Genomic DNA, 278,893 nt, shown 5'->3' on the forward strand with positions numbered 1-278,893 from the left:
GACAGTTCATGAATTATTGAATTTTTTCTGTTTCCTTTTTACACTTTTGATGCACCTGAACTTGACTCCAGTAGGGACAGACGAGAGGAGGAATTGATCTGCTGGTGGCGACATAACGGTCTTGCACTAAGGCCAGTGAAATTTTATATATACACACACCATAATTGTTTGGACAAACATCTACAGCGATTGTTTTCCAGATCATTTGGACAGGTTTAGAGTCAGACCAGATTTGTTTGAAAGTTATAAGGAATTTATTAATTTCTTCAACCTTTTAATTTGATTTACACACTCTTCTTTATTAATTCTTTACTATAATTCTACTTGGCTGTTTCCTTTCACGTTTTTATATTTCTAGATTCCTATATTAATTGAATTTATTTCTTTTTGTATTTTTTAGTTAAACAATTAATAGTTGTGCATTTAAATTAAACATTAAAAGTGAAATAAACACAGCATTTACATATTAAGGTTTGAAATTGATATACCGTACTTTCCTAAGACAACTGCTACAGCAAAATGTCAAAAGCGGAGAGTAAAGCGGTTAAACGCATGACCCCAATTGAGGTGGTGCAGAAAAACAATCCCCTTATTAAAGGCCTACCAGAGGCCTCAAAGAAATGGAACAAGCGTTGGCCAGATATTGAACAACCTTGGCCGGTTGAAGGTACCCTCAACCCTGATGTGATTCAAACAATCTGTACACTTGTTACCGCCTATAAAGCAAATGAGAAAAAAGGAAAAAGAGGGAAGTCTCGTGCAGTAAAAAGACAGACGGAACTCGCAATGTTGCAACTTTTTGAACAGGAGGGACAGAAGTTGAGATTGGCTGCAAAAAAGAAAAACAAAAAAGCTAAAGAAATTATTGAAAGAACCGCAAAACAAACAGCGGCGCTTGTGGAAAAAATTAACACTCCTTTCTCTCACACGGCTCCTGTAACAACCCCTCCACCGTATGAAACAGAAACTGAATACAGTGACATCTATCCACAACTTCCCGTACTCAGCCAGAAAGGCAAGTACAACATTAAGGATGATCACAACCAAACTGTTGAAAAGGGAAAGGCAAAAACAGTCATACACATTTATCCGACAACTCCAAAATCTAAATCAAGAAAAACACGAGATGATGTTTACAACACACTGCTTCTGGAGGATGATGATGAGAGCGGTACGGATGAAGCCATAGGTGGCTATGATCCCGCCATTAAGCGTATGTTGGCTAAAGCTGAAAAGAGGGGTAACAAATCTAAAAAGAAAGCTAAGTCTGGTCAAGATCTGACCGATGACAGCTCAGGGTCAGTCACTGATGAAGACTCAGACGGCAATTGTTCTTCCTCTGAGGAAAGACAACGGGCTTTGAGAAATCTTGAGAGGGGTATCGAACAGTGTCGTTTAGACATTAGCTTGACGGGAACTCCAGAAGCTCAAAAGATGCTAGAAAGACAATTGGAAGATATGGAAAAACGGCGTAAGTCGTTAAAGAAGGGGAGGCTTTCAAGGCTGATCACTTCTGACTACGCCTTGCGTTCAAAGAAAGACGGCTCTGCTAACAAAATGTTCCCTGTTGTTGTTCGTGGTCAAAGTCTTGAGTATAAACCTTGGCAGAACTCCGATATGTCAGATATATTAGAGAAGCTACCTATCCTTCAGGAAGGGGCACACCCCTGGATTTCAAAACTGGAGGAACTTTTGATTGGAACGCAACCTGCTGTTGGAGACATTAAAAGGCTCCTAGCTAATCTCATTGGTGTGTCTTCCATGGAAGACCTTTTGCAGAAGGCTGGCATGCCTCGGTTCATGGCAACCGCAGTAAATGATGCTGAACTGTTTTCTGCTCACAGAGGTCAGTTTTGGGGGGCGCTGAAAGACGCGTTTCCAACTAACATACATCCTGATAATATCCTCATTGAACCATTGCGTGAACAAGAAAATCCGAGAGCCTACGTTTCAAGAGCTCTACAAACGTGGCGTAATGTCACAGGCAATGATCCCGATGCTAATCAAATGGAGCAGTCTATCATTCGAGCTAAAATTCAGAAGGGATTGCCATTGCCGGTGCGTAGTAAAATAGCAGAGGTGGTTGGTCTTGGGAACATGATTAAGAGTGTGTACATTGATCACATTGCTCACCAGGTTGAACTATATCGTAGAAAAGAGCAAGAGTTGAAAAACCAAGATCATGAAACTCTCAGAAAACTTACTCAACTGCAGCTGGTGGATAACAAACGCAAAGAGAAAAAGCAAGCAGTAGTGATGGAAAGCCAACCTGATCAGACATTACAAATGCAATCAAACCGAACATCATGCCAATCGTATCAATTTCCATTGGTGACATCTGTTCCACCAGTACCTCAGCAATGTTACTTACACTCTGCAGGGTTTTGCTAATGAAACCATAAAAGGCTTTGAACATCTTTCCAACACTCAGAGAAGTCACAGACTTACGCTGTTGAAACATGACATGGCGCTAGATTACATCTTGGCCAGAGAAGGAGGTTTGTGTGTGTCGTTGAACTTGACAGGAGATGCTTGTTATACTCTGATTCCAGACAATGGTGATAACATAACAAGTGTGATTGACGCTTTAAAGAAGATAAGAGATGCGTTTGGTCCTTCTGAAAGCGCAGGAACTTCAGCGACGGCTTGGCTTCAGGACAAATTTGGTCCAATGGGAGTTATGTTGGTACAGGTTCTCAGTGCCGTCGTAGTGTCACTAAGTGTGATGTTTTGTTTTTGTACCTTGTCATTAACTTGTGCCAAGGCGATGATATTGCGTTGGATTGGTGTAGTAATGCCTACCGACCAGGTCCAGATGCCACTTTTAAGTGCCAAAGCTTTGGCTGATTCAGATGAGGAGGACATTTCTGATGAGATGGTTGATAAATATCCAGTATAATCACTAATTCAGTATCTAGTGTGACCTTCGAGTCATATCCTTATGTTATTTTTGTATTTAATGGTGTTTATGTTTTCCTTTCCTCCGTTGTAGTTCCGGTGACAAAGGGGGGAAATGAAATGGTTACATAATTTACTTAATCGTGATAATCATGTTTTGATATGTTTGTATTGTATTCTCTCTAATGAAATCAATGTTTTTTTTTGCAAAGATACTGGCACCTCTGTTTTCTGTTTCCAGGACAGTAGTTGGGGAGCTACGTTGGGGCGACAACTATGTTGGAAGGGACTCAGAAATTCAAAATGAACTGTGAAAGATGCTGGAGGACCCTGAATGAAGATGGGGAACAACTGAAGATCCTTCATCAGGGGACTGTGAACTACAGATTCGAAAATTACTGTTGATGTGTCTAATGCATATATTTGAAGTTGGTGTTAATAAATTTACTAGGGAAATTTCATCAGTAGGCAGATGCTATGAGAACTCAGTTTTTTCCTTGTTTTGGTATAGGGAAAGGGGTCCTTAGGCAGGGAAAGGTCCAAGGTAAGGTCCGATGGGACGACCAGCCTGATCGTGGACATTTTTTGATTTTTTTCTGAGTATCTTGTATGTGTTTGCCAAACTCTTCCCTAATATAACCTTTTTGCAAATTGGATTGGAGTACCATAGGTGGTCGCCGTCGACAGAGGGACCGTGAGAGAATTTTCCCGTCTAAAGTGTTTTGATGGTTGCAAACTGAAAGACGTCTGTCGGATGGGTTTTTCACTCTCGCACTCCACTAAATTTCACATATTGTTCATGTCGAATTAATCAATCTTTCTCAAATTAGACCATTTTATTAGACACCGTTACTTTTATTAAAACTTGGTTATTCTTTATTTTTCGAGACTCTATTTAGTCTCGAAGGGGGGAAATATGTAGTATCTGACCCGTTCTATGCAGGTTTTACATCTGTAAGGCTGTAATGTGTTAACAGCCACCTAAGCGCCATATTAGGACATGCTCCACATGTGTGTCCTGTGTCTTCTTCATTTAGGTAATAGGAGCTGCTAAAAGACAACACTGGAGCCTGGGGGCCCCTGATACCCCTCACTAGGAGGATGTATATCATGAAGCATCTTCAAGTATTACCTTTTTTGGTCATAACTGAACACCAGACCATTGGGGTGACCATACGGTATAGTGTGAGGTCATCAGAAAAGAAGGTGTTTACTCGGCTCTATAAGAAGGGGGAATTGAGGTTGACTCCCCGGAGTTCTTCACCATCGGGACCTCGAGACCTCCCTCGGACAAACTGCAGTGTTCGATTGATGCCTGACTGTTCTCTCCAATAAACATCTTTGATAACCAAGTCGGTGTCTGCGAAGTTTCCTTCCTCATCAACACATCTCGGCAACCACCAGGAGAAGATTCACAACACTGGCATCAGAGGCAAATGGGCCTACATCGATATACTTGACGATATTTCACCTATCATGCAAAAGTCACCAGATTTCTTCTGTTTATTATGCGATCAGTCATTCAGGAAATCAATCATTTAAGCTTTTGTTAAGAAAAAAAAGATTGAAATCACTTTAGTGTTGTTTAAAGGGGATAAATCATTGAGCCAGTGACAGCGGATGCGAGGTTGGCTATTAAATCTACTGGACTGCATCCCAAATGAGCATCCACACGGACAGTCCGCACAGGAATCCACATCTGCACCACCAGAGTCAATGTGTTCAACCAGACATGCACAAGATATCCAAAAACACACCAGAATCGGCCACATGTAAAAAGCTCGCGCACACAAATCCTCCACTGGATGCATGAAGCAGAAAACAACTGCGAATTTGCACATGACACCATGCGTCATCTCCCCCCAGATGTGCTTCCCACAACACCACCACTGTGTCGAATCACATGGAAACCCGAGATATTTTCGCCAGGGAAGTTGGTCTCCGCGCACGGCCGAACACAAGCCTTCTCAGCAAAGTAGCGCATTTAAATTAATTTAGCCAGGAAATACAGAATTTCCTGCAGTATATCAAATGTTTTCAGTACACAGGATCCGCATCCGTTAAGAACCGTCTCCAAATCACTTGTTACGCCAATTTTAGTTTCTTCACACGCCAAACAGAGGCAGACTGGCTGATGCAGGATCAGAGGACTGCCGAACGCCGCTCCTCATTAAACAACGGATTTAGCCGTGCGGCACCTCGGTCTCTTCTCGACACTCATCATCACTGAGACGGCGAGAAGGGCTGAAGCTTGTATAACAGAGATGCAGGTCAGCCGGGGCAGACGCTTCCCGGTCAGAGCCGAGAGGAGCAGGTGTCATGAAGCCGTGTTTAATAGGATCTCCCCAAGCCTCTTAGACATATTCCATGACTCCAGAGCAGTGTCCCACTTTCTGGGTGATGCCCCCACTCCTTTATGTGGTCGGCGTGAATTGAACAGCTCGGCGGTAGAAAGTCAGAACATCTTATTTGCGTTGTTCTGTTTCATTGATTGTGGCTCATGGTTTGGAAAATAAATAGATGGGCGGGTGTTAGATAATGAGAGGCCAAAACAGGTCAAATACAAAAGTCACAGCGTTAGATGCTAATTTTGCGTTGTGTTGATGCTATTCACTCACAAGGTCATGGAGAGAGTTTAGAAGCATGAATACATTTTCAAAGGAACCCTTTGCTGACCTGTTTTTAACCTTCATTGTAAAACACCAGTAAGTAAACAACAGGAAAAAGATGGACATGCCATTCCTGTGGACGTGGTGGAGACACAGCCCATTTGCTTGGCCAAATCATGACCTGCCCGGCTGATTGTATGGTCAGCTGCTTATTATAAAGCCTCTTGACAGCTTTTGTCTTTATTTAGTTCTGTCACCTAGCTGGCTGTGGGTCAGCACTGGCTTGCAAAAGGGCTTATTTCCTTACTGAGGTCATCGCAGCTTACATCCCTGGAGAGACGAAAGCCGTCCTAGACTTTCTGTCCTCATCAGTCAGCAGAGCGCGGCCGCAGCGTCTGGGTGCTTTGGCTGCTTTGTTGTTGATTGTGAGGGTGAGACAAAGATCAAGGTTTGCCTTCAGTTAAATTTAGATGGGAAAATGCAGCCTGGATTTTTTTTCTCAAGTACTTCATATGGCCAGATTGAACGCCTCAACACTATGAACAGCTTAGGCCCCAGCTGCTGCACTATACCTCTAAAATAAACCATTTTGCACACATTTAAAAAGATGAAAAGTTTCAAACACAGTACATCAAGCTACACGTGGGAGAGAAAGCAAGGTTATCCTTGATAACCAGTGATGACAAAATGCTTGTCTTGTTCTGCAGATACTGATAGCGTGTCAAATACGAGATTAGACAGTCAAGGAATTATACCTAAAAGTCCCCAAGAATCCTAACGTGGCGACATGCAGGATTATGTAAGACCGATAGGTGTAGAATTACATTCCGACTATATACACTTAGGCCTCCACCTCTCTGTATCCATCTACAGGCATATTCTTTACTCTAACTCTCCTTCCCCTTCTCCGCCTAGCCCACCATCAGCAGGAGGGTCCCCCTAAATGAGTCTGGTCCTGCTCAAGGTTTCTACCTGATAAAGGGGACTTTTTCCTTGCCACTGTTGCTTGTTGGGGGGGGTCAGGCCCTGGGTTTCTGTAAAGCACCTAAAGACAAGTTTGATTGTAACACTATATAAATAAAGATGAATTTAATTTAATTTGGATTTTTATGGTGAAAGGAAAACACGAATTAAAAAGTATTTCAATCAGAAACAACTTTAAATTTGTCAAGTCAAACTCGCTGGGAGAGTTTGATATAAAGGACTCTGGCTCTCTGTCCTTTATTGTCCCAACAGCACTAGAATGCAGCAATAAACGATGTAACGTAATATTAGCACAACCCTTCAAAAGTCCACAGACCACTTACAGCAGGACCACCTGACCCTTGCATTAACCTCCATCTAAACACAGAGCCAGATATATGCCACGCAAACACAATTAAAGCAGTGGGTTGAAATCCATCACTGGAGGCAAACATCTGTATCCTGACATGTTGAGCAGCTTCCTCGCACATAATGCTGCACATTTGTCACCCCCGCTCCCACCTACGTGCTCTGCCTCTGACGTTCTGGATAGTTCAGGCTCTTTGGAGTGGCAGCCTCACTTTCACAGCAACAAGCTTTAGCAGAGGGTAGACAAGCTGGCTGTGGGATGTGTTCATTATTCAATAAACATTTTACGAATTTTGAGAATTATGAAAATTATGAAAGCTTTTTTTATATATTTCAGTGTGATTATCCTTTGTGGCTTTGAGCTGCAGGCTAGAGATAAACTTGGCATACCAATGATCAATTATCCCAGGACACTGATGGCGGCATAAAACGGGATTTTCAATATTCTGTCCAAAGGTTTCTGCCGTTTGTAAATCAGTATTAGAATGAAGTGCACATAATTTGATTGGAGTGGATTTGAACTGATTGGGGACTTTTTTTTCTGCATCACTTTTTTCCTTTGATTTACAAAAAAGAAGAAATTCTATCCAGTTCCTGCACCACTCTTGCTTTGGAATCTATTAAAATTGCTCTGTTTTTAGGGAGTGGGCAGTAAAAGTGATATCAGCTCACACGTGCAAAGCAACAGAGCTGCATGCACTGTGCTGCCTGTTAAATGTTAATCTTTGGTATTTAGAGTTGCCAGAAAGGCAAAACCATTGATGCTATCCCACATTTAGGTAGCCAGCAAGGTGGATAATCCCCCCCCCCCCCCCCCCCCCTACTTTACTTGCATGTTTTTGACAAACAAATTATGAAACCTGTGATCAAAACATGGAATTTTAGATATCTAGGTCAAATGAAATGCTATCACCGTCAAAGCTCCAAAGTCCAGCGTTAAAAATCTGTAGAATGAATCCTTTATTAGTCCCCGGAGAGGAGAAATGACTGTTTTTTCTTTCTCTCTGTTTACTTCCACACACATCGTTATACAAGAACATGCAAAGAACACATGCACGTGCAATCACTGAGGGAGAGGTGTCAGAGTGAGTAAGCTGCAATCAACGGGCGTCCTGAGCATATGGGAGTTCACTACCTTGCTCAAGGGCACCTTGGCAATAGTCTTCCTTTTATAGTGTGTGATGTTTCACTTTCCCATAGGGGGGTGATATTTATATTAACACTGACATGGCTCCCCGTCTATGAGTGCTAGCATGTTGCTTCTCCATGTTTCTATGGTAGCCTGACACAGCCAAACACACACTTGTGAATGCAATCATAGAAAAATCCTCATGCCCTCCTCCTCCTCCCTGTATTGAAGGTAGGTATTCACTTCTTTCAGTCTGTATTAAACAATAAACACTGTTGACAGGAAGACTGAATCTGAAACTCTAAAGAAAATACAGAAAGTTCGAAGCAATTTTTAAATCTTTTCACTTCATGTGATCTCTGTGCCACTCCAAAGTTTTTTCATCGAGCTGGTGGTAATGGGAATGACACCAGGCCTTGGACTCTAGTCGTAACTGCTTGCACTTCTATTAAGCACATTAAACAAGAAAGCAGAACGCAGTAATAAAATCAACGGTAATATAAAGCAATTACTGCCGCTACAATTTGTTATAAAGGATTATGTACTACCTATGAACTTTTGTGGCACATCTGGACCGGCTGAACTACGTTGAAGAGAAAATCTGTGTTTTTGTGCTATTTCTGCCAAAAACAGCGGGCCGATAACCTGATTTGCTAGTAACCTTACATTTAGGGGACACCAATGACAAATTTCTTCCTACAAGGCCTTGGCAGCTGCAGCCCATATATTACTAAAAGGTCACCTTGGCAGCATCCCCATCTCATCACAAAATAGTGTTTAGTACCTTCGCAGCGCAGACAAGGCCATATTTCATCCTGCCGTATATGTAGTATCTCTCCCTGTATCAATATGAGAAGTAGAAACTGATAAACACTGCAGTGTTCTGCAGAAACAATAATATTTTCTACAGTGGATAAAATACTGTCTGATCTGTTTCACATGAGAGATTAGACTATCTGTGCACCACACGCATGCAGACACAGACATATGCATGGAGCCAGCCAGCCAAACAGACACACAAACACTCATGCAGGGGAAGATCTAAGGCAACTATAATGCACTATTAAATATTGATATGTTACAGGATCATAGCTTGTGGCATGAAACTGCATCTGGCATGTTTTACAGTATCGACAAATGAACGGATTCCTAACATGGCGGGGGCCCTTTAAAATCTTTAGAACTTTAGCAAGCAACTTTAGATGGGCAATATAAATAAAAGGACGGCTAAAATGTACAGTCACAAAACAGGCAGAGGTTGGTGAATGTCGGTTACCTAGCAACAATGACCTCAAGCAAACCTAAACAATAGCTGTGGCCTGAGGTCTGTAGGCAAGTGTCAAACAATTTGTCATGATAAAGGGGTTCGAGGCAGGGCAAATTCAGAGACAAACAATCATGGCGGAGTTAATGGCTCAGCTGCTTCAGCCACCACAAGTTATTGCTTTTGTGGGTCTGATTCCAGATAGGCAATAATCTAAAAATTGTAACAAATGGCCTCAGAATTTATGGTGCTAAGTGTATTGTTCAAATGCACGCCTGTGGCAGAAAGATTTCAGTTTCAGAGTGTTGGTGTAATGAATACATATTTTATTTAATTAGTTTGACACTGATGAATATCGTATCTTCATCTGTGTGTGTGTTTGTGTGAGTGTGTGTGTGTGTGTGTACAATTGAGTGGGAGGAAACATTTGTGGACTTAAACGTCAATAACAGTGTGCGCATAAATTAAAAACAATCTGTATGAGTGAACTTGAGTTGGTACCTGCATGGTTGTGTGAGAAAGACATAGAGAGACAGAGTCGGGGAGGGAGTCAAATCTGATCCTCCTAAGCGTCTCACCTTCAATCAATGCCTTTCCACAAGAGACCCAGTGGCTTCACTCAACAAGAGATTCTGTTACCTCCTCCCTCTCGTCGGGGAAACAAGAACCTCCCTGACCAGATACTTACCAAAACCCTTTCTTTTTTACTGCTGATTATCAAGTATTTTCACAAACCAATCTAGGTAAATTCAAGAGGGGGGGGCATTGCAGTTTTGTTTTCTACTTTTTACAAATATAAAAAATTCACTCCGACAGAACAAAAAAAACCTAAAAAGCAAAACATGAAACTACATAATTGCTGTAGAAAGATATTGGGAGTATTTGGGTGCCAAATAACTGTGTTAGCCATAAGCTCCAGTTCAATTTGTGGCCATTGTTGTTCAAATGAGTGTAACAGTGAGTGAGTGTACACATTCTTGGAAATGTCTACAGGGACCACTTGCATGTTTAATAAAAGCATACCTAATATAAATTAAAATTTAAAATTTAATTAAAATGTAATATTATAAATGATAAATACCTAATATAAATTCAAATTCTAATAAAAAAAATAACAACTTTTGTGCACACAAGTGAGCCCCTGCAGCTATTCTTTTGATTGCAATGTAAATAAAAGTAAGATCTGGAAAAAAAAAAACCTGTAGAAAACATTTTAAGGCATCAATTAGCCGAAGCTTTGTAGACCTTTTGGGGGAAGGGTTGCTTTGGGATTTTTTTTCATCAGCACATGCCACCTTTTAAATTTGTAACTAGTCTGCAAGTACAGAATAAAAAGGCATGGAAGAGACTGTACACAAACATTGTGCTGCAGACTTTTGAATGCAAACTTATCTTTATTGGGTTAAGTGTCAGACCTCTTATTTCCAATTTTTTTACCCAGTCAACTTTTTGAATGACTTGAATGAGCCGCAGCGTAGCTCGCATCCTTCTTCTTGCTGTTCCCGGTGTCACCAGTTAACATAATGGTGTTTTCATCTGACCAGCACTTAAAAAACGTAAATATCTACTCTCGTTTGTACTATAAACACGCTGTATAGGCCAATTCTTACTGTGGCTGTCTGTGGATCAACAAGTTTGTGCTTATAGCAGCATTTATATGGTGCTATCAGTAGCTGTCAACACAAGCAGAAGGTGCAGGGTAGCAGAAAGATGATTCTCAGGCTGTCTGTGCTTACAAAATACAGATGGTTCAGTCTGCAAACGGAGGCATGAGGTTGGAGAAAGGAAAAAAACAGGGGGGTGTTGGTGGATGAGACATGATCATCCGAGTTGAGGCAGCGAATAGAGTGGAAAGAGCGCAGAGTGTGCCTGAATTAAAGGGGAAGATAATGGGACAGAGCGAGGCAACAAGATGAAGAGCAGCAATCGAGGTGGAGTGAGAGAACACGAGGAAGATCCAGTGAATAGGCAGAGAGTGGGCTGAGCTGAGAGAAAGAGCTGTTTACCAGAGAGAGGAAGGCAGCCAACGAGAGAGAGACTGCAATAGGAGAGAGGGACTTAATCGACGTGGGTGAGTGGGAATGGGAGAGGAGGTGGTCGGGAGTGAAACAGACAGTGACAAACTGCACAATGGCTAGAGAATAAGATAAAGGTATGCAGGAGGCAGAGGGAGGAGTGGGGTGAGGGAGAGATCTTCCACCAACAAATGACAGGTGTTTAAGGGGGTGGGGGAGTGGACGAGCTTTCCCAGGTTCCTCCAGGATGCTGTCCTCCAGCCGACCACAGGCCGGTCGGGATGGATGAGGCCGTGGTGGCAACTGCGTAGGGCGTCAGCACGATGAGCTCCGGCGATGGGGACATTAACAAACCGTGAAATTAAAGCTGCCATGCTGCAGGGACCCCGGACCATGCTTTAACCCACTCGACATCACTATCACACCTCGGGGGCCTGATTGGTGCAGGAGGGAGGCAGCAGGATATTGACAGGGTGCTGTAGGGGGGGTAATATAGCTTACTGTACTGCTGCAATGATGTGTGGAGAAAGGACAGAGGAGGCTCTAATCACTTCTGCATGACAGCGTGGCACCTTCACACAGCAGTGGCATATTCACAGAGAAACGGCACTTTCTCATCCGTGCCCACGTGTGGTTTACACAAGTCATTCACTCTAGCACACCACTATGTCTGTTTTCTCAGGGTAGAGTAGAATCCTGGTATTGATCTTGTCATTACAGCCATCAGCAGGAGAGTGGGTATAATCAAATGTGTCAATTAAATCTGTCATTTCTAGAAATCTGCCTGTAGATAAGCCAGGCCCAGTGGGCTGCACTCCTTTAGGGGCAAATAAATTACCATTAGCACATTGAACACTTTGACAATTAAAAGTGAGTAGAACTGACCATACCGCTGTTGTTTTAGACTGTTAGTACTATTGACATACACATTGCATTGCAGCATATTGTTTTGTTTCATTATTTTCCCCCATTTTTCTAACCATTTGGTTGAACATCACCCATAAGTATCTGATTTCTTGCTCCCTTGTACCACTGTGATGTGAAAGTTTTGGGAGGCTTTCAACCCAAAAAGTGTGTGACTTTGTGGTGCATTTCCTGTAATTTTCTTAGAGAACAGAATTGATTAACTGAACAGCCACTTGTGGCATGAAAAATGAGGAAAAACAGTCCAATCAGCCCCAGAAGATTTTAACTATTCAAAATTTTCATTTTTTTTTTAAATCAAATTATGTCAAATAGGTATAACACTGTTCCATTAAGGTTCGGTACAACTAATTACAATTTAGACTTGGAAATAATCTAAATGAAAGCATTAAAAGAATAGAAAACACCCTGTAAGATATACAGCTGAAATAAGCCTCTCGTCCTTGTTTCTAAAGTAGCATCAACACAAGATTCCATATAGATTGTGAGTGAATTTCTTCTTTAGACCTCATTTGAATCGTAGATGGCACTGCTCCGATGGTCCGCATTCATCCCCACTATGAGAAGGGAAAGATTGGATGACAGCAGTATATTTTGCCCAGGCACACATCAGAAGAGCACTAAGGCTCTGCTGAAGTGGCGGCCGGTTAATAACCCCGGTGTGAGGCCTGGTGGAGGACATCATCGGCGGGCTCTACAGCTGTCAGGAGCTATTTACCCCAAGCAGCTTCTCGCCTAATGGAACATCTGAGTCAATAAAAACAATCATCACTGCCATTCCTGAAAGCAAGGAAATTATTTTAGGTTGTCAAAGAAAACATGGCAAGGTTGTTTGAAGCTATCTGGTGAGGAATCTGCTTGACGTGCACTTAGCCAGACAACCTATTACAGCCTCGATCTCTTGCGGGGGGGTTTTCTGGTGCGGATACTTTGCTGATTGCAGCAGAGCCGCTGTCCACCAGCCATTGTTGGAGGATGCAGATGGTGCATTTTGATCTCTCCTGGTGGGCTCCTGTTGGGAAGCAGAAATCCATGTCTGTGTTGGATGAGGTGCAGACGTTATCAACAACCATGTTTTCACTCCCACCATAGCTTAATGAACCACTCCCAGGATCCACTCAATATCTCTTCAGCGAAGACCTCCATTGTGTCTCCACGAGGTCAATAGCTGGACAGCGTGTCTTTGAGAGGCTTTCTGCCTTACTCCAAGACTGCTAATGGTGTTCAATGGAGAGACCCGCACAGGATTCCCAAGAGGCCATTCCCAGATATCCGCCCATGATACCTAATCCTGGCCCATTAGCTCCTCTTCCAGCCATGAAAGCGCGCAGCTCCCTCGCATCTCAGGAATTAAAAATTAACCAGCTAATATCCATTTGTCTGATGGGATGCACTGCGCGGTTGAAACAGCAGATTCCCCAGCGGTGGTCTGCGAGGGAGGACTTGTGGAACCCAATCTGTTGGAGGGAAAAACGCTGACAAAGATGGCAGGAAGAATCAGAGAGATCGTGCCCGTCTATCACATCCATCACGATCGTGGCGCGTCGGTAATCTGGCTACCAAGAGATGACCTCCCCCTCCACAGAACTAGTCTATTCCTAACCCACCACGTAGAGACACATTACTGTGCAGTGCATTTTTGCAGCACTGCATCATGACCTTGTTATTGTCCTTACACGTGTAGGATCTGCATTTTCAGCACCAGGCAGCGTTTAGAGTCGATACCCTCACCACATTCAGCAAATGAAATCTCCTGTGCCATTGATCGATTCAATCATCCGTTCAGGAATGGTTTCATTGCAATACACATATATTATAGTTTCCAGTGTATTATTAGGGATTTTCATTTTTTCCCTATTTTTATTGTCCTCAGATTGCATTTTAAAGTTGCACAACAACATCTAAAACCAGACTCCAATTCCATGTGACAAAATACTTGACTCTACATAAAATATTGAATAGTTACGTTCCAGCAAAAGTGACATTTTACACTCAGAAAACAAACAAACAAACAAAAAAAACCACAAACACCGTAGCATTCAAACCAATTTGTGATGTACTTGTACTTAAGGGGCTTCGCCGACCTACTGGATGCCATGCATCTTTCTTCTATTGCTGAGTGGCTAACTACTCTAACGGTAGAAAAAAAAGAAAAGAAAAACAAAGAGGCGGAAAACAGCCTTGTTTCTTTGCCCCCATTGCACTGCAGGAATTTTATGCCTTTGATTTCTTCATTTTTCAATAATAAGGGCTTTTTCACTGTTGCCAGCTCAATGGGTGCTTATATGTCCTTCATCCAGTTCCAACCTACTGCTCTCTTTCTCTCGCTGTCTTTTGCATTCATCCTTTTCAAATATAGCCTCTGTGATGCTGCTGTATTTATGTGGTGGCTCTACCCTTTAATAGGGGAAAGTATTTCTGCTATTTCTCTCAAGATACAGTAAAACTGGTCTTTATGCAAACAAAGACCTTGCAAAAGATAAAGGAAAGGAATATTTCAAATGAATTTAGAGTTTAGAGTTTTTTGAGTTTGTGATTTCTAGAATATACAGTTAAAAATCATTATCTGGTTTTCATTTTATGCAGCTTTGAAAATAAATTCCCCGTGTTGATTGAGTTCAAGCCTTTCAGGTCATTTAAATCGCATCCACAAATAATTTTCTGTTTTCCTCTCAGTGCTCTGGAAGAGCGAGTGCAGCGATTCACCGTCTTCACCAAAAATATGTAGCCGGGCCTCATTTTGTCCAGCTGATGAGACGGAAACTCCGACCGCTGACATCTCTGGCTGCATGTTGGTTAATGACACATGGAGCTCTATATGTTCTCATCATTAACTTCCATTTACTGTCTTCCTGCCTCATTGAATTTACCGTTAATTGTGCAACACTTATGAGATGAAAGTATCCTGGTCTGGCGTCTGCGTAAGGTCCCCTCATTAGAATGGCCATCAACTATCTTTTCATTTAATTTTCTCTTTTATTTTTGTGGATAGTTAACTAATGAATGCATTACACTATGTGTGATATTAGGATAGATAATGATAAAGGTGTATATAATGATAAGGCCCAGCAAATGTGAGGCTTTTCAAAAGGATGGAATACCAGAATGGAATACTGGGAATCTGCAAACACAACACTTTAACTGTGCCATTTGTAATTTAACCAATAATTGAGTGAATCTATTTGAAACTAACATAAAAAAATTATACTTTGTTTTTTTTAAATCCCATTTTCCCAGCTAACCATAAGGTAAAAACATGCATCGCATCCTAACATCAGGCTTTCTGTATGACTGAGATTAGATTAGAAAGAAAACAATTTTGTTATGAGGCTCACAATCAATGATGGGCGCCAGCTTGAGAGAAAATTAATTCCTTTCTCCCAATTATGCAAACAAGTGGCTGAGATGACATATTTATAGTACAAGCATTTCAGAGCTTAAAATTGTATATTGTGTTAACAGACTTGACATTGAGAGAACCGAGGAAACGTTTCGATGCTCTCACCCGACCTCTGAAATCCGTCCCCACACCAAACTACACACCGCTTGTTTGTGCTGCAGTCCAAATCTAAGTTATTGGAGTTTAGCGTCGTTGATGTACAACAGTTCAAGACTCGTGCAGAGCATTTGTCCAATGATTTGGAACAACATCACATACATGATGATTAACTTGATTCTATTTGTTTTACCGTCTACTGTACATAAACGCCACAAACAATGCTCCATAGGTTGGACAAACATTGTTCATTCGTGTAAAAGTCACAGCGCCTCAGCTTGGATGATGCTTATGATGTGGATGATGTGTGTGGATGACAAGTCCAGCTTGAAAATAACCCACTGAGATGTTCTACGTAATAAAAATATAATCATCTTCAATATTGATATGCTGCTCAAAGCCTCAAATAACCATTCAATACTCCTGAACCAGGTGAAAGTTAAGGGTTATTTTTACCATATAGGCTGATCTTGGCTACATATGATCAATTGTGGAATGTAATGTCATGAAAAACAGTCGTTTGTTTCTATCATGTAGCTTCAATAGCGAATCCCCTCCTGATTGGCAAACTAATCAGAGCCTAGTGTGCACACTGGCTGGGATTGTGAGTCTAAAAAAAATCACAACCATCACACCGCAGAATGTGGAAATGAGTAAATTGACAATGAATTATGACTATGGCTTCCTCTTCTTGATATTTCACAGCTGAAAATGTTGTATGTTTTGTGTTTGAAGTGTCTTCTTGTCGGGGATCACAGAAAAGTAAAAGGCAGCGCACGTTATATCAGCTTTTAAACCACCGAGTACCAAATGAGAGGCCTCTTGGTGGAAATGAATTTCTTTACAAGTAATATCTCTGCACTAATTTCCCCACTGAGTTCAATAAAAAAAAATGAATAAGGAGAAACAGCTGATAAAGGGATCCATGTATGAAACTTCATTCCAGGAACTACATGGTTAGGGGCAGATTTGCCGGCATAGACCCTTTTTGATTTGTTCCAAACTGCAGTAATAATTAATAGCCCCAAATACTTAAATTATGGGATTTGTTTTAATATGTTGAGAAAAACCCCTCCCTGGGCTGCCACCTTATCGTGGTGGAGGGGTTTGCGTGTCCCAATGATCCCAGGAGCTCCGTTGTCTGGGGCTATATGCCCCTGGTAGGGCCACCCATGGCAAACAGAACCTAGGTGAGGGACCAGACAAAGCGTAGCCCAGGACCCCCTAATCATGCTGAACAACATTGGTGCCAAGTTTCCCTTGCCCGGATGCGGGTCACCGGGGCCCCCTCCTGGAGCCAGGCCTGGGGGTGGGGCACGTTGGCGAGCGCCTGGTGGCCGGACCTCTGCCCATGGAGTCCGGCCGGGCGCAGCCCGAAGAGGCAACATGGGACCCCCTTCCCGTGGGCTCACCACCTGCAGGAGGGGCCAAGGGGGTCGGGTGCATTGTGTTTTGGGTAGCAGCCGGAGGCAGGGACCTTGGCGGTCTGATTCCCGGCTGCACAAACTGGCTCTAGGGACATGGAATGTCACCTCTCTGGTGGGAAAGGAGCCTGAGTTGGTGCGCGAGGTTGAGAAGTTCCGACTAGATATAGTTGGCCTCACTTCGACGCACGGCAAGGGCTCTGGAACCAGTCTTCTTGAGAGGGGTTGGACTCTCTACCACTCTGGAGTTGCCGATGGTGAGAGGCGACGAGCAGGGGTGGCAATTCTGGTTGCTCCCCAGCTCAGTGCCTGTGTATTGGAGTTTACCCCGGTGGATGAGAGGGTAGCCTCCCTTCGCCTTCGGGTGGGGGGACGGATCCTGACTGTTGTTTGTGCCTATGGTCCAAACAGCAGTTCAGCGTATCCACCCTTTTTGGAGTCCTTAGAGGGAGTGCTGGAGACTGCCCCCTCTGGGGGCTCCCTCATCCTCCTGGGTGACTTCAATGCCCACGTTGGCAATGACAGTGTGACCTGGAGAGGTGTGATTGGGAAGAACGGCCCCCCTGATCTGAACCCGAGTGGTGTTTTGTTATTGGACTTCTGTGCTCGTCTCAGATTGTCCATAACGAACACCTTGTTCAGACATAAAGGCGTCCACATGTGCACTTGGCACCAGGACGCCTTAGGCCGCAGATCGATGATCGACTTTGTGGTTGTGTCATCGGATTTAGGGTTAGGGTTAGGGTTAGGGTTAGGGTTAGAAGAGAGGGGCGGAGCTGTCAACTGATCACCACCTGGTGGTGAGTTGGCTCCGATGGTGGGGAAGGATGCCGGACAGACCTGGCAGGCCCAAACGTGTTGTGAGGGTCTGCTGGGAACGCCTGGCAGAGTCCCCTGTCAGAAGGAGCTTCAACTCACGCCTCCGGGAGAGCTTTGACCATGTCCTGGGAACGCCTGGGGATCCCTCCGGATGAGCTGGAGGAGGTAGCTGGGGAGAGGGAAGTCTGGGCTTCTCTCCTTAGGCTGCTGCCCCCGCGACCCGACCCCGGATAAGCGGTAGAGAATGGATGGAGGGATGTTGAGAAAAAGATACTTAACTTAGTGAAATAAAGAGTTTTGCATTCTAAATGCCAATTACTAATATAATGGTGATAATATACAACATTTTACAGCAAAACTCAGGGCTTCATAAATAGTGTCATCAATCCATCAGTTGTGAATGAATATGATGAAATGACAACAGAGATAGAATAATGTAAGGAATAGAGAGGAAGAAATAAAATTGGACGTATTTGTGCAGTGCTTGGACTTATATATTGTATATAAATCAGTGGGACCTATAGAACTTGATCAGACAAAGCAAAATTTTTTGGCAGAAGGTGGAAAAAGGCCATAAATACCTTTCAAAATCAACCTTAAAATCTAAGAAAAGTCTACTTTAGGCATTAATGAATGGAAGTGAGTGTTAAGTAGTATTATAAAACCCCTAAGACAGTATAGATTGGTTGACATAAATGAGGGAAAGCGGTTATAAAAGAATTATAACAGAATTACGGCATCAAAATGGGAGAAAGGGTAAACTTCAGCACAAGGATAACCATAACAGAAAGTCACTTTGACAACAATCAATGTGTTGACACACAATTATTGAATTTTTCTTCCTGATGCTTTTGATCCTGTTTGAAATTAGATGACAACGAAGTAAAACGAATTCTTAAATGTTTGAGCCAAACAGACCTTTATTTTATTTAGGACCTTTTCAGCATCAACCACTGTTTTACACCTGTCAGATAGATGGATGGATGGATGGATGGATGGATGGATGGATGGATGGATGGATGGATGGATGGACCGATAGAAAAATGTGCAGCCTAGGAAACTGTATATTAATTTGCTGATTTTGTTTTATTCATTGCCCCAGACTTGCCTTGCCAGAGGGCCCCTTGTCACCAGAGGGCTCTATATTAGAAGTCAAAAAGAGAAAACGATTTAACTTGTGCACACCAAAGCTCTCTGTGGGGGGTGAAAAGCAAAGAACCCGGTCTGGTTTTGGCCACCAGTGATTTATACCAGCATTATTGACCACCTGCACACAATTGTCTGCCACCCACGTCTCAGTGTACTACCAAAACGATGCCCTTCCTCTGATAGAAACGGCAGAATCGCATTCCTAAACAACTGAGCAATGTCCAAGGTTAGGATTTAAAAATCAGGAGAATGCCATTTCCCCCCTCATGAGGCATCTGACTAACCCCTTTATCTGCACCTAAGATCGCTGTGCAGTCCATGTGCCTCTTAGTGTGGGTGAGCAGGGTGCAGTGAATGAGACATTCATGATAAGCTGAAACCCTGAGTAATCTGCTCCAATCATGAGAACGGCATGCTAGGTTCTGCCAATCTAACAGTTGATTAGTGTAGAAGGCAAAGTAGATGGGCAGTCAGAATCCTCAAGATATTCTGGTTTTTATTACCATGGGGGTCGCGGTGCCCGTGCCCCCGTATGTCTAGCCGAGTCGCTTGAATGCCTGATACACTTACAACCAAGCTGCACAATAAGTAGGGCCATTTATTTTATTCGTGCTGCTCTACAGTTTTGATGCTTGGTGGTTGTCCATTTTAAAATAGAAATTTCAGGCAAATTGGAAATTTCCAATCCAGTAATTGCATTTTTATTTGGAGGGCATGGAGGCTTTCAAATCTTCCCAACATGAGCAGTCATAGTAAATAAAAGCTCTCGTTGCAACCATCTCCCAAGGCCACATAAGAATAATAGTTTCAAGTATTGGTAAGAAGGCCCTAGACTGGGTTGCCACAAATAAATTATGAATTGCAGGTTGTGTCGAGCCCTTTCAAGGTGAGAGCAAGGATGACGATGAGAAGTGGGGCTGTCTTTTATTTGTTCTAAGAATTGGGATAATAGGGCAGTATTTATAAATGTTCTCTTCCCAGTGATGATTCATGACCACCCTAATGCAGGAGCTTCATATGTGGGGCCTGGGGAGTACCGCAATTAGCTGCAGGGGCTCCCCCCCCAAAAAAAGGAATAGATCAATTTTTCTGTCACGACATGGATTTGTGTTGGATGATAGTAGTTATTTTGATGATGTATTCTGCTTCCGACATCAAAAATTGAACCCAAAAAGCTCTTCAGGGGGAAAAAAAGGGGGTGAGAACATCAGGATGAGGGTGCAGCGACATTGCTGATTATACGATTAACAAACGGCTTCAGACGTCGCAGGAATGAGGACTGAATGGCCACACAAGCGAGTGTGACCGAGCGGATCCGAACATTCTGCTGACCGACCTGTGCGTGCGAGAGTGTGTGAGTGCGTGCGTGAGTGCGCGCGCGCGCGCTTCTCCACAGAGGCAGTCAGAAGCGTGACTGATCGGGGAGAGACGCAAGAGCTCTCCACCTTCCACAGCTCCTCCTGGGGAGACTGGGAACGCGCTCACGAATAAACTAACACAGTTTAGCGGGCAAACGAAGAAGTTGTCCCCCCACCAACTGCCTCTCTCGCCGGCAGAACGCGACAGCGAAGCGGATCTTTGGCAGCGACGCGCAGGAGTTGCCACGACTAGATCCGGTGTCCACGAGCCCGTCTGGGATAGGACCTCGTGCTATTCCCCCCGCTAGTGGACCACGAGCGTCTCCGGCTTCCGTTCCCACTTCCCCGGTTGGCTCTAACTCCGGCGATCCGAGGTTCTTACTTTACGAAGTGGATTTTTTTTTTTTTTTTTTTGTGCTGGGGGGGGGGGTCGCTTGCTGCACATTGAAGACCGGGACCGTGGTGGAGAGAAATGCCAACGGCGGTGACAAAGAGGAGATCCAGTAAGTGCACCCTTATCTTCCCCGTCTGTGCCCCGTTGAACTTGTGTCGCGGCTTTTGGCGTTGCCGTGAGGCTGCGTTGCTCGGTTCCCCCCAGGGCAACTGTCACCTGTGTGTTTGTGGATGCTTGTTGTTTTGTCCTGAAACTGGAGCGACTTTTAAAAACCTGCGTAAATGTCGGCGGTGATGGAAAACTCGGGCACCTCTCATTGATTCGGCTACGGCGAGACAGCCGAGATCGCAGCTTTACATCCATGCTAACTCCGGATGCAAAGCTAACGGCAACTTTTCTTTTTAACGCTGCCGAATGAGAGCAACTAACATTTCACACGCTCGGTGTCCATTTTAGCAGACGGAAATGGTTGTTGGACGGAGAGCGAAGCCGCAGACTGTCAGGCGTGTGTTTCGGAAGTGACTTATTTCACAAGTGGTTTTCTCTGTCGTGCGCAGAGTTGGGAGCGCAGACACTTTCAGCGTCGTCTTCGATCAAGCAGAAAATCGTGGAAGAGTCACTCGTGGCGTTTTAAATACGACTAATGGTTTGCCTGTCAAGTTGGCGCTTCTAATTGCAGTGAAAAGGGCTCGCCGTTGTTTTTCTGCTCGGTGGGAAATGCCACACATCTCACGCGTGCAGACATGGCTATGCGCCTTTTTCTACTTCAATGTTGGCGCACACGGGTCATCTGTAAGAGTTTGGTGTGCACACCAGCTGCTGAGGCTGTGGACTGGCCTCTTTAAATCAATCCAAATTGCTGCAGCTCTGACCACACGGACAACCTTGATGTCATGCCTCTTTGCAGCTGATCGGTGCACATGCAGAGCTCCGTGCGTGATCCCCCCCTCCTCCTCCTCCTCCTCCTCCTCCTCCCTCCGACAGGTGCATCATCCTTGGTTAAAGCCTCCTTCAGATGTGAGACACAGCAGAGTGCACCTCTGGAATCACGGAGCATGTTTGACTGGGATTTTCGGCACTGCATCGAGCCTGCAGCCCTGTTTGGTTCAATCAAGAAAAAATGATTGTGACTGCTGTAGGGTGACTGACAGGGTGAGGTAGCCTCACGGCCACGTTCGTCAATGCAGGCATCCGATTAAAGCTGCCAGGAACAGAATGTAGGGACCCAGGCGTGAGCCTGACTATAACAGGATGATACAGGGTGGGTTCGTTTCTTGCAGTTGCATCAGAGTCTTTCAGCAACAGAATCCAAGACTCTGCTGTTTGGGCTTTCTATACCTTCATCTCCTACCTGCTGAAAAGAAACAATTATGGTGCTTTTGTCTTCTGTGCATGGTAGAACTTGTACGGCACGGTCTTAAAGACTAGTAAAGTGAATACCAGCGAATGCAGTAAAAGCTACGGGGGAAAAAAACCCGATGACTGGCTGGCAGGCTGTTTATGCAGTAGTGGAGATTACATGCAAATGAGCGTAGCATCGCTGTTGTTTCTTTGCAGAATTGAGAGCGATTGTGACCTTTTTCTAATTAACTGGACTGCAGAGTGGTTGGAAGACAAAGGATACCAACATTTTTCCTTTTCTTTTTTCCTGCCCTTTATTTTTTTGTTATAAAATAAAGGTGTTGCTGGAAACATTAGCATACATCCAGTAAATAGTAGTAGGAGGAAGCAGTTAACACTATGCTAATTATACTGCACACAAATAGTTTCTGTACTGTGTAATTATACCTTGTAACAAAAAGCAGAGGATGTGCTGATTGACTGATTCGTCTTTAAGTTTAGTGATGTTGCAGTTTATGTCTTTTTCACCTTTTGTATTTAGATGTTTTTTTGTGTTGGGGATTTGCATCAAAGCCTTGTCTGGTGCCAGTAGCTAGAGCATCTACCTTAGCTCCCTGAAAAGCCTGCTGTGAGCACCAGTGCTGGAGAAACTAGCTTGGCTGTAACCACACTGGAAAACCACTTGGCACAACCCGGCCCTAGCTGACGCTTTCTCATGCTTTCCATATGGTAAACTCTCTGCAATTTCACAGACTCGGGATTCTAATGAGAGGTCTGCCCATCGCGCCTCGGTCTGTGGTGGGTGGGATCAGCATTTCTCTGGTTTATAGCGAATTAAAATGGCCCTGAGATTCCTCAGCGGCCCGCTCTCAGGGCGTTGGCACGGGGAAATCAGAGAACTCTTTTTTTAACAGGCCAAACTAGTTCATACTGGCTGCAGTGTAACTCTTTAGACACACAGGCTATATGAACCACACTATACCTACAATTGGAGCTGGTTTTAATTCTCCGTTGGAGGGAGCTGTATTGTAGTCAGCTCCAGAAGTGAAGGATGAGGCATCCTAATGCTTTCCTCCTGAGTTTACACTGATGACACTGCTCCCGGCTGCTATTGTGTTCTGTAGCATCCCATCTCCGCACAGAGAGAGGGAGCTCTCGCTAGCACGCTTGGTGGATTTTCAACAATGCGTCCTCCTTAACGTCAGCAGCACACATGCAAAAGAGCGATTCGCCACTCTCTCCGTGAGTGTATTGTCAGAACAATCTGACTGCTGATTGAAACCAGGTCTCCCATTTTAGAGTCTACTGGTGCCATTATAAACCATTTACACTGATGTTTTACAGGGAACCCCTGCAGGGAGGAAAGCGGAACCAGACACATGGCCTAAAATTGACCTGTGCTACCACAATAGGACTCTATTTACTCTGCAAGCTGTTGTCTTGCTGTTTTTGTATTAGCGCTGCAGAGTGAATGGTCAGTACTGATAGCATCAAAGGGTCAAATGTCAATGTGCTATTATTATAAATTAGTGCCCTACATGTGTAGAGGTAATTAAGGTTTTAATGCATGTCTTGGTTGATGTAAATCACAACGGACGTCCAAATTCTTGCAAAGTTGACTTTAAAAAATCAAGTATTTGTTGCGCTGTCATGTGTTGCCAGACAGTCGTCTATGTCGACGCACCAAGTAGCTTTGATTACATTTTTGCCACTTAAGCCTTAAACTGCGCAATTCATTAGAGAGGCAAAGCGCTGCTAAAGTGCCAGAGCTGTAGACGTCTTTAGAAAAAAACATTGCCAAGACAAATCAACAAAGCGTTGTTGTATGAATGTGGTGGTAGAGTCTCCAGCATTTCAGTGTAGCCTTAATGGCGCGGCATTCAAAGGGTTAACGGCATCGCTGCAGAGATATCAAGGACTGACACGCTCGCATCTCACAATCAAAAATGTTCTTTTTCTGACGTGATTATCGCGATACAAGTCTGGAGGCATCTGTCTCGTTGAAAACATGCAGGATTGGAAGCAGATTACACTTGTCCCACGGCGCTCAAAGTGCCAGGGGAAGTAAAACAACAGCAGCGTCTCTTCTCAAAATCAGAATGGGTTCACTCAGAATAATGCAGATTTGATTGTGAGCCCTTTTATACGGAGACCGTCCGCCTTGAGAACGAGAGGAGCAGGCATCTAGTCTTGGAGGAATAAGCGAGCTTAAATAAGCTAGCAAAGTTTGCGGCTCAGGGAGTGAAAATGCTCTAAATGTTGTGGAATTTCAGGAGGAGTCTGTCATCCTGAATAAATGTGGTTCTTTTTAATGGTTTAATGGGTTAGTTGGCTGGAAACCAACAAAAAAGCCATTAAACATGCTTTGTCCTTTATCTTGATTAACATGAACACCTCATTATTTTTGGAAAGTGAGTTTATTAAAGAGTTTCATTGATGTTTTGAGCAACATGGAACAAAACCAACTCCAAGAACATTTGACGTCTGAAGTTCGAAAAAGCCGCTCAATTTTTTACTATTAGAACAAACCAGATGACTAAATAGAATATGTGCTTTTGATTTTGGGCTTTAAGACCGCTTGATCCTTCCATAGTGCATAATTAAGTCCATATTAAATCCATATCCTTGATTTAAAAAATCAAAGGTCAGTTGCAGGTGAATATTTCAAGCCCTGCGGATCATTTCTTGCTGACAGCTTGGAAATGTCGCCGTTCTTTCTGAGAGGAGATTCGGATGGAAACCAAACTTCCAGACAACTGCAAGATGTCATTTTCACAATGTGTAGTTAGCCGCCCACCGGCATGCATAATCAAGTCGGTAGTATTGAGATTCATCCGCTGTCCCTGTGATCTCGGATCGTCCCAGATGGAGGGCTATTCTCACCACACAGGCACCCTTACTGCCACCTACTCTAACAGATGTTTAAGCTGTATATCTGGATTTTTGCACATCCCTTTCATTTTAATATTTGGAATATTCTTGTTTACGCTGTTGTTGCCATTACAACTGACGTTAAATAAGAGTGTGTTAACCAGGCTGGTCTGATTATAGTGTAAGACCACCCGCTTGGAAATAAATTATTGTTTTTCTCCAAACATAGTGTTTACCGATTTGTGGCTCCTTGATGGGTGAGGTACTTACTCATTATGAGCATTTTGGCAGCGTGGGGAAAAATGATTTTCATCAAAGTAATACGTCTTCCAGACGTGCAGTGTGTTACATGCAGACACAGATAAATGGTGTAGAATGTGGTACATTCCGTTATAGTAGTGGATCGTACCATTTAGTTTGGCTTAATGATCTGATACAGTCCATAACTATCCCATTCTTTCATATTTGAGTCAAAAATAGAATGTTAAACTGTATCATGAGGAGTGAATTTGGCTCCAGCGATACATTAAAGACATTAAAATACATTATGACTCAGTAGAGTGAGCTCACCGGTGAGCTATTTCACTGCATTCAGCTAGCATAGATGTTACATTGATTCACGTCTCAGGTCATGGTCCAGGAGACACTTTTATCACATCTTGTGTGGCGGTAATTGCCACAGGACGGCAATGGGAACATGCGACGTGTAAATACTGAGGGCCGGTGCAGTTGCCCAGTCAGCAAAAGTGCACAGATGACACGGCGCTTGACTTCAGACAAATGGCAGGTGCCGCTCATTTACAACCTCTTCTCTTCAGCATCTCATAATTAGAACACACTAAACCATACCAACTGTTTCAGAACAGAATGTGGGGAATCTCAATATCCCTTCTTTATGCTCAAAATGTGTTTCATGAACTGTCTGATTTAGTACGAATATTCGTGATCACCATGCAGATATACAGAGAAATCTGGTACAAAACCTGTTCCTGGTGTTGGAGAAAAAAAGTTGAAGTTCAAGAGTTTTAGCTTGAATGCTTTAAGGGATGTCAGCCATAATGGCCTTTTTCCTCCGTAAAAGCTTCTTTTCTCAAGGGAATTTGTGTCCGAGCCCTTACCTTTTTGGCAAAGATGTTATACAAGCACACGGACAGATTCTTTTTGTGCACTTTCAGGTGCAAAAACTATATCCAGTAATCAGTCATCAGTGCCAAGACACTTTGTCAGAACACGGCACCCAGACGCTTCTAGTGTAGAAATGAAGAGGTTCTGGAGTGACCTTTGGAACTGGTGCAGTGTTTGAAGAGGGGCTTTAGAATAATTGCATATGGATATAATCCGTGATAAAAAGGTGTTTTTGGTGCACCAACTTTAACTGAAGTGTTGATAGTAGTGGAAATCTGGTCACTCCTCTGGGCTAAAGTACAACAGCAAATGGCAGAAAAGTGCATAGCACCCACTCTGCCCCTGCTGATACTGCAGATGGATGGGGTTTTAGGGAAGAAGGGTGATGATTTTTGGCAGCAGGGGACAGAGATGACAGCTCTTCATCTATGGAGGGCTACTCAAGGCCTTGGCTCTAAGCACCTCCTGTGTGCTCCTGACAGAGCCTTGATGCCATCATAGACCATTAGCGTTGACAACATGTCATCATGCCACACTGGAGCTCATGGTCAAGCAGGGTGAGAACAGTAAGTGAAGATGGCACACGTAGAAATACAGTTAGTTTGATAATATTAGTCAGATTTCTTCTCTGCTTCCATCATTTTTGCGTTAAGGCTTGGTTGACCTTATATAACATGTCACAGATTATGCTTCATTTACAGTATTTCCATGGCTGTCCACAAGGCTGTCTCGGCCTGTGGCTCCGACTATCTTAAATGCCACCGCAGGTACCTTTGGAGATGTTTTTCGGGATGCCGTGATTCGATTAGACCCAAATGTATGACACAAGTGAAGACAAGTGACTCCAATAAGTCCATGTAATGCAATAATTCAGTGACTGATTTCTGGCCAGGGCACTGCTTTAAAGACTGTTCTCAGAACCCCACTGAACTGGAAGTAAAAACCCAAAAGAGAAAAATACTAGCAGAAAAACAAACATGCTGAACTTTTAATGAGATGTTTCCACAGTGACCAAAATGCTAACACGATTCCTGTATCATCCTTATCTATAAATATGGCCCATGATGATATAAATGACCCAATATGCAGTTGCACATTACCAACATTAATCAGACCTACAAAAGGTACATTTCAAGGTCAGACGCCACGCTGTAGAGCTGGAAAAAAGTCCAATTTTCTGACTGCATACAGGATGTAATGAAATATCACAGCGAGGGGTCATGGTGTAGATGACTGGGGGAGGGTACCCTCTTCTGCTTTGTAATAAATGGAATTTATGAGATGTATATTTAATGTTTATGGAGCACATATGAAAGTTGTCTGCAGCAAATCATTTATTTTCATTTTACGGTTCTATTTATTGTGGGAACAGCTTAAGATCATGTGCGGAGTCGGCTTCCTGATGCATAGTGCATATAAAAGGCATGAATATGTTAACTGCGTCATATAACTACAAGAAATGTAGAATCTCAAAGGACAGCGTCCATGTACCTTCTTTGATTCCAAAAGGATTTAAGATGATGATGGATTTTAAGTTATGGAATGCAGATTAAGAGCTTCACATATTGGACCCCTGAATGTAGAAGCTGCCTAAGAAGTTTCAGGAAAGGACAAATTTCACATTTTCATAGATCAAATGGGATAAAGTGAGCCACATTACACGGATTCTTATATCTATTTACATTTCTGAAGAAAAGAAAAAAGTTCTTGTAAAACCAACTTTGCTGGATTGCATCATTTTCAACACACACTAACTTTGAGTCATAATGCTATTTTCTTTACACCCAATCTTTGTTGCTGTCTTAGCAGGTAGACACAGAAGAACTCTGTAGGCACGGCAAGGTGAGCTCCATTCTGCAGCTCTTCTAAAAGGGCAGTGATTCATGAGGCTGGCTCTGATGTCCCTGGGGCTGGGAGGAATAGCTGGCATTATCTGCTGCAAATGGGTTTGAAAATGCTCTCAGCCAGGTTGACCAGGGCACTGATTTATAGCTGAAGACACACTGAACACTGAGGCTACCTCTTTTTAAGCATAGGTATGAGCTTTTACTTCTGCTGCATGCATGGTCACACATGTATTCTCATCACTCCCCCCCCCCCAAGAGCTCCAAATGTGCGCAGCTACACTTATGTATGAAAGAGAGAAATGTATGGCACCAGACTTGGTGTTTATTGAGACAGCTATTGTTCTTATTACATTAAGTATAAGGTGAAGAGGATTTTTTTCCAGCTTCATCTTTCTTTCATCAAGGTATACACAATGTAAATTGAAACCTCATCATTTGCTTGAAGAGCTAGTTTCAGTGCCAGCTGAAATTGTGTATTTTACGGCCAAGTGTCTATAAGACCATTCAGATATAGTTGTGTTCAACATAATAGCAGTGTGTTTCAAAAAGTGAATAAAACTAAATATTTCTAAAAGCTGTTCAATGGGGAAGCTGCACATTAAGTTCAATTCAAAATTTTATTCAAGACACGCACTCGGTTCATAGTTGGGGAAGGGGGGGGGGGGGCAAACCAAACACAAAACAAAAAACATTTTTAAAAAATCAACCATTTACATACTGGCAGCATCATCACTTGTTCAACAGATCAGGAAAAAACCACTACCCAGGGTTTGTCGGCATGGGGAAGATGCTATTTGCATATATTGTATGCACACATCTGTACATAAGGTTAGACAGCACAGCAGAGCAGCTTGGCACGCCAACGCTTGCAAACATCTGGCCTCCGCTGCTCCGCCGTGGCACCTTCATGCCATCATTATCTGCCACATTGACTCTCCTCCTGTAGTGTCGTCATAAATGGGCAATGTTGTTTGTACATATTTCCTGATTAGCATGTTTGCTTCTGCACGTGGCATTTGGAAATCTCTTTAAATCACGACTAGGAGATCTTTTTTTCCAAATGAAGACATCATAGAATAATTATTTAAAGAAAAGAGAAGAAGAGGGAATATTTGTCCATTCAAACTAATAGCGGCGTATCAATTTTCCCATTATGAATTCAACTGATTAGCGTGTAAGCTGAAAAATACTTGAAGATTTTGCTTTTCTATAAATCACAGAACTATTTAGTTGTATAATCTCTGTTTCTGAGAACTGCTTCATGTGTGTTGAATGGAGTTGACCAACTTCTAACGCCTGTTAACAGTTTAACTACATCCCGCAATTCATTTTATTTCAACTCAAACAGCATTTCTGATTTCACCACATGTGTTTTCTATCGGTCTAAGGTCTGGGGACTGGGATAACCCCTCCATAACACTAATCCCGTCGGTCTGGAACAAAGATGCTGCCCAATTTCTGGTGCATTTTGGGTCATTGTCTTGTTGAGACGCACATCATGGCAGCATTTCCTCTTTGGAATGATGCAATATGAGCCCTTAATGTTTTTTTATGTGTTCAAATTGAGCCACGATCACTTGGTATGTGGAAAAATAGGCCCATCAGAACAGTATGATGACTTAACACCATGCTCCACAGTCCTCACAGTGCACTGTGGCTTGAATTCAGCCTTTGATGGTCATCTGACAAACTGTCTGAGGCCCCTAGACCCAAAAAGAACAATTTTGTTTCATCAGCCGACAAAATCTTGTGCTATTTCTCCTTAGGCCAGTCATTGTGGCTTTTTTGGCAAATTGTAACCTGTCCAGCAAGTCATTTTTTTTCCACAAAGGGTTTTGCAGGGGCTTCTTACTGATAGCTTATCTTCACACAGGAGTTTTCTAGTTGTAGCAGTACTCAGAGGACACTTTAGACCTTGTCTGATTACTCAGGAACAGATTGTTGGCTCAGTCTTTTCTACTTGGGCTATTATTCAATCCATGCAAATGATCATTTTCCATATTCTTCCATGTCATTCTGGATTTGGATGCCATTTTGAAGCATTTCAGATCATTCAATCTAAGTAGCCTGAAATATGGACCACCAGTATTTTCCACAGTCAATGGTGTCACTGCTATAATAACGTAATGTGCAGTGTTCCGAATTCATATGTGAATTTTAAATCCATTATGATGATTTTCAAGCTATAATCACGTTTATTACACTGCTATTATTTAAAACATGACTGTACTTGGTGTTTTTCTCACTCTGCTTGAGCTTACTTCAAACTTTTAAATGTAACATCTCAGAAAACTCAACCTGAATTCGTTAACTGACAATATAAACTGAAACTGTTTGGCGCAGCCAACCCCCTATGGCTCAGATTTATAGAAAATCATCAATTTTCACTTTGCAATTAACGTGGCAACGAAGATCACTGATTCCTGCAGGGTGAGGAAATGTTTCATACCCCTTTCAAATTTAAGCGTAGCTCCCAAGCCAGCGCTAACATATAACACAGGGATAGCTTTATGCATTCCAACCAAGAGGATATCATAAGAAGATTACTGAGGGTAATTATTATAGAATAACCAGTATGTTTTCACACCAAGCGTTCTCTTTGTTTAAATATGCGTTTCTCATCGGAACAGCATGGCTCGGCAAAACCAGGGGTGGGAAAATCACCTCGCAAACAAGGGTTGCACAAACCGGATTTGACTTACTTTGTGAAGCGTTTAAAATGCAAGCTGACAGAATATTTTAACCCGCATCACCTGCTTCTAGTGTTGCAGCCTGGCACATCAGAACCCTCCTGGCCTTTTCTCGCCATTATGAAGAAGGAGCAGGAGCTCAGATTTCAGCTCGCTGAGGAACTCTCTGGAGGATTAGCAGAAGTTGTTTGGGGTTTTAATGAGTGACATCAAACGGCTGTGTGCCCACCTATTACCCACCATCTAAACCTCCTCTGTGCTAACCTCCACACGAGAAACTCTTCCCCAGCTAAATATTAATATTTCTAAAGGTTTTAAGTGGATTATTTAAAAGGCTGGATCCTGCACGCAGGTAGTGTGGCTTCATGAATGCATTTCTTTGTGTCTCTGCAAGTTTTTTGCTTAGTTTTATTGTGTTGGCTAGTGTTCTGTCACGCCGCTGAGTTAGCAACTGAACATGCTTGTTCTAATTTCACTGATCACAGGACAAGCTAACATTGTTTTGCTGCCAGTTTTGCATTCCATTGTATGTATGGATGTGTCTATATGTATCTCCCCTGATGAATCATAAAACCTTTTTTCTCCAACAATGTTCAGCATCTCAAGGCTCAAATGGTTGTACAGCACATTGCCTCCAGACCGGAGGTAAAGGTGAACTCTTAAATCTTGATGGATGAAAATATTGCTAAATTGAAAGTGCGCAGAACAATTCTCCATTTTACACTATAATTTTTCTGTCTTCCTTTCCTGTCTTTATGTTTGTATTTAGATTGAATACATCAGACTGTCACAAGCCAGTGAACGTGTCTGAGCAGGAAGGCGTTCACCGTTGCGTTTGAATCTATATTGACACGGGGACAAGTCAGAGCTTGAATACCCCACAGTAATAACCCCTCAACCAAAGCAATATGTTAGTCGCTTCATGTCTGCACCTTATTTGTGTGATTTGAAAATATCCACACTTTTTAACTAATATTTAAAATATCCATAACTTGGTTGCCTGGAAACTAAATCATCATAAATGACAACCCTGCTTCCATTACAATTGCTGCCTGTTTTGGTTAAAAAAAAAAAAAAAAAAAAGATACTGAAAGTATTCTAAGCATGTCTGCCATCACAACGGAGGTGGAAGACATTATTATGCGGAGGACTGTAAAATATAAATCTTGTCCTCTGCAGTATATTTTAGTTTTGCGGCTTTACGTCTCATTCGCTTGCTATCTAATCTGATACATGGCAATGGGATGGCAATGGTTCTTTGTCTGTCAGTCAACAAAGTACCTCTTCCATTAAGGACTTATTTTAAGAACCTGGCACTTGGATCTATATGTCATTTTAATAGAAATACTAGTGAACCGAAACATATTCAAGGTATGCTTAAGTAAAACTAAAAACTGTCCACCCCTCTGCTCTCAGCAGCCTCTAGTGAAACCGCAATAAAGTCTGCTTTATTATTCATTCATTAAGGGCAAAGCATAATTTTTCATGAATATTTTGTAAGTATAACTGCCCACTTCTGGTTAGATTACATAAGTGTGTGCTGCAGAGGGAGCGAGGGACTGTTAGTACCACAGTGTTGGCTGTGTTGGTTTGAGAATACAAATGGCAGGAACTCCAAAATGACAAGTTAAAAAACTAACATTGTGTTTCACAGTTTACTCTAATCATGTATCATTATCTGTTCACTGCTAATTACCCCTGTATTCAAAATGATGTGTTCTATCTCAGATGGGCTCCAGGAGTTTACAACACATGTGAGGGAAGTGATGATAATATTGATTAGAGATGGCCTAAGCTACTGTAACTGTGTGTGGGTGGGGGTGGGGGGTTCACATGCTTTGGGTTATTCCAGATAAAGAAATACTCAGTGAAACTGGAAACACAAGAACAAGAAATTATATACTGATGAATTAGAAAATGTAATTTCCAGCCTATTTTTTACAATAATGGAAATCCGTCAGGTAGTTTTCGCCAATAGTGAATGATATTAAACATTATTTCTGCAGGATATTGTGTTTCCCCCCACATATTTTGAGCAATTCCCATAGCTGCAGAAGCAAATTACTGTTTGCCTTTTCTGTCTGTATGTGCTCAAATAATTGTGGTTTAAATGAATGCACTCGTAGTTAGTGCTGCTAAACACCCGGGGCTACAGTGTGAGCCATTTGAAAATATGATCTTTATGTGTAACATGTCTTTAGTCGGACTGGATGTCTTTCAGCGGGCCGTGTGGGTGCTGATACTCCGCACGGAATGTGATCTGCTCATGTGCTCTTGGAGTCTTAACACCTGACATTTACTTTATTGTTAGTGTTGAAACCACCATTTCATCGAGTAAATAATTCAGTGTTCTGACCTTTTGCTATCTTGTTGACCTTTTTGAATTTAAATTAGGCCCAACTATGCACAAAAGTTTATTCAAATACAATCTTGGTAACCATGTTCCTCAATAGTGAATTGCTGCTAACGTGTTTTAATGGCATTGTTGGTTTATAATGGGTCAGACATTGGTCTTTTGTCAGTACTTTATTCTTTATTATACATAAAAACAAGATATTTGTGATACTTATCAAAGTGATTTCCTTGAGCAGCCACATGACCAGAGCTCAGTAGGTATCTGTCTTGAGGCGCTACGTAATGTGAGCACGTGCTCTCTCACATTAGCCAAAAGCAAGTGGGCAGCTGCCATTTGACTGAGCAGTTTAGCCAGATTTATCAGGCTTTATTCACTGGACTGCACAACAAAAGAGTCAAGATATAACAAAAAAGGGTTTTAATATGCAAAAGCAGTTTAGTACAGGGGAGGTTTGATAATAAAGCAACAGCAAAGGTACAAATATCAGCAGGCAAAGTGAGATCAGTCAATTTTACAATTAAAATGTTTGAGCCCTTTAGCTCAGGCAAGGAAACAGAACTTGGATGTTGAGACTGGGACAAGACCAACAGACATTGACCAAGACAAAACCTGGGGCATAAATACAGGACAAGGTTGGAGACAATAAGAAAGAGCTGCTGGAGGAAGGGGTGAGTGTGACATCAGTCTATGCACCTTCAGGCATGTCAATCAAATAGATGTGCCCCAGTCTTAAAGGATTAATATCTAATTATTTCAGATGGACCACTAGATCATATTTAAGGATGATGAAAGGAAGTAGATTTGGAGCCAGTGTTGGTGTTGCATGTTGGCTTCACCTTCAGAACAGAAGTCTACGTCCATTTTTTACCGTCCACGGGGAGGGAAGGAAACAGGGACAGAAAGGGACAACAGACAAGACCAAAGGAAAACAGAAAACATGAACAGAACGAACCAGGAGAACATGGACCAAGAGCCATATGGTTCCTTAACAAGCTGTAGGTCAGGTCGATGTGAACGATGCACCAGCGAAATTGTGCCGATTACGTATTATATTGTGATTAAATACTTGTTTTAAGTGTTTTTCTGCGCCTGTCACAGTGATTTTAAGAATGTTTTTAACTGCTGTTACATCCAAATAGCCCTGAGGGAACATTAAATGTTTTCAAATCAAATCAATGTTGCATGGCATGACAAGATTTGTGTGCGATGCTCCACAGTAGATCAGGAGTGGGACCCTGTATAGAGGACATCACTTCCATTAACAGCCAGAAAAATTGGGATTATTTTGCTCACGAAATCAGAATTGGTCACTTTTGAAGATGGCTTGCAGTTTATTCCTGTTAAAGCGGAGCGTTTCCTTGCTCGGCCTCTTGGTCCCAGCAAGGTGCCTGGAGGCCTTCACGATTGCAGCAAAAATGATATAAATAAAGTTAAATTAACTCAATTTGTATTATCAAATGGTTGAAAATTGCTCAAGATGAAAGATGGAAAACCCAGGGGTGTAACTTATATTATGTCTCCATAATTGTGTTGAAATCAAAGGGTTAATTTCTTGTGCTTGCAGATATCGGTCCTAACTGTGCTTTCCTTACATATATTGAATCTATATTTAATCATATTTCTAAGCTCAGTCTTGGGATAATCTTGTATTCCTTTTGATTTCTGCATCATCCATTTTTGAGTGCATTATAATAAGAATTGTGTTGTGGAACTGACAGCCAAAGCTTTCCTTTGCTGACCTAATTTGAAAATATAGTATATAATCAAAAAGGCTAATTATTACTTAGCTTAATATGTAACTCTTCTTATTAAGGTTATGGATATAGTGCATAAATATCACTGACTTGCTTGCACACATTAAAAATGAGAAAATATGAGAAAAATAAAGTGAAAAGGACTTAAACCATGATAAAGGGAAAAACATGAGCATAAAAGCCTGCAGTCAGTGGGCCTTGGTAAATATTACTTGTTAGTCCTTTTCTCTGTTATAACACAATTTCCTACCCAAAAGGATATAAAAGCTGCAGGAAAGCACCTTATCCTGGTTTCTAACAGCTATTGACTACCTGCACAAGTGAGGTCACAACCTTGGTGGAGTGACGGATCAAAGAAACGTGGCAGAGGTAACTCCATGTCTTTCCTCACACCATGGAGGTCCTCGCACGTGTCCTGTTATAATGGGGTTGCGTGTAATTAATCGTTGCTTGAACAAATTCACCGTACAGTTTAGTTCCTGTCTGATACAGTCAGCAACATGTGGCAATGATAGACTCTCAAGTGTGAGGGCATCTGTAGTATTTGCTATCTCTCTGAGAAACAGACAAACGGATCCGTCACTTATAGGTGATGCATCGTGCTTCATTGTTCAGTGGACACCGTACCTGAACAGGATCGGAGCCAGGATAGACAAGACCATGTAAATGGAGTCTGTTTGGACATCTCTGCATTCCATCACCCGCACGTCAGGTGAAAGCACCATACTGGTGAAACAGATGTGAAGACTAACTAGCCTCCAAAATGTCCGTGTTGGTGCGGAGTCCATTTACCTCGGTTAGTTTGGAAAGAGGGATCGCTCATGAATTATGAATGTGGAACAAGGGCCAATTAACAGTTGTTAAAAGCAATGTATTTATTCAGGCAGCCCAAAGAATGCTGAGGGATTTTCCCAAGGTTTTTTCCCTCAAGATTCATACTTGCGCTATATAACAACCTGTATGAAATGCCACAGTAATTAATGAAAAGATGTATCCAATTAGTCAATGACAACTCATTTGGTTTTAGTTCAAATGACAGATTTTCTATTTAATTGTAACATCTGTGCTGTTGTTCTTTGTATTGTCCATTGAATTGTTCTCAGCCTAAATTCCCTAGACACGCCTCTTCTACCAGTCTGTTGCGCATGCAGTGGACTCACTTAATTACCACTAAACGCACATATCACATTTATTCTTTCACTTGACCATAAACAAATTTATTCTCTACTTTTAAACTCTCCTGATACTGCTGCATCGATATAAGAGAATGAGATTGTTTTGCGGCATTAAGCACAAAGAAAACAAGCGTTATTCACGCGGGACATATGAAACTGAAACTCATGACACATCCTAATGGGCTTCTGATGCTTGAATGCCAAATCCAACTTTGCAGTGAAATACACATTCTTGACAACTACCGAACAGAGCAACAAACGCATTATCTATACGTGGATATGATAAAAGGCCTCCCTCCTGTGCTGTTAGCCATCAGAGATTCTTAATGGTATGTTTGTTACAATACAGGATGCCTCATGAACCAGTCCCAGACTTGTCCCATCAATCTAGTATAGGAGTGGCTTTCTTCACAGGCAGCATGCCATTCTTTTTTTCCCAGCCCCTTTGGGAATGTTGATTGGATCCCAGTCAACCTGCAGTAGATGGATTGGCGCTCAACTGGGATGATTGAGTGGTGCTGCTGCCTATGCATGGATCTAAAGCGTTGTGAGCGGCAACGCGCGTATGTGCGTGCTCACTCTCTATGCACGCTGGTTTCTGTGAACAACAGCACATCTGTGTTACTCCATCTCCCCTCTCATTGGAATTCTGAGTTTCCTCAATCATCACCAATGCTGTCGTGCTCACTGCCTGGCTTGCGGGCTGCTGAGTCGAACGGCATTCCAGCGAATAAGTATTCTTGATTTTTCCATCAAGTTATTATCACAAAGCAGCTGAAAGTATTTCTGTGGAATTGAGCATTCATGGTGTCAGGACAAGAGCCGTTGGAGTGAAAGATGGGGGGAATATACGAGATATGTTAGATTTTGTCTGGAAAAATGAGTTTAGACTAAAAATGTTTCCCAATTCTCCACACTTTACTGTTTGTATGGCAGACATTTTTGAAAATGGCTGATCTAAAGTCATGTCACTTGTAACCTGCCCACCGTGTTGTATTAGCCTATTCCTTTTTTAATGACTTGGTAATTGCTTTGTCCCAGGTTATTGAGATGACTGCCATGCACTATTACACCAATTTAATGGTGTGTAACTATTCATCTTAACAAAGCCATCAATCACAGGTGTTGCTATGGTGACAAAATCATCCATATGTAGATGTTGTAGTTAATTGTACTTTGTCACATTAAGTAATACAATAGAGCATTCAAGTTAGACTAGGTCAGACTGTACGACGTGTGTTGTTTATGTTTATTCTCCTGTCTATGGCTCTTTATCATAAAAAAGGGGCCTGGAAAGCCTCGACTGGTTTGCTCTTTTTATATTCTCTCATTAGTGTTTCATCTTTTACAGTTTAAATTTACTTTAGCCCTGAAGTCCCAGTGCTTAACAACAAAAAGACAGTGCTATTCATGTTGGACAGATGCTTCAATTATGTTTATTAATGTAAAAATGCAGAAAAAGAACTCCTATTCAGACAATTCTGTGCACTGCAGGACCGATCTGTGGCAACTCTCGTCTGTAAGGACCTCCGTCAGTGTATAATTGTGGAGGCAACATAATGTCGGACCACAAAGAAGCATGTGATCGATCTGTCTCCTTCTAAAGGTTTAAATGTAGGTGAAAGAAGTGCTTGCTGTGTCATTAAAGTCAGATTGAGGCCCCCATTTGTCATGGCTGGTTAGTCCAATGTAGTCTATAATGCTATTAAAAACGTGGCACTTTTTAAATGCCATTTAACATAGAGCACACTGTGTGTTTACATTTCATTCATGTCTGCCCACTTTCCATCAGCTTGATAGCACAGATTGTTAACTAACCCGTATTGGTCAAAGAATAATTTCTGACTATGTCTAAAAATCTCTGCATTTGTTGTGTTTGACACCAACAACTTGTGTGTCATGATGCATCTCCAGTGTGTGTGTGGGGAGGGAGAAAGAAGCCTCTGTGTTCTGCCTTGAAAACACTTGATTTATGAAATAGCGGCCATATGGTGCTGAGCTCAGTTGCATATATTGGTGCATAAACATTGTAAATTCCTAACAAATGGTGATGGCTTCACCCACATTTGTGCCATGTAAAGCTCTTTTCCTTCATGTTGCTTTATTGCATTTGCCGAGTATAAACAAGCACTCTCCTTTAATGTCTCCATATAAAGTTTATTGTTATTTTTAAGAAAATCAAGGAAAATGAATCATTTTCAAATGAGTTCAAATTATTTATTTATGTTTTATAATTGCAAATTGTTACACTGTGTTTTCTCTAAATACTGCGCAGACTGTAACCTCAACAACTCAATATATAGGTTTTTTTTTAAACGCATTAAGTGTTCTTGCCAGTTTCTTTTAATGCCAATTGCATGAGGTCATTCTGAATTAACTTTATTGTTATCATTTTAGACAGTTTTGCACACACCTTTGCACAAGACATGTTTATGTTAAGTATCATTTCTTCACATTTAAGTCATATCAATCTTTCACTGACATACACGGTTATGGGACATAACATATGGGCACTTTGAGCGAGCGTGTTGCCCATCTGTGCCCATCTTACTTCCCACCAGCCACCCCTTGAACTCCTCGTTAGATAAAGAGGGCAGTCTATTCTTGATGGACAGCATCTGCTTTTTTCCAATACCCACTGTGGGAAATATGGAGACGCCTCCCCTCATTTCCCTTTTCACAGTTCCCCCATTTCCTCCCCCCACTCCTCTACACCTCGCAAACTGAGCATTGTACGATATCATATATCTTTGAATGCTTCTCTGAGAGTAAGACGCAGCAGATGCAGATTTTTTTGTTAGCATCTGACATGCTGTTTTTCAGAAGGAAGTTAAATTGATCGGTCACACTTTGCACGACTTTGGTAATACAACCTGTTATTGTAATGCTGGGCAGAGGCGGGCAGTATTTTTCTCAGACATATTTTTATGCATTCCTGAGTGGATTTAGACACATTAAGAAAGATTTTTCCTGTCAGCTTGATGGAGAACTGGTTGAGTGATTTCTATAAGCCCATCATTTAAAAAAAAGTCCATCAGAAAGCAAAGTAAATTATAGACCATTTGACTCGCTGATAGGTCAGCAGGAACATTTAACTTTCCATATTTAACTTTCCACTGTTGGAAACAGTGTGGTTGAGGTTCTCAATCAAAGGTTTGTATGAGCTTTACCCGACATCCTGACTAATGGCAGGAAATGGATTCAACTACTTCCAAGCTGCTGCACCTTCTGAAATGAGGCCACAGGGACTGTTCCTGACCTGTCCACCCTTAAACCACAATGGCAGCTTGGTGAAGGGATTAGGAGTTGGCCGGTACCTCTGCCAGTCCTCCCACCCTGTTTATCCAAAGCAACTATAGGTCTTCACATAAGAACTACACTTGCTATTGCCACCAACTACCCGGTAACAGTTGCAAGAATCCAGGTCTTATCACACAGGCAAAAACGGTGATAACACCCTTGTAAACCTAAGCAGAGGTTTCAGTATTGCACTGCCACATCTTATTTTATACTGTGCTGACAGAAATTATGTTCCATAAATAACTTGGAAAAAAAATCCTTTACATAACCTTTGATTACATTAGTTTAGTGAGTATAAACAGTAATGAAAGACTTTGTTGTAAAATCTTATTAAAAAAGAACATCGACATATGTGCATCAGGTATTGAAATTAACAGTTTCCATATGCTTTCTCTTTGTTTTTATTTGCATTTCTAAGTTTATATTTGGGGGTCTCTATTTTGGTGTTGACTTCCTTTTAACTGCTAGAGCAAGCATGGTTTAATTTTGATGTAAGTATTTTCATTGCTCATCTCAATGAGGGTATAAACATTAGGCTCCAGGGACTGTAATGTTTTATACACTAACATAAAAAAGGGGTCCAACCATGCAGAGTCATTTTTTTTAAATTGGATTAGCATGTGCTATTCAATTAATAGCTTGATTAATAGCTAAAACTAAAAGCCATATCAATTACCTAGTGTATCCAGTGGGCTTTGGTGAAGGACTGAGTAGTATAGCAGAGCATAGGTTGACAAGCTTTCATCATATGCATTTACCTTTCAGTGAGAGCAATAGTAAGAGACAAAAATCATAGGAAAGTGACTGATGGGGAATTTTGCAAAGCTGGAATAGAAGGATAATTCTTCATTTAAATGAAAGGAGAACACTTCAAAACAGCGCCTTCCTCTTATCAGTTTTTGTAAAATGTACAGTATTTAAACGTATGAAGGATAGTTATCACATTTTTTTCAAGCACAAACTGCTTTTATCCACTGCATGATACCTACCGTACCCACTGTGTACCAATATTGTAATAAAACTCTAAGATTCTCGTGTTATTTTTTGCAATAAGAACGACTAAAAAAAGGCGGTCAAATGTAACCTAAAACTGATTTTATACTAGGGGTTTTCCTGTGTCATACAGAAAGACAATATACTGTAGACCTGATTGATGTGCCTGAGAGCCAGGAAAAAAAAAATCATCAGCACTTCTGTCTCTTTACTATATGTGCACCATTGTAACACGACAGGTAATCCATCAGCAAGCGAATATAGTGCGTGTCACCAAAGTACTCCAACAGCAGAGCGGGAACCACACGCATCCATATATTTAATGCCCAGTTGTGATGGCTGGCCTCACTTGTTAGAAATTCAGACCTGGGAGTCTCCTTCCAACCACAACATGTGGTGCTGTCAGCATTTTCCTTTGTGAAGCGTGTTGCTGTTACTGGATTCAGTGTGGTTTACCCTATTGGGCGTTTTATTGAAATATTCCTATACATCAAACTTATCACACCAGGAATCATAATTGCTTCTGTGACTTTTCACAGCGTATGAATATTTACGGGGTGGGGGCATTTGAGAGAAGGTCAAATTGATTTTTCCAGATGCAGATGTCACATTACCAAATGAGGCTTATGCTTGTTGTTAGATTCGAAGTGCTTTCTGAAAGACCGTTTGTACCCTCCTCCTTTGCAGCTCATTTAATAGACAGGCTGACAGTTTAAAAAAAAAAAAAACAGCCTAAGGGAACGCAGCACGCACGTCTGATGTCGTATCTTCTTGGTCCAGCACTTGTATGTTTGGAACTCTGCTAGACCAATCCTGCTCTTCATGCTCACCAGACCCTCAGGCCCCACTTTGATCTCCTTAACAACCAGAACAGCAGTTCAAGCATCTTGTTATATTTGACTGTTTAATCCATCAAATGTGTTTGTCTCTGCGCTGCACTAATGAACATCTCTATCTAGGTCTCGTCGCTGTTGAATAACTCCCCTTTTAACAAGGGTATATGGGATAAACTTGCATAAAACATTAAAAGGATAATTGCTTATTTCTGCGAGTCAACAGTGTCCTGGTATTTCCAGTGCTAAATTAATGGTTATTTTCCTCGTTTTTAGGAAAGGCCATGACTCGTGTTAACAGAAAATTTCAGCCTTTATAATTTGCATGAAATTCTAATGCGGGTTTTCTTTTTTGTTGTCCTCTTTGGCAGTGTTCTGCCCAATATCAGTGGCAGACAGGGCTTTGACTCCTGAATCAGCCTTTTGGGTTATGTCCTTGTCCAATATAATCAACTGTATCAGCCCCCTTTGGGTAAAATGCAAAGCCACTAAGCAGAATGTCTTAACTAATTAGAAGCTTGCAAGCAAAGCTGTAGAAATGCACAAGCATCCTTTTCTTTTTGCTTTTGCTTTCTTTGTTCAAATGTGCAGTTTTTTTTCATGTTTCATGTTGCTCATGTTTTTGATTTTCCTTGAGGAAAAACCCAAGATAACTCCAGACATTTGTGCAAGCGTCAGTGCCCCAATATTTTTACCCAATTTAACTAGAATCCTTTGGTGTAGCTCTTAAATTAATACATCATTCACGATTTTGTCTGCATTTGGAATTATTGTACCCTAAAAAGTTCTCCTGCTTCAAGAAATTGATTCAAGTTGTGATCAATTTGAATCATCTTTTGCTTAGATTCGATATTTCCTAGTCCCAACTGTGAATGACTCACTTGTACATTCAGTGCAGGAACATTTTAAATTAGGACATCATTGATCTGGAACTGAAGAATCAATAAGCTAAAGTTGTCTGGTTTGTACATTTAAAAGGGGTGGTTCGGTTCAAATAAACTGGTCACGATTGGTAGAGCTGGCTCATTTTATTGGATTGTGTTGTTCCAGAATGGTTGTTAATAGGAATTAATTGCTAATCCATCACATGGAGACAGATGGCATTCATCAACACATTTGTTTTTGATGCACTGTTATCCATGTTCTTTCCAATTCTTCCCAACAAAATGACTGAATGATATGCACTTTTACATTTGTGCTCTCTTAGTCTTTTTCACCTTCTGACAGGCATTTAGGATCTGTCATCATTGCCCCCCCCCCCCAGAAGCTCACTACAATTCATCTGCATTTCACACCCATTTACACTGTTCTCATACCGTCAATGTAAAAAAATGAACTCTGAACTGTTTTTGAACCTGTGGAGTGGCACCACCTTTGTCTTGATACTATAATATGTTGTGGAAAAACGCAAAACCGAAGACATCAGCCTTCATTATTTAAAAAAAATCTATAAGAGGAAGCCAGAGGAGCCGAGGATGTATCCTACTCATGGGGATGTATGGACAATCACAAGGGTTGTCACTTCTCATTTGTTTATTTCGCGACATGCACTTTGGTGATGCACCCTGACGGGCTCTCCTTGTGAGAATCTTGTGCATGTCGGTCTGCGTTATTGATGCAGGAAACCATGCAAAAAAGAAAAACACCCTAAGGATGTTTAAGTGGAAAATCTTTCACTTGTTCGTATTTCTGATGATTCTAGAGCCGGCAAAGATCGAGCCTTTCACACGGTTTCATTTGTTCTATACATGTATAGAACAAATGTCACTCATGAATGTATGGATCTTTATAAGATCTTATACTTAAGATGATATCATTCCTTCTGCAGTGACAACAGATGGTAGCAACTGGGCTATAACTGACAACATAAAGATGGAATATATTATCATATGAATGAGAGTCAGGTCATCAGGTTTACACTTGAGTCATTTAGTGTATGTGCTGGCTTGGTGTGTGTCTCCTTTGATAAGTAAGGCAGGAATAGGAATGTTAGCACTGCACTGGACAGGATGGAATAAGAATTGGTCTCATGTGCATGATAATTCAGTAAGCATAATGAAGTTACTTTTGGTGGGTGTCAGTCAGGCCAGCATTCTCCGTTGTTTTTCCCTAGTGAAAAGATTTCAGATAAACCTGATGGAGGGCAAAGGCTCGGCCAGCACTGAAGTCAGGATCTTTGAGACTCTCTTTAATTGAATGCTTCCAGTAATGCCTCTGCAAATAGCTGTTAGGCTGTCGATGATGTTTGCATGCATATAATCGACCCTTTTTGTGTCGACGGTCGTAACGCCCTCATAACAGGACAATACAATAAGACTTTAAATATGGAGGTCAAAGTTACAGTTGGTTATGCTGCACACTCATGTTGTGGCAAGTTAAGACATCTCTGCCCCCGCAGACTTGTATAACCGCAATCTGTCTCCCCCCTTTTCCAGCCTACCTGTTTGCATTATAGAAGTTTGATAAACCTGACACCAGGAGATGGATTTCCCAGCTAACTCTGCTCTGAAGTAATGGGAATCCAGGGCGTAACAAATAGTGGTGCCTGTACAGAGCTGTATCAGCTGGGTTTGCAGGTGGTCCTCCATTTCCCTTGTCAAACTGCCCTCCCTCTCCGAGTGGCTGTGGGGACTTTTGGAGTCCAGGTTAGAGACCGGTTCTATTGCAACCCATTAGTCACACTGCAATTTCTTTGATGGGATTTTTTTTACCCTTCCTTCACATTTAGTTAATGTATACACAGCCTTTCCTCTCAGACTTGAAAGGTCACAGCGTGTTTTTGCAAATTCTTGTCTGCTCTGATTATTTTCATCCTAAATGGAGTGCTGTGCCTGTGGAAAACTGTCATTTTAGCGATACATTTAGATCTTATTGTGCGGCCCCACAGTGACAGTGATGGAGAAAGAGGGGTTTTAAATCATATAATTGGGAAAATAAAGGAATATTCACTCCGTTTGGAAGACGGTCAGTCGGGTATGCACATCTGGACTTTACTGTTTTACCTGTTATCTGAAAAACTACTTGCGATGTCAAGTAGCGAAGTTGTTTAGGCTTTCTCAAAATGTTGCTGAATTAGAACTGTCCTCTTTACAAACTTTAGCACAGATGAGATTTAACACATCCAATCAAATCTGGTAATCAAATATCAATTTTGATTCCATTATTGATGGACATATTTAAGCCTGTTGTCTAGTTCTGGCAAGAAACTCACATATGGAGGCCATATAGGCTCCCATTAAATCTCCAGAAAGTTGCACCAGTTGGGTCAGATGTGTTTTCGCTTTTGCCACATCCCATCCCAAAGGTCACAGTGAAAAGACACGTGTGACCTTGGCCATTTCGGCGCAGCGACAGAGAACCAGCATTTGTCCACTGCACTGTAGCTCCTAATATTATCACAGATGTAACCGGAGTGGAAAAATTCATTACAGAGATCAGAAGTGATCTGGATCTCTTCCTAGCGGGAAGCCTCTACATTGGTGAACACCAGACAGAACACATCAGGAGATGCTGGAGGAAATTACATCAAGTCCCCTACCAGTTCAGTTTTTCAGCCTTCTGATGGGATCAGCTGTGCAGCAGAGAGAAATGAAAAAGAGCAATGCAGTTTTTGACCGTCACACCATGTGACGGGTTCTTAAAGCCTCGGCAGCATCTGTGAGTGTGGGTCGCGTTTACTGGGTAGTAATAACCAAAATGTGACCTGCCATATAACTCTGACCTCACCCCGAAATATTTAATTACTGTAGGAAGTGGGGGTTGTTCCAAGGTGCCTCGGTGTCACCAACATGGTGGCCCTGCTAATGCCATGGGTCAGACAGATGGGAGCCTTCATGGAATTTAGTAACCCTAGAAATGCAAAGGGATCTTTGCTGCAGCCGTTTTAGATATTAGGGATTAGACCAAGATGGATTAGTTGAAATTAGCAGTTTTACATTAAACCTGACATGTTTATTTTTTCAGGTTTATTTATATGTGTTGCCATGATTTTCATTTTCAGTTATTCTACAAATAGCTTTTCTCAAAATTGTCTTGGTCACATTTTCCAATGAAAATATATACAGAGTCAAATAGATGAGGTATTTAAGAGTGATTAAAAAATGGTCTCAAGAGATATAAGAATATTGTATATATAGTATGTCTTGGGATGTGTCCTGGATTTTACAAGCCTTGAGTATTTAGTGCCTCTGGGATCGTCTCTTGTTCTACAGAGTATTGCTGTCTAGCACTTCCACCTTCTCTGCCATTAGCTAAAAGCAATGCAAGACATTTGGATGATTTTGGAAAAGCACTTTTCCCTTGTAGCACTCAAGCTCAAATCTTTGTCTTTATTTGCTTGCTCTTTTAGTCAAAGATTCCTCTTTTATGGAGACCGAAACCAACCTATTTTCCTTGATCTGTCATGCACCAGAAAGCCAAGATACAATAATAGACAGTACAATTCTTAAAACATTGAGTGGGATCCCTCCCACAGATTTTTTTTTTTCCTGAGAACATTCACTCATTTCTTTATAAATTTATGAGGCACTGATACTATAATAAGAAGCTATGTGCTGAATATTTCATTTCCTTAATTATTTTGAGTTGAGAGTTTGAGCGCTGTAGTCAGTCAGTTGAAGTCAATTTGTTACTTTATACTGTAAATGGGTAATGAAGCAAGAGGCACCCAGAGATTTGCTTTAAAATGGGAGCAGGCTTACTTCCCGGTTGGCTTTGGTCTGTCTTTAAATAATTTATTACCAGCATTTAAAACCACCGTGCAGTCCACTTTAAGGATAATAATAAGCAAGTGTTTAGCTGGTTTAACTGACAATGAGCTGACTTCTGAAATTAATTAATTATGACTGCGTTTATTTAAAAAGGTAAATCAGTTTTGACAGGCTAATAGCTAATTCGTGACAATAACAATAAACATCAACTCATGTTTTGTTCTGTCTGAATAGATTTTTTTATCACTTATTTTACTGCTTTGTTATATGTTTTATATTAATATTGTATTTTTTATAAAATATCAATATCAATGTTCTTTCATTTGTTAATTCTACAGCCATATTTTACAATATTGACATGGATTACTTGAATGTAATATTCTGTTGCTAAATCCTAATTCTAAATTCAAAATTATCAACATTTGGGGCACTGGAATTACACTATTTTGCTTCTTGATACAAGAAATCTTAATTTTTGCAATTAAGATGATGAATCACACTTTTTTCTTTTTATGGTTTTTTTATCAGTTTGTCCAACAGAGGGCCTTTATCTTCACTTTCAATCAGTCCTTTGTTGAATTCTGGGATCACGCAGATGCTAAATGCCATGAGTGATGGATTACTCTTTTATTTGGAAGGCCTTTCATTGCGCGCGCGCGTGTGTGTTTGCACATGTTTGGGCAAGTGTAAATGTGTTTTTGTATTTCTTTTCTATTTTCACCCAGATTTTTTGTATTAGATTTATGGGACATACTACGGAACTTTCTTCTTGGCCTAGTAATACTGTGGGTTTTTTTTTTTTTTTTTTAAACATATTTACTTAACTAGTCATTGTAGTAGTGAATGAGAGGGTAGCTGAAAATGTTTGGATTATGTTGTTTTAGCGGTGGAGAGCTGCTCAGACAGCACACAGAGGGAATAATTTAACAGTCCCTACCTTTTGATTCAAGAGAAATTGATGTATTCTTGTGCAAAACTTAGTGAGGTTTCATAAAGAGACTCATTTTGAATTCGGTTGAAAAGCTAATTTGTGGTTTTTTGGATCCATTCCTTTGTGCCCAAGTTGTTTTTCATACATGCCAATGGGGAATGACTAGAATAATATAACGCTTTATTTGGACAGAACTTGATGTTTTGTGCAAAACAAGTCCAGAGAAACACGAGCAGGCTCTCAAAAATTCCGAAATTCCTAGTTCAGTGTGACTTTAAATGCTGCCATAGAACATCTGCAAAGCGGAGAGTGCATCTAAAAAGTTGATGACACTTTTCACTTTAGTCGCCCAGGTTATATATCTTCTTGAGTGCTACCACCTTATCCTCTGCATGGCAGTAATTTATTGAGGAAAAGTGTCTGTGAGGCTTTCTTGTTGTCAGAGACAAACCGTTGCCTCCTCAGCTTGGAAGAGCTTTTATTGTGGCTTTTTTCCAGATAGTCTTGCTGAAGGCTTTTCAGGTTTATTACAGTCCTCCGCGCACTGTACGCTCACATTAATTACTGCACAATGTACTGGCCCTTGGTTTTGTATCCTAACCTATTATTTTGTATGTTTCAAGTGCGTGCAGGTATTTTTTCAAACATAGTTGGTTTCTAATCAATATTTTTCCTTTTGTGCTAGTATTTCCATTATAGATTTGACGAGTTTATTTTGTAGCACAATATTTATTGCCATTCGTGCAGAAGTGTAGCTTTAACAAAGCAGGGCTATCGCTGCATTTTTTTGCCACTGCCATCAAGATTGAACACTTGAACACATCAACATTGAACTAACCTGCATTATTGCTGAGCTGTTGACGTTAGCCTGTGAAATGTAACACTGGCGAACAGCTGGTCACAGCACACAACTCCTCCACGCTCACTTTTGGAACATTATTTAGGTCCGTCCTCTTCACCATAAATGCACCATCATTTGATGACATGAATGTCTTATGAGGTTTATAAATCTATGTATGTTCTTAAAGTAAACTAATGACTAATTATATTTGTGACTGTGCTTATTTCTGAAATATAGCACCAGGTACTGTCTAGCACCTTCTGGGTACATGTTTGCTCAAAGGTTCAGGTTGACGTATTTAAAATTGCCGGCAATAAAGACTTATTATACATAATAAATATAATGCATGAGGTGAGTATGAAATATGTAAAACAGTAAATGTTTGCAGGCAGTTTAAGGAGTTGGACCATTGGGCTACATTTGTCAAAGTAAACATGCCATTTTTTTTCAGGTGTATACTAAGAAATACACCGTCTGCTCCCCCATGTGGCTTCTGTATGGCTTCATATATTTCATATTCCCCACAGTGTCAGCTAAGCAGATGCTTTTTGAAGTAGAAAAGCTACTCCTCTGGTACTGAAATATGTCAACTGAGCCGAGCCAAGTTGTGAAGGTACTTTTCCGTGGGAAAATCACACACTCGTCCATGAGTGTGCAAAAAGGTTTTTAAAGAGAAAAAAAGGAGCGTGCAACCCAAATACAACCTCCTGTTACATTGCTTATTTTACCTAAAGGTAATTTTTACCCACTTCCTTGTATTTCTTGCCCTTCCCGTACCCCTCATTGTGAGTCGTGTACATGGAAGTCTCTAGAGCGGCTCAGGGAGCACGCCAGGCCAGAGGATAGAGAGGGGGCACATTGTTGCAAAGTGCCTCCATGCCGCTTCATTTCCCCATTTTAATTGGGCTATCTAAATGCACCCCCGGTTTGTCAATACCCGCCAGGGTCCCAGATAAAAATGATTTGTGTCGTGCATTCGGCAGCACGCTCTTCCTTTTCCCTAAGAGAGCATGGCCTGCCAGTTGTCAGCAGCAGGGTGTAATGGAGAGCAGTCTCGATGCTTTGGTTTTCAGGGAGAAGCAGGGAAACTCATGCCCTCCTTTTTCCAGCTCCAGTCTGCCTTCGTCTGTCTTTTATAGGTACTGTCTTTCAGTTTCTAATCGTCAAGTTAGGTAGGCATGCAGACACACCCACATTGTGAGGACAGACACAGACACACAGGCTCCACGACACATGTACAATTTCACATGGTTTATATACACAGGCACGTATCCCCCAGCACGTACATGAATGGACACTCAGTGAAGGTCAGCCATAGTGGAGCCAATCTTATCTGTGTTTTTATATGCTCTGTATCCCCACTGTCCTTGTCTTTTCACACCTCCTGTCACCATAGACCATCACCTCCGATCTTGGCGCTGGAGCCAGCGTTATCTCCAGACAGTCCTGGGAAAAACTGTGTGACAGAAATCTGACCTTGATATTTGGACCACAATGCGCGAGTTGGAAGCTCCCCTAAAATGTGATCATTTCATGTTGCTTTCACATGTACTAATGGCAGTTTGTAAAATATAGTCCGTGTTGTATGGATACCAATAACATTAGGATCTGTAAGTCTGACATTTGCATTAGCCAAAGCTCAGGAAAGAGAATTTGGAAGTCTGCAATCTGCACCAACAGGTGTTTCCCAGCTGTGCTTTGGGCCATAATGACATACTCCTGGTCTGAAGAGCCCATCAGCAGCAACGCACTGACTTTCACAGCTCTGTGTTTATGATGCAGGTCAGAATTTCTCTTCACTCCACTGCACCCACATTATTTAGGGTAGTTTGACTGAAGAGGCTATGCAGATTCATATGAAAGTGCATTGTTTATTGTTCTTTAATTGTGATTGGTATTTTATTGAAACGATGGTTACCCTTTCAGAGACTGCGTAATTCCATCTCTAGAATGAGATAGCTCCACATTTACTTGTATTACCTGGATTTTATTAACATTTTTGCTTTTTTTTACCTGAGGTTTGGGTCCAGGTGTTCTTCAGATTGGCCTGGAGCTTCTTAACGGATTTAGTTAAGAAAATACCATAAAAGAGCCCCGTGAAAAATCAGAAACAGCGCACTTTCCTTAAATTAAGCTTCTGCTTGAACCCATTTATTGGTTATTGTTAGCAGACTTGCTTAAGTCAGGAAGAGGCTGACGTAAGATTGAAGAGGTTGTCAACCTTTTCTTTCAATCCAACAGAAAGAGCGGGGGATGGGCATTGTCACAGTGTTATAAATTCTCAGACTTTGTGGGGGGTGTTTCCAACTCTATTCATGTTCCTGGGGTGGGGGTGGGGCTGGAGATAAGTCCTAAAACTGCCTGAGCCTCCAAACCTCAAGGCAACAGTTTTAATCTATTGAGGTTTATTGCCAGAGACCATCTGTGTTTCGAGTTTGACTTTGCAGTAAAATAAGATTACATTGGAGATAAAGTGGCTCATGGTGTGCAACTGACCCACTCTACAACATTACTGTAACTCATAATTAATTCTGTTTCCCACTTAGCTGTTCAGACAAGCAGTCAGTCTAGTCTGCACTTCCACATGGTATCCCTGCGGGTTCTTTAACAATTTGATCTTGGATGAATATGGCATATCAATCGCCAGACTGCCACAAAAATCCCTTTTTTCTCAAGGGTACGTGGGTGTTAAAACTCTTTTCCAGAAAGTTTCCTCGATGTGTGCAGTTGGTTGTTCTCCTTTTTCCCATAGCTCACTATATTTGTATTTTTGTTGCATCTGTGGAATCTTATTTTTGAAGTAAAAAAAAATACCAGCCTGTACAAACAGAATTACTTTTTAATTAGATGACCCACATCTCACTTTTAAACAAGAAGGAGAGGAAGTTTAGGATGAAACATTTCTTTCTGTTGCTGAAAATTCTTCTGTGTTGCTTGCATAGATCTGCAGCCTCCAGGAAGACTGTCTGCCATTGTTAACAACAAAGACAAATGTAGAGCACAATGCAGCCATTTCTTTCAGCAGAATTTAGGCCTAGAAGACATTTTCTGATGTTGCACTCTGTGTAAAACCTCATTTGTGGTTTTCGGAACTCTCTAAATATCTCCTGTTATCTGCTGTAATTGGGCTGAGTAATACCAATGATTTCTTGGATGGTTTCACCTCTGGTTCACTCATCCCCATCCATTTGATTCCTGATTGGTTTCAGTTTTATTTAATATTAGATGGCCATCCAACATTTCTGCCTATTGACTTTTCAGCTGCAGACTGATTTAATTAGTTGTCAACTCGTAGGTCTTTGCTTGTATTCACTGTAAGCCTTAGCATATATGTCATTTTTTTTTATATATATCAGATAGTATGTATGACTTCTAGTTTGAGTCATTATCTTAAAACGACATAAAACCTGTCAGTCTTGCCACATTGCTTGATGAGTCAAGTAGCAATGCACACAGTATTAATGGGAAAAATCTACAAATTTCTCCTCAGGTTCCCAAGGCTCCCTTATGTATTAAGGCTCCGTCATCTCAAATGTTGAATCTCAGAGAGCAAGGGAATTTTTGGAGATGGAGAGAACAGTTGTGCCGATATCCTTTCTCTGTTCAATCCCTTGTTCTTATAGGACAGAAGAGAAAAGTAGCACCAGAGGCTGACTTGGCTGTTCCTCTGAGCTCTGTCATAAATCCAGCTGAACATTTCTGAACATCTGTTGTGGATGATTAGCTCAGTGGCTAGCGGAGTTTGACCAGAGGGAAATAGATCCATTGTATTTGTGTGTGTGTGTGTGTGTGTGTCTGTCTATGTCTGTGAGATTCACAAATGACAATGTTAAATGTTTATTATTCTTGTTTTTTGTGTTTACAAGAAAGCAGGAACCAGTTGCTTATTGAATATCCTAAAAATGTAACAAGAAAATCTTGTAACAGTTTTTCAAGGTCAAACTAATTTTTAACTTTTTGTTAATCAATAAAGTCCACGGGATAGGTTATACACCTCATCATATGTACTGGCATTAGCTTTCTGCTAGAACAAAACATTAAGATCAGATGCACATTTCAAAATATCACGTGTTTTCTTACATCAGGCTTTTTTTCTATACGCAGGTGCATTGCAAAATTTTGTTCTCATTGGCCAACGTTGAAAAAGGTAAGGACCCTTTGCCTCCTCCCTCTTCACAATGAAATTTAACACTGGTGACATCACATTGTGGGCTTGGCTTCTCAGCCAGCCATGCAGTCCCCAGGACACTCATTCAGTGTGTGAACAAGCTCTGCCTAAGAAGGATCTCTCCTCAAGCCGCATTGCTCCATAGCCACAGCTGGAAACATATTGCTGGAGAGCCTTAAGACGGCACCACCGTCTCAGTGAAATGCTGCAGATGGAATAAATGAGCTGTGGACTACTGTCTCTCAGACTTTTTTGCTGAGGGATTATTTCTGTGTCTGCTGTTGGATTTTCTTTGCTCAGAGTTTGGATACAGTTTCTGTTTGGAAAAGGAATTTGAAAAAGATCTATAACAGGACCTATTTGACATGAATGGGTAAGTAAATTCATACACTAGTTACGCTTGCTGTCTGTCAAACACAGACGCACAGAAAAAGTTAATATTTAGTTAATACGGTATGAGCACCTCGGTCAGGCTCGGGTTGTCTGGCCTATGAACTTAATTTGTCTAAAACCCCCTTTCAGGCTGTTTTCCATCATTGGCAAATATCTTTTGAAATATAGGATAAAAGTAACTAAAGTTGATGTGTTACACTTCAATGGTCAGATATTTTCTTACTACGCTTTTGTCCTCTTCTCTTTTTGTTCCTGCTCACTCTTGCTTGTTAAGCCAAAACAATAGTTTAACCTTGTCCTAGCTTAACTCTATTGGCTGGCTCTCTGGCAAATTGCCCTGTCTGGTGCAAGCCCTCCCATACATATTCAGAGGACTTTGAAAAGAAGGGCCATAGAATGTCCCCTAGCTACCGCTGCTAAGGTGAGACACCCTGCAGTTCAACTGCATTAGGCCTACACGAGGCCATACAACCTGTTTTTCCAGTTGTCTTTATCTCCCTGGGCAATCCACAGGGTTACGTTTCACGGAACAGAATTCTCGGCGGAAGGAGCTGAAATTGCAGATCATTTTAGAAATAGACTTTTGATGTTACAAATGATTTTTTTTTTGGAAAGTGTTAGTGCCTGGATTTCAACAAACCTGTTGTACATGTCTTCAAGTGTGATTCAAGGCTCATTTTCTTCTTACTGTGATTATAGTCACAATGATTGATGTCTTGCATGGCACTTAAGACACTTTGAAAGGTTTGTATTCATCTGGTTTTGTGTTCATCCCAACCAAGGTTTTCAAAATTCTTTCTATGGAACTTTTATGCAACTTTTATACAATATAGTAATAAGCTCACATTTAACCGAGTTCACAATATTTATTACAATGAATTTGCTAAGAAGGTCGTCATAGATGGAATTGGTGTCAGAAGAAAATATTTTTTGGTGGACTTGCTCTTTTTCCGCTATCGGCTCAGGCTTATTTGTTTGCTTTTTGGAGCAGGCTCCTTCCTCGCAGGCCTGAACTCGTCTCTTCACATTCTGGGTTGTAGGGAAACTGTGGTTTCTTTTGTTTATTTATGGGTCATATTTTTCATTTTATTTCAAATACTGGAGGAGCCCAGCCTCTACTGTAAAACCCTTGCGTGTCTAGACATGGGGAGGCAACCAGACATGATTGAAAAATTACCTGAAGGCAAAGTTTAACACTGACACTTAATGTATGTTCAGGTGCTCAGCAGCGTAAACAAGCTGGTCATGCTCCGTGATCAGTTGTTCAAACAGTGCTGAACTCTATCCACCCGGGTTGACCTGTGAGATGCCCCCTTTCACCCCCACCATGTCTGCCCCTGACCCTTCATTCCACTTTTATGGCTGTGCTGAAGTTACTTTGTCACCAGTAATGTTCCAGAGAAACATTAGGTGATGTCAAGGATGTGTCCTGAGGAAATTACCTCCGTCATATGTATGCGGCTCCTTATTGGATTTCCTGGCCAAGCACACAAAACAAAATATCCTTCACTCTTAAATGGCTGCCGTGGCTGCACTCTTTCCTTTTTAATAAATGACTCCCTGTGGGACAGTCAATCACTCAGTCTCTCCTTCATTTGATTTCACACAAGTAATTATGGGTTGGACATAGATTTTTTTCTGTGGAACTTAATTTCGTATCTTTGGTGATTTGGGTGACATTTAATGGCCTGTTAAAACATGATGGATCTGCTTCTGCTTTCTCTCTCCCCAGTTGGGATGTGAACGCAACGTTGTAACGTTAATATTGTAGACACACCCCTTCACTGACTGATCGGTGAAAGTGTGATGCTTTAATTAATTATACAACATAGAATTGAAGATTAGCGGTAAATTATGTTTTTGGAATTGGGTGTTTTGCTATGGGTGTTTGTTTTATTTCGAATTTTCCTCAAATACTAAAATATTTCATTGTGTTGCTGTAAATACCTGGGCCTGTCTCTTATGTGGTGTCAATCAATAGCCGGTGCCTTGTGGGGCATTAGCTGGGCTGATAGTCACTTTTTGGCGTTGATTTTGACACTTTCTTCTTGCAGACAGTTACTCATTCATTGTGGTGAAGAGATGATTTGTCAAAAATAAAAATCAATGTACTTCTTCAGCATAGCCATTAGGATGAGGGAGAAATCTTGATTTGACCAAGTGTGATTTTTATCCTCATTTCAGGATGGATTCAGTTATTTCTGTCGCTGTATAGTGATTCACTCATCAAAGAAGAACATGTGTTTATTAGTTATAATGTGCTGATCTTTGAAAATACTCTGGCTTTGGATGCAGAATGGGACCCAAGCAGAAGTGATGTTGTGTGCTTTAAGAGTAAATATTACATTAAAGCAGCATGGTGAAACCCAATCAATGCTGCTGACGACCAGGTGATTTTTCTACATGTGGCTGAACCAAAATCCATTTATCACATCTTGCTAAATCTGTAAACTATCATCAAACTCCACATGTGTGATCCATAGGGAATGTGGCAAGTGCGTACGTAGGGATGAAGGAATGGGACTTGTTAAAAACTGCGGGGAGAGTGGCACTCATGTGTGATGGTTGAACACCCTGAAGGAAGAACCCCCCACCACCACCACGAAACTATGACTTCCTAGTGTCAAATGCTCTGCAGACCAATGCTTTTCCTAAAACACATAGGAAGTAATATAGGGGAGCCAAGGAAACAAAAACAAACCCAACTGTGACATTTCTAGCAATACGCTGACCTAATAGGTGACACTGTCGGATATTGCTGTACAGACAGAGGAATGAACGGCTGAGTGGTGTTTCGCTGCTTTGTCAGTGAGGAGATGACATTTATTTGAAAAGAGTTTGCATGCAGTGATATTAGGATCTGTGCATGGTTGTCCAGGTTGAATTCCTGTCTCTCACTCAGTGACTGCAGTAATAGACCCCAGAACACTAACTGGGATCCTAACTGGGAATACATAGCGGTGAACTGAAAGTGTATAAAGGAATGAATGGCATGATAAAAGCATAGATATTTCTGTATTAAGTGAGTGACCAAACGAGGATGCAGGATGACCCCACTCCCTCTGGGAGAGCAGTGAGTAGCAGCTGAAAAGAATAGAAAAACCAGCGGAAACATGTCACAGTAAATGTTAGAATTGCTTCTTCTCCAGAGCAGAGGGCAGAGCTAGCTGCTATATAGAACAGATGGTAATTGCTTATTAATGCGGTGCTAATCCACCGTCTCAAACGTAGTACATGAAACGCAATACTACGACACACCTCAGACTGCCATAAAGTCTAAAATGATACTTTGTATCATCCATCCGTCCGTCCGTCCGTCCGTCTATCCATCCCTGGGCAATTCCTCTAGCTCTTGCAGGAGGCTCCCAGGTCAGCTGAGTGTCATGGCCACTCCAGCGTATCCTAGGTGTTCCCTGGGATCTACTCCCGGCGGGACATGCAACCAGGGAGGCATCCTGCAGGCATCCGATACAGAAGCGACAGAGCTCCTCAGCTCTAAGGGGGTGGGCCAGTGGGCCACCACCCTGCATTGGAAACTCATATTAGACACTTGTACCAGGGCTATTGTTCTTTTGATCATGTGCTAAAGTTCATGGCCATAGGTGAGGGTAGGAGCATGGATTGACCAGTAAATTGCTCAGCTCTTTTTTTTTGAAAGACCAATACAAGAACCGCATTACTGCGGCTGCTGCACCGCTGTAAATTATCAAGCAGAGGCAGGACATCTCCCCTGAGCTGGAGGGGTAAACTACCTTTTTCAGTCAGAAACCATGGCTTTGGAGTTGGATATATGGATACTCATTTGATCTGCTTAATATTTGGCTGCAAACTGCCCCAGCAAATGCTGAAGGTTCTGCCCAGAACAAGCCCAAAAGACATCGTCATCATCTGCGAAAATCCAGTGGCTCCCTAACTAAGAGCCTCTGGCTGTGCCTAGAGATGCTTCCCATAAAATAATGAACTGAACCGTTGACAAAAGGCAGCCCTGCCATAGTCATACATGCACTGGAAACTGGTCTGACTTATTGCCGGCAATGCAAACTAAATTCCTGCCCGTACAGCCATTAGCAGAAGGCCTCTGACCCCGTACTTCCGAAGCACCTCCCAGAGGATGCAACAAGGGGCACTGTCAAAGGGACACGCCTTCAAGTCCACTAAACACATTTGGACTGCTTGGGCAAACTCCCATGAACCCTCGAGCACCCTGTGCAGAGTATAGAGCTGTTCACATGTTCCACAGTTAAAACGAAGACTGAATTGTTCCTCCTGAATCTAAGGTGCCAACTATTGTCAAATTGGAATTCTCCTTTCCCGTACCCTAGATTTTCCCAGGGAGGCTGAGGAGTGCGATCCCCAATGGCTGGAACGTACTCTCAGATCCCCCTTTTTTGAATACTGACTTTGTTTAATGGCTTTTTTTTTATTTTTGTGCCAGCTTGAAAGAGAAAGACAGACAGCAGAAAGAACAGTTTGAACTGCTGTGGTAATCTCTGTAAAAAAAAATTGTTGTTTCTATTGTTTCTTTAAAGTAAATTGATGCCAAGGCTGTTTTAACTAGACGTATACATTTATTTCCAAGAATAAATTTATGACCATTTAGTAATTCCACATTATATATTACTCTCAGAGAGAGCCTGCTAGAGAAAAGTCCTACCAACTTTAAGTTTGTCTCTGACAGGCCAATATCTGTGCTGGAACTCATTAGACACCATGATATATGCACAAGATCAGAGAGTATATATGTTCAGCTTACATGCAAGTTTTATATGCGATTGGTAATGCCCTCAAGGTATAGATTCTAAATTAATCAGTGTTTGCTCAGAATTTTTCCAAACTCCCTCTTTGTTATCGAAATCTTTACCTCAAATTGGAAGGAGATGGAGAAGGGAGCAGGCTGGCTATTCTAACACTGCAGGTTAGAGTTTGGCACTAAATAAAGACTGCGGGGTCTCAGGTGAAGCTCCTGTGTGTTTTCTGGAAAGCTGAAGCAAGTCCTGATCCAACTGTTGCAGCCTGGAGGAACAGCCATCCCTCAGCTCTTGAGGATGCTTTAGAGGCTACTCTTTTGGAGTCGGGGGTTGGATTCCCATTTTGTTAACCAGCTTGAGCTTTAAAGAATTCTACAAGATGTATTCTGTCACCCTCTTCGTATACGTCATACTCTGAACACAGGCCCAAAGAGGTATTAGACAATTTCAAGTCATAAACGAATTAATGTGAAACAAATCACCAAACATCTGAAATGCAAGCTATAAAATTCAGTCCCACTTTTTTCGCTTGACTTGAATCAATATAATTTGTGCTGATAAATTCCGAGTCTGTCTGTTGTTTGTCATTTATAATTAACTGCACCCAGCCGACTCATTTGCAGCTGTATTTTGGAAGCTTCACCAAAATGCCAGTTGACAACCACGTCGGCTGACTGACTTGTTTTTGAGTCTTTCTTCAATTTTGAGCTAGCTAGTGAACTGATGAGGGCTAAGCTTGTCCCAAAGGCGTCAGCCCTGGAATTACTCAATATGGTATGAGAAAGATGTTTTTGGATTTCTTTTTTCTATTTTTTTTAAATTCTAGTGAGGTGTCACAGTCAATCTGGCACACATAGAAGATAAACACGCAAAAAAAAACCACAAGACACAGAAAAAACTTGAACTGCGTTTTAAACTAGTTGACACTTTTAGTCTTAAAATTTGAATGCTCATACATTTTATTGGATTCATTAATTTACATCTTTCATCACTACTTTTTTCCTTTGGACTCTTTTCCTAAATCTGCTCCAAAATAATTACGTAATTAATCTTCCCTTCTTTATTACATCCATTATATATCAATTGCTGCTTTTGTTTTATGTGCATTTTTCTAAACTCCTTTTTAAAAAAAACACATATATTACCTGATATAATCTGCTCTCGTTATTCTTTATACTTTACATTGAGATTTTAATGCACGTATCTATATTTTATGCCAAGTTCCTTATAACTAAATGGTGTGAATTGTGCTTGCAGCCTTACACCTAGTGATTTAAACCTTGACTGTATGCATTACATCCCTGGGTTTCTCAATGGAAACACAAATCCGCTTTGTTAGAAAAGACATTTTCCTCCTTACAAAACTCATTTCAATTCCATATCATCCCATTACGCCTCCACATTGATTGAAATAGCCACCATTTTCAGGCCCTGCTGCCGTTTTGTAATCTGTATATGTGATATAGCCAAAGCAGAACTGTGCATGTAACATGTGCGGGTCAGAAATGTGCTGTCACTCTGAACTTGTATTGTAATAACAGTGAAGAGTGGATAAGCAAAATTTATTATGTGGTAGCAGTGATGTTTTTAGTGTAGCTAAACAAATACTATAATGTATGCTATATATACATATGTTATTGCTCATTTTCTAGCATGCAGTCTACTGTTTTTGTGATCTTTTTGCAATTAAATAGCACTTGAATGCAACAGAATACAGGTATTATGCCAATTATGAGTCATGAGTCTGCTAGCTACTCCTTGCAGATGGCGGCACAAACACAATAAAACATTAGGTTATATGAGCGTTAAAGAGGTTACAGTACACTAGATTTTGTTCACAGGTCACAGTTTTACCGTACTTGCGATGCCAAAGTTAATAATCCTACGCTGTCAACTCCTACATCGTTATGGCTTTTATTGTAATGCAACAGAAAACTGCCTCACATACCAAAATGCAAACCCAATGTGAGGAGTGTATGGCTGTAAGTATGAATGTTAGATTAAAGACTTTCTCCTCAGATGGAGGTTAGACATCTTGCTACTGCAGAACACAAAGGTCCCAGGCTTGTTTTTGGAAGATGAATGGGTATTCAGTTGGTTTCATTACAATGCTTGACTTATTTATAGCTCAGCTGTGGACCGTTTGCTGGCTCTGTAAAGATGTTTGGGGAATTAGACACTGATAAAACATTCCTGGGACCAGAGGGTACACTGTGACGAAAGCAGAGGGCAGTGGGCTGAAAATGCAACATCCGCAGGCAAGGCCATGAACATGGAATTCCACTAACTTGGGCTTACTACACCAACCGCACTATCATACTTTCACATTTCAAAGGTCTTTGCCTGTGAGAGGAAAAGCCACATCCCTGTTGAACAACATGAGAGAAGCCACAATATATTGAGTTCTATAAAAGCCGTTGCCACTAAAAAGGGAAGAACGATTTGCAAAGAAAATAGGTCCCTAGAAACTTTCATATTTTTTTACTTACATGCACAGTTTAGAGTTTGGAGTTCCACAGCACCAATCCCAAACCTTTATCTGGATCTCCCCGTTCAGCCTCAAAGATTACCGCTTCACAACCCTGGAGCAGGGATGCTGTCTGCCTGGTAATTTGACAGCTAATCCCCAGCCTCTTCCCTACAAATCTCTTCCCTGATAAAGGGGTTGCTTCTACATTAGTAAACATGGGCGACTTGGCTGCCTAGGCTGACAGAAGAAAAGAGAACTGGTTAAGGAATGAGAGATAGAGAAATAACCAGTTTTTTGTTGTTTACGTGTTAACTCGGTGTTCCATGATAAGAAAGTTGTGTGAGATGAATATTTCATCCAAAAAAATGCCTCTTTGCTTATAAGGCAAACTTAATATTTATGTGCTTTGGAATTAGAACATTTAAATTTTATGTTTGTGGATTAATTGAACTGTTGTAGCTCATGAATTTAATGTTATAAAGGGATATAGACATTTTTGTTCTGAGTATGTCATCACAGCATTGTAGCACACTGCAGCGATTTATTAGGTTTAGCCAGTTAGCTTTCATTCCCTACATGCTAGCACCTGCTTCTGTAGTTGTTGTGTGTGGAATCAAAACTGACGCCCAGAGCTCTGACATGCCCAACCAAGTTTAACAGGACTTGGCAAGTTAGCATTTAACCAGCCTATAGAATGTCTGGAGCCTGATGACTGCAACATTGGCTCTGATGGCTTTTCATTTGTGGACGCGACAGCAGGTTAGACACTTCAGGCGTCAGGGTGGATCTGATGAGGTGAGTGACAGGTCCTGTCCGTGCATGTCTTTCTGTGTGTGTAATAGCCCGGTGTTCAGTCTAATCGTTGTCAGAGAGTGAGATAGCATGTCAAAAAGTGTTTGGCGAGGGCTCTATTTTCAGCACACCACAGATTTGTTGGATTTTGGTATGTACACAACTGGCATTTGTGTGCCTTTTTGTTTTTTTAACACCAAAAGTCTATTTATAATGCCGTATACTATTAGTGTTTACCCATCTATTTTAAATTTAACTGTTGATTAAGTTGTTGGTTGAAGCCTCTCTTATTACTAAAGCAATCTTTATATGGCATGCATTGGGATACATCTACTAAGATAAAACTATATTCTTGGCTTTTTCATGGAGGGCATGGAGTCTTTCAAGGATTGATGATTGCAAAGTAATAAGAGTGAAATTGGTGAGAGAACGGTGTACATTTAAAAAACAGCGATTGTGGTTGTATTATATCAATATCTATAAATGTGATAACCATATAACATTTAATAGGTCATGGGATTTGCCCTTCCAGAGTTTACATTCCTTAATGATTACATGGGTTCATGCACGTTTAGGCTGCATTTTCTCCAGGACAGCACTGAGGTCAGCAGTGTATTACTATGTGTCATCTCTTTTCTCTATCCATTGCTTGCATAGTGCATGAAAGTGCACGAGTGTGAGGCTTTGGTATGGGTTTGGCCTCATAAAGCTTCCTTCAGATTGACAGACTGAAATCCAGTGTTATGCTTTACTCAGGGAAATGCAATGTTCAGAGAAGCAAAAGAAAGCTAGAGGGAAAGCGGGGACAAAATTGGTCCCAGTGAGAGATTCATTGGCAGTAATGAGGACATTGTTGGAGTGCAGGTCGTCGTGTCATGGCTGTCGCCTGTCAGTGTAATGGACCTTGCTAGTCAGATGGCAATCGATTGTGCTGCTCATGACCTCGTCTTCCTGTTGTTCTTCACTCTTTCTGTCTGTCAAACTGCCACCTAGAGATGGAGGACAATGAGGAATCTTCTCCCAAACAGTAAATAGTGTCCAGATATTCTTGTTACTTGAAAGGCGTGCTGTCCTAAGTTTTCAGCAGATGTTGCTCCTGCTACTTTTCTACTCATAACCATCAAACTGAAGGGCTGAGGTGTTACGTACCCGTTACAGTTCAGCAGTCAATTACTGTATTATTGCTGTGCAAAGCAGTGTTTTGGGACCGGCTAATGATGTGTTCAGCTGAAGTCAATCTCAGGGCCAGGAAAAGCAATTTTTCCATTGACCCTTACTAATTCTTTATTGCACATTGTCAACTGTAAGTTACATAGCAGATAGTTCAAATCACACGATGTTCTTGAATTTGATTGGCACAGGTCAGCATCCTTGATAAGTGTTTAATACATACAAACCAGTCCAGCACTTTTTTAACGGCAAGGGCACTCTCGTATCACTACACCAGTGTGCTCTTGCAACTACCTTGGCAGAGGCTAATGATGAGTCAGTAATGTATTTTAGGCCTATTGCGTCTAATAAATTGCCTTTTAAGATGCAACATCAATCTAAGCTAATTGAAATGACGAACTAACAGAACTGCATTCACTGTCATGATGCTTCTGAAAGAGCCGTCATTATATCATGTCTGTTTTTAGACCTGAATAGACACAAACCAAGTAAATGCAACTAAAAAGATTTCTGTCTTTCCTCCATGGATCTGATAGTCATCTGTTACTCAATGAAAAATTTACTCTGTTGACCTTAAGGAGAATTTTCATTTGTTCGCTATGTTATTGCCAGGTTTTTTTTTATTTTTTACCACACATCATATGGCTTTATTTCAGTTTGTGCAGCTGTCTACACTGAACCACCCTGAGCAAGCTCACATTTCAGCTATACCTCAGTCAGTTATAGTTATCTGTGTATTATGGTTTTAATCCAAAATATAGGGAATTATTCACCCTTAAAGTCTTTTTTCGTCTGCCCGCGTACATGTGAGGTTAATGTTAACTAAGCCAGCCGTGAATGTTGACATATTTTACATTTCTACATACCTGGTTAAGTTTTTAGACCTGAATTTTGATTGATGTGGTCTTAAAATAGTCTTTTGTTCTTTTTTCCTTCATTGGTAGGTCCCTGCTCATTTCTTTTACATTAGGTACTTTTACATTTCCAATCCCATGTCTTGTGGTCAGCGAGGTGGATGTATGGTTCCATCTGCTCCTGCAGACTAGCTCAGAGTTTCGAGAGAAAGAAGCTTGATCAGGCAGAGCGCGGAGAGAAGATCGAAAGAAACAGGCTGACGGAAAGACAAAATGGCTTATTTCAAGCTGCCTCCACAGCTAAGTATAGAGTGGCTGAGAGGAACCTTTGCCGGCTTAGCAGTTCATATTTGGGGTTGCTCTTTTTCTGTCTCTTTTGGGCAGAGTTTGAAGAAGGTATGTTTGTGCGCTTTAGCTTTGTCCAAGTGTGTTTTTGTCTGGTTTTGTATATAGCCCTGCGCCCTGGTACCTCCTGTTGTCCAACGCCAGTTATCAGAAGTGATTCTCCTACCCGCCCTGTGTTAGCTCTGAGTCAACATAGGGTTAAGTTTAATCTGTACGTTGGACCAGAAATAATTTCCTCTCTGTAATTTACGTGCTTGTGTTGTAAGTTAAAATAATAAAGCCACTGTGTCAATATTGGAGGTGGAATGAGTCACAAAATCCCAGTTAGTTTGGTATCACACTGCCAGGTGAAGGCAGGTTTAGGTTCCTATTTCCCTCTTAAGCACAACAAACGGGCCACGTCCTAATATAACTGTCAGATTTACAGAGAGATGTCTCTGTAAATGGGGCAGGGAGGATAAGAGGAGCAGTTCTTCAGGTCCATAATAAGTAAAACCTACATGTATTAATTCCATCTTCTCCTTTTAGAAAGTTTAAGAATTATTATGTCCCTGAATCAGGAAAAGAAGTATTATACTATTATAACTATTATAGCATGGGTTGGGTTCTTTAGATATATGTATGTTGAAATCCTGCATCCTCCACCTTGTTAAATACTGTAGTAACTTAATTGATTTCGTTTTGGTTTGTTTTGCATTTGCCTTTAACCTCACGAATAAATAAATGTCCCAGTCCAAAATAAAACCAATTTTGAATTTCAGTCATCGTGTACCATCAAGCGTATGGAATAAAACGCGCTGAAGTGAAAGATCATCTGCTGCGTCACAGTGAGGCCTTTGTGCTGATTTAACACTTCCTCAGAATTAGATTTGCATGAAAAAGTGTTGAGAGATTAAAGGCGGCATCCATGCCTTTACTGGGACAAGCCCGGTCAGCAAATCCCCATTTTTACATAACTGGTGCGTACCAGATGAAACAAATTTGATGAATCGATTGAATTAAACATCTAATAAATAAAAGAATGCGTTCCTTAGTAGAAACCAAAAAAACAGAGAGACCGCTTTCTGAAACTCCTTTTAAGTCATTCTGCTGATTGGTTTACAATTACTCTGATGACTGGGCCTATGAATTAATGAAGTAGAAATAGTGCAGTAAATTATCTGCCACTCAGAGCGTATACGTCATTGTGTGAATTAAATTTAGCACAAAGAATTCAAGCAAACAATTACCCGAATTTAGGCATTGTCACTGCCCATGAATGCCACAGCTTGGTTCTCATATCGGCTTTTGGAAGAATCCTACAGGCCAAAGAGCTTCACGTCCAGCCCTTTACAGTCACTAATCTGCTCTGACAACAAGCTGATACATAATACCCACCGCTAAACCCCACCCGCCACCCCCATCCTAAGAACTGGCTGACAAAAGTAATTGATTTAAACCACTAGAGACACCTGCTAAATGCAAACATAGCTCACGTCCACAGTTCATCTGTTTGGTCATTGTGGGCCCAAACAGTCTCACCTCATTTCAAAAAGATGTGTGTTTCAGGCTCTTTAACAATGGTTTTAAGTTACTTTTTGTTTGTTAGCCGCAGTCGCTAAAGTCCCACCTATGAGTTGTGGTGTGAGCTGAATTTGCACAACTGCTTCTATGTGGTCGCCTTTTGATCTGTATTTGCCAGCCTTCTAGCTCAGATGCCTTCATTCTGTTCATCTGTAACTGGCAGAAACCAGACTTTCTGCCCAGGGGGTGGTGGCGAGTTTGTGGGGGGCTGGAAGTCTCATGCGTGGTGTTAAGGGGGAGCCCATGCCTTCTGTGCCGCCTGCCTTGTCATTTTATGGTACCATCTGTCCACATGCAAACTGTCTAGTAATGATGTCTTAGCTCATCTTTTGTGTCTGACATGTGAATTTCCTTTCTGATATATGCACATCTGTTGTTGCAGGCTGTCTCAGTCTTAATAATTTACTGTCGATTTTATGTAATGCCACTGCTCATAATTATTCCAAAATGTGCAGTTATTCATTTGTGGAACTCTTAAATGCAAATGGAGCCCATCAAAAGCATTTTAGCTGTTGAAAGAGGTCACTTAACAGCACTTATATTTATGGGGATGGAAAATAGTCAATTTCATATGCATGATGATGCTATAGCTAGAATATGTAAATAAACATTGCAGAGTTACATCGGATGGCATGCTTACACAACCCTGTAAGCTGTCGTGTTGAGACATAGAGATTAAATTTCAATAAGGTCATGAAATTATCCAACTCTTACTAACCCAAATAATGTAGGAATGAGACGCGTTTTTATCGTCCATGCCTGCTATGGACACTTTTGACCTCTTCCAGTTTATTGTGTTTGTAAATGTAGTTGCATGTTTGTCCCAACCCATGTTTGGCCCACTTTTAGTCCGAAGTGCTTTTATATGACGAATTTCATATATCGAATCTGCATTTTGATTTATCTCAAACCTGCTGCCTCTGTAGTGCTCGTCTCATTACTTTGCATCTCAATAACAATACTAACCCCCCAATATCACTCACCAACAAATGCAATTGGAAGTGACACTGTGTTTTGTCTCCTCTAATCTGGGTAACACACATCAGTACACTGCACATATACGCTCATACCCAGCTCGTAGATTGTAGCTGTAAAGATTGCGTGTAGCCATAGCAGTGATAGGATATCTCTTGCTTCAGTTTTATTTTATGACGGGATGCAAGTTTTTTAAGTGTCTATTCAGGCCATACTAGATGTCAATCAACATGGGATCATATCAGTAAGTTTAATGAGTGTGTAAGGAAGCTAAGTCCAACCGTCATGAATCACAGCAGGTGTCACGAGGGCTCTCAAATGCCTGCGTGGATTCAGAGCTGCATCAAAGTGTCATTTTGTTAAAGATTTGAACTGCTTTCAATTCAGTTACTACTTGATTACTTTGGTGTTGGAGAAAAACAACCTTTTATTTCTTACACCGTGGTTTAATTATCAACGTTTCTCACTTCTTGTTGCCCAACAAGGAAGTGCACTTGTCTGGTAAAAGAACGCCATTAAGTCTTGGTCTCCTGTGTTAATGATTTACTCAGAGGAATCAGCTCGTAAACAAAAGTGCAGTAAAACTTGATAGATCATGGGACATTAGCCTTTGTGAGGTACTTCTCAGCGCAGGGCCAAGCACCCCCGCAAAAAGACACAGATCACCAGCTCTGCAGTTACAACCCGGCTTCCAAAATTGCTGGGGAAAAAAAAAGATGCATTTACATTCTTTTTGTTCCAAGTAATTGTTACGGGGCCTGGAATTATGCTCACTCCCAGGGTTGAAGCAAGGCAGCACAGACTTGGAAGTTCAGCCTTCTAAGACAAGCATAAGTAATCAGTGGTCAAAACGCTGCTGTCGACATCCAGCTTCTAATTCTGTATATAGAACCGATTCTGTCTGTGCTAACGCAAACCTCGCCGGTCTGGGTTTATCACTCAGAGATGGCCGTGATTTGCTCCTGACACTGCTAGCAATATATCTGAGCCTTCCCCTCCTCCCCTTGTTCAGGATTGACCCATTAAATGGAGATGTGGAGAAAGAGAGAACACAAGCAGAGGGATGAAAGCAATGGTTAGCTGAGATGCTACCTGTAGTCAATGTAATAGCAGTGTTTACTCAGCCTCTCTGCCCTCTGTGTGCAGCTGTGTCCCACACTGTCAGTTTATATACCATACTGTCTGTATGGGGGTGCACTCCCTATACAGGAGCTCTCTCTCTCGCTCACTCGCTCTCTCTCTCTCTCTCTCTCTCACACACTCACACACACACACACACACCGAATAGAACTTTGAATGACAAATAGCTGTGGATCGCAAACAAAGTTGAAGGGGTGTTGTTTTGTTCTCATATAACTGGCTGAAAACCTCTTTTGTCCTTCCTAGATATTTACATCCCATTGTTCCTCTTGATTACTACTAGTTTTCCTTCTTATTAACAGCATCTTGTAATAATTTATTTGTATCTTTTTATGTTTTGTACCTGCTTCATGTTAGCTGTTAGCCATCTGTTATCTTCAGTACAGTAAAAAGGCCGATTTTCAATATGTTGGTATCATATTTCATCATACTTATTCCATTTTTCTCTCTCTCTGATACCCTCTGTGCTAACATCAGACTGAGGATTCATAATTAAATGATTAAACATAAAGATTTGCATGGAGTCGTGTAAGCACACATCCACCTGTCTACCCTCCGACAGTTGTAAACAGCTTCTTCCTGACAACTCTTCTTGGTTGGACTACAGCTCTGGCACAAATGCGCATAGTGGCGTGTGTTTCCCCCGTAGTCTGTAGCTGTAGCTGGGAGGCACCTCAATGCACAGGGATAAGTAGCTCGCTAAATAAATAAAGAAATAAACATTGCTCTAGGAATTTGTCTCATTGAAGATGAAAAGCATCTGCCTCTCTCTGGCATCTGCTGTAAAAGATATCCCTCCACTGCCAAGGATTTGGAGCACAGTGACTAGCCAACTCTATCAGCCTTCCTCTCTACCCACTGACATGAACCAGTGAAATGGCGGTGTAAATGAACATTAGCATCAAAACAATTTTGCCAGCCAACAAACTTGATTAAACTTCCACACATTTCCTGAATCTACATTCACAGGGTACCACGTAATGAAATTAAAAACGTGTTTTAAATGTTTGCCATTTCATAACGTTTAGGGTAGAAGCTCTAAGCTGCAAATATTATCGTTAATATTTCCCTGGAACTTTGAGCAGGTACCAAATATGAAATGTGGACCCTAGTTGCCATCGCTGGGAAGCACCGTATCCTTCCGAAGGAATGGGCTAAGTGCTTCCAGGGAAAAAGGCTACGTGCAGCTTTAAGAATGTCTCAAATGCAAGCCGTGTCGCAATCAGAAATCGCTCGACATTAGCGCATAAACGCACATTCCTGCTTGTGATGAATGGTGATGAAGCGATAGCGTCCACAATGCTTGTCTGTAAATGTACCCAGGTGTGACACTAACACTGTGACTTCCAAAGAGCATTCCTTTCTAGACTCAACCAGGCCTGTATTTTCTTTGGCCAAGAGCCTTGTTGAAAGATGAAGAAAGCTATTTGCCCTTGTGAGATCTCTGCCCAGCAGTGTTTATCTTCTTCTTGTTTCACAAAGAAGGTGGTCAGAGAAGTGCCTCGTGTGTGCGTTCTTGCCGTATCCCCCCCCCCCTCCGCATTCAAACAGCCACATGAGTAATGGGCTGGCCAACACCTGACCTCACAGACTTAAGAATGCAAAGTTTCCCCCCACAAGACGTTAGCAGCATTGTGCTCCTGACATTTAACTTTTTGGTGTTGCGCTGAATAGACTAAAGCAGACTGGCCACCCAGCAGGCCCTCACATAATAGTCATCCCGAACACCTCTCGGGCTTTTAACAAATATCAGTCGTATTTGTTTGGGAACCTCTGTAAAGGCAGCAGGATTTAGAAAATGCTCTGAGAACATTTTCAGTGAAGGTCCATTGTAAAAGCTTTTATCTGAAGCAAGATGGAACCCTTTAAGAATAACGGACACCTACTTTAAATGAATGAACACTAATATTTTTGCAAAGTCCTCTAGAGATTCCGCTGAATGAAAAGATGTCTATCCTTAGCATATTAGCTTTTAGCCGCAGTAGAATCCTTAACGCTGACATGTATGGGTAAAATTCCACAATATGATGACTTATGCTGTCACTGTCTATGATAGATAAAAACGTTCAACGTATAGACTTGAACATATACATTAGTCACACGCATGAAAAAGATTGGAAGTACTATTTCCAGTGTTTGATTTTGGGTCCCCACCCTTACCTCAAGACGGTCCAGCGCTTTCCCTTTTATAGCTCGTCTAATTATGGTTAATTTTTGGAACACCTGCGGCTGCTTTGTTGCCCAGCTGTGTCCCTTGAGGGATTCGTTGCATGTTAAATGTATACATGCTGTCAAATTACAAGATTACAGCACTTTGTGTGATTTGAACCCATCTGGAATGCTCTGTTTCAATTTCCTAATGGGGAGCATTAAGTGGGTGGTAGTCTTGTGGGAGCGCTGTGCAGAAGGTCCTCTGGGTTTTTACTGATGCCTGTTGTGGGAGCATAGCTGTGCAGCTTAATCCTTCATCCTGACCTCCTCTTTGTTTCGCCTGTATTTTCCTCAGAAGGTTTCTCTGCAGCAGAGCACCGCATTCATTTCCAAACCTCACTCCTGTGATCCGTTTTACATTTGTTTCTGTTGTGTTCTATGCCCCAAGCGGAATTTTGTTAGCGGCTAGTCGATGCATTTCTGATCGTGACCAAAGATGGCCCTTGTTGAGGGGCAACATTTCCGCCTCTTTGCCGTCTGCTCTGCTCTTAATTACAGTTTGATATTACTTCTTTAGTGTGCTATTAAACACATTCAAATGTATGCAAATCTGCGTTGGCTTTGAATACTAATGCACCTGTACCTCTGTTCTGCATGTGTTTTTGCTCTCCCAGGTGTTAGTCTTTGATCCTGTCAGAGTGGGACGTACCTAACGGGGGACCGAGGAGGAAGCAGTGCCAACTTGGAACATGGTGCCTAAAATTCACCTGGCAGTGCCCCTCTCACCCAGGGGGGCGTTGCCGTTCCTGTTTCTGCTCAGCTGCATGGTCTTCTTATCCCTGGCAGAGAGTAAGTCTTCACCTGTGAAATCTTTTTCTTTTGCCGTTTTGAAGGTTCTAATAACTAATCTCATTTTGGATTTTAACAGAACATATAACAGAACATGTTTTTAAAAAGAAAAATAAAGCCCATTTACCGTATTTCTGCGACTATAAGGCACACTTAAAAGTCTTAATTTTTCTCCAACATGGGTGCCTTATAATGCAGTGCGCCTTACGTGTGCACCGATTTCCTAAATCTATAAAAAGCCATTTTGGATTCATTTCGTTCAAAAAATAACATGAGTACATTGCTAAATACACGCAAGCATGCATGTTTTAAGCTAGCGTACCGGTATGTTTTACCATGTTAAAGATGGCAGAGATGGCACCGTACCTGAGACTGCGCCGTTTAATACGGTGCACCTCAAGGTGGCGAAAATATGGTACATGATAAACAAAATAATAATAATCCATGGAACTGCCTTAAAAACACAACATTTATTCTATTTCTATTTTATGTGTACATCTATTGTTGCTGAGAGATGCAGAAATTAAGAATATGTCACATCCATACAGCATGAATGTTACTCTGCGACCTCTGTCAGTCTCCATGACAAAGTTGGCTGGCAGAAGGTGCACAGGAAAATGTGTCACTCTTGCTGAACCTTAGGTCTGGGGGGCAACCACATAGTACTGCCCCACTGGAGAAGGGGTCAGGGACGGAATTAATTCATCACATGACCCTATATACGGCGCTATCATAGGGTCACTATTATTCAATTAGACCCCAAACCCTCACATTTCACCATCCAACCATCACAAGTGCCCCTTTCCTTTCAGGAACATTTATTTTTCTGAACCCTTTGCCTCGTCCCGCTCGGTTCTGTGGCGTTTTCCGCCTTTCTGTGCGTCTGGAGTTCTGTCCAGAATCAAAGCTAACTTGACCTTGTGGTTTTGCTTTCATTCCTGGTCTGCTAAGGCTGTTTCTGTTGTCTGCATATAATGTGATGGGACCAAATAAACCCTTGGATATAGCACTTGAACTTAAGTAGGACTTTAAAAATGCGTCACTGCACTAAAGTCAGCCTTAGATTTTCACACTGTGAAATGTATTTGACTCAAATCCGTTCATATGGCTTCACAGAACCCAAACCAATTTTTTTTTCAATATGGCAAGTCTCTTATTTGCATACCTATTCTGGAATAATAAAGACTACAATAAAAAAAATGGCAGTGCTAAAATGGTGCTATTTGAGGAAGTAAAGCTGATCTATTAGGAGGAATAGAAATAGGTCCTTTTTAAAGCAAATAAAATCTGCAGGACCAATACTCTAGCAGAATTCCGCATGTCCCGCTGTGACTTCATTTTAATTGGCACCAAGATAATGTGCGTTCGTGAGATCATTAAAACTAGCTTAATGTCAGTGGCTTTAAAAGTAGTGGAACAATATTTGATGAGACTTGGCTGGGATGAATTTGCCACTATCACTAAAGAAATGATTCACCTCCAGTTTTTAGATGTGTTTGAGGCACTTTTGGGTACGTCCGCTGATGTCGGCCTTCTCGTGGCGACAGCGGAACCGTTTGGCACGACTCACCGTCCTTCTGGGGCAGAACACGTTTGGCCCTTCATGGGTTCAGCATAGCAAGAATTATTTCTGAATAAAACAACTGAAACCAGTCAAAAGAACATCTTCAGTGATTTAAAAAAAAAAAAAAAAAAGGCTTTATAGCGGAAATCTTGTCTCTGTTTTTGTTTTTGGCGGGCGCCATGACGACAAGTTTGCACTGGTCTCTAATTCATCAGTTATAATTACAAAGACACTGTTGTGCCTTAAACAAAAGCACTTCCAAATATGACCGAGTTACTTGGGAAAAGTCGGAATTCTACAGACAAGGGGGAGAACGACCTTACTGTTCTGTCTGGTCGTAGTTTACCATACAGACACCAGGAAAGAAGCGGAAACCTGCCATTACCCTGACTGCAAAATAAGCAGACGTAGAATTAAAATAAGACAGGGTGTGGGGGGGCAAAAATAACACCTGCCACTAATTGTAGGGGCATGTGAATTTCATGCCTATAATTTGTACGTAACGTGCGAACTTGATAGTTCTGGTTTGGATTTCCTGTATTACAGGGCGAAAAATCAGACAGATATTTTTGGTGGGGGCCTCCCCTTTCATTTTTATCTTCCCTTTTAAAAATGCAGATTGCTATCAGTCCCCTAACATTATTTCTAAAGTAACCTAACATTATTTCTAATGTTAGGAGAGCCTCTGCAACCCGTTGGCGGTTGTCCGTGGTGGCTTCGTACAATAGTTTTGATGTTTCGCCGTGGTTTTGGGGCACAAATATCAGCCATTCCACCGCAGTGCTATCGATGTTATAGAGCATGACATCATCCATCTTATGACATCATGCAGAAGGACTGCAATACAGCGCGAGTACCCTGAGCGTTGATCACAGACATCCCATCGATCCCTGGGGAACTTCTCCTAATCAACCAGCTCTTCATACAGCCTCTCGTACACAATAGGCTGCTGGCCCCTAAGGTCACCCTCAAAGTCACACATGCCCAGCACTTAAATGGAATGGTTATCTTTTGGTAGTGCTGTCATAGTGAGTTATTTCATTGGATTTAATAAGCTTTTGATGTATGTGTCTCCTTTCATGCCTCTCATGTTTTAATCTTGGGTGGCTTTTAGATTCAGTCAAGGCAAAACCGCTGAGGGCTTTCTGTGTGAGGCTACTGTTTTCCCTCCCGGTGGCAGAAGGATTACAGTGGCACTTTGAGTCGTATAACACATTCAAAATGGCTTTTCATAAACGGCAATCTCATTCCAAACCCTTTTAATGTCTTGCTCGCTTTTCATTTTATTGCAGGAGTGCAGTACCTGTGGTTTGGGTAAATAGTATTTGTTTTTCTTCGTTGTTCAGTGGTTGAACCCTATAAAATATCGCGAGTTCCGTCCCCAGACAACTGAAAACAGATGACAAATTCATTAGATCGATGCGTTAATCTCTTAGGGTTGAACCCAAGTACCATAGTGGTTTGGCAGAGGACACTCCAGATGGGGTAGGATCGGGGGTGGGGGTCGAACTTGCATTGTATTTATAAGTGTCCATATGGTCACCAAGTGGAAAAACTGCCAGGGATAGAAATTGATTTTCTTTTTTTTAATTAAAAGTAGCCATATCCATGTGGGAGTATAATGCAGTTAGCACACAGCTGGGGTCCACACACACACACACACATCCTACAGGTGGGGTCCTTTTGGGGAAGTGTCAGCAATTGTGACTTTGTGGAGGTGTCATGGGAGGTTGTTGTCTTATGCCCACCAACAACGGCCTCCCGTTCTGGTGGCGTTGGAAGGGAAGGAACGGAGCATTTGGCAGCGACCTAAACCTTCTGCCTCCATCCCAGACTGGGCAACGCTAAAGGATGATTGACCCGAAACAACTGGTGGGCACAGAGGTTGATTAGATGTTAATTAGATTTAACAGGAAAAATGTTTCATGGGGACATTGTGATCATAGATTTTGAAAGGTGGTCCATGTAAGCCAAGTGTCTCTTTATTGATCCATTCTCCTACTTCAACATAATTTAATTTTCCCCCTGAATTTTAGGAAGTGGAGGGTTGAATCACTTAAAGCCTCGGGCAATGTGGGTATAACCACAAGAACAATGGCAGGGGCTCTTTGTGGTCTCAGAGGGAAGTCTAATCTAAGGGAGGCAAATTAATGAGGTGAGAGGGGTCGCAAGAGGGTGTATGGTGATGGATGAAGAGCAAACCCCCGAATGAGATCTGGGAAGAAGCTAGAAGCTATCTCAGCAGCCACCAACCCCACCGTCTCCTGGGATCACTTAACACACTTAACACTTTCCACACACTGTTCTATTAATGCCAACCCCTGAGCCAAGGTGACCATTGAGTTCTGCCCAGCCTAATTAACAAAGCCCTTTATCGTTGTCCAAATCTGCTTTTGTATTTCTTTGCTAGTTTAGCTGAGTAGTTTTCATTTTGACTGGAAAGGCGTCACCTTTTATAGGCAGATGATTCATATTTTAGGGTATTTTTTACTTCCTTATTTATGGTTTTGCATGCAATTGTCCCCAGATTGCCCCCCCACATCCCCACACACACACACACACACACACACACACACACACACACACACACACACACACCTCCAATGCTGTAGAATGAAAGTCAAAACTGGAGAAAGGATTTTGTTTCATGACATTGCGAAAGAGACCATTTCATCATGTACCGTAAGCTAAATGAACATCAGAGGTGATGGAGCCCCAGGGTTATGCAGATGAGCTGTGCAGTTCAGCGAGTACATTAACAGACCTGTCTCGTTGACTAGGACCACAGACATGAAGTGTGAGTTCACTGAAAACATGGAGGTTTTGCATTCACGTCGGCCTCAGCGGCAGCACGCTGTGCACGACTTGCTTCCAGACATTAAATATTAGCCGGCAGAAAGAGACCGTGTAGCTTTAGAAAAATAAAAATATTATTGTATATATTTTTACATGCATGTTTTTCAAAGCAGACAGACTCATGGTGATATGTCTGGTACATTTGAAGTGTGGAGTTTCAGGTACGAGGAGCATTTATCCACTGTTAAATGCCCGTTTCTCAATGACTGAGGCGGTGGCCACCAAGACACATTGTGTGTTTCTTTTAAATGCCATAAATTGACTGACAGAAGAAGAGAAAGACAGCAGGCCTGTTCTTAATCAGCCGGAGTATATGAAATCCATTACTTTAATGTTGCTCACACTGTGAGGAGAGAAGTGAGGGGTAATTGCACTTAGAGTTCTTGTTCTCCTCCACTGTCTTGAATAATTCACTGAGGACTGCATGGCTTGATTGAAACCCAATTTCTGCAGACCACGAGTGCATTGAAACTTTTATGTCATTCTTTTCATTTATTTCCTTAAGGTTCAGGCACATAGCGTTAAATATGTAATGTCAGTGACGGTGAATGTCTCTTATAGTTAATCTGAAAATATGATAGAGTGTCGATATATTTTTCTTTATAGAACCTGAACATTAAACATGAGCTGACTTGAACCGGATAAGTGGATAGTGCAGTAAAACCCGATCATCTGCAGAAAAAAACCCAAATAAACACAAAAAAAGCTGCGTCCGTTTGAACTCCCGTGTAGAATTAAGCGGCAAAAAAATCTCGTTTATCTTAAATACATCGAGCCCGTCGTCCACGGCGATTAGAAAACCGACACGTTTCTAAGTGGTGGGATGCATTGGAACATGCATTGTGTCCGTGCGCCATTTGAGAATAAACAACAGTTCTTAGTGTTCAGCTGTAAAAGCAAATTGCAGATAGCAAACATGATGTTTATTGGTTTAAACAAACAGCCTGAAGTGCAGTTGACTTTAGTGGTGTAAATAGCTTGCAGGGGAGGCAGCTTTATATGGAATTAATTGCCAACAAGTTGCCTGCTAATGGCCCGAAAAAGGTCTTAATGGAAGTGTTCCATTAAAACAACCAGTGCTGATGCCATCAGACAAATTTCCACTAAGTGTTGCCTCGTGAAAATGATAACTTGCTAATCCATTATTAATAGGAATTAATGGCTTTCTCTCTGTTGTGTGGATCGATCTCTGATACTCTACACCATAGAGTAGCTCTCATCGGGAACTCCTTTAGGCCTGGGAATATCCTAATTGTTAGTCACACAAGTGCCATTCACACAGGTCCCCCTGCTGGCTCTGCATTTACTGTGGCCATTGCTCTGGAAGGGAACATTTGCACCGCATCTGTAAAAACTGAAGCAGCTGACCCTTTTAGCACACGTCAGAAACCGTGTTCAAAATAAGTTCCATCGGATACACGCAGAGATATTTTACTTTTTTTAATAAGTCAGGATATTCACAACTTTCCTCACATGACACAGGGACAATTTAAAGTGGCCTTTGACAAATATATAATATTGGCTGCCTCTTTGAATCTGACGTCCCCGCATGAGTCAATAAGTGCAGCCGCATGCAACAGCTGGAGGCCTGACAGTTGTGGCATCAGAGTGCACAGGCTCAAGCCTTGCACGCCAAGATAGGAGGTTTCAGCACGATGTATCAAAGCTGGGAAAAAGTGCTGCAGTCACTTGCTGAATAAAGAATTTGCATAGGTAGGCTTATGTGTTTTCCACCTCTTCCTTGCCATTGTTTTCACATGACAAGTGCCTGACAGCCTTGAAAATGGGAGGCAGGCAGTGAAAAAAGGGTCGGGTCTGGATTTTGTCTGTCTAAGAAAACGACTGACAGTCCCACCAGTTTGATATCCTAGCAGCGAGCAGTGGGTAATGGAAGATTTCTGCAGAGGCTTAGTCCCAAAAATGCTCTTATGCTTCTCCTTGTGTGTTAAAAAAACTGTCAGATTGTGACTATCTGACTTGAAGTATAGCCCAGATTTTTAGATAGATTTGTCTGATGTAGCCTAGCTGAAACCATCTGAACGACGTGGGCTCGATATTAAGTTTTTGTGGCACATATGAGTTTGCTCATGCATGAAAAATCATCTCACAAGGATTTCAACTGTGATCTATGCAAGCGTAGAGGCACGCTTAGACACGGGATTATATCTTTGATATTTTATTGCCTTAATTTGCCGTTTTTTAATGTCTGGAGTCTTGCGTTAAGAGTAGCCGAAAATATCAAAATAGTTTGTCATATAATTCTTTAGTCATCACATCTTGTTTTTACCACTTACATTTCTTTTTGTTATTATAAGTAAAAAAACATTTTCAGAGCAAGTGGTTCAGTTGGGAACACGAAAGAAATGTTTCCTGCACCGAATTGTTTTTATTACATAATGGAGGCTTGTGAGTGTTCACTTAGGCACCGTGGCGACGCTCTTAGCCAAAATCTACCTATATGTTGCAGCAAGAGCTCTGAAAAAGTGCCAAAAAAGTGTATTTTTCTCTTTGGATTTGCTCACAAGCTCCACAAAACACAACTACTTTGCTGGGTCTGTTGCTTTGCAGCACCCATCTGCATGTCGCTCCTCTTTTTTTATTCACACACACTCAAGTCAGCACAGTTGTTCATATGGGTGCAGTTAAACAAATAATGAGCACGACCAGCGAAAACCCTTTTCCATCACGTACTGTACATGAAAAGACATGATTTAATTTATCTACTTTTATGAAGCTCCCAACTCTTGCAAGTATGTAAGGCTTGCTGTAACAGATAGAAGAGAAGGTAAAGGTTAAAAGGTACTCCAGCGCTCAAATAATTAGAGTGCAGCATGCTAGCTCAGTCTACTAAGACTATTGGAAGTTGTCTCCATTTGTTACTTGCCCATGAAAAACCTGGAAAACATTTAAGAACTGTACCGGGAGGGAATGATTATCATCCCTCTCCCACAAGACCCGGCCACAGTGACGGTCCAGATGTGGATTTACAGGGTTGCTGCAGTTTCATTTTACTGGTGCGAGAACAGAAATGAAAATATTCAAATGTCGGGTGTTTTTTGGGACAGTGTAGAGGGTCACAGGACTCACATGAATTTCTTAAATTATTGTAGGCACCTTTGCACAAAACTGCATGGTCACACGGCACTTTTAATTTAGGGAGGACATTTAACATTCTGTTTGCTTGTCATGGTTTTCGACTCGCAGATTTCTTGCATCAACATATTTTGCTAGTATAGCAAACATTTTGCAGGGATATGATTCTATTGTGTCCTTACAGGTGATCATTCCATGTCAAAATTAAATCCAGTATGGTATCTTATGATGAAAGCCAATCTCTGTCATAAAATATCAGTCTGTTAAAAACATTACATTGATACGCGCACAACTACCCCAGCTCTGTTATTGTATGCATGTGTATGCATTTATACCGCATGTATGTAGCAGTGTTATTTTGCAAAAAATGAAAAAAAGCTCCTCTCAAATGCCCTTGTTTCAAAAGCATAGAGTCGCCATACCTTTTATGTGCAAACATTAAGGGCGGGTTGGAAAAAAATAACCGCTACGCCTAGAAAATGTGTTCTCTGAAGGCTATATCCTTATCTGAAAGAGGCTATGCTATGGTAACTAGATCTTAGATACTTCCACTACATGTGTATCTCCATTCACTCTTTTATTAGAACCCATAAAACATAAAATAATGGCGGTAGCCATTGCCGGGTTATCCCCAGTGTGTGCTCAGCATGGCTGGAATTATTTCTCCTCTGTGTGCACACCGTAATGAATCACCCCGGTGTGCATATCTCTGTGGATCAACATCTACATCATCAGAGAGGTCCCCACCTCCCTCTTTAATAATTAATGTTATTGATTCTTCAGTCACAAAGCTGACAGTTGCCTGTCGCTCTTTTGTATGTTGGGTGTGGCGCCTGACAAAAACACCCTGGAAAAAAAAAAGACAGGAAGGTGGTTCCCCTCCCGGTGATGCTGTGTTCTTGTTTACATATGGCAATAATCCAAAAGTATTGCCTCTAAATGTGCTTTTTAATGAAGGGGGTGATCCCAGTGTTGCTCTTTAAGTGCCATTTGCCTGGTTTTCAGTCATCTGATGGCATGTGCTGTTTCAGGATTAGTGTCGTTTCCTTTGTTACATTAGGTTTAATGGTAGAGGCCTGCAGATAAAACTGCAGCAGGCTGTGGTAGCTAAAGCAGGCATGAAAAAATTCACTGTGATGCGGTGAAATGCAGACAATGTCGTGATGTTTTCTTTTAGGATTTAGCTGCAGGTGTGCACAGCAACAAAGCCCTAAGCTTCTTTAATGTAGGAAGTGTAATAGCTCAGTCTTTCTTACGCAGTGACACGACTACCGTCACCTATCCTGTTTCGTCTCATTTTACTTGATTCTCATACCGTTTCCCCTCTTCTCCCCCCCCCCCCCCCCCCATTACTCTGTCTCTTCCAGGCTTGCCAAGTTTTGTCAAGTCCCCAGAGGACCAGACAGGCATCTCAGGTGGAGTCGCATCATTTGTCTGCCAGGCCACCGGGGAGCCTAAACCCAGAATCACCTGGATGAAGAAAGGCAAGAAAGTCAGCTCCCAGCGCTTTGAGGTTAGCACCGCTGCGTGACTTTGAGATCATCCACATATGCACATGACACACACACAAACACACACATGTATACAACCTTGCACAATCACCAGACACGTGATTAAACATTAACTGGCATGGGCTTTAGTCTGCCTCTAACCTTCGCTCATTAATGCAAACACATCCCTCTGACAGCATTCAGACTCAGCAAACACTCAGACAGCTTACACAATCAATTGCTCTGTTATTGAGCAACAAACCAACTCTTCAAGAGAGCGAGGGAGACCAGACAGGCTTCCCCTCTCTTTAATCTCTTTCCATCTTGATTTATATAGTCCTCTTCATCTCTTTCAGTCTTTCCACACCCTCATCCTTCCCCTTCCGCTGCTCAGCTCCACCATGTCTCTCCATGGATCTCTTTGATACCTTGATGCATTACTTGATTTATTTCCCTTCCCTCTTTTTAACACAAGAAAATACCTTAGATGGCAAATTACCGTCTTTTTTCTCTAACATACAGCTGTGGTCGCCAGCCAGGGTTTTTGATGTTACACCATTAAATTTTCCCCCCTAAGTGTTATGGTTGATTGCTGCTTGTATTTAAAAGGAAACATTGGCTCCATTTCCTTATTAGATGTTTTAAATGAGAACATCGGACTTGTATTACGCTGCTGACAAGTTTAATTTTTCAGCACGACATTAAAATAGACATTTGCTAAACTGGCCAAATTGCTCCCTTACATTTAGGAAACACAACAGCACCTGCACATCTAAGCAAATGTTTGCCATATTTCACAGCATCTGAGATTGTTTGAAAAAGAAAATGCCACCAAAATCACAAAGAAACTGCCTTTTACTTTGTTTTGTACATTCAAGGTGATTGAGTTTGATGATGGCTCGGGCTCGGTGCTCAGGATCCAGCCGCTGCGGACACACAGAGATGAAGCTATTTACGAGTGCACAGCCACCAACAGTCTTGGAGAAATCAACACCAGTGCCAAGCTTACGGTCCTAGAAGGTAAGATAAACCCTCTTTTCTCCACTGGGTGTCTTAACTTTAAAGCTTTGCTGGTTTCCAAAGCTTTAATTCCAGTGTATCTAAGAACAAATGCGAGTATTTCCTGGAATAAATCATGGGCAAACATTAATAAGCTCTGTTGATTCCTGATATTGGCAGTGTCACAGAGAAGTAGATTTGTCTTAATGTCAAGCCCAGAAGGCAGCAGCAAATAAAATGCAAGGAATGCATTTTTAAATAAGACAGCATACAATTCAGCTATTCAGCAAATGCTTTTTACCGCAATGCAGTCACACCGCATGAAAAAAAAATCGTTTTTTATTGGCTATAATGATGTATAGACGTTGTTTTCCTCGTATTGTAAGAAAAAATAGGAACTGGTTCATCCAAGGAAAATTAGACGGGAAGATGGCCGGTATGTTTAAGTAATGCTCAACTTTTAAATTAATAAGTAGAAATGAGTGTTTCAAAGACCAGAGAAGAGGGGAAAATTGCCCCATGCGAACATATAAAAGTATACATTTTCCACATGTAGGTCAACTTCGCATGCCTTTGGGCGAGTCCGACCTCCACGAACCTTCTTTCTGCGTTGTGTGTGTGATTTATGTGGACAGGGATGCTGCCTGCTCAGTGTTCCATATCGCTGAGTTGTGAGTGTGAATTTCTTCCTAGGATGATTGCAGCATTGTTATCTTAGTGCTAGTCATCACAAAAATGGAATTCATTAAAACTTAAAAGAAAAAATACAAGAGCGGGCAGATTGGAGGATTAAGGCCGTCTTCCACTATTACTCTCACATTAAAGCAGATCCTGCTCATTCAGATACAGCCTGTCCAGCCCTGCAAGAATTTCCGCTTTTTTTAGGCTCATGATTTCTTTCCTCCTTCTCTGCACACTTATTTGATGATATTGTTCAATCCTCTAATCTTTTCAAGTCACATGCTGCCAAAAATGTTTTCTCTTTTCTCTATACCCCCCTTTTACTGTACCAGGAGATCTGAGAAACGGCGCTTTGTGAAATAAATTGCACATAAAAAGATGAGAATCAGTCTCTGGGTCAGAGTTTGGGGGCAAAACAGCGCAAGGAAATTGGTTTCAACCATCTTACTCAACACTGAGCAACTCAGCGCACAGGGATTAGATTTGCATGAAGTCGTTTTAGTCACATTTGCACACGTGCTGCAATTCTGTATTTATCAGGATTTTTTCTTTTTGTTCATTTGTGAGCAAATGTGCCTGAGCCATATATGTGAATATAGCAGGAGAACCTCCAGAGCGAAGCATTTAGCAGGCATGTTGATGATGGAGCAACGGCAAAATATGAAATACATATACATGAGAATATGTTAAAAATCCATATAATGGGTGGTGACATCACCTGTTTACCTCTGGGTAATTTTGAAGGATATGAATAAAGTCCACAGTAAAGTTATACAGGTTCTGTTGTAGCAAACAAAAAGAGAAACATACTGTAACTCATACTCTGAGTAAACACTCTGACGATTAAAGAAGTAATAACAGTAATAACCTTCAAGTCAGCGAACTTTAACAGCTTGTTTATTTCGACAGTGATCCTTTTCTTCGTATTCAAGCTACATAAAAATATTACTCCTCTTCCTCAACAAAGAAAGATTTGAAAATGTTAACGCTGTCACAGTGGCTGGTGGAGAACAGAACCACACTTCATATGTAATCAGCATAACTTCTACAATCTGTTCATCCACACCCCCGAGGATGTGCCGGACAACTTCAAGGCCCTTCATAAATACACATGCATATTCACAGGCACAAACGCACACTCACGGAGCGATGCCGGCAGTTCACCTCTATTTTTAGCCTATTGTTTGTAGCCTTGCGATACATCAAGTAAACTTCAGCAGCACTAAACAGGAAAACACTGGGGCAGCGCCAAGTAGACGGAGACTAATGATCAGCCTCCTTAATGGTGCAGTAGTAGCCTGAAGGTTTCAGAATCCAATCTCATGTCACAGTGTTGTTGCTGCTGTTGTTTTTTTGTAATCAAATGATAAAATCTAAGGGAAGTCAAACAAACTTGCTGATCTGCGGTGAGCTTAATTTACTCTGTCACCCCTAAGCATGGCACAAAACCACTAAAGCTCCTAAGAAACTAATAACAGAGGACAACAGTTTGTTGCGTGAAGGCAAATGAAGCTGAGCATTGCCTAAAAGCCTCAGTCAACCTTTCCTGAAATAATAAAGGTTGAAAAATGTCTTCATGAGCAAAAGTTGCTGCTTTTTGCTTCCCAAAAGTAAAGCGTGACACTTCCTGCACGACTAAATGTGACTTCCACCCGCGTGCAGTCGTGTCATTATACGTTGAGTGCCATTATCTACACAGTGAGTGAGAATGGTGAAGTCATTATTCGCTAAGTCCATCTGGATTATAGGTTTTAGTGGAGCAAAGGAAGGTCGAGTATTAATTATGGTTATTTCATATACTGGCTCCTTATTTATGCCAATTCTGCAAAATATGGATTATAACTGTCATATCAGTTCAGCTTTATTCAGACTTCTGATTATTATTTTGAGCAGGAAGGTAAAGTTCCAGGTTTATAGGTTACTTCCCCACACAAACATTTGCAGTTTCTCTGCTGTGTTTTTGATGTATAATGACAAAATTCTCACCGAAAATGAGTTTCTAATTCTGCTCTCGTGCTCGCGAACCCTTTCCTACACTAAAACCTAGTCTCGCTTGAGCTTTTGCGGTCATGAGCTGCGAGTGACTCTGTAATTCTGTCACACCATAACAGGCTGGCTCTTTGTTAATGGCAGTTCTCACGACCCCCCCCCCCCCCCAACCAAGAGGTCATAATGTTGAGACGCACACGGGCGCGATCCGGCTAAGCTGTTTCTCACTTTGTGAGTCAAACACGCAAGATGGCGGAACGGCAAGAATAAATCCGTTTTAAATCCTTTTTTTTTTTTTTTTGGGACTCCAAAAGTTCCCATAGATGTTTGAATGCAGTGTAATTACTGTCTAAATTTTAGACCGAGCACACGCGTAAGGAAGGGGTTTGACTTTGACACGTCATGTGTTAAAAATAAGTTACTGTCAATTCTCTCTATAACTTCTGTTTTAAAGTGTTTCCTCATCTGTGCGTAATCTGTCTTTATTACATCGAGTGGAGAGGGCTCCTATTGTTTGTCGTGTGAAGGGGAGAAGGGGGCGCTGACCAGAAGGAACAGTGAGTTATTACTTCGGTAACGTGCTGCTGTTTTGACCTTGAGCCACCATCTTGAACTGAACCGACTCCCTAAATGTTCAGGTAAATGGTACTTGTCTCAGTGATGTATGAAATGCACACTGCCGGCGAGAAAAGACACCGCGGCCCACAACATCAGTCTTAAAGGCAGTGTGCTGCTCGCGCCGTGTCAAGGTGATGTTTTATTCTTTCCTTGCTATTAACGCTCCAACGGTGTAAAATTAAATGGTGCAGATCAAGATCCAGGTCGTGACACTGGTGTTGATGATCAAATAGGTGATATTATATGGAGCAAGGCACAGATTCCCTGCTTTGTAGGGGGAACAATGGTTTTTCAAGCAAAAATAAGGGGGCGAGAACGGGGCTTTGGACTTCACGTATCAGTGTTATGAAAGATTTGAAAAACACCGAGTTGGAAAAACTGTGTTTTAGCCTGAGAATAAAATGGCTTTCAACTCTGTTTGCTCTGCATTCGTTCTGTGTTTCCAAAACAAGCATGACGCTTTGGCCAGAGCAGCGTTAGTCTTTTGTATTGATTAAAAACAGCCCGCCTTTCAGTTTCAGCGTCATTAGTCCAAGAGCAATAACAAACATGAACAGGGAAGATGGATATCTGCAGGACTCCGTGTGATTCCGAATGAGCCCTGGAATCTGAGACATCCTCAGACACGTTTGCAGTACTGGAAAACGTCCTCGTGTCCTTTGAGAGACAGCGGACCCGTCTCGGGTACGGAGGAACGTTATCTAATGGTGTGAGATCAAAAGCAGCATCATTACTGGAATCCTCCTCCGTCAGGGTGTAAATTAGAAAGGTTCTCCTTCAGACCAGCTGCACACCTTTTTTGAAGTTTCCTGGCAACTTGTGTCTGACCGTGCACTGTTGGGTGTGTGTGGGGGCAGTTTTCTGAAAGGTCAAGTGAGAAATATGCAAGAAATCACGCCGTATAATGTGGCGGGAAGAAAAGCCACAGGCTTGGCAAAAACATGTCAATCAGCAAATTTGAGCAGGATGAAGGCCCAATTCTCAATACCCATCAAATGTATTGATTGGAAAATTATAAAGCTGTATTAAAAACAAACCAGTTTAAAGATGGGACCTGACTCCCAGCATATTTTAGTCATGGTAGGTTATTAGGGCTTTTGGTCATTGTGTTTATAGTGGTCAGAAATGACAGCCTCACACGATACAAAAGGTCTTGTATTTGCTTTGCATGTATTATAGCCCACAGAGTAGAGGCAAATGATGCCCACAGCACAATGAGAGCAATAAATATCACAGGGCCCAGGCAAATATGGACAGCAAACCCCAGTGAATACAGTACATGGCATTGAAATCACACTGCACCTCTTCCCTGGCAAGATAAATACATACAGGAGCTGTATGAAAATTATTTAATTCTGCTTCTCGGACAACTTAATCCTCTCCTTTCCTTCTCCCTATTCAAATAATCCACAATTGCCAAAATAAGGTCTGTTGTATAACTGATTCCGCCACATTACTATTTCACTCTCATTTGCCTCCCGAGCGCTCGTGCATTTTTTGTGTTGAATCCATGCTGCAGTTTTAATGGCGGATTCTCGGCCTCCTGCAGCTGAAGAGAAGCAGCGTACGTTCATGTTTAACATAAGACACCGTGGGGTGTTTACGGGATTGGTGCAGGCTGCAAAACAGCCACTGTACTCGCAGAACAGGTTTGGAGTCTGCTTAAGGCACGTCAGTGTACAGGTGCACCCACGGTTTGTGTCACAGTGCTGGGATCACTTCTGAACTATCATCTTTGCACAGTCCACCCACGTACTCTTAATGCAATAAAGAGTTACCGCCTGGACAGACCTGCCTTTACAAGAAAAGGCTGTGTCATCATAAGGTGGAAACATTTCTGAGTCATCGTTCTTGCGACAGCAACACGTCACGCAGCAGAGACGTGGATAGAGATTTGAAAGGCACGTCACCGCCACTCTGGTTTGTCACACAGCAACCGTCATATCTAGTTTTGCCGTTAATAATAATGACTCATAATGATGAAAGGTGCAGATGGGTTTTACAGGAATTGCCCACCTTTATCGATCTGTCCTGATAGGCTTGTTTTGACACCTGACAGAACTCTTTTACCGTATGGATTCATATGGTTGGAGTCCTTTTCTGGGCTAATCTTTTATCAGAGACTTCATCACCTCTATCAATTCTGTCAGGCTTGTGGCAGCAGCGAGCTCTGCCTGTGACGATGACGTTGTTGTCATTGTTGACGTCTATGAATAACTTTAGCATTGGCTAGTGGGAGTTAGGGAGCTTTGGGTCTTTAAAAAAGAAAGCAACTATTGATGTTTTGTCTGTTTAATTTCATATGTCCTGTCGTCTCTTCTTAACCGCTTTATCCCTTTCGGGGTCATGGGGAGGGTAAAATATGGGCGAAGGCAGGTCCACCCCTGGATGAGTTGCCAATTCATTGCAGGGCCCTATATGAGCATTGCTCAAGGGTAGCTCGGCAGTGCTCTGGCCCCTTTCCCTACTACCAGAACACCTTCTATGTTTTGTCTTCACTGGGTCTTGAACCCAGAACCTTCTGCTTCTCAGCCCAATTCCCACCAGATGGGGCTACCACGAGCCCATTTCATATGTCTAACCCCAAAAAAGGATGATAATGTTTCAAGTTTGCTCATTTCTAATTCAGCACCCTGAAAGGTGTGTGAGGAAACAATAATGCTGGGACATTGATCGCTTCAGCGCACTGCTGCTTATTCCTTAATGAAGGTCGCGGGGTGTTCGGGCACGTTTGTCCTGTTTTGTGAGCGAGACATTTTCAGTGCTTAATATGTTTGTGTTTCTAAGAAAGCTATTTGCAAACTGCTGAGCAAAAGATCTTAATGAAAATGGCAAAATCAATATGAAGAGAATTCTTCTTCTTCAGATGTGAGATGACGGTGAACTGCAGTGCATCAACGCGGTGCCTGCCAGCTTCGGGCCTCTGTCATGCGCTCATAGACAGCAGAGTTGTATCATCTTCCTGCTGTTTGTCAGGACATATTGAACTTTTCTTTCTGACGTTGTCTTGGAGCTTCACAACGTATCGAAGATATGACAGGACACACACATCTGCTCTATGTCTGTCAGGAACAGACAGAGGTGTCCATGAATTGACATCTGCTATTAACTATCTGCCTTAAATAAGCAAGCAAGCTTTTATTCTTCAGCCGCTGCTTTTTCAAGGCAATACTCTGGATGTTTGTTTATTTGTTTGTGGAACAAAACAAAATAAAATGGCACAATGAGGGGAAAGAAATGTGGTGGACCCGCACTTCCGCTCACTGTGAACAATGTCCAGGTCAAAACTCTGCAGGCCAATGAGCAAACAGCACCACAGGCTCTGCCTGGTTCTAAATGGCTGAGCCTGCTGCATGTCAGGGGAGTTCTAATACCTGCACTCAATGAGCTGGCTAATGGGAGGCCTTTCCCTCTGACCCGCTTTCCTCACATTTACACACCAAGCTCTCTTGGCTTGCCTACTGGGCCATCAGAGGCTGGGGGAATGCTCGGGCTCACCTTCCACCTTAGTGGTTGGCCTTAAGCTTGGCATTTTTCTCATGTTTAGCACACTCACATTTTAAATTTTGAAGCTGTTGAACTGTGTTCTTCAGTTGATCAGTTTTCCAACCACCTTCCCAGGGACTTTTTGGATATCACATTGTTCCCCCTCTAAATTGTTCACTGTTATTTACAAAATGATTGTAACTGCATGAAAATCATCTAAAACCGATATTACAGATATATCTGGGGAAGAAGACCGCTCTGTTTCCTTCCCTTCTCTTGCTCTTTTTTTTTTAACTGTTTTTAAAAAATGACTGTTGTTCCTCGTCAGTTGTAAGCTTTTACAGGAAGTTCTATTCCTTTTAAATGTTATTTTGAATTAACACCAATCACTGCTGCAAGCATTACAAAGTTAAGGCTGTCGACATTGACTCACAGACCCCCCTGTATTATTCATTATCTCTGACTGAAGGAACACATAGCGGCTGTCACAGGAGCCCAGTCAGTGAGTATTTAATTAACGGAACCTGCCACATTCCACTACATCCACTGCCTTTCTCAGAACTCATAAAAGTCATCGCTATCTGCTGTAATTACACTAAGCGTGTCACAATAAAGCTCTGCTGATGATTAATTTGACTTGTGGAGAGCATCAATTAATTAATTTATTTGCAGACCACCACTCTGCTTCCTTCTGTTGGCTGATTTCATTAGCCATCATACTTCCCAAGTGTTGGTCGCCGTCGGTTCTTTTTCCAAGGCTCCTGGAGGAATATTTAGCCTCATTGTAGCCACGCTGTATTCCCAAAGAATGCCATATTTTAATTTTCCCCCCTAAAAAGTTACATTAGGAACAGCAACATAGCAACTATGTACTCTGTAATACTATAATCTCAGGGGTCTTCAATCAGATGCCTGTCATTTGGTCCAAGAGGCATGAATTAGAGCTGTAATTTCAAAATGGAAGCCTACAGCTGTGCAATTCATGTAGCATAGTTAATGGAGAATGCGATCCTTTGCATTAGTGCCTGTCGCACAAGGTGACTCTGTCAGCCTAACCATTCAAATCCAAAAGACCACCCTTGGGTTAGAATAAATGGTCAGAGGCCAGGCCTGTGTACTGTCTGGTGTGCTGCGACATAAATAAGAGACGTAGGGCGTTTGGCAGGGCCGTAGATCATCGTGACGGCAGCGGAAGAATGATATTAGATAAGAGAAAAAGATAGAATCGGGATGGGATAGTGGAAAGAAGAGACTGATAAAGAAGAAAGAAAGCAAGAGTTGGGGAAAATTAGATGACTGTTATTGATTATCTGCCTGTAGGCAAGGAAGTGTGGCCAAATGTTCTGCTCAGCCAGACAAAAAAGTGTATTATCTCAAAGGTCATGGCTTGCTTTACAGGCTTTTTAACTCTAAATGCACTTGAATAAAAAAAGCAACGGAGAAAAAGTGCAGCGTTAATGCCGCCAGCATTTGGCGTCTATCAACAACAGCAACAGTGTTTTTGTTATGACTGTGTTTTTGCGACGGTGCGTTGCATGCAGGTGTGCCTTTGCGTGCCATTCACACCTTTGTTTGATGAAGCTCAGTCACCATAGTAACACCCAGACAAAGAGATATTGTGCTGGAGACAACCGACAAGTTCCAGGCCTTTTCCCGCACTGTACGTTTGCCCCGATTCTCCTAATTTTCATGTCATTACAACATTATTACATCAATAGCCCTTTTGCCGGGGCTTTGATGTGGGGCGTATGGTGTCATCCCTGCTGAGGAGACCTTTGCAGCAGCAGCTTTGCCAGCTAGTATTTCTCTAAAGAGCAGAAGGGCCCGTCTCACATGCCCTTCATCACAGACCGTGTGAGAAGTTTTGCAAGTCAAATTTTCAACTGCAGTTAGATGAATATCAGGCAGGGCACTCTGCATTTTTTGACATGGTTATTTGTTACTTTCTGCTAATTGAGTGATTGCATTTAATAAAGGATCATCTATTCCTGCCTTGTTCAATAAACATCAGGCTGAAGAGTCAAGACTCAACTTGTGTATGTGCCATAGAGAAAATAAGAGTTTATATCGAAAACACTGACATAGTGTGTAAGAGTGTATATAAGGACTGCCTTCTAATCCCCCACGGCACCATGCCAGTCCCTAAAAATGCCTCCCAGTTTTTCAGTTTAACCCTTTCTAATTCTTTTGACACCATCGGCGGTCCAAGATGATGAACTCACGTGGGCTTTAGAGTTCAGCTAGCACCTTCAGCAGCGACTGACATGTTTCACACACGGCTCCTCCATGTATCTGACAAATGCAAATGTCAGTCTCAACCATGTTCTTGGCCAGAAACAGCTGCAGGCCATTAGCTTTGTGTCTGCAGACAGCATGTCTGCTTTTCAGTCCAAGATTGACGTAGACCAGTTGGGACGTAGACACCAAATATGGGGTTATATTTAGTAACCCACGGAGGTTCGACTTCCAAGTGTGGTTTTTATTTATTTTTTTATTTTCACTTTTTTTGTATAGGAGAGAGTGAAAATGTAATCTCTGCAGCCTCTCCTCTGCCTGAAATATTTAACTAATTTTATTTTGTTGGCACCGTGAAAGTGGCAAATATTTCCTTATCACTATTCGTGGGCATATATTTATATGGTTACGTGGTGTCTAACCACTTTGAGTATAAGCAATGACGCATGCTTTAATAGAAATTAGGGGGGCCTTTTAATGTCTAGCTGCTAGATCTTGTGATACTCTGCCAAGGCTTCCCGGTTACGAAGAAACTGGGGCGTTTGGGTTTTTTTTTTCCCCCATTGAGATAAATGTGTTTTGGTTAAGGGGAAATCATTGATTGACTGTAGTGTGGGATTGAGCTCCAGCCACCTCCCAGTGGGACAGTAGGACAGGGACGGGTCTCTTTCAGCAGGACTCTGATTAGATCCATTGCCCTAGCTACCACACTCCACTCACACTGGTAATTGGAACTGGCAGGAGGTTGGCATGTTAGCCCTCCCTAGCCTCCTCCTCCTCCTCCTCCTCTCCTTCTATTCTCCTTTCTATTTTTTTGAACTAGTTTTTAATTATTTTTTAATGAAATTACACTACCTGTCTCCGTGGTTTATGAGACCTTTTCTTTCCCATTAAAAACGTCGAGTAGTCGTCTCCCTTTAGAAATTACAGATGAGCTTGAGAGTTATCTGAACTAGTTTTCGTAAGGTTGCTCTGTCAATATATTTTTTATAGCGTTACTATTATTTCTCACAAAAACAGCCCTGCAACCTCTTATCTTTGAAGGTCATTACACAATGGTAATTCTTCACCACTGAAGGAATGGTTTAATGAGGACAGTGATGTACTGAATGTTCTGACCAATGACACCATGTTTTCTTCAACCATTTAGTTAATCCTCCTCTTCCCCTATTTAGTTTGCGCCAGTCCATCGCGCAGGACGATGTCGTAATCCCACCTCCATGCTTGGCATCTTATTAGTTTTGCCACCTGAACACACAGATTTGCTCCGGAGCGTTTCAAGGATTGTCTTTCAGCAGGTGCCAGTTTTCATTGAATGTGGCAGTGACACATCTGCGACACACACGTACATTTTTCCTGCGACACTCAAAAAAAAAACCTCTCTCGCGTGGCTGGTTTGGTGATATTCGGTGTTATGTGACAGTATGAATTTGGTTGAATGCAGAAGCTTTTAGCAGCACCCAACAGACGTGCAAACGCACCGAGGGCTGTAATGCAGATATATCTGCCGAGCTCTGACTGCAACAACATCGTGTGATAAACAGCTGCTGAGAGAACAATTGTATTCTCCCAGTGTGGAAGAACATGTTCAGGCATTCCTAGTTTCGCAACTGACGCGTCGCCTCTGGCCTTGCAAATGTTTTTCTGCTACTTTCTGTTGTTGCAACTCTGCAGTTTCACTTAAGATCCCATTAAAAACACTCTGCGATCAAAATCTTGTATGGATCCCATCATCCTTGGACTCTATTACAGTCGTAACACTGCATAGCGTGAACCATATACTCTACTGTATTGTTGTTAATGTTTAGTGCAGCTGCATTAAAAAAGCATTTCCAGTTTCATTGCTGCAGCCAACAACCGAAGGTTTTTCCCCCTCCTAGCACGTTTTGTCTTAATATTGCAGCTCTCAAAATTTTATCATCATTAGATCCTCGCCTCGCTTAGATATTTCTGTTTGTAGAAAAAAATTAAACGCAGAGCTTTTGTGGTGACTCACACTCCAGGCTTGAGCGCGTGTTTTATTAAAAATGTCCTATATCTTCACACACATCAACCAACATCACCTGGATGATTACCGGTACATTGGATTTACTCTAAATTTCCTGATCCCTTCTTTTCAAATTAAAGAGGGCTAACAAAGGGACCCCCCCCCCCCCCCCCGTCTTCCCGTGATGACAGGTCAGCCACAAGAGTTACTAGGAGAGAAATGTCAGCATTGTTAAATGATGATTCTTATGCATTTATGTTTATTTTACCCCAAATCCAAGGCCGTGTCCACTGACATGAATATAGCCCCCATTTAAGGTCCATTATTGTTTCGTGACTATGGACCAGCATCTGCATTGAGGTTAATATCTGTATATTTTGTTGTGCTTCAGCTACATTTTCCTTAAAACTTTTACACGTACTGTCTGTGCCAAGTGTATCATATTGTTTTGTTGCATTATCGCTGTCTTATTTGTAGAGGTGCTGTGGTTTCGGTTGAGATGGTGGAAAACAAATCTTTTTTTTTTCTTTTCCCCATTTGACAGGAAGTAAACATTAAACACAAAGATAAGAGATCCTGCAGGGATTTATCAACTACGTCTGAAGCCTTGGCTACAGTCCATACACAAACCTATAAGAACAGATGATGCTGTGCTAGAATTCTACACATGAGTTCTACTCAGAAAAGCAATAGATGAAAACCTTTTAGGTGCAACTGGACACTGACCTCACAGTAGTGGCTATGAATGCACGATGGCGCGGGAATGTTTCCTTCTCTTCTTCCCAAAAATCGAATTCAAAAAGGGAAATATCTTCTTAATTGCTGATATGTCAAGCTGGTGTGCATCTCAGAGCTGTTGATTGTTGTGACTTCATGTTTCTAAGGAGGAGAGGTGCTAGATGTTTACCCAGGGCACCACTCTCCGATGCCCCAACCAGTGAATGTCCTTTGTATTTGGAATATATGTCAGCAAATATTTGCGCAATATGCACTCACTTTAGATTTAAAAATTTGATCTGAAGGATTATACTTTGTGTTGTCATGGATACAGTGCTACATCTATTATGATGAGCTGGATTATTCAAATAGGTTTGTTTAGCCTGCTAAGCCTAAGGCAACTCATTTATGCATGAGTGCCCAGAGGCAGATTGCAACTATCCTTCCTCTGTTTAAACCTAAGTCTCCCAGTGCTGGGTAATAAGCCTGCTATGATAATCAATCAGAGACAGGATTTCTTTTCAACCAAAATTGAAATCCAAATAATGCTCGATCTGCCGTTCTATGGTTGTTTTTTATTATTATTCAACCTGTATTACAGATCAAGAGCTCAGACAAACGCCTTGACTATCACTGCAGTGTTGAAGCTGGCGGAATCTGTCGCTAAACACTTATATTACTATTCTTTTTAGTTGAATTTTCCAATTCTTAATTCTATGCATCTTTTTTATTTCCAGAGAACCAGATTCCACATGGTTTTCCCACTATTGATATGGGCCCCCAGCTGAAGGTGGTTGAAAAAACCCGCACTGCCACCATGCTGTGTGCCGCCAGTGGAAACCCAGACCCAGAGATCTCCTGGTTCAAAGACATGCTTCCCGTGGACATCGGTAACAGCAACGGGCGCATTAAACAGCTTCGCTCAGGTACAGTTTGATGGCATTGTGTTTCAATTCTGTTTTGGTTTGATTTGAACTGTTTCACAAGTTCCCCAAAAACCACGCCAGGGCTGTTCATGTATCAGAGGAAGGGATTAAAGATTAAAAGACATCTCTATCATAATGAGGCTTAAGAATTTGAATCCTCAAATGAACTTTCCATGCTACTAAACAATTAATTCCGCATTCAACCAGGTGACCAGGAAGCCTGGTGGTGCTACACTAGCCAGCATTTTGACCTTGAAATTAAAAAGAAAATCAATGAAGTACTTTATGCTCACACCAACAGTCCTCTTGAAATATAAACAGTGCCTGACTGACCTGGATTAGCTGGAAAAGGCAAAGCAAGGTGAAAGGATTAGTGGCTTTTGACCAGGTACAGCCTTGCTGGTCCTTACTAAATCTGCCTCACTTAGAGAGTGTCAATGCAGGCTGTAGGTCAGCAACCTTAAAGATTAAAGATGAGCGCTGCACCAGAAAAAGCCTGGCACTGGATCTGCCCAGCAGAAGCCAAATACAGGTCACTGGAACACGTTCAGTCGGACCATGTGTGCTCTCACAGCATTAAAAACACAGCTACTATTAGTGGGGCCCAATTTAGATTTGCTTTACACAAGCTAAATACCTACACATCTTCTTAACTGTTTGATTATGTTTTATAACAGGATAAAACTGTTCTTACAGCTATTATTTTTTCTTCCTTGTATGAACAAACTTTTAATTAGTTTTCTTTCCTGCATATAGTCAGAGTGCCTGAAAATGTGCTGATATGTAATGCCCCCAGACTAACACTTTTTTTTTTAAATCTGTAACCCTTCACTTGACATCTGGTGCTGTATCAGGATTTACATTACTGAATGTGACCTGAAATGAGGCCAATTTAGTGATGGCAGAAAAAGCACACTAATTTGCTTCCACAGCAGAGTCTTGGTTGCTCTCGCCGCGCTCACCCATTAGGTCTGTCTTTTCAAAACACCTAGTCTATTTCTTCTTTTCAGTCTAGAACTGAGGGTCAAAACTTCTGCACAAATGTGTTTTGCGCGTCGAGAGCAGAGGTCGTTTTCAGTCCAAAAAAGTTCGAAAATGTCCAACTGAAACAAACACGGCTGAAGTTGCCATTTGAAAATATGAAAGCACCAGAAAACTGCTCCTCTTCAAATATTTTCCTTCATTTTCAGACAGACACACGCAGTCTAAAATGTTTCGTTTCCATATAACATTTATCGCGCTTACTGTTTATGTATTATGCATTTAAGTGGCTTCTGCTCTATATCTTTCCTCTGTTCCCTGTCAAAACCATGGTTTTCTCTCCCACTGGTGTAAGTGGATTACTAACTAATCTTTCAACCCTGTTTGCATCAATATTACTCCCACGTAGGTGGTACACCAATTAGAGGTAAGGATGATAAAGTGTGATGGAAAATATCACTTTCACACCATTCCCTCACATCCATGTCCGACCCTGCATTCCACCACCAAACACAGTACCAACAGAATCATCTGCATCGCTGGCCCCGTCTTTGTCCCCTCCCACCGTGTCCTGTTTGCCGTCTGCAGCTAACAAACACGATTGCCAACCCCGATGTCAGAAGAATGCAAACAAAAAAGCAAGTCCAAGGTGTTATCTCCTACGTTTTCCGTCAAGGCTATGGCTATTCTGTCAGAAATGAACTGGGTTTACAGATAAACACACATTTGCTTTCCAGCAAATAAGCGGGCAAGCGCTTGCATTTTAAACTAAAGGCCACCATTCCCACAAGAGGCCCTACCTGCCTCCCTAATGTTACCTCGGTGCACGCGGAAATGGCTGCATTTGCATAGCCTGTGCAGCACAGCCTCCAGCGTGGCAACGCAACGTTTGCTCGAAATAGTTAAGGTGGAAGCTGTAGCTCCTCTTTATGATAATCATCTTTTTTTGGCCTTGAGTCAAAGTCTGATTTTTCTTCACTCCATGGAGGTAAACAAAACAAATGCATATGGAGCTCTGTATCAGATCTCTGTCTCACTGGTATGTACTGGAAAACAACCATGCAGATTTCCACCTTGGCTGACCAGGATTTAATGTTGACGTCCTTCACAGCAGCCACAGCAGTAACCCTCTAGACTTCTGGGGGACTCGCACTCTTTTCTCCCATGGGAGAATGTACGGATTGACAGATTGGTGACAGTGGAATATGCAGGTGGTGTCAGTGCTGATTCAGACAGCAGTGAGCTCAGCATGCAGAGCAAACACCTTGGAGAGATGTGCTGTCACGAGATCTGAGGTAGTTTTACCACAAGTCACTACCCCGCTTCTCTTTTCTATTATTTTTGGTCTCGTGTTGATTCGAGTTTCCTTTGGTTGGTGGTGAACCTGTTTGTTACATTCATCTCATTCTGCATGATATGGAAAAAGTGTCCTGACATGCTATTTTCTGTCTTTTTCAAACTGCATGGTGGCTGACTGCCATCGTTCAGGCTAGCACCGTGCTGTTTCTGAAACATAACGGATGCTGTTACATACACATACGTGCTGGAAATCAGTGGTTTCCTTTCCCCTTTTCTCATATTACTTGTCTCATCTGCCAGCCATTTCCTGCCCAGCAGTAATAATTATGTTATCAGTTGTGGACATGAAGTGTCGGAATGACCTCATTTAGACATAACTCCTGGGAGTTTGCACGTCCTGTCTGATGACTTCAACTTCTTTGAATTGTTAACTTTAACACTGTTTGTCTCTTAGAGATGCTTTATCACAGCTGAGACACAATTACATACTTGCAAACATTCAGGATCTTGTAGCAGGTGCATTGCAGCAAAATCCTATGCCATCAAGGCAATAATGTCCTCTGCTCCTCATTAATGTTGTCAAGATTTAAATTTATGTACCTACCGGATATCTAAAAGTAGGATTTTCACTGAAACAATAAAAGAAACCTGTCACAGTGTCATTTGGTGAAGCAGTTTTTAAAAGACACCGCCTTTCAGCCAGTTTATTTCATCATAATTCATACACATTCTTAGGACGCGGTTGTCATTATTCCAAAGGCAAGATTAGCTCTGTCCAGACGTGTGGCCGGGGTAGATAACCCACCATGACGCAAGCTGTTTGTCAATTATTTCCAGAAGCTGAGAGCGTAATCACAGCATAATGATTGTGACATATCATTCACGTAGTTAAATGACACTCAGTCATGGTCTTTTATTTTCCTTAATTCAACTAGGCAAATATTCTGTTAGCGGTTTCATTAAACTTGCCAAATCAGCTAAACGCTTTTCTTGCTGTAAGCATTTCTTGAACAAAATCGTGTCCACGACTTTGACACTTAATTAAACACAAACTGGGTTACACTGGTTAAATCCAGGCTCTCTGGTGAGTCAGCGTACCAATATCTGCTGTGGTTTCATGCCAAGTTACATCTCATATCCCACAACTGTCAAGACAGCTAAATTTGTTAATCCTCTGCACAGGGGCTTTGCAAATTGAGAACAGCGAGGAGTCTGACCAAGGGAAATACGAATGTGTTGCCATGAACAGCGCTGGGACCCGTTATTCTTCTCCTGCCAATCTCTACGTAAGAGGTAATGTCATATATGCAAATCATCTTCATGTCTGTATCCGTAGAATTTGACACTTCTGTCTCCATTTCACATTTTTGTCACTGGCTGATGAAGGCCATGTCTGTATGCTTCCATTTCACTTCTTTTGTCTTTGAGACTTTCTGCTCAACGCGTCATCCACAGGTGATTTCATTGCAGCCTCTGGATGTTTAAACCTCTCCTTTGGGATCCGATGGAAGCTGAAAACCATTTTCTAGATGGAGAATATGTGCTGCTTTATGTTGAGCATTAAATGATCCTTCCCGTTTATCAGCCCAATTGAGCAAATCGGTGAGAATTTTTTTTACCCCGACTGGCAAATAAACAACGCCAGCCTTAGCCAGTGATAGTCTGGTTAACCCCGCAAACAGGCTTCAAACCAGCCACTAATTGTTCGTCACGCTGGTGATTTATTCCGGTACCAGCCATCCTCATGCAGGTCTGATGTAATACCCAGCATATTGCTCATCATCAGCCACAGCTGAGTTGTGATTAGACATCAGAGGTGGAAAACATCTGTGGAAAAAGCCCATGTTGATATTGTTGTGCACTTTCCAGCTAAGAACACATTCATCTGATTTTTTTTATTCTCTAACAGCAAAGTTACTCCTCAGTGTTCCTGACCCGCTGCCACTCCTGTACAAATAAGATGAACTTACCTCCACCTCTTATGTAGCTGTGTACTCGACCAGGTGCGGCCTCCTGTGTTTTATTTAGACGCTATCGAGCCACTCCATTAGCACGTACCCAGCGCTCCTACATACATGAAGGGTTCTGGAGCTCCAGGTTTCTTTTTTGGTGTGGTGTTTCTGTGAGCAGACTAATGCAGGGTAAGGCCATCTGTGTACCCATCCTGGAAAAACTTGTTATAGGGGAGAGTACTCTGGGTCAGAGCCTGCGGATAACACCACCACGTCTGATGTACATCAAACAGAATATCTCCTCCAGTTGTTAGTGTGGGTGGAGAAGGAGGTAGAGAAAGTGTCAGAGTAAGACAGACGCTCAGCCATGACTTCATACTGTTAACAAAAACAGACGCGGTAATGTATCAAACATGGAGATGTGATTTTATTGTCGTTTATTGTTATTGCTTCTCGGGTCTAATGTCTCCATTTGACTCCAGAAACAGTGGATATTAAATGTTAAAATATATCGAAATCATTGTTTTTGAAGAGAAGCGTGTATCATTCCCGTGTCCCCAGATAATGTTGCGCTGCAATATTTTTATAAGAAAAAGATTGAACTGCCTGGAGGATCACAGCAGCATCAAATTTGCAGATTAAACACGGTGAGCTCTAACAGGTTTTAGATCTTAAACCTAGACGAGGAGTGGTAGTCAGACACGCAGCGGAGGCAAGGGAGGGGATGTAAGCCTTGTCTATTAATCAGGGCATGTCTGTCACTGGTGTAAGTGCGGCCTTTTCTTCCCTTTTCAGAGGTAATTACAGTGGTTGTGTGGCTTGGCGCCAGCAGGGCCCCCAGGCCCAGCTAGTCGGTAACACCACCCAGGTAGCTGTCAACCCATTAGCCCTGACAACAGCTTTTCCACCAGCCTCACCAGAACAGTGCGCAGATAGAAATCAAACTAACCATAACCCTTTGAGAATAATACTTGACTGGACTGAGAACACTGTCTCTTACGTTGGTTTTGTTGGTTTGGGATTTTACAGGCATTTCTCCCTCGCCTGTTTCTACGACACTAAAATCTCATAACGACGCGATATATTCCGCAGTGTTGGTTGATCCTCGCGCAATTCAAATTACCCTAAAATAAAATCAAAAGAAAGGATTTAAGCCCTTTTTTCCAGCATCTAGTGGTGACAAGTCATCCTTCTTGTCTAATATCTTTCAGGATATATCCTCAAATTTGACTTAAAGTTGGGATTTATTTTCCACACATGTGGAAAAAACACTGTGAGAGGTGCAATAAAACTATCGTGAGCGGTTGCTTCTGCAGTTACTCCACCCTGATCCCAGCACCTCCTTTACCACCCTAATCTTGACGTTTTACAGTCACCATTGAATGATTTCCTCATATTTCTTTATGGGAAGGAAAAAGGAGCTTGAAAGTGAGGATAGGGGATGAGGGTGTTTGCTCTTCGCTTCCTGTCTGTTATGTGCTTTCCACATCCATCAAAGGGCTTACAGGGTTGGGGGTGTGCAGGTGCGGGCTTGCCTTCGCCGCTGTGGCTTACTTGAGCTGACCCTCCTCTTAAGTAGAATTCCATCGACACGAGTGGAACCGCGGTGGAGTTTTCGAGTACGAACAGCCATTTGTCAAGTTCTTCCCCCACGATGGAGGACAGATGTCAGCTCCCGTCTGCCGCCCTTCTTCGTATGTCCGTGTGACATGTCAATATGTCATCGAGGGTGAAGTCCTGCAGACAGAATTTTCATTTACTACAGTCTCCAGATTGTTTCTATGAGTGTGGATCAGGGGGAGAATTTACACAATAGATCGTATCGGCTTTATGAGGGCAAAGAACAGAAGGATATCTAATGTCCTTTATAAAAAATGCTCCGAAAGATTGTGAAACATGTCTCAGGAAGGTTGGAAATCATTTGGATATATATTACTAAATTTGGACAATTCACTCGGTTATTACCTAATAATTAATATAGAAAATGGTTGGTTTCCCTCCTTGTACTTGACCTTGACTTTGCCTATGTGTGCCATTTCACTAACACGTCACTGTTCCCGGGTTCACTGTTTTCTTTCACTGTGTTGTTTTCCTCTCCACTTTGTATCATTCCATTGCTCACCTCCATCAAATCACTTCATCCTCAAACAGATCAGCGAGAAGGTTTGTCAGTTTCACTTTTAATCCCTTCCCTTCTAGACAAGATCGACCATCGTTTTCATCCAAACAACAATGTTTTGTTTCCCCCCTTGCAACACAAAATGATGTGTTATAGCTCTTCCTACTCCTCTTTTTCCATGTAAATGTGATTTTTTTTGTACCGGTATGCATGATTTCTTAAACAATACTTGCATGATTCCCAATTGTGTATCGGTTAGCATCCCCAAACTGACATACGGATAGCGTACAGCATGTAGAGATATTGCCTATATCTGTTGTGTTTGTAGTAGAAATGTAATCCATAGCTCTCTGCTACACTATTTTACAAATGGCATATAACAATTGTTGTGCATGGACAGTGATCATTAATAATTTCGAAGCAAGGGTATTCACTGAATATATTGTTTGAAGGTTTTTGTTCCCCTTTTTTCAACACCAGCATCTACAACACACACCTGTGCAAAAAGCTGACCTATAGAATATTTAAGAACTGAGCTGGCAGTCTGCTGACAGAGGGATGATCAGCCATCATGGTTGCCCAGAGGCAGTGCCAGGAAGCCGAGGAGCCCAGTGATTCTGTGCCAGTTTTCTCAGATATTGATTGACTGAACGGGTTCTGCTATCCTTGGGCACTTTGTCAAGGCAGTTAAATTTATAGGTATCCAGCTAGCAGGCAGGGAGCATGGAGACAGGGCTTATTTTGTGGTTTTGATAGAGTCCTGGAGCCCGTCTCTCCAAGCCGCTCTCAACAGGAGAGAGGCTTCGGGGGAATCGATAACAATTACCTGCCCTCTAGTCATTCTGTTCCACAGCACCTCTCCAAACTTAACCGCATGGCATGAATTATTCACAACATTAAGTGTTCAATATACACGGGCCCCTTTGACTGGGTGCTCTTAGCACTGTTTGGTCTTTGGAATCATGAAAGAATAACTTTGAGCTTAATGGTTTCGCATTAGCTCCACTTCTCCCAGGTTTCCCCCTTTCAGAAGCATATGTTTTGACATACGACCAGCTATTAGTAAATTTATTTAAAATAGATGCACAGTAGCCACTGTGTGAGGAGACAATTGGCCCCAAAACGTGTGAGGTTTTTTTTTTCTTCTAGAAATGCTCTGCCTGTCATGCAGAAGTCATCCTGGAAATCAGATGTTCAGTCATTCATATGAGAAAATTGGGCTTAGCTCATACTTTATCTTTCTTCTCTCGACATAGTCAGACTTGTGATCCCATTTGATATCTTTCCTCAGCCTGTGCATGTTTTGCTTGAGAATGTCATCTCTGTCCTGTTCCCAGGCTTATAACAGCGCTCAGCCTGACCAGTCTTTTCATTTAAAAACCTTTTACCCATGAGCCACAGAGAGAGGATGGTAGCGCCGATAATAGCTTTACGGACTCTGAGCGTTTGTCACTCTGTTTTCCTGCATGACAGCACCCTTTCAATGCAACACCAGAGTTATATGGGTATACGTTACGCCCACCTGAAGATTTTATTTTTTTGGAATCCTTACATATTTACATAACCAGTAACTTTACTGTCTTTTGATGACCGCTTTCAATGTCTGCCAGCTTAAAACAATCCTTTTGTTGAAAAGGGCAACAGTCGTGCTCGATTTTCATCACTAAATGATTGAAAAAGTAAAAAGAACAACAGGTTTACAGTAGGTCTAGCACCTTTCGTATTTTTGGATATTCAGAGGAGTTCTAACCAGGTCCATCTTACTACTGCAGATGTTCCAGAGAAATGGGCAATTTTCTACAAGAATCTCTTATTTCATTTCACTATATAAGGAGCCACATTACAAGCAAGGCAGTATAGTAGCAATGTTCTGGTTCAAATTAAATTGGGAGGGTGTGGGGGTGTTATGGAGAAAGGTGCAGATGTGCAATTACAGCCTTTTTCCCCCTATTTGGAGTGAAATAGATGCTGTAGTAGCAAAAAAAAACCCAACCCTATATATACTGTTTTAAACAGCAAAAAACAAAACTGTCAATAGTGAAGCAGCCAAACAGTTGGCTTTGTCTCACTTTCTTCAGAGAAAAGGTTAAATAAGTCCCACTTTCTCCTCACATTTTCAACACAGACAACAAGAATGTACCTAAAACTCAAGTTTTGTTTTCCAAGATGTCAAAGTGAGGAGTTTGTTGTGGTTGCCAGAAATTACTGAAGATCTGCAGGCGTGTAAATATGGCAGGCATTTCTTATATAACTTTATTTAGAGAGATAACAAGTCATATGTAAATGTTGGCTGCCTGTTTATTCCGGGACAGCTTTTCAGCATTGCATGGAGGGAGCCACATTGGTGTTTGCCTTGTCCCTGGCGACGTCAACAGGCCCTTCTCGTCTCCATGGGAACCCCTTTTTAATGTCAGCCTATCTGCATATCAGAACTGCACAAAGCCAGGGTGAGGGAGAGAGAGTGAGAAAAAGGCTGAGGAGAAGGAGCCAAGGAGAGGGAGGAGAAATCAAACAATGCCATCTCCACGGGGTCCCTCAATGATGCAACTCTCACTACCATTTGACACTTTGACAAAAGAGGGCCAGACATAGTCTCCAGCAAATCTGGCCAATTTTTTTTATTATATCCTCTTTTGTAGACGAGAGGATAAAACGCCCCCTCCAAGTTTTCTTGTGAATTTCCAGAGCCATTTTGTGACAGTCCTATTATTCCCATTATGTTGGCCTGCACATTTGGACAAAGGCGATCAGCCATCTATTCTATTAAGATTCCGGAGTTATCTTCAGTAAAGCATACAAGCAAAATCATTGTTTTCACTTCATTTTGTTTACTATGTTTTGCTGCTTCTCTTCATCACCACCTAGTGCGGAGAGTCCCACCGCGATTCTCGATTCCACCCACCAATCAGGAGGTTATGCCAGGCGGAAGCGTCAACCTCACCTGTGTGGCTGTGGGCTCGCCAATGCCATACGTCAAGTGGATGATGGGCTCTCTAGAGCTGACCAAGGACGAAGAAATGCCACTGGGCCGCAACGTGCTGGAAGTGACCAACATACGGGAGTCTGCCAACTACACGTGCATGGCCATGTCATCTCTGGGCGTGATAGAGGCGACCGCTCAGGTCACTGTAAAAGGTGAGAGTTCGTGTGTGCGTTAAATCTAACTAAAGCTAATAAACTTTGAGGCTGTCGCTGAAACGATTTATATTTCTGCCATCAGTCCCCCACATGTTCTGCTTATGAGTTATTAGGATTCTAAACACGTAATGTTTCTGAGTAACCCAATGCACATTTATTACCACTAAGTAGGGGGAAAATAGACTGTTGAACACTAATAATTTAGGTGAAAATGTTTTTTTTTTTTTCCTGGAATGTAGTGAGTAAATATTGCTCTCACTGACTTGTATGTGAATGTGTAAGCGTGTCCTCAACCTAATTCTGCCTCTCTTATCACTGGCCCTTTGTATTGATCCCTTTCTCTGCTCAGCTGATCGATAGAAAGAATGTCACAGTCATTATGAGGGACCACAGCAGGACAGAGCCCCCTTTTCAAAGAAGCCATAATGAAGACCCTCAGTTTTGTTTGCGTTTGTTGTACCCTCACAACAGGAGCCACTCTCGCAATTTTCTTCTATTGTCAGTAATGGTCAGGCCTCTTATAAAACACAAAAAAATGAGAATTTCATATTCAGTTTGGGATATTGACTGCTGAAAGTTCTTCAAGGATTAGTTTATGAAACTATCATCACAGTGCAATGCCTTTGACAACAGAGAAGCTAGCAGTTACATCTTTACTTCTATAATGGAGCTCTTTTGTGGAACATCTGTTGTGTCAAACATGACTGTTTGACAATTTTTTGGTTGGTTTTCTTTTTTCAAATGACTGAAAAGTTATTTTCTCATATATACGCTACTTCTCTGTCCTCAGCCTTGCCAAAACCCCCCACCTCCTTAATGGTGACTGAGACCACAGCAACCAGTGTGACTCTTACGTGGGACTCTGGAAATCCCGAACCTGTCTCCTATTACATGATTCAGTATAGAGCTAAGGCATCAGACAATGGCTTCCAGGAAGTAGAAGGTGTGGCAACGACCCGTTACAGCATTGGAGGACTTAGCCCCTTTTCTGAGTATGAGTTCCGTGTCATGGCTGTCAACAACATTGGCCGAGGGCCTCCCAGCGACTCAGTGGAAACACGAACGGGTGAGCAGGCCCCCTCCTCACCACCTCTGCACGTCCAAGCACGCATGCTGAGTGCCAGCACGATGTTGGTCCAATGGGAACCGCCCGAGGAACCCAACGGGCAAATCAGGGGCTACCGAGTGTACTACAGCTCAGACATGACGGCTCCGCTTAGCGCCTGGCAGAAGCACAACACGGACGACAGCAGCCTGACTACCATCTCCAGCCTGACTCCAGATATCACCTACAGCCTCAGGGTGCTGGCCTTCACTTCTGTAGGTGACGGGCCACCATCTGACGTCCTACAGGTCAAAACCCAGCAGGGAGGTGAGTAGCCAACGACTGCAAGCGGCTTAAGTTTTTAATTAACCAGTGTACACTCACACCCATTTCCAAGATTATTAGCATATTATACATAATAACATGTGATACTCATGGCATTGTACACATGTATATAATGTACTGTGAATACAATTATGCGTACCTACTCTTCACACGAAGTGATATATTCATATGACAAAATATCTCAGGGTTGAAAAGACCCAAAAACCTTTGGCAGTGCTTTCTGATGCTAAACTAGTCTTATCGTTCCTGGGAATGTTGAGACGTTTTGTTAAGGATGAGCTCCTGAAACACATTTGCTTGGCCCACATTTATCCCTCACTCAAGCCCAACTGATGCCTCTTGAGTTGTGAATAGCAAGATTTAGATGCACAACTGACCTGATCTCAGGAGATCCACTATTGTGCTTCTGAGAAAGGACGTCATGAAAACAATTTTGAGCGTTTAAGTACAAGCTCTTGTTAATGTTGCTGTAATTGAGAATATATGTATGTATTTATCTCTGAATTATGTGTGTTCATCTCTTTTCGTTTCATTTACATACTCTTTTCGCTCTCTGCCACTCGTCCTCAAGTCCCTGCCCAGCCTTCCAAGTTTGAGGCTGAAGCTGAGTTGGATAGTCGAATTATGCTAACATGGCTTTGGCCCGTCCAGGATCCCATCATCAAGTATGAGCTGCGGTACTGGGAGGCTGGCACAGACAACAAGGTTAGAATATCAACAGGGATTTATCTTTTTTTTAACCTGCTGCGTCTGTTTCATACTCCAGTGTAAGATTAGAGACTCCTGTTCTATATGATGTGGGGTGAGAAGCCAGTGCCAAAGTGTTGTTTTTCTCTTGATGCTGCGGAGGGAATATATTTATTGTATTTTGAGACAAAAAAGTCGTGTTGTTCTGGTTCTTATTGATCGTCTTCCCTTAACTAGCACTTTCCAACTGGGCAATTAGGTTTATTAGAGGTTGTCTAGAACTGAGTGATTATCTACTGTCTACCCACCTACATGGGACAGCAGTCTGGATTTTTCACCCTTGTAAATCAACTCGTGTGAATTACGTGACTTTGGTATGTCTTTGGTTTTAATCCAGTCATGTTTTCATCTACCCCCCCTCCAGATGCATGTGACCTTCAACCCAGCGGGCTCATACGCTGTGGATGGTCTAAAGCCCAACACTATGTACTTTTTTTCACTGGCTGCCCGTTCTGAGATGGGCTTAGGCGTCTTCACACAACCCATCGAGGCTCGCACCGCCCAGTCCAGTAAGTCTTCCTTACACTCCGTCTCGTGTCTACTTATCTCCTCGACGTCCATTAACCAACATATTTTAGAAGTGATCGTCCCTCAGATCCGCAGGTTTAAATTCAAGGAGTTTAGTGTGGCTCCCGAGAGCTTAAATTCAGCTGCACGGGCGACTTGATAGTCGGGTACATTTTTACCAAGGTGTAAAACGCTGACAGTGCAGTCTCCCTGGTACCACCACTGGTACCATCTCCCCTCTGTCACCAACAATAACCCTCCTGTCCATCTATCTGAGGGTAAGCCCTATTACTCATTACCAAAGGTACGTGTGTTTGTGTCCCCCCCCCCACCAACCCCCACCCAGCATTATTGAGCTTTTATTTTATCATATATCGTTGTGCTTTATAGTGCCAGTATACAAAATGTCACTGAACGGACTGCTTCGTCTATTAGTTTATTACTTATTTGATTGGGGGGAAATTATGTGAATCTGCCCTGATGCATAAATTATACGACTAAAAGCCAAAAAAAAAGAGAAAGTTTGCTGTTGGGTTAAAAGTTAAAAATGAAAAGAGCATAGCAGGCCGAACCAGATTTGAGAGCACAGACACACAGATGCTGAGGAGTCTGGTGCTTCCTGCCAGCAGCAGATACAGGGACGCAGAATTTGGTGAGCAGAATTTGGATCTCATGCATTGGCTGGTGCGCATGAAATCAGCTGAAGCCTTGAGAAGGTTCTGAGGCGAACAGGCAGTGGAGGAGTGTGACATTTTATACTGCTGCATTTAAATGTTAAGTTCCCTTTTTTTATGATTCAGAGCAATGAACACAAGCTGATAAGATTTGCTACGTCCTAAAATTGACCTCAACACACAAGAATAGTTTATTTTTAATACTGTTTCTGCTCATTTGGTGTGAGAGCAGCATCGTCACATAATGAGAAATGATTAGGAACACCCAAGTCTCAAAACTCCTTCATCTAAAGCATGGCTTTATGTTAAGGATCCACATTTGGTCAGTCCTGCCCTTGAGGCAGTCGTGTATCCCGCTGGACTGTCCTCTTATCCAATTAGATTTTGATTTGACAGAGTTTCAATATTGCAATCTCTCCTGGTTTGCCTCTGTCTTTTGCCTCTCTGGGTTTTGTCAGCTTTTTTGCCACTGAATAAACAAAACACACAACTGACCATTTCCTTCTTTTGAGGTCTGACATTTTAAAAGCATTTAGAATCTGGCTGTATTTCAGCTTAGTCGTCATTGCTCTGCTTATGTGACTGTTTTTATATTTCATTTGGTTCTCTTGAAAAAGCCCCTTTGGTGTAGCTGAATGAGTTTTTCCACTGAGTTAGCTGCATGTAGTATATTATCATTTTTCTTTTCAGTGATGTTCCATATTTTAATATAGTTTATTGGTTTTGTTTTTTGCTCTGGACTTGAGAGTTTTCAATTTATGTCACAGTTGTTCTCGATATTATAACTTTTCCCCTTTTCCCAGTCTCAGTATTTATACTGCAGGTGTATTGAGAGATTACCAACTCATTATAGTTGGCAAGTGTAGCATTTTCAGAAAATGTTGGTACCATATGGCTTAAATGGCTGATTAAATTCATTAAATGGCACATTATAGTCTAAATATAACCAGTATTTTATGATCAAAACCACATTTTCAAAGCATCGCAGTTCGTTTCAAATTCAAACCCAGAAGGTTGGTGACACAGCTGGTTGCCCATTCCTATAATTACACCAACAATGTTTTTCCACTACAAACCAGATAGTGACAATAGCTGTGGAGAGTTCCTCACTAAATTGTAAATTATGTGTAATTTCAGACAGCTCAGTGAATCCACCTGCAGGAGGTGTGAACAACAGTTCGCACTGTTCAGTACGCGTTCGCACTCTATGCCCACCTCAACGCTCCCTCCGTGAGGGGCAATTGTAAGGACAGTTGTAGGCACCGTTTTTCTTCAATGAAAAACCAGCATAAGTGTTGTGTCAAAGAGAGTTAAAGCTGTTCCCAGGTTATGTGCAGCCAATCTCTCAGTCCAGATGTTTCATCCTTTTCACCGTGGAAGTTTTTTGTGTCCAGTATAAGTCCTTAGGATATTTCTGTTAAATGTGCAGAAGGTAAGAATTGACATCGTTTGAAGATAGTAACTTTTTATTTGTTTTGAATAGAATGTTGAGTTTTAGTTACATCCGTTCCATTAAAAATGTTAAATTTTATACTTTGAATCATCAGGTGTACTGTTGAACAAAAAGCTTCCACTGTTGTCTTATGGTAGCTTGTGTTTTGGTTGTGTTATTCTTTTGTTTGTTTGCTTGATCTGTGCTCCCATTTGTGTGGTTGTGCCCTCCCCTCCTTCCCTACAGCCCCATCAGCCCCCCCTCAGGAAGTCCATCTGGTCAGCCTGAGCTCCACCAGCCTCAAGGTGAGTTGGGTTCCTCCGCCCGCAGCTAGCCGCCACGGCGCCATTGTGCGTTACACGGTCAGCTACCAGGCACTAGCTGGGGAGGACACAGAGCGCCATGAGAAAAAGGACATCGGTGCAGATGCCACCAGCTGTGTGCTGGAGGGCCTGGAGAAATGGACTGAGTATCAGGTGTGGGTGAGGGCACACACTGACGTGGGCCCAGGCCCTGAGAGTGCCCCAGTGAGGATGAGAACCAAAGAGGATGGTAGGTGGACCCCTCCGCAGACCTCTCGGGCTCTTTGATTACGTGCTGCTCAGTCTCACCCTTTCTCCTCACTGTATTCAGCTTCTGTCTCTGTTTTATTTTGATAAATTTATATTAATGGCTACTTTTGGTGAAAGACATCAAGACATCAGTGTCTTTTTTCTGCGTCTTGCTCCTATATAGATTTGATCATTCACATTAATGGTGGGTTCAGACTAATCACCCCAGGACCTCTGCAGTGCTTTCCTCTTCTTCCGCTCTTTAAATGCCTTCTTGTTTGATTTCTGAGTAATAGAGGGCGAGCTGAACCCCCACCCCCCACCCCTTCCCACTCATTTTCATTGCTCATGCTTCTTTTGCTCACTTATTCCTCATTTTGTTTGCACACTGATAAAGAACGGCTGCCCCTAAGAGAGAGCCTTCTATAATTAATGTGTTTGAAGTTTGCTGCATCACAGCTAATTTCATACTGGAATTAAGGGCATCACAGACATCACCAGACCACATGCTTGCCCTCATGGGGTGTTCTGGGGGCACATCAGAACAGTATTCTGAACTGACTAGAGATGATTTTGGTTCCTCGCTAAATTGAACATCATATATATGTGTGTTTGTGATTATATATAGTCAGTTCAGAATACATATATGTTTATATATATGTGTATTCATTTCTTAAATTGATGATGAAAAAAAATATATAATAAATAAAAAAAGGACTTGACATGAAACTGAGGAGATTCCTCCCCTCCTCTCTCACTGCTCACTGTCTGTCTGTTTTCTAATCTTATTGCTCCTCCATACTCTTCCCTCTCTCCACCTCTCTTTCCCCTCTCAGTGCCTGGAGCACCCCCTAGGAAGCTCGAAGTTGAGGCCATAAACTCCACAGCAATCAGGGTTACCTGGAAGCCGCCACTACAGGGCAAGCAGCACGGCCAAATCCGAGGCTACCAGGTCATCTTCTCTCGGCTTGAAAATGGCGAACCCCGGAGCCAGCCTAACATCATGGACGTTGCTTTGCCAGAGGCGCAGGTACTGGATGATGTCTTGTCTAGCCTTCCTCTGTCTTTTCTTTCCCAGTCTGCTGTGCTCTTCCAATTATTGTCATTCTACACTGCACCTTTCTTTCATTCCATTCTCTGAGCTCACACTTCATTTCCTCCATACCAAGCGACACACATGGATTTCATTCTGCCCCAGCAATGCTCTTTTTCTTCTCCTTTTCTTCTTTCCCCCAACATTGTCTAATGCAACATTTGACTCAACTATTCAAAGGTCCATTCTTATTCTACAACAATAGAAAACCTTTATATTTTATGTTGTGAATAAAGATGGTCCTTGGTAAAATAAACACTCTCTATAGTAATTATAGTGTAGCTTTAACACATGCACTGCCTTGTTACCATGTTAAAATAGACAGCAATTTTTTTAAGCTGCCCTTTACACATTAATGTGACCTTAAGATTTGCGCCACTGTGAGATGGATGAAAGATTAAAATCCTTATAGGAGACTGAAATATTCAAGAATGTCTTTAAATGAATAACCTTTTTCCTCTCTTTAGAATTTCCATTGGGGCCTGAATTAGTTGCTCCAGGAACATGAAAAAACAAACAAAAAAAAGGCCGATTAGACTCGTGTATTTGAGCAACAGGTTTACGGTTTAGTTCTCAGGCAAGACCCACAGCTGCGCCCCAGAGCTCAGCTATTGACCTTCATTTACTTTGTTAACCAGCCTGCGATCTTGAGTCTCATCATTTTGTCAGAGGCAACGCGGCAAGTTACCTTGAAACGGGCTGTTGGATGTGCTTTCCCAGGAGACACTCAAAAGGAGCATCATAATCCCAGATCATCATTAACAGCATTGATAAACACATAACAAGCCATTTAGTTGCTTAGCTCACATGGGACTCTGGAGTTGTGCTGACATAATTGAAATATCTTCAATTTGGCCAGAAACCAAAAAAAAGATGGAAAGAAAGAAAGGAAAAACATGGAGGCTCATATTTGCTCTTCCAAACGTATGCGGAGTCCACAAACAAACTCAACGTCTTTGTTTTACAGCGATATTTTCCTCCAGCTGTTACTGACAGTATATTTTTATCTCACTTCGTACTTGAGTGCTTGACAGCCAGGACAGCATCGTTTGGTCTGGAAGGAGAAAAAACAAACATGGTGGCTGCTCGTCTTTCTGGAAGTGTTTTCACCATGTTGACATCTTCAGCGTGACTTGGCTTTGTTTTACGAGGAAGTCTTTCCAATGAAAAGGACCCAACGTGTGCAAACAGCACTGCGCAACGTGTGTCATTTATTTCAGGTTCGCACAGTCGAAAAACAAACTGAAGTTTATTCTCTTGATCCAGTTTGTCTTGCAAAGCACTCCCTCTCTTGCACAACCCAGAATTCCTCTACCTTTCTTCTGTTTTCCCCCCGCAGTCCTCTGTTCTCTCTCTCTTGTCCCCATTTTGCACTCTTCTGCCTGAAAAGCAGGTTGAGCAATTACCAGGGGCTTGCGTGCGGGGTGGTTACCCTTGATTGAGTCATCTCAACAGATTGTTTTCCATGAGACAGCACAGAGTAGTCAACCTGCAAGAACCTGCCCGGACATAACCGGAGACCACACAGCCAGCTGGCGCTCCCTTGTCTGCATTCGCCCAACTGGTTTTTGAACAATCGCTCCTTTTCTAACCCATCTTTCCGCACCCGACCCCCAACAACAAGTGGAAAAACAAACAACTTTAATAACATGAGCAAACATGCACGGGACACCGGTCACACTTGAAGAGGCCGTTCCAGCCTGCTGACTCATCCAGGTTGCACGCAAATCCCTCAAAAACACACGCATGCACACCTGTAATTGATGATAAATAAAAGAGAGAGAACAGTTTTCCCTCTCTCTTGGCATCTCCTGTATTGTTTCTCAAAAGACTTTGCCAGATGTGTCTTGCCCTTAACATGGGCTGCACAGTGAGGAAAAATAAAAGTTCTAAGCCGCTCTACTTCCATCCCAGTTGCCGACTGGCTGGCTGGTTCTGTCAAAATTGTGATCGCCTCTGCTCTTTTCTTTACCTTTGTTTTTGTTTCCTCATCACCTTCTCTCCGAGTTCGCTGAAACATTGAGAGGAGAGCTAGGAATGCTCGCTTGCGCGTGGGCGGGTTAAGCTCTTTCTTTTCAAGCAGAAGCCCACACAGCAGCCTCATTTCCCTGCTAAATTTAAACTAGAAGCCATGAGAAGTGTGATGATATTGACCCCTTTCTAACCATATTTCTACTGGGAAAGAGGCCTGAACTTGAGTGGGCAAGTCCACAACACAAAGCTTCATTTGCTCACATCAACCTCTATGTCCATGTTTAACATGCACAATTATCAATTTAGCATACATCATCATATAATGTACATTTAGCCACATTCTGTGCTCTGATACATTTGCTGCAATTTGTAGGAAGCACTTCAGTGCCCAGGTCATATTGTTTGACCACTTCCAGCATTTTGTGCAGTATCAAACAAGGTGACGCTTCACTGCCTCTGCGGCCTCCACCGCCTCAGATTGCTGTTGAGTGCGGGTAGAGGGGGGAAGCGAAAGGAAGCACCTCAGCCATTTCGCTCCATCAATCATGACAGCTTCTCTTTCATATCACTCTTTCCCATTTTTATAGCCACACAGCCCAGCCCATGTCATCACATTTGCGTTCCCCCGCCTGCAAATTATACCGCTCAGTTTTTCCAAACGACGTTTATCGGCAATGATGTGTTTTTAGCTCAAGCAGACGTTCGATGTATAAATTAGGGATAATTTATAATGGATTTAAGCCAAAAGCATTTGCGCTAGAAAAGGATTAATTCCAAGATGAGATAGAACTCCAGCAAACCTTAATGTGTTTGCCGCCTGTTGACATAGTGAGTGGAGTCAACGGTAAACAAATTAAGCAATTAGCCAAGTCACAAACTGTTATTCATGGAGTTAAGCAGCAGCTGTTCTTAAATTGTACTATTTAGTGTTCACTGTGCCAGGGGAACATGAGGCGGCAGTTCTCAATGTACACTTTGTGTCAACAAGTATCGACTCTGCAAATGCAAGGGGCCTCGCTCACGTTACAGCTCCCTCTAGATAAAGGTTAAAGTTATTTTCCTCCCCCATATCAATAATCATAGCAGTGCAAAGTAGGATTTTTATGGAATGGTAGGGGTTGCAGTCCCACCTGGCAGTAATGATGAAGTACATTTAACCCTATTGACTGATGCTATTTTTCACTGTGATATTTCCTTATTTTCTGATAATTTACGTATAATATAGCGACATGGCACTGCAAGAAACCTATAAAATGGACCATAGGATCCTCAATGGACATAAAGGCAGCTTAGTATAACAGTTATGACTGTTAAAAACTGAAGTACAATAAAACTAAACTATGAAACAACATAAAACCAAACATCAAAATCTATAATTTCTTCTCATAAAAGATAATGACAATGTTAATTTTTAGATGAAAGACAGGACGCGGCCTCTTTATGTAATGGTGAAACCAAATCTTAACTAGATTCCTTTGTGGTTCCTCCTCGCTACCTCCTTCCCTCGTACCCATCATGACCTGTCAGGCTCTTTTGCTCCAGATGTTCAAAAGACATCACTCGCAGCCTTCCTCCTTGCTCGCCTGTCTCCCTCTGCATCACATTCATTGTTTCACATTTTGTCCTACATCGGCATCGCTGGTGTCATCTCTCCCACCCCTTGTCAGCCAGGTCACCCATCAGTGAATTCCTCTGCAGCGACTCGGCTGTGGAGTGAGTTGGTGGTAAACACCAGCGGTTGCATTCTGCATCGGCAAGGTTTGATGTCACAGGGCTGGCATAGCAGCCCTGGTAATAGGATTTCACGCTCAGCACCGACGGAGCCTCACAGCAAGAAATGGGCTTTCAGTTCCTTTGGGAATCACTTGGCCAAGCACAGCAAGCAGGGAGAACATTCTGAAAACATATTGAAATGTAATGAATAAACATCCCTTCCTCAATTTCTTAAAGAGAAGACGAAATTCTCCTAAGATTCAGTTTAGTTTCCTTTTTCTTTTTTTTCAATCTCCATATTGAGACGGTTATCATACTGAACCGAGGTGTTCTATGAAGGAAGGTAGTTTTAACTGGTTTCAAGGGCGAGCCACAAACAAGGCAGTGCATCGTTGACAGTAATGAATCTCCCAAATGTTGCTTCGTTTTTTTGTACTGTGCCTTTCACCCTGTCTTTGTTTTTCCTCCTGTCATCACACTCCCTCCCTGTTGTTTTCTTTTGCACGACTGTTGACACCTACATTCATCTGTATTTATGTGGGAAAAAAAAGACAAGTGGTTTTTTTTTTTCCCTCACGTGTTTTGTTGCCTCTGACTCATCTTTCCCCGCTCCATGTCCTGTGTCTTCTCTCCCATCAGTGGCATATTGACGAGTCCACCGAGCATGTGAGTAACCCACATGTGTGATGCTGGGGTGTTTTGCAGGGCAAGCTCCTGTTCCCTCTGCAAGTTGGGGTTGCTGTGTGTGCTTGCGGACTTTGAGTTTTACGTGTGTGTTTATTCCTAATCCACTTGGTATGAATTTCCATGACAGACCCTAACCCCAATCAGATCCACAGTAAGAAACGTGTTACCTCGTGGCTAGTTCACTGCAAGCTGTGCATGTATTACAGCTGAGCAACATCTGTAGAAGAAGGAGGAGGAATAATGTCCCCAGTGACTGCACAAAGGTCTAATATTTCAACATTTTATCATAAAACAACCTCAGAGTCACAGCTGGGACGTTCAGTCACGTCTGAGGCACTTACGGCGGCGCACATTCAGCGCTTTCTTCCATCACTGAGCACATAGAGCAGGCAAAGGCTGCGTGTCACAATCCCAGTGTGATGCTGACATTAATCAGGCTCACCTAACCTGCTGTCTCACCTACTGTTCCACATGACATGTCTATCTGAAGGGAGGAGCTCTGTGTTTTATCAGCTCCGCACATCTTCGAGATTGCCACCAGCCTTTCATGTTCTTTTCATTTGCCTTGATGGCAGCTTACCGTTCCACGGCTGTCACACAGCCCTTTTGTTATGGCTTATTACCTCCTAGATGTCATATTGCAGAGCCACTTACTGTTGCTAGTGAGAAATCCAGTAGAAACCTGCCAGAGCAACAAACATTGTTTTTAGTGTTTAGGCAAAGATAAAGGAATTGGTTTGGTAAAAAGAGGCTTTCAGTGACAAAAAGGGGCCTTTCTGGTGCATTGGTTTCATGAAAATAGCATATTTAACAGACAAAGATTGGTGTCTATTAGTTAGTAAAGGGCAACACGGGATTATATTTTCTGCCCTTACTTATTGGCCACACAAATCATTTAATTTATTTGGCCCGTGCAAGAAAAATCTGTTTGCACGTCACATATGGCTGGATTTCTTCTGCAACACCCACATGGTATGAGTCAGACTGGCCTCTTCTCACTCTCCTCTTAATATGTTGATTAACACCTGACAGACAGCGAGCTAGACACTGCTAGAGGAAAACATCTGCTCCCACATCTTTATTATTCCTTTAGCAGCGATGTTGAGGCAATTGCCGTCTGTGAGCCAGATAAGTGAGTAAAACTGGTCACAGAAAAATTGACGGCAGCTATAACGTGTGAGGTTGCATGATATTAGACTTCAAATAGTCTTTTTTTTATTATTTGAATGATGACATTAAAAATGCAAATCTACAGCACAAATGCAATGAAATGTTGCTGTGTTGGAAAAAAGAAAATATCCAAAGCGTATTTGTAGTCTTCCCCTGGTATTTTACTCCCAAGTAAGGATTTAGTCTTGTAGAGAGGAATCTATTTCTATAACTAGTCAACTTGATAATCTCTGTAATGCCCTATGGTGCTGCTCTAAGCATTTACTCTGAAGGAAACTTTGAAGCCTTGCCTTTTCTATTTTCTGCTGAGTTTCAAAACTCTTTCTAGGTCCAATTTGACCTCGCCGGAATAGGGGAGAGTTCTCTGCGGTCTCGACGGCAGAGAATGTTGCTGCTCTGTACGATTACGGAAACCTCCTTCGTTTCTGTTCTTGGTGGTTAGGGAATTCAAAGTCGGTCAGTTAGAGAAACATCAGGGGAAAGTCGGACAGAATTCCTCGATGTTTTGAGGAGTTGAGTCATGCTTGTAGGTATTGATGTAGTCCTGCTCTGAAAGAGCTCCAGCTTGTTTGCTGAAGGCGTTTGTTCTCTACATGTCTACATGCATTATCGTGTGTTCTGTGCATGCAAGCATATATATAAGTGACTATAATGTCTACCCATGGGTGAGTATATGTGTTCATGTGTGTGTGTACGTCTGTTTACACATGGGCTTTGTTCAGACCCAGAGTGTTTAATTCCATTGAGTGTGGGTGTGTTCATACTGGTGCAGTCTGGTGAAGTGAGTGCCGGTACTGCAGCAGGTTACCCGTAATGCTCTGTTTTGCCGCTGTTTGTTTGCAAAATTATTACCATCCACTTTTGTGTGTCTGTGTTTATGCTTTTAAAAGAACAAAGAACAAAAAAATATATTTATTTCAAAAACAAACAGGCTTCTTAATGGGAAGTGGAATCTTTTTTTCTTTTGCAACACTTAGGCATGAACACTGACACACGGATGATATTCTGACTGATTTGGTTGGTTTTCTGGTTAATGGGTTCACAGTGTGTGTTTTCAGATTAGGCACAGGAGCATTTCTTGATGCAAGAAAATCTCCTGGTCCTATTTGTGTGCAACAAGACTTCTGCCATTTCCTTGCTTAACATTTTGACTCTTACAGGCGATGGACACTATAATTGAATAAATAATGGTGGTTCCTTTAATTCTGTTGGAACGACAATCTTTATTTTACTCTAGTTTCTGTATTTTTTGCCGCTCGGTTGATCAGGCTCACTGTTACCAGTCCCTTCACCCACTGAGACTGGTTTTATTTCCATTTTGTAGGAAGCCATCATTGTTGGCCTGCAGTCTGAGACTACTTACTCTGTCACCGTGGCAGCTTACACCACTAAGGGGGATGGAGCTCGAAGCAAGGCTAAAGTCATCACCACAACTGGAGCAGGTCAGAGGCAGTTTTCTCAGGGTTATTTTAAAAAAACATAGCGAGTATCTGTTTACCGGGAATACTGGTTTGAACTGATGACTCTATATTCCTTTTTTAGAGAACCATGAGGCAGGAGCGGTTTCTGTTAATAGAGTCACAGAGAGTTATGTTTTCTCCAGTGCTGTCTTTTTTTTTTAACCATTAAAATGTGGAAAAGCTATGCCAAAGGCACGTTATAATCCTGCGTTGCATTTTGTGGTGGATGGTACACAGGTATAATACTGCATCGAGCCTCCAGAACATTATATTTTAAGTAAATAAATATTACCAGGTCCTCTTGTTTTCAGTGCACATAAGTGCAAAATTAAGGTAGCTGGATGGTTTGTCTTTTCCTTTTACTACATTTATAGACAATAAAGGATTATTATTATAGTGTCTTGGGCTTTACCTCTATTATTTTTGTTAGCAAAACTTAACTCATATTTCTGCCTATAATTATTGTTATTACAGTGCCTGGGAAACCCACAATGATGATCAGCACCACCATGGGCAACACAGCACTGATTCAGTGGCAGCCACCGAAGGAGATGGTGGGTGAGATGATGGGCTACCTGCTACAGTACAAACGAGTGGAGGAAGGAACCTACATCTCTCGCGACCTGAGGAAGACCGACGACCATTACACTGCTACCGGGCTGCACAAAGGCGCCACCTATGTGTTTCGCCTCAGTGCTCGCAACCGTGCCGGCCTGGGTGAAGCCTACATCAAGGAAATAAGCACACCTGAAGACGTGCCGTCAGGCTTCCCACTGAACCTCAAAGTCACTGGATTGACCCAGTCCAGCACCCAGCTGACCTGGGAACCGCCACTGCTGGCTGAAAGAAACGGCAAAATCATTTACTATGTAGTCGTGTACCGAGACATCAACAGTCAGCAAAACAGAACCAACCGCACAGCCGACACTAACTTTACGATTCTGGGTCTTAATCCCGACACCACTTATGACATCCGCTTGCAGGCATACACCAGTAAAGGCGGAGGACCCCTCAGTCCCAGCATTCAGAGCAGGACCATGTCAAACGGTAGGCTGACATTTATACGTAAACATGGCAGAATGTTTGATTTAATCACATTGAATGAGGGCTTAGCCTTCACGCTTGGAAGCACTCACTTTTACACACTGGAGCAGTCTTGTTCCCAACATGTTTGCATCTGTACACACACTATGTCACCTGCTTACATTTTGAACACTTTGTCGGTTTTTATTTCTGGCTTTATTAGAATGACGTCATCCACCTCTCAGTACTGTACATGTTTATTGATTTATAAAATACTAATCCCATTACACGCCGCAGTCATATTGAGTCACATTGACACACCAACTCATCCCTCTTCCCGTTAGATGCGAATCTACACACAGCACACTTTGCTTTTTATTTAAGAACCATATTATTACAAGATTTCTTATGTGTCATCAGCTGTGAGTGGAATTTATTTTAAGGCGTCTGATGTCAATCCTGTGCCATGTTAATTTATTGGTTATCTGAGTGATCCCTGTTATGTAACAGGCATACGTTCTGTACCCAAGCGTAAATGGGATTTCTGATATCCTTTAAACTCCTCTGTAGATTGTCAGCGTTTGTTCAATGGTATCACCATCGACTATGCTCTGGCTGTTGCCATGCGGTGGTGGGAAATTAAATTACATAAAGCATGCTGTGTACACGATGTCATATTTGACAAATTAATCAATTGTGTTTCTCGCTCCAGATTTCCCTATTTTAAACTTTGGCGTTAAAGCCGTCATGAGAACATCTGTCCTCCTCACCTGGGATTTACCGCAAAACTACAAAGCACAAGTGCCTTTCAAGGTGAGTGGCCAAAACACATAATTCACTTCATGACAGGAAGGGTTAGCATCTTAATCTTCTCTGGTGTTTTTTTTTTTTTTTTTGGTCAGCAAAATATTACTGTAAAGATTACGGCAGCGAATATTGATAGTTTAATGACAAAACCAGATGTTTAACCTGAGGTGCTTAAATCTACCTGCCTCTCCATTTCAACATTTCCTTGATGAGGAATAAACAGAACTTAATCAGGATGGAGAAGAAGAAAAACTGGATAAACATTATCTAACTAAAACCTTTAAAAATCTGCCTCTCTGGGTGTCGCTCCTCATAAAGTCCTCCTCAACTTAAACCAAGCATGGTTAAAATATTAACTTGATATAAAAATCAAAAGGATTACTGCCAGTTAAGTTACGGTAGAGTGAAAGAGGAAAGAGGCTTAATGTCTAATTCTGTGTGATGTAGTGACTGGGGGAAAGATGTGTTCCATATATTAGGTGTAATATAACTGTCATATGAAGGACATTAGATGCATTTTCACTCCATGATAATGAAACAAATTCACGGCTCCAGTTTGTCATCCACACATGTGGCGAGGTGTTGTATGAGATAGGAGTCTCTCCGATGACATCCCTGCTTTTGTCCTAGCATGGCGCTGAGAAGATGGTTTGATGTATTTAGTATGCTTAACTAGTGTATGTTTGTGTTTTTACTGTGCAGTTTTTACTGTCTTATCCGTTTCTTTAAACCATGGCTTACAGATCTTGTACAACCAGCAAAGCGTTGAAGTGCAAGGGCACCTAAAAAAGAAGCTGATCACAAAGCTGCAGCCAGATACGGAATATTCAATTGCGCCGACAAGCAGAGGCAACATAGCTGGCGGTCTGCAGCAACAGGTGTCCATCCGCACCGCCCCTGACCTAATCAACACCGAGCCCATCACCTCTCAGCCTCAGGGTGGCAAGATGACAATCAACCTGACCAGGTTCCAGAATACAGCACTTGCTAGGTCAGTACCAACAAGCGTGGGGTACCTCACACAGGCAAGCTTTTACCCTGGGTAACAGTGGTTTGATGATGAGCAGTTTGTTAAATTAGCTCTAAACAATAACACTGTTGGGGTTTTTGTTATGCTCGGTAACCTTTTAACCACTGTCCAACAAGCTTTAAATGGCTTTTAAAGTCAGGGAATTAACTGCAGTTTGTGAAACTATGACTATCATGACATTTAGATTAGATAAAACTGCGTAAGCCTCATTTTCACAGAATTAGAAATATATGAACCGTTTAATATTTGATTTATAAAAAAGTACATTAACATGGGATTATTAAATTATTAAAGACCGTCTATAAGAAACTGGAGAAAATTAAAACTCAGATATGTTTTGATCCAGAGCAGAATCCACCTTGAGAAGTAATGTCTTTACTTTCGATACAGACACGGCAGAGTAGGCGGAGGGCACAGGGTTCGTTGGTAAGAAGCTTATTGGGCTGTTGAGGATGGCCACAGAGTTGAGAGTCAGAGTTCATGCCTCTTGGGACAGCAGTTGCTGTCTGTATAACAAACCATTCCTCAACACGCACACCATCATTAGCCTCCTCCTCAGCTTGATTCCAAACTTCTAAATGTCTTTGTAATGTCTTTTTCTTCTGTTTATTTTTTTAATACTGGCAACTGTGAACGTACACACACTAGCAATCACACAGTCAGTCCTATTAACCTCAGGTTTCCTATGGGGATATTTATTATCCGAAGACTCCCCTTACTGTGACAGTATTTGTTTCAGTCTACATAGCAGCTGTTGTTAGTGATTAGCCATTAATTTGAGAATGCAGTCCCAATCTGTTCTTCTTTGACCTTCATTGGACCCACTTGTATGCGCCACACAAGTTTTGAATTCCGCCCAGCAGGCATCACAGTTAAAGCATGTTCTTTTTAAGGTTTTCCACGCAGTGTTAATGGACCTGATCACAGCATGTTATTGGTTTCAGTCAGTCTGTCCTAACACCGATTTCACTTGTGCTGGCAGGTGTTATTATATTGTAGTGGTGCCAGTGTCCAAGCCAGACGAGCAATTGAAGAATCCAGAGGAGATCGGGCTGGAAGAGGTGAGTGCCAGCTGGTGGCTGATTGGTTAATGAGCAGAGTCAGGGGTCACCAAAAGCCTTTCCGGTTCCAACTGAGTAAGGAAGTTCCCGGTTGTGACTAATTAGCTCTTTTGTTAGACACAGAGGGGGTTGATGGCACAAATATAGTGACTCACCTGTGTATGTGGAGGAAAGAACATTTAGATACATGTTTAATATTCTGTTTAAGAAGGGTTCTTCTTGCCCAAAAGAAAATGTTAACTGAAATATTAATGCATACTTTCTCAGTAAAATGTGAAGTTCGCTGGTTTGAAACCGAGTTCAGTCTCAGCGATGAAAGAGCGCAAGAGGGAGAGGGGGAGAGATGGGCCTCACTGAGTCATTAAACACAGAGCCATTGTCTCCTCCCTCAGACGTAATGATTTAATAAAGCTGCATTTGGAGACATTGTGGGCAAAAAAAATAAAAATAAACAAATGCTGCTAAAAATGCAGTGCTGTGTGCTCCTGCTCATTTATTAACCAGGCTGGCAGTCATGCTGAGAATATGTGCCGAAGCGTGCACTAATTGCTCAGTACGAAGCTTGTTGAAAATGTTTGCAAAGTTATCTCCGAGCAAAGGGCATCTCAGCTGTGTGGAATCGTTATCTTTTATTCTGGTGTCAGACTTACTCATGGGTGGTGAAAGCAAAGTAGACTCACTTTAGGTTTTAGAAAGTGATCGACAGACTGTTTTATGATTTTCTCCTGTGCAAATACGCAATTTTATTCAGCCTAAAATCTCATTTATTGATCGTGCCTTATGCTACAGCTTGAAGCATTAAAATCACATTCATGGAAACATATGAAGTCCTGTCATGCTTTGTTGCAACGTCCTTTGTTTCGCAGCTTCTCAAGTCGAGTGAAGGTCCTCTCCTGAGGCGCCGACGTCACCTGGAGTCCCCAAAGTCCTATATCGCCGCCAAGCTGCTTTCGCTGCCAACCACCTTCACTCTGGGTGACGAGAAGAATTACAATGGCTTCTACAACAAGCCCCTGAACACTGAACAGGAATATCGATCCTTCGTCATGGCTGTTCTTCAAAACAACGAGACAGACAGTAGCTATGTAAGATTAACATGCACTCATCAACCTACATATAGATTGGGTTTCAAAGAAAGAGGGCAATTAGAATATATAAAATCTATATCCCAAATAGATGTGTATATGTAAAAATCCTCCTGGATATGTTAATCTGAAACTAAATATCATATTCACTCAGGCTTTCCAGGAGCTGTTGCTGTTAGCGGTCGCTGAACTCCCTCTATAATGAATTTATTTCTCAATGTTGTGATGTCATGTTCACACTCGATAGTGACATCAGAGATCAGCCAGCAGGCCACCATGCAGCTCTTTTTATGATGCTTTAGCTCTCTAAGTGGAGGCCTTGTGCACTCATCAAAGAACACAAACATAGCAGCGCAGCTCTCTACGGGACTGTCTGGAGTAAACTTCACCGCAGGAAGAATAAAAGCGTGTAATTGCTCTGGGATCGCGTGCTATCCGGGACATGCATATTCAGTAGCTGGACCCTGGGCAAGGGCTCCATGTCCAAAAACCAAATCCCCAACTTTTCACCTGTTTCTTTCTCTGCCCTCAATGAATTCTGTTCCTTTTCATTCCCGTTTGCTTCTTCCCTGTGTCTCACTTCCTTCCCCCGTCTTTCTCAAGCGTGGAGAGAGCAGAGGAGATTGATTAGTGCGGCTGAAGTTAAGAGGGAGACGAGGGCTTGGTCATGAGGCCCGGGGAGCCCCTAAAGCAGGCTGGATTGGCTTGAATTGCTGCTTTAAATGTCCCTAACCCCCCCCCCCCCCCCCCCCCAGTAATCCTTCACACTTTTGCTCTGACAAGGAGAGGATGGGTTGAGAAGTCTGCAGTGGGCACCCATGTTACACTTGACTTCAAAGAAAAACCCTGCACCTGCCAGACACGCGAGGTCGGTTCAGCGGTGCGGCAAACTTGTGTTCTTCCCTGTTCCCCCCCCTCCTTAAACCGGGCAACACCTCCTCCACCTCCAGGCTTAATCGCATGGATTCATCGGCTTCACTGATAGACAATCAGTCAATCTGTTCTTGTTCCTTATTTGTGCTATATAACCTGGCTTCCCCTCCAGCTGTGATGACAAAACTTATATTGATATATTCCTAAAAACCCTCACAATCTCTGACAATACTGTCTATGATACACGAGGCATTAAATTACAGAAACAAGTCAATATTTTTTAACAGTTTATGGTTCTAAAACAGAATGCACATTCAGCTGCTATAGTAGAAATTAAGCAAATATTGATGCATTGATGTCGCTGAATAGCACCGCACTGAAAAAGATCTTAAAACAAAATCACTAATAAGCTAATGAAACGGTGAAATAATTTTTATTTATTTTATTATTGAACTGTCAGCCCAAAAACTGTCTTCAGGCTACAACGTTATGAATTCGCTCAGTTAAAAATGCAGTCCTTGTAGGAAATACAGGATTGAAATGAATCCTGTAACTGCCGTGCTGCTATTTTCGACTCGGACTCTCCAGCAGCACCGTTTCCACAATGCCCGCGTTAACTCGAGCTTTTAAAATTTTACACTCCCCTTCATCCTTGTTTCTGGTTTATGGAAAGCTATGGTGAATTCGGAGACAATGCAGGTAGGCTTGTCATTGATCGCCATAAATCCTCTGAATACTCTCTCTGGGATGCGCCGATACCACAGCACCATTTGTTTTTCTTACACCTAACACGGCAAACATTTATTACTAAACACAAACACCAACAAAAGCTTGGAGCCAAATCAAGCAGTTGGCAGACGGTGCCTCCAGCAGCATCCTCATCAGTCCCAGGAGCATAAGACAAGTGCTGGAGCAAATGACTTCAGTCTTTACTACACTTCCTCACCTCACACCAAAATTCCCCTGTGTAGATCAAACACAACCACAAGGGTTTAATAAACCCTCATATATCAGTGGCCATGAGCTGCCAGCAGTGGTTGGAGGAAAGAAAAGAAGGCAAAAGGGGAAACGAGAGAGGAAGAAGAAGAAGAGTGTGTGCCTTCATGTCTCCCCATAACCTAAGGCAGATAAACAAGCCGGGGGAAGTGTGAAATGGGATGATAGATGCTGGGTGTGTATAAACAGTATTCATTTAATGTGAGCATTGATGGGGGAGGGAGGTGGCATGAAATATTGCACATGAGACGGAGATGGGGGGATTGGTGTTAGTGAGAGCAAAGGAGGGGAGAAAAAGTATGGGCGCATCGTCCTGTCCAAGCTGTAAAGCTCACACAACAGGAAGTGACTTAGCGGAAAGGTGTGACATCACGCCCTCCTGTACTTCTCTTTTGATTCCGTGAAAATGAATAATTGTCACATGTGTTTACTTCCCTTGACTGTTTTACATGCTGCCATCTTTTACCGAAGATATTCTAGGAACGTTCAACAACAATGGCTTGAGAATGATAATTCCCTCAGTGCTCTGGGCTCCCATTTGGCCTGGTTTTGCTCAATATTCCTTGGAGTCCTTGACAGTCCTTGACAACACATTAAGATTCAATTATAGACACTATGTGTTTTCCGCTGAGCATGGAAAGACATTCAAGCCCACCTTTTCCACCACAGGTGGTGGAAACGCGCTCGACTACATTGGCATCACCCTCTGGTGTTGCCTCCAGATGCTCAATCCTCAGACAGTTAAAGACAGTAATATGCAGTTCTGATGTGAAATGGGAAACAGGGCATGTGAGTCATAGATTGAAGGAAATAAAGGCTGATGGCTGAACCACAGTTTGAAAAAGATGGGTCGCCGTACGGGGAAGGCGAGACCCCACAGCTACGTTTCTGTTCCTCGTAGATAACGGCACGCTCGCAAACGCTGTCATCTTTTCCCCCCTCACTTTTTGTGTATCTTTTTTTGTCTGTCTTCCAACTCTTTCCTCCTGTTTTTGCCTGTGCCGTGCAACAAAGAGGGGAGAGTGGGCTCCTCAGCCTCCCTGAGGTGCCATACTAGAGTGTCAGATTCTTGTTATACATCTACGCATATTTGTTTGTTTGTGTGGCATTCGCCCCTGTGGCTCATTTAAGCCACTTTTGGAGAAGCATGGTTGCAGCGAGGTCAATGGCAAGTTGAAACAAAATGTGCCTGCATGTTGTGCTGTGTATTTGCTCTGGGGACGGCAGAGCCGGGGCTGCTGGGAAGTTTTGTAGCCCACGGCCCAGATAGCGGACTTGATGTTGTGTTGTTCTCCCTTTCTAAGTCTGGCCCCACATGCTCTGCAATCTCTCTCTTTTTCCTTCTTGGATAAATCCAGTCTCATATTAGTATGTGACAAATATATGTAGGTGCTTGGAGGATCTTGAGAGTAGCAACAGTTGTGGTGTAAATAGGTATTTGTTTACATGCACAGCCCTGTACTGTACTTTTAATCCTCTATTGGCAAAGGGGCACATTTAGATCCTTAGTTTAGGACACTAAAAATAATTCAAAATATGAAAATGAAGATGCAAGGAGTTTGTTTGAGCTCCTTAGGAACATCTAATTGCTGGAGATGGTGTCTCTGTTTAATTACCACGGACATTCACATTACAAGTTTGTGTTCCCCCTTTTGCGGTCACTTTCACACGCTGATGCACAATGACCAAAACCTTTCCATTTGTCTTTAACATACTAAATCAGGATTCTAATAGCTGGGTGAGTGTAGTCACTCAAGTGGTTTATCTGAGCCGTTGTCTCATTCACGGTGAATGACGAATTCCTTCAATGCAATGTCATTCCTTCGTGATAGCGCTGCCAGTGCAGGGGCATTAGGGGCTGCGTGACTGAGCTTTTATCAGATATTCGCCACGTTTAAAGGTACGATCCCCGTGCTTCGGCATGTCCAGCAGACAAGCAGCCCTCTCCTCCTGCACTTCCCTCCTTGTCCATTTTCGGAAAAGCAGCTGTGCTAATTTGCTGCACCATTGAAGGAAAAAAAAACAAAATTGTCCCCTCCAAGATTCCCTCCATCGCCACATCCTGCAGTCTTTTTATGCCCTCCCAGTGGACCAGGCAGCATTGTGGTGCTGTCAGATCAACAGTGCTCTCATCAGTGCTGTTTTGTTCTTACTTTTTTTAATCTTCTTTGCAAAAGCACACAGAATGGGACATAATCAGTGTCACATGTAGTCCGTATTGCTAATTAAAGCTGCAGACTTTGCAAATATGACATTTTCTACTTTTCGGCTTGATTTGTCTCGTATGTCTCAAGATCCTTCTATATGCAATTGAGACATGCTGTAGCACTCATGCATGCTGTAAGTTTTTTTTTTCCCCTCAGCAGTTGCCCAAGAGTTTTGAGCGATAACAGAACCATCTGACAGTCTGCAGGACTCTTGCAGCTTGTCTCAGCTTATCTTTCCAATTAATATCAGCCTGTGTGCTGAAGAGCAGGCTGCTGTGCAACTAATGATCTGGATTACTGCTGCTTGCCGCCCCGCCATTCCTGCCGCATGCTGGGAGCCCAATTCCCTTCGAGAGCTGCGATCTGTCACCCATGCCCCTGCGCCACCACCCTCCCCCCATCCCCGTCTCCTCTCGTCATTCAATGGAAGACGCACTGCGCTCTAATGAAAGATGCCTGGCACCTCCCTCTTTCTCCTTCTCATTTGTCACCTTGCTCTCCTGCAGTCTGACTCCCTCTTCTCTCAGACTTCTTTAACACCCCACTGCGTCTCCTTGCACACCAACTCCTCAGACACACACTCCCCCCCCCCCCCCCCTCCCACCTCCCTTTCCTATCATTTGCAAATGAAGGACCAAAGATGTCTCATTTACAACCAAGGTGGAAATGCACCTTCACCAATACCCCCCATCCCCCACCCCCTTCCGTCACGGTGTGAACACTAATGAAGAAGAGATGAGTCCTCTCCTGTGCCCCCATTTATCCCAGTGGCCAAGGGACATACAGACTCATCCCTAAATCTCTGTGCATCTCTCACTGTCTCACAACAACTCTGTCATCACTTTCTATCATATATTTCTAGAAAAGGAAAAATAATAATAACTACTAACTCGAACATAGTTGCTCTAGTTGGACTCTGGCTTCTTCCAGTACATCTGATCTCTTGACTTGATCGTTTTTACATTATGACAGAAAATGGGCCTTTTTTAGCCTGATATCCCTTTGAAGGTCATTGGTTTTAATGGGTTGAATCAGCATGTAGTTCCCCATCTTGTCTGGCACTTAAATGAAAGGCAGATGTGCCAGAAAACAATTGTCACCAAGATTTTCTTACTAATGTGAACTTCTTTCTTCTCTTGCAGATCACAGTTTTGGCCAGTCCCTACTCAGATCCAATCCAGGTCTCTAAAAATTGGTCTCCGGTGATAGAGCAACCTGAAATGTTGTGGGTTATGGGCCCAGTGTTGGCTGTGGTGCTCATTGTCATCTTCGTCATCGCCATCCTGCTTTTCAAGAAGTAAGAGTTCTGTGCTGGGTCATTCTCCTTGTGATTGTGTGCAGTTTAACTGTGGTAGAAGTTGTGATTATAGGTTTCTTTTGATTGCATCAGTAATGGAAATGAGTCCTGCCACTTAACTCGGTAATCAGCAACTGTAGCGTTCAGTTTTCTTACTCCAGAACACAATGATTGAAGACTGATCCATCTTTCCAAAAATACTCCAGCTTCCCAAATGATTCGTCCCAGTTGGCTGTTTTTAACCGTAGCATCTGAAGTGTCAGTAAAAATGGCAGCTGACAACTGCCTTGCTAGCGAAAAGCACAGCTTGGCTGTCAGAAACCCTTTGCTTCGAGTGAGAATATTTTTTTTTGACTCCATTGGTCATTTCAAATAAGAAACAGACAACAACAGAGGGCTTAACTAAAGGCTCAGTCAATATCACTTAAAGCGCTCCACTGCCCGCATTATATGCTGCACGTAGCATAAATATAGACATAATGCGCTGGAGTAATGGCACAATTTGTCCTGCGACATGTCATTTATTTAAATAACAACACCAATATTGAGTTTTTAGAGTTTTGTTTGTGCCACTCAAAAAAGGAAAAATAAGCTAAACTTTTTTTTACAGACAGCTTAGGCATTAAGCGTATGACACACAACATCATTATGAGTTACTTATGATTAAGACAGAATGAATGAATGAATGTTTAAACATGAGGTTCACAATTATAGTGATGTCATCGATGATTTGTGGTTCAGTAAGGAGGCGGTGACAATAACAGTAATGTTGGGCGATCACTATGTAGACCGTTCAGATGGAAACGTATTATAATGAGACATCATTTACTACACTCGGTTTCCTCCTCTTTCAGTCCCCCCCTCCCATTTTTCATCTTACAGCCCCATTACAAACTCCCTATACTATCTTACCTGTTCTCCAACCTGCCATTTGCAGCCTCGCAGACAACCATGCAGCTGAACTGCCACGGCAAAAGGGGCAGTTAATAATAGGCTCTGAAACAGCTCACTGTTGAGTGACGCATCCTCTGTCTGAAAACCCTTTCTCCGTGCAGACACAGAGCGACAGGAGGTATTGTAGGGAGGTGGCAGAGTGCCCTTTTCACTGTGGACTGGTAATAAATGTGCAAAGAAATAATCACACCATCTCAGCTTGTTATTGGTGCCTGCAAATTTGCCAAGACTGACTCCAGCAGTGAACAATGATGAGGTTATTCCCAAATCTCTCCTGTGAGAATTGACATATCTGTTTATGGTGTTCTTTCTTGATTTGGTTTTTCTATTCGGAAGAGGCAGATTTTGACTATTAAAAAAAAAAGAAACACAAGAAAAGTACTCATATATCCATATTTATACTGTGGTGGAGATATTAAGATATTAACAGCCCTTCTTTTTCCCATCTGAATGCAGCAAACAGGAAAGGTGGGTACTGCCACTATTTCATCATTAATGTCATCCCAACTCACAAAAGTCCCCTTCATATACTGTCTCGAGTAATTAATGGTGTTCATCACCGTTTGGGTTTGCTGGGCCTGCTTCCTCTCTTCTCCAATTGAACCTGTCCAAATTATTAACTCAAAACAATGAAAGAAACAAGTGAGAAGCATTTTGAAATCGACCTGTCTGATCTGTTTCTTCAGATTTATGTGACAGCAGAAGCAGCAAGCTCAGCAACCTCTGATCACTGGGGTCAGGTGAACCCCCAGGTCACCTCTGTGCACCCGTGCATGTTCCACATCCAGTGCCAGTGCTCCCTCTCAGATCATCCTGTCCACTGTGGTTTGTCTCTGCGTTGTGTTTCATTATCCCGCCTGTGTCAGCACAGCCCTTCAAACTGGCCCCATCTGAATATGCCAAGGCATCACCTGCTGTTGAATGGGCCATTGTGAAGTAAATGCCAGACAGGAAAAGTGCTGAAAAAGAAATGTCCCCATCTTTTAAGCTGACATTTTCCTCAGAGACCCCTCCCTTTACTCACCCTATACTCCCTACTTGCTCGTAGCAGGAGTTTCAACAAAGGGCCCTGTTCTACCCTCACTGCGCACAAACCTACTCTGTGCCTGTCTGTGTGTATTCTCACACGTCTTTACCCTCACGTTGAGTCTGAGATGAATAACCCCATTGATATTGCTGCCATGTTTACTTAAGCCCAGCATTAGAGTGTCATGTAGATGGGTATCTGATTGGGTCAAAGGGGGAGAAGATGGATGTGCAGAATAGATCACAGATGGCCAACTCTTTTAACCTCCAGACCAGCACCACCACTAGCAGTGATCTCTGGGAAAACTAGATATGGTGGCTCAGCTCTCAGCTGGAGAGGAAAAGATGCTTGTCGTAGATTAGCCGTCACGCTGTTAGCATTAGCTTAAGCCCTGCAGCATGAGATAACAGGTGGCTGAGAGGCCCAGGCTTCAGCGGTTGCGGTGGCCCCAATGACGGCTGCGTGTGCATCACCAGCTTTATGTATTCTCACCACGCAGAGTTTCAACAGAAGGCTCGGCTCCTGCCTAAAACCCACGCTTGCCACTTGCAAATGGAGTGCAATGAGATGTGAAATTTCCACAGGGTGCCCTGATGCTTCTTTCCACACATTTATATTTGCCTTGTGAGGCCGCAGCTGTATCTGAGTGTGTGTGCTTGTAAAAAAAAAAAAAAAAAAAAAGGGAGGTGAGAAAATGTACATCTGTGCGCCTGTTTATGTGAATATGTCAACAGATGCTGCCTGTCTGAACATTAAAATACAGACAGGCAGCATTTTCCGTTCCACTGTCTGCCTGATGGGCAGAGCTTGTGGCAGCTAAGCTGAGCCAGGCTGAGCCATACTGTTCTGATTCATTTTAGGCTAAACCAGCCACGGCTAAGCTAGGCCTGGCAGCGCAGGTGCTGCTGAACTGGTCTAATTATCCTGTGTTATGCCACACAGCTGATGAGCTAATTACAGCATCCACCTGTTTTCCACACATTCGGGAAAGCCAGTAAACATAATGTGCTGTTAGTCTCCCCACACGGAAGCAGCAGAATCACGCATTTAAGTCCTTGCTACACAAAAACACACATGTTCATATCCACATATCCACAGGGCAGCTGTCACCTCTTCAAAGACTAACAAGTTGGTCCTGGACCAACCCGGACCTCCGAGAAATAATGGTGTTTCTTCACACCCATTCCATTTCAGCTGCCAGTCTAATCGAATGCCTACTCTTTATTGAGCCCATGGCCCGGTTCAATAAAGAGAATTTGTTTTAAAAAATGGCAGTGGTCCCGTCCAGCGTGTGCCATGCATGAGTGCTCTTTTTTTTTTCCAGCCCGTACATCAAACCATAAACAAGTAATGTTGACATAATCTCTAATCAGCTTTTTATTTCCACTTTCAGTTGCACAGCTGCTGCAATAAGCATCCAGGTGCTCTCAGTATAATGTGGTTAATATCGCACGATTTGTCTCTGCAACTCTAGGAAACGGGCGTCACCCTTACCCAAAGACGATCACTCGGGTGGAGTCAAAGACTCGCTGCTGGCCCACTCTTCTGACCCTGTGGAGATGAGAAGACTTAACTATCAGACTCCAGGTATTAAACCAAATTACATTTATGTTTTTGCGTTACAGCCATTTACCAAGGCGACTTACACTGAGAGACTCAATCAAACCACCCTGCAATTGAGACTTATGCGAATAAGATACTCCCTTAGAGTCCTAAACACACAAGTGCACCCAGCTAACAGTGCAGAGCTGTGGAGATGGAGTGAAGAGAGATATAAACAAGAGAGAGGAGGAGAAAGATAAGCGCTGTCATCCTCACAAACATATATAAAACACACAGAGCTACAGACACTAAATGTTACACATCCTGGATGAGTAAGAGTAGGTTACATAGAGATAAAAATGGTGAGGAAACCTCCCATAACTAGTCGCACAAATTGGTTTTCCCATCACAATGCTCCTCCTCCTGCTTTCCATCCATACACTCTTCCTAATTGATGCCCAATCGTCTGGAAGAGTCCTGGGGCTAAGTGGTAACGTGTGGAAAGTTGCTGCGCAGGGAGTGATTGTAAATCATAATGTGAATGTCAATAACGTCTGGGATCCTTAATCAGGGCAGAAACAGACTTCAGCCTTCATTCATTCTGCTACTGTGGTGACTTCATTCTTCAAATCCTCTTTTCTCTCTTCCAGCTGGGAGATTTTTGTTTTAATATTATTCCTTAAACATCTCGTATTTATGTTTGCCCTGAAACGGTGAATATTGCATTGTGGAATGTTAAGCGGCGTTTCCTGCCGCAATCTTCTGGTTTATGTGCCTACCGTCCAAGTCTGGCAATGGATCTCCGTGATTAGTGTCGCTCTGTGAAATTATTTATACCCGAGCTGTAAATCTGACCGGTAAAAAAAAAAAAATGGTTTGTCAAAAATAAATAAACAAATACATTACATGCAGCTTTGGATGGTGTCTGTGCAGGGAGGCCAAGTGAATTCAAATTCCATCCACGCTTTGTGGTGGTTATGGGGGGGAAGGTTGTGTCAGGCTGCCCGCCTCAGCGTCAGCCTTCTTCCTTTTTCCTCCTGATCTCCTCCCTCCTCCCCAGTCCTCCTCCCTCCACGAGCTCCTTTCATTTCCCCAAGCTGGTAATGAGTCCTGCTGCCTCTGATGTGAAGGTGAGCTAGGCGGAGGGAACAATGGAGCTGAGAGAAAATGTCAGGCCCCGCGCACGCGTGTCCGTGCATGTTTCCGCGTGTTTTCTGCGCCTGTGTGTGGATGTCTCCCTTCTCACGGGTTATTAAAGATCCCATTCGACGTACACGCCGAACCCCTTTGAACCCCTGCAGAGGAATTAAGCAGTGGTGCCCTGTTCCCTCGTCCTCCCACTCCACCTCTTTTGTCTTCCATTTCTGCCTGTAGGACAATCTCTCTCTCTCTCTTTCTTTCTATCTATCGATCAATCTCTTTCAACATTTATCTTTTTGCCTTCACACCTCGCTGTTTGGCTGTAGTAATAGTTACGGTCAGAATCCACCGGCGCGTCTCGTCTGTAAAATAATGTGAGGTTCTCCGGTGGAGCTGCTGGAATATCGGGCAGCGCGTGACTCTGTTTTCTCTCTCTTCCTCCTCTTTTTCATTAGCGCACAGAAGGTGACCGTGTGTGCTCCGGTCCTGATTGTTTTTAAGTGGTCCACCCGACTGCAGCTCATGTCTCCGGCTTGTTTGTTGATTTAGGAGACTGCAGCTCCACTTGTGGCATTCGAGCAGGAGCTCTCTTGTATTCGTAAATTAAATGCTCATGCAGAGGAGACCTGTTCTATATAGTACTTTCTAATATGTCATTTAAGGCTTCACTGGTGTTTGGAACTCCAGCCAAAGCTCATATGTAAAAGTGCATTCAAAGAAGTTCTATTTTTCAGCAGACCAAGCAGTTGTTGACGTCCATTTACATGTAATGACTGACTTCCTGTTGGTGTGGTTACACAGCAGCAGCGTTCCTCATGAAAGCTAAACAGAACACTTCATTACTACAGTCTTCATTTTTGCATTCTCCAGCTTGTGCGTTGCAGTGCACCCACACACTCATCGTTCTTTCTTCGTCAGAGGAAGATTTTGAGGCCATAACATTGATCTTCTGCTAATATTTAGGATTCAAACAGAGTTTGACCTCATACGCGTAACATTACCACAGTAAATACAGTACAAGAGACGACAGCATTGACTTTAACTAATGTTAACCCACACTGGAAATATAAAATGGAATGTTTCAGAAATCCCTGGATGTGAAGGCTACTGATATTCGGGTTGACATACTGTTGTTTTTATTGATTAAGAAGTTTTAGAAGAGAATTAAATTAACTACCGGGTAATGGAAACACGTTATTGGTCAGTCCAATCGAGTTAGAACTACCTGCCATATAGGACAAATAATGCATAAAAACACATTTTAATGAATACTTGATAAGTAAAAATTGCATAATAATATAGAATATCTATACTGAGTGTTCACATCAGTTTATACAGTTTGTAATGAATTATTATTACATTTCTATCCATGTGCATTTGAAAATAATGTTTCTAATTTCACTTTTAAATAAGGAAGGTTTATTTCTGGGCAAGCACGCAAGCCAAGAACACATGTAGAAAGTTGTAAAACAACACAACATAGTCTTTTTCAGTTTTCATATGTACTTAAGAAACATGACAACAACCTTTCAAATATGGACTTGGCTGGTTTACAGTTTATTTGATAGAGTCAATACTTCACATAAGCAAAAGCACCACTCATTCCTCCTGCAAGTGTAAACGACACCAAAACTGGTTTGAACACTTATTGAGAGATTTTGTTTGGCCCCGGTCTGCCGATGAGCCGTCTTCATTGATTAAGTGTTCTTCTTCTTCCTCCTTCCTTGGCTCTCCTTTCTCCACAGGTCCCAGCTTTCATCGCTGCCCCAACACACCAAGTTAGTCTGCACTGTCACTAAATGTGTATATCACACACATGCAGCCTTTCCTCCTCTCTCTCTTACTCACTCACTCACTCACTCCCGTCCCCATTCCTCCCTCGTCTGACAGACATCACAAGCCCCCAAGCCCGTAGCAGCTCCAAGGATGCTTCACTGTCTTTCTTTGGGCCGTGAACTTCCCACAACACCCTTGTGGTGTGAAAGCAGAGGGATTCTTTTGTTTCCCGTGTAGAAGAACAGTTGGGCCAGTTGCACTTGCTGTACATATGCACACACACGAACAGATAAACAAACACAGATAGCATTGTGTGTATTAAATTATCATAATTTATCAGGTCTTCTTTTGTGCAGCAGCTGTAATAAACAACTATTAGCCTGGGTGTAATAAAATGAGTTTGCTACAGTCTTTTTTTAAAGGCGTGATCCCATAGCCTTTCAAATGAGGGTGCTACCATCACTTAGTTGTATCTCGTTCAGACATCTGTCTGAGCCACAGTATCTTATGATTGCAAAAGTCGTTATTGAAACGTACCGGTAGTTTTAGAAATTCCTCACGCGTTGTAAACAGTTAACTTTTAACACGTAAGGCAAGTTCTCTGCAATCCATTTAAGCCATGCCAAGTTCAGAGGCACAGGGGAAATTTGTGTCGGTAGATTAGCAATAAATCATCCAATAACTTGGCGATGGGAAATCTTGAGTGCGGTTCGGAGCGGTTGTTTGAAATTAATCCTGCCCAAGTGCTCCAGGCGAGGCCAAAAGATAGTCTATTGTTAGGGAAGATTTTCAAAGAAATGAGTTTTGGCTGGTGACCAGTCAGGGTTTTTTTTTTCTCCTCTCTGGAAATTGACAGTGTGACTGATTTGCAGTGATTAGAGTGGGTTCTTGCTCTGATCCCACCTCTGTCACCAGTTGAGCATTGTGAAGTCAGAGAGATGTCTGCCTCCTGTTTCCTTCCAGGAACAGGCTCACCCAGCCTCTCATGTGCATTTCTGTGCCAGTCCCACCTCTGTCTTTCTCATTTAGCATGACGATATTACCCAATATCACCAGTCTCTCTCTCGCTCTATCCTTCTGTTTCTCTCTGTCTCCCTCTCTCTTCAAGTCCCCCCCCTCCCTGTGGCCATGCATTGTTGAACAAACAGCACTTTTCTCACCGTTCACAGCCACATCATGGTCCTACCAGCAGCTTCACTCACTTTGTGGTCCCACCAATGTTTGTGTTAATCCGTGTGCAGTTTTGATGTAAGAATAGCCAGAACTCACTGTTATTTTTTGCTCCCTCTACCTCCTCTTCCTCTCCCAGGAATGAGGGAGCACCCACCCATTCCTGTCATTGACCTGGCTGACCACATAGAGCGACTGAAGGCCAATGATGGCCTGCGGTTTTCCCAGGAATATGAGGTAAGCGGCGCACATTAAAGCAACATCGGTCTACCCCCTTTTTTTTTGAATAATGTAGATGTGATGTCTGCCATGTTTGCATGTAATTTCCATGTTTATGCCTTTGATCCATATAAGTGCATACTAATGGATTATGAAAGCCTTTTTCCCCACAAATTTCTTTAGTCATTTATACAGTACTATTACCATCCCCTCAGGAAACCAACGGTTACATTCAATTCTGCATTTTTTTATAAGCAAGCAGGTGGCAAGTTCCTTAAGCAATCTGTGCGCGTCTTGATGTTTCCCCCAAGAATGTTATTTGCAGGCGGTCTCTCTGATGCAACTCAGTGAGGGATTATCTCTTGTCAGTGTTCTTCCACCAAAAGGGGAGCAAATTTACATTTAAAGTGGCACATAGTAGTTGGTTTGGGGACAAATCGAGGCCAGAAGAAGAGAGGAGGCTTCTTTGAATACAGAAAAATAAGGGCTGTCTTTTATTTATTTGTTCTGATTGTCCCTTCTGTTTTGTCTAATCAGCTCTATTACTCACACTGATGGACTCCACTAGGCTGTTGGAATGTTTTACTTTTTTTGGCTGTTTTTTTTTTTTTTTCTTCTCCAAACTTTGCCTAAAAGCTTGTGTGATTGCCTCTGTCTGGCTGTGACAAGCAAATGTTGCAACAGCATGAAATTTTCTATGCAGAACTTTTCTATGCTCATCAGAGAGACACAGCAATTATTTTGGCCATTCACCGAGCGTCACCACAGGCTCAGAAATGTTTTTAATTGAACCCCGTCCAAAGTGTATTACGCTACCTCACCACAACGTAGTAAATATTGTTTTCAGACTGACACAAAGGGGTCAGTGCAGCAACTGATCTAGTCCACAATATTCAAGTTATTTTACTGGATTTTAATGTCTGAGCCACGACAATTTAGAATTTTAAGCAGTTTTGTAAAAACACACATATAGTTATAATGAAAGAGCCAACTTGCTTTATTGGCTATTTGTGTGAATAGGTTTGATAAATTTCACTAATACATTTTCAAAAGAATTTATACTAGGGATCTTTTTTTTTGTCTGACTAATTAAGTGACATATTCTGGTCTTGGTGGCTATTAAGTGTCTGTATCACCAACATCTCTGGTTCATAATGACAAAGCTAGTCCTCTAACATGTGCAGTAAGTCTGATCACGTAATTAAAAAACACATAGTTTAGTATAAAATAATTAGTAGAGGCGGGATTTAATTAGCTGTCCATGAAGAATCAGGATTCTCGTGCCTCAATAGCTCAGCCTAGTTAGTAGTGTAAGAGAATCAAGTCAATTACTACTTTAGGCAACTAGCTCTTCTTTAATCCCCCATTGCCCCACTGCATGCCAAGGATGACCCCCCCCTCCCCTGGCCCAGCAGATGGCCACCATGCCCTGTGCCAGCCAGCAAAGGCACTGTGGTGCAGCCATGTTGCAGTCACGTGCCGTACCCGTCATGGCACACAATCTCCACGCCAGCTTCTTGCCCACAATGTTTTTGACACCAACACCAGTCCAAATCAGACTGTGCAGCGGAGCACAGAAAGCAACAAGAAGACTTTGTCTGACTGTGGTCGGCGTTTGCATCCATCTGCCTCTGTCTACTTCGTTTTGTGTCTTGGATACAATTATTGTAGCGAACATCCTTTACTGGCAGCTCAGACATGTTGCATGAAGTGTCTGCATATAAAAGTTACTGACCTCATCAGCTCATCGGTACAGTGCTCTACACCTACGTACTATGTGCTCCATTGACCCATCGCTGTGCATTTCTGAGACGATGGAATGTGAAAACATACATACTGTAAATGCTGTTAAAGCATACAGTAAGTACTGTACATACATTAGTCTCTGAGACTGAATATAATCGTCATGCACATTTGTACTTAACAAGATGGCACTTCAACCCGAAGGTCAACCATTGCATGGTGTGAAAATATATATAAGAAGACTCCCATATCTCCTCACTTTAGTTTACCAATTACTCATAAATGCATACATTTGCTTGCAGCATCAGGGACAACAGTTTAGAATTTTAACATTGCATTTATGGCCTGTGTTCTCCTTTTTAAACTGTTCTTTTTATGTTCTACTATCTAATAGTTATTATAGTATTTGAGGTGTTGGGCTTTGACCTGAAATAAATGCAATAATTTACTCATATTAAGGAAGTGAAGGACTCTTACACACGTTGTTGTGAGTCTTGCTGGATTTTCAAGGCGAAAGGTTCAAGGAATTAGTGGACATTGTTCCGGTGTGAGCCGAGAGGGATCGATGGAGAATAACAAGAGACACCGTGACATTATCGAACCGAGGGATGGGAGGCCGTCACATATCTTCCTAGATCAATATGTATGCAGTCTACTCTTGCCTGAGCCCGAGAGACAATGCACGTAAAAAAGAAAGGGTTCAAAGCAGTGAGGTGCTGACTCGGAGCAGGTGAAGCTAAGGTATAACACAGGAAAAGGCAGAAATAACAGATGAGGACTATGTCTTGCATGCACCTTCTCTGAATTAGGTAACTCAATAGGTCTTTCCTCAGCGTGGGGGGTGAGTCTTTGTGGTTGCTTTATCGCTCTGGAGAAAAAAATCATTAGTAATTTCTTAGCTATGGGCAACCAACCATTTTGTGTAGACATCAGACAAATGTGTGGACACAGTGGAGGATGGTCTTTTGGAGTTATTTAAGTCCACACAAAGCATATGCCTTGTCTGTTATTAAAATTAGCTTCAAACACCACACGAGCAGTCAGCCCCCACTGTGTTGTCAGACAAACTTAACTCGACAACACGTAACCACCTACCTGTAGTTTTTCGACAACACAACGTTGATGCCTGGTCCATTCAGAAGGTTTTTTTTTTTCCTGAAAGTTTATTGTAACTGTGAAACAAAGTATCAGGCCATTCTCTGCTTAACATCCTGAGTCATTCATTTTGCCTGTTTTCACCCTCTCATATTTGCTCTCTCTCAATTCCTTTTCTTTCTTGCTGTCACAGTCAATTGATCCAGGCCAGCAGTTTACCTGGGAGAACTCCAATATGGAAGTCAACAAGCCAAAGAATCGCTATGCAAATGTCATTGCCTATGATCACTCCAGAGTGGTGCTCACCTCTGTTGACGGTAGGAGCTCACAGAGCCACTTATCCCTTCAGCTAGCCATTGAATTGTTCCTTCATTGGTTGAATCCTCCTACACTGGGCAGACACTAGGGTTTTAGGGGTTGTTTTTTTTTTTTTTTTTTACATCAGCCGCATCAGTCTTTGATGGTCACGTATCTTTTCCCTCCTGGATGCAGCAGGTATGACCTGCACATGCACTAAAACTGATTCCTGTGTTTGTTTCCAGGAGTTCCTGGCAGCGACTACATCAATGCCAACTACATTGATGGCTACAGAAAGCAGAATGCCTATATCGCCACGCAGGGACCACTGCCAGAGACATTAAGTGATTTCTGGAGGATGGTGTGGGAGCAGAGATCCAATACTATTGTCATGATGACCCGGCTGGAGGAGAAGTCACGGGTAAAGACTATGATTTGCAGCATATGGTGCATGTCACAACCATTTGTGTGTCTTGAGCAGAAATTGAAGAGACAAAGGTCAGTCGCTCTGCACTTATAGTGCTGATATTTAAACAGAAGCTCTTGTCTTTTCTGGGAAGTATTAATGTGATCCAGAGGACACTCTTCTCTCCTATAATGTTCCTCTCCTCATTTGTCTGCATATAAGCAGATTTGCCAATCTTTAAATGAGGAGGAGGCATCACTGTAATGTGTGGATCACAGTCTGCAGAGCAGGCACGCCATTATCAACCTGATTAATAGGGGACGGGATGTGGGGAGAAAATAATACATCTTTAATGAGGAAAGTATTAATTACATTACCTGCAGCAGCTCACTAGCAGAAGAAATGCTGTGCAGTGAATAAGATAAGGCTCTTTATTGTAACAGTCATGAAAAGTGGTAGTGTGTTCATATTTACTATTTAAACTCGATTATCTTAATATTTGATATTTGTATATACTGTACATTTCTGTATATAACAAGCCTCACATGATAATAGGAAATGCATGTGATTATGCCACCATTGACCCCGACAAATCAACTCAAAGTTGTTTGAATTCCAACAGAAGGAAGACATAGTTTGAAAAGTTAATATGTGGCCAACAGTGGGGTTTCATGACATATATTTTTATGAGGGTGGACACCGGCAAGTAACATTACACCAAACAAAGCCTGAAGGCATATAGAAGCACCATTCCTACTTTAAAGCAGGATTTGTCAGACTGATCAAAGTCACGAGCGCTTCAAAGGATATTTGGGTCTCTTCTCGTAAGTCTCTACAAAGTTCCGTCAGAATTCTTTCTCTATCTGTGAAGTAAAATTACGCAGCAGCTTTTTAGCATCTCCAATTTTCCCGGCTGCTGTCCTTGCTAGCAGAATAACTAGCAAAATATGCAGGAAGGCGGCAGAAAATAGGAGATTTCCAGTTCCGTTTGGAACCTGTCTCCTGTAGTTGGCACCGTGGCGTAATAATAGTGCCAATTCTGTTTCATTCATTATTTCGCATGCCAAGATAAAGCCAAAACCTTGATTGCAACATATTTATGTTGTAGAACTCTGCCAAGGTTTCATCGACATCAAGTGTCTCATTCGTGTTTACCGGCTCTCAGTTTGGTTCTTAAATAATGCTGAGGATGGTGTTAAATGGGATTGTCACCACTACCCAATGGCTCCGAAAATTCATTCTCGCTATTAAAGAGCACTTTGTCAACTTGAGGTTTCAAACTCAAACTGTTTTTGTTGTTGTTGTTCTTCTTCAGTAATCACCATCACAGTTTTGCTCAGAAATTCCTTAAGGGGAAGTAATATCTGGATGGAATCTCGCCCGCAAGCTTTATTAGTGTGTTCATTGGCCCTAATGAATGACAGTTCCCGCGCTAAAAGCAGCCAGTAAAGCAATTTATTTCCTAAATCCAAGACATTGATTTTTAGGGAAGTGAGTTTATCCAAAAAGTAATCACCTTTTTCAAGTAAATACCAAAACAGTTAAACTGATTTTCCGTAAACTGAAACTGAGCTCATTTGTTTTTGGTCACATTTGTAGAAAAAAGGGCATAAATCAGATACTAATGGTGGTGACATATGCTGACCCTGTGCTTTTACCATGGTTTAAAACCACTGTCTTATCTAAATGCGTGGCAATTTAATATTGGAAATTCAGACGGCTGATTTCAGGAGTTTGGGTGAAAGAGTTCCGACGTTCTCAGATAGACTGGAGTTGTCGCATTTGCAAGCCGACAGCAGGATATTTATGTTCATCTTTGTCTCTGTGCATGAAAGTAAATGTTTAAATGAACAGCAATTACTGCAGCAGTTTGATTGTAACATAATTGCATTTGTAAAAAAACAAAAAATCAGATTGCAATGATTCAAATGTAGAAACGGTTTAGTTTTCTAAACAAATCACCAGAGAAACTGGTTGAATCTTCACTGTAGCGGGAGGGGTGGGGGTGGGGGGTCACAAACATGCCCACACACACACTGTGTCGTTGATAGACCTTTCTTTGCATCACACAGCCAGACTTCCCACTTGACAGAGTCGGAGCCTTATAAGTCCGACGACACTGAGCAGCAGATAAAATTTAGTTTCCTCTAATAATCTCATTACTAGTTAGAGAAAACCCAAAAGGTCAGGGCTGGAAATGAGATCACAGCCATTACCCCCTCTGTGTGTGCATGTGTGTGTGTGGGTGGGTGTTCATATTAGACCCTTGTGTGCTCTGTAAAAGGTGGCAAGATGACATATGAAAAACAAGGTTCAAAGGAGAAGCAGGTGACTGTGTACGTGTGTGTGTGTGTGTGTGTGTGTGTGTGTGTGTGTGTGTGTGTGTGTGTGCGCGCACGTGGATTTGTTTATGTGTCTGTTGCATTGGGGGATACATGATCGAAGCTCCGAATGCTCCGAGATATTCATTACAGTGCTGACTGCTAATCCATATGTTTGTACGGAAAGTGGTCGCCCATCACTCAATTGAGTTTCTTCCGCGGGTTCTACCCTTCCCGCTGAACGGGCGCCGTCACCGGGGAAGGTGAAACTCGAAGAGGTGAATCTTGGCTCTTCTCCGGTGTCGATTTGTACCAGCTTGCTGAGACAGCAAAGCCGCTTCCAAATGTCAGCTCTGTGCTGCAGTATCAATATGATTAGCCTACCCTCACCACATCTATTCCTCTCAAGTTATCCGAATCAATAGCAGCGAGTCCTCTTCCCAGCAATTCTTTGCAAATAGGTTTAGCCACTATTTAGGGAGTCGTAATGAACTGCACAGGCTCCACGGGCTTGCTTTCCCTTCAGTAACTTTCTGTTTTTGATAACTGGAGCCAGTCTCTGCTGACAGCCAGCTGTGATCAACCTGATGAGGATGGATCCGTGTCTGAAGTGGCGCTTTGTTTGTCTTTGTTTCAGTCAAAATGCCAATTGACCATTGTCAAAAAGAGGGATGGAAATAAAAAATGTGACGATGGCCTGTTTTCCCTTATAATTGGTGCACGAGCAAAGCAAAGGCACTCAGCACGCTGCAGTGTTTGCAGGATCTTTTGCCTCATCTGCGATGACGTTTGTTCTGTGCCAGGAGGCTGAAACTTCTGTCCTGTCATTCTGGGAGTTTTGTTTTTTGTTTTTTTTGTTTTGTGTTTCTCCCTTCACAATGTAAAGTCGTGCCAAAAGCATACATTACAAAGAGCTGTGAACCACTCGGCAATTAGGTAATTGAAAATGATCACAGGCTGCTCAAATACAAAGTGGACTTTTCAATGCCCTTTTGAAGCCTGCTTCAAATAGAGATACGCGTGGCTGCGCATGCTCCGTTGACTGGAATTCATTTTTCACTAGGTAGAGGGGCTGACTCTGAGACTTCAGCTTTTTAATTAGACAGTGGACGAAGCCTTTGATCTGACCTCTCTAATGTTTGCTCCTTGTTAATCAGCATGATTCTACAAGCCTCGTGGTGGATGTTCACTCTCTGTCTCTCTCTTCCTGTGCCAGGTGAAGTGTGACCAGTACTGGCCATCACGAGGAACAGAGACCTACGGGATGATCCAGGTCACCATGTTGGACACAGTCGAGTTAGCAACCTACAGCGTTCGTACTTTTGCCCTCTACAAGGTACAGTGCTGCCTTTTCCTTTGCAATTATCTACACGAGCACGCTCGCAAAGGACACGCTCACAACAGGTGACTGCAGTTTGTCATTATCGGGGTCAGATTTCAAGATGGGGACCCTTATTTTCCTGCTGACAGAGAAATGCTATCATGTGTTTTCTCAGCGGGATTTTTCTCCTCACAATGGCAGGAAAAGAAATCTGTTTTTCGCTTGGAGTCGAGCACTTTTCTTTCTCTCTCACCCAGTCTTTCTCCATTAGTTGGACGTAATTTAACATAATTATAATTAACTAATCAAATGCAAGTCTGGGGCAGTAATTTGGTTTTAAATCAAAAGTATTGATGAAACTGTTGTAAAATCATATGCAAGGGCTTTATTTGTAAAACGATTACTCTCCTGGGTCGGAGTGTAGAATCTTTGGAAAAAATCAATCTGACGACTCTTGTGCCCAAGCTTTTTTTTTTTTTACGGTGGAGTTCCGGTTCTGTCGGTGAGTCCAAAAAACCTCACACATTTGCACTTTCCGCTACGTTGCGTCTGCAGAACGGCTCTAATGAAAAGCGAGAGGTGAGACAGTTCCAGTTCATGGCCTGGCCGGATCACGGGGTGCCGGAGTACCCGACTCCCATTTTGGCCTTCCTGCGGCGTGTGAAGACCTGCAACCCTCCAGATGCCGGGCCCATGGTGGTGCACTGCAGGTCAGCCAGCATGCAAATTAAAAAAAAAGGACTTTCATTGTCAGAAGTATTTTTAAACTCCTTTTCCTCTTCTGATTTAATAAGTTGTTTGATGTCTGACCCCATGCACAGCCGATTCTGTGTTTTAAGTCTATTCTGGAGGTAGCTTTATTCAAAGGATAAGTCCGTATTTATAAACGTATAAAAGAGTCCAGTTTTAGTTCCCAGAGTACATATTAACAATTTCCCCCTTCCGTCCTCTCCGTCTGCTTCCATTAGTGCGGGCGTAGGCAGAACCGGCTGCTTCATCGTGATCGATGCCATGCTGGAACGAATGAAGCACGAGAAGACTGTCGACATCTATGGCCATGTGACTTGCATGCGGGCCCAAAGGAACTACATGGTCCAGACTGAAGACCAGTACATCTTCATCCACGAAGCGCTGCTGGAGGCCGCCACCTGCGGCAACACTGAAGTGCCAGCACGGAATCTGTACGCCCACATCCAGAAACTCACCCAGCCCCCATCCGGCGAGACGGTTACTGCCATGGAGCTGGAGTTCAAGGTGACTGACGAGGGATTTTTCTTCATTTCTCACTGTGCTTTAGCCTCCTACAGGATGTAGCTTCGCGTTTACTACCTTTCAGAGCAGTTTTTAGTGAAAGCACTCAGGTCCCTCTCAGCTCAAGGGCAGCAGAATGTCAGGAAAAGCAGGAGGATAATTATTGTGCAACCGTATCATTATCAGTTGTTTTTAAGCCTTTAAAAACTGCTTTTGTTTGAAAACTTGGTGAGTTTGTGCTGATTAGCAGAAATGGTGGAGCTACTTTTGCTTTTTTTTTTAAGGTGAGGCCCTGTTTATGCGGAATGTATGTTTGACATTGATGCAGCATGAATAGCTTCTCCTGGTTCAGGGTCACGTAGGCCAGAACCTTAACACACACACACCAATGAGCACACAGTAAATAAACACACAGCTGGTGTTCAAGGTGACTCGCAATCACACGCACACCTTCTGTCAATAGCCATCGACTGTGATGTCATTACACACTTTCCTCCCCGTGTGGCTCAGCCATTAGGCCCCCTTATGACCATGATCCATTCTGTTTGAAGTGATAATAGCGTCTACGCTCCTGCCAACAAAAGAGAATGAAAGAGTGAGAGAGTGATTGCAGTGTATGTGCAGGCCACAGCCTCTGAGGCCACACGACGCAGTCTGGCCGCAGCACACACACCCACACACACACACACACGTTCAAGCAGGGGCCACGTCCATACACACTCCTGCGCTGTCCATCTGTGCTCCGTTTACTGCCAGTACCGAGCTCATCACTCCTACTGTGCTCTGAGTTCTGGGATTGTACGGGAAACAGGCCCATTGGAGTCAATTACACCCAACACAGTTTTTAGTTATCATAATCAGAAACCCGAGGTGGAAGATTTCTTTTTTTATTATTCAGACTTTTTTGTTTATGCAAACAAACTTATTCATTCTGTCCATTTTCCCACCTACCTGCCCTTCTTCTCACCTTTCGTGAAACAGAGACTGGCCAACTCCAAAGCCCACACATCACGCTTCATCAGCGCCAACTTACCCTGCAACAAGTTCAAGAACCGCCTGGTCAACATCATGCCTTTCGAGTCCACCCGCGTCTGCCTGCAGCCCATCCGTGGCGTCGAAGGCTCCGACTATATCAACGCCAGCTGCATTGACGGCTACAGGTCAGCAAAGGACTTTCTGAGCTGAATTACAATGACGCTTTTGTAAAGTGCCGACTTTACACCTTTAGAGGTGAAGGATGCTTCATACTTTATTTAACCTGACTGTCAACAAACCACAAACAAGACCGGAAAACATTTGTACATTTGTCAATACTGCCACAGATGCCCTTCTTTATTGCTAGTCAGAGCACTATTCACTATCAAGACCACTCGTTTCCAGCAAAAAAAAGCATTTAGTTAAACCTCAGTTAATCATGATATAGATGGAAACGAGGACACCGTTCAACCGCTTTGTGTTGACTTTTGCGGTTTCTTTTTATGTGAAATAGGGCTACTGTATATTAGCACAACTCCCATAATGGTTGCTAGGATGGGAAAATAACAATCATGAAAGTGAATTTAACAGCCCTGTGCTGGTTTTGGCTGTGGTTATTGAGAAACTACAGAGAGAACTGCAGAGGACTGGAACCAAGCTGCACTCAGTGGTATCCGGTGTCAAACGCCTCTGATTTGTCACCTGTTTCATACAAGTCCTCGCGTGTCCTCCTGTGTTTCGCATGTCCAATGTTGCCTCCAAGGAGGAAGAAGATGAAAAGGCTGCTGTCTGTTTTATACCGTATCTATTAAAGAATGGGAGGAGAAGAAGAGCAGTTAAAATGTTCTGGGAGGGGATGGATTTAGGCAGCCTGAAATGCCAGTCAGTCCGTTGGGGTTCAGCTCCGTGCCAGGCTGTCACAGAGATAGCACCTCCGCCCCCAACTTTCCTAACTCTCCTTATTCTTCAGTCCTGTTACGGATGAAACATTGCCTTGCAGAGCCCAACCCTATATTGTTGCTCTGTAAATAGCTTAATTGCAGCACGAGTGTTGTAATGAAGTGTTTCCCAAACACCTCTCCCCAGAGAGGCTTTTTCCTCCTCCCTCACCCTCTGTATCACCCTTCTATCTTGGTCTTTCTTTGTTTTCCTTCTTAATTTGCCTCCCCTCTCACCTCTCTCCTCAGTCTCGATCCTCTCACACTAGCTCGCCCTTCCATCTTTATTGTCCATGCAGACGTCATGGCAGAGACAGAGACAGGCATGTCTGGTGGGGGACCTGTTGTGTGCCCCATTGGCTCTGTGTGATTAAGCTGCTTTTAAAGCCTGGGCATAAATAAAATCTAAACATAGGCCTCCAGTGCCCTTCATCCCAGCTCCTTCAAGAAAAGCCAATAATATGCTAAGCTAATGAGAGGCGAGTCATTGATTCCAGCTATGCTATCAGGGGTGCAGGCTGTGGATATGCTCTGATGCAGGCTGGAGTTTAAGCATTGTAATGAGGTTGAAATGAAACACTGTGTCCTCAAGCATTGCAGTCATGTGGGATGATGCAGAGAGCACTTTGTTGAGTTTGGCAGCACACTCATCAAGACAGCGTTCCGAAGAATACGTAGTTGTTTTTGGTTATGGGATGCTTTATTGGAGCGGTAAGGGTCAACCTTATCAATTTGAAATGTAGGATTTATTACCTCCATAACATCTCTGCCAAAAGCAAATCCCCTTTTTCTGTTTCTTGGCAGCCGGTCTCGCTCTCTCCTGATAACCAGCAGGAGAGAGGAGCTCTTGCTCGTTTCATCTCCTCGCATTCTTTCTCTTCCTACAAGTCCTCTCTTTACTTTGCATTTTTCTTTCCCTCCCATTCTCATCTTTTTAATTTGAATCCTCTTCCCTCATATTCTATCTTCTCTCCTCCTTCTACCAATCTGTTGTTTCCTTATTTTTGTGCGAGCGCAGCCCGGGGCATATTTTAATCTCCCAGCTCCACATTAGTGCCTTACCCGCAGCACCTTCATTAGTTGTCCCTCCGTGGCTCGCTGCGTTTCTGAATATACAGCACATGCAAAAATGAAATTAAAAAAAAATGTCCATGCACACATGTGCACACCTGCTTCCATGAGCAGCAGACATGTGAGCGTGTACATCTGTGTCGGACTCCCCAGCAGCGTGTCGCTGTGTTGGTCGGGGCTCTGCTGCCACCTGCTGGTTGATAAAGAAACTGAGTTAAAGAACGTCACGTAGGACATCGCCACAGCTTTGGCACCACAGTGGATGAGCTCATCTCTTGTTTAGGGAGCATATTAAGTGCTCTCTCTCTCTCTGTGTCTCTCTCACTATCTCACTCAATGTGTGATGATGGTGGTTGCCGTGTAGTATTTGCCATGTTCATTAAATATGTGAGGAATTGTCGTGTCCGCATTAGGACAAAGATAAAGAACAGACTTGTGGTAAGCAGCAGGATAACAAGACACATTGGAATTTGGAGCTGAGGGCTTTTCACAAGCTTAGTCTTTTGGCCTTTCACGCCATTGGTCACGCTACTGCACGGGTGCCATTTCTAGAAACGCCGTGCAAGCACTGTGACACAGAATCCCTTTTTTCCCCAAGTTGCTGAATTTATTTTGAATATATTTGAGTTCTCCATAAAACCTCGATTATGTTGTATTTCTCTTTTAAATTGTGTGGTTATTGGAATATAGTTTCCTTTCCTTTTATTGTTAGCAGACACCAAATTTAAATGCCATTTTTTAATTATGTTTCTTATGTGGGGTGTTCAGACAGCAGAAAGCCTACATCGCCACGCAGGGCCCCCTGGCAGAGACCACCGAGGACTTCTGGAGGATGCTGTGGGAACACAACTCCACCATCGTGGTCATGCTCACCAAGCTACGAGAGATGGGCCGGGTAAACCACGCACATGAATGCATGGCGGGAGGTTATTTCAGGAACAATTCAGGGAATTACAGATAGTCTGGGGTCATTTCTGCGTCACACTGCTCAAATATTAATTCATTCCAACCCTGAATGCTGCCTTTTGTTGAAGGAGAACCTTCTTATCACACAGAGTACGATGCTTGAATGGGTTGAATCTAAAATGCCACTGTGTCCTATTTTTCAATAACTAGTTACATTATAAGATATTTATAAAAGGAAAAAGTCTGTCTGTGTGGCGCTTCCTCATTACAAACTCTTTTGGTATTTCTAGATAAACTCAGCAAAGTTTAAACAGAAGTTTCCAACTCTTACTTGTGACCATGAAGAAATTCTCTGATTTCTTTTCAGAGGCCATAAACGCAACACAAACAAGTCAGGGAGTGAATCTTAAAAGTAGCGCTTCGATATATCTGGAATTAGACCTATTTGCTTCTTCCTCAGACTCAGATAAGGAAATCGATACCTCCTTCACGTCTCTCCTTTTAATATCAGGCTGGAGCCGCGAGAATGTTTGACCGACCTGCATCCCGGACTTCATCAGAGGCGCTATGTCGGAAACGTTTCCCTTGTTTCCCCCGTTTGAGTTTGTAAAGCAACACAAGCAGTTGCCGTCGCAGTTCTCTCCTAACGACAAAAATAAACACCTCCTGAAATTACAGCCTGTTTTCTGAGGCTGTCACATCCGTACCATCTTGTTAAAATCCAGGGGAAGGCGCAGATTATTGTGACGGCTCTCAACTAGATTTTATAGCTTTTATCACCTTCTTATCCGTAATCACAGTTTATCAAAAAAGTCCTGGTTCTGGCCGCGGCCCAAGCCAAGCGTGCAACCGTGTTATGTAAATGTTTTTCTAGCCGAGATGAATCAGAGTATTTCTAAACCTGGTTTTGGGCTCTACTTGGGCGAGGACTGAAATAACTAGAGCCACGTCGGACTTTGCACTTGTACATTATCCTGTTTTTGGTTGGTTCTAATGCGTTTCGCTGTCCTCTTCTGCAGGAGAAGTGCCATCAGTACTGGCCAGCAGAGCGCTCAGCCAGGTACCAGTACTTTGTGGTGGATCCTATGGCAGAGTACAACATGCCCCAGTACATTCTCAGAGAGTTCAAAGTCACAGATGCCAGGGTGCGTTGGATTTACTCTACATTCATGTTTTCCTCCCCACGTGTCTGTGTTTGTTTGTGTCGGTGAGGATCGACCGGCACTTTAGGCAAACACAGCCATCCAGACCAAAATCCGTCTAAATTTTAGGTTTTTATTCAAATGCTGACAGTCGTGCTAAATGTTAAGAATTATAACCACTGTGATTTCAAGGTAGCCTTGATCAGAATGAGTCCCGTGTTATTTATACTGACAGGCTGACATCAAGTGAATGCACCATCAGACATTTTTACCCAGATTTACTGGCAGTGTGCTCGCTCTGTGCAGTGTGTGTGTGTGTGTGTGTGTGTGTGTGTGTGTGTGTTGAAAAACATAAAAAGCATAGTCTGCGATCCCCGGGGGCCAGTACTCATAGTCCCTGTGATGCAGTTGTTTCAGCGGGCTATAAATATACTTCACTGTCATCAGAGGCCTCCAGCACAGTGATGCTCTAATCCTATATCCTCGTCCCACATCACTCCTATAGATAAATAGGAGCAGAGAGTAGTTATCCCCTTTAACTTTAAAAAGAAAGCCCAATATCTGAGACGTGCCGTCAGATGTGTCGTTGCTCCTGCAGTCAGAGCCACAGACGCTTTGTTGTCTCGGCTCCCCGTCTGTCGGCTGTATTCGCGTCACATCGCCGTCATAATTACACGATTAGATGGCTGCAGTGAAAATCAGCAGTGTTACGGTACTCGTGCACCTCCGCTGAGAATCTGTTTATTTATTGAGTGCGTATTAGAGAGACGGCGGCAGAGAGAGATGCGCTGGCAGGAACGAATGGGGCTGGATAAAAGACGCCCGAACGCGTCACGCGCACAGCTGCCTCGAGTGCCTTTAAGCGGGTTTGTTTTTGTTTTTTAAACTTGGTTTTCTGATCCCCAGGACGGCCAGTCCAGAACCATCCGCCAATTCCAGTTCACTGACTGGCCGGAGCAGGGGGTGCCAAAAACAGGAGAAGGCTTCATTGATTTCATCGGACAAGTGCACAAAACCAAGGAGCAGTTCGGACAGGACGGACCGATCACTGTGCACTGCAGGTACAGAGAGCCCAGCACCCCCCCCCCCCAGACCCAGTCACAGAACCAATCCAGACCCGCAGCCTTCCTGCAAGTTCCGAGCTGCATATCGTGTGTCCAACACGCTCAAAGTGCAACAAATTGAGAGAATGATGTGTTGTGAGTCCTGGATGGGACACCACACACACACACACACACACACACACACACACACACACAGTTCTCCATTTCTGGGCAAGTCTCAGCGGTGACTTCAAGTCCGTTTCTGATGCTGCAGTGATAATGTCAGTACTGTAGTACAGTCATACTGGGCCTGACCACAAATACCCCTGATATACGTCACTGATGCACTAACAGGAAGGAGGAACCGTCACCTTTGACCCCTTGGGAACGCGGGTACAAGGAAGTTAGAGGGCAGGAAGTTAGAACACAACCTGCTGTTAATACTGAGGAGAAACTCCTTTTTTATTTTGTGCTTCACAACAATATTTTGCTGCAACAAAAGCCAGCGTGTTTAAGACTCCAACGTGTTTGTGTGTGTGTGTCCACAGTGCCGGCGTGGGCAGGACAGGAGTCTTCATCACCCTCAGCATCGTGCTGGAGAGGATGAGGTACGAAGGAGTGGTCGACCTTTTCCAGACAGTGAAGACGCTCCGGACCCAGCGGCCCGCCATGGTGCAGACTGAGGTGAGAACCTGCCCTGGTGCCGTTGAGCACCGTCGCAGAGGATCTGCCGTCTCACAGCAGTCGGGAGGTTGTGGAAATGTTTGTCAAGGCGGCCGTGGTGTGAATCTAAATGAGTCACAAACACCTAGAAGAGGGGGGGTGGATGAGAGAGAGGAGTGCTGGTCGTGAACAGCAGGGCGCCGCAGACGCCGGTCCACTGACGCTTCTTCCTCTCCTCCTCTGCAGGACCAGTACCAGTTGTGCTACAGGGCGGCGCTGGAGTACCTGGGAAGCTTCGACCACTATGCAACATAACCACTCACGGCGAGCAGGCTCCCCCGGTCTAACCTCTCAGGGGTGTGTCAAGTGTCCCATCTCAGCCACCATCCCCTCCAACCCCACCCCCGCACTGCCCCGCCCCACCTCCAAGCCTCCCCCCCCACCTGGGGGAGGAGAAAGAAGCGCGCTTTCAAACCTCCCGACGAGCGGGGGGGCTCAACCAATCACAGAGACCCACACTGACCTAATCAACCACGCCAGATTTTGCTTTAAGAATAATGAGAGAAGCAGTTTGGCGGCAGCTGTACAGACGTGGCGGCGCAGAGCGGCAGCTCGCCAACGCCGCCCTGTCCGAGCCGAACCTCCCCCATCGTTAGCGGCTACCGGTAGCACTCAGAGAGCGCCATATCTGTTGATTTTATCCTCAACGTATTGATTCATTCTGTCAGAAGAAAAGTGTTTCTTTAGTGTATTTGTTTTTAATAATCATTTTAACATCAGACATTTCTTCTGTCTTAAACTACCCACCCTGGGGAGTGCATTATTTTCATAATCATTTCTTTTTTACTTTAATTTTAGGGTACTTTAGCACAAGGGACATGTATTTTTAACACGTTCCTAGATACTAATACAGGAGGACCACTGTTCTCTCAGCTGCTGTCTGATTTCTGTTCTCCTGACATCAGGATTTTATGTCGTAAATGTTTTTTGATCCCGTTCCTTTGGGTAAAGATTTGCCTTTTCACTTGTTTTCTGTAAAGAAAATCAACATTCAGATGAGCGACGTTCAGAGCACACTCATCTCGACTTTCTGTAAACATGGTAGCAAGTCAGAAAAAAACAAGAGCACCAGACTAAATCAGAGGTGTCGGGCGTGGAAAGCACAGGATTTCTATTGGTTTTTTTGGGGTTTTTTTTTGCTTTTGTTTTTCATCAGGAGCCTGCGGTATTGAGGCCTTCATCCTCCACAACGGAGAACTTACCCAAGGAAAACGGACTTTTATACCCAAAGGGTAGTCGGCAGAAAATAAACTGAGGCCCTGCCTCCTTGCTGCCCGTTGGCTTGGTCACTTTTCTGGAGTCAGACCACACAAAAGGCATCAGAAAGGGGTTCGTACGGGCCGAAGAGTAGATCCATGAACACTGGCACCTGTACAGAATCAACCATTCCTCCCAGAGGGAACGACTCAGCCCTCAGGACTGAAACCAGATATTATTTTATACCAAAATAGAACTATAAATATATATATAATTATGATTGATTATATATATGTACATTACACATAGACATAAACACAAGTGCAGAGGTATATTGTTCAAAAGGGTTCATTCTGCTGATCCGCCATCACCACAGATTGCAGACCGCCTGCTGTCCTAGCGTGTGTATTCATGGAAACACCATTGTAACTACTGTACTACCATAGTAACGTCGACAGCTGGTTGTCCGTCTGAACGAGGAGAAACGGCACAAATTCCCCCTCCCCGCCCATCAGAGAAGGACCATCCCTCGCTCAGCAGGGGGGCCGCCGCACCGTTCAAGCACACGCCGAGGCCCCGGGGCGGCGGCGGTGGGGAGGGGAGGAGGGACTCCAAAAACCTAAAATGTTCATTTTTACCTTGTGAATGCTTAGTGCTGTAGGGGTTCGATCTGTTGTACACAGTCTGTTTTCTATTTGTTGATAAAGAACTGGAATTTAAAAAGAAAAACTGTTGGCGAAAAAAAGAAAAAAATCAATGTTAATAAAGTTAAATAATTGGGTTTTTGTACAAACCGTGGCCTGTGGTGTGTTGTTTGCCTGCGTCTGTGATTTGGCGTCATTTTTACAGGTGGCGTTTGGGTCGGTTGTCACGGAAACGACTGCCGTCCCTGATTATTTCATTTTCAACACCGTCCTCCCCGTTTTACACATCAGTCGTTGCCATCTTGACATTCTGTCCTCGTTTTAAACACAGGCAGCCCGGCGTGACGCAGAGGTTCTGGTGAATTCTGCTGTAAATCAGAAATAATCAGGTGATTTCTGATTCTGCCGCTGTTCCGCCTCCACCATCACACGTCAATGACGCTGCAAGAACGCCGCTGACTGTTTGGGAAGAGTCTCAAGTGTGAGATCGCCTAAGTGATCTCAAATTGCAGAGCTGCTAACAATTCATTGCGAGGTTGCGTTGCCGTGGCAACGGCGCTGTTGAATGCGATTGGTTGAGAACTTTGGATCTTAAACATGAAGGCCAGGGCCGACTTGAGCGGTGCATTGCTGATTACGGCCGCCGTGGTTTCAACATCTCACTTTTCCATCATGAAAATGTACAAATTCATCCAAATTTCAGCAAGAAAACCTCAAAAACAGATTTCATTTTTTATATTTTTTTAATTATTGGATTTCTTGCTGTGATTTAATGGACACTTTATAATATTTCAGCCTGATTTTATCTCGCTATTGTCGTCTTTCAAGTGCTGGATTTAAGAAGTTTAGATGGTTTTACATGACAAATGCTGTGAAGGCAGCCACGGAGACATCCCATCCTAAACAAACCGACGCCTCCTGCTTGTTGTGTCGACAGATTTGGTCAAAGCGACAACAATTGAAAATAAATTGGTATTATATTATATTGATTTCACATATATCTTTTCTCATCCCTTTTGAGAGCGGCGTGAATGCACCTCGTCCCTCAACTGCCGTCATTTGTAATTCAGAGCATTCCCAGTGACATTCGGTGTTATGTCATTCGGAATCTCGCCTGCAGCATTTTACAAATTGTTGCTTTGGCTCCCACAAAACCTACTGACATCATTGTTTTCATCTGAAGTGCATCCAAGCTGCTCTTTTCCTGTGGTGGTAACTCTATCCTGATGCTTTCCCTCAAAACATCCCAAACAACAGCTCAGTGTTGTGTGTGTGAAAGTGTGTGTGTGTGAGTGAGAGTGTGAGAGATGGACCTTACTTTTTCTGGGATATGGAGGAAGGTGAGCATGTTTGGGGGCCTAGCTAACATCAGTCTTGAGGTCCAACAGGAATTTGTGAGCTTTCTGTGGTGTTGACATTCCATCCCTGAGAACAAAAGCACGTCAGTAAAATGCAAACATTGCTGATGTTTCTCCTGTTTGCTGCAGATAAAAGATCCCGACCGCAGGCCGCTGCAAGATTCCAGCAGAAGCTCCGAGCTCACAGGTTCTAGACCAAAGAGCAGCTGCTCAAATGGCCCTGACCACGAGGCTCCTCCTCGCATCTTCGGCAGAGATAACTGACAGGGACGGAGCGTTCTGACCCTCGGAGCTCTGCTCCCTCAATGAGACAGTCATCCAGCCTTTCGACACTCATGGCAGCATCACGTCCGTCTGGATTTGACATCCTGGAAAAGTCCTCCCTGAGGTGCCGCCGACCTATTCCAAGGATCGCAGAGATTTGGCAGGCGTGCAGCGGCGCCTCGGCTTGGAGGCGCTTCACAAGGCCTCGCAACACCCTGGAAGCAGAGGAGGAGGTCTGACATTGAGGGCCAGGTATGTAACTCTGCTGGGATTCCAGTCAATGCACCACAAACTGGGTTGGGATAGAACCAACAGGAACAATCCACCGGTAACCTCTGAGAATTCGGTCCATGCGGAACCTTCTCCACCCTGTGAATCCTCTGATGAGGCTCCAGTCCCGAAATGATCCTGAGGCAGCTTTTACAGTCGGTACCTTTCTGGTTGAAGTACACTGGGATGAGCTGGTGTGCTGGGAATCATCCAACTGGAAATGTGACCTCCGGAACGTCCACCGATTTTCAGGCCCTCCTTTCTGGAATCAAAAGGAACCTGCTAGCAGATGTTTGGACAAACAACACGGGAACGATGTTGAGTCCTAAACAATGATTTTGACTCAAAAACAAGTTATTTGTGGTGTTTGGCGTCTCTCGTTGTGGAAAACAGGTCTCTGCAGGCGCACTTGTAGTTGCGGCGCATTGCCGGGTGGGGGCAGCATGCGACTACATGCATCACGTCCTCTGACCTTCACGCTGCAGCTGCAGCAACAGGATATAAACCTAAATTGAGAATAGCATTTATTACTGCTGCTTACAACTTATTACAAACTGGGAATTGAGTGCCGGAGTGTTTCACACGCTCACGTGAACACGGTGAAACATCAGAAACACCCAGGAGGCCCCGGCCGCTCTGCAAATTGCCGTGTGTATTTGGTTTTTGGCCCAACCATTTCCCTCGTTGCTACTTTCTCTCAAGAGGTTGGTGTTGTCTTTCGATAACTGCTACCAAACACACAAAAAGCCCCTCATTGTCTCACTGCATCCTACTCCACAGGGCCTGTTTAGGTTTCGGGATCCCTAAAAAGTAGTTTTCCAGTCACAGCGATGACATTTGGCTGAAGGTTGCTTGTCCAATTATCGAACCACAGCTTGTGCAAGATGAAGGTTGTAGCCTGGTGCCTTATTTCCAGCCTTTCTAATGACACCTCGACTGGAATGGTGTGTTTATAGTGTTACTGATTGAGGGCTCCCTTAAAATCTCGGCCAAACCTAAACAGAATGTGTTTCTTCACTCATCCACGCCCAGTGGAAAAAGATTTTATCCGATGTTTATAGGATTCTATCATATTTAAATTGGGAACACACTTTGTTGGTTGGTTTTTGTTGTTTTTTTTTCCGCTAGTGTGAGCTGGATGTCTGTCAGACAAGTCATCGTGACTAATCTGCTCTTCGCCGCTGAGCAAGTCGATGCAGCGTGCATAGACGCATCAAACGTTTCCCTCCTTTTGAGTCCGATTTTGCAATTAACAGCTGTCGGCTTTCATCGCAGCGGAGGCTGGACGGTGAAAAGTTTACACATCTGTGAACAATATGCACGAAGGGGAAACGTTACCGCCTGATGTCAGGAAATGTTTCGGAGCTGCTTTTCAAGGCTGGAAGAACATGATACCTCCCGCCGCTAAACGAAGGCCATTATGGATTCGCAGAAAGAAGCTCTGGCCAATAATTGAGGTTTATGTCAAACAAATTTGGTGTAATGATCCGATTTTTTTTTTAAATCTTTTTTGCGTTTTGCACCTGCTTAGCCCCACGAACACGAGCGAAGGAACGTGAATCCTCTGCTGATTTTTGGCCGTCCCATCAGGTTGGCGCCGAAGGGTCGAAGCAACGGCGAGAAAGGAGAGTTTGCCTTGGCCCCCGCTTGCACAGAACCCACACTTGAGGTCGTTGAGACAACAGCGTGAGAAAATCCATCAATGCACTTTTCCCCCCCCCCTCTGAGACAAAGCTCGGGTAGAAATTCCGATGCTTTTTCTCTTCTTCTCTTAGTCAAGGGTGAAAGAATTTGAAGGCCTGCAGACTTTGGCCACATCTCACCTCAGCAAGGCGTGATTTGTGTATAATTTGGCCCGAGGACACGGGAGTGACTCATGATGTCCGAATGAGATATTTTGTTAGCAAATACTTTGTTTCCTGTTGTCACGTCGGGACGGCTGCGTTGTTTCTAAACCCCCTCGCCGCGGCCGAGCTGTTTGGATCAAAACAGTACCTGCAGCCGCGTTCCCAACATCACCTGTTTGTCTTTGCGTGACTCCCCTCATCCCTCGCTCATGCAGCACTGCCCTCATATCCGCGGAGTCTCGCCTTTGTTTACGTGCAGCTGACCCCCGCGCACCTGACGCACTTCCTACAAGGACGACGTATTTATTTAGATTGCAGTCTGGAGGGCCCGATCGCTTCCACAAGCAGAACCATCTGCTGCTCATTTGCCGCTCAAGGGCTAAAATACTGGTTTGTATTGGAGGAGACACGAATGTGAGATTCCCCCGACAACAAAGAAACGCAGGCCGGGTCGCCGTGAAATGCCTCTGCTGTGATAATTCCATTTAACAAGCTTTTGGAGTTGTCTTAGCGCCCTTTAAACCAATTGCCAACTTTCTTAATTCCCCCTAAAAGATTGAAAGACCCAGACCCCACTGGCTGCGCTGAGCTGCTCAATTGAAGGTTATTACCAGTCGCCCACTTAAGTCGGAGGTCTCTCCCCAGCAGAAGGTGAATGTAAGCTCTTGTTCAGGCCAAAGCATCCTTTAGCACTCCTGCAGCCGGGGGAGATTATCATGTCAGGAGTAATCCGACTCGGCCCAGAAGCACAACTACGGTGGTGGAGGAGGAGCAACAGTTTAGGGGGGGGAGAAAGGAGGCAGAGGCATCAGAGAAGCTCTCTGCTCCGCTTACGGTAACCACGCTCTCCCTCCTAAACCCCAACACATCTCCTCAACCCACAGAGTTCCCTTGTTCTGAGCTGAGGAGAAGACCTGCTGCCAAGGCAACGGTAAGGAGGTTTGTGCTGCAGTGCTGTCATGTAGAAGACTTTTTGTTTTGTTTTTGGTCTTTTTTTTTTCCCCCTTTTTTTTTTTTCCCAAAACCTCAACTTCCCCAAACAGATGGGATAAAAAGCAGAGGCATCTGCTCCGTCGGTCCCGTGACCCTGTACCTGCTTTCGCTGCGCTCCTCAGCTTTACGTTCAGGTTTGGGCAGGAAAAGAAATTAGAGGCAGTCAACCTGGATGATGACAGACGTCTTCTGAAGCCAAGCGGGTGCCAAGTCAGGGACTTCTCTCCGACACGCACAGCCACCCCCGGGTTTGAATGGATCGTCCTGAGCGCCACGGGGAGCACGCTGACGCTCAGAGGAATGTTGATTTTGATTTTTGCAACCGAATCCACTTCAACAGAAGTGCAACTATGAGAGAAGTTTAAAAGAGTGTGGATCTCAATCAAGTCAGGACTCCTCTCCTACTTGCAGGCACAGGGAGTTGTGATGATTTTCAGGGCAATATTCTGGAGACCTGCCCTCACATAGGGTGATGATGATGATGATAATGATGATGATGATGGACTTACTCAGCCAGCACTTGCCTGTGGAGGTCAGCTGAAGACGACACCACGCAGCTAAGTCTGGATTAGCCGTCCGAACGGTAAGGACACCACATCTCCTTTTGTTGGTTTAAGCCGGCAGCTTACAGGGAAGGCGTTAGGGGGGCCGCTCGGCAGAGGTGCCTCACCAAGCGCCCGAGTGGCAGAAAACACGGGTCGGCTTATCTGTATCAACAAGCAGCTCTCGCCGGACCTGCCTACCGGTAACGCACGTTGGCCTGTCACGGAATGTTTGCAGAGCAGTTGCCATGGCGGCGAGGGCCTTTAAAGAAAAAAGAGTTATTATATTATAGCAGAATTTGTTCAGCCTGTCAGCGTGCAGGCGCGTTTGTTTTGACAGCGAGGAGTATTTTCTCTGGTTGCCAATTATCCAACACGGTGGTTTACCTCATAATCATGCATGATCGCTCTTCTAAAATGTTTGGCCTCTGAATTTTTAAGTATACTTTATTATGCAAAATGGCAATTTCAGATCATTATTGTAAGTGTTAATCATTTTAGGGAGTTTTTTCGCAGCGCCGCACTTTTAATGATTCCACTTAAGCTGAGCTGAATACGATGAATAGGAGACGATAACGGACGTTTTTGATAATTCTCCCTGTGGGATTTTTTTTTTTTTTCCCCCATGTGATGATCCTTTCCCGCTAAGCCTATATCATACTGGGAGATTATACTTTATGTAGTCGGGGACCAACAGGCCAGAGAGAGGTTAAGCCTCAAGTCAAGTGAGCTATTCAACTTTCATAACCTCCCAAAGCCAGTGAGGAAAACGAAGAGCGGGTTGAAGCGCTGTGGTAAAGTGCTTATGATTATAGACAAACGGCAGGAACAGAGGTTTTAAATACTGGCACGTAAAGGTAGAAAATGTCATATTTCGGAGGTTTCCGCCTGCTTGTGCCTGCACGCCTGCGTCATGTTTGCTCTAAGTGGTATTCAGCATGTGTCAGATGGGCGCCAAACCCTTCGCCAGCGTGTTGAAAGTGGGTTTATAAGCGAGGTTGTTGTGTTCAAAGAGGATCTGGCATCGGCAGATTAGCAGCCAGAGTAGCAGCTCGCCGACTGGTCTTTGGAAAGCAGCTGAGACCACGTCCAACTTTGGCGCCGTTCGCTCAATAATGACGAGGCAAAGGGGGCGAAGTCCTCCTGCTGGACCTCGGCTAACCTCTTTGTGCGATGGAGAGGCTCGTTCGAGGCGTTAATGGACCTCTAATTGCAACAGGTCCGGCGGGCCAGAGCTCACGCCTGGCTGTCAGGTCACTGGATTAATCCACATAAATCCGGAGAGCGCACTAGTTGGTCTCCCAAAATGAAATCTTTTTAACTTCTCACCGACATCCAGTGGATTAGAGGGATTTTGTATTTATAGAATGAGTGAGAAAAGTCAGTATCTTCTGCCACCGGCTGCACGTGCTTTCCTCTGTATCAAAGGGCAGGATCTCACTGGCAACACACGGGCTTCTTTTAATTATCCTTTCGTTACCGAGTGTCGCAAGGCGCGAGCCAGGCCAAGTGGTAGCCCAGCAAAAATTATAGCACAGTCTAACCTAAGCCTTTTTTTATTTTTAGCGACATTAGAAGCGAGGCTGGATTTAGAACAGCCAATCAAGGCTCAGAACATCCAATTTCTTTTGCCGTTTTCAGGGTCCACCCTGCTGCCAACGCAACACACGTCACCACCTGGGTTTGCCACTTTTTTCCTTCGTTGTCGGCGTCGACGTAGGCTCGGGTGGTGGGGGATGGAGAGGGATATGCGCCCGCTCAGTGGGCCGTGCATGTTGGCCCAACGCTTGAGTCGAGGTGTCTGATGGATTAACACATACGCACATACAGCAAGACCTGTATTCTGCATCAACACTGCAGCTAGGTGTTAACCCACGTGACTACAGATAAAGCCGACAGGCATTAGTGCTAATCCCACCCTGATCTTTGGAATATGTCCCCATTACCTCCCCAAGCACTCTCTAGCCGTCCTCAAGCCCTGGCGCTCTCTTAAGAGGGAAAAGACAAGACAATGCCTCTCCAGGACTCTCCAAAACACGTTGTTTCCCTGCAACGACACAGTAGGTGCTTTTCCTGCTCTTCCTTCGCTCCCGTGTTTTCTGGCGCAGGTATTTATGGGGTGTGTCCACAGTAGCGCAGACCGCCAGTCACGGGGGTGGAACACACACGTGGTAAATAAAGGAGGGGGACGCCTCAGGCTGTTCAGTGGCAAATCCACAGTAATGAATAAAGTTATTTGTAGATATCCACAGCACGATATTGATTATCCCGTTACGTTACGGCTCTGCGAGGAGTGTGTGTGTCTGTGTTCTTGTACCTGCAACATATTCAGTCCCAAAGTATTCCTCCAAAGTGAGGACTTTTTTTGGACCAGAGCTTGGAATAAGGTGCAGGTTAGGGATCGGGTCCGGGTTAGAGTAACAGGTCAGAGAATGTGTAATGTCTATGAAGGTTTTCACAAAGACAGGAGTACAAGGATCTGTGTGTGTGTGTGTGTGTGTGTGTGTGTGTGTGTGTGTGTGTGTGTGTGTGTGTGTGTGTGTGTGTGTGTGCCCGTCACTGGACAACAATGAAAGGTTGGACCCTTTCCTAACTTTTTACGCAAACTGACAGTCATGTGATTTGGGAAAAGTGAAACCACGCAATTGCTGCGTGCGTGTGTGTGTGTGTGTGTTTATGGTATGTGAGTCACAGTGAGGCAGGGTTAAAAAGGAGACAGAGCTGGGCTGTATTTAGGGAACCCATAGGAACAGAATCTACGGACATAAAAAATTGGTGTCTGCCTTTTTCTTTCCGGCACAGAGAAAGCTCCTCATTCATTCCTGTCTCTGAACTTGGCTCGCTGTGATCATGTCATACTGGTCAAGATCCAAGCAAGCGAAGGATGAAGGCATTCCCTGTCTTCTGTCATTCTAAAGTGTCAACCACAGATGCCCCTTATCCCCATTTTGACAGATCTGTAGTTCATCTTCCATAGGCTTCGGCATTCTGCGGAGCACTTCCCTCTGGCACCGGAGAGGGTGAGAGAGGAAACCAGTGCCACACTGCTGCAATTACATTAGCGCCAGCTTTGCAGCGCAGCGACCGCTGACCCAATTATTCCTTGAGGACATCAATTTTATTGTGCCTGTTGAAAGAATGTGATCTTTGAGTCAAAAACAAGAGCTCGGTTGAGGGCTGAGGACGGCCCTCCAGCGTGCGACGTATGCATGCATCGAGGAATGCACGACGTCTCGGGAATGGCTTTGACAGACTGAGGAATTCTGGGCCGAGTGGTTCACTTTCATGGTTTGCCTCAAACATGTTAATGAGGCCGAGGGGCTGTTTCTCGCTCTGCTGGTAGCTGCTCAGGTGACATACGGCTGATGGCAAACGCGCGGCATTCTTTATCGCCACATACCTCATTTTCACCCCGGACAACAGCAGAGAAAAGCTACAGTAGAACGTCCGAGGTCTTTTCTCCTCCTAAAGGGATGACTTGTTTTTTTTTGTTGGGTTTGCTTTGGGCCTCACATCTTGTCCGCTCATATCTTTGAGCGTGCATGGGCATATTGTGGCATGCTGTGTCTGTGTGAGGGCTGCTGGAGTTGTCTCTGTAACTCGTTTGTACTTTTAATGTCTCTGTGACCGAATGGTTTTTCCTTCTGCTGCTGAATCCTCCGGGGCGCCGCCATATCCTCTGCGATGTTGCAATTCCCTGTTTGCCCTCTCAGGAAGCGGAGCCCTCATGCATCCCTTTCTATCTCTTTAACAAAAACCCCGGCGGCCCCACTATCAATAACCATCCACGAGAGCGCAGGTCAGCTGGCAGATTAAAAATAATTGTCCCAATTAATCATCCCCGAGCGTTAGAGCGCCGCCTGGCACCTTGTCCGCCGCAGAGCAGAGCAGTTATGAAGATCAGACGTGACATCAATGTTGGACAGCGAGGATCCTTCCAGTGTCAGCAAGGAGACATCTGAGGCATCGTCGCTTGTTTAAATTTCTCCAATGACTTAATTATTTTATCAAGATGAGCCCCGGGGTGGACAGGCTATAGACGATGATGCATTACAGCCGTGTGAAACAGGAACCTCCCAGGCTGAATAATTGCCCCAAACCGGCTTATTAATAGCTTATAAAAACAACGATCTCATCCTCGTACATCACAACTATCTCCCTCCTTTTAAGTTAAGAATGTGTCCTACTGAGAGCAGCGGCGGCCAGGTTTCTGGTGTGAGCAATTGGTGTTGAACCAACAGAAACAAAACCAGACTTTCCACCGTGGCTCCCATCCATCATGTCTGGTGATTAAATATAACGGCGTTAGTCAGTTATTCGTCCGGGCACCGCGGCCCATTCGTGCAGTGGCCGCAGCTCCACGTGGAAGTTACGCAGACGTCAAATGGGGTTGTTTGCTGGAAATGTTTGGCTTTCAAATGAAAACCATTCCACCCTTCACTGCACAGATGCTCCTCGCCACGACAAACCCATATGGAATTATGAGTTATGAGTCAAGATCTGACTGATAGGACTCGTTATACCGGTTTATACACTGTTTATTCCATGACAACTCATGTGTGCTGCTCCTTCGTATTTTCCTCCTGCGTCATAAATCTCAGCGCTGACTGGAGCTGCCTATAGTTCCCCACAAAAGTCACCAGAAGGTCAAAATCTTTCTCCCTTTTTAAACTTCTTCACCCAGCATTGTTTCTCATACTTTTTTTTGTGTTTATTGTGAGATCGCCGCATGCTGAAAGTGCAAATTCCAGGAGTTATTTACTTAAGATGTTTGTTTCTCTGCAAAATGAGACAAAGATTTGTGACATTTTGTTCCCTTGTAAAACCGCCAGCATTGCATTCATGTGCACTAAAGAATCCTGTCTGGTAAAACGCTCTGTACATCAAGTCTGGATTCGCCGTTAGTCTCTGCCAGCACGCCGTTTCCAGCACAGAGGAGATGTTTTTTGCCTACTTGATGATAAGAATCCTGTAAAACATCTCAGATACTTGTGGAATGACAGTAAGAGGAGATGAAACACATCAGATCGGAAAACGGACTTTTGTGGCCGCCGTGGTCTTTGGAACGGGAGGAGCGCTATAGCATAAAAGGATGTTCATTGAGACTTCATCACCCATGGCAGTGCAAATAGGTGCGGTTAAGAAATTCCTGTAAAAGAAGGAATGGATTTCCGCCTTTTTAAAAGGATGGTCTGAGAACATTAACTTCTGCAAATAGCGCTTTCTTTTCTTCTTCCCCGGAGTAAAGAGCCGACGTTCCGATTTTTAGCCCATCTGCAGCCTTTTAAAGGGTTTCTTGTGGGGCTTGAAACCAATCCTGAACGTCTTCGGCTGAAATTCAGAATTGCGCTTCCGTCCTCCTCAGGCGTCAGCGATGAAAGACGGCGAGCGATGTGAAGCCGGCAGTTCGCCGACCCACTCAGGAGGGGGGGAAACAGTTGACAGCAGAAGCAGAAAAGGAAGCGGAGTGTAAACTAAAAGGCTTGTTCAGAGAAACGGACTCATGACAAGGTCGCTGAAATGTGATGACACATAATAAAACAACGTTGGCAGTGTTGTGTGTTTTGATATGACAGGATGAGAGATCTGTTTACCCAGGCTGGGATTGTTTGAATTTCCTGACACTTGTTCTCCCGACAGAGTCTCAATGCTCCTCCTCGCTCTAAGATGAAGTTATGGAAAAGTGCTACTTTCGCCTTCATGCTCTGCGGCGCAGCCCTGTCCATCCTCCTCGTTAAAAACATCGGACGGACCAGGCCCAGGACCAAACAGCACACATCCTCATCCTCATCGAGACAGCCTTCATCTTCAGACTCAGCGTCGGGGTACCTGCCCCCCTTGTCTCCCACAGAATCGCCGGTGGTGCCACCCGAGATGGGTGGTCTTCACCGGAGAACGCGCTCAGCAGACGGGATGAACTCCCTCCTCTCAGAGTGTAAGATAAACTGTTATTGACATTCTTCCCTCTCTGGTCTTATAGGTAGAGGGCTGCGGGGGGGTCAGAGAGAACACTTAGTACCTGACTCAGTTGTTTATAGAGCTGATTTTAATGTCATACACAAACCTGCAGTCAATTAACACCTCATAGTTCACTGGCGCTCCAAAGGAGTCCTCTAACCTGCAGGAGAAGTTGATATTCCCGCTTTTCCTGGGTTCCACATGGTCTCATCAGCTGAAATGGGCCTCAGGGAACTTTAACCTGCTTATAAAAACATTATAAAACGCTCTTGGGTGTTATCTCTACGAACCCTCAGTCCTGTCTCCATATCTCATTCTCCTTCCCTAAATCCGATTATCTGCGTATCCATGTTAACTCGCCTCTCTTTCATTTCTCAGTTTCCGTGATGTTCCAGAGCTTCACGGAGGGCGAGCTTCAGCATGTGATCGGGACTTTGCTCGACAGGAAAGGAAGGACGGGTCAGCGTTCGGGTGAGACACAGACGCGAAGGACTAAAAGGGCCCGGAGGCCAAAGCCCTGCTCTCTGAGGGAGCTGGAGCTGACAGTGAGCGAGCTGGGTCTCGGCTACGACAGCGACGAGACCGTTCTGCTGCGCTACTGCAGCGGCAAATGCACGGCCCACCGGCAGAACTATGACATTACCATGGAGCACATGACGCGGACGGGGTTCAAGAAGAAGGGCCGCAAGGATAAGGTCAGCAACGGGCCCTGCTGCCGGCCTACGGCGTACGAAAAGGAATTTTCTTTCCTGGACAACAAGAGCCGTTATCACACGGTACAGAACGTGTCCGCAAAGAACTGTGGCTGCGTATGACCCCAAGAGAGGAACTCATCCCCCCCCCCCCCTTTGCTGCTCTAAGCCTCTGTCAGAACGGTCAGCGCTGTTAAAAGACTCTGGATTACTGTATTTACTCAAGAAATGGAGGAAATATTGGAATATATATCTCAGGCTGCATCACAACAACCTTTTTGTGACAGGCAGACCGCATGGACAGCCGGTGCTGCGTTTGTGTTCATTCCAAGGAAACTGAAAATGACTGTTTATAACTATAAAGGTTCTATTATGTTTTGATCTGTGTAGTAACACTGTAAACTGTGGTGTAACTACGATGTAGCTTTGTTGGTCATGTTACATGTGAGTAGTATAATGGGATAGATGAGCCATGGTGGACTAGATGATTGCCGTTACTTACTGCAATCCATTTTCCACGATCCAGTTTTTAGTTACGGTCATTTTGGCGATAAACATATCGATTTTGTGGTCATAATCGCTCCATTCGTAATAATGATAGCTTTAACGCGCCCAACATCTCCACGGGTGAGTTGATTGTTTTCACAGATGGGTGCTTGCATGTTTTACTGTTACTGACCTCAGTGTTATTACACAGGTTCAAAAAGGCGTTATTACTACGACAATGACAAAATAAGAGTCCGGGCATCCATCTCCAGGTTTGAACCAATCTTTAAACGTCGTGTTTTACATACTGGCGACGACCAACGGCGATCTGTTTCCAACACAACTGATTTAAACCACCGAGCGTAAATGTGCTCCGCTCATGCTTTTCCTTGAATAATTGATTACACACAGAAAAGAAGATTTTTTTCAAATTATTGTTATTATTCCGTGATATCCCAGTTTTTTAAATTGCCTCTGGAACAGTTTTACTCAAAGATTTGCCAAAACCCAACAAATCCATTCAACACACACAGAGACTTAATCAAGTTAGGCCCATAAACGCCTCTCGTCTCCAGTTCCAGGTGATACAAGCCCTCTAACACGTTCGCTGGATGTAATTTGTGCACGTTGACTCGGAGAATACTTTTCAGTGATTTTGTATGTTCTTACTCGCTGGCAGAATTTTGATTTGGAAATACAATTTGCACCCATCCGTGACACCCTGCTCTGATCCAAAGCCTTTTATTGGCCCATTAACTGCCTCCTTGCTGCATTGCCTAGTAGTTTTTTGGGGGGGACTAAACTGTTGAAAATGAGTTATGAAGCATGTTTTTCACCTTCCATAATCTTTATTTGGTCTGAACTGATTGCAACTGTTTGCCTGAAGTATAATAAATTATGTTTATGTTTGTATTTCCCTGAAGAGGTACAGCGTGGGGCACTGATGCGGTGCATCTTTTATTGTAGTTTATGTTGTATTTATTTGGGAAGTAAATTATGTTTTTGCATATTTATTTAGATTACTACACAGAACTGGGACAGCTTATTATCATTAAGCAACTGTGCCAAAAAATGTTTTATCCAACATTCTATAAAGACTGCTGAATAAACATACGTTCAGAAGTACGGATGTCCATCCTTTGTGTTGATCTATCGACGTCTGACTCTTAAAGACAGGAAGCGGATTTTAAAAAGCCTAAATAAAATAATCAAATGTGAGTAACCTAGGATGCTACTTATTAGGAGTTAATTAAAGAACAGGATCCATGTGGAGAGCTGATGACCAGATTATAGCGTAACTAAAATGACCTGATACTAAAGGGTCAAAGGGCGCCGGTGCTCCTTCAGTTGGTGCGAAATTCCTCTGATGCGTTTTTGAGACTTCGCATTGAAGCGAAACCTGCCAAATCAGAACGAGTCCATCCTCCAGTTTAAACGCGCAGTTTGTCAAAGCAGGTTCCTCGCCACGTTTCTGCATTTTCACGCACGCCGCCTGTGATTGGTGCTGACCTTTGACCTTTGAGACGGAGCAAATCCTTTAAAGGATTCGTCACATATGTTTTTGAATGGAGGGTCCCAAAACCAGCCGTGGGACACAGCCATTGAGGCATGTGACAGATGAAAACCTACCGTTCATCTGCGATACATAAATATTTCACGTTCCACTGAGATCCAGTGATGAAGGTGCTGATTGTGTCCTGACAGTTTGAGTGTGCAGCGAATGGGGTGGTTTTTCATTTCCATTTTATTATTGCAAAACAAACACCTTTTCTCTTCATCATTTTTATGTGTTATTAACTTTAGAAAAAAGAAAAGCAAAGTTGTTTCGTTTCCCTTGATTTGTTGCGTATAAAGAAATTGTCAGTTTGCAAAGTTACGTGTTCCAGGAATTTAACTAGGGCAAAACATAAAGGACTTGGTTCTGAGTCGGTCCACCACACTAATTTAACTTCTTCTGGGAAAATAGAGCTGTCAGGATATTTCAAATAAGAAAATTTGCCCAAACAACTGTGTTGTGAACATTTTTCCTGGGGAGAGAGATTTATTCAATGTTATTTTACTTGTCTGACACACTCATTGCTAATATTTGCCTGTTTTCAAAGAAATAATACCTGTCCATTAGATTTCTTCTTTTTTTCGCGACTTCAGGCCTCCCGCAGCAGCTATAATCTCATCCAGATGAATTCCTGTCACCAATGTCCACCTCACCGTTGTCTCTGCTCCCTCATTCATCGACATTATGAATGAAAACAGCAGCAGTTTCTTTCCAAACACACCAAATCACAGATTTGTTCCGATATGCAACATGAAATATTAATGCATGTTTTGTTGAGGGACTAAAGAACAAGAGGAAGAAGGAATTTCAAGTCACTTGTTAGTGAAGTAATAGTAGCCAATGTTTGGAAAATTGCATAAATAATGTGAAAATTATATAATGATTCACTCTTGCTTGTGATTCAGTGCGATACAGCATCGTACTTCATTAGTGACCCTTTAGATACCCGTCAGCAACCTTTTATGTCTCTTTATTGAAGTGCTGGATTACTAATTAATGAATAAAAGAGCGTGTAAAAGGTGCAGCCTGGTGAGAACATCTGTACAAAAGGTGCAGAGTAGTTATGGTTCCTCAGTCACATCACACCCCAAACATCAGACCTGCAGAGACTTGTGTACATTTACTACATTAGCATGCTATGTTTTTCTTTCTTTCTTTTTAAACCACACATTATGATAGAATGCAGTGGCAAAAAGCAGGAAGGTACACGTTAACTGCCACACGTGCGGTGATTATTAACCTATGCTAACACAAGATAGCCAGATAAATCGTTATATTAGGATGCTTGATTGTTTTACAGTTCTAATGTGACATGGTTCGCCCATAATAACAGGCTAATGTTAAATCCAGTCATGTCTAACTATTGTAGCCAATCATAATATGTGATGTCACCTCTAACCAGGTTTTGTATGCTGATATTTGTACCTTATTATTTATTATCGTCCTCCCACCCACAGCTCATCAGCAAAAGGAATAAATGTGTTTTTGACACAGATTACATTTATAATAATGTGAAAGGCTGATCCTCCTTTCTCTCAACACACTTGCAATGTGACAGAAAGAATGCCGTTTAATTCAGCTGCTTTACTGTGTAAAAATAGAGAGATTAATCAGTGAGCAGGTAGCAGCTACACTAATTCCTCACCTGGCACCAGCAACACTAAACCATTCCAAACTGCCTTCTCTTTCCAAGAGAGGAGTGCCAAACTCCTCACACATATGAGGGATTAACTTGACATCATCCATATTTACTAAATTCAAATCGATGTTAAATCGATCCTTGATAAATGTCTGATTCTAAATTCCACCACATCCACCGAGGCTCCCTGTGCTCCTCTCTTTCCCAGCACACAGGCTGTCTGAACGTTCTCTTGAGCTCAGTAAAAAAGGAAAGATCATTCAGTTTCTGTCTTGAATTCAGTTAAAGCAACAGTGGATCCAAGGACAGGCAGAGGCAATGTGATCAGGAATAATGGAGGAATAAGAGAAAGAAATGTAAAAATAAAAAAGCTATTATTGCATCTTTACATGCAAATATTGTTAGTTATTGTTATTATTAGTTGTAGCATTACTGCAAAGAAAAGCTATGTTATTGTAATTATTATAATGTGCCCATTTAAGAAAATTGTAAGTTGATTTCATAAAAAAAAAGAAGAAACTATTGTAACATTGACAGAAATGCATCGTTCAGTGTCATTTTTAGTGAAGTAAATCGTGTCAGCTCCATTCTTGTAATTGACTTGATAAGAAAACAGAACTTGCAACTCTTCATATCATACTAAATCAAGATTATTACTACTGACAAATACTCAACAATTGCTCAGTAAAAGTTTGAATGTGTATTAAATGTCGTCAGTGTCAATGACAATATACATTCCAAACACAACGTTAAATGCTTGAACCCTCAGAGCAACTTCAACTGTTTTGTGCTGATGACAATATTAACAAGTGCTAAAGGTGTATTCAGTTCCATTTGTCCCCTCCAGGCTCCCGTAGAATCCCGGAGGAGCAACATTCCAGCTCTCATGGAGGTGGACCCACTTCAGTATTTAGATCAATACATTGAGTGAAAACATGCTGAACCTATTACACATTGGCAAACATGTAATAATAATCTATCGCTGATACTGAACATTGGGGATATGTCAAAACTACTTTTTTCTATATTTATATACAGAATGAATTAATGTGATGAATGCTTTTCAAGAGCAAACATGTTGATGTCATGGTGATTGATCGCTTGATTGGATCTAGAGAATTTCCTTTGCCGTCACATTTCCTGACAAACGTTTGACAGCTGGAGTGTTGGAACCTTGGAGAGGAGGAGATAACAGATGGTCCATCTCAGCAGCAGCAAGTTTTATGAATCAACGAGGGAGCAGAGACCTCCCTGGGAAATAAAATCTACACGCTGCTACAGAAATGAACTTTCTGTGACCGTGTTACTTATTAGTTGATTGACAAACTAGTCTTTTAGACATTTAAATGACCAGATTATGTACAACTCCTCTTGTTACTTAATAAATAGCTAAATAAATAAATACCGGGATGTGTGACAAGGCTAAAAAGAGCAGGACAGCACGTGGGCCAGTCGATACAGCTGCTACAGCTGACAAAAATCCACGTTTTAGTTTTCTGAGAACACAAACGTGTCCAATTCCAAACGAAGACAACAGTTCATGTTGGTGCAACATGTGAAATAAATTCATCAGAAGTGATGAACTTTGCTTTCATCCATCCGTGACTTTTTTTTAATGAAACTTCTCCGAAGTGAGAGATGTTCCCATCAAATTGCCCTTTTTAATCCATTTTCAACAAAAGCTCTTTATTGTGTTGAAATTCACCCGGCTGAGTTTAAATCTATCGTTTTGAAGCGCAGAGGAACCCTCACGCACACAAAGTAAACCTCACACGGGCGGTTGCAGGCTGCAAATCTCAGTTTCATAGGAAACGGGATGAAACAGACCATCAGTTAATCACTAACATGTCCAAAATGGTAAAACAAGCTTTAGCGCGCCGACTGCAGAGTGGTTTTTTTTTTCTGGGTTGGTTCTGAGCTTTGGCAGATCGTTTTGGAACTCCAGAAACCTTCATCGCATCAGCTTTAAAACTCATTTGTGCTTTGTTCTAAACCGATGGCCGGAGCGCCACAGTGGTGCAGCGCTCATTTGAGTGTTTTTACAACAGAGGTCAAATTTATCGATCAAAGACATCAGTGAGCTCATCCAGGGAGTCTGGAGCTCAGGCTAATTGAAATATATATGTACAAATTGCACTTACAGCTCGTCTGTCGAGCAACCAGTTGATTAAAAGGGGAACCCTGAGATGGAGCGATGGGGGGGGCAGTAGGGGTGAAATAGATCCCCACCATCAGCGCCCTTAAAGACACTGGTCATGTTCATGGAATAAAGGATGAGAGTTCGTAGAGTCATTTAATTGGGTTTTTCTGACTGGGGGTAACTTTTATTAAAAATAACAACAAAAATAACCAAGAGCTCCTGACCTGGTTGAATTTGATGTCAGCGTTTCCAACAATATTACGTGGATCTCTGGTGCATCCCTACGAATGCCTTTATTTTTTTATAAGTTAAAAAGAACAACTCTCCAGGCTGTTCTCGTGGTAGACATTATGGCATGTCTAAGCAGGTAAAGTGCAGATGTAATTAATATGATTACTTGGCACTGCATTCCATTCACATGTGTCTGATCAGGACTCCTTCATGTTGACTCGCTACCGCAAAAAACAGGTTATTGAGATAGTTTATAGGGGAAAAAAGGTCCCATATTATTTTATTCAGTTGATATTTATATTGACTGTCTCTTATCACAAGCTGGAGGGGAACTTCAAGGGAACTTCACAGGAGAGGGTTTGTGTTTATTTCACCCCCAGGACAGTGCATTCTGACTTATCTATGTTTAAAGATAAGCCTCAGTAGAAATTCACCTTAAAATGAAAACATAAAGCATTTGAACAAGCAACAACTGATCCAGTGTGGAATTCGGATTAAATTCAAGAACAACATTTGTTTAAAGTTAGACCTTCATCTGCTCCTCAGACCTGGCTATGGTGGATAGGAGAGGAGGGGAGAGGAGAGGAGAGGAGAGGAGAGGAGAGGAGAGGAGAGGAGAGGAGAAGGAGAGGAGAGGAGAGGAGAGGAGAGGAGAGGAGAGGAGAGGAGAGGAGAGGAGAGGAGAGGAGAGGAGAGGAGAGGAGAGGAGGGAGGGGAGAGGAGAGGAGAGGAGAGGAGAGGAGAGGAGAGGAGAGGAGAGGAGAGGAGAGGAGAGGAGAGGAGAGGAGGGGGGGAGGGGAGAGGAGGGGAGGGGAGAGGAGAGGAGAGGAGAGGAGAGGAGAGGAGAGGAGGGAGGGGAGAGGAGAAGAGGGAGGAGAGGAGAGGAGAGGAGAGGAGAGGAGAGGAGAGGAGAGGAGAGGAGAGGAGAGGAGAGGAGAGGAGAGGAGAGGAGAGGAGAGGAGAGGGGAGGGAGAGGAGAGGAGAGGAGAGGAGAGGAGAGGAGGAGAGGAGAGGAGAGGAGAGGGAGGAGAGGAGAGGAGAGGAGGGGAGGGGAGGGGAGGGGAGGGGAGGGGAGAGGAGAGGATAGGAGAGGAGAGGAAGAGGGGAGGAGAGGAGAGGGGAGGGGAGAGGAGAGGAGAGGAGAGGAGAGGAGAGGAGAGGAGAGGAGAGGAGAGGAGAGGAAGAAAGAGGGAGGAGAGGAGGAGAGGAGAGGAGGAGGGGAGGGGAGGGAGGGGAGGGGAGAGGAGAGGAGAGGAGAGGAGAGGAGAGGAGAGGAGAGGAGAGGAGAGGAGAGGAGAGGAGAGGAGAGGAGAGGAGAGGAGAGGAGAGGAGAGGAGAGAAATGATGGAGAGAAGAGGAGAGGAGAAGAGGTGGCTAGAATAACATTCAATATCCTGGTTGTAAGAGTTTTTATTGTTTTAGAAGGATTTACAGCTTCATCTGGGTAAATAAGGTGTCAGCCTCCCTCACCAGGAGGAAGCACTGGTCCCACAGCAGGAGGTCCTGCTGGCTGAAGGCTTGGCCTCCCATTCTACTGTACTGGTGAAGATCCTGGGAACCATGTATGACCTTTGTTAAAAAGTTGAGTAGAACTGTTTCATGTTGTAGTTGTTCAAAACGTCACCTCTCGACCTTTCTTCTTCCTTAATTCCAGTTAGAAATAGCTGATTTCTTTAAATTCTCTTTACTTTCTTTTTTAAATGTAGCACTACCGGTACTCTTAATATGGAGATGACAGGTTTTGCTATTGTTTCAGACTAAAAATACCTGCTATGGTAGACTGTAATAACATGAAATCAACTGACTCCAACAAAGCTTTTGCTACCATCACTGTGTATCTGGAGACCACAGCTTAAATGTTTGTTGGCTTTTATTTTTTTTGTGGGGGGGGGGGGGCAGTTTGTATTTTTTTCTCCAAAATTAATATGCTCTCACCATATTTCATGGGTTACGCGAAGGAGGAGAGGCTCTCTCAGAGTTATGTATACAGTCCACGGAGATCTGACAATTATTGTCCCTGAGAGACAAAAATCCCAGAAAAGACCTGACAGCATAACTTATACAACTTCCTGCATGGTTTCTTCTTAGAGTTTAATGCAATCAGTCAGTCAGAGGCAGAGAGATGGGCCTGATGCATGGTTTGGTGCAACAGTTGTTTGTGAGTGTAGTGGAAAAAAAAAAAAAAGGTTGTCCCGTGGGTTTTGTTTGGCTGAGAGGAGCACAAGTTTGAGTGCAAGTGTGTTTTACTGTACGCTACAGCTGTGAGGGAGAGATGACTTCAACAGTTTGCACCGTGAGCAATTTCATATCTGCGAACCAACCGCGGGAAGAATGAGCCGTCCGTGACTTCCTTCACCTCAGAGATACATCCCACCGCAACAACAACATCACGAGTGGCCAATTTCTCCAAACCTGACAGCTTTCACTCCTGTTACTCTGGCAACAAGAGAGCATGCTGCACGTACTGACTCACTTTCCTGACATGTTTCCGGCTTGGAGCGCCCGACACATGCCTGAGATGTTTACAAGAGCAATGAAAGTGGGAATGCTTTACCTCTGCTATAAACAGATATTTCCGTTCCTCGCCACTCCAGTAAATGGTCTCCGACCGAAGCGCCACCGAGCCCGACGCGGAGGAGTTCAGGATCAGCGGGAGAAGGAACAGCGGCGTGGACCAAACGGCGCGTGAACACATGGCAGCCATTTGATCACGTTGTATTATTAATCAGCAGGAATTTGGACTGCTGTTTGACATTTTCAAAGAAATAATCATTACGGCTGTTTGTTTTTCCTGATCTACCTTTCGCGGTGCGATAACGAGAAGTTGGACCTGAGGCTAGTGCGAGTTAATGAGCTGCCTTTTGAAAGAGTTCAGATGCTACAGCAAGACAAAACAAAACCAGCAACACACACTCTCCCCTCCGTCGCGTTTTCTTCTGGGCGGAAATCTTGTATAATCAACCACTTTCCCTTGTCGTGTTTGAGAGAAACACGCCGGCGCCAAAATCAGGGATTATTTGTGTTTGCAGGTTAAAAGGGAAAGCCCCTTTAAATATTCATGTCAACAACGTGGCATGTCAGGAGATAATGGTGTTGGCCAACACGAGACATCTGTTGTTGGTAACGGCCCTGACAGGATCCACAATAAACATGCCAAAGTTTTGCCGCCCCCCCCCCCTCCCTCGTCCAGCTGCTGCACGCTGGTGAGCACAGGCGATTGGAGAGGAAGATGGCGGGACAGAGGACACGGCAGCGGCTCTGGAGGCCCGCAACAGCCTGAGCAGCCACAGAGAGCAGGTGTTTCTCCTCTTCCTACGCAACCCTGACCTCTCTGAAGAGGAAGAATTGCAGTTCAATTTAGCATTTTTATGGGAAAAAACGTGCATTAAAGTCACTATAAGTTACTGGATATTAGATTTTCCAGCTTTATTGAGGAGGACTTGTGATTAGGGAGGTCATGGTACATGTGTGAAGACATATATGCATATGCATATACATATGTACATGCTCCCACTCGTGATTCAGACATTTCGAAATCACCTCCAGAAATATTCGCTCACTGTATTTATTTAAAGATGACATGAGAAGATGCGTTGTTTGGTTCCAACAGTAGGAAACAGAGCCACGCTGCTCTGGAGAGGCCTTCTAATTGGCTGGCCTGAGCTGAGGCTCTGGCCCCGGAGGTGCCAGAGATCCTTCTGATCTTTTTTTTTTAATTCATGTTGATGATATTTGTTGGTGGTCAGAGCAGCACAATAGCAGTGCGGCAGTTAGCACAGTTTGCAGGAAGCTTATCGGTTCGACTCCAGCTGTGGGCTCTTCTCTGCTAAGCTGGCCCGTTCGCTCCATCCCTGTGTTTGTTTGTTCCACGTTCTTCAGTTTCCTCCCTCAGTCCAAAAATGTGCACAAAAGGTTGATTGGAGATTCTAAATTGCCCCTAGGTGTAAGCGAGCGTTTGTGTATTGTCTGGGGTGTATTCCTGCTTCACCCAGTGGCTGCTGGGATAGATTCCAGCTTCTTGAAAAGAGATCCAGCACGGCTGGCTGATTGGAAGTGAGTGTGGTTCTATACAGAGCCGGTACTAATGGCTGCATCTGTTGTTTGGACCTTGGAGATGAGCACCGCTGTTGAAACATCATTGTTCATTTTCCTGATGCTGTTCAGAGATAAGACCTCTGTAGCTGATGCAGCGGCTCCCTCCGGACACCTTGGCTCCATGTTTTCTGTTTGCTGTGGTGCTGACGGTGCCCTCGGGTGACAGAGTCTTGCCCACACCTTGAAAGCTTTGAACTCCTCCTGGTTGCCTTTCTTTCAGTCTGGGCAGGGCATGGAACGCTTTTAATTAAAATACTTTTGAGTCAGGTATGGAAATGTCTGTGGGTGCGAGCCTGTCTTTTTTCAATATGTTTATTTTTCTGCAGCGGGTGTGCAAGTGCTTTGTATTTATGAACTGGGGCCTCGACTGGAAGCGAAATGGGGAGAAGAGGGGATAGAACGCCATCAACTGGGTTTTAAATTCCCTTTTTTTAACATTTTGAAAACAAATCCTCCTACGGTGGGATGATTTCTGGACGTGTGTTCAGTATCCAGGTCTGAGTGTTGGGTTTTTAAGGATTTGCCATTTTATTTGTGAGCACCTGGTGTTTAAGCTGTGTGACAAACAACACTAATGAGCTATAACAAATCCCTGTGAGCTTAAGATTTTGTTCAATTCGACAACAAAAGACTCAAAAGGTATCTTATTTAGCGATAGAGGCTAATCCGTTTGGATGGGATTAGAGACAGAGAGAACAAGAACAAATAGAGTAAAATGGAGTCATTTAAATCGTATATTTTCAATGTCGCTTCCTGCAAATGCAACCAAACCTTTACAGAAATAAATAATCACCTTTTTGTTGCCATTGATATTCAGCTGTTTCTTTATTTCAAGATTATTATATAGTGTTGGGGTCTTATTAAGAATTGAATCATTAAGTGTAAATAATACAAGATAGTCATTTATTTGTGAAATATTTATTTGGCTTTTTAGAAGAACGTTTGCCCTCGCGCGACATACCCCCTTGTGGTTAAATAGCAGAACTACACGTGTTTTCTTCTTTAATTCTTTAATTTTAGTATTAAATTGATAATAATTTAGAGTAAAATTAGTACTATGAGTAAAATGATGACATTATAATTACATTTTTGATGCATTTCAGCAAATTATACTCTAATGAATCATACAATAGACGGTTTATAAAAAACCTATGATGATAATGTAGATCCAGAAGTAATTATTAAGTGATTTATGAATTTAATAATAAAACCGGGTTAGGCCTTTGCATAAATTATGTTGCTGAGAAGGAGGGGAGGCGGAGGCGGAATCCCCCCTCCTGAAAATCAGAAGTAGTTGTATAGCCATAATTCCTGTGTTTCCAAACCTCTTTGGAAGGATTCGAGCCCTTGTAAGGAAGTCAACGACATGAGGAATCATCAGAAATACTGTGTGGGACGTGTGTTTTCTCCCAAGGGTTTGGAGATTGATGGTTCTGGAACACCTGCTGTTTGTCCAAGCTGTTCTGAAGAAAAAATATAGTGTGACTTTGATGGATCCATAACTCTGCTCACCGATATAAAACAATACTCCTCTTTACTATTCGACACGTCTCCTTTGAAGTGTTTCCATCCCAGTCTTTTTATCGTCTGAACTTAAACCGCTCCGACGCCATTCTGCTCAGAAAATGCCAAAACCTTCCATGCGTGACTAATTCTGAGCTCTTCCTGTCCTAAAGAAGCATTAGCTCACATGTGATACCGCCTCTTTAAAATGCACCATCTGAGGTGTTGCCCACCTCTCCCATGCTGACCAACTGGCGGGGGAATTCGTTTAGAGTTAGCAGGTGTAATTTGTTACTTGGGAGGGGTTGTTAAACAGAGCCATGACATAAGCGCTCCGTTCCTTTGCTTTCACTCTTTTTCTTTCAGGCATGCATATTAGCTGCTTTCACTCTGACATCACGACATGTATAGGCTTGAAATTAGTCCTTGTCTACGGAAATTCAGGGCTGAACGTCTTCCACCTGGCCTGAAGTCATGTTGCTCCACTTGCTAGTCATTGGGTACGGAAGAGAACATACAACAAACAGTTTTTTATATATATTAGAAACTGGATGTAGAATGCAAATATACATTTCTTGTCCAAACTTTAATACCAGATAGTCAAGTGTTTATCATATTGCTGTCCCTCTCCCAGCTTCACTTCCAACCCTCCTGCCCTCAGCAAGAAGGTCTCCCTCCTGTTAAAGGTTTCTTCCTGTTAACAGGGAGTTTTTCCTGCCACTGTTGTTTGTTTGGGGAGCAGGATTTGGGTTTCTGTCCGGAGCCTGGGGACAATCGTGTTTGTTACAGATGCTACGTGAATAAAGTTGAATCGAATCCAGCGTTAGTCCATTCATTGTTCATTGACTGACCTGAAAAAAAAAACATTGAAAAAACAAGAGCACATCCAGGATTTTCTACCTCTGTCGCTAAAAACCATTAGACCTAAACAAGCTGAGGTTTGAGATGGTCACAACAACATTGCTAACATGCTAATATTTACATATTTGTCAGCCCTCCTGGTTTTCCCAGGCTGGTTTCTCCCCACTTTTGTCCCTCTGTTTAAACATTTCCTGTAACTCCATTCTCATTTTATGTTTTGATTTTATTTTTTTTAAATCCTGTACTACGGGAAAATCGCTACGTAGTCTACTGTAAATCACGGTAAAGTAACTGTGACACTGAAATTTCCAGCTACTGTTCCTATTTGCATAAACTTGCAGGTCACCAAAGAAAATAGTGTCTGTTCCCCCATTTTGTCTGTGTTTTTCATCTATTATTTACTGGGAGACACACACAGTTTCACAAAACAGTTTCAGTCACATCACACAACAGAACCAATGGAGCAAATTAATGGAATGAGTCAGTGATAAAATAGCCCAAGAGTTGATGGAAACAAGATCTCTTCTGAGGAGAAATCAGGGAACAAATATTAAACCTGTAGATAGTTTCTGGTTCTGTTTTAAGAACTCAGGAGATCCGGCTCTGGTTCTGCTCCTGTTCCTTCTCACACCAAAGGGCAGGTACCAGTGCTTCTGCAGGGGCAACTTTCTGGTACCTCCTCCGGGCTCCTGAAACCACGCTGGTATACTGACTGCCGTGTGTAAGGAGGTGTCGCTCCTGTTGGCAGCGGTGCCACAACCCATGAGCAGAACACAAAGCTTACAGAGAATCAGGCCAGACTAATGTGGCCTCCACATGTAAACCTGATCTTTACCTTCTCCCTGCTCACCCCCTCCTGGATTTACAATCACCTGAACTTCCTTGATGGTCAGACCGATAACAGAATTCATATGAAAGCTTCATGTAAGAGATCACAGAAGTCTGTCAACGATTAAACTGTCTTCTGTTCTTGGAAAATGAAGGTCTGAGTACGTGGCGTAAATCTGTGGATATCAGTGAACTCAGCGCGTGAGTTACTGATAGTCTGGCACATTAGAAAGACGAAATGATGGTTTTATGGAAGAATGCTGTGAGCGGCCTGAGCCCCAGCTCTGCCTGAACTGTCAGGCTCCTTCACAAATGTGCGCCGTGCAGCCCGACCGCCGACACAAGGCTCGTGTTCGCAGAACCGAGCCTTAGAATTCTCATGGAGAACGTTAAAGGCAGCCGCTCTGCCCATTTTCTTTGGCTTTATGGCCGTATTTTACAGGATGTCGAACACCTCATCTGGTCTTTTTCATTCTGCCCCCTTTTCTTTCCACATTGTAACTTAAGAAGACCTGTATAAATACAGACCCCTTGCTTGTATATTCCTTCAGAAGCTGCTCCAGCAAGGTTATTAAGTTTATGATCTCACACTAAGGGGTGAAACCCAAGAACCTCCATGCTGGGCTCGAGCGTAAGCCACTGAAACGGGGCAGTTTCCCATAGAGGTCAAGGTATGTTTGGCGTTCGCCGCAGTCATTTACAGCCAGAGATGCAGAAACGCAGACAAGCAGAAGTTCAGGTGGCACATAAACGCGAGGGTGACGCATTGCGTCGCACCAGGTTAGCGCGACGCACGCCTGCATCAAAGATTCACGACCTCGCTTACGAGGCGCTCCGTCCATAAACAAGTTCTGCTCGGAGCAGAGGACGGGATGCAGCAACCGGAGGGCTCCGGCAACACATGAATACCAAACAGAACCGCGGTCCATTCGTCTCATTTTGATTTACTGGAGCTACGGAGGGCAGAGCACAGCATCGCCACACTACGCGCGTCTTACCCCGCAATTCTGATTTACCAGCAGGCAATCAGGTTTGGGAGCAAAAATAAATCATAAAAAAAAAAAAGGTAAACCTCAGATGTAAATCCAAAATGGTTTATTTTGTAAAGGGGGCAGTTGGAGGAGTTGAGAAAACATGGTGTGCTACTAAATGATATATTCAAATGTACATGGCATTCAAAAGGTACAGTTGTCACTCAATTTTTTCCCCACATTAAATCTTCAGTCCAACATATTTCCAAGTGTAAATAGATAAAAACCTGGCATATTTGCAAACTTAAAAAAAAAAAAAGAAAGTTGTATTAACATAATAACCCCTGGGATGGTAAAAACAAATAACAGTTACATGCAAAATGTAGACTGTTCATTAAGAAAAGTGAATGACTAATGTTTTACTGAGAAAATTTTAAGGTGAAATCAATTTTCATTATCTTCACACAAGCAGAGATTAACCGCTTCTGTTTTCATGTAATATCATATAGATCAATAGGAAATATAAGAAACTGCTAATAATGACAACTTGAGTGGTCCTGGCCACTACAAACAGCACAAAAGTGTTGAGACATCTCATGAAAATGACAATCCAAAATAAATTACATTTGTCATAACCTAACACATGAAGTGGATGGAATGGGGAGGTGTACAAAGGACTCAATTTAAGGGGGGGGGGGGACAACAAATGACTGATGACGCTGTCAAATACGATGTGAATGAAGCTTTTCTGGATGTGTGGTGTCCAGAAGGATGAATGTTGAGTGAATAAAAAGGTCCCAAAGTAGAAACTGCAGTCTTAACATGTGCCATATTTTAAAATGTAGAGGAAAACACCCTTACGCTCATCAATATGATGAGCAGAAAAGTCCCAAACAAAAGCTTTGAAGTCTTTATTTTTGCTATCGGGAGAAGAAAACAAAAATAAAACACAAAACAGGAAGGGGAGGAAGAAACGACTCCAGATATTACGTTGAATGCAGAGAAAATGAACTGCACGAGTTGGGTGAGACACTCCGGCACAAAGGATTAATTCCTGGAGCTAGATTCTAATATCCAAAAGTACTGGTCAGGATGACCCATATTGGTCAAAGGGTGTCCATGGAGATGCCTACAGCATTAGCAGGCTGTCCAACAGTGACGCTATGTGCTTCCAGCAGCTTGGTTCTCTGCTCCCTCTGAATTACCTACACAAAAAACATGACAGTGGGTTTGGTTGGAAAGTGAACTGAATGTGTAAGTGCTGCTACTGGGAAGCCAAAAGAAACCACAAAAACGATATAATGTGCCAATCAGGAGTGAAACAGGGACGATTTCAAACAAACACAGAATCGCAGAGTGTGGCCATATGCTGAAAGCGCAGAATAAAATTAATATTGGTCCAGATTCAAAAGGATCTGAGATGAAGGTAATATATTCCATGTGGACTGCCTGGCAATGCAGAAGTTATGTTACTTACATGTGAAGTGTTAGGTCTGTTACATGTTATGTTCAATCAGGGGATCAAGGGGAAAATTCAAAGGCTAAATTTCTCTGTGATCTTGCAATAGTCCTACAAAGATGACACAGAATGAATAAAGAAAGGCTGGCCTGAACTTCAGCCTGATGTTTGATAGAAAACATCACTGGATCACCATTTTATTCTGCCAACATTCTGGCTGATGGCCACAAATAATAATGCGTAGGCATTAAAATACTAAAGACACACAAGTGGATAAAATCAATCACTGACTTGTAGCAGGAGTAGCGGCTGAAGCTGCAGCAGAGGCGTTTTCTTCCTCATCGCTGTCATCCTCATTGGACCTGGGTACCTCAGCGTCTGGGATAGTTGTTGGTTGAGTCTCTGGCTCCTGCTCTGCCCTGCTCTTCAGGGCTAGGATTCGGTGATGTAATGCAGCAGCCAACTGACCTATATCTTTCGAGCTACCCTGAACACACAGACGGAGGGAGACCACTCAGACCCCAGGGTGCCGATGTCAACTCCACATAGACGTCAACAGAGCGAGGGATGAGATATTACATCTAGCTATAAATTTAATGGACCGCAGAACTGCTAGACAGACTAATAATAAATGTAATTTACTAAACGGCAACAGATTTGTATATGATGAAGATTGCTGTGTAGAATAATGGTAAAATAACATTGCATCTATTACTGCAATCTTTATTTAAGTAGTACTAGTACCATAGTACATGCTCTACCTAACTAAAGCATTAGATAATTGTATCTTACAGTATTACAACCCTTTTATTTTGAGTTACCCTGATTTGCGACCATTGGTGATACGTACTGATATTAAGAAGACCTTGACCCCCTGGTCCTCTGTGTCCATGGCAGTGATTCGTACTCCCTTCTCGCTGGCCTTGTCCACCTGCATTTGGGGCCAAAGTTTAGTGTTGAGGATCAACCGGAGGCTGCCCTGGGTCCTCATTACTGGAAAAGGTTTAAAAAGAAACACAAACAGCAATGAACTACAGACCACAAGTGTTGCATGGCACTAAGGAGGTGAAATGGCTCCCCCTTGTGTTCGTTCAACGTATTACAAAAACAGCAACAGACCCTTGACTTCATCGCCAACATTTACTCCACTTCTTTTGGATGCATTCACTTAATTATCAAAAATAGAATGTTCAAACATGGACAAACAGAAATAATGTTTGTGGGCTTACCTAGACGGGACTGTAGCGTGCCATCATCTGTTGATGCCATGTCATTAAGCCTCAGCAACCCTCGACCTCTTTCGATCCACGACTGAGTTGTCTTCTCAAACACATATAACTTGCACTGCATCTGAACCAGGAGTGTGACAGTAAAAGATTTACTTCTCTGGCCATGCTTTTCTGGCTGTGGCTATTATAGAGGCAGCTTTGCTTTTACCTGTAAAACATTGCTTTCAGATTCTTCTCCAGTTTTAACATCAACTTTCTCTAAGATGCACTTCTTGGCTGTTGCTTTGGTGTACGCTGCTGCAGACTCCTCCAAAGACTCGGACACGACGTTGACTGGAGAAACACAAATGCATTACCTTATCAGTATAGCTCCATTAATGACTGGGTTTCAACAATCTCTTTTTCCTATTATTGTACAACTGACACAAACAGACAAAGTTTGATCATGCCGCAAGTCACAAGAGGAGGAATTCAGGCAGCTGCAGACCATTTTCACTGAAGACACAATTCAGCTTTAGGATTGAAGTTAAAAGCTGAAGTACGCATGTGCACAAGAAATCTACAAATCTATAAACCTGAAGTACTGAGATTTTCTGTTCGGCTCACAAAGCAACTCACCTACATTTCAAACAAATTGCTAAAAATTTAGAGAGATCTGAAAGTTTTTTAGAATACCGTTTACCTAAAACCCAAACTCAAGTGACATGCAGTTTTTGAAGCCTTTGATGGTGTGTGTGAGAGTTTCTGCACCAACAATGTACCAAAATTAACATGTAAACTACTTATAACGCAAGAATAAAACAAGAAAATAAATGTTCTGCTTTGTGAATGCTCCCTGTTTGGATACTCGATTGGATCTAATTAACCAAAGCTGCATCTGGTACAAATCTGGGGTCCCTCTGCCTGCGGCTGCAGGCGACGACACACAAGAAAAGCTTCACATTTACTTATGCCTTCTTGTTAGTAGAATAATAAATAAAACTCAACCCATGATTATATTTTTCATAACATTCCATACATGCATGCTTGTGATATTCTATGCTACACAGCAATACACACACCGACTTTACGCGCTCGCTTCAGGTGTTGAAAAGTGCTGTATCGTAACTGTTTAACCATTTGTTGGGCTTAGCAGTATGCTGTGGGTATAGCAATAGCAGGAATAGCAGTCAGTCTTAAAACCACCTGCTTCTGTGCGATTACCCTTCTCTGGGGTGGCTTCCTGCAATGAGGGTTCTGAAGCAGGGGCAGGTAAAACTTCTTTATTTTCTTCACTCTGTGATTCGGCCTTCGGAGGACTCTGGGGTGGGAGAAAAAAGAGCTAAATTTGGAACCTGCTCGTAGCTTTAACAACGCGTGGCGGACAGACAATGCACTACTGAAACAGCATTAACTCACCAGGACTCGCTCAGACATATTCTGCCCAAAAACAAATTTTGCCCCACTGTCTGTACTGTTTGTGGCATTTTTTGAACTAAAAGGAAAAGAGCAAAAAGGGAAAAAAAACAGCAAAAGAAGTTAACCATGTAAACATGTTGCTAAAAGACAAAAAGCTTTATTTCTATCACCTTGGGGTAGAGATGTACTGTAAGAAATAATTAGTGCACTCTGATTGAGAGTCCAGTGGCACGTTGTCCTTTGACTTGTCCTCTGTATTGTTCTCTTCCACCTAGAGGGGGAAAAAGAAAGTTGAAAAACAACTCATTTTTAAAGAAGTCACACACTCAAATGATGAAAATCCTGCTTTGTGGCACCATTTTTCACCACCAGAAAACAACATGGCTTCAAGCGCAGGCACTGCAACTCCCCTCTGGTTATGACTGACCCCAACTCCAGCATGTCTCTACACAGGTACAGAGACTTCCTGCTTTCTGTTAATTTATGCTACTTTACTAGAGTGCAATGCAAGAAAGCTGTGCAGATGAAAATTACTTCTACACATTTTCAACGCATCTCCTCAGCCATTTTGTAATCCAGCAAAATGCAGATTAGAAGTACCGTATTTTCACGACTATAAGGCACACCTAAAACACTGAGATTTTCTCAAAAATCGACGGTGCGCCTTGTGTGTGGACTGAGTTCCAAAATCTGCCGTGTGCACTACAGTAAACGCTCCACCCATCGATTAGCGGCACACCTCCGCGCAAGGACCCCCTAAAATGGCGCCGGTCAAGCGACACGCCTATGAGGCTTACATTAAACTGCAGGCCATCGAATATGCAGCTGAAAATGGCAATCGAGCAGCTGCAAGACATTTTAATGGAAATGAGTCCATGGTCAGAAAGTGGACTGCGCAAAGTGAGGAAGACGAAGCTGAGTTTCCGCGGGAACAAAGCAAGGTGGCCCGGACTGGAAGACCGAGTGGAACGGTTGGTGTGGAAAAGGGACCAGCACGGTGGCGATACGCACAACGAGGCACGAGAAGTCGGCGTTCACTGTGGTTCTCGGCTGCCACGGAAACGGACAGAGCGTTGGATGACGAAAGGGAACACTCCTTCACAAAGACTATGAGGCAGCGGCGGGCAAGTTATGCCACCATATGTGGGTGGATTGTAGACGCATGGGCTATGATACCGTCTTCATGTATTGGAAGAGCTTTCACAAAAGCCGGCATGATGAAGAAGAGGAATTCCGGATGTTGGACATTGAAAAAGAGCAGCTGTTTAATCAGATAAAGAAGGTGAAAACTTTGATGGTTTTGTGGGGGAAGAATGAATATTTTGTTCAATAAATGTGCTGAAACTCACCGTTTTACTTCCGTTGTCATTTTTTACTGTATGTTTCAGCATGCGCCTAATAATACGGCGCGCCTTATGTATGTTTTAAATAAAGATATAGCACCTGTAACTGAGACTGCTCGTTTTATTACAGTGCGCCTTATGGTCGTGAAAATACAGTAACTTGTTAAACTTCAACAAGATTCAGACCAGAACCCGGGCCGAGCCCTCCTCAGCTCCCCCAGCATTAAAGTTAGAAGATCAGGTGTAACGCAGCCCACCTTGGCTCTGTCTTTGATATTCTGGCCAAAAACAAACGATACTGCTACATCCGTCTTCTCTTCTCTCTCTTCTTGGTTACCACTTGATTCATCATCTTCATTTTTGTGTGTCTGTAATAGAAGCAAAAAGGCACCAGCGTCATTTCTGTGCCCCACTTTACAATGAACACTGTTTAAAGTAGAAACGCACATTTTCTATACAAATTTTTGACAACTCCATTTGTTTTAGGGTTTTTTTTTATATCTTCATTACTTTATAGAACTACAAGTACAACCCCAATTTATTATGTAGATAACTATAAATTGAAATAAATATATTTTTGGACGCTTTCATAGGTGAGCCAAACTGGCAGCGAATGATTTTTTTTTAAAGATAAATCAGCTGATTCCTCCTTTTCTTACAAGTGAATTTGCTGAGAAGGTAGAGTGCTCTGTGTTGTTCATGAACAAGGACTGGGACCCAGCCGTTTCATCTGAAGACTTTTTTACACCGTTGGTTCCACAACTGGAGTCTAAATGAACAGAGAGCACCAAAACAGCAGCATCGTTAAGTCTAAAATCTGACTACAATCAGGTGCTACTCAATAACATTGGGTGCCACCGAGTGACGCTTACTCGTCTCTAAATGTAATTTCAAAGGCGGCGCCTGAAGAACTGCTGGGCGGAGGACACTGCGTTGCTGCTCCTTGGGTTTCTGACTTGGGATGCCTGAAACAGAAATCAATAGTGAACTATATGATCTCAACAGGAGGGAGTGAAGGGCGTACTTAAATAAAGTCTCATTTAAAAGAGACTAACAGTAAATACCAACCTGAACTAGGTGCCTGTCCATGTATGAGCGTCGGAGGCTTTAAACGGAAGCCAACGGGCTTCTCCTCTGGTAAGACAAAGCACAACATTGGGTAAATATTGCCCTGAAGGCTCTCTTAGGAGGTAAAGAGCACTATTTATTCTGTTTCAACATAAATATAGCATAGGCCTCATACTATCCCCATCTCGTCGTACCTCAAAAGTCGTTACCAAACTCCTGTTGGACGTGCGGCATCTAGTCTATTTCTATCACGCGCTCTCCATGGCTTTATCAACCTGACCTTAATCATTGCTTAAACACTGAAGGACTAAAAACTTCATCCACTTTCACTTCCTTAAGACTCTCATGTGAATAACATTTAAAAATCCAGGGACCTATCCTTTTTTATATATAAAAACATAAAAACCCAAGCCTGAGCTTAATGAATAAGAATTTAACAGCAGGTTTACACTTCAGTAAAGACAGTTTGTATTTTGTTTAAGTCAGAAATAAAAGGGATGCAACATATTGTTTCAGGACAACATTCACTGGTTCTGCATATTTCTGTAAAAGTAGCATCATGTGATAGTTTTGCATCTAAAGAAAAAGATGACTGTTAGGAAACACTATCTATTCTATTAAAACTCACACCCCGATGCACTCATAGGAAGAAAAACTAGAAAATGAAGATGGATGATAAAATCTGAACGCGGAAATCTCACAATCGTCCACTTTTTAAGACATTCTATAGTTTTCTATAGCATGTTCCTAAATCTTTAGCTGGTCCCTTTTTCTAGGAACATTTTCATCAGACTTGCTCCAATTATACCAACAGGACGTCACCCTGGTGAAAACAAATGAAAGTGACCCACAACTGCACACCTCGTGAAATAAATCCATTAATACAGCAGCGATGAACCATTTCATCCTTGTACAGTTCTAAGACTGAAGCTTAATCATTCATTTATTCCTGGACTTAAAAGCAGTAAAAAGTCTTGCAGTTTCAGTGATCAAAGGCATCTCACCCGGCTCAGAGTCAGAGTTCCCGGTTGGAGACTGGCAGAAACTTGAGGGCATGAATACATTGTTCTTGGGAACTGGAAAGCAGCAAATGAACACTTTACAAAAGAAAGTGTGCAGCTGAGACAAGTTCAAAATTCTCCGCTTCGTGAAGATAAGCTTACCTGAATGTGGGGGTGGAAATGAAGAGGTCCGTTCCCTTTTCACAGGGGGGCAATAGCTTCCCTCATCTTTATCAGAATCTAAAATTAAAGAGCCTATTGTAGATTAAACCAATTTGAGACAAACCACTGTAACTACAATGAGAATTTTGGATAGGAGGTTTACCTTCTCCGTCTTCTGGACTTGAACCATCTGCAGATCGCTAAAAAAAACAACACAAAGACCGAACATAAGTAATCGAGTCGTGGATAATAAAGCATAGTTAGAAAGGAGCTTTGAAGAAAGTGTTTGAATGTTGCAGATACTAAAACGTCCCTCATGTGTCTCAGTGCAATCACAGAAGTATCAACACGATGTGTTCCACTGACAATATCAACCGTGCAGATATTCACTCGTCTTCATACAAATTCATATACATTTTTGTTTTAATCGAATTGAAAAATACAGGAAACACTTACCTTCTGTGCTTTATCTTTTTGGAAAACAAACACAGGAGGAGCTATGGCAGGCTTGTCTGTTAAAAGGAGACGTGGGCTAGTCATTCAAGCACCAGCCTAAATCAAGTCTAACAAGCTTTTCCGAGGTTACAAGACGAACGTATGCAGAATAGACACACATAACACACAATACTGTAATGCACCATCCTACAGACAATCAGCTGTTTGCAGGTGCGGGAATAGCAGCTATTCAACAATGAACCGGTGATGGGGTTGTGTCATTAACCTGTCATGATCGATCAAGAAAAGCCGCGCCAGAATCCACATGGCTTCACCTCCAGGTTAAAGCCGCTACCTGCACAGCGTCGTCTGACAAACATGTAATCCTATCATGCAGACAGACAAAGGTTTTCCTCCATCTGGATTAGGGCCATTACACCGGGCAGGTGTCGTCGGTACACAAAAATGCATGCGGTAACAATCCCCGCACATCGTCGGGAAATGGAAACTAAAGCGACAAGAATAATTTTTAACTCTACCCATCAGTGCTAATACTAGCTAAACGTGCAGGAAGAGACTAAAACTGGGATGTGACCTATATAATACCTAACATGTGCACGTTGTAAACAGTTCTTCAAGATAAGTGGTGCAAGAATTCCCAAGTGTTATACTAATATCCATCGAAGAGTTTAAAGCAAACCAGGACGTCACTCTTTTATAATAGCGGGCTACCGTACACAGCACAGAGACGTTTCCAGCAACTAGCCGGAGCCACCGGTTGTTCCTCAAAGTCCTGCACGTAGACACGCTAACTGTGGGGACTTAGCATGCTAACGTGCTGCTCTCATGAGTCATTACACTCAACAAGCAATGAATCCAGAAATGCCACTTAACTATCACTTAGTGAATTGGTCACCATGAAGGCAAAAAAGTACAAGCAGAGTTAAAAAAGAAGCGGCCGTTTTAAGGATGCCTCTTGGGCTAGCATTGGTCTACGCGCCTAAACCAACGCCAAGAAATCCTGCAACTGCATGTCTACATTAAGATCAGCCAATGTCTTGATGTATCGATCCGAAATAAAACACAGTGCAAACCAATGCCGTACTCATCCCTACGTTAGCTGCGCCGCAAACAAGGCGTAGCGCCTCGTTAATGCGTTAATTCTCTCTTAGAATAGACATTTGCTAACCAGAAATGGCAAAACATACTGCCTATAAATAGAAGTGCGAGCGTTGATGGTGGAAATAGGCTAACGGTCAGATAGGCAGATTCCAGTTATTACACACAGCCCGGTTGGTAGCATTGTTAGCATGTTTGCTAATGTTGCAGTTATGCGACCGCCGCGCAGCTCAATTTGACCCGAACGCCTTGTTTACATGCGACCACGCATCTTAATTCCAGTCCGTTAGGGAGCAGGCGTCATATGAAGAGCGTTTCCAACAGCGGAGCAGTCAAACTGTTTGTCTTATGCTACCTCTTACTCACCTTCGTTTGCCAAGTCCGCCATTTTACTTCGACGCTCACACACCCACAACCCACCGCGCAGATAACGCAAGTTGTGGCAGGACTGTTTTCAGTCGCAGGCGGCACATTAGCGGCGTTTACAAACCTTTCAATAAGTAACTAAAATTCTTACATTTTTATTTTACATACCTCACTTGGTCCTAGTGGACGGTTTAGTAAATATTTTACTAACGTTTTAACGGCACAAAGATGCTAAAATCCAGCCAGGTTATTCTGATAAAGGCTGGAACAAATTTATATATTTTCTCGATATATAGTTTATATATTCATTTAAATTCTTATAAGTTTATTATATTCACTGTGGATCATAGTGAGTTGGAGTGATTGTGAATAGACAAAAATGCATAGATTAAAGTATTTCAACCTATTTTTGTTGGGTTTATTAAAGTGCGCTTGCACAAAAACCTTAATAATAAACCTTAATTAGGGGCTTTGTCGTAACAGAGAGGGAAAATCATATTACGGGGGGAAATATACATATATACGAAGTAAAAAAAAATTTTTTTTAAAGAACGTAAAATAAATATTAAAACTGTAAAATCCCTACAGGAAAAGTATTGTAAACCCCAAAGTTTTTTTTAAAAATTACTGTAAACCTTTGTAAACTATTAAACAGAATGTCAAACAGAATGTGTGTGGGTGTGTACAAGTGATTTTAAACAAATTTATTTGGTAAAATTACAAATATTAGTGACAAAAACAGAGAAATAATGCAATACTTAAAACAACTTTGATAAATTGACATACAAGAATTGTAAAAACTGTCAGTTGCCAAGACCTGCTGTAAAAATCCAAAAAATGTATGTCACGCCATAAATTAATGCTGTACATATATATGATTGATTTTCACACAAAATTTCATCGTGAACCCGAGAATGTCTATCTTAATGTTTAAAAAAAATACATAAAATTATAATGACATTGTTTTTATGATTGAGTGTATTTGTGGTGTATTATTGTAGAGAGTATTTATAAGAAATTATGTATATGCAAAGTAACTCTTTTTCAGTTCTAATTTTTGCTTTATGTTTCTTTTAGTTTTTTCATTTTAATATTACATAGCCTACCTAGGGTTTTTATTCAGATTTAAATAAATAGAAAACCAGTACAGGTACTGGTACAATACTCATAATAGTGAGCAGTGTATCATCATCTCAGGTTAAACAACCGAACAATGCCTCCTCTTGCCATTCTTATACTTGTACTTTTTCATTCTGAACTAAAAACGCCTCATTACGATATATTTTTAAATTTAAAAGTGCGCGGGTTTAAGCTAATCTCTGATTGGTTAATGATGGCAGGAGCTGGAGAAGCTGACGCCAAGAAAATTGTCAGATCACTTTGTCATTTTAAAGGATTTTAAGGACAAACTTTTTTTTTTAAATTTAAAATTTTAGGTTTTCTTAACGTTTTTACGAGACCAAAAGAAAATATGTGCTAAAGGAACATGGTGTAAGCTATCGCAAGTCGATATATACATGAGCATAAAATCCAGTGTAATAACTTAGATCAGCAGAAAAGCACAAGCTCTTTTGCAAAAAGAAATTGGTCACATTACCATGCTATGTATTAACGATACATTGCAGAGTGCATAGGAATATCCTCGCTGTCTTCAATAGCGTTGGCACCAAATGTACTAAAACCTTTACAACTTACTGCACTTTCAATGGCCATTTTTATCCTGTGCAATGCTTTTTAAATTGTGTGGTTGCATTGTGTGTCTGCCATTTTCACACAGTGAAAGAGATAGTGTCTCACTTAAATGATCATATTGGACAGGGCTGGTCTGTGTCATGTCCAGTAAGTGATTGTGAGCGTGTGTTTACAAAAGAAAATATCATCATTTACTTCTCACATGTGGAGGAATCATAATGCATGCTCCCCATGGCATTGATGACATGTACAGGGGAACTCACCCTCAGCTCACAAATGTCATTGACAGAAGAGTTTGAGCTGGAGCAGGTGCTTCTGGTACCCACTATTATCATCTGTTACATATCATAGGACAGTCCTGCTATTCCTCAACAAGTCTGGATCGGAACCTTATCAACACAAACATATCCTTCATTTCTGCATTGTGCCTAATGTTCAGGAGCTACTACTCTTTCAACGTCCATTTTCGTCTGAGCTGGTGTCTACTCTGGAGTTTCTTCAAAGGTGAGTAAACGTGGCTTACTCATTCCTAGGACCTGGAGTCTGGGGCCGTGTTCCTGTCTTAATCTTCACTAAGGGCAAGAGTCAAGACCGAGAGTCAGACCCATAAGAGTTGGGCTCAAGCCATTTTCTTGATCTGGGTCTGATTGTATGACTTGGGTCTGGGTTGGGCATGAGTTTTGGTCTTGGTATGGCTATGAGTCTTGGCTCGGACCCAGACGCAGATTGTTTGTATGTAGGCGTATGTATATTTATTCATTCCTGTAGTCTTTTTTTAACTGGTCAATCTAAATGCTTAATACATTTTAATATACTGTTATTCTACCGGTGTTTCTTTCTCAATAAACCCAGAAAAACAAACTAAAATCGAGAATAAAATCGAGAAGAATCGTCTCAATGTGAACACTTGAATCCTAAAACTGATACAGGATCTCTCCGATCATGAGTGACGTGAAGGCTAAATGAGGAAACTTTATGTTTACTCTGTTTGTAGAGAAGTTAGTTAGTTTGAACTTTGTTACATCCACAATGTGAATTATGGCAATTAAAGCACGATATTTCATTTTTGTGTTTAATAAAGACCCGTGATCCCATGAAACACAGCATCACATGTTCTGCACAGACAGAAGGTTGGAATTTAAATATGAAGGATGTCCAAATGACAACATTACTCAGGACAGATTTGATGCTCATCCACCTGTGCCCCTCTGGTGACTTCTTCAAGGCACCTACTGTGGTTTGCCATGATTTACCTCCTGCACACATTGCTCTGTTATTCCTCCACTATCCAGCCCACCTTGTTGGGAAACAAGCTGGAGTATGTGGCAGTGGACCACCACTGAGAGCTTGGACTGTTCGGCAAATTGACTGCAGTATGTAAGGACTCAGGACTTTGAGTCATGCTTCTTTGCAGCACCTGGATTACCGCATTGAAAAGTTCTGTTGATTTTTGCCTACAGATCAACATGGGGAATATAACAAAACTGCTGGTAAAGCAGTTAAATGGGTCAGCGGGGTCGCAGGTCAGCTGGTCAGCATACAGCTATGAAGGTGGCAATACCTGTAGATGATGCAGGGAAGTGTAAAAACACATCTACAGGTCATTCACAATACGGCAATACAAATATGTGGATGTTTCCCACCCATTTGTAAGTCTGGAAAGTATGAAAGGACCCATAAACAGACGGTCAAAACATGTGCAACCAGAGCACTTGGCATCGCTTCATTAGTATTTATTTTTAAATGAAACTTTATTGAAAGATGTAGTAAATCCTGATTTCTAAACAGACACTGAGAAACACATAACAAAAAAATGGGAAAGGAAGAATGAAAGGAAGTTAAGGTTTTCAAATGGGAACATCAGAGAAGTGCCAAAGACAGCAAAGGCCAATTCGTCTCAAGGATCTAGACAATCATGGAAAAAGTACTTTGAACTCTGTCATTTTCATGCCTGGACCCATTAATTGCACAGAGCCCAGGTTACTCTTGCTGTTTTATCCTCAGTTGTGAATGTTGCTGAACAGTTGCTGTAGGTTCATCGTAATAATTTCAACGTGAACTAGCTGGCTAAATCAAATTTCACAAGTTGACTCGAAGTAAGACAGCCAGGAAATTGATGACGCAACAGCTAAAATGAATCACTGTGATTAATTTGCATGTTTATTTAAAACAGAAATTAAGAAGGGAGGAAACACAATTTAAAAAGGTTCTGGCAAATGGTGTCTAAAATGTCACCAATGAGTAATTTCCTCCAACAGACTCACAGAAAGCCTACTGTGTTTTTTTGACAGTGTTGATATTGTTCATATAAGATATATTACTGCAGTTGTGCTCCGTTCACTGCATTTTCTGAAATTTTTACCTGACTTTTTTCAACTTAAGTTAGGTTGGTTTTTATTAGTAGTGTTGACATCGCTGCAATATACCAATATGACCACCAGGGGGAACTCTCGGAGTTATACAATCGCGACAGTATACAACAGTTATCAGATTTAATGTTTTTAACATTATCATTTAAATGCATGAAATGCCGGTGATATCAAAACCAGTCACACAAAAGGAGATATAGTAATGATAATTGCAACTATCGTCAATACCTAGTGAGGTCGTCACTTTGAACCAGCTGCACTTCTGTATTGAAAATGGGCTACAAAACATAGATATGCAATACATAACGGTTTTCAGGGGGAAATGATTAAAAATGTAAAGTAAGCAGATATTTGTCACTTTAATTCAAATATGGATATTCGGTGATACGTCTCATAAGAATTTGCATTGCCCAACACTGACAAAGAGCCTTTTTGAAGCAGTCCAGCTCCACATTTCTTTTTAAGCACTTGTCAAGCAAGTCGCTGCTTGTGTTAGCCTCATCTGTCAGGAGAGCTTGGCTTTGGCTTCCAGTCGTGATACTTTCACTTCTTCTTCTGTCCATCAGTGAAGCCAAGACCTGCTGTGAATCACTGACTCATCCTTTTTCTTCATAAAGAGCTTAACTTTGACCTGATTCTAGTGCTAGACTTTCAGAAAAGTTGGCATATTTTGCTCGTGTGTGGCCAGTTAACCAGATCCCAAGTCTTTCAAGTTAAAGTGTTGTATTTACACCTGCATGTTGCAATACAATACAATAGAATACAATGCATACTTGGTGGTGGCTTTAGATTGCTATAACATTGGAGGTCTCTAACAGCATAAGAAATGCATGTGTTATCAGTGAATCCAAAGTAATGGAAAAAGAAATGTGTAGTCTTCACATCGATACTAAACTTATTTTCTAGTGTTGACATCCTGTTCCAAAAGGAAACATTGTAGAAATTAGTCAACCATCCAGGATCTTACTGCATCTGTGCTTAAACCACTGATTATTTGACTATTCTGCCTCAGTACAATGTTCAACATAGACGGACAAAATAGACACTTTGGAAAGTGGGTTTTTAAGTAATATTTGCTGGTTTTGAAAATAATGAAGCAGTGGTCTTCTTCTTGTCCTGGCATGGTTCACATGCAGGTAAAATGCAAAAAAGAAAACATATTGTCTGAGCAAATGTTAAAGACTACACCCTGTAACAGCCGAGTAGCACTGGTTTCCACAACACCGCCAAATATCCATCACCATAAATCGGCCCGTGCCAGTAAATTTTTAAGCAAACAATCTCACGTAGTGCTGAAAAACAAGACCAGAGTTGCACAGAATTAAGCAATTTGTTCATAAATCATAACATTATAGTGTGTTACTTCCCCAGTGGCTACTGGCAATAAAAAAATAAATTCTTGTAATCTTTTTTAAATTTCAAGGAGGAATTGTAGTAAATAACTGCAGAAAGCACCAGTCTCCTGCAGGCAAAGGAAATCAAAAAGACCATGAAATGCCTTATTGAACTTTAGCACGGCTTTTGGATGCGTGCTGGCAAGAGTCATAAACATTGAATAGAGCTATCAGATTTCCACCCGAGCGTTGCATGCTCATTAATATCCATCACAAGGCAGGAACACTCTGTAGCCCTTTTGCAAGAACTGAAAGAAAAAGCTTTTATTACGCCAGATGCAATCAGTGACAAGTGGTTTTAAACCAAACTCCTCTAACTGCCCTGACAGACAAGTTCATCTAACGTCCAAGAGTCAAGTCAAAATCGGAACCTCAAAGCAAGATTGAACTTAAACCGAACACAGAGCATAAAAGTCATAAAAAGGTTGTTAATGTGGATCTTTCTTTGTCAAAATAACCGACACATTACATCATGCGTGTGGAATCTAGCACTAAATACAAAATTCCCAGTAGTATTATACATGAAGGGGTATATATTTATATAATTATAATCTGTAGAGCGGTAAACCCGTGTCCGAGAATGTCCCACCAAGCCGATGTTATCTTGAACGTCACTCATTTATTCAAGTGGTCATGAGAGATGTGAGGCATAAACCGCTGTCTTGGACGGTCCAGAGATAAACCGGAAGTGTTCTTGTTTAACTTTAGTGCGCTATTTGCCAGGTTTGAAAAAAGAGACATGTCGAGATATTAAGCCAAAAGTCTCCAACACCTTTTTGGGATGAAGGCTAGAAATTTCTAAGGTCTTTTCTCTGATGTTACATATTTCTTATCAGTAGATTCACACATTAGTGGTATTAACATTCTTCATTTATCCTGATTTATTGACACGTCTGCCTACTCAAAAGGCCAAAGGAGACATAAGGTAATTCTGATTCTGTCTTTATGGCCTGATAAAATCTGTTGTGTCCCAACTGTTGGGATTTTCCAGATGCAATCAAAATTTCACAAGACGTTACCTTTCATCTTTATATTCTGTGCTTATGTTTCTATTGCACATTCCCTATATAGAGAGAGAGAGTTTATTTTTTACATTTTGTAAATAGCACAAACAATGGTTGTATAGGCTGTGAAACTCAGTTTCTACTTTTAACAATGTATAGACCTTTTGGGAATAACCGACGACCTTGAGGGAGCAAAAATTACTGTAAACCCACATCAGACATACTTTAGCAAACACATCTGGTGACAGGTACCCTGTCTGCTCCTTGACTATTTTGTGTCATTCAAACCTATTTTTAGGTTAATTGTCTGCAAAACTTCCCCTTTTATCCTTTGGCTGTGGGTTGAGAAGATGTTATGTAAGATTAATAAAGATTTCTTAAAGTCTGCATTCAAGCAGGAAGAATGAACGATATCTCAACATCAGCCATGCCGGCGTACAGTTGCAGCATTTCATTTTAACACTTCAAGAAATAAAGCATGTGCCTGAGCTTGTAGGAAAATACTGGCTTCAACTGCAGGTTTTGTTTCTGCAGGGTAACAGAGAAATATCTGGACTGGGAAAAAACACATAAAAGCTGAGCTTATGTCTGTCATCACCTTTCCGGTGAAAGTTGAAAGAAATGTATAAAAAATAGGGGGGGGGGACCATAGAGGAAGTGAGGTGCAAAGGTGAATTCTCTTCTTGGAAATATGATCGGCGGCAAACCAGCACTTTATAAGTGTTCCTCCCCTTACCTGACACGAGCAAACTTTCAAAGGTACGTCTGAAGCAGTAGGGGTGAGTCACTCGTAAACGGAATATCAATACAGATCCTTTGATTTGCTTTGTACATTTCTGTAGTTTAGACATCAGCAGCACTAACATTAATGTTTAAACAATTTGTCACAGCTATATGACTTTTACCAATAACATTGACTAGTTCAGTTTATCCATTTTGGTTTAAATGATCCTGGTCTCTCCCAAAAAACTAAAATTAATGTGGAAGCAGTTTGTGTTCCATTGTTTTGTTTTGTTTTGTTTCTATTATTTTATATATTGGGTGACATATTTCCATTAATTTAAAGAAAAGCTACATGTTCTAGGCATTATTTATAGGTCAGAGCTGTTAAAGCAGTAAGCAGACAAGGAACAATTCATTTTTCAGTGTTCCTGGTCCAAGTGTGAGCAGCGAAGGTGTGGAAGGAACTGAAGTGCAAACCCCGAGGAGTGATAAGGTCGATTGCCGTTAAACATTCACGTCTTTGATTCAGCGTTGTAGCAGCATGAGGGTCAGCGCGCTGTTTTTCCTGACGGTCACGGCTTGCATCTGCCTGACACTGGCACAAGGTAGGAATGTTGAGGAACCTTTGTTAGTGGTGTCACATAAATGAGAGGTAATGCACTAAACAGCATCGCTATTGACATAAGAACAACAGTGTTTGTGTGTGTGAGAGAGTAATTAGACGTTATTTTGTAGCTTTATGACTTTATCATTGTGTTTACTCAGATCTCAGTGAAAAAACTTCTGAATCAACATGTTCAAACTGGAGGGTGCTGACCCTAATGAGTAGTTTTCTGACTTTCAGTGACGTATGACGACTGTTGTATGAAATATGCAAAAAAAATGAGGCCCAAGATGCAGAAGCACGTCATAAACTACAGGTGGCAGGTGCCCGATGGAGGCTGCAATCTCCTCGCTGTGATGTAAGTAAACACGGACCAAACCAACATCCACGTCAAATCTGAACTGGTTCAATATGACACATGGTCTCACACGGAACTGACACCTGTTCTCCCCATCCCACCCAAGATTCACCACGAGCAAAGGGCGGATAAGGTGCTCAGACCCCAAAGAGAAGTGGGTCACTGACCTCATGAGGGACGTTGATCAGAAGAAACTGAAAAGACGCAGCAAAACCGTGAGGGTGAGTGGATCATTCCCATGACCCACATGGGCTTACAGGAAATGTATATAAGTTCCGTGCTTAGAACAATGAAAAGTCTGATCAATCTCATGTTCGAGCCATCAAAGTCAGAGCTGTAAACAACCAGCACTACTTTTACTGTTATTTCCATTATCATTTAACGCTGGGTCGTAAAATCTACAAAGCGTAAAAATGGAAACGAAAGCGAGTTGTGAGATGCTTGTTTATCTCATAGAAATGACCGATAACAGCACATCGACACCCCAGGTTCACTTACGCTCAGATGATATTCTCTGTGGTTATTTCCTACATCAACGATTATAACTGTCAGTTTGTGTTTAAGTCATCAGTTGTGTTGGTTTATTTTATTCCTTTTTTTGTAATTACAGCACGTTTACTAATTACAACACGAGGCTGAGGGCGACTTCCTGCTTCATGACCAAATATGACTGAATAGTCTGTCCTGCCAAGGACAAAAAGCAGTTTGATAATGTCTTACTGGCCAGGTAACGTTAGTTTTGCTTTCCCTGCATTAAAGTACCGGTAGATGGAAAAACCCGAGAAGGAATGTTTTATTGTACCCACATTGATAGAGCCTGGACACCATCCAGCACACATAAAAGCCTATAATTCAGCAGCAGGCCGCATTGCTACTCATTTAGAAGTTGTTGTCTTTCTTTGTAAGCTACTGTGAATTCTATAAGCTTTTTCATTCATGGTGACGGAAGGTGAATGTTGTTTTTTGCCGTATGTAATCAGATGTATACAAAATCTTTTAAGTACAAAATGTAAAAAAAACAAAATAAAAAAAAATTGTAATCCACATCACTGCAATGGAGAATTTTATTCTATATTCTAATAAAACCTTAAGTTTATCAATAAAAAAGACAATTTTACTGTAGATATTCCACCTTGGTTGTGTAAATAGCAGAGTTATCCTGTGATTAACTTAAATTTCCCCAATAAAATGCAACAAAATAATCTTAAACAGGTCAAGAAGCATATTTTTACCTGCCCAAATTTAAGGGGGTGTGTTTAAATGGATGCACCCTATTTAGGTGGACATTTGTTTCTTTTGTTGTTGTTTTTTACTTCTAATAAACAGTTTCATTCTACTTTGAGATGGGAAATCCATCTGAAAATCTCCACAAGGTTTAATAACCCTGACACCCTCAGTGCAAGATCTACTGGTGTGTGGGGCTCCTTTCCCACCATTTTTTAAGTGTGATGTTGATTTAATTTATCAGTTTAATCTAATGTGACTCATTCTAGTCTACATCTGTCACGGTCTCATCTTCATGGGCACTCGGGAGAACTGCTGGGACAAGTTCGCTGTTAAAATTTCTGCCTGACTAATGCACCTCAGGCTTTCTGAGCAGACACTGTTCCCATACATCAATGTCATGCAGACTCTGGCTTTCATCATGGGTGCAATAACAAAACTCTAACAGTAAAGGATTGCTTTGCTCGGGTGGGGAATTTATTTGCACTGGCAGCTGATTTCATTCTGGCAGACAAATTCATCCGAACAATTACCAGGAAGAGGACATTCAAATTGCATGAAATGGGATTAACAGAAGCATCATTGTTATGGGTGAAAGATGAGTTGATGCTAGCTGTGATAGCAAAAATGCTGCGCAATGTGCTGCCTTTTATAACGGGAGAAAAACATTAAGAGAGACGATTTGACGATGCATTTGTGATATGATATGTGAGCAAAATACTAGAAGTATAGGTGAAGACCAAACACCTGCGGAAATGAAAGGAGTCATTTTAAAGATAAATTTATTTTAAAATGACGTTTTCTGCGGTGTCAGATCATATCTTCATTTCCTCTTGATCAGTAATCTTTATTTACAATGTTATACTCAAAATGAGATATATGTTTGCGAAGGTGTCACTCATGATGATGGACAAGACTTGAAAGGTGGTCAGGCAGATCTACAAAAACGTTTTAGGTCACTTTAATGGATCGAAAGGTTGCAGGATCCACATTCTAGTACTTTTGTTACTAATTTACAGAAATCTGACTGACAATCTCTCCGTGAGGAGCAATGCCTTTCATTGGAGTCGGGAGGTTGTTAACTAATTCCAAGTGTGAGAACAGTGAAAGAGCAGTGTTAATGTTTGCTCCTGTTGGGCTATGATTGATACATTTCCTCAATGCTTCCATTCTGCTTTTAATCAAACACATGTTAATAAAAAAACATGTAAATTTTGTAGCCTTGGACATTTTTGTAACTTTCTCAAATGCATTAAGCAAGCAGCTCCTAATGTCATACACCTCCCAATAAAGTGACACAAAAACTGTGCCATTTAAGGACACCAATAAATCACATAAATGCAACAAGCTATCCAAACGGGCCTGCATTGAAGATGTTCTTTGAACCAATAAATTACATGATGACACAAACGACGGAGCGGTGTTTGTTTAGCACGCTTTTGTCTGCTCGCCACACGCATTTGTTCAAAGAGTCGCTCCTGTGGCCCAGAGATTCTGTGGACCTCCTCTTTTGGATGCGGTGCACCAAAATCCGGTAAGTTCCTGTAATGGGGTTTTTCAAGTCCAGACTGGTGTTCAGGAGCTGCATCTCAGTTATGCCAAGATCCTCCAGGGCTGATTTTAATTTTAAATCATCTGGGCTTAAGGCGTGGGAAGGATCGACCAGGTGATTTGGCGTAGGGCTGCACGCCAGGTGGGCCTGAGTGTACTCAACACCTCTCAGCCAAGTGCTGGCCATGATCTGTGCCACCGTGAGGCGATCCACAGGAAGCTGCTTCAGAAGGCCTTTAATGATTTCCTGGCACGATATGGGGACGTAGTCAGGAATGGCATAGGAGCCCTGCAGGATGCATCCTCGAAGCCTCTCTGTGTTGGAAGCTTTAAACGGCATAGTGGCCGTCACCATGAAGTACAGTAAGATACCCAGCGCCCACAGATCCACGCATTGGCCCGCGTAGCATTTCTGCTTGAACAGCTCCGGCGCCGCATAAGGTAGAGAACCGCAGAACGTATGAAGGAGATCGACTGGGCTGCAGAATGTGCTGAAACCAAAGTCGCCAACCTTGATGCAGTAAGTGCTGGTGTAGAAGATGTTCTCCGCCTTCAGGTCCCTGTGCACGATATTATTATCATGCTGGGAAGAAGACAGAGAGGAAAAATACGGATTGGGATGCAGCAAAGAGCTCAGATCATGTTGCTGACTTGAACGCTGCAGGAGAATTACCATGTGCTTGACTGCAGACAGGACCTGGGAAAACACCAGCTTGCTCTCCAGGTCTGACAGGCGCCCCCTGGTGCTGATCCGGGAGAAGAGCTCTCCCCCACTGGCATACTCCATCACCAAGTAGAGCCGCTTCAGCGTCTCCACCACCTCATACAAGCAGACTATGTTGGGGTGAGCCAGCTTCACCATGCAAGCGACTTCAGCGTTGAAAAGGTCTTGTGATCGCTTGTCGAGTCTTGTTTTGTCCAGGACTTTCACGGCTACTCTTTCTGTCAGAGGAAGACACAGGGGACAATGACGACAATTTGCCGATTTGCGATGAGATTGTGCTTTGGTGTCGTTATTCTTGTGTGTTTTTCAGTGACATTCTGACTGATTCAGACCACCAACATATTCTTGGCCTCAAATATTTGTTACGCTGGCTTAAAGTAGAATGTACATTAAAAAAAATATTTAAAGATGAATACAGCAACAGATTAAGATGCTTACAGAAAAAGGTGATCTGGGTCCATAGGTGACACATTGTAAACATGACATTTTGTCGCTTAACTGAAGAATGCAGTTCCATTTTCGACACAAACGCTTTATTTATTTTAAAGAAATAACAATGGTGCATCTAGAATTATATTTCTGCATAACAGTGGAAGTGGGAAGTGTTGCTGTTTCAATGCTATAACAGATGCGTTGCCGCATCTCTAGAACAGATTTGATTATGTCGACATTAAATAGTAGGCCTTAAGTCAATTAATCTCAAATAAGATTAACTTTAAACACAAGGGAAGCTTGGGTAAGCACAATTGTGATAAGGGGTGATTATTTTTTGGATTTGCAGCTATAATAGTGCAAAGAGGGGAGTTTGTCTCACCTTTAGTCAGGTCATGAATTCCAAATCTAACCTGGGAGAAGTTCCCTGATCCGATCACTCCCCTCAGCTCGTACAGGCCGACTCTGCGTCCGACCGTGCGATCATTCATCGCCCTCTCCGAGTGTGTCAGGTCATAGCAGGCCTTCTGGAACGCCGTGTGCCGCGTCACTTCCAGCTCCTCTGCAGCGTTCTCCTTTGTCTCCATCAGGGTGAAGATATCGTCCTGGCGCGGCACCTTCCCTGAGAAGAAGGAGGTGACACACGTTGGTCATGTTGCAAGGTTAAATCTTGAAATTCCAAGGAAGCGGATGTACTCACGTGTTTTCCTTTTCATGTTCTCGCGCTCTTCTGTGGCGAGGATGTTATTCCTGTTGCTTAGATACATTATTGCCAGAAGATGTTTCCTTGTTGGATCAGACTTCTTGGTGATTTTAGAAAAGAAAAAGACAGTGATAATGACAACACCTTTTAAAATTTTAAAAGGAATTAAAAAAAAAAAAATGCAAAGATTTAAAACCCAACTCAATGCTGCTGTAGTAAGACAGCTCTGTTTACGGCAGTACTGTCTCCTGGGGTGTAAAGTGCCACCACGTGCGCAACGCTCTCTAATCTGAGTGTTGGACTCCTCCCACTCAGACAAACAATAGACAAGCTTTACAGAGGCCACTCTAACCTCTAGACACAACCATACATCCTGACACTGAAAGAGACTTTGCTGGGATTATCATTCTAACGTTAATCTATACCACCGGTGAGACTGATGGGACATTGCACAATGGTGTAACTCAACAGGCGTTTGTCACGAGGAGGTTGTCAGAGATTTCAACCGGCACGTCCATGTGCTCGGGTGTGTTGCTTTTCTTCGGATCATTTCGGATCTTCAGGAAGCGAGAGTGTCTGCAGCCAACTGACCAGGTGACATCATAACCTAGACACTAACCCTGTCACCGGACAGTCACCAGGTCAGACAGCTTGCAAACACGCACACACACACAGGATGGGCTGTCAGTGTCTGGATGCAGGGGATTGTCACACACTCATTGCGCATAATCTGTGTCCATAATCCATATATGTAATTACAGCTACAGTATCTCAGCATGTGTAAGCAAACACACTGTCTGCTGTAAGAGGTTTGAAAATCAGGGAAGTTACAGTAAAAAAGAAACCAGTTGATGCATGAGTAGCAAAACCTCCAGTATACCAGGACCAAAGTACATGATGAGTACATTGATCAGGTGAGGAATTGCATCAAAACTTAGAAAATAATGAACTATTCTGATTCCTTATTTTAAAGGTATCTGGATTTTTAGTATTGCTGTTATTTAAACTTGTAAAAAAAAGTACATTTGATAGATTTATGTATATTTTATATTAAATTATTTATTTTAATTTATTATTTTTATTATCTATTTTGAATCTGCCTCCCCTTTCATGTGCCCAATACATAAATAATTCAAAGTGCAGAATAAAAATAAAGTATTAACTGAAATTTCCTTATCCAACCTATATTATCCCACCCCTTCTTAATAAATCAGTAATATTTGAATAGTAGGCTATAATAATGATATTTTTGACTAAAAAAAACTTTTCCTTACTTAACCTTTCCTTGTTGTGTTCTGTAATTAAATTTTCCCCCTAAATGATGACCCCCCCCCACCCTTTCCCTTTTAATAGACACATTTTTGAATGTTTTTTACTTTCAATAGGATTTGTGTCTGAAATTCCACAACATCATTGAATATTTTCACTTTGATTGAAGCAAATTTCCCATATCCTACTAATATTGCTTTCTTTTGTCAAATGTTTAAGTTTGTAAAAGTAGTGGATGTGTCAAACTTAAATATTTATTGCCCCAGACTTCCGTACAGTAAATGAAATATGGAAGATCGAACAAACCTAGAACGTGGAGTCATTTGTGATCCTGTGTCGGTGTTGCGTTATTTAACTCTGTATTTAGAAAATTTGGTTTGTTCATGTTTAATTTGAGGTTTCCAACTGTAAACATCATCAATGTACATTAAAAAGAGGTTAGGGCCCAACATTGACCCTTGGGGGACACCACAGGTCCAAACAAGCATGCTGTTAGATAAATAACTCCTTATCCAGTCCAGTGTTTACATACCGATCTAGTTTATTCCCTAATATATTATGGTTTATTACGTCCAAAGCATTTTTTAGGTCTTTGAATGTCCCCACTGTGCGGCTGGGTCGGTTAATATCGTCCATGTTGTTCTGATCGAGCTAAATCCCTGATGGCTTTGGGCGTGTGGTTTATGTTTCCAAGATTTCATAAAGGAATGACAGATTACAGATGTCAGTTAATGGTTTTAAAATCCCCTCAGTCACTCTTTTCACAACAGTCCATTAAACGGTCTGACTGCTCCTCAGCTGTTGAGATTTGCTCTGCAGGATCAGGTCCAACACTAACAAAGAATTGATGTTGAACACTTCACTTATATCATATTTTTGATGTTATCAATAATAAATCCAACTGTGCTCATTATTAGGAGTTTTATTCACGCCTTATCTACATAATTCAATCAATTAATCATCACGTAATCCTGGATTTGCCAGCATTTGGAGAGAATTTCAACAAGATCTGTTGGCAACTTTGTGAAAGGAATTAACAACTGAAACTGGTTACAGGCGACGCCTTAATCAGGGTGTCTGAGAGCTGAGAACGATGATCCGTTGATCCCGGTGAAAATGAGGGGATCGTCATCAACACTTCAAAGATGGACTAACACCTTATTAAAGCTCTGATTGGCAAATCGGCAAAAGGACAACATCCCAGTGACAGGAAGTTTGTTGCTTTTGTTTGAAAAGCTCATTCCATCCGAACTCTTCTTCATTTCAAGCATGTTCTAATCCCCCCATTTTTCTGCAAAGCAGCTGAGGTCTAAAGGGCAGCTCTGAGGTTGGGCCATTTGGCGTCACGATGAATAAACACAAAGGTGCTGGAGTTTTCTCAAGGAGAGACTCGGGGCCCCCATGCTGATCCTGTTTATGTGTTTGGGTCAGGTTTTGTTTTAAGTCTGAGGTGTAAAACACCTTCCCCCTGAGATAAAAGATGATTAATGCCTTTGAATGAGCGACACTTTAATGGCCCGAGGCTACTTAAGCGCTTCATTAGGCTGAGCTCGAACCTGTCGACACACTCGGCACACGGGTCTTCCTGGTAGCAGAACAGAAAAGCTGGAGAGGGCTCCTTTGAAGTGCTGGTTACAGTTCCATCCCACAAAACACTGGGCGTTGAAATTTGATTAGCTCTCACTGATTTCTGGCTCCACACCACTTTGAGACCGTTGCAGGTCTGGATCCTGTATAAGTATCAGGGGCATCAGACAAACGGCGGGACACTCAGGATCTGGCAGCTGAGGAGAAGAGTCAGACTCAAGCATGGACGTTCCCCAACCGTTCCTTCTCCTGTGCGCCCTTGCTCTGATCTGTAAGTACTGTTTTCCCACGTGGCTGCAAAGATCTCAAGCTAGAAAGCTGCTAGAAGAGTGTGTGATGCTGAGACAGCACGCTTGGATGTATTTTACATCATTTTGCTAAATATTCAATTGTTTCAATGCCAAAAAAAAGCAAAAAGAACCTTAAGAACATGGAAATATTTAAATCAAGTGAGCTAGTTTCTATCTATTCTAAGCCTTTTTGTGCTTTTGCCAATGAAGGTTTTTCTAATATTACTTTAATGGGAACATGGTTCCCTTCATTATTGTACCTGACATTGAACGTGAGGTAATTATCTCAAATTAATCCTTTATAACACTATGTTGCTTAAAAATCTATTCAGAAACCAAGCTCCTGCTGTTTCAGCTAAGGTGTCTAAAGTGCGTCTCATGTCTGTCTTGTACTTTTTAGTAACTGGAGGGTCGTGCAGGCACATAGACCACAGAAATCTGTTCACACAGAGAATGTGCTGCAAAAGGCAGAGTCACTTTGTTTACATCGGTCAAGGTAAGGAACAAAAAAAGTGCATGTTGACATTAATCTGCACCCCTCCAACTGTAGCTTAGTTGTCAGTTTTAAAAGAAATTCTAGAAAGAGAGAAAGAAAGAAAGCAACAGCACAAATAATACTGTGTTTTTTCTCTCTCGCTCCAGACATCTCTGGCAGTCCTGTAAGTATTGATGTGGGACTTTGCAGGTCACACTGTGGGTCAGCACCCAGGTCTTCCCCTGAAACAGGACAGCAGGAATACTCCAAACACTCATCCATGCTGGAGTTTCTCAGGAGCAAAAAAGTAGGTGACGCTCTCAAATGTGACCACAAGGGCGCGCTGTAACGCTGAAATTGTTGCTCTGCTATGGTGACGCCACTAAACTTAACAAACCACACTGTATTTACGCGCGCGCGCGTGTGTCTGTTGCAAATTTTGTCCAGAAACATAATCAGAAAAGTAAATAATATGTCGGCACTATCTACTGTCTAAAACGTGTGAATCTGTGCTTTAATGACAGCTGGGAAGACGCGGAGCCCCAGAGAGCCCGGAGCCGCTGGGCCAGCTTCCCTCCTGCGGCCTGAACATGATGTGTGAGCCCTCTGGAATGCGAGTGGACCGGGTGCTTTTGTTCGAGGGGGCCCGGGAGGTCGAGGTGGTCGAGGAGTGCCACTGCGAGCTCAGGCTGTCCCAGTGCATCCGCGTCCCAGCGCTCCGGACCTACAACGCCGAGACACCGTACGAGACCGTCATCGACGTCGGAGGATGCTCCCAATCAAAGGGGGGGGCGGGTGCGTGTGAGCGTGCGTGCGTGTCTGTGCGGAGAAGCATTCGACAATGACTCAGACAGTAAAACTATGAAGCGAGAGGTCCCTCTTTTGAATAGAGTGTCACAAATCAATATTAACTTGAAATGACAAGTGCAATGTTAAAAAGTATAAAGTTGGGTTTTTTTTTTAAATCAATAATTCAAAAGGATGGATGGATAATTCAAAATGAGTTCATGGAGATTTAAAGCACAAACCTTACTAAAGTGTCTCCCACGAAACATCATTAACATATTTTTTTTTTTTAAACGACCATTGTTGAAGCATTATTTCATGTCTCCTGGCCTTTTACCACTAAAGTAGGAACCTTTTATAGGAATACTGTAAATTCAGTCATCTCTGTTGCAGATTGAGTTGAAAAATAGGACAGTAAGAAACACATCTGACCCATTTGTGTGTTTGGGGGGGACCCCCTGTCACATCTTCTAAACCTGCCTTATCATCAACAGAGGGATTCTCCTGCCTGCCCACCAAGTTTGACTCTGCTCTGGTGGAAACCCCCAACAAATCTGATCTGATTCAGACTGTCACAGCCTGTGAGCTGAAGGAAAGCTGCTACCGGATCCCATTTATCGAATACCACTATGAAATAGTCCACCATGCAGATGGAGTCAAAGAGGAGAGGCTGAAAGTAGGTGCAAACTAAAAGCATGCAATAAATGTTTTCTCTTCATATCTGTCACCTCAAACACTCAAAACTCCAAGAATGAATTAAACTGGCCTCTGCGGCAAGTGAGCACAACATACTTGACACTCCGGGAGTTTGGGTTTCACACTCCCTTTTATAATCAAGTCGAGAGGAAATGAGGTCTGGTCGGGTGCCAGACGGTAATCAAGTATCTTTTATTCATCGGATACTCGTGTGGAAAACAGCACTTAATTAAGCTAATCTGCAGACCGCAGGCTGGCACCGCACGTCCTGCAGGTGTGAAATGCACCAGGATGTGTGTTGGTTTATGCCAGCCAGTCCTGCAACAAGACACAATGGCTGACGGGCAGATCCGAGGCCGAAATTATTGACAGAGATTTGGAAAAACAAGGGTTTAGACTTGTTTTTTTTGTTGTTGCTTTTGTGAAAGTCTTGGTTTGCGGTTGCAGCATCGTGCTCATCTTAGGTGCTCCCTCCATAATGATTCTGACTGAGGCACCACCGGTGTTGCACTCTGCCGGAGGTGTGAAAGCAGTGCAAACACAAATGGTCCCCGCAGGTGTCGAATCAAAGCAGTTTGACATGCTAAACGACAGCTGGCCTCCAGCTCAACTGGGTCAATATTTGGGAGCAGCTGTGACCTAATGGGCCTTTCTCTGTGTTGCTAATTTTCCACAGGAAATAGATGTGGGCAGATGTTTGGGAGGCTGCACTACAGGAAACCGATGTCTTCTCAGGTAAGTCAGAACGCAGTTGCTGCGCGCGCACACAAACACACACACACACACACAAACACATACTTCTGCTCCTCTCATAACAATTATCTGATGATTTTCACACTGAGTGCAACACGTGCTGCCAGCTGTTTTGAGATTAAAACAAAATGCAACGACTCCTCTCACAGATTCTCCCTTTTCTCCTTGAAGTAGCATTTAGATGATCGTATCTCCAAAAAGTCTCCTATCTGTTAGCATCCACCTTTATTGACAGACTTCCTGCTATATGTGGATCCACTGTAATATTTTATGGCAGCACAATCCACAACCTAATAGAGTCTTTCGTATCTATAGATTAAATTTAGTATCTCGATAAAGGAACACAGCTGCATGCGGACACATCTGGTACAATCGGTTGAAAACAAAATCTGGAAATTGGCCAGTTTGCCTTATCCATTTGGCTGTGTTTGTTTCTTAATGTGATCCAAATGATTTCATTCCATGTGAATGCTGACTTTCTTTCAGGAGTCCCTCTGATCCAGAAATCTGTCGCTTGTGGTCTGACAGGCAGTCCAGCTCCTGCGTTCCTCAGGGATACGAGAGCCACAGCTTCCTGAATCAACATGGACAGATGCGCACCGTCCTCTCCATCACCTCCTGCAAGTGCCACAAATGAAGACGGCCGGCAGGGAAACAAGACCCAGTGTCTTCTCACATGGTTGCTGATCATCGGCCTCAACTGGCCTCCCCTAAAGTATTATTGTATTATATGTAATATATGTAAAGTTGCTAATTTTGTAAATAAATTTAACAATGAACCATTTGTCGAGAATGCTCCTCGGTTGCACTTTGGACAAATTTTTCAGAAACATAAGTGAAAAAATAAACTTGAAAGGTACTTCCCTCAGTAAAATGACAAGCTGTCTTATTACAGCGGATCGATGTAATAACAAGTGAGAAGTAAAATAATAAGCAATGGAGTACAATCACTGGTAATTGAGTGCTAAGCAGTTGGAGATTGGTTGAGGAATATAATCAGAAGCTTACTAAAATATGCATCAAGGTATCTGTTCAGAGGAGAAGAAATCCGATTTAAAAATGGATAATCCACATGTGCCCATCAGCTCCGGATTTTAATGTCGACGTGTCAAGTCTGTCGCTTGGAGTGAGAGTGAGAGTTTTATGGCTTCCTTTAAAGGCGCCATAAATGTGAGAAAACAACTTTGATCTCCTAATTGTTTGTTATAGACGAGAAGACAAAAGTTTTTTTCGGTCTTGCGCTTGTGCGTAATTGTGCGCAAAGATTAAAGTAACCAAATGGCACAGAGGGGAATTTATGGCTTCTCAGACAAAGACTTGAGATGGGCTGAGAAAATAAATGGATAATAACAATTTGACCAATCCTCTGACTGAAAGCTTCCGTTCAAAGGTATTCTACGGTATTAAACTAGTTGGTTTACTCAGTCTGGTTGGGGCTCCTACGGGGGGAAATGAAAGTGTAAATAAAACGGATGATTATCCAGCTGTAACCGGAGAAGCAGTTAAGTAAATCGGGCGACGTGCAACCAGAGTCACCCGGCTCTTAATCGGAATAATTGGTTTTCCACCTGAAGACAGTGCGCCCATTATCTAATTTAATGGCTTCATGTGGAGGTCGTTAACCACTCGGGGTGAATACACTTCCCAAAGAGATCAGCCTCCGCGCCGATCCGGCAATCTCCCCCACATTCCTGTACTATAAAACGACCCACCAGAGAAAACGTGATATTCTGCTTTTGATTCCTCGGTGCGTTTGCAGCGTTTCCAAAGGCTGGATTGAGTTTATTTGGACACGCATCGCCAGACGCGGAGACAAAGGGCTTGAATAAAATCTCCACTCGGGTTCACACCTTGTTAACACTGCCATTAGTCGCCCTTTACATTCGCTGATTGGTGATTTACATTTGCGACCAAATAGCATCTTTACTGCTGTTTACCGAGGCTTTGAAAGACGCTGAAGGCTGAACGGCAGCATTTGATATAAAAAGTCGGGCTTCCAGGACCCAGCAGTCACTCCGGATCGAGGACACGGATGCTCCAGGGATCTCCCCAAATTTTAGAGATGTTGATGTTCTTGATCAGCCTCGCCGCATTGATGCGCACCAGCGGCGCACGACCGTCTCTCCGGAGCCTGGAGAATCACTTCACCATCGACAACGAGCCCGAGGAAGTCCGCTCGGCGGCCATCAAGAGACTGTTGGAGGTTTTTGGAATGGAGGACCCTCCCGCTATCCACGGGCACAAGCAGCCTCCCCAGTACATGCTTGATCTTTACAACACAGTTGCCGATGTGGACGGCGTAACCAAAGACCCGTATCTCCTGGAGGGGAACACTGTGCGCAGCTTCTTTGACAAACGTAAGCTCAGATTGATGCGTAAACTTGCAGAATGACGCAAATCCCGTCGCCTTTTTGCCCCCTGATCTGTAACGACGTGGTTTTTCGTTGCAGTGCGCAGCGAGCAGGTGGAGTACAGATTCAACCTGTCCACGGTTGCAAGCACGGAGAAGATTCTCACTGCGGAGCTGCATCTTTTCAAGCTGCGGCCTCAGACCACGCTGGCATTCAACAGACACCATTTCTGCCAGGTTTGTGCTCTTGCATGCGCACATCACCATCACACACGCACACACGCCTCTGGTTTAGGTGGGATTGTAACCCCCACCTCTGCTACTTGATTTCAGGTCAGCGTTTATCAGATAATGGACACCAGCAGAGGCAACAACACGCACGATAAGAAGTTGCTCTCCTCTCGACTCATTCCCGTGCACTCTGTTGGCTGGGAAGTGTTCACCATCACACAAGCCGTGAGTCACTATTTCTGAGCAAGCCCAAAGTCAAGCGCACGCGTCTTTCTGTCTGTGTCTAACGCGCACAGCTTTTTCCCAAAGGTCCGTTCTTGGATGTCAGACGAAGGCAGCAACCTGGGGCTCCACGTCGTGGTGCGGACCCTGGGAGGGAGCCAGATAGACAAGAAGCTGATTCGTTTCGCTTCGGGGCGCCACCATCACCAGAGCAAACAGCCCATGTTGGTCCTCTTCACCGACGATGGCCGCCACTCTGCAACTCTTGGAAGCACAGGTGAGGCTTCTGATAGAACAAGTGATGGTCGCCAGTCCGCCACTATTGGGCGTTCAGGTATTTTTGACATATGAAATCATTTTTCTTCTTTCACCAGATCCACATGACACCACGGCCACTTCCAGCCTGCCTCAGGGCCCCATGCTGGCTCCATCGTCCCGCACTGCCCGCTCTGTGGACTACAGCGAGGAAGAGGGTGCGTCCATGCCCTGCCAGCGCCTCCCCCTCTATGTGGACTTTGAGGAGATCGGCTGGTCAGGCTGGATCGTGTCCCCTCGAGGGTACAATGCTTACCACTGCAAGGGCTCGTGCCCCTTTCCCCTGGGCCAGAACATGAGGCCGACCAACCACGCCACCGTCCAGTCCATCATTCACGCCTTGAAGCTGATCAAAAGCATCGAGACGCCGTGCTGCGTCCCCGACAAGCTCTTCTCCATCAACTTGCTCTACTTTGATGATGACGAGAACGTGGTGCTAAAACAATACAAAGACATGGTGGCCGGAAGCTGCGGCTGCCACTGACATCAGCGGCGGCGACAGGCTGCACACATGGTCGCTGCCTGAGCCCCGACTGTGGCGATGTATTATATGTAAATATGCATAAATTATAATATATGGCAGTGATGGAAGTGTTATCCTGTGGGGAGGGGGGGAATTTAAATGTATATATTCTATGTTTTCAACTGTGAGTTTCTGCACGGTCAGAATAAATCCTGTAAACAAATGAAAACCGTTGTGGTTTATTAACAGATTTATTAGAACTGAGCTGCACACTGCAAATGTTGTCCTCTATAGTGTTTCACATCAGCCGATGATGGAAAATGATGCCAATTTTTACATCACACATGATGCAAAATGATCCTTCACCAGGCAAATTTGGTCATTTGCTGTATAGTTTATATAACACAGATAAAAATATTTTCCTCTTTTGATTTCCAGAAGGCAGCTATAAGTCTTTTAAAGCCAATTTGATCCTGAAGAGGAATTTAAGGAGAACAATAAAAGTTAGCTTTCATAGACTACTCAACTTTAGGATGAGGTGTTTTAGACCGACGTGTTGTTTCCATGGTTACTAGTGGGCGCACTGGTTCTGCTGCTCAGTGAGGATCGGATTCTCCTTGAGGGGAGCATTCTTCTGTAGAACAGGAGGGTTGAATCTCGCGTCGACACAGATGCTGCACCACACCCACACCGATGCTGTCGGCCAGCACGTTGGCGGCGGTCCTGAAGCGATCTCTGCACGAGGAAGGTTCTGAAGTTAGGAGCTCACCACGGCTATAGAGGAGCACAAAAAGATGCTCTTACAGTAACCAGTCAAATGAAATGATGAGAGAAAGGCTCTCAGGAGGAAGCCCGACTGAGGTCAGCACCAAGATCATGGTCAAGAGGCCGCCTTGTGGGATGCCTGCACCACCAGTGGCTGAAGCTGTAGCGGTCAAACTGCAAATGCAAAGTTTGAAATGGAGTTAATTCAAACCCAGCATGAATCACTGTTTAGTGTGGCTTTTACCATCGTCCAGCAGCAGCCAGGTCAGTGACACGCTGTCACCTGGGGTTTGCATTCGCCATTTAATCCTACCTGATGATGAAGATTTGAGCCACGTTAAGCTCTACACCATGAACTTGAGCGATAAATATGGCGGCCACAGCCTCATAGAGTGCTGTTCCGTCCAGAGTCAGCGCAGTCGCCATGGGCATCATGATGCGAGTCAGATGTTTTTCCATGTTGAGGTTGTTCTCCAAGCAGTTGATGGTGATGGGCAGAGTCATAATACTGGGAGAAAGAAAGACTCACGCTTGTCCTCAGTAGTACATTTCAAAGCTGTGAATTCTAGGAATTTAATATAGTTATGGGGAATTTTGTATGCTACAAAGGACAGGAATCGCCTTTCCCAACAGTCCCATTGTAGGCTGACCTGGAGGAAGTTCCAAATGCGGTGGTAAGTGCCTGGAGTAGCCCAGCCATAAACTTGAAGGGATTCTTCTGTGTGATAACAGCATAAATGATAGGCAAGGTGACAAGACTGTGGAACAGCAGGCCTGTGATCACCGTGATTGAAAACATCCCAATCTGGCGGCCTAACATGCTAATATCCCTCAACTTCAGAAGCTCTCCTCCAACCAGGAAGGCGATTCCCACCGGAGAATACCTGCATCAAAAAGACAAAGGTTTGTCCACCGTAATAATGATGGAAACATACGTGTAGTCGTGCACGCAAGCACTCAGACACAATTAACAGTCTCTGTTGTTCTTACCAGATGGCTATGTTAATGAGCCGTACAGTGACTTTATGCAGGCAGTCAAAAAAATCCAGCATAGGTTTCGCCTCATTTTCCATACTGCCCAAGATGAGGCCAAAGGCGATGCAGATGACCAGTACCCCCAAAATGTTGACACCGTCTACACTGACAGTTGTTGGCATCTGTTCATCTGTGGAGATCCCAGTCAGATTCTGATAACACTGCATGTGAATACACATATAATTGCGATAATAGTGTTGATTATAAGGCTTGATATGAGATAAGACCTACCTAAAATGGCCTGTTGACTCTGATTTACCTGTGTATTTTTGTTGGCAGAATACACAGTTTTATACTTTTTTTTTTAAAAGGGGGGAAAGGGAAAATTGTCATCATCACATCCTGAAAAGGTCACATCCAGAAGCAATAACTGCACATCTTACCTGACGGAAACAAGCGACCACTATATTTGCAGGAAATATGTTTCTGCGTGACAAAACAACGTGTACAAGTTGATCTTCTGCGTGTGTTGACGTCTGACTGAATCATTTTTATAGCCACCTGATCAAATCGAGGAAGGCATCAACGGTGTTTCGGACCTCCTGTTCGCCGTGGGGGGGCGCTGTAACGTTGCTGGAAAATTTCCCCGGCTTGATCAGGACAACCGCAGCAATACCAGTAAGAACAGCCAGTAAAGAGGTAACTGCGTAATAACAAACACAGCAGAGGCCTATTTTTCCATAAACCGCCCGTTTTGCAAAGGCCATTGCTGAAATGTGGGAAAATAGAGAGAATTTGATTAAAATGAAACACATTATAATGTCAAGTGATTGCTATAAATGATTGAACTGAGTTTCTGGATTTTACTGAAGCACTTGTACAGAGTATATTTAACATACCGTCTTAGGAAAACTCTTTTAAGATACAATTTTAAGCTATTTCTTTTATTTCCTTCTGCAAAACTCTGCAGCACTAAATATCAAATTTCACATCAACATCACGCTTGAGATTCTAACCTGTAATGACACTGGAGGCGATGAGAGGAAGCACCAGACATTGCAATATCTGCATCAACAATTCTCCCGGGAACATGAAGTATTTTATTTCTTTGGCTGTCATGTTGTAGGAGCGCAAAGTGATGCCCAGAGCAATGCCTGCAGAAATGAGTGTGACATCTGTGCGTGAGGGAGGTTTTAGACGTCCAGACAACTAATATATAACAAGATTAACTGATTCTGATTAAAATTAAACCAATTTTCCTCAATTAAATGCTTATATTTTCCAGAATGCTTCCTGGAAACACTCACCGATGGCGATCCCAAGAACAGTGAGAAGAATAAAAGCATGTCCCTTTAGGATACTCGTAACACTGCATTTTTTCTGTAGCGGCGAGTCCAAAGGCTCCTGGGATCCATGACAATCTGCCACATCCTCTGAGCTCAGTTTAGTGTGGGGCAACATCCTTTTCCAAGTCGGTTCCCCACAAAGTGCAGCAGTTTCAAACAGCTGTTAGTGTGTTATTGATAATTAAAAGGACAGAAAACCCGTTTCTTTAATTGTCCTTGGGCTGACTGTGTTAGTTACCATTATTGCTCATGAATATTCCATTTGTCAGGTTTGACAATATTTCAGGTTTTCTGTAAGCCAGGCAAGGGACTGCGAGACAGAAAACTCAGACTAATGTGCAGCATCAGCATTTTCTATTTGCAATGATCGTTCATCAGTAAAAGCTTCTTCTAGAAAGTTTAATTTCAGCATTTCGTGAAGCTACATGTGGGAAAGCAGGCGAGGCAATATTTGGATTTAGTAACATCTAAATTTAAAAACAGGATCTTAACCCAAAGTGAAATGCTATAAAAAATATTAGCTCTGGATCAGGGGAAGAACATAACATCTACGGTAATATAAAAAACCAAGAGACAAGAGATGAAGAGACTAACATTTGCAGATCAGGCGAATGTCTGACAATGTTCAACTTTAGGCAAAAACTAGATAAAACCTACTCGTCCTGGTATGTTGAGCTCCACCCCTGAACTGCAAACATCCAGTCCAGCAGTTTTTGTGAAGTTGGAGCCCGGCAGATGCTGGCAGGGTTGTCTTGTGCGTTCCCTTCACCCTGGTTCCTCTCAGTATCAAGTATGTAAATATTTGACAATGTTTCTTCAAATATTTTAAAAAATACAGCCCTGCTAACAGTTAAACATCTTTCTCTTGTTCTTGACAAAGAGAGTTGATGACAGACCATCAGGCTCTTGATTAAAGTAGTGCAAGTGGATCATATTTGCATCGATTCATTACTCAGCACATCACAGAAATACGCTTTAAATCCCAAATTGAGCATGTTAAGTAAAGTTTCTCGCTCATTATTGTGAAGTGACCCCATATAAATGTTGAATCTATTTGATTTCAGTCCATTTTTGATTGATCACACAGCCAAACCTGCACAAAAAGTGGGTAAATGTCTCCATATCAAATAATCAGCTGGAACAAAACAGGACTCGCATCAAAAAGTCTACTTTCCCACAACAAAACCTGGTTCTTCTAAAGAGTGTAACCTGAGCGGCGACCGGGGCGTCGGCCATGCAGTGGCACTAAAGGGGGTTGATACTGCTTGGCATGATGCTGGACGACAGCCCTTGTCCATTGTCAGAGGGGCTGCTATTCACAATGGGGAAAACGCCATTATAATGGGGACCAAAGCGCCCTGTGGCAGCCCGAAACCTGATCTCCTGTTTGGCTCCGGCTGGATCCTGTGCCGGTATTTCATATCTGGCATATCCAAAGACTCAAAAAAAGACGTGTGGCGTTGGAGCAGTGATGGCTGCCGAGCCTGACGGGTTCAGACATGGGGAATAAACAGACCACCTTTACAGCACAGCAGCTGGACGCTTATCAGGTCAGTGGGTGTCCTGGAACTTCTGTATCAGCCCAAGAACTTCATCACAGGTATTTGTCTTTAACAGACCTGTTTGACCCTAAATCTCTCCTGGTGGATCAACCCAGGCTAATGATGATCATTAATGCTGTTGTGATTGACAGGTCATCAAATCTTCTTTTCATTGTTTTACTTTCCTCTTTTATACACGGAAATTTGCGAATTTATTTAAAGAAGCAATGCTGAACATCTGCATTGACCTTCCTGCAACGACTTGCTTGTATTTTCAGGACTGTACATATTTCACAAGGAAGGAAATTCTCAGGTGAGAAAAGCCCATACAGGAAGTTCATCTGTATTTACATGTTTTTGTCTGAACGATAGCATCAGGGGGTCAGTGAGGTCACGATTAAATGGTGTCAGGACTATAGTGTACTGACCTTTGAGACACACGAGTCAGTGTATCTGCAAGACACACAGCAAAATAACATGAAGGAGTTGGAGTTATTTCCCTGTCTTGAACTTTTCCCAGACTTTTCTACCGCTATCGGGATTTGGCCCCACAGCTCGTTCCTCTTGACTACACCAACCACCCAGATGTGACGCTACCATATGAGCTGATCGGCAGCATGCCAGAGCTGAAGGTAGGCCTACTGGACCTAACACACACACACACACACACACACATGCACACACACACACAATTCATAATTAATAGCCAACTAATCGACAGAATTCTTTGAAAGGTTATATGTTATCCGACTCCTTTAAACTTGGAGAATGCTGGCGTGTCCCTCATGGATCACTTGTTGGAAATTGATATTTTAGATAAAGGACGCCACTCAGAAAATGTGTGGGAACACGGACTGTCAGGAGAAAGGGAGAGTGCACTGAAGATACTTTCCTTCCATGGCTTATTGTCCCAAGAGATCACAGTTGAATCCTCCTCATAGCATAAAAAAGCACATCTGTGTTTATTACATTCAATTTCCATTAACAGATTATTAAAAAAACAAAACAAACAACACTGGACATTTACAGCTACAAGATATTAGCAAACGACTAAACAGTCACCCATTTTAGCAAAGGGATGATCAAATTGAATAATTTGATATAATTTTGTAAATTATAATAATAAGGAAGTGTAATCCATCGTCTGCAAAGTACCTGGAGCTACTGGATAAATGTAAAGCAATCAATAAATTACATTTGCATCTAAAACCACGCTAAAACACAATCAGAATACTGGTTCCATTCTGCTGTGTAGGACAATCCATTTCGCCAAAGGATCGCCGAGGTCTTCTCTGAGGACGGACAGGGGAACATGACGCTGGACGACTTCTTGGACATGTTCTCCGTCCTGAGTGAGATGGCGCCACGTGACCTCAAAGCCTACTACGCTTTTAAAATTTACGGTAAAATATCCAAAAAGGAACACAATTTTAGGTCCATTTATTGTGTGAGTTAATGGAAGATGGAGGGGGACGCCCATTATCCTGTTAAAATATGTAGCAATTGAAAAAAACAACAACACACTCTTAAGTAAAACAAAAGGGCACATACTGAACGTTAGCATTCGGTCTCAGGGTCATGACCAGCACACTAAGGGTCTCGTGTCCCCATAGTGTTTAATACGGTCCGTGGGTCTGCGGCCATAAGCGTGACGGGTGCTGCATAGGATGCTATTAATGTTTAAATAGTCTGTTATGGAAGCAAAGAGCTTGTCAAAGCCCGGTTTGTGCTCCGCACCAGGGTCCCCACTAATTAACAGACAGTGACAGATGAAGAAGTTACGTACACATGACCGTAGTCACGGGTCAGGGACACCTCTCGTGTGTCATTCAGACCCATAGGGCGGCGAGAACAACCATGGTGGTGAAGAATAAAAGCTGTGTGAGCAACCGAAGATGATGCTTGGTTTTGACGGCGTTGATACGTATGTCTTAGAGCAGCCAACAGTTGTAGGGTTTTTTCTTCTCCCCGTTCCTGATGTGTCTTCGTCCACGTTCTGCAAGATTTCAACAACGACGACTTCATCTGCAAGTCCGACCTGGAGAAGACGCTGAACAAACTCACTCGCAACGAGCTGACGGAGGACGAAGTGAGAATGGTGTGCGAGAAGGTGATCGACGAGGCCGACCTGGACAACGACGGGCGCCTGTCGCTGGAGGACTTCCAGCACATGATTGTTCAAGCTCCAGAGTTCCTCAGGTGCACCAAAAGTGGAAACATTACTTATTTATTTGGCAATCATAAAGACTTGAATTTAACAAAATTGTGACTGTTTGCAGCACTTTCCACATAAGGATTTAAGAAAAAAAAAGCATGAAAACTCATCAACAATATCACGGAGGATCTCAACAGATCAACTTAGAGCTCATCACTTTGCAACCGGTCTACCAAGTCAATCAATAAAGTCAATAAAGTTGAGCCGTCAGGCTTGTTTTATTAAATCAAACATACATTTACCTACAAACTGTAGATATAGCCTGATAAGGGTTTAGAAAGTACAGTACAATTAGATTTGAATGCGCCAACATCATTTTTTTGTTGTTTACAAAGTCTCCCATCGCACGCCTCATTCGACAAGATGGGAACTCGGCCGGAGCACGTGCACAGTGACGTGCGACAGGGATTTTGAGGATATGCATTTTCAAACAGAGTCAAAAGGGAACATCGGCTAAGATGATGCCTTCCAAAGTCAAGTCCGGTTATGACTTAAGGCTAAATTATTCCACGCATGGGGGCGTTACTTCTCCACATTTTCCGGTCCGGACTGAAGCTGCCGTAAAGCAGCACCGCCGCGTCTACAGCCGGACCGTTTCCTATTGATGGCTCAGTAAACACTAGAGGCAAAACACCCTTACATTCAACTGTACAGGTTTACAAGGATGTCTGAAAGTTACGTCAAACACGTCTGCGCACAGGTCCAAGGTTCACAATGCAGAGCTAACCTAACAGTCAGTGGTTAAGACCATATTTAGTCCCAAATGAGTTCATTTTAAAAGTAAGGGAAAGGGTGGCAGGCAAGCAAAAGCATCACTATTGTGCCTACTTCCGATTTTTAGACCAGGCAGAAAATATCATTGACAGCTGAAACTGAGGCTCGTAAATGCTGAGTCATCTCACAAGAATAGTTCGTTGGCTCGAGGTTGTTTTTTTTAAAAACTCAAATTCACTTGGCGGGCCACACAGTATGCTGTTGGTGGCGCCTCCCAGTGGGAGGAAGTGGAGAATACTGGCAGCAATGGTGTAATAAACCACATCAAGCAGACTTTGAATTAAAACCATAGCAGGGAGGAAGCCCAAAGTCTACAGATTGTTTTTGCTCTTTAAAGGAAAAAATAACGCATTGAAGCATAGTTTTTACAGTGAACAATTCACTGGCAGGAACGGGGAAGAGATCAGGTCAATGGTGATTGGAAGGAAAATTTGGGGATTATGTGCATTTAGCTTTAAGTTATTGCAAAACTATCACTTGGCACACACTACACACAAAACTCAAGTGGATGATAAAGTGCAAGGAGAGCCGTGAACCCGCCAGCATGAAACCGCAGCTATGATCACACTTCCTGTTTGACTAACCAGAGACGTCATTTAGCTTCAGCGTGAAACCGTTGCAAAACCGTCACGACACACTGAAAGGCAACGTTTATTTTATGCACAGGCAGTTTTTCGTTTGAGATTTAGAGGTGATTAAAAACCTGGTAAATAACGTGACATCATGCACCACCAGACGAAGCCTGAGCAGGACCTTGAACGCATCGCGCGCGGGTCGGTGCGCCCTGAACCACCTCGCCAGTGGCCATATAATTAAAACCTTTTAATCAAATTTATTTCAGTCTTTCGATTTCACGTGAAGTGAAAGCATTTGCACGTCTGTTTCACTTGAGCCGTTCGGTCTCTGGCTGACATTTTAAACATTTAAAGAGCACTAATAAAAATAGATCTAAATATTACATTTGTAATCCTAAAACATTTTACATGTACTCATCCTTGATCTCCAGATGTAAAATACAGGTGCGTAGTAGAAAGAGTAACATCGGAAGAGCATATTTTTCTATGAAAGGGAACATCTGGACGATGCTCCTGCTTAGGTCCTTGACCCATTAAGCGCTGTGCATGAAAACAGACCTCTGGAAAGTGGAAGAGATCCATCACTGGAAGCTTTCAGAAAAGGAAGAGGGGAGGAAAAACACGCTCCCTTACTGAGAAGATTATGGTTTTTGTTGACTGGGGGGGACAACTTTCCCACAAACCTTGGTATTTCACTAATGTATGGTTTTCTGAGCGAATGCACTCATTTAAATAATCTCTCTGCACATGGAAATGAGGTCTGTCTCTACGATAGGTCACAAACATTTCTTTGCTGGAACATCCTTCCAGCCGGTCCACACTGAAGGAATGTGACCATTTGTGTGGGAGCCACTTATTTCTCTATTGCCCATATTTACTCAACTATAAACACAGCCTTGGAGACAAATGTTATTCCTTGTAAAAAACACAGGAGGGGCCACAATGCGTCAGTTTTCTTGACTGCTACAAAAGGGAAAGCTAATTTGGAAAGCTCAAAGGCTGGCTGTTGCATAAATAGCAGATATGTGGACTCATCTGATGGGTGGAGCAGATCAAAAAGTCAATGATCACTTTCTTTTGGAAGTAAGAGAGCTAGAAATGGAATGATAAGATCTTTGCTGTTGCTCGGAACATAAACTCTGACCATCGCAGAGGAATGATGAACTAAATAGTGTCGCTTGAACGACGCTGCACTGAACATGACCCAACGTGAGGTAACAAGAACGTTCGCACACACTGCTGGAGAAAAGAAGTAAGGCGTGGTCCCAGGTGAAATACCATGGTTTCTGGGGGGGACAGGGTGCGGGTGAGTAAGACAAGGAAGGGAAAGGAAGTGCTCAGAGAGCGCACAGTCCATTTGCATCGAGCCGGCTGGCAGCCAGTGACAAAGGCCTCAGAGCAGGGTACAGCGGAAAAAACTGGTCTTTTTCTGAGGTTCTGATATCTTGACTCCATGGCTGCCCCCCTGTTGTGTGTTGCCCTCCTGCAAATACCAAAGAAAGGGTTCAATGCCTAATCTGTCTTATATCATGCAGTTACAGTATATTATCAGAGTTCATACCAATTTTGTGTCCATTTTTGATTTAATGTCTCTTGCAAGAGTCAGGAAGGCCTGTGGACCAAGAGACATATGAGGAACAGAAATTCTATATGATAAATTAAGCAGTTAAAGATAATCAAAGTTAAGTAGTTACATTTTCCACATTGATGTTGGCCTTTGCACTGGTCTCCATGAACTTTATCCCGTAGTCTAATGCAAGCTGCAAGTGGAACAACATTAAACAATTAAAAATATATTTTAAAGGTTTTCCAATTTAAAGCTGAATAATAACGTATTGGGAATATGACCCATCATGACAATTTGGCAGCCGCTTGAGCATTCATGTCCAGTCAATTATAAAGCAGGATCTCAAGATGCTTTTTATCGCAACCTTAAAAACAAAGCAATGGCCTGCAAAGAACAATTAAAATTCTTACCTGTTCCCCTCTATCTTTGGACACCTGGCGCTTATCATTGATGTCACACTTGTTCCCAAGCACCATCTTCTCAACATCAGCTGAGGCATGCTGAGCCAAAAGGAGAAAATCTGTTTAAAATAGATCCTTAAACCAAGGCAAAGTATGGAAAACTGGAATGTTGGTGAATACCTCCTCGATGTTCCTTATCCAATTCTTGATATTATCAAAGGATTTCTCATTTGTGATGTCATAGACAAGCATGATACCCTAGAATGAAATAGATAATGTGAATATTGTGACAGAAAGAACAGTTTTTATCTTATTTATGTCTGGCCTCTACTGCACCATTGCTCCTCTGTAATAGGCTGTTGTGATTGTCCGGAAGCGTTCTTGACCCGCTGTGTCCCTAAAAACAAAGCAGTGGCCTCATGAATGGCGATTTCCTGAAAGTCATATTCATATCTCAAGGTGTTGCGTTTAATAAATGCCATTGATCGCGTTCAGAAGAGACTAAAATTGTGGTTTGGCTCTTTTAGTGTGGACCATAAACGGATCAAAATGCACTCATTTCCACCCCCACATGTTGTGCTTTTTACAGCCATTGTGCAAACTCACCATATTTGTAACTTTATCTTCTTGCCGTCAAGCTCTATTGTCCTGATCTTGAAATCAATGCCTGGAGAATCATCATGTTAAACGTTAAGCGAGGCAGGGCGCAGAGTTCCGGTGTCTGACCAGCATGTAGACGGAGCCCATTAGCTAGCGTCTACCCTCGGTTAGCAGGGAAGCTACCCGGCACCGCTTCAAAATAAAGCATGTACATTTCTATGTCCTCAATGCCCGGGGCAAACCACGCGGGCTTACATTTGCTTCTTCTACCATTTGACTAAGATGTTAGATCTGTGTGGATAAACGGTGAAAACAGCGTTGATTAACCACTAACCGAAACTAGTTAGACGTCAACATAGCAGCCAGCCTTCAAGGAAATAGCCCGAACCACCGAAAAGACAAGACAGAAGGACACTAACAAGCGATTTGCTTTGCTGAGCCTTACCTATGGTTGAGATAAAGGTTGAGTTAAAGGCGTCTTCCGAGAACCTGAACAGAACGCAGGTCTTCCCAACACCAGAATCGCCAATTAATAGTAACTTAAACAAATAGTCGTACGTCTTCGCCATACTTGATATTATTGCGGAAATCCCGCCCGACGAGCCAGTGACCTGAATTGACGGAAACGGCGCCCCCTATCGGCTAGGAATATTTACTGTTAGCCTTTATGTCACTGACTGCACAGGCTAGAAACAGCAGTCCTATTGTAACACGTCTACCACTGAAAGCGATCAATAACCCATTCTACACGTTTCGCATGCATGTAATCAAGTTTTGTGCGAGTGCAGGAACATGTTATGTTGGCCTTTTCATCAACACATGAATGTTTTTTGTATGAGCAAGCATTGTAGCCATCTATAAAACTCGGTGGAAAGCCCCTTGAGTATTTTTACCTTGTGAAAGTGTTGTGTTTGCTCCCTCTTTCAATGAACAAATAATTGTTTGCTTGACCTGAATGCTCCAGGTTTGTTTGGATATTTTCTCAGTTACCAAACTGCAAAATGCCCCGAGGACAGCTTACTCTGATATCCCTTTAGTTTTATCTTGTTATAACTATAGTGTAAAAGAAGCAAATTCCTCTGTGGGATTAAATGAGTATGCTTCTTCTCCTTTTCTTCCTTTGAGTCACTCAGATTTTTGACCTTGAACCAGTAGCTGAATGTTATGACAGATAACTTTGCTCACTTTGTGGTTTGCAGTGTTGAATTATTCATTGTTTGCCTGTCGAATGGCATCATAATGCAGTCATAATCTGTCTGCTTTTCTAATGCGAAGGTTACAGGTCTGAAGTTCATATGCTGACATTCATGATGTCAAGGATGCCTTGCCAAGATAGAGAAATACATTTCTCAAAAACATCAAATTACCGGCATCTTTTTAGTACATATGCTGACTAAAAGAATCAAGACTTTTGGTTTTGTTTATTTCAGAATACCCTGCCAATACTTCTATGTCTTTAGTCAGATCTGTCCATTTTTAAATGAAAACTCATTACAGGGGCGCCATATATCACAGATGATATAAATTAAATAAATCCAATAACAAATTAACAAATAAATGGGTATTGCCATAGTGTGTAGTATTTTAACAATGTTTAAATGTAATATAGGTTACTATTTTGCCCATTAGGCTATATACTGTTTAAAATGATATGCGAATCAGTTAGATTTTTTTTTTAAATTCGATTTGGACTCCTTTAACATTCATGTTTAAAAGTTTTTGTCCTTCAGTTCTGGTTGTGTGTTTGTGAGCTTAGTGTGTCAAATATAAACAAGAAAGACAACCTATGTGTTTACACAGCTACACAGTAAAAGTCAGTCTTAAGAGGGGTATGAATGAAATAAAAGATTACAATGATGACTTTCTAAGTTTTATTCTGTCTGCATAGGTTCAAACAAGCTAATCGATTAGAATAAAATAGAATAGAATATGTTTGTCCCAAAGGAAATTATTGTGCCGATAATACACACACACACAGACACAGACACAGACACAGACACAGACACACACAGACACACACAGACACACACACCTAGCATGGCAAAATAGAGACATTTCCTCAAAACAAAAGAAAGTCTCAAATGAAAAAGGGTTCTGGGGAACTGAACATAACTCGGCAGTGTGTGACGGTCCTGAGAATGTGTTTTTGAACAATCAGTACAATAATAAAAAAAACACAATACATCTCAAGGTAAGCCAAAAAATAAAAATAAACAAATAACCATTCTCACTACATCAGTGATGGAAATGATCATAACTATGCAAAAATGACAACTGTAACTGGAAATCAGTGGGCAAATAGTATTTATTCTATTGTTATTTTAACACTTTTCCAGACGACAGGTCAGGTTCTACCTTCTCTGACCTGCAGAGTGCAGACCTACAGTGCAGCCTTATAAGAGTGTTGCTGATGTGACCTCCTGAACTGAGGAGTCAGCAGCTGACCTTTGATATGAACAGCTCCCTCTAGTGTACAACATAGTGCATAGCGACACACTTTTAATGGCAACTGAAGAAAATGAAAATTGTTCTGATGTTGTTGTTTAAATGATGCTGTTTTCCATACTACACTGGGAATCATTTTAGAAATGAATGGATTCTCTACAGGTCATTAGAGCAGTTTAAGCCTAGAGAAACTGTTAATAGGATTCATAAGTATTTACTCTTGGCTATTTTTGCTCCAATACTGGTCAGAAGAGTTCATTAAAATGTAGTGAATTTAAATAACGCTTTCAGAATAATGTTAAATAATTCAGTACATTCATTTGGAGTATATTGTTGCAACCACTTATATTTAAATCATTAAAAATAAAAAATAAAACTTCTTTTGTCCCTTCTTACCTGATCGTGCTGCAAAGTTTCCCATCACCTGGAACACAATCCAGTCCTATTTCCTATACAACAGTTTTATAATCCTTAATCCTGTCATCTTCTGCAACTTTGCTGTTGCTATAAATGTCTAATGAAGAAAATGGTTTTGTTTGCTTTGTTATATGTGCTGGTTGCTCCTTGCATCTCCATTAATAGAATATCCTCACATTTCATTTCTCATCTGACTTGACTTAACTTGTTGCTGTTTACATTCTATGCACAACTCATTATTCTAATTGAAGTAATAAACCACCAACAACCTTGAATCCACTGTGACCACAACTGCTGTATGTTTAATTCAATATATCTTTAATGGAAATACATATTTCTGGCAGCTTTTGTTAGTTTGTGTCTTGTTAAACATGTCAAATAATCCATGATCAACAGTAGCAACATCAGTTTTATTTATGCTGTATATCTGATCTTCTAGCACCAAAACTGAGCATCATTGGACCTCAAAACCATAATAACCTCTTAATGCAAAGGTATAAAGGAACTATAAATATAAAAAAGGGTACATTTTTTTTGACAGCCAGATATAAGAATGAAATTGAGAAAAACTGGATGGAATGTAGAAAATATCTTTTCCCAAAAAAGAATTTTTCCCATTGATTTCTCTTTTACAAGTTATTGAGCTCATGCATTGTTTGGTCCAGGGCCTGGTGCAATTCTACATTTTTCTCTTTTGCGATTGCGAGTTCATCTGCAAGAAAGAGCAGCAGCATGGTTAAAAGAAAGTGGCAACTGTTTTTTTTTTTAAATATGGAAACATTTTTTCTAAATGGTGAAGAAACGGAGAAACGCCAGCAGACAGTAGAGCGAAAGAAAGAAGAAAGGAGACAAGGTACATGAGAAAAATAGCTTTATTGTGCATTTAGGATAGATAAGAGAGAAGAGAAGAAACAAAAGCCTTCAGATCAGAAGAGCCGCAGCAAGAGCGAAGGTTCTGAGGGCAGCATTACAAGGTGTTCAGATCATTGAGGGCATGATCCAGCTCCTCGCTGATAGCCTTGTATTTCAGCTTCTGATTGTACAGTTCGTCTGCACGTCGGTGAGCAGAGAGAACGAGAGCAGGAAGGTGGGAAAAATGCAGAGTTGTGCAGATCAGGAAGGAAAAGAGAAGACAGAGACTGAGAAATCAGGACTGCAAAGACTGGTTGAAGGCAGCACGCGTGTAAATGGAGTCACAACCGTACCTTCTAAGTCATCGATGGTCTTCTCCAGCTTGGCCACGGTCCTCTCGGCGAACTCGGCACGGTTTTCCGCCTGTAATGAGACGAGGAAACGGGGTCATCATCCAGTCACAGCAGCCGTGTTCAGCTCCATCTGGGATAAACTTACCTCCTTCAGTCGGTCGTTCATGATCTTAATCTCCTCTTCATACTTGTCCTCTTTCTCCGAGTACTAAAAGGACACAGCAACATTGTTTTTCAGTGCGGTTAATTAAGTCGCATACTTTCTGATGCTACATATGAACGCTTTGTATTTTAATACTGGAAAACAGCTGGTTTGTTTGTTCGTATCAACTCTTTACCTTTTCAGACTGAGCCTCCAGTGACTTGAGATTGTTGGTGACATTCTTCAACTCTTCTTCCAAGTCACCGCACTTCCTGTGAGCAAGAAGAAGAAACAAATGTGTATTTTATGGCGGGATGCTTCATTCTTGCGCAGTTCTGATTTAGTCTCGCTTACAGCTCTGAGACCTCGGCCCTCTCTTCGGCTCTCTCCAGTTCACCCTCAAGGACCAGCAGTTTACGGGTAACCTGCCATAAACAAACAAACAAAAAGTTATATCAAAGCTGGGCAAAACCAGAAATGCTGAATATCCATGGAGCCCGAAGGTCGGTGGCTCACCTCATCGCATTTGCGGTCTGCCTCCTCAGCAATGTTCTTTGCTTCTTTGAGCTGCAACTCCTGGATCTCCATCTTCTCCTCATCTTTCATGGCTCTGTTCTCAATCACCTTCATGCCTCTGAGGAGCAGCGAGATTGGCACAATTCAATTCAATTTTTCCCCACTTCTAAATTAATTTCCCAGCCGATTCTCACCTTTCACTCTCATCCGCATTCTTCTCGGCCTCCTCCAGTTTCTGCAGAGCAGTAGCCAGTCTCTCCTGAGCGCGGTCCAACTCCTCCTCCACCAGCTGGATCCTGCGGTTCAGAGATGCCACTTCGGCCTCCGCCTAGATCAAGAAGGGAAGGAAAAGAGAGAGAGAGAGCAAAGGTCAGGGGCGAGCGAGGAAGAATTCTGCTGCCTCAGGAGGAAGGACACTGCTTAAGATGATTGAGACAAGCAATAGAAAATAATTCAATTCAATTCAATAAACAGCAGTTCAGTTTATAGGCATGCTAATGTAATTTTCTTTTAAAAGCTTTGCACGTCTTCTGCAGGTGATCAGAGTCACACACCGCAATGAGATCTGGACTTTGAAGCTTGAACATTGACCAAAAGCGCTGATGTCGTATAGTAAAGAGCCATAATTAACCCTGAAATGTCCGACTTCTGCTAAACCCGTATGTGTTTGGGGCCATGAGGGTGAGTCTCTCCTGTTTCCTGCTAGTCTGATATCATATAACCAGCCCGCTCTGTTCTCTCTGTCAGGAGAAATAGTTCAAATTACATGTGTGGGTGGATGGGGGGAGAAGATCACAGATGAGTAAATAAAAAAGCTGGAAAACACCATGAGACAATGCCTTTGGCCTGACTTTTATTTTGTGGGGGGAGGGGAATCCATAACCAGTACAATAAAATGACAGTAAAGGAAACAGCAGTTTGGACCTTGTTAAAAATGTTTAGAAGACAATAATTACATGTGTAGCCTGCTAATCATTGTGAAGGATGGTATGGATTATTACATTTCCCAAATTCCCTGCCAGGCATCGACCAATCGTTAGTATCCATTCATTGAAATGAGTAACATCTATTAGGTGCTCAGAGTACGGAATGCAGACTTAAGGAGTGCGAATTAAATTGAATCAAGTACGGTTAATGAGGACAGAAGTTCTTATACAATCCTGGAAAAGCGGCCTAGTTTTTACCGCTGGGGGCGGGTTTGACATAGATAACAAAGCCGAACTAAAGTCAACTAAGGAGTGCCCCTGCAGTGAGGCCGGCTGATCTCGCCAGACTTTGGATCGACCGTGAAGACGCGGAAAAAATAAAAACCACCGAGTTTCGCAACTGAGTTCGCGGCGGACGTTTTTAAATGTTACACCACATCCCAACTGCGCGCTTAAAACCTTACTAATTTCAAGATCTCTGGCAATAAAAGGTGATTTTTTTTTTTCCGAAAGAAAGGAAACGGTGAACAAATTCGAGAATTCTCTCACTTTTTCGCGCAGTTCCAGCTCACTGTCCAGCTCCCTTTGTATCGCCAGCTCACGCTCCTCCGCCTCATCAACTTGTTGCTGCAGGGTTTGGATCTTCTTCTTCACCATCTCCATGATCGCGACCCGATTGCTTTTTCCCCACCGAGCAAAAGAAAAGCGACTGCTCAGAAAGTCTGGCAGCGATCTCTGTGGTTTGCGCTGATAGGGGGGTGAAAAAAGTTGTAGAAGTGGCGATTCTTCAGGCAGGAAGTGAGAGGCTGGCCGGTGCTGGGATGTGGTGGTGGTGATGGTGGGGGGAGAAATGGGCTGGGAGTTTTCAGGAAATTTATGGCGAGATCCTCCAATCCTGTGAGGAAATGTGGTTTGAGATGACATCATAGGGGTTGGAGGGGAAGGCAGGGCTCTTTTCCGCCACGACACGAAGTGCATGCATGTCGGAATTTTTTTATTATGGACTTATAAGGCAACGACATTGTGTTGCTGCTTAGGCTGCATTTTCTGCTCTGATTACAGCAAGAATGAAAGAGGAGAAGCAGCACAATTACCTCCGGTGTTTTAAGTTCTCATTTTCTATTATTATCTGTATTTAATGGGTTGGGATTAGGAGCATTTGAGCACAACTTTATAAACATGTGTGAGTAAAACTGTGTAATAATAAGGTAATTAAAGTCTGATTTTGTTATAAATTTGAGTAAAATTCCAGTTAGGCTTGGAGTGACTAGTTAGGGTTGACGCACATGTAGCACACAGGGTTCAAGTCTGTAACTGTGTAGTTAAGGTTGAAAAGCAAGGGAACGCGTTACAGAAAGATAGAAAGACAACTTTGTGTGGGTCTGAGGAATTTCATTCACAGGTGAGGACATTTTTGGGGAGGTGAGGACAGTTTGGCTGGTTGTCACAACTTCAAAACGGCTTTTTGATGGTTTAGACTTGGGTTTTTGCGTGCTTGTGAGAGAGGGAGAGAGAGTTTTTGAGTAGGCTGTGAAGCAAAGGTCCAATGATTTACATGCAGCACTGGGGGACGGGTCTGTCATTGCTGCTGGGGCCTGATAAGAATCCTACGTTGATTTGGTTGCACTCCTCTCCTAAGGCACATTTCTTCAGTGCCACCGTCTATCTCCTCTTCTCCTGGACCCCACCCACCACCCTAAATACCTCGGTGTCCTGCACAACCAATGCTGCTGCATTCACCCCAGTCACAATTTTGCAGTGTGAAACTTCTGTGGCAAAGTAGCAACTTATGCAAAACAGATATCTTTAATGTGACTTTGGACCCTTCGGTGTGTCCAATATGTTCAGTTAGGGCCACGGTGTTGGGCTGTGCCGGCGTGGACAGAAAAAAGATCCTATTTTAAAGGCTTTTCTGAAGGTTTAAAAGCAACTTTTCCAGAAAAAAACCAGAATATCAGTAGAGTTGCATAAAGAAAAGGAAGCTGGAGCACTTGCTCTGCAGAGAACACTCACCATTTAGGTATGCTTTGTAAGGTCAGATGGAGGGGAGTGGCCTACCTCCACCCAGAAACATTGACTTGACTGGGTAGTGCAGTAACAGGTTTTTTTCTGTTTGCCTAAGCCACATTCCTGGGATTCTTGGACGGCTGCAGGGAGCGTTTTGTCTGTGCTTTTGGAAAAGCTCTGTTACAGATCTCACTAAGATGCCAGAAACTCGCTGACTCTCACTGCTTATGACAAACACTTCAGGATTTATGACATCGTGTTTTGCGGTAGCCTTAAGTGTAAGTTCAGAGCGTATAGTCTTTCGCATACGTGGGTTTATTTCTGCAGCTGAGAGGGAAGTTCTTAAGGAACATTTTATTTGGAACTCAGCCAAGTGTGAACGTCTCTGTCACTAATTTTCACCAGAAATCCTTTTATCTGAGAGTTTCCTTCACAATGCTCCAGGTTCGAAGTCGCAGTGTTCCACCGCGGTGTGGTTAATTCATTGCAGATGGCCTGTGATCAACTTACATCTCCGGCCTTCTTCTCCGACATCTCTAGTTTATCCTGAGCGTCCTTCAGGGCCTCAGAGTACTTGTCGACCTCATCCTCTGTGAACTTTAGTTTCTTCTGCAGAGCGAGCAGCTCATCCTCAATCTGGAAGAAATTCAGAATCACAGGGATCAGAGAAATCACAAAAAATATTTATCATTTATCCACTAAAGTTTCACCATTCATGTAAGATCGACAAACAAAATCAGGTGAAGTTATCGAAAAAACTCTGTAAATGCTCTGTAAAACTTTATTTTAGCTACCACCTGCTCTGGGCTAACATCATAGACTAAACATTGACGGCATCTGGATTGCCCCCCCCCCACACACACACACAAATACACACACACAAAAAATCCAAACCATGTGTTTTAAGCTGTATTTTTAATGAACAGCAGGGATCATTTTCCCATTCAAAGGTCCCACTATTACTGGGCTGCACCATAACTCTTCTAACTCTTCTTCTTTCATCCATTACCCACTTGTCTACCCAGAGATGCGGTGCAGCAAGGGTGAACCTAGACACAATAGGGCCAGCAGAAAACTGTCCTGAGAGCAACAGCATACACCCCTTCTGTCTGTCTGTCTGTCCGTCCGTTCGTCCGTCCGGATTTAACACCATTCTTTTTATTTGTTATACTTCTCTACATCCTTCTTATTCCACAATAAAAACGTAGCCAGGCCAGTTCTCTGTTCCAAACGGAGAATCTGGCTGATAGCAGCTGTGATGACAGCACCTTTATCATAGGCTCAGATGTTAAGGGTGAGTGTAACACGCTGTATGTCAACGTCCACGTTTGCCACGTTCACACTTGACACCCAGGCCGAAGCTAAAGAGTCAGATAGGCTTTACTAAGTGTATCACGGTTTATTTTCAGATGAGGTGTGAAAGTCTTGGAGAACTATCGGGTGACTTGCAGCATCCCTGGACTTCCTTCTCTGGAGGCCGAAACTCAGTGTCACATCTCAAAAATATATTTTACTGCATTTCCGTTACTCCTGATGGACCTGATGTTAAATGTTAAGAGTAGTAAAACATTCCGGTGATACAGAAATCAAGTCTGCGGGTCATTAAGAGTCACACAGTTGTAGAATCTTTCAATCTCGCTGCTCTATAAGCTATAGTATTCACTTAATTAGCCCCGGAGTTAATTAGTTCTGAAATGTATGCGTATTTTCAGGGTCTTCTTTCAGCCCAACTTGTTTGCCAATACCAAAGAAACTCTAGAAAATCGTCTTGGGTTTCCTGCTGGCTGTTTCTTAATGATGAACACACTGTCCATGTGTGTTGTGCCAGTGGCAGCTGCCACTCTTTGCTCTCTGAGGGGCTGATTAGGGCATTAGCCAACACAGGGCAAATTCCCCTCATACCCTAATAATGACCAAACCATCTCCCACATCCAGATAATTGTATCTATTTAGAAGCCTCAAATATCCTGTTACCTTTCCAGATTTCCTTGTATCAAGTGATACAAGGCTGATTAAATTAGAAAATAAGCTGTCTGTTCGCACTGCAAGACCAATTATGGATCTGCTGAGTTTAACTTTAAGTCTTTCTTTAAGGAGATAGTATTAGACTAAGAAAAGGATGCTGGCTAACATACTGCAGCCGGGGCAACAGCTGCTGCAGGGGAGTTGTTTTATCTCCACTCTATAGTCTTTAATTCTGTATCTTCACCCCTGTTGATGTCCTCCACCCTCTGTTGTCCACCACAAGACAGGACTAAAGGCATCTGTATCAGTGTCTCTCTCTAATTCAGCTCTTTCCTGTTCTTTCAAAGATACTAAACACTCTATATTAGTATTGGCATGTTGCAAAATTGGATATTTATGGATTTATTTTGTGTCAAATTCTGAAATAATAAAATATTCAGCCATAGATCATAATCTTGTTTCACCTCACAAACCTAATTAAAATGAATAGATTCATCCAGTTTTTATAAGAATCAGTCGAGTCTTGGCCAAGAGTGTTCCAAAAGTAATTATTGGTGAGGTAAGTAAGTAAGCTAAAGTAATTGCAAAGGAAAAGTCATTGCTAAAATCTAATATTTTTTCATTTCAACAGTATTCCACTGTGTGAAACTAGAACTAGACATTTAACTCAGGGCAGCATACCCACACTATCATCCCATCAAACCTCAGCTCACCTGCTTGCATTTTTCCTCTGCTGACTTCTGGTCACTCTCAGACTGCTCTGCCCTGTCGATGGCGTTCTCCTTGTCCAGCTTCAGCATCTGCATCTTCTTCTTGATGGCATCCATTTTTTTTCGTGTGTTTGGGCCTGGCGGGTTTTGAAGGAAACGTGTAACGTCTTCAGGTGGAACGCTGCGGATGCGTCAGCGAAGATGCCTCACGGGAGACGAGCACGAGGCTGAAGGGAGGAGAGGGTGCGAGAGACTGAGCGAGCGTCGAGAGGAGGATGCACACTGTGCGCCGGCAGGCTCTGAGTGACTTCAACTTGACCAAGACTTTGGAGACTGCCCAAGTCTCTAGTGACAGCCCTTCCTCACCATTCACCCCCTCCACCACTCCCCACTCAGGCTACTCTAGAACTCAACACCCCCCACCCCCCCACCCCAAAAAAAATCTAAACTTCACCTAGTGAAAAAGTGGTGGAGATTCTGTCCTTATTTGGATTACTTTTTGTTTTAAGCATTTGACAAAAGAAGTGGGATAATGTGACTTTGAAATAACTCCGTGTACGTTATCCTGAGCAGCGGGAGCTTTGGGCTGCGTATGTATACTTTTACTAAGGAATGTTTAAGTTGATGTTAACACCAGAGATGGTAAGAAAAAGACGTACTTTTCATTCTACAGCCAAATTTAAAAAAGAGCTGCATGGAAAATGATCCAGCCAAAGAAAATGTTGGGGGAAAAATCTGTCAGCATGTGATCTACAGCAGGCAGCCCACTTTATAGTTAAGCTGTGCAGACACAAACCATGGATCTACTGCAATTAAGGTCATTTTAATCACTATTGGTTTGACTGACCTTTATTTAGATCACTTTCTGGGGGAAAAAATGTTGGATACAGCTTGTATTACTGAGATTTGTTGTAGAAATGACAGGCAAAACAAGAGAGTATGTATTCATTTTGATTTTGAATTGTATATTTTGTCTTGTGAGTGTCTCAGAGTCGTGGAACAGCGTCTGCTTTGCTTCACGCCAGTGACACGGGCACTAATGAACTCATCCTCTTGCTTTCAGCTCTTGTGTGTCAGCCACACCAGCTAAAAATAAAGATTACAGGGAACATTGAAGACGCATCTGAAGATACACTCGGATTCATTTTCATTTTCGTGCTGCATTCCAGTGTCAGAAGGTCTGCCCTCAATGCACCTTTTACGGCTTTATCCTAAGTGTAGAAATCCGGGTATGGGCTAGTTATTACATGTCAGGTCCATTGAGATCATTTGGCGTAAACTGCAGACAAGTTGTCGTAAAACAGGATTGTGCCTTTTTTTTTTTGAACCGTTGTGGGAGTTTAATACCTTTAAAATCCTTAGAGTTTACATCATGGCCGGCATGATAAGAAGAGAAGGCTGAGCCTTATTTGGTCTGTTGGGATGCTAGTTAGACAGCGTTATCATGCCTGACTTCTCAGTCACAAATATTGACTCTTGGGAGTGTGTGTTTTTACAGTAAAACCTTTTGACTTGTTAATTTTGCAACTGCAGGGTGCAGAAAGGGGGCCCTGGAGAACATCCAACAGACAAATCAGGGTGATGGAGAGAGAAATAGAGGCAGAGTGAATCAGATGTAGAGTGAGAGAAATCAGAACCCTCCCACAGGAACGCCAACTAAACTCCTCATCTCCTTGTATGGTAAAAAAAAAAAAAAAAAAAAAAGAAAAACTCCCCCAAAAGCCACAGGATCGCAATGGGAGTTGAGAAAGTATGAATCACGGAGCCACTGGAATAGTGGACCAGACTACAGCATGTATGAATACTGCTGTGAGCAATACAAACAACTTATGCTGGCCTGAGGCAATTGATATCACGAGAGTGGCATGAAGACCCAACTGTTACAGCTTAACATGAAATTCTCCTACTGGGTGATCAATTTTGCACATTGGAATTTATGTTATTTAGTTTCAGTAAGAAACTGAACCAGACATGTCCACTCATCAAGCAGAGCAACTACGCTGACCCCTGACAGTGTCCAGACCTCATCTTACCAGACCAGGGATCACAGATTTGGCACCTTGATGACACATAGTTTAGCTTGTGAGGACTTGCCAGTGTTGTGAAAGGGTTTTCATCTGTTTACGGGGCTGTTGTTCTTTCAGAAACATGACACATCCATGGTAGAGGTCCCTACATGTTTTCATTCAATCTCATTGAAGACGTTTTACAGTGGAATCTTCCTACGTGTGTATTTACTCTGATTTCTCATTTATTTGTCAGTTTCAATGTAATTATTCAATGTGTATAAAGGTCCATGTATAGTATTTACCATACACGTTGCCATCTGATACATCCGAGAGTTAGCTTAGAGTTTAGGTTTATCTGCAGATAACAGCATAAGACATGACAAGGAGAAGCTTTAAAAATGAAGGCAAGAATAGATACGTATAGCTTCAAGACTAATCATACACCAACTTGCACATATGTAAACACACATGTCAACACACACACACACACACACACACACACACACACACACACACACACACACACACACACACACACACACACACACACACACAACACTAAAGGCTTTCAGTGGTAACAGGTTTAAGTACTTCTTCAAATATTGAGCATGTTATTGAAATGGTCACAGAACAAATGATTGACTATGTTAAATCTAGGCTTTAGAGGGTCTGACACAAATATTTTTACACATGATTTTGGATCCTGATAGAGAATACCGCTGCTACTGCAGAAAGGATTGATATTGTGATAACTGGCTCCAGTGTTTTCAGGTGTGGAATACCTGACTGGTCTTGCAGTTTGGAGAACCCAACCCACCGTAAAACTGGACTAAACTGGAATACTGTGACCTTATCATCTCTCATCAGTGCCTGACTTCACTAATGATCTTGTGGCTGAGTGGAAGCAAATTCCTGTACAGGGTTGCAAATTCTTGGGGAAAGAACAAAGGATTGGAATAAAATCAAGCATGTTATTGGAAATAGTGCTACTTGTTTAATGTAACTTTTTCTCTGCAGACCCAACAGAATGTACAGTGAATAAGAGTATGTGAAAGGATCCACCAAACATAAAATGGTTGATGTGGAATGTGCTTGCCAATATAAAAACCATGACTATACTTATCATACTTATAATCTCTTTTACAATATATGCCTAAACAAACGTGTGGATTGTGAATGCTTTGTAATGCGGATTGTCCTACTATCCACTAGATGGCGTTAAAATGTACAAAAGGGGAAAAATAAAATGGACCAGTGATGTTATGAACCCTCCCAGTCAGCTGGTGGCGGTAGTGAGCTATGAGGCTGTTGTCACGGGTCGGAATTTGGAAAAGGTGGCTTTCCTGTTTCCAGTATTATGAATGGAAGGCTGTTCTTTAATTTTATCCCTGGCTTTGTAATTACTAAATAAAATCATTACGGTGGCGATAAAAAGCTGCGCAAGGCTCACATTAGCTTCGTCGAGATGTCTGCCAGCGCAGTGTATGTCTTGGATTTAAAAGGAAAGGTAAGATAACGGACCGCAGCTGGTTGCTAAGCTAATGTTAGCCTAGCCGACATTCTTCGTTGACAGATTATGATGTGGCTTTATTCTGCAGCGGTGCTGGGAACACAGCAAAGTGCTTTGAGTAAGGGTGATAGAGTTTAGGCTTGTACTTTAAACCAATATAGTGCTCCCTAGTTCTGAGGTAAGAGTAGTCCGAAACGATGGAAAAGAACACTCAGGTTATGATGTCTTAAAACTTCCCAACCGGAACGAAAAGACAACATTTGCCTCAGAAACCTAAACCTTTGCCTTTTGGTCGTCTCTGCAGGGCAAAAAGACGTTCATTTATCTACATTTAACTCAATTTCCTTGTCCTTACGTCCTTGTCCTTATGTGCATTTTACTTGCATCGTAAAAATGTTCCATCAAAGTCGAGAATCATCGAATGATACTAAACAAATAATCTGATGAATCATTTACAAGACATATCTAATACTTGTGAGAAAACGATGAATATGAATAGCTGAGCAACAGTTAATGTGGTTAATACATAATACCCCAGAATCGATAATCCGTGGAGAAACAGTCGCGCAGCATGATGGTTTAATTTTCCCTTAACTTTTCACTTAAATGTCGAGTGGAAACCAAGATCATAAAGCCCTGAATTAATGAACATAAAGTTCACATAGTCAGATTCTCACAGTCCCAAATGCAGGTAAATATATTTGACACAATCAGTATTATGCGACTGAAATACGGATAGATTTTTAATAATAATCACATTTTCATGCTTTAAATATTGGATTTAAGGTGATGATCAAATCAGAAGACATAATGCCTAATTAGTACTTTGGACAACAAACCAAAGTACAAGACCAAGGCTTGGATTCTGTCAATATCTTCAAATAAATAAATCAACATCGTGATGAACATTAATACTCAATCACGTATATATTGGGAGATCAAGGAAATGTTAAAATGTATTCTGTTAAAAACCTGGTGCGCTCAATCATGCATGTGGCTAAAATCTGTTCGTTGCAGGTGCTTGTGTGCAGAAACTACCGGGGAGATGTGGACATGTCAGAAATTGAGCACTTCATGACTCTTCTGATGGACAAAGAGGAGGAGGGGACCCTGTCTCCAATCTTGGCACACGGAGGAGTTCGTTTCATGTGGATCAAACACAACAACCTGTACCGTATCCTTGTTTTTTAGGGATATTTACAATATTGAGGATATGTAGGATGAGGCCTCTTTTAGAACCAAGTTCAAGACCAGTTTTATCTTTATGTCACTGGTTTCCACTAAAGATTGGCCAACATGTCCAAGATCCACGGGCATGTTTAAAGTGTAAGATAAGGTTCAATCAGATGGGCATCCCTTTAAAACAATACAATAAAAACAACCCATAAGTTAAAAAAAAAAATCCACAAAATTATATACACAAGGCTAAAGCGATTGTATATTTTGTTACTTATGGCTCATTTTTATTCCATTGTTTTAAAGCCTGTAGAGAACTGACACATCAGATCAAAATAAAGATATAAAGATAAGAATTGTCAGTGTTAAAATGCAAATATTACAGTGAGAAGCTTGCAGCAGCCAATTCCAAAATGCAGCCAACAAATGAAAGAAACTATTTAGATTTACGCTTATGTGTATGTTTTCATAGCTTTTTCAACTATTATTCTTAACGGATCAAATCAGTGGTGGCGACATCCAAGAAAAATGCGAGCGTCTCCCTGGTTTTCTCCTTCTTGTACAAAATCGTCCAGGTATGCTTACAATTAGCCGTACTTATGTCCATCATATGTAGAGAATAAATTGAACACCCTGTATGTTGCAGTGAATGACAAACATGGTTCTTCAGGTTTTTTCAGAGTACTTCAAAGAACTGGAGGAAGAGAGTATCAGAGATAACTTTGTCATCATATATGAGCTGTTGGATGAGCTGATGGACTTTGGCTATCCTCAGACCACCGACAGCAAGATTCTACAAGAGTAAGTACTGTCATCCTGTCTGAGTACCATGAATTTAGTTCATAGGCATTACTTCAGATCAGTGGTTTCCAAACTGGGGGCGCGCCCCCTAGAGGGGCGCAGTGAAACTGCAGGGGGAGCGTCAAAAATAAGCTGGAAAATACAGTACAATTCTTCCATGTATGAAGGCTCATATCTCGGCCCTGCAAAAGCACTTTGGGAAGTATTTCCCTGAGGATTCTGCAAAATATGACTGGATACGAGACCCCTTTCAAGCAACTGCACCTGTAGACCTCAGTGCCACAGAGGAAGAACAGTACATTGGCATGACATCAAGAAAGAGACTACAGTTCACATCCACTTCACTGGCTGTGTTTTGGATTGGAGTGGAGAAAGACTACCCACTACTTGGCCAAAGAGCTATGGACATACTGTTGCCTTTTGCCACATCCTATTTATGTGAAACAGGGTTCTCTGCAGTTGCTGTAATTAAGACCAAATATAGATCCAAGTTAAACATTGAACATGAACTGAGAGTGGCTATTTCCAAACAGCAACCTCGCTTTGATATGTAGCACTTGTAGCACGAATGATGTTGATGCAGATCTGGTTATCATTTCAGTTTGAAATTTGTTAGTGTTGCACTGTTCCTAAATCAAAATGTTAAAATATGAAGTTAAATTTACTTGTCTGAATGCTGGATGAATACTAGAATTCAATATCAGAGACAAATATTACTTTTAACTGAGATGTCAAATTCCAGTTAAAACTGTGTTTGTTATTCTGGATTCATTCCAGTGTTCTGGATCAAATCTGGTCTGAAAAGATGAATACAGTTTAAATTCCTCACTACTGTTCATGGTGGACAGTAGGGAACTGTGAGGAAGAAGAATCCCAGTTAAAGCTCTTCATCAGGATGGAGGCTCTCTGCTGCTACGATGTGAGCTCTGTATATAATTATATTTTTAAACTGAGTTGAAAGTTTGTTAGTATTGCTATTTTTCAGCATAACAAACAATAGAAACTGTAAAATTGAAATGTGAAGTGATATGTACATATTTTAGAAAGAAAACATCTTGATGTATTATTTAATTTATTCAAAACAAAGGAGGTGCGATTGATTTGGGGTGGGTGGGATCGGGTGCAGTGAGGGGTGGGGGGCTTACAATGATCTTATATCATCAAAGGGGGGCTTGAGAAAAAAAGTTTGGGAACCACTGCTTTAGACGAAGATTCTAAGACCTCAACTTGGTGTTGGTCATGAGGAGGTTAAATGTTACCGGTTACTCTGAGTTATTCCAGCATTTCCACCAGCATCTCAAATGTTCCTGTTACTGTTGTCTGCAAGCCCACTGCAGCCTATAGGAATATTATATAAATCCTACCTACAGGTTATATGCGTACTAACAGTTTGCATCTCCTCTGGTTGAGCCACTGTGGAAGTTATTGTATTTTAAGCTTGAGTCCTCAGTTGTTCTGCGCCTTTTTGTTAATTTGTTCCGCCACAGCTTTCCTGGTCATCTCACACAACATAATGAAATGTGTGTACTCGAAGAATATGGAATTCTCAACCTCTCTGAACTGTGCTTCTCTGCTTTATTTGCCAGTCTCAGCTTTTACCCTGGCAGTACCTAAAGGACACTAGAATAACATTAGCCATTTTAATGACCCAAAACATGCTGGGGAAAACGAACTACAACCCCTAAACAGAATGTTCACTGTTAATGATAGCTAAAAGACATTTCTTGCTGTTCCAGTTACTTATTGAGACTAAAAAAAAAAACCTTGTGGTTTGAGCTTTGGTTTAATTTTAGCAGTTTACATCAGATTTTCCTGATTGTCAGTTTTGTTGTTGCATATATAACCATTGGTGATGCATATATAACCAACTGTGGCTGATGCAGACATTGTCATTGTCATAAGTCACCTCTGGAGTTCCCCCAGTTTTCAGAGCACAGCTGTAAGTCAGACAATCCTCCCTCATTTGCCGTGAGACGGTTTTGTTCCTTGCTGCTTTCTGGGAACTCGCCAGCACAGGCAGTCTGTTTCCCCTTTTCACTGTGGTTCACCTCAATGTTTGTGTTGCCTTTTGTCTCTCTCGCAGATACATAACCCAGGAGGGCCACAAGCTCGACACAGGCGCCCCAAGACCCCCCGCCACCGTCACCAACGCTGTGTCCTGGAGGTCAGAGGGCATCAAGTACAGGAAGAATGAAGTCTTCCTGGACGTCATTGAGTCAGTCAACCTCCTGGTAGGAACTCCTTGATTTAAATTAACTGTGTTGCTCAATAAATGCTCGTCACAGTGTAAACGTCCTTGCTGTTTGCATCACACCATGGGTAGGTGATGTGTGCTATGTCTACTCAAGAAAGCTTTCAAACATCACGTTGTACTGCTTTTTTTGACATTTCAGGTTAGTGCCAACGGTAACGTTCTTCGCAGTGAGATTGTGGGATCCATTAAGATGCGCGTCTTCCTGTCTGGGATGCCTGAGTTGCGTTTGGGTCTCAACGACAAGGTTCTCTTTGAAAACACTGGACGTGAGTTCCGCCCTAAAGAAGACTTAACTTTATAGTTATGGGGAAGTTCTGTGGTGCCCTCGGCATGAACTGCAGACAGGACAACCTAGGACATGTGATTGTTCCCTGGAAGCCATACAGATGTCTCTCAGAGCTGATTGTTTCAGTAATTCACACCAATAACCTTAATTGATACATAGCTTGATATTTGATACATGTTTTTTTCCTATTTTTTATTGAAAACCCCAAATCCAATGTGTCAGAAAATCACAGAATATTTTTAATGCAGATTTTAAGTGTAGAAGCGTGGGTCCAAAAAGCATAAAGTGATACTACACAACATTGTTATGGCTTTTAAACTACCATCCAGGCATGTGATTTTAATGCAGCACTGCCAGAGGTGCTGAAGGTCAGGTTGAGTGCTCTTATGCAAAGTTAGTTCACAGGATTCATTATGTAAAAGTTGTTATGAGTTGTAAATGGTGAAATCGCCTAATTCCCCGTTTTTGCACAATGGCTGCTCTTAAGTAATCTAATGTTCGTGCAGATAATGCTTTTGAAATGCATTTGAAGAACTGCACCAGGTGTTCTTTTGAGGATACTCACAGTACTTAGTTACAATACTGGACATTAATAAAATCTTCAGTTTCTTTGCCCCAATATGAGATGATATAAATAATATATTTCTTTTTAACATTTGAAGCAACATATATTACTGAGCTTGGGTTTCTGAAATTAGCAAAAGATTGAAAAAGAAAGAAACTCATTTTTTTAAATGCAGGTGGCAAGAGTAAATCTGTCGAGCTGGAGGACGTCAAGTTTCACCAGTGTGTTCGTCTGTCTCGCTTTGAGAATGACCGCACCATCTCCTTCATACCTCCCGATGGAGAATTTGAACTTATGTCGTACCGACTGAACACCCATGTGAGTATTGTGGGTCCTTCAATTGGCCCAGTTAGGTGTGGCAAGGCTCTTTTGACGTTCATGTTCATTGCCCTTGCATTGTTTTGTCCTGTCCACGAGGTGGCGACGTTGTCGCAGGTTATTTTAACTGACGTCTAGTCTATTGTATATCACTTGTTAATTTAACGAAACGAATTGTAGTTACAATATGTTTTTGTTTTGCGTGTTTTAGGTGAAGCCCTTAATCTGGATTGAATCTGTTATTGAGAAACACTCCCACAGCCGAATCGAGTACATGATCAAGGTTTGGTCACTTCATGAGTGCATGTTTTTAATGGCAAATGAAAGTGATGAGCGCTGCCCTGATGCTTTTGTGCAGCTGTTGCTTCTGTTGTGTTCATGCACTACAAAACCTGTTTAGTTCTTGTTCCTAACTGTCATTAGAACACTGGTTTTGCAGCCTGTTTAGGTGCAGCATTGGTTTTTAAATTTGACCTGTCTGGTTCTCTTGTCAGGCAAAGAGTCAGTTTAAAAGGCGTTCCACTGCCAACAACGTGGAGATCCACATTCCAGTGCCAACGGACGCTGACTCACCCAAATTTAAAACTACAGTGGGCAGTGTGAAATGGGTGCCTGAGAACAGTGAGATCGTCTGGTCAATCAAGTCCTTTCCTGTGAGTGAAAATTATGAGTCACTATTTAGAAACACCATCATCACCACAATAACATGAGTAAAAATCACCCAACATGTGCGATCAAGGGTTAAAACAATGCCTTCTAGTATTTAGCTGCACTTAGCTTCACATTAGCTTTCAGTTCACGTTTTTATGTTTAAGAAAAGGTGTGTTATATCTAATGTTTGCTTCGTGACGTGTTAAAGGGTGGAAAAGAGTATTTGATGCGAGCCCACTTTGGTTTGCCGAGCGTAGAGGCTGAAGACAAGGAGGGCAAGCCACCGATCAGTGTCAAGTTTGAGATTCCATACTTCACCACCTCAGGCATTCAGGTACAGTATACACACATGCATACACACCTTCAGTCCAACATGCTTTTAAATGCCTCCATTTGAGATTTTTTTCTTTCAAATTCAGCACCTGCTTGTATGTTAAAAGAAATTCACAAGCCTAAATATTATCACACAAACCTTTCTTGCTTCACTTTACATCAAGTCAGTCTGTCTATCAACCCTTTATAATGATCCAATTCTGTGCTGTAGTAAATATAATCTGCGTGCAGGTGAATCCTTTGATTTCTCTTAATCTGGGATTTAGAAGTTGTAAAGTGTGACTTTGGCCAGAGGGGGCAGTAGAGGAGCACTGCTCTCATAGCGGCTAAGGACGTTTCTCCTGTTGTAGTCCAGAATGGGACTGTTCTTCACCTTTAGCTAATCTCTCCTTCCTTTTGTTGTCACCAGAGTGATAGAAAACTACACTGATTGGATTTTATTTGTGATTTCCCATAAAACCTGAGAAGCGAGTGTTTTTCCTTTGAATGAAAACTGTTGCTGACCACAGACTTAGAGAGACATACACTCACTGTATAATCACAGCAGTCCTGTGATTATGCGTGGCACCACAGTAACACAAAATTAAGTGTCCCCATGTCCTCTGAAGGAAACAGTGGCAACCTGACAAACTTGATTTAAAAATGTTATTCTTCCCAAAGAAAAATGAGATGTCATTACACAGCTTAGAGTTACAATATCCAGGCTTAGCCTAAGCAGAATTTATTTAAACAAAGTTATTCAAATAGTGGATCTTTTTTTTTTTTTTTTTTAAATACTCAAACCTCTTGTTTCTATCTATAGTACGCTTATTTCACTGTCGAGTTCTGCTTTGTACAACATGATGACTGTCAAGAGGGTTGTCCATGTGTCATACAGCTGAGTTAATTCCTAAACGGTGCATAATAAATGTACATTTAAATACTTATTTTTCAACGCTACAATGCAACAATTAGCTGCCCCAGTTTTTTGGGTGATAAAAAGAGTTTGTTGCAGAAATGCGCCTGTGCTGATGTGTTTATTAAACTCAAAGTTGAATGTTAATATTTAATTTTCTCAATGTGTCTCTGCCCATCATGGTGGCCATGTGTCATTAAGATCATGAGTCTTTTTTAACGACCACAGTGCTCATCACCTGATCGTCACCTGTTGAGATCACCGCTCAGACGCTGATCGCTCCACTACGTCACACCTGAGATTTAGCCGGCTCATGAGTTTTGTGTCCTTGTTGGTAGGCTGCGTGCAACAAGTTGAATCTTTAATTAGTGAAGCTGTTTTAATGACACTTTCATAGGACTTTTAGAACAGAAGTCGTCCTTCGCGATGCCTCAAAGTTTCCATATCATCGTCAGTAAAACATGATTAAATTGTTGCGAACATTACGCAGCCCACTCGGAAACCATGGAAGCTCAAACCCAAGTTAATTGAAATAAATAAGACTTTTAATTGGGGCGGTTTTGGCAGTATGAAAAGTGGCAGCTGCAATGATCTCCTTTTCCTTCCTCTCCAAATCTTTGCCAATCGATAAATGAACAGATGTTCATGTAAAACTGACTGCAGCTTTAGCGATTGTTTAGATGTTTGTAGATGTTTTTACGGTGCCATTTTGGAAAACCTGTTTTGTAAATCCCCTCCATTAGGAGCAGCAGTAAAAAAAAAAATACATTATGCTGAAAATGTTAAACTGAAGAATTTAAACCTTTTTTGTGCAGATGTTTGTGGTTTGGATTGTTCAGGATTGTTTTTGCAGCATGTGCACAGTGGTTTTATTTTTCAAAGGTAGAAATTAAATGACTGAAAGGTCAGGAAAAGGTGAGGTGAGACAGTGCACGCTTTATAAAACTAGCTCAGGCTCGTTCAGTAAGTGCTTTTGCTTGATTGATCATCCAAACACAAGAACAGTGCATGTTTCCTGTTCTCCAAACACATGCTTCATTTGGGTGAAAGTGTTACTTAATGATTAGATCTTACCGCTAACACCCAAGTCTTATCTGATTAATCAAAGAATTATTAGAACTTGGACCTGTTTTGCAGCATTCAGCACTTTCTTTGGCATTATTTTCAATTTGATTTAAAAAACAACTTTAACAATGAGAACCCATAGAATAAAATGGTGTTCCTTCAGTGAAATCTCTCACTTCTTGGAGTAAAGCCACCCGCTGTCCACCCTTGGGACATTTTATGACCTAATAAACATCAGTTTTGCAAGAAACTCTCCAATCAGGTTAAATATGCTCTGCAAACATCTGGAAAATAATTAATAACATAGCTTTAGTAGTTAAGAGCAGTCAGTGGAGACAGTGTTTTATAGTGTTGTGTAAATTGCACATCCATCCAGCTTATGTAGGTTTAGAGTTACAACTTCTAGCTAACTGCTCCCAAAACAAAGCATGTTCACCTCAGACTCGCGTGTCACCAATAACCTCATCTGTTATTAGATGTTTACAGCACGCTGGGCCTCCAACGCTAATCCAGCCAGTGAGACCACTCTGTACATGTGAGAAGAGCCTATGAAGTTTAATTAGATACATGTAAATATCAAAGCTTGAGAAAGTTCCTCTTAACTCTACCACTAAGTGCAGGGGCCAGCACATGTGAAGTGTGCATGATGCGCTTAAGTGCACCCTTAAAATTTAACTAGAAATGGCGTAAACCTTACAATTTGGCCGAGTGGTCGTCACAGCAGAGCTAAAGTTAGCTTCAGCTAATGAAGTAGCTTCTGGTTTTAGGTGAGACCAACCAAAACAAGATTGACAAATGCATTTTGGGCAGCATCTTCTGCCGGAGACCTGATAAATCCAGGCCACACATGTAGACTGTACTTACCACACGAGATACAACAAACATCCTCCTTGGCCCTTCTCATCTTACAAGCCATAATGATATTTTGTGGAGGACGGCTTTTGATGCCATTTTGCTGACTGTGTACCCACAGTGAGGCCAACTGTGTGTTTACCCCGCTGGGTTCAGAGAGAAATGCTGCGCCGGCAGACTCGGTGATCCCGGGTCTGCGCGTTTGTCGTCTCTGCGGCTGCGGAGTTCTCTACCTCTTTGACTTCACTGCGTAGTGGAAGGCACGTCCAAGGCCTTACCAGAGGTCTGTGGCACAATTTCCTGCCTCATCTGTTCCAGTTTGTGCAGGACGCTGCCACGATGGAGCCGTGGCAGCGTCCGCTGGAAAGAGGCTGTGTCAGCATTGAGATGGCCGAAGGGCAGATCGCTGTTACCTCGGAAGAAAATACACACATTTACAAGCCACTGCAACACCTGCGCAGCACCAGAAGATTGTTTTACAATCTCAAAGTGTTTTGTGTGTCCTGAATATGAAAATCAGAGTCCAACCAAGTTGTGTTTGAAAGGACAAGATATTTTTAGAGCAGGTTCTTCAAAATCAGGGGTGTGGTAACATTATTCTGGTGAAATATCGGTTAATGGCTTGTGAAAGTTGCTTCATATTTGTGCTGATGTTAATTTTTTTTTTCACTCTGGAGCCTTGAAAAACAGCGTTACAGTGTGTGAATTCACATTTTTCTTCTCCCTTGAACAATGTTTCTGCTTCTCCCTTCTCACGGTGACTCATGCTGCTGTTTTCTTATTACCTACCTCAGCCGAGTTCTGAAAGCATGCAGTGTTATTGCAAAAGTATTGTAAATATCAAATAATTACGGATTGTTCTTTACAATCGTAACAATCTTAAGCTACGATTTGTAGCTTCTCTATGTATTCAGAGACGCGACTGCAGACGTGGTTGTTTTCAAACATACTAGCTTTTATGCTAGCAGGGTACACTGGTTTGACCAACTCAAGAAGCCCCACGAACAGGCAGCCGAAACAGCAGCACCTGTGGAGGAAGCCAACATGTCAGGCACCAAAACAGCCCCCATATGTGTCTTGATCCCACAGACCGCTGCAGCCAAACCAGAACATCATAAAATCCACCCTGGCAAACATATTTTCATGAATTCTGGAGCTGTTACCACCTTTACAGCCCAACAAAACCTGAATATAAACACAAACACAACCGGGAGTTTTAGAAATAGATAACGAGAAGCAGGAAAACAAAAATGGCGCAAGCTTACATATGTGCAGTCATGGAGAGTCTATATAGAAATATAAGACGGTTATGAGAGACGATGGAGAGAGCAAATAGTTTAACTCTGCATAAATATTATCATCTTTCTTTCAGAAGACGAGCAACAGCAGCATGCTGCATAAAATGTGTCTGCTTGAGCATCACCTCCCCGTTCTTTGCCCTTTGGAGAATTTGCACCTCCCCTTTGTGAAAGAATGACTTTGTTTTCCCTCCACAGGTGCGTTACCTGAAGATCATCGAGAAGAGCGGTTATCAGGCCCTGCCTTGGGTCCGCTACATCACCCAAAACGGGGGTAGGTCAATGGGTCAGCAATAGAGTGCCCACATGTGCAGTTATGTATTAGGCAACAGTTGGGCAATCCAGTGCAATGCGGTGGGAACCAACCTTGCACTGATGCAGTTCTGTGAAAACGGGATACGTGAGGCAGTGAGGCAATGTGGCAACGTCCTGCCAAATGTGGGAAAGTGAACTTCTTTTTTAAAAAAAAAAAGCTTAACCTTCTCCGATCATCACACCGAGATTACCGAGATTGCACATGTCAGACTTTTTTTTCTTGCTAATTGCCAAACATCCTCCTCTCATTTCCTTTGAGTTCCATTCACTCTGGGTGGAAGACATCAGCTGCGGTCGCTCTCTTCTTTGTCCGTTTGATTGAGTTTTGTTCATTTCCTCCCCAGATTATCAACTCCGGACCCAGTAGGCGGTGCCTCAGCTGGCAGCAGGGAGGTGGAAATCAGAGGGGGGGGCGTCAAAGCCGCTAATGCGCTATCAATGGCAGGTGTCAGTCATGTGACCAGAGGACTGTCAGTATCTACTTGTTTCTCTTTTTCCATTTGTTGATGTTTTATTAATTTTCTGATCAGTGCAAATATTTGACAGAGCTTTCAGTCAGAGAATGTAAAAGAAATAGATTTTATTAATGTGTGGCTCTTATATGCCAAGGTAAACAGGAGTCATGTTTACACCCAAACCCCTGCGGTGCACAGATGCACACAGTCTGTCAAAATGGGTCGACAAAAAACAACCATGTTACAATTCGCGCGTAATGTTACTGTGATTGCGTTTCCCATGGGTTGAAATCTTTTATACAAAGCTGCTTTGTTCTGCCACGTATCTTTTGTGTTGATCGTCTGTATATTTGTGACACGTTAATGTACTTCAGTGTTATTTGATCGGTAACTAAATCGTATAGGACAGTCGGCTTCCTTTGTGTTATGGCCTCTATCGATACGTGCCAGAAGGATGCCTTCCCGCATGGCTGCTGCGCTTCTGATTGGTGTCTGAGACTCTGTTGACATTCAACTTTGCAGAAGAGAATCAAACGTGGTCAGTCTTAGTTACACATTGAATAAATCGCCTGTTGCAATACTCATTTTCACCTCCGCACCAGTCGTCCCCCCCAACGCACACAAACACACTTAGTTTGTAACCTCATTATTTTAAATCATTAAATGTCTACATAGGGAAAACTGCCTCATCGTCTCCTCATTTCAAGTCTGGCGTCATCGCAGGGAGCTGTCATAGCTTCCTCCGTGGGCACCTGATCCGAGGGCCACTGGGAAGAGCAGAGGGGAAAATCCCCAAAAAGACACCGAGGGGAAAAAAGCGGGAGGGGTCCCGTGTCAGAATCCCGGACGTTTTTTTCCATTGCGTCCTGGAGGTCATTTTACAACAGTGCATCCGTTAATACTCGGGGTCCTGTGATATCATAGGCAATTCAGGGCCGGCGCTCGGTAAACACGTAGGCAAGCAGGGGAGGATGTGACTCAAGCTGTGGTCAGACGCGCTAAAAAGAAATGCGAGATGGGCCAGCACAGACGGGCTATTGTTCAGGCCACGCCAGACTGCAGTGGTCCCACATGAGGTCACCGCTGAAGTTTGTCTTGTAACAGGACTGCGAGACTCCTCATTCATGGGAGTCCAGGCAGGTGGAGGAATACGTCAGCGCTGACCCCCAAATCTGTTTCCATTTCTCATCAAACGATATGTTTGATTTCAACGGCCAGATTAGCCCCCCCCGTTAAAAGGTACCTAGACAGCAGGTTTCCACACCAGAGCCAAATATGATTCATTTTTAAGATAACAGTGTTTCTCAGCTCTCAGCGGTCCTGATAGCGATCGAGATCACGTTAAACATTAACCTGCAACTGACACGCACTAACTGCTTAAGTAGTGCCCTCCACACACACGCACACACACAATCTCCAGGCAGGTTATTTGCCCATTGATTGAAGATTCCTGAGAAATCTTAAGAAGTATTTCTGTTTTTAAGCTGTTTCCACCGCAGCGTGACTGACCTAGTAAAAGTTTGCTGTGTTTGGAACAGGGCGGCGGCATGTTCTATTGGTTTATAGGAGTATTTTTTTACCCCGTGTCCGCATTTTTCTGCTGAGTTGCAGACCCGATTTCTTAGATTTGCATGTAAATACTCGTCTGATCCAGCCGTGAGCGGGTATGAAACTCATAATAACTCCTACTCAGACCAGGTTAGCTCAACCTCTAACTGTGTGGCACTGGGATGATCATCAGTTTTACACCATTGTTTATTCCTGCTGGCGCTCTTAGAACTGTTGCTGGCATAATTTATGCTCTCGCTCACAGTTACGAAATCGCTACAGGACAGGCCTTGGTTGGACACGCACGCTGGTGGTTGGTCTCGGTTTCTGTGATACTTGGCAGAGCGTGTGAATATAGTGTTTGGCACACGATGAGAAGGCTGCTTTCAAGAAGCGGACCTGACTTGCACCTCGTCTTGTACGATTAAGAGCAGGGGGAAAAATAGGACCCACTCTGTTCAAAAATATTTAACATAAGGACATACTCTCTTATCTAAGTGTAACCCCCCAGGCTTGTCACAACATGTTTGTCAGAGGGCTGTTTCTCGCTTATGTTGAGAAGGAATCATGAAAAAGTCACTATATACTTAATCTGAAGTACTGGAGCCATGAGTAACACACATCTGCACGATTGCAAAAGTCTGTAACTGGGATTTAGTGACACCTAGAGGTGAGTGGAATATTTCTACCACCTGAATAATATTCAATATTGTCCCAGCCCCAAACTCTTTTGGTTTACTGTCGGATTTTATTAGGGGTTAATTTCTAGTGCTTTATAGCCACTTTCTCTGAGCCAGCATCTGTGTAGAAGGGGAATTATCCAGAATTTATAGCAAACTCACACACGGACATGCAGGAAGTGACCTCAGCAATATCAGTGGGTGCTCAGTGCTCAAAGCTAGAGAGGAATGTGGAAGTATTCTTGGAATCCGACTGTTAAAAAGTTACAGGTGCGCATTAGTTTTTATTTATTTAAACGGTATCTTAAGGAGCTTACAGCAAGGAAGAAATTAGATGGCTTACCAACTGCTAATGATTTTCTTATTTGTAACAGAAGCAACAGGAATAGATTAGTCTTTGTTTTGAAATACCCTCTTTGATATGACACCATTTAAAAAAAACTTTGGCCCCCGAGCGTAACCAGCCTAACCGGGTGACTTTCACAACACCTTCACCTTTCTCTCCGAGCTGTCTGCAGTATTTGGTTGTCATGACAACCCTCCACAGTCGCTGAGTTTTATTGCAGATGGCTGCCGTCGATGGAAAATCAGTTACTCAACAAGGCGATGAAGCAACAGGTAGGTGTGACGGCGTGACAGCGTGGCAGTGTCGACTTCACCACGGGTGTGCCACGAGGAAGCCGTGTTTATCCACACACGGAACTCCGTTGCCTGGCAATGGCTGGGAAATCCTCTCGTCATCAGCCCTCTGATCCTCGTCTGACGTCAAGACAGGTCGTTCCCCTCTCAGGCATGCAAATGCCCCTATAATCACCCACGTGAAGGTTCTCTGCTTCCGCTGCGAACGACCGAGCTGACGAATCACTCTGAAAAGTATCTGGAGAAAAGGTTTTGGCGCAAAGGTGAAGCTGAGGAGTCCCGACGGAGCTCAGTGTGTGTGGTCTGCGGTTTTCCAGAATAAAATACCTCGAGCGTAGGGAAATTTTCTTCCTTCTGCACAGACTTAAAGATAATATTAGTTTAAAGACGTTATGGCTGAGTGTTAAACCTCTGTTGTCACCTCTCCAGCCCGCACGACGCTGACAGATAACATGCAGAGACATGTAGGTGACAGTCGGCCTCACGTCCTCATTAAAGAGTCACGGGTCAAAGGTCGCGTCGAGGTTCACTTTTGGCCCAGTTCCTATATTTAGTCCGAGTTCAGAGCTGTCACGTAGCCGGTGATTTCTGTTTTTCTCTTCTGCCGTGGAAACTGACTCATTAGAGTCCAAAGGCTGAAAGATCATCGAGTGCAGTTCTAGAAGGAGCTGTGAGAAAAGCCACAAGAGGTACTGAGATGATTCATAGGAGTCAGTCGTTGATTTAAGTTTATGTGATTTCATTTTGGAGAGATCTCAGCGCGGCTCTGAGTAGCTTCAAAGCACAGTTTTTTGTCGCCCGCCCAGCAGCACCGAGAATCAGCCAGGAACCCAAATTAAACAGAAATAAGGTTTCTATTCTACAGATGGATCTGTCAGACTTCCTGTTGTCTCCCCTCCACCTTTTTAGGCTGCCATGAATTCATACACACAGTAAAGTTCACCTCAAACACAATGTTCACATTTTAGAGGCAAAACTAAGGGCCACAAGCAACAATGAAGGGTCCCAAGTAGATGCTTTACATTTATGGTGTTTTTTTTAAATCATTCAGTCTATTTTTCTTGTATTATATGTGGCATAGAAATGGAAATAAGTGGCTTGAACCTTCTTTGATTTTTTTTAAAAATAAATTGCTTAAAGTAACCTTTTTGGTATGACCCCTGTTTGTTGACCAACCCCCCAAGAAACCGACTTTGCTTTGCTTTGACAGTTACCAGTAGTAAATGTGTTCTTTTTTGCATTTATTCAAATTCAAAGTCAATAAGAGCAGTATAGCTCTCTAAATACACCTCCGGTTGTTCTTTATTTATATGTTTGTCTTTCCCCTCCGCGGTGCAGATAACAGTGCCACAACATGCCCCGCGCTGCTGGAGGATTATGTAAAAATGTCCTGCTATTCCGCAGGTTCTGCACTACCTGGGGCTGAATCTACAGGACGGTTTGAATACTGTTTTCCTTTAAAAACTCAATATAACGGGTGTTGCGAAAAAAAAATAAACAGCACCCCTGAAGACAAACAAAAAGCCTGTTTGAGGAAATGCTACCTGGGTGCAACAGCTCACTTTATTAAGGACCTTAAAAGTCAGTAAACAGTTTGGATGTAGTCAGAATCAATGTCTGTCACTGTTTTGCTCCTGTCACTGAATAAAAGATAAAAGTCGCCCCAGCACAATAAAGGGTAGAATCTTTGTCTTTGATGGGAAGGCTCAGGACACCTGGATGTTAGATGTATGTTCAAAGGCTTGTGGGAATTTTCTGCCCATGTTTTGTGACAGAAAGGACCACCTTGCTCACTGCGTTACACTTCTGTCAGCAAAGCACCGTCAACATCCTTTTCCTCATGGCTAGAAATCTCCCACATGTGGACGTTATCGGCAGGGCAACAGATGTAACAGGCGCTGACGTGTTCAGGAGAAACCTCTAATTCCCAGAATGACTTTTGGTTTTTGCTCCCTGCTACCGAACATATTTGCGTTTTCCCATCTCTCGCTCCTCCGGACATTTGATAGTCCTTGGACAAAGTCCGGCATACTTTCTGCTGTCTCGATGCTGGCCTGTTGCACCAAATGGTATTTTAGCACAAGTGCATGGCAACAGGAAAACAAAGAGGCACAAGAGGAATTCTTCGGCCGACCACTTTTTGAATTACTGATCATGTAAAAACCCGCTGTGGCTCCCAGATTGCAAACATCAGTCCTTGGAGCCTGCATGCAAACCAGCCCCTGAAATAGTCTTGTCTATTTCTGTTGGGCTGCGGGGGGAAACATGTGTTTGACATCAGTGTCGCTCGCTAGACGTTCTGCAGCGGGGCATCGCTGTCCCCTCGCAGCAGCTCCGCTCAAATGAACTGGTGACAATGGTTGATTTCAAAGAGCGCCAGTAATTACAGTCCAGTCCATGAGCTCATGTTTGAGGACAGCCCTGCTGACTAAAGGTTGCTTCTTTCCTTTTTCTTTTTTTTTTGATCCTTCATTGTCTCACGTATCTGTTTTGGCTGCCGTTTATTCTGTCGCTTTGAAAAAGGCCTCTGGATACACAGTAAACACTCACGCGCGCACATGCGCGCACAAGTATAGCATGCGTCACACCACAACAAACCCTCCAGCTCTGCGAGGCCGTGTCCGACATGCGAAGCATCAAAGGGCGCGCTCGCCACCAACTTTACGGCGCGGAACTCCACCGAAATGTTTGCTGGCAGTTTTCTCGGCTTGACATCTAGGTCCGGTGAGTTCCTGATCATAACACAAACAGCAAAACTGTTCCAGCTGTGCTGCTGTTGAGACCAAGGTGCAGGTGTGCAGCTAGCAAGTGTGTTTCAGGCCTGTGACTAATGTTAAAACTCTCTGAATTATACCTTAAAAAGGTTTTTGTGAGTGCACATTCAAGTCCTTCTGGTGTTTTATGTTTCCGATAAGAGAGCCTCTGACATTGGTGAGGCACTAAAACACACATCCTGGTTGAAATGAGCAGTTATTATCACGTTGAGGGTTTTTGCAATCCACCGATGACCCAACTGTCTCAGACGGCTGACGTACAACAGTCTGAGGGGACGATGTATCATTACTCTAAGAACCAAACCTGGCAACTCAGGTCACAGTTGCGCTGGAAACAGAAAGCCAGCGGTCCATTCTGACGCGTCAAAAGCGCTGGAATTATGCTCAAAACTGTGATGGGGGGGTTGGGGGGGTAGTTTAGTGCAACCCATGGAAGGGTTAATGGTGCGGAGGCATGACACAGTTATTTTTGCACCCAGCATTTATTAATAAGCGCTTGCATAAATGTGACAATTAGTAAAAGGTGTAGGAACCCTTTCAGGCTACGTAAAGTTTTTTTTAAAATGAAACTTCAAAATCATTTTAAGGACGGAAATGAGTTTTTAATGCTTTAATCAGAGGCTGAGGATCGATAGTGAGGTTCAAGATGCACATGGTGATTTGTGAGGCTTCCGGCCTCATTTTGTCTGATTACTGAAGGAAAAGCGACGTTTGCCGTCCGTGCGGCGTCTCTAAGCTGGACTTCAGCCTCTGGAAGAGCGCGCCGCGATGCCGTCGACATGAAACCCCTCCAAAGGCAGGTGATGCATGTGAGCAGAACCCTCATGAACTCAAACCAGTCACTGGTCCCAGTGTATTTATCCAATCAGCCCATGGACAGGAGGAATGAAAGCCCTGTGTGACACTCACTGCGCTCCCTCTATAATTTCCGTCCCCGTTTTCCACAAAGACCACTCAATCTTACAGCCATATGGCGGTTTGCTGCCATAACTGTTCACAGCTGAGTTAAAATAAACCTTCGGGACTCGTCTTTGGGACAGGGGGTTTGAAGACACACTTGACTTTGTGCTGCTTACGATAACCTACTGTGATTCATCTATCTGCAGATGATACCCCTCATATAATTTGGAGTACGGTCAGGGTATACAATATCAGCCAATCGAAATTCAAGGGTGAGGCAAAAATAGAAACTCAACCACATGAAGGCCTTCAGGCCAGAAATAGCTTGTTTGATGGGTGTATTTTTCGGCGGGGCAATGATGGGGTCTCTCTAACCCTAACCCCCCATTTATGATTGAGGGCAGGGCGGTTGCAAACGTGGTTAGCGCACCGCGGCCTTCTGCACAAGACAGAGCGTTTCAGAAGTCCAACATCCAAAAGCATTTACATTCACAGATCTTTAAATGTAAATTGGACACATCTGTGGCTCCTAAATAAAGACCCGCGCTCAGCTTCCCGCTTACTGTTGATCTTAGACAGGATTAATGAGATGATCTAGTGTTCTTTCCTCAGTCTTCTCGGCAACGCTGCATGTCTTCACGCCGGCCCGATGTGGAAACCGCTGTGCATTAGGAGGTGCGGCCGTCGTCTCCCACCTCCCACGTTGATTGAGATTTAAGTGCGGTATGAAGGGTGCAGACAGACAGACCTTTGCCCACCTCAGTGCAATTACAGAGATTACTGTCTATAATTATTGTGCTTGATTTATGGCCCTGAGGGTATTGTAACATTCAAATTTCACAAGACGCGATTGGTACACGCTTTAATTAACAGCTCAAATGCTTTCGGAGCAGACCGGCCTAAGTGTAGAGGCGGCGGGTTTATAGATTTAAGCTGCACAAACTTCGATGACAACTTCTCTTTACGAAACAGCGGCTTTTCTGCGAGATTAATCAATCCTGTCATAGACACTCGGTCAGTCCGCCACTCCGGTCTGGTGCTGAACAAACACACGCGGTGCCAAAGCAATGAATCCTAAACCGGGAGTGACTCACGTTTGTGGTTGGAGGTGAGAAGCCCGCATGGATTAGCGTGGGATTCGGTGCTACTGCCCGTGTCTTTGGGATACGTTTTTGAGCAGACAGGAGGAGCCCTTGTTGCTTAGTTACGACAGGTTGCCCCCAACACGTTTTCAGAGAAGGATCACCGCTTCATTGGGCCCAAGTTGCAGATGTAGGAGCTCGCACTGTGTTTCAACCACACCTACACGTGTGTTGCGAATGTGGTGCACACATAAACGGCCTCCCCCATGAAGGTTCTTCTTTTTTTTTTTATTTAGGGTAGCTTTCATTGCTTTTTTCAACTTCTGTTTTTTTTTTTCATTCCAGGCCACCAATGGACACCAAGTTCATGCAAAATCAATCAGAAAATCACCACACTCCAGGAGTTTCACATTTCCAAATATTATTCGACCACCTGATTAGATTTGATGTGACCCACATAACCCCGCCCCTTAAATCAAAAACATTCTAGCATCCTTATTGAACAGCCAGAGGAAATAGAGCCCTTTATTTATGTCAAAAGTTCAAGCCCTCGTGTTTATACAGATGAAGAGCGTGTGTTCGCAGACGATCCTCGGCGCTTAAGCAAAGCCTCACAGATATTTCAGCACTCTTCATCGCCACAAGAACATCTGCAGCCTCTAAATTTGAACTCAGGAAAGGGTTTTACTTAAGAAACTGTGCAAGTAAAGCTTGCCTTATGCACGTAACAACGTTTGCCAATGAGAAGATCCTCTTAAATTGACCTTTTGACCACAGGTTAATTGAATTTGCTCTCAATGCTCGCAGGGGTTTAAAGAGCTCTGGCTGTCCCAGCCAGCACAACAATCAGCTCGTGGAGCCGTGATCACTATTTGTCCGGAGAGGGACGATTTACTAGCGCGTCCACAGGAGATCATAGGAAATGCAGGAGGTAAATTGCAAGCATGAATCGAAGCTTGGTGGCAGCCAATGCAAACAGGAAGGTTTTGCAAACCGAAGGCTCATTTCATCAAGTTTTATCACAGCTATTCCTGCTTGATGCCACACAATAAGAGGCGCTTCCTCTAACTTCTACTCATCATAAAGCCCCTCGGGATCTTTAACCGGCAATGGCACATTTCTGAAATAAAAAACAGGAAATTGTCTCAAAAATGGATGCTAATCACCTGGATACGACCGCTGTTACTAAACGGATGCGTCGTTGGGCAACAGCTTGGGACAGCATGCCAACGTCTTGGGTCATTTTCATAAGGAAATCCTTTCGTTTCATAAGGCTACATGTGACTTTAAATGTGTGTAAGTGATCACAGAGAAAATGGGTTTACATTTGACTATAATAAAGGAACGTGACTGCGCCCAGTTAGGATATAACATCAAATTCAGAGTGCTGGCAGTCATTTGAGGCGACTGGGATTTATTTTGATCATTTCCAGGCATTGGTTTCCATGGTGATTCATTCAAATGAACATATGTGCGTAGCTGAGTGTTTTGTTTAAGACGTGTTGCAAGGAGACAGAGAGACAACACGTGTGTCCACTGATGTATTCAAGGAGTTATAGACAATTGCAGATGTTTTGAAAAGGATAAATTGGAATTAGCTCTTTGTTATGTAAAAGCAACAGTGTTGCCCAACATCTATGTCTGAGAATCCTGTAAAGCACCAGCAAGACAAAACAGTCCCAGATTACAGACGCGTTACAACCAACCATTATGTAATTTCTTTATTTTTATTGGGGGGGGGGGGGTTCAAATTAACCTTGCATTATGGCAATGAGTAATACAGATTAGAGGAGATTTGTAGAATATTAGAGTGGCGACCAGAAAATGTTGACAGCAAATGTGAAGAAATCCGATTGATGAAGACAATTCTGGAGAAATGACAGATTGGGATTTGATTTTTATATGTATTTACACAACAGTGAGTTTCGGCCAAGTAATTTGATTGGTTAAGAGACATTCCATGAGTGCAGTGGGACTATTTACAGTCATATCACTCCGCTGTGCAGGTACTCTAATAACTGTCTCACTCCAGTGTGATATTGTTTAAATAGATCTACTTATATGGATATTGATACTGTATATCGAATGTTTGAATATGGAATGGAATCCTCTGGCTTCCTCCTCTCCTGCTGTCACATACACATGCACACATCCTTGTACTTCTATCTTTGTGAGGACTTTCATAAGCATATTACATTATCCAGCTCCTTAACCTAACCCTAAGCATCCCAACTCACCCCCCAACTCTCACCTAGACCCCCAACCCGCCAACTTCTAACCTCAACCTTTAAACCTTGTCTTAACCCTCAAAGTTGAAGCCCTTTGAAGTTGCGAGGACCAGCCAAAGTTTTGTCACTTCTGAAAAATGTCCTCGCTTTGCCAGCGGAATGAGTATTTGGTAGGCAGCAAGTACAAGAACACACACACACACACACAGAGCTCTGATAGTGCAGGTGAAGCGAGGTGACGAACAACTACAGGCAAGTGCATCCCTCAGGGGTGAAGCAGCTCCTCTTTGATCCTCCACAGCAGATATGACGGTCCTTCCCCCCAACAGACACACACACACACACACACACACACACACGCTCATCTCCAACTCTCTGAATTCAAGCCATGTTAATCTCAGTGATCTTTATCTCAAACTTCAAAAAAAAAAAAAAAAAAAAAAGACCAAAGGGGAAGAGTCCTGTGTCTCAGAATCCCTTCACCTAAATCCTAATGAGGAGTTTCACTTGCTGGAGATGAAACAGTCAGCTCTGCCACCTGTTTGTGTGCTTCCCAGGCTGCCATTAGCTGAAGGCTGAGCCAGAGCTCCCTATTTGTGTCAGACACACAGCTCTTAAACAGATGCGTGTTTGGCTGCAGCCAAACCAGCCTCACTTTTAGTGTTGACCCATGTGGTAATTCTATTCAGCTCCTTACAGACCCCATTAAAATTACCCAAACAACCCAGGCCAAATATATCGGGCAATTTCGGTTTATATTGAGTCAACTCTGGTGAGTCGCTTTTAGTTTTACCAGCCTGTGCACAGATTGGTTTGAAATAATCTTCCAGGAGATTCTTTTTTTTTAAATTTTTTTTCCTTGTGGATGATTTAAATCCCGGGGAGTTTAACCCGCCGTGTGTTAAAGCGTTTGAGTTATATTGTTAGAAGCTTGTGTGGGAAAGTCTGCAAACATGTGTTCCCTCAGAATGAAACATTGCAAAACAATGTAGGACATCCACTCCCTCCGCATCTGACTGAAAATGAGAGACACATGACAGTTTCGCGTCATTAAGGAGAATTAACCGAGCAGCGGGCGGATGGCAGAGGAAGAAATTAGACGAATGTGTTGATTGTACTTCTTTAATCCGGCAGAACCTCCCCATAATCTCATCTGCTTTTCACTTTATCATGCCCTCTCCTCCTACATGGACAACAACAACAGAAAGCCCATTTCCCTCTTCAGAATGGTTTTATAATGACTTACAGTTTGAGATGTCTTCTATTTTATAGAAAGAAGAAAAATAATAACAGCAACATTCCTGAGGGGCTGTAATTTTCTTCCGGCGGGTAAAAGTTGTCCATTATGGTCAGGGTCAAGGAACACATGCACCCCCTCATCAGGGCCGCGTGGTCGGCCACATCAGAAACATCCGCCATGACCAGTGGAAAGGCCCTGTCTGTTAGTACAACACACAGCCACTCAGCAGCCAGAGGCCCCAGCATCTCGGCGCACTCGCCCCCCCACCGACCACGCCGCGCTCTAATTTAAGCACACATATTCCATTGAAATTACAGCATGCAAACCCACCCTTCCCTGCAATTTTCATGATTTGCGCACTGATGGGGTGAACTCAGACAATGCTGATCCAGCGGATGCGTCTTTGTCTTGTGCCGCAGACCGATAAACGTATCGGGTCCGGCAAAACAAAGCATAACGAGAGCAAATGTTAGCGGCGTTCATCGCCGAGCCAGAAGGGAGGTGTCAATCTTTCGTTATCCTGGGTTCCATCACCAATGGGGGACATTAAACCAGAATGTTTCTATTAAAACCAGAACTAGCTAATAACACGTTAGCTTGGTCTGAATTGATTTTTGTTTTTTGTTTTTTAAACACATCCAGGAAAAAGGGGGGTGGGCTTCAAAAGTGGGATTAAGTAGAGTAATAAAATCCCCCGAATCTCCAACGTTCTGAGTTGAAGAGGACAAAGTGCTCAAATTTCACCCTGCACTTGGATTAAAACTATAGAGCCCAAACCTCCGGCAAATCCCAGCAGTCGTCTGGAAGGGATCCACATTTTTATCCAGTTCTGCATCAAAAATTTCAGGGCTCATCCTGAAACAACAGCCTGTCCCTCACACACATTTAATATAATCCATGTTGTAACTTTTACATAATCTTAGCAGCACGCAGACACGGGACTCTACAGTTTGATCCTGACGGAACGATGTACGACTTCAAATGGGACCTGTTAAAACAAGGTTAGGAATTTAAGACTGCTGAGCGCCAGAGTGAATATATTAGTTTTTTTATGCTACAAAAAAAAAACAAATGTTGAGGATTCTGGAAAAGAAAAACTTCCCTCCTAGTTTAAAGAGAAGGGTTTAAAAGACCAACATTATACTTTTGACATCACTTATAAAGTGGTACCTAGAAGCAGTTTTCCTCATATAATGAGACAACTGTATTAACCCACATTAAGGGTTCAGTCATCAGGTAGGTGTGGCAAAACATTAAAATGTGTGAAATTAATTATAACAACTAGAATTAATAGCTTTTATCATGTTTTTAAAAACATTTAAATGTGTGAAGTTAATTAAAACAACTATAATTAATAGTTTTTAACATGTTTTTTGTTTTTTTAGTATGATTTCTTACACCAATGCTCATGTCCTATCATGTTAGCTGGCACCATTAAACTGGGAGCTCTAACAAAGACCTGATAAACTAAAACACACACACACACACACACACACACACACACACACACACACACACACACACATTATATTGTGTGGTGTGAACTCTGCCTATACTCTCCTCTACCTGTCCTCCCCCTTCTCCTCTCTCTCTACCCAGCCATCAGCAGGAGGGTCCCCCTATATGAGTCTGGTCCTGATCAAGGTTTCTTCCTCTTCAACGGGAGCTTTTCCTTGTCACTGTTGCTTGTTGGGGGTCAGGCCCTGGGATTCTGTAAAGCCCCAAGAGACAATTTTGACTGTAACAGGCGCTACAGTATATAAATAAAGATGAACTGATTGACTGATTGACATACATAGTCTGGGATCATCCTTGACCTTGCAGTCCCCCTTTTCACCTCTATTCTCCTTTTTCAGGAGTCTAAGTGCCAAAAAACAACGTTCCCATAAATTCTTTAGTCCACTTTGACTGAAACACGTCCTGGCCTCTAAAACGCATTCAGAGCGTAAAAATATGTTTGACTACTGTTTCTGGTCGTGAGAAAACACCTCTTTGAATTATGTTGGTCACATGACCGTATTACTTAGACAATCTCTGATGGAATTTTACAGGTATTGTGGGATAACAAGGTTCCTCATCATCAAAACAATCGTGTGCATCTTCACACCAACACGGTTGCACGCCAGTTGTTGGACCCAAACTAATTCATGTCATGGTGTTGACAGAAAACACAATCGGGCTCTCACAGAGCTGTCTGTGCTGAACAAGCTCACTGAAAGACACGGCAGTACACCTCGCGCACACCAACACACACCTCGGGTGGGAATGCCTCAGCTCACGCCGGGCTGATGCGTGCTGGGGTAGACGTTGGCGGCCATGAGTCATTGCGGCCAGCCGACAACCGGCAGGGTGAAACATGTTTCTGTTTTAATATTTTCACCAATCAGATCTAGACACCAAGAATTTTGCATTTATTTTTAGCCGTGTCTGTTGTGCGGTGATTGTGTTGTGTGCATTCCACAAGTGCCTTTCAGATGGTGTTCTGCCAGTGAAGAGCGCTGTTGCTGTTGGCAGGTGATGGCACCTGAGATGTAAGATTGCTCAGCCAGTCAACCGTGAAAATAAAAAAAAAAGCTGTGAATAAGCGTCCAAAATAACCTCTAAATGTGAAAGCGGCGACCTCACGATCTTCTAACTGATCATCAGGGACGTATCTGAAACGTCTGGAAACCCTCAATTCAGACCTATTTTCACAGCCAGTTTAATTTGGACGGGCGTCAATGTGTCAAAGCAAAGGAACGCGTCACTTTCAGCACGCCGGGAAGCTCTGAAAGTGATCTGCTGCACGGCCGCGCGGTTCATTCATTTACCCAGGTGCGTTGAAGGCAGCACAATGCTACGTTATCACACGGTAAGTGCTTTTGAATTGGAATTTGTTCATTGTCACACAAGATGGAGAGCCGAGGAGGCCTTGGCATTTGAAAAGGCCATATTTGAGGGCCTCCTCTGTGAGTGTTTACCCTCAAGGACAAATGAAGCCATTGAGCCTCCGCGAGATGTGAATGAGCTCCTTCTGCACACACGGCCTTTTTGAATGCACATCAAAACAACCTCAGCAAACCCAGAGACGCATTCCTCAGGTGTTTAATGTGAGGGCAAATAGGCAACCACTTCAATAAAATACCTCTTAGGTTGAATTGCATAAGTCAGAAAGCCAAACCAGAGCGAGGTGAAACTCCGGGAACAGTAACGGCTGAACCCTTACCTGCAGTTTTTAAGGCCTGCTCGAAGAGAGGGCATTTATTGTGCTGACAGGTTTACAGCGGATGTACAAGCAGCAGGAATGCGTTCGTACAAAACCTCGATTGAGGCAACGCGAAGGCCGGCAGTTCGCTGGGAGCAGAGATGCGGAGCGGCGTCGCCTCCTTAAAGCAGGGAAACTCTCTGAAAACAGAGCAGAGAGAAGACGCAAAAACTCCACCGCTTGCCTATTTTTACATGCCATCTTTTTGAGGTTGAGAAGACAATAACATACCGAATCCCGTGGAGGCCATCTTATTTTAATTACATTGTAACAGAGACCCCCCTCCTTCTCCCACCCCTTTCCGCAACCCCTTCCCTTCACAAACACACACAAAATGGCATCACGTTACACGCTCGCTCCCCACCACCGTGTAATTACACAACCAGGCAGAAAGCGTTTATTTTTAGGGTCAGTAAATGTTTGACTTTGACTCCTGCGCGAAGCTAGCGAACAGGCAGGGGTATCTCACGATAAACTCCAGTTTCATTGTCCAGTTTGGTGGTTCAATGACGTGTGGGCGTTTTTTCCTCCAGTTGAAAACAGGAGTGAACCCGGTCGGAGCACTCGCTCTTCTCAGAGCAACAGGTGTCATGACTGATGTGGCTGTAAGTGAGAGGTCGCTTTTCAGCACAGGCACGCCCAAATCATTCGAGATTAAGAGGAAGTAATGGAAATAATTAAACTTTTTTACTGGACTTTCTCTGTTTTGTTGGTTGGCTTTCAGCTTGTTAGTTTCTTTCTACCTGCAATTCAGTTAAACTTGATTTTCACAGCATCTGCCAGAAGCAAGATTGTACAGAAGCACCGAAACAAGCCACAGCGTTAAAGAAAAACCTGTCTTTTACCAGGGAGAAACCTGGAGGTGGGGAGGGGCGACCCTCCTGCAGATGGCCAGATGGGTAAAGGAGTAGAAGATGCATATACATTGGCTATACTGATGATGCAGAGTAGAACTAAGCAGATCAGTTGTGGCCGCAGAGAGAGATGTATTAGATACACTGGTAAATGAGGAGAAAGTCATTTTCTATGGTTTAGACACCAGAGCGCTAAAGACTCTTAAATTGTAGCCTGATTATAATAGTTATAAATAGTTATAATAGCAATAATAGTTAGGAAGATGATCAGAATTCTGTCCTTCATTTTGCTGCTGCAGCTTTTTCCCACCTGCTTATCTGAACAAACCCCTTTATGTTGCCTCGATCAACAAAAAGGCTCTGCTCCAGTCATGAACGCGTTCCTTTTTTTTTTACACCCCCCACCCCCCTCCGCACCTCAAACGTCTACTCCCGTGCATGGCGCACGCTCATCTCGTCAGTGTCACTAGTTCTGAGTCACCCTCACATGCTGGTACTGTATTTCTCGTTCGACCAGCAAATGCACGCACGCACAGAATCAAACCCACCATTTATTCACCTTCTAGGTACTCCCAAATATTTCTAGTTATAGCTATTGTCAGACAGGTGTGTCCCCTTTGGGAGTGGCCCTTGTAAAAAAAAAATAAAAAAAAATAAGACAGTTACGCAGAATGAGATTGAGATCTCATTCTGCAAAAGCGAGATGACTGCACGTGGGCCGAGATGGTACATCTTACTCATCGCACTCAAACAGATATTTTAATGTGAAGCAGACAAAGGAGGGGTAATATTACTGCTCTGACATGCCTGCCTATTGTCTCGCTGTCCATCACATGCTCGGCTCACGCTACCTGTCGCCGTTGGCGTTTGGATGAGACACGATGACCACGCCGCTGCACGACCGTGCAACGTGAGGGCGAATCATGTGTTCTACATGCGCTTTGCTTCGGTGTTCGCGAGTCATAGCTCCGAAACTCCTGCTGTTATCTTCAGTTTACAACAAATTAACCATTCATTAGACCGATTATTAAATCCAGTTATCTAATCTAGAGCAGGATGAGGTGCAGCGTTATAAAGAGGTGACCGGCAGGTGCCCTCCTGTGCTTTACGGTATCTTATCAAACAGTGCTGGAGCAGATTCAAGTCATGTTTTCACCATGAAATGGCTTTTTACTGCACATGGCAGCTTAACGGGAGAGATTTCTGGGCAAAAGGGAATCGTGTTCACCCTGCAGAGACACATCTCTCGCTTCCTGACGGCCAAAAAGCCAAGTTTGTGATCAATAATATGTGTACAAATATATACATATAGATATGTTCTGTTAACTTGCTCACGTAAGCAGCTTATAAAGACAAAATTCCAAATTGAAGTATGAGAGTTCGTACAGGCCAAATCCAGGTTTGATTCAAAGATAATACCTGGCACACCTCTGGTTATGGTTACAGTGACTCACCCTCCAAAGATGCCAGCGCGTTCAACACTCAGACAAAATCTTCTCACAAACATAACTGTGCACAAACATCCAAAGCATTTCAGCGACAGAGAGTTTCGGAACAACTGTATGTTTATTGTTTCAACCCAACCAGACCTGTCACCTGAAGAGAGCAGAACCTGCTGAGAAAGAGCCGAAGAAATGCATGAGGACACACACGTAGACACTCGCACGCACACACACACACACCTCGCCCTAACCCTACACCAAAGTCTACCTTGAACTATAAAACCAAGTCTAAACCCTCAACCTCTTTGCGAGGACCAGCACAAATGTCCTCAACTTGCTTGTGAAGTATTCTAGTCCTCAATATGTAGCAAGTATAAGACACACACACATATAACCTCTAACACATGCACACACACATCAGAAGCAAGTGATGATTTTGGGGGGCCCTATTTTCATCCAGGTACACTGAAAGGACAGCAAGGAGCGTGTTAAAGTTAACTATCCCAATTCCACTTTTGACTCATTATTGTTATTTAACATTTAAATTCCCATGCTAGACATCTTTTATGTGAGTTATAGAGAGAATATAAACATAACCACACAGTAAATAGTGAGATGTCTGTCATCTCACATGGAACTGTTTTAAATTCAGAAGATGAACGATTATTTCGCTTCTTGCTTTGACTCCACTTTGTGTTTCCTTTCTATTCTTTTATCAGACTTAAGATGTTCTGACTCTTCTTCTTTCACAAATAAAGGTAGAAGAAGGCGGCTTTGGAACGAATTGTCAGGGGAGCTGTATCCCCAAGCTTTCTGTCACTGCCTTGCTGTTCGTCTGTGCTTTTGATTCTAATGTTGCAGCGCAATAAACCAGGCGTAATGTTTAATTTCTTCACAGCGCGTCAAACAAACCTGCAGATGACTCAGATTACTCAGAGTGGCTCATCATGCAGCAGGATGTTAATCAGCCCACGACGAGAAATCTCCAGTTTCAACAAGCGTGTTTTAATGTGCAATGGGGAGATGATGAAATGCGGATTTTTGATCCACAAAGCGCTTTAAGTGTTTCTTTGTGTTTCTCAAGTTAAACTTCCAGTTTGCGTGCTGCCTGTAACAATGTTATAACAATGGGCAAAGCGCAGTAGCTTTGATGTCTTCACAGTAGCTTTGATGTCATAAATACGCTCTATGTTTGGTCGCCATGACGTCTTGTGACATCAGGTTCCCTTATTGAATTATTATTAAAGTTTGTAAGTAGACCTAAACTTTATTCACAACCTGAAGATTTCTTTGTGCATACAATGACATTTTTGTACCATCATTATTATTTTTACTATATTAGTATTTAGAGATTAGACCATATAAGGTTGTAACATTTCTTGCTAATTAAAATACAAACAAGAAAGGGAAAATGTTAATAACTAATGATAAAGATCTATTCATTCATATATAATGGAATGAAAAACTTCTACATTTACTTGTTTCATGAAGTGTCTCCCTTTTGCTGCTCCCTAACACAGATGATTTCTCATTTTTCCTTACGTGTAATTAAATTCCTGCTTCAAATACATCTATCGATTGATTTTTCTTGGAGAGAATTTCTTTTTCCCTGTTGGAAACTTTGAGGCAGATTGGAGCTGAAGCCAACAACATCTACCTGCACCCGCTGGTTGGTGTTGATGTCTGCGGTGCTGCTGGGGGTGGGGACGCTTATCAGATGACAAAGCATTTACCTCCATCACTGTTTTCTGTAATTAAAGAGCTTGCCTTTACTAAATGCTCTGACCACTAATCACTCCTAACAACGGCTGCCCCCCTCCGACCTTTGATGCTCTCCGGGATCTTCTGCAGTTCAGACAGTAACTGACACACTTGTTTTGCTATGAACCTTTTTTTTTAACCTCCTCCAGATCATTTTTTTCCACTCCTAATTACAAGATGATGCTGTCGTCTTAACCTAATGTGTCCTGAAGAGCGTTGCATCTTTGAAATGTGACACCAGTGCACTAAATCTGCAGCCCGCGGGAACAGCGTGCCCGAAGCCTCGGCCGTGTTAAGCTGGACAGCTTATCTACAACACATCTCCAGGGCTGCTTAAAAAGTCTCCAATTATAGGTTGTCACCAAAAAAAAGAAGAAGATGAGTTAAGCTGGTCTGCTTTTTTATTTAGGTCACAATTTAGCATCAAACAGGGTTTCATGGATTCATCCCTGGACGCACGGACCCAGGAGCCATGTTGGGCTTTGAGTTGTAATTTGGTGCACGTTGATAGCGCAGAACAATGGGGCGCTAGCGTTCAATACTGTCAACAGGAAGCAATGAGACAATGGCGGCTGCGGGGTGAAGGTTTCTCGTCGCCCGCTTGGCTCGCACCCACCAAAAGTTTCATATGTCTGCAGGGGTCACGCGTTACTGCGGGGGTCGCTATGTCTTCAAACTGTAGCTCTGAAGAGAGCGCGGGTCCTGGTTTTGGTTCATTTTATAAAGTGCTTAGTCAGCACTTATTGCCGACAGAGCTGAGGCCTTGTCAAGAGAAAAAAGCCAAAAGACGTTAGCGTGTGGATGAATGTTGATTCCGCCACTTGAGGCGCGCGACGTCACTTCCACCGGGTGTTCAATTTGGCAGGGTTGTGGGAGATTAAAGGTCCTTCCGATGTGCTTCCTGTCCCTCTGAAGATGCACCGTGCGCCCCTTCTAATTTGCTTCCTCCTGCCATTTTCTTTGTGCGCGCATCGGAGCCTTTGAAGTGGTGACTCTCTCGTGCCTAACGCATAAATGTGTGTGTGTGCGTGCAGCCTGTCCTCCGGTGCACCGGCGTTGTTCTGATCATACAGAAAAATAGAGGATCAACAAAAGGGCCGCTTCCTGTCGTCCTGGTTCCCATGCAGCACAATGCAGGTGAACAAGAGCAGCAGACTCCAGCTACAGTTACCTGGATCTACCCCCCCCCCCCCGTGACCCCACTAAAGACCTAAAACTCAGATTCATCAGCAAAGCCGACAGGATCAGGTTACATATAAGAGCTTTTTTCTACGTTTAGAGTTCATTAACCTTTTTTGCATAGTTGTACCATAAATTTAAGCAACATTTATATCATTTCATGCTGTGCATTTCAACATAATTTATGTCCTTAAATGGTGTGATTTATCTGAAAAACATTACACACTACTACACAAGCTACACAACAAATGATATCATTACAAAAATGAGAAAACAAAAAGGAAAGGTTTCCAATTTTAAAAATAAATTAATGGCCAATAAGATGGTAATAATCTTAAACTAGCCAAACAATGAAGTAATATGCTGCCAACCCTGCTGCGATGGTGTTTTGTTACATCCATGTTTGTTGCGTAATTGCTGGATTTCATAAAACCCTGGATCTTACAACTTTAGTCTGCAGCGTATTAACGATTGATGATTCACTTCTGACTCTCTATTCAAAGCTGCAGATATTTGCCTCCTAGGCTGTATTTTTAAGTAAACCTCTGCTGGCTGGCACCACAGGAGGGTGTGGAGACCCACCTCTCCATCAGCACGGCGGTCAGTAGATCCATCCATCTCCTGTCAACCGCCTGCTTATTCCTCATCAGGCCTGTGTGGGTCACCGGCGCCTCTATACAGTCTCCAATCAACCTAATGTTCATGTTTTGGACCGTTTGGGGGGAACCAGAGTACCTGGCACGTGCACAAAAAGACCCCAGAACCTAAAATCTTCAGCTGTGAGGTGACTCCAGCAGCAAGTTTCCACTCAAAACAAAGCAATTCAAATTAATGTGAATAACTGTGTTCAATTTATTTCATTCTGTGATTTTAAAAAAGCTTAATTACCTAAGTTCCCTCTTCTTTTGGTCACCCGTTTGGCGGCCGTTTGCGTGCTGCTTGAGGCGCCGCTCTCAGAGCTCTCCGCGGGTTTGATCTGCTGACAGATGTTAAAACGCGGCCTGGTCTGATAGCAGGGGAAGCTCTGATTAGCCGAGCGGAACCGCGGCTCCACGGAGACAGCAGAGAGGAACAGGGAGACGGCGGGCAGATATTGGCGGTACCACGCTTTAATTACAGCATCCTGCAGGAACACCGTGAAACACAAACACAGCACATTCCTTCATTGAAGGCCGCACTGCCGTTTCTGCCTGGTTCGACCCAGTTGCTTGATTTGTGGGGTTTATTTTGATCCTCATCTAGCGAAATTAAAATTTCAGGGAACTACTGAAGAAATATAGTTGAGGTCATTTGATGCCACAGGGCAGGTTTTATGCGCTCCACTGGCAGGTGTCCACATTCCCACGGTGTTGGTTGACTCTCTGCGGGTCGGCAGCACCTCGCAGCAGCCCCGGAACACACGTGGCCATCTCTGCAACACTGAGAGAGGCGATACTACAAGACCCAGATCACAATGTGAGGGGCCCCTCCACGTTACCGAGTTCCCATTAACAATGACAGGGTGGTGGCGCGAGGGGGAGGGGGGGGACTAAAGTAGTCCTCAATGGAGGACTCCCGATGAGGCAGACTGGGGATGCGTAGACGTCTGGCTGGGGATTTATCCAGGGGCCCCGGGCCATCATACCTGACTGCCAGCAACCTGAGATGCAATGTGGTGTGAGGGGGAGGGGTGGATGGCAGAGTGAATTAAAAAAAAAAAAAAGGAAATATTGTTTACTCTTCTGCTGTTTCTTCTGTTTGGGGCCACATTTTGCTGTCTCGCTCTTTGGATCCAGGGTTTAAGCCAGTAAATCCAGATTTTTTTTTTCCTCGCTTGGGTGTCCGGCCGAACGTTTACTGTTAAACCCGTTTTTGAGTGTTTGTATGTAACACCAGTCTTCCCACGAGCAACATCAGAGTTCAGTCCCACATCAAGACGGCGATCTTTCCTGCAAGCACAGATGGATTGGCGTGCAGATGAAGACGAAGAGGAGTGTTTTGAAGTTGATAAAAGATGGTGCACACAAAAGGAATGCTAAACGTGAAGCCTTTGATTGCAGTGCTATTGGTCATTTTAAACCCAAATCATCCCCCAAATAAAGTCTGGCCTTGTTTCTGCGTTTACTTTGCTGAGCCAAAAGAAGCTGTTTTTTGTGTCTTTAATCAATTTGGAATTACTTTGCAAATAAAACAGAAGTCAACAACACAACAAAAGAAAGAAGGCAGCACCTCTCAGATAAGTATGCGAACAAGTCCACAGAGGAGTGAAAAAACTGGTTTTACTCCAAAAGGGCAGAATTCAAGTGTTCTTAAACATGTTTTTCTGTTTGTTTGTGTGTGTGTGTGTGTGTGCGTGTGTGTGTGTGTGTGTGTGTGTGTGTGTGTGTGTGTGATGATATGCTGCATAAATATTTACCATCTTTAACCAAATGAGGGTGCTGATGTGGATTTAAGAGCGCACAATATGAAGGATGGAATAATGAGCTTGTGGTTTCAGGGAGCTGGAGGGAAACATGCTTGGACAAATAAGGACGGTGAGTAAATGGGGCCTTTGTCAGGCGCTGTGATACTTCTTGCTCTGCACACGTAGAGGAGGTGTTGGAGGCGATTAGGAGAACAAACGTCAAGTTCTTCTTTCTTTCTGCTATCAGCTCCCTTCATTGCAGTGTCGTCCAGGTGTGTTGCATGTGTGTGTGTTTAGACATATGTGAGGCCTTAAATTACAAGTTTTGTCCCAAAATCCATTCATCATGAAGCAAAGGCTTAGTTTTTACAGGTAAGCTAAGGATATGCTCCATAAAACTTATTGACTTGAAACTTCAGTTAACTGCATTTGAAACTCACCTGTGCTAACAGTGAAACTGAGAGCGTCTTCTGGTGAGAAAACAGGCAGTTTCAGGGGACAAGCCGCACTGTATCTTCCTGCACTGTCAACAAACCAACAAGCAGCTTAAGGATCAAATAGCTTAAGGATTCTGCACTCCACAAACAGGTTTGTGGAGCAAAACCAAACATTATGAATATACCACCATGAATGTATTTAATAGCCCAAAAGGAATTTTATTTGGTTGCTTGTGAGACCGAAGAACTCCAAACTGGTTAATGAGCAATACAAAAAAAACAAAAAAACTTATGAAAGAACAGACCAACAACGTTTATAGTGTTCTCCTGTACAGTATTATCTGTCTGGAGACTTGTATGTTTAGTTTATGATGCCCCCATTAAAATATTTGTTGCCTGTTAGCATTTTACAAGGAAGTCGCGTTCGAGACGCTCCTCTCGAGATAATTCTGTTCCACTTTTATTGCATGGAGCCATAAAGAAATGTCAGACAAAAGACTCTCTTATGTTTTGTTTGAATTTTTTTTGTTGTTGCTGCTGCTCCAGGAAGCAGAACTGTCATTCCAGCAAGTGACACCTGGCAAGTTACAGCACCGACCTTGGCATCGCGCTGAAACGAAACTGTGAAGCCTATTATGCATTTCTTGAAAATTATGTATCTCTAAGAGATATATAATATATCTCTAAGAGATATATAATGGCAGTGATGACTCCAAGTCCTTGCAGGAGTTGTGCGGTGATCTGAGCAAAAGGCCTCGTTACTATAAAAACACGAGGGTGCGGCAAAAGATGAGACCTGAGCAGACAGGTAAACATACACATGGAATGCTGTAATAGTTTTATAAGCCTGTTCACTACCAAACACACCTTCGGCCTGACTCCGAAACAAGCCCAGTGTTGATTTACAGCTAAGTCTGAAATAGAACCCTTGATATCACCCGGCTGTTATGTACATAGCACTTTACAGTCTTAGCATTAGCGTCTGTGACAAATTAAAACCTAAAGGGATCAAGTTTAAAACTCTGGACACTGATTAATCAGCTTCATTTCTTATCAGTGGGACTAAAGATAAAAGATAAGTTTGAAATGAATGAAACAAATGGCTGCCACGCTAATGTCCACGCCCAGCGCTCTGCAAACAGGCATCCTTTGAACTCTGAATTTCCCCCGAACAGACACATTATCAGATGCGAGGGAAGAATGAAGAAAAGCTCGGCCATTTCCTGAAAATGTGCAAAATGATGACAGGTTAAATGAATGTCAGCATCTTGCTCTATCTTGTTTTTCTGTTATTTTACAACCAGGCATTATCTTGATTTATCAGGTCTGTGTTTAAGATTTCTCCATACATTATTGCTCTTGCTCCAGTCTGGATAATCCAAACCTCTGCACAACTGCCAGATCTGCGATATGTTGTGATGAGTAAATCTCAATTCTTCATCCACACAGAGCTGATGCTGGCATTGGGATTCTGCATTTGGTAAATGTTTGCACTGAAAAATTCACCTTTGCATCATAGTGAACAGCTATCAGGACACCCACCCCCCCTCCCATTTTCTTTCCATTTACAGATATGCAAGCCTCCTTTTACAGAGTCCATTCTTATCTTAGTGGATCTTTATGCCTCTCTTTATATCTCTATCTGTTTCTGCCACAGTTAAGTTGTCATATCAAGGCTGTCGTGGCCCGTAGGGTCAGTCCGGGTGCACGGTGTTGTCACCGGGTCAGGGGAGAATCCTCATACTTGTGTTTATCACTCCAGAGCTGAGGAGCTGCTGAGTGAGATCAGCGTAATGCAGGCTTAACCCCATACGCTGTCTGGTTGACCAGGAGGTCAGGGGAAACTCTCCTGCCTTTCACTCCGCTGACGTGTTGGCATTTCTTTCGTCTGAGAGAGCATCTGAAATATTTCAATCATTTAAAGAGCTGCTCTGCACTGAGAGGAGCAGGTGAAACAGGAGACACGGGGGTCAAGTGGCACTGTGGAGAAATTCTTTAGGGATTTATTGCTTGAGAGAATGAGTTTACAACTTGGTGTGTCACAAAACCACAAAGTTAGAGCTGTATAAATTGTTTAAATTGCCTCTTAGAGGCAATATATAGTAACAGAAATGCAACATATACCATATCTGATTGTGTGGAACCCATTAATATTACACGAAAATCCTCTTTAAAAATTTGAAGACACCTAAGTAGCATTTGTGTTGTTTGAACTATTTGCCTCTGCACTGCGTCCAAAATTCCATTTTAACCACCGGCACAACCTGAAACAGAACATACCAGCTTCTACAAGCAGAAGGAAATATGGTGCAATGTTCGCTGTCTTGTCCTTTCTTTGCTGTGACACTTGGAAATTGCCCCATTAGCCAGATTGCAAACACATAAATAACATGGAGCCACAGGCCGACCGTGAAGCTTCCTGTGAAACGTCTTGAACTTGGTCTGAGGACACTGCAGAGTTTCCTGTGGGCACACTGGCCTCCCAGGCAGTGTTTGCTCTCTGGAGAAGCAGCAACATGTTTTCACTGGGGATCCAGTGCTCATAAAACACACTAATTACAGGGCATCCTTCAGTCAAGTGCAGCTATCAGTCAGTCACTTTATGTTTATGACCCTTTTTTCTGTTGCTGTAAAATACCATGGCTGGATGGACTATCGCGGGCTGGCTTGAGGAGCCAGTGGCAGAGATAAGACACCTATGACCTTTACAGTATCAGCACTGAGGAATCTCTCTGGGATGTGACCCTTGGTCAGCCTGGGGTTTAATGTGTAGCTCACAAATGGCCGTTTCCAACGGTGTTTACTTCCTTCCAATGGATAAATAATAACATAACCAGCCATGAATGGAATGCTGGATGCTACAAAGGGTTCGAGCTGCTCTATTGTCTGCGTGTGTGAGCCCGAAATGCCGCAGGTAGATCTTACGAAAGCTCTAGTCAATCAGGCGAGCGTTTAAGGCATGAGAACAGATCGACAGATCGGTACCCGTCCAGCAAGTACGCGATGAGTCACGGAAGCTTGGGAAAGCAAAGTTGTCTGGCGTGAATCATAGCCAGCGAAACATGGGCACAAAGCGCACGTGGACTGGCACACCACGGGCAAGTCTAAGCAGAGGCGCCTTCACCCAGTCCGTCAGCTGCTCACACCTGGATTAATCCTCGGCCCACAACTCCATCTACTACATCTAACTGTCAGTGTGGCTGTGCACGTGACTGCAGATATTTAGCTGTAAATACATTTTCTCCGCAAGTCTTGATTGGTCCATCTTGAGCAGGATCCTGCTCCTCCGCTGTGCTCACATGGACATGTGCTCTTTGGCTTAACAGCCCAGTGCAAACAGCTCAAAAAAAAAAAAAAGAAAGAAAAGCCTCATTGTGAGTCACTAAGTCAACATTCGAGTTGTCTCCTTTTCTTTGACTCTCACAAGTTCCCAACAGTGAGTCCAAAGTTGTCTTTAGCACCTGGAGACATGCAGGCACACACATGATCACTGTACGTGACACTGTGTACATAATGTTTGTATGCTTCCACTTATTTTTCTTTTTCTGTTTGTCTTATTTTTGTCAGAGTTTCAGGTTGAGTATACAGACACAAACGCACACCTGTCACCCTGGCCGTTGCACATGTTTTGCATATCCTGGCTTCCTTTTCAAACAGGATTTATAGATTAATATTTCACAGCGAGCAAAGAAAACACAATGTTGTCACTTGTCTGTGCAGGAAGTGGAGCTGAGATGTATCTGGAAGGTTGGCGCAAGCCCGTAGTGCCCTGTTACACTCTTCCTCCATCGCCTGGTGCCAGGTCCGACTCAAAGAATGAGCTTCAGGAACAAAAGTTACGCAGATAACAGGTGCATTTCCTGCTAATTTATTGTCATAAACCTCCCCAGAAAAAGACAGATATTGATTTCCTTTGAGCTCTGCATGTATTCCCAAGCTTTAATCGTGAAATGCACAAATGTAACCACGTCACCCCTAGTTTGGTTGTCATGGCGGCAGTTTTTGGATTCTGATCATCGGGTTTGCCTTTGGAGACCCGAGCAGCGACCTTGAAGGGCCATCGGGGAATCCCGCCAACATTTCAAGCAACACAATCTCGTGCCTGTTTTATAAAAGCAAAAACTGTTGTTCTGAGTTTAAAATGAATAATTACTACCTACATATGTGTAAAATTGGATTTTTATGACATCCATACTTTAGCCCAGACCAGTGCAGACTTGAGACTGAGAAAACCACATATTTGATTTCTTTTTTTTCATGAATAAATTACATGTTAACATCCAGTGACAGGATACAGATGTAGCAAGTTTAGTATTTGAGCCCTGACGCTCACAGCGCACCATACTTTCGCTCCAGAATCACTTTGACGCGGAGCAGCTGTGTTCCTGGAACTAAAATATGGTGCGTGGAGCCAAAAGTCTGCTAAAGTGTAGTTATGAAATTTATGAGAATGATAAAGAGAACGGTTAATAAAGAACACATGTTACACCACAAACGAACCTTTAAAAAAATAGTGCCATTGACAGCTGCAATGAGAAATTATAACCAAGAGGAATCTGACAGGTTGACTGGAAATGTTTCATTTCACTTCCCTTGCAGCCCAAAGCGGGGTCTGTTGTCCGCTCCAGTCAGGCTCAGATGAGGAAGAAGGGGGTTCCCGGCGTAGCTGCAGCCTGGGACACCACGGCGCAGAGGTCACCGGCCAAGAATGAGAGATGTTTTGTTATTTCTGCTTCGTCTTCTTCTTCCTCCAGGGTCACGTAAACACCAGCGCCAGACCTGAGTGGGATCAAAGTGCTCATTAAAAAAGCCCACAACCCTGAGAAATGGCAGACCAAATAGCAGCCCATGGTGGCGGGCAAAAACTAAATTTGGAACAAGGACATGCTTTCATTTTCCAGGAATGGGGTGTCTTAGGCAATTGCCATTGAGCAACGACAGTGTTTAAACTGTAGTTTTTTTCTAAGCTGCAGTAACAAACAGAAAACAGGCAAACAATTTCAAAACATTCAGACAGATAGATAAATGGATGAACTTAAAGTGACCCTGTGGCAAAATATGTTAAAAATGTCATGTAAATATGCAGACGGACCAGTCAGAATCATGCAATGTCCTTTTTCAAGCATTAATGTCACATTGCGTCTAAAGCGGCTGTATTAGCCAAAGGAAATGAAGAGATTTGGCTCAGAATGTGCCATTAAAGAGCAAAACGCTCTGAATTAAAAAGAAAAAAGGAACAACCCCTTCCTGGCTGTTCACTCCCAGGATCAGCGCAGGCCGAGCATGATCAGTGGGTCCATAAACAGGTGGCACAAGGCCCCCCAGTTAAAACAACACACCCCGACGCGGAAAGAAAAGCGCAGTACATTTCATTTTCATACCACGGAGGTGTCATAGTTTCTGCTCGTTTAACGGTTTCCGCCATCTGGCCAGCGATGGTGGAAATGCAGAGCGAGGCCGCGGCAGAAACACAGACGGGCATCTGTTGCTGGCAGGTGAACAGCAACGCGATTCACATCGAAGCCCGTGTGTTTTCCTGCCCCCTGAATCAAAGCTCCTGTTCCATTGACGGGCATGTTAAGTCAAGGGCACGCTTTTGATGTGGCTGCTGGCAGAAAAAGGCCAAACCGGCAGAGGACAATTACACATCTCGAGCCTCTCTGACGCTCAATCAGGGAAATGTTAACATTTGTGCAAGGACAATAGAGGTTCCCAGCTCTTCGCGAACATCTGAATCGTCTTGTGTAAACACTGGGAACCAGTCAATCTGGAATCATCTGTTGATTCACATTTCTATTTGAGTCTTTGTGATTATGGCTGTCCCACCGATTCTTCGTAATTATAGGACAGCTCGCCCGAGCAGCGAGGTTCACGTTACAAGTGCGGTTATCAGCATGTGTGTGAGAGCGAGTGAGAATGTGTGAGAGTGAGTGTACGTGACGGGCAGCGGAGGGCTTAGCCGCAGCCTGAGCGTGCCTGTGGTTGACCTGTGAGCCTTCCCGTCCAACACCGAGGCCTAATTATGAAAGATAGCGTCTACGGCTGAGACTTGGCGTACACAGCGTGACGTGTCTGGTGCCCTGACGGCAGGAGTGCGTGGATGGAAAATTTCCAAAAAGCTGGACCGATAACTTTCAGAAATTCGTGGCAAAAAAAATCAAATATGGTGGAAATACACACACTTTTGTCGGCTTAAAATTGTATCTAAATATTGATTTGGGTCTCCTCTACCAGTAGTCTAAAGAAAATAAACCTAAGGCTTGAAAATAAACTTTTCCAGTTTCCAATCTATTACTATAAGTACATCGTGAAGCTCTGAACAGGAAATACACCCACAGCTGCTGCAAGTTCCTCAACACTCCCCAAAAAGGAGGTTCAAAATAAGTGTTCCAGTATTACGAGCTCACCTCAGTGTCCAGTGTGAGTCCATTGTGATGACCTGGTCCCCCCCCCCACCATCATGGACACCAGTGTGCAGCTGTCGGATTTCATTAAAATGACATTTGTAAATATTTGACCCCATAAAAGGGAGGGTAAACCATCATGATTAACAGTTGAGCAAGAGAGTAGGAACCTATTTGCACTAATCACCATAAAAGTGACACAGTGATCATGTGTTGTTATATATATATCCTACTGATAGTGTTCACTCTTGTGCAACACTCACTTTTCCAGCTGATTCCCAGTTTACGGTGGAATGAGAAATAGGCAGAGAGCAGTACACATCACATATAGTTAGACGTTTGAATAAACTGGTGTACATTGGTCCCTGGCCCTGGTGAAATGTAAAAAAAAGAGAGAATAAGAGACAATTGCCCTCTTGTATGAACAGAGTCACAGACAAAGAGCTGAACTCACTTTGAAGGGTTTTTTTTCTTGAAAATAAGCATTGAGAACCGAGTGACACAATAGAAAATCTACACCTAACTATACAATTTTTAACAGCCCAAATCCGAATCCCAGACCAACGGGACAATAAAAAATGCACGTGCTTGAAAAAGAGCAAGTCCATGTTTGCTTTTTTCTAAACGTGCGCTGCAAAAACGAAAGGATTAGCCAAAATGGCGTTTGACGGGAGAAACGCAGCCGAGACGGCTTTCAGGTAAAACCGCCTTTCAGCTGCGGAATTTGGATTCTCCAGAGAAGTAATCAGTCAAGGGGAGGACAGAAGTGAGCTGTAGTTGCTTTAAACTCAAGAGACAGTACCAACAGGTCTACTCTTTAAGCTCAGATAGAGATATTCCCAGATGAAGCGCAGACAGGCCGAACCCCGCGTGATGAATTAGGCTATTCACCTCTCCCAGATCCACACAGACCTCTGTGTGTTTTGTCACACCAAAATACAAGGTTACCTCTTGTGCCCCAGACCCGAGTTATGCGAAAACAGAGGAAATAGCTGAAAGAAAAGGTGTCATTTTTCTCCACCTGAAAGGCCGCGCGTGTGTGCGAGCGATCGCCCACAAGAGAGCCTGAGCGGTGTGCGCCTGCCTGCGTGAGAAGCGAACAGAGGGAAAGTGAGAGCGGGGAGGGAGAGAGACAGAATGCGGCCTCTAATTCGCTGATCTCAGCTGATTACATTTTCCCCTCCAGACGGTAGACATTCCTCCAACCTGTGGCCATTGGGCCCCTCGGCTTTCACCGTTAGGAGTCTTATTGAAGGTAAACAAGCCTGAGTATATGCAGGCCACAGAAACAGGTGGGTGTGAGGGGTGAGACAGCTCACTCGGAGAGCATGTAGAGGCACCAGGATGACTTAGGCTGGCAGTATTTTTAACCTTCAGCACATCTGACAGACCAGGCAGGGGGGAAAAAAAACAAAAAGAACGATAATAACATATTCTTTTCTGTTTCTCTTTGTTGACATCTGCAGAAAAGATTAAACGCCAAATGTATTTGCAGCTCTAAACACAACTTTGATCCGTGTTCAAAGATGTCGATCCCGCAGGCCGTAAAACACCTCTTATCTCCGGGCTGGCATGTGAAAAAAGGACAAAGCGTCACCCCTCCTGACACCGACATGAAGGAAGTTCTGGCACGACAGAACTGAGTTGCATCTCTGCACATCCAATCGATCATAATCCCACTCAAACTTCACATCACCTACTGTGTAGCTATTCTTGTTTAGGGTCGCAACAGGTCATGGAGCGTAACCCCGTCGACAAGAGGCTGGAACAATCCCCAGACAGACTCCAACCAGTCCACAACATTCACACTCCAATCTAAACCGGAAAAATAACTATAGATATGATAGAATAATCCCAATGTTCTGAAAGAATGCCGGTCATCTTTTTAAGGTTGCAGGCCAAAACCGTTTCCTTTCTCGTTCCTCGACTGGTGAATGTCGGCCCAGCTAACAAAGCAAAGCTCGGACTGAGGAAGCTGCCAGTGATGTTTGCATCCTGTCCTGTCACAAACCCCAGTCTCTCGTCCACGGGCGAGCACGTCGCCTCCAGCAATCCAGCGAGGAAAGAACGTAAAGTCTTTGTGAAAACTTTCACATCGCCTGCTGGTTGACGTCGAGCCTCCTGACACTGATTTTGAACTTTTTCATCAAAGATGAGATGAAAGAACTGTGACTACAAAGAAAGAATTGTTTGCATTTGAGGCATTTTCCTGGTTGCTCCATTTATTTATTTTTTTCAAACTAAGGATGTGAAGCGTCACTGATGAAATTGAGAGGACGCGATGATTTGTAGGAGGAGTAAAAGCCCTAAGCGTGTTTTATAACTCTTCTTTAAGGATTGCTCTCCTCTTTTTGAGATGTTGGATAAAGGATAAGGGAATGGGCTATAACTCACAAACCTGGAGTTTAAAGAGGTGAAATTACTCCGCTGCAACAACCGAAACCACTCACGCTTGTCGCGAACCTCCAGGCACTTTTCTGGCCCGGGACGGCGGTGGGATGGTCTCCAACTATTTCAGCGGAAATATCAAGTAATGTGTCTCGAAATTACACTTGAATAAATGTACTTTCCACCTCAGCAAACACCACAGACAGAGTGAAAACACTCTCCTCGGCCAAACAAACGGCATCAGTTTTTCTTCCACGAGGGCCACACAGGTCAGACAAACACTGGCAATGTTTCAACACCACCTCCGCCACCGCCACCCCAACGCCACCACCGCCACCCCAACACACACGCACTCCTCCCTCCTCTGTTCCTCAGCAGTCCACACGTTTACTATCAACAGGAAACATCTTTCACGGTAAAGGAAGTGTTACTCTCTAATAGGTCTAATGTGATTCAATGACCAAATCGCTCTCAGCCAATGGGAGGGGTCTTATTTTAGGAGGAGGTATAAAAGGGAACCAAGGCCATTCCAGAGAGCTTAGACGGCACAAAGTTCTCACACTGGCTACATGTTGTGCTCCCGTCTCAACTTCTGCAAACTCAAGACTGTACATAGACACATTACTATGCACATCTGGTTTCACTGTTGTTTCACAGATCTTGTAACACATCCTGAAACCACAGTCTAAGCAAAAGACGATGGGGGAAACCCAGAGTGAGCGCTGTTATGTTTCTCCCAGCTCGGCAAGATCGGCCGTCCTTGCATAGTTTCTGATCGGAGCAAAAGTGATGCGTGACATGCTGTAGAGTCGAATGTTTGAGCTCGTGGACAAAGAGGCCGGAGGTCAGGTGAAGGTCCGCTCCGAAAGGCTCGAACGATATTTTTGACGTTTGGACCTATGCGTCATAACGGAACTGTTAGCGCTTTCAACTGCTGCTGATGCCACCATTTCATTTTTAGTCACCACATTCCTGAAACTGATTGTTCTGGCCAGCTTTGGCTCTCTCTTTTTTGTCATCAGTGAATTGTGCGAAGCAGTGAGAGCAGAGCCAAAAATACCGGGACGCGGAGGGTGACATTAGGGGAATGCGTCCTAGCGACAGGGAGCTATGACGGAGTTCCCTGATTAGCGAGTTGCCACGCTGAGACAAAGGGCCCCTGAAATCACAGGAAACAGAACAATCAAAGAGCCAGCGCACATTCCAAGAAAAGCAGCATGCCACAGAAACACAATGTGTTCCAGGACGTCGCTGCGCCTGAGCATCTGATGAAAGCTCTCACCGGGCATTTGCTGTGAATTATTGGTCAAGAGTGACGCCAAACAGGGAAGAAATGTCTTAGATATTAAATTTCTGAAGCACATTAATCAGACCGGCATTGATTGCTGTTGGAAGAGCACAAACGCTATGAAACTGCCCGTGATTATGGCTTCCAGGCATTTTTCGTTCTGTCTTCTATTCACACTGACAGGTATTTTCGTCCAAAAACCTCAAAACTGTGAGGTCTCCCACTCCCCTTGCAAAAAAAAAAGAAGAAAATCACCACTGGGCCCACACACCTACCTTGTGATCCGTTGTATCTCAGCCTGGACTCAGGAAATAACTCTTTCCCCTTCTCCAAAATGGCAGCTCTGCTTCCGTGGCGTTGGTTTGTTGGATTAGGACAATTCCCCACCACCCCATAATTTGAGGGATCCTCATAACACGCCACACCCTGTCATACATTTCCATTATAAGCCCATTTTGTTGTCTGATGAAGTTATTTTAGTGTAAAGAAATATATTGGTTTAATTTTTTTTCAGGCAAGGGGAACCCTCCTATTTTTAGCTACGGCCTGCAGCATTAGCTTCTGGCCACAGAACTTCTCGGATTCCGCCTCGATTGTTCGGCAGCAGGTAAAAGCCAGATCGGATGGCAAAGCCTCAATGTGGGCGCCCAAATTCTAGGTCATGGGGAGATGAAGGAGGCCTATTTTAAGTCAAATGTGCTGTTTAGATCCGTGCAAAACCAGAGGGGAACCTCGTCCCCACAAGCGAAGCCCACTTCTCTAACTTGTGGTGTGTGTGGCCGCTGATGTGATGCAGTCTTTGGATTATCAGTTTTCGCTTTCCCTTTGTTCGCTACGATTGGCTTTTAGCTTCCCGACCTCGGCAAAATGTGTGTTCCCTCAGGATTGAGAGGTTTATAAATATTTGTGCATATTTCATTCCGTAGTTTGCGCTGTTGCACTTGCTGTGTTTGGACAAGAAAGACGTTTGCATTGGCAGCTTGGCCACATTAATATGCAGCTCGGAGGTGTGGTTGATGAATATCTGATGTTTCTCACGTATTAGTGCACAGTACGGTGTCGGGAATAACAGATTAATTGGACACTTTTGGCTTTGTTTCGATAGCCGATTGGTAAAGATGTCACCTGAGGTTGTGTCTCGCTGAAGGCGTCAGAACTGGGAGCCCGTGTGAGGTCCAAAGCCGCTGCTAGACAAAGCACAAATAGAGATGAAGTGATCAGGAGACAATGCGAGTGCAGTTCTCATGCGCTGTCGTTCAGCTGAACAGGAAGGTTACAGCATGAGGCCAGAATGGTGGGTGATGCATCAGTTTCCTGATCAGAGAAAACAAAGGGCACGCTCAATTTGTTCTGTCTCGCCGTCCCCTTTCAAACAAACGCAGAGGATCCGTGCATGACACCACAGCCGTGCACGCATCTGATGCATGCAGTTTTTAACTTTAGGGAGCTCGGAGAGTGAACGGACATAGAGAAGCAGTGAGGAGCTGTGATTGCACCCTGCAAACGGCCCCTTTTCGCGTTAACCCGCAGCACACAACCACTTGGGCTGACACACGAAGCACACTTCAGGAAATTCTGGGCAAACTGTGAAAAGATTCACTCTTCAAAAAACAGGAAGTGGTTAACAGCTGCGTTAAACCAGAGCGCACCTCTTTAATTGAAAATCTGAGAAAAACACTGACACGATGCAATCGGTCGCTACGCCGTGCTAAAACAGGTGAGAAAACAGGTTCAGGTGGGATAAAAGTCCATTTTGAAATGATTGGCATGAGAGACATCAAGCCAGCAAGTTACTTTAAAAAGTTCCTAAAAGAAATAATCTTTCCTCATTTAAAGATTTGTCCTCACCCTTGTTGGTGGACACTTTTAAGGACTCACTGCATGGCACAATATGCCATGCAGGTAGATTATCAAAGGCTGTGCCTCAGGTTAAACAACACAGCTGCATTTAAGAATGTCCCCAAGCTGCCAGCCCTTCATTCCAGCCGAGTACACATGCATTTTTGGATCAAGGGTGTTTATCCCTGTGTTGTGCAGCAGCTTGAGGTACATGGCAGAGAATTGCCCTGGCCTGGTGACAATGCACACAAAAAGCAACCGGGTTTAAACTACTCAGGAGCCATTATCTGTGCGAACGCATGTGTTGTGACTAGATCTACGGACAGCTTTTTGACAGCGGAGCTCAGCTGTACAGAGCCTGGTTCTGATAACTGCTGGAGGGAGAGCTCAGGTGAGCTTTCGGTGGGCAGTCAAGGTTGCGAGGGCGTGGGCCGCAAGATTACTGCAGGTCACGAACTCAAAAAAACAGCCGGTTCAACCTTTGAACCTCAAAACCACAGACTGAGGAAGGAGCATTTCTTTGAGTGCACAGCGTTGCTCAAGAACACTGTGTGGATGTGCGTGGGTGAATGGTTTTGTTACGATTCGTCGTGATGGCCAGAGATTATGAAGTATTTTGGAAAATATGCTTTATGGTGGATGAATAATAGCATCAGTCACACGGCACAGCTGTAAAG

The 278,893-nt window shown here is 42.8% G+C and overlaps 12 protein-coding genes and 1 long non-coding RNA gene across 43 annotated transcripts; 8 read left to right on the forward strand and 5 right to left on the reverse strand.

The window, feature by feature from the left end:
- Nucleotides 1-20,409: 20,409 nt before the first annotated feature.
- LOC101075629 (receptor-type tyrosine-protein phosphatase F) lies at nt 20,410-150,152 on the forward strand. 17 transcript variants are annotated; one of them, XM_029831562.1, is made up of 37 exons: nt 20,410-20,920; nt 51,682-51,724; nt 69,021-69,195; nt 78,076-78,221; nt 79,077-79,218; nt 91,648-91,836; nt 93,227-93,244; nt 95,299-95,409; nt 101,053-101,322; nt 102,116-102,697; nt 103,287-103,420; nt 103,827-103,971; nt 106,322-106,627; nt 107,463-107,656; nt 112,046-112,072; nt 114,588-114,705; nt 115,198-115,770; nt 116,459-116,559; nt 117,297-117,544; nt 118,566-118,644; nt 119,511-119,729; nt 124,948-125,102; nt 126,513-126,524; nt 128,558-128,670; nt 131,511-131,543; nt 132,851-132,948; nt 135,962-136,085; nt 136,311-136,486; nt 140,009-140,128; nt 140,669-140,823; nt 141,082-141,367; nt 142,346-142,524; nt 145,117-145,243; nt 146,274-146,399; nt 147,303-147,457; nt 147,988-148,123; nt 148,349-150,152. In XM_029831562.1, the coding sequence occupies exons 3-37, from the start codon at nt 69,096-69,098 to the stop codon at nt 148,415-148,417; spliced, it is 5,766 nt and encodes a 1,921-aa protein (XP_029687422.1). In that variant the 5' UTR covers nt 20,410-20,920; nt 51,682-51,724; nt 69,021-69,095; the 3' UTR covers nt 148,418-150,152. The 17 variants fall into 17 exon arrangements, with proteins under 17 accessions (XP_029687422.1, XP_029687423.1, XP_029687421.1 ...); XM_029831563.1 differs by lacking the exon at nt 51,682-51,724; XM_029831561.1 differs by lacking the exons at nt 20,410-20,920; nt 51,682-51,724 and adding an exon at nt 51,815-52,118.
- Nucleotides 150,153-150,705: 553 nt separating this feature from the next.
- Nucleotides 150,706-163,538, forward strand: LOC101064584 (neurturin). Of its 2 annotated transcripts, none has more exons than XM_003975424.3 (3): nt 150,706-151,877; nt 160,918-161,212; nt 161,614-163,538. In XM_003975424.3, the coding sequence occupies exons 2-3, from the start codon at nt 160,945-160,947 to the stop codon at nt 162,048-162,050; spliced, it is 705 nt and encodes a 234-aa protein (XP_003975473.1). In that variant the 5' UTR covers nt 150,706-151,877; nt 160,918-160,944; the 3' UTR covers nt 162,051-163,538. The 2 variants fall into 2 exon arrangements, with proteins under 2 accessions (XP_003975473.1, XP_029687504.1); XM_029831644.1 differs by lacking the exon at nt 150,706-151,877 and adding an exon at nt 154,457-155,318.
- Nucleotides 163,539-176,345: 12,807 nt separating this feature from the next.
- On the reverse strand, nt 176,346-185,983 carry ranbp3b (RAN binding protein 3b). 3 transcript variants are annotated; one of them, XM_003975389.3, is made up of 17 exons: nt 185,817-185,983; nt 184,353-184,408; nt 184,060-184,096; nt 183,897-183,974; nt 183,738-183,809; nt 182,734-182,799; nt 182,538-182,630; nt 182,325-182,434; nt 181,923-182,033; nt 180,493-180,593; nt 180,323-180,398; nt 180,128-180,224; nt 179,133-179,257; nt 178,925-179,045; nt 178,546-178,688; nt 177,987-178,182; nt 176,346-177,441 (listed from the first exon to the last, which is right to left on the reverse strand). In XM_003975389.3, the coding sequence occupies exons 1-17, from the start codon at nt 185,836-185,838 to the stop codon at nt 177,398-177,400; spliced, it is 1,548 nt and encodes a 515-aa protein (XP_003975438.1). In that variant the 5' UTR covers nt 185,839-185,983; the 3' UTR covers nt 176,346-177,397. The 3 variants fall into 3 exon arrangements, with proteins under 3 accessions (XP_003975438.1, XP_011614533.1, XP_011614534.1); XM_011616231.2 differs by having other exon boundaries at nt 180,110-180,224; XM_011616232.2 differs by having other exon boundaries at nt 180,110-180,224; nt 184,353-184,366; nt 185,817-185,906.
- A 6,938-nt stretch (nt 185,984-192,921) lies between these two features.
- ccl25a (chemokine (C-C motif) ligand 25a) lies at nt 192,922-195,004 on the forward strand. 2 transcript variants are annotated; one of them, XM_029831659.1, is made up of 5 exons: nt 192,922-193,034; nt 193,422-193,603; nt 193,843-193,960; nt 194,067-194,181; nt 194,571-194,731. In XM_029831659.1, exons 2-5 carry the CDS (start codon nt 193,540-193,542, stop codon nt 194,580-194,582), a joined length of 309 nt encoding a protein of 102 aa, XP_029687519.1. In that variant the 5' UTR covers nt 192,922-193,034; nt 193,422-193,539; the 3' UTR covers nt 194,583-194,731. The 2 variants fall into 2 exon arrangements, with proteins under 2 accessions (XP_029687519.1, XP_011614532.2); XM_011616230.2 differs by having other exon boundaries at nt 192,943-193,054; nt 194,571-195,004.
- Nucleotides 195,005-196,186: 1,182 nt separating this feature from the next.
- LOC101064139 (serine/threonine-protein kinase NIM1-like) lies at nt 196,187-198,813 on the reverse strand. 2 transcript variants are annotated; one of them, XM_003975422.2, is made up of 4 exons: nt 198,592-198,813; nt 198,274-198,513; nt 197,409-197,677; nt 196,187-197,318 (listed from the first exon to the last, which is right to left on the reverse strand). In XM_003975422.2, the coding sequence occupies exons 1-4, from the start codon at nt 198,656-198,658 to the stop codon at nt 196,578-196,580; spliced, it is 1,317 nt and encodes a 438-aa protein (XP_003975471.2). In that variant the 5' UTR covers nt 198,659-198,813; the 3' UTR covers nt 196,187-196,577. The 2 variants fall into 2 exon arrangements, with proteins under 2 accessions (XP_003975471.2, XP_029687062.1); XM_029831202.1 differs by having other exon boundaries at nt 196,187-197,677.
- Nucleotides 198,814-201,414: 2,601 nt separating this feature from the next.
- On the forward strand, nt 201,415-205,229 carry pnhd (pinhead). 3 transcript variants are annotated; one of them, XM_029831203.1, is made up of 8 exons: nt 201,415-201,494; nt 201,585-201,721; nt 202,141-202,236; nt 202,383-202,522; nt 202,740-203,010; nt 203,496-203,677; nt 204,374-204,432; nt 204,937-205,229. In XM_029831203.1, the coding sequence occupies exons 2-8, from the start codon at nt 201,673-201,675 to the stop codon at nt 205,085-205,087; spliced, it is 948 nt and encodes a 315-aa protein (XP_029687063.1). In that variant the 5' UTR covers nt 201,415-201,494; nt 201,585-201,672; the 3' UTR covers nt 205,088-205,229. The 3 variants fall into 3 exon arrangements, with proteins under 3 accessions (XP_029687063.1, XP_003975470.2, XP_029687064.1); XM_003975421.3 differs by having other exon boundaries at nt 201,421-201,721; XM_029831204.1 differs by having other exon boundaries at nt 201,421-201,721; nt 204,979-205,229.
- Nucleotides 205,230-206,191: 962 nt separating this feature from the next.
- Nucleotides 206,192-208,237, forward strand: admp (anti-dorsalizing morphogenic protein). Its single transcript, XM_029831074.1, has 5 exons — nt 206,192-206,807; nt 206,901-207,037; nt 207,134-207,256; nt 207,341-207,530; nt 207,628-208,237. Exons 1-5 carry the CDS (start codon nt 206,483-206,485, stop codon nt 208,050-208,052), a joined length of 1,200 nt encoding a protein of 399 aa, XP_029686934.1. The 5' UTR covers nt 206,192-206,482; the 3' UTR covers nt 208,053-208,237.
- Nucleotides 208,238-208,255: 18 nt separating this feature from the next.
- On the reverse strand, nt 208,256-211,419 carry LOC101063470 (excitatory amino acid transporter 1-like). 2 transcript variants are annotated; one of them, XM_011616245.2, is made up of 10 exons: nt 211,079-211,419; nt 210,788-210,925; nt 210,333-210,540; nt 210,215-210,257; nt 210,063-210,126; nt 209,787-209,961; nt 209,447-209,680; nt 209,110-209,304; nt 208,836-208,970; nt 208,256-208,766 (listed from the first exon to the last, which is right to left on the reverse strand). In XM_011616245.2, exons 1-10 carry the CDS (start codon nt 211,230-211,232, stop codon nt 208,628-208,630), a joined length of 1,485 nt encoding a protein of 494 aa, XP_011614547.2. In that variant the 5' UTR covers nt 211,233-211,419; the 3' UTR covers nt 208,256-208,627. The 2 variants fall into 2 exon arrangements, with proteins under 2 accessions (XP_011614547.2, XP_029686935.1); XM_029831075.1 differs by having other exon boundaries at nt 210,333-210,474; nt 211,079-211,277.
- A 244-nt stretch (nt 211,420-211,663) lies between these two features.
- On the forward strand, nt 211,664-215,071 carry cib3 (calcium and integrin binding family member 3). 2 transcript variants are annotated; one of them, XM_003975388.3, is made up of 6 exons: nt 211,672-212,667; nt 212,937-212,971; nt 213,179-213,290; nt 213,914-214,061; nt 214,662-214,857; nt 214,938-215,071. In XM_003975388.3, the coding sequence occupies exons 1-6, from the start codon at nt 212,617-212,619 to the stop codon at nt 214,957-214,959; spliced, it is 564 nt and encodes a 187-aa protein (XP_003975437.1). In that variant the 5' UTR covers nt 211,672-212,616; the 3' UTR covers nt 214,960-215,071. The 2 variants fall into 2 exon arrangements, with proteins under 2 accessions (XP_011614530.1, XP_003975437.1); XM_011616228.2 differs by lacking the exon at nt 212,937-212,971 and having other exon boundaries at nt 211,664-212,717.
- LOC101063247 (ras-related protein Rab-8A-like) lies at nt 215,068-219,418 on the reverse strand. Its single transcript, XM_011616229.2, has 8 exons — nt 219,236-219,418; nt 218,797-218,857; nt 218,527-218,587; nt 218,371-218,448; nt 218,200-218,289; nt 217,917-217,982; nt 217,784-217,834; nt 215,068-217,705 (listed from the first exon to the last, which is right to left on the reverse strand). The coding sequence occupies exons 1-8, from the start codon at nt 219,357-219,359 to the stop codon at nt 217,616-217,618; spliced, it is 621 nt and encodes a 206-aa protein (XP_011614531.1). The 5' UTR covers nt 219,360-219,418; the 3' UTR covers nt 215,068-217,615.
- Nucleotides 219,419-221,927: 2,509 nt separating this feature from the next.
- Nucleotides 221,928-229,434, reverse strand: tpm4-2 (tropomyosin4-2). Of its 4 annotated transcripts, none has more exons than XM_011616201.2 (9): nt 229,127-229,385; nt 226,959-227,084; nt 223,710-223,843; nt 223,516-223,633; nt 223,354-223,424; nt 223,196-223,271; nt 223,003-223,065; nt 222,858-222,927; nt 221,928-222,364 (listed from the first exon to the last, which is right to left on the reverse strand). In XM_011616201.2, the coding sequence occupies exons 1-9, from the start codon at nt 229,238-229,240 to the stop codon at nt 222,282-222,284; spliced, it is 855 nt and encodes a 284-aa protein (XP_011614503.1). In that variant the 5' UTR covers nt 229,241-229,385; the 3' UTR covers nt 221,928-222,281.
- Nucleotides 229,435-232,414: 2,980 nt separating this feature from the next.
- ap1m1 (adaptor related protein complex 1 subunit mu 1) lies at nt 232,415-244,590 on the forward strand. 2 transcript variants are annotated; one of them, XM_003975387.3, is made up of 12 exons: nt 232,415-232,639; nt 233,660-233,816; nt 234,326-234,393; nt 234,489-234,619; nt 236,703-236,850; nt 237,013-237,139; nt 237,900-238,042; nt 238,254-238,325; nt 238,537-238,695; nt 238,902-239,027; nt 243,335-243,410; nt 243,796-244,590. In XM_003975387.3, the coding sequence occupies exons 1-12, from the start codon at nt 232,598-232,600 to the stop codon at nt 243,816-243,818; spliced, it is 1,272 nt and encodes a 423-aa protein (XP_003975436.1). In that variant the 5' UTR covers nt 232,415-232,597; the 3' UTR covers nt 243,819-244,590. The 2 variants fall into 2 exon arrangements, with proteins under 2 accessions (XP_003975436.1, XP_029686468.1); XM_029830608.1 differs by lacking the exon at nt 232,415-232,639 and having other exon boundaries at nt 233,677-233,816; nt 234,326-234,395; nt 234,490-234,619.
- A 21,283-nt stretch (nt 244,591-265,873) lies between these two features.
- On the forward strand, nt 265,874-271,167 carry LOC115247984 (uncharacterized). Of its 2 annotated transcripts, XR_003887022.1 has the most exons (4): nt 266,120-266,232; nt 266,313-266,448; nt 270,018-270,148; nt 270,897-271,167. It is a non-coding gene; the product is annotated as an uncharacterized lncRNA (long non-coding RNA). The 2 variants fall into 2 exon arrangements; XR_003887023.1 differs by lacking the exons at nt 266,120-266,232; nt 266,313-266,448 and adding an exon at nt 265,874-265,990.
- Nucleotides 271,168-278,893: the final 7,726 nt, after the last annotated feature.

Source organism: Takifugu rubripes, chromosome 22 (genome assembly GCF_901000725.2).
Source record: "Takifugu rubripes chromosome 22, fTakRub1.2, whole genome shotgun sequence".
Classification (NCBI taxonomy): Eukaryota; Metazoa; Chordata; class Actinopteri; order Tetraodontiformes; family Tetraodontidae; genus Takifugu; species Takifugu rubripes.

What these genes read in the sequence shown, in the direction of transcription:
- LOC101075629 (XM_029831562.1), top strand. Translation starts at nt 69,096, where the DNA reads ATGGTGCCTAAAATTCACCTGGCAGTGCCCCTCTCACCCAGGGGGGCG. An exon ending in TCAGCTCCCAGCGCTTTGAG is followed by an intron (nt 78,222 to 79,076) that starts GTTAGCACCGCT and finishes TGTACATTCAAG; the next exon opens with GTGATTGAGTTTGATGATGG. An exon ending in GATGAGAACCAAAGAGGATG is followed by an intron (nt 106,628 to 107,462) that starts GTAGGTGGACCC and finishes TTCCCCTCTCAG; the next exon opens with TGCCTGGAGCACCCCCTAGG.
- LOC101064584 (XM_003975424.3), top strand. Translation starts at nt 160,945, where the DNA reads ATGAAGTTATGGAAAAGTGCTACTTTCGCCTTCATGCTCTGCGGCGCA. An exon ending in GAACTCCCTCCTCTCAGAGT is followed by an intron (nt 161,213 to 161,613) that starts GTAAGATAAACT and finishes TTCATTTCTCAG; the next exon opens with TTTCCGTGATGTTCCAGAGC.
- ranbp3b (XM_011616231.2), bottom strand. Translation starts at nt 185,838, where the DNA reads ATGGCGGACTTGGCAAACGAAG. An exon ending in GGGTAATCGCACAGAAGCAG is followed by an intron (nt 179,258 to 180,109) that starts GTGGTTTTAAGA and finishes GTGTTTCTCCAG; the next exon opens with TCAACGTCGTGTCCGAGTCT. An exon ending in AGCCGCTACTCCTGCTACAA is followed by an intron (nt 177,442 to 177,986) that starts GTCAGTGATTGA and finishes TTTTTTGTGTAG; the next exon opens with GTAATTCAGAGGGAGCAGAG.
- ccl25a (XM_029831659.1), top strand. Translation starts at nt 193,540, where the DNA reads ATGAGGGTCAGCGCGCTGTTTTTCCTGACGGTCACGGCTTGCATCTGC. An exon ending in CTGCCTGACACTGGCACAAG is followed by an intron (nt 193,604 to 193,842) that starts GTAGGAATGTTG and finishes TCTGACTTTCAG; the next exon opens with TGACGTATGACGACTGTTGT. An exon ending in TGCAATCTCCTCGCTGTGAT is followed by an intron (nt 193,961 to 194,066) that starts GTAAGTAAACAC and finishes ATCCCACCCAAG; the next exon opens with ATTCACCACGAGCAAAGGGC.
- LOC101064139 (XM_029831202.1), bottom strand. Translation starts at nt 198,658, where the DNA reads ATGTATCTAAGCAACAGGAATAACATCCTCGCCACAGAAGAGCGCGAG. An exon ending in GAACATGAAAAGGAAAACAC is followed by an intron (nt 198,514 to 198,591) that starts GTGAGTACATCC and finishes CCTTCTTCTCAG; the next exon opens with GGAAGGTGCCGCGCCAGGAC. An exon ending in AATTCATGACCTGACTAAAG is followed by an intron (nt 197,678 to 198,273) that starts GTGAGACAAACT and finishes TTCCTCTGACAG; the next exon opens with AAAGAGTAGCCGTGAAAGTC.
- pnhd (XM_029831203.1), top strand. Translation starts at nt 201,673, where the DNA reads ATGGACGTTCCCCAACCGTTCCTTCTCCTGTGCGCCCTTGCTCTGATC. An exon ending in AGTTTCTCAGGAGCAAAAAA is followed by an intron (nt 202,523 to 202,739) that starts GTAGGTGACGCT and finishes CTTTAATGACAG; the next exon opens with CTGGGAAGACGCGGAGCCCC. An exon ending in TCAAAGAGGAGAGGCTGAAA is followed by an intron (nt 203,678 to 204,373) that starts GTAGGTGCAAAC and finishes AATTTTCCACAG; the next exon opens with GAAATAGATGTGGGCAGATG.
- admp (XM_029831074.1), top strand. Translation starts at nt 206,483, where the DNA reads ATGCTCCAGGGATCTCCCCAAATTTTAGAGATGTTGATGTTCTTGATC. An exon ending in GCGCAGCTTCTTTGACAAAC is followed by an intron (nt 206,808 to 206,900) that starts GTAAGCTCAGAT and finishes TTTTCGTTGCAG; the next exon opens with TGCGCAGCGAGCAGGTGGAG. An exon ending in TGTTCACCATCACACAAGCC is followed by an intron (nt 207,257 to 207,340) that starts GTGAGTCACTAT and finishes TTTTTCCCAAAG; the next exon opens with GTCCGTTCTTGGATGTCAGA.
- LOC101063470 (XM_011616245.2), bottom strand. Translation starts at nt 211,232, where the DNA reads ATGTTGCCCCACACTAAACTGAGCTCAGAGGATGTGGCAGATTGTCAT. An exon ending in GAGTCAACAGGCCATTTTAG is followed by an intron (nt 209,962 to 210,062) that starts GTAGGTCTTATC and finishes GGATCTCCACAG; the next exon opens with ATGAACAGATGCCAACAACT. An exon ending in ATTTCATTTGACTGGTTACT is followed by an intron (nt 208,767 to 208,835) that starts GTAAGAGCATCT and finishes TTCCTCGTGCAG; the next exon opens with AGATCGCTTCAGGACCGCCG.
- cib3 (XM_011616228.2), top strand. Translation starts at nt 212,617, where the DNA reads ATGGGGAATAAACAGACCACCTTTACAGCACAGCAGCTGGACGCTTAT. An exon ending in GCCCAAGAACTTCATCACAG is followed by an intron (nt 212,718 to 213,178) that starts GTATTTGTCTTT and finishes AACTTTTCCCAG; the next exon opens with ACTTTTCTACCGCTATCGGG. An exon ending in CAAGCTCCAGAGTTCCTCAG is followed by an intron (nt 214,858 to 214,937) that starts GTGCACCAAAAG and finishes GACTGTTTGCAG; the next exon opens with CACTTTCCACATAAGGATTT.
- LOC101063247 (XM_011616229.2), bottom strand. Translation starts at nt 219,359, where the DNA reads ATGGCGAAGACGTACGACTATTTGTTTAAGTTACTATTAATTGGCGAT. An exon ending in AAGATAAAGTTACAAATATG is followed by an intron (nt 218,588 to 218,796) that starts GTGAGTTTGCAC and finishes CTTTGTTTTTAG; the next exon opens with GGACACAGCGGGTCAAGAAC. An exon ending in CCAAAGATAGAGGGGAACAG is followed by an intron (nt 217,983 to 218,199) that starts GTAAGAATTTTA and finishes TTCCACTTGCAG; the next exon opens with CTTGCATTAGACTACGGGAT.
- tpm4-2 (XM_011616199.2), bottom strand. Translation starts at nt 225,368, where the DNA reads ATGATGTCATCTCAAACCACATTTCCTCACAGGATTGGAGGATCTCGC. An exon ending in AGGGCCGAGGTCTCAGAGCT is followed by an intron (nt 223,272 to 223,353) that starts GTAAGCGAGACT and finishes TCTTGCTCACAG; the next exon opens with GAAGTGCGGTGACTTGGAAG. An exon ending in GACCATCGATGACTTAGAAG is followed by an intron (nt 222,703 to 222,857) that starts GTACGGTTGTGA and finishes ACCGACGTGCAG; the next exon opens with ACGAACTGTACAATCAGAAG.
- ap1m1 (XM_003975387.3), top strand. Translation starts at nt 232,598, where the DNA reads ATGTCTGCCAGCGCAGTGTATGTCTTGGATTTAAAAGGAAAG. An exon ending in TCTTGTACAAAATCGTCCAG is followed by an intron (nt 234,394 to 234,488) that starts GTATGCTTACAA and finishes ATGGTTCTTCAG; the next exon opens with GTTTTTTCAGAGTACTTCAA. An exon ending in TCTCTTTGAAAACACTGGAC is followed by an intron (nt 237,140 to 237,899) that starts GTGAGTTCCGCC and finishes TTTTAAATGCAG; the next exon opens with GTGGCAAGAGTAAATCTGTC.